The sequence below is a fragment of the Astatotilapia calliptera genome, chromosome 19 (genome assembly GCF_964374335.1).
Source record: "Astatotilapia calliptera chromosome 19, fAstCal68.1, whole genome shotgun sequence".
In the NCBI taxonomy this organism is placed as follows: domain Eukaryota; kingdom Metazoa; phylum Chordata; class Actinopteri; order Cichliformes; family Cichlidae; genus Astatotilapia; species Astatotilapia calliptera.
This window is the reverse complement of record NC_137440.1, coordinates 9995615-10246535: the sequence shown is the minus strand read 5'-3', so window position 1 is coordinate 10246535 and position 250921 is coordinate 9995615. Positions and strand designations below refer to the sequence as shown.

Sequence of the window (250921 nt, the reverse complement as noted above, 5' to 3'; positions counted from 1 at the left end):
TTTTTGAAAGGCAGAGATACAGAAATGTGTGCATGTAACCAAGAGTCACGGTCAGTGACTGAATGAGTCTCACTGGGCTGGATGTGAGCGTGAAGCTGTTTATAATAATTATAAATTATAATTATTATAATTCTCTGATCTGCTGCTCACCACAAACAAGCACACACAGATATTTTGGACTTAACTATATTTTCACAAGTTTTACAGCTTTTTCTACTGATAAAGAAAACAAAGAAAACAAAACAAAACCCTCCCTTATGGCCATTCGTACTCCATCCATCCATTCACTTCCGCTTATCCTTTTCGCAGGGGGCGCTGGAGCCCATACCAGCTGTCATAGGGCGAGAGGCGGGGTACACCCCGGACAGGTCGCCAGTCTGTCACAGGGCCAACACACAGGGACAGACAACCATTCGCACTCACATTCATTCGCACATTCACACCTAGTGACAATTTGGATTATCCAATTAGCCTATCCCCACAAGCTGCATGTCTTTGGATGGTGGGAGGAAGCCGGAGTACCCGGAGGGAACCCACGCAAACACGGGGAGAACATGCAAACTCCACACAGAAAGACCCCGGCCTGATGTTGGAATTGAACTCAGGACCTTCTTGCTGTGCGGCAACAGTGCTAACCACCATGCCACCCATTCATACTATGCACAGTAATTAAGCAATAAACAATTCAATTTTTTGCAGACTTCAAACAAGAAACATAAAAAGGATAGTGTGGGCAGTGAGCAGAGCTTTCTGTAGTTTTGTTTCTTACAGTTTCAGTCCAGAGAGTCGTGCTGACAGATTTCATTTTTCTTCATCTTGTAGAAAAACAGTTCAGTCTGTGACTTCTTCACACTGACAGAACGTTTCACTGGTCCGGCCCACTTACAGTTTTTTCTGATTGCTTAAGCACATTTTTTGTAACTATTGGCTAATTTTGCAAAACTCTACACACAAATAAGAGAACCTGTCACCCAATCATCAAAACATTGTAGTTCCCTTGCAAAAGCAAACACAGCTAGATTAACTCTTCACACCTTCGTAAAAATGGTGTTTCCGTATCAAACAGTACACACAAGCCATCATCTACTAAGCACACAATGCGCCAACTGCACACTGATGGTATGAATACAAAACACATCTGGCTTTTGCTTTCTCTGTGCACAATAGGCTATGTCAGTTTGAGCTCATACTTCTGTCATAGATCCATAAGCATAGAGGGATCCAAACTTCAAGTACTGGTGTTTATTCACACACATCAAAACAAACACAAGTGTTCATTTCCAAGTATAGGATTATTTGCAATCGCCATAATGACTATATGGGTTTCTTGGTCTGCAGTGAACATGCTGCCTCTGCCCCAGCATCTGGTCATCTAGCAATTCTGTAAAGTAACAATTTCAGTATTTTTACATCAATGGTATTGGTGTGTTTCTCATTGGCATATGGCAGTGCTACAAATCTTTGTGCAAAGTGACTGTACTAACCGATTCTCATTTCAAGATGTCCTTATGGTACTTGCTACAGTGTAGCGGCTCGAGTTAGGCTGGACCCGTTGGCCAGCTCCCCTCAGGGTCACTCCACGGTTGATTACATGGTCCACTATTGTAGCTCTGATGTCATCAGCAATTCTATTTCTTACTCTTCTTACCCTTCCTCTCCCCCCTCCTCATCCTTCTCTCCCCCCTCCTCGTCCTCCTCTTGCTCCTCCTTGTCCTTGTCGTCCTCTTCATCCTACTTCTTCACCTCCACGTCCTCTTCCTCGGCCTCCTCTACTTCTCACTCTTACTGCTCCTTCCATTGTACTCCACATAGACAGCTTACCTGTGGCCTGTTTATAGTGCTTAGGCTGATTGCAAAGTGGACTAATTATCTAATACAGTTTTCGCATGTGAAAGTGTGCCAGACAGTTGGCAAAATAGTGTTAATGATAGCCATACATGTGTATAATTTTGCTAGGAGTGTGTTGGAAATTTGGTAATTGAGTGTTGTGCAGTGAATTGTGCCAACAGTTTTGCAAAGTGTGTGTTACAAAATTGCAAACTGAGTGCAAAGCAGTTTTTGTGCTTTTAGTTTTGCAAACTCAGTGAGTGGTTTTGCTATAAGTATGAATAGTTTTAGAAATTGTGCTACAATAATCACAGTTAGGGTTTAAGCATTCAGAAAAAACTGTAAGGTCAAAGCGGACCGTATGTGGCCTGTGATGTAAAATTAGTTTGACACCCCTAATTTAGACAAAATATAATGTAGTCATGGTCCTGGGTCTTTTGACCCAGCGTTTTAAGTTTGAGTTTATTTTGTTCATTAGGTTATCTAAGTTCATTTGGTTATTAGACTCCTTGTGTTTTCTTCCCCTGTATTTAAGCTTCCCCTCACCCTTATGTTATCAAGTTTGTATTATTATGCCTAAGTGTTTCTAGTTATTATTTTCCCCTCGTGTTTCCAACCATGTTAAATCTCCCCTGCTCTTCATGCGTTTCATGTCTGTGTCTTACGTTGTCAAGTTCGGGTTGTCATGTCTATGTCTCATTATGTTTCCTGTTTTATTGTGAAGAGGTCTGGTGTTCTGTGTTCATCATGTTCAGTTTTACTCTCCCACTGTGACGTCATTATGTTCATGTGTGCCAGCTGTTTCCTCATGTGTCTCCACTTCCCCTAATCACCTCCTGTGTATTTAAGTCCTCTGTTTTCAGTGTGTGATTGTCAGGTCGTCTGTTGTCCACGCCATGTTTCCAAGTTTCTTGTCTAGGTTTTTCTTATTGTTTGTTTAGATTTCCCAGTTTAGGTTTGTGTTAATTTTGTTTCAGTTTGCCTTGCCCTTTGTTTGTACCTTTTTTCCAGCCATATTAAACGGCTCGCTTTTTGTTAACATTCAAGTTTTGTTCCCTGTTCCTTGGAGTCTGCATTTTGGGTCCTTTTTCAATTCATACAGTCTGCCCTCGCCAGACTGTGACAAATGTAGAACTACAGAATTGATGTGATGCTGTTTTCTAATTCTTTGTTAACTTCAGCACTTTGGGCTGAATCAGCTGGTGGAGTTTCTATGTTATCATTTGTAGCTTTCAGCATAATAACCTTTTTTGATGCAGACTGTATGGGGTAATGTAACATGTAGAAGTGTGTAGCACAGAGACTAGATTGTGAGGAGTGGTCACTGCCCTCCAGTGATCACAGTGAGGAACTGCAACACAAATGATATACCGGTATGTATGATTTATAATTTTTATCTACATCATTGTTGATAACATTTTATTGGTTCACATATTTTTTATGAGTTTGTCTTAAAACATTCAGATGCTCCATGTCATTCATGGTGAATAATAAATATTCAGCAGAACGTGCAGGAGAGGACTTGATGCACAGACTGGATCGATCATGCAGCTGATGAGGCTGTCATCAGGACATCAGCAGCACCTTGCTGACTAAGAAGTATATTGATAGATGCATATGAACTAAATTAAAAAGTCAGATTGAGAAAAAACCCCCACTGCTCAAAATAACAAAGTCACATTATGTTGGCCTGAAGTCTGAAGTGAGTGGAGCAAAATATCTTGGTCAAAAATGACTCCAAGGTTCCTCACAGCGTCACTGGAGGCCAAGGTAATGCCATCCAGAGTAAGAATCTGCTTAGATACCATATTTCTAAGATTTTCAGGGCCGAGTACAATAACCTCAGTTTTATCTGAATTAAGAAGCAGGAAGTTAGCGGCCATCCAGGTCTTTATGTCTTTAAGACATTCCTGCAGTTTAACTAATTGGTGTGTGTTATCTGGCTTCATGGGTAGATAGAGCTGGGTGTCATCTGCATAGCAGTGTAAATGTATGCTATGTTTTCTAATGATACTGCCTAGGGGAAGCATGTATAATGTAAACAGAATTGGTCCTAGCACTGAACCCTGTGGAACTCCATAATTAACCTCAGTGTGTTAAGAGGACTCTCCATTTACATGCACAAACTGGAGTCTATTAGACAGATATGATACAAACCACTGCAGTGCAGTACCTGTAATACCTACAGCATGTTCTAATCGCTCTAATAGGATATTATGGTCGACAGTATCGAACGCTGCACTGAGGTCTAGCAGGACAAGCACAGAGATGAGTCCACTGTCAGAGGCCATAAGAAGATCATTTGTAACCTTCACTAAAGCTGTTTCTGTGCTGTGATGAGCTCTGAAACCTGACTGAAACTCTTCAAATAAACCATTCCTCTGCAGATGATCTGTTAGCTGTTTGACAACTACTCTTTCAAGGATTTTTGATATGAAAGGAAGGTTGGAGATTGGCCTATAATTAGCTAAGACAGCTGGGTCTAGAGATGGCTTTTTGAGTAAAGGTTTAACTACAGCCAGCTTGAAGGCCTGTGGTACATAGCTGATTATTAGACATAGGTTGATCATATTTAAGATTAAAGCATTAATTAATGGCAGGACTTCATTGAGCAGTTTTGTAGGAATGGGGTCTAAAAGACACGTTGATGGTTTGGAGGAAGTAATTATTGAAGTTAACTCAGAAAGATGAAAGAGTAAAATATCAGCAGTTATCAAATTTGGCTTTTTTATTTCAGTAATGGTTACATTTTATTTGTAAAGAAGTTCATGAAATCATTACTAGTCAAAGCAGGGGTGGGGAACTCCAGGTACCAAGGCCCGGTGTGCTGCAGGTTTTAGATAACACGCCCTGGGTCAGCACACCTGAATCAAATGATTAGTTCATTACCAGGCCTCTGGAGAACTTTAAGACATGTTGAGGAGGTAATTTAGCCATTTAAATCAGCTGTGTTGGATCAAGGACACATCTAAAACCTTCGGGACCTGAGGTCTGGAGTTCCCCCACCTCTGTTTTAAAGGGACGGTTGGCTCAACAGAGCTCTGACTGTTTGTCAGCCTGGTTACAGAGCTGAACCTGTACCTGAACCTGGGGTTGTCCTTTCATTTTCATTTATTTATTTATTTATTTCACACTTGGTACAACAATTCAAACAAACCAACCACACTTTCTATCAAAAAGCACTACAACCATATGGTAAAAGGAGCAGGAAGAAGAAAATATTCTTATTAAACCCTGCCCGCTATCTACAATCCAACTTATATTACAAGTGGGCACCAAAAATCAGGGAACAAACTAACATTAACATTTATCTCCGGTCCTAACCCAAACCAAACAACAAATTTACAATCAGAATATACCACTCCACATAGTAACAAGGAGAAAAATAAAATTAAAACAAAAAATTATAAAGGATCCTTTTTCAATGAACTCCAATTTCATTCATATTGAGTTATCGTTTTAAGCATGTAACACTTTTTAAAACAAAGTAAACTTATACAATTCTTTAAACTATAATGAAGAGAGTTCCACAGTCGTATACCCCTAACCGTTGGACTCATTAATCTTTGTGTTGTCCTAGCTAGCTGATGCTTAAAATAAAATTTCCTTCTGCTATCTTCTCCCCCTGAACACATTAAAAATACTCTTTGTAATTTAAAGGGCAAAATATTATTTTTAGCCTTAAACATAATAAATAGTGTCCGTAGTTTCACTAAATCTCCTAATTTTATTTTATTTTATTTTATTTTATTTTATTTTTAATTTTTTTTTGCCTGTCCCATTTGGTTCTTTAGCCATCAGAATTGTTGTCTGAAGACCAACAAGGATACCCAATGGATTTACTTTGCCAAATGGATCTTCGTGGCATTGCCGTATTGGTCCATTTGGTCGATCTTTGTTTTTATTATTTATTATATTTTATTTTCAGATGTTACAGACGGGACAGACATCAGTGAGGGATAGGAAAGGGAGAAAGAAAGAGGAAGGAAAGGAAAAACAGAAGGGGAGAGGGACAGTGAGAAAGGGGGGGAGAGAAAAAATAAAAATCTCCTGGATCACCTGTTGAGAGAAGAATAGAAGACAAAAAAAACAAAGCAACATACTAAACACAACACCATCGCATTAATCTAGCTAAGTGTAAACAGCAGTAAATACTAAATATTCAATGTTGTTGTGCAGCACGCAGGACAGATGTGCTTCGAAGTAGTAGCCAAGAAAGGTGTAATTTAAGTCTACGAGCAGTGAATACCCATGTGTGCATACCTGTGTGGATCAGCGTGCTTGTATTCCAAAGGTTTCTCCATGTAATGATCTGCTAGGGAGTGTGTGTGGGGGGGGGGGGCACAGCCCCATCCTCCAGGGTATGAAGCAGGTATGGAGGAGATCAAAACTCCAGACATCCAGAGGCCCCCAGAACACAAGAGACCAAGGAAGACCAACAGAGGGGCAGCCGCGCCACTGTCCCAGCAAGAGCTGAGGAGAGTCCCAGATGAGGGCTCACTCAGCAGCCGCGGAGCAGAAGCCAGGGGGAGTTGCAGTGACGCGCCCGTGAGCTCCGCCGGCCCCCAGCTGTGCCTGAGTGACCGAGCCCCAGGCCGAGAGGCCGGGGGCACCCCACCTCCGAAGTGGTCCGAGCGAGCCCCAGGCTCCAGGCCCCGATAAGCGGCCGCCAAGGAGTGAGCCGGTGTGTACCTGGACGCCCACCCCCAGACACAAAGAACCACCAACGCACCGACACCTGAGGGAGTCCGCCACCGGCAGGGGAAGTGGTGGTAGGTGGAGATAGGCCTCCAAACCTTGGAGGGCCTGAGGTGTCCCCAGAGAGGTGGCGTCTGATACCCAACCTGACATATAGACACAGACATACAGGCACACACATACACAAACATCCATTCCCCCCCTCATGCTCTCATGTGCACTCACTCCACACTCAACCAACGTGGAGACAGACATAAAGAGACGCTGTACACACGATCACACTCCCCAAGCGTACTCTACAAACCGGGTCTAGGTACCCTTGCCCCTGGAGGGGGGAACTGCACCCAGACCCAGGTGGTGTTACCCTTTTCCCTGCGGTGGGGAGAGGCAGACCACCCCGACTCCGTAGCAGCAGGGAGGCCCCACACTCCAGACCGCAGTCGGACGGCCAACAACTCCTAGCCCTCCCGCTCCAGCAGGCCGCAGGGAATGGGGGTGGGAGAAGACTCCAAACCTCCCTCCACCCGCTCATTGTAGTGTTGATGCATGTCTGTTCTAAGGTGCAATTAAAACCCAGGAGAGCATGGAGCTACCTGCCAAGGAGCAGCAGGTAAGCGCATAATCTCCTAATTTTAATAATTTCGATTTTATAAATAATTTATTTGTATGTTCTCTATATTTAACATTATGAATCATTCGTATCACTTTCTTCTGTAATAAGTTTATAGATTTTATAGTTTTCTCATATGTATTCCCCCAAACTTCCACACAGTAACTAAAATATGAGAAAAACAATGAAAAATATAAAATGCGCATTGTTTTATAGTCTAATAAATCTCTAACATTTCCCAAAATATAAATGTTTTTAACCATCTTCTTTCTAATATACTCAATATGTGATTTCCACGTAAAATTTTCATCTACTATTACACCCACAAAGCGAAATTCAGTAACTCTATCAATCAATTCTCCATCAATGGACATAATAACTTTATCCTCCTTTACACGATTGCCAAATATCATGAATTTCGTTTTTGTCAAATTCAAGGATAATTTATTTACATCAAACCATATTTTTAATCTTAACATCTCAAAGTCATAATTTCAACCAAATCTTTCAAATTCTCTCCAGAGCAATAAAAATTTGTGTCATCTGCAAATAAAATAGAATTTAACCTTTTTGATACGTCACAGATATCATTAATATATAAATTAAAAAGTTTAGGTCCCAAAACAGAACCTTGAAGAACGCAACATACAATCTTCAATCTTTCAGAGGTGTTACTGAGAAAATGTACATATTGCGACCTATTTTGTAAATAACTCCTTAACCATTTCAATGCCACTCATCTCACACCATAATTATACAATTTAGAAATCAAAATATGATGTTGTAACGTATCAAAAGCTTTTTTTAAATCAACAAATACCCCAACTGTATATTTATTAGAGTTCTTAGGGTTGTAGTGAGATGTTCTGGCTTTGCGGAGGGCTTTCTTATAAAGCAACAAACTATTTCTCCAGGCTAAATGATGATCCTCTAAATTTGTGACACGGCATTTCCTCTCCAGCTTACGAGTCATCTGCTTTAACTCAGTAACCAGTAGGTGGCAGACAGTCACTCTGACAAATAAGTGACTGGCCAAGTAATCCCTTACAAAAGTAACACAGGACAGTTATGGTAACAAAAGCCGTCAGTAACACAGAACTGCTGTTTTGCTGTGTTTCAGAGCAATAAGCCTCAGTGTGCACCTGGATGAACCTCGTCCTCCTTCAGTGTGTAACAGTGACAGTAAAACTAAGGCACAGCAGTGAATGTTTGGAGTGGGGGCTCGATGAACAGAGGGAGAGGTTGGTTAATGGAGGTATGGAGAAGCTGCAATTGGGGACAGTGAAACAGATTGATTCCTCTTCTAGTCTTAAATACTGCCTGCAGATTGGCCTGGATCTCCCACAGGTGAGTATAACAGGTGTAGTGACGAGGGCTCCGCCCAGAGGCGGGAACACAGGGTCACCATGGAACAATCCAGATGACTCAGCCGGCCCATGACCACTTCTCATTTGAGACTTTTGTTAAAAGCAGATCCTTAAACTTAGTTACAGCACTTTCAGAAAGACACCTACTGTGATCAGAGTCCTCATGTGTAATCCATTATTCTAAATGTAAAGGCTACTGTAACTGATTTTCAACATCTGGATGTTAAAATCATCTACAATTAATATTTTTATCAGAACTGAGCACTAAATGAGATAAAAGTATGACAATCAGAAACTCTAAGGCCCAGATGGACGATCGATAACAACAAATAAAACTGTTTTTTTTAGTTTTCTGGCTTTCAAGTGAATTAAAACTACGTCTACATTTTTGGGTGATTGATGAGTGTAAGAATGCTGCCACTCCTCAGCCTCTGCTTCGGGGAATCTGACAGTCAGGTGACTCATTAAACTCGCATACTCATCCTGCTGTAACCAGGTGTGTGTGTGTGTGTGTGTGTGTGTGTGTGTGTAACCTCCGCCCAAACTCAGGTACAACCAGTCGAACTTAAAACACAACAAAACGAACATTCTTTGGTTTTGACTCATCGCCCATCACAGCAGCAAACACAGTGATCTTATTGGCTGAGCTCTGCTGTAGGCGGTGCTCGTGGATTTTAAGTATTAGACTCTAATTGTCCAAACAGTGTCTGTGGTTCACTTCATTAACCATGATGTTTGCTGCTCTTGCAGGTGCAGCTCTGTTATCAACACACAGCCTTCCTCTCTGTTTCCAACAACACCTGGGCCCTGTTTCAGGAAGCCGGTTTAGAAAACAGAGTGAAAAACGATACTCAGGGTTGAGTAACCCCGAACTGTCCAACTCAGAATATTCGGTTTCAGAAAGGCTGATAACAATTAGTTCAATCAACGCGGAGTTGCTTTAACCCCAAGTTAAACGCGCGCACGAGGATACATAAAGCCCTGATTAGTGGAGCACAGATTAAGCGAGTCACCATGGAGACGGAGGGAAAGAAGGCGCGGTCAATGTATTTTACATCGCTTGAGGCCGAAATTCTGATGGCAGCATATGCCGATAACATGCAAATTTTGCAGAAAAAAAGTAACACAGCCTCAGCTGCAAAAGAAAGGGAGCATGCATGGCAAAACATAGCCGACAGAGTCAATGCGTGAGTGTTAATTTAAACATTGATCTAGGGATTTCCACCCATTTAACACGTTATTTTATTATATTTTATTTTATTTTTTATGTTATACATTTTATTTTGTGATGTGATGTGAGCGCAGGTGCAACCCAACAGGCCCCAAACGTGCCTGGCAGCAAGTAAAAATGAAATATAAAAATATAGTCCAAACAGGTAAGGTGTAATTGTATTATGAGCCATAGTGCTTGGTCTGTTTGTCCGATGTAAATCAATTGCAGTTAGAGGCTACATTAATTTCCCCTCTGTAAGCACTTATTGAAATTATCTGAGCACATTACAAGTACATATTTGCTTACTCTGTATGCTCAAATGTGACCCGTTATAGCCAACAGAAAAAAAGCAGAGGCCTGAAAAACAGGTGGGGGTCCTCCACCACCACCACTCACAGAGGCTGAGCAGTTAGCTTCCACATTTGTGATAATGTTGGCAGCATCACATATGATCTTCACAGTGCAGAGAACACAAATTAGCATCCATTACTATAATGAAATAATTTGTTAGTTTGAAATGCTACAGGGAACTATGTACCTGTACATTAATGCTGTGGAAAGACTTCCTGTTCACATAGTCTCCTTCATTTACTGAAGGAGCAATGATTGGAATGTGAGTACCATCTATACAGCCAATCACGCCTGGGAACCGTGAACATAAATGTAAAATTTAAGTAGTAGTTCAAGTATCACCATATAATGAATTAAGTGTTCTTCATCCTGATACCTGCAATTTTGTGGCATCCCTCTTTGATAAATCTTGTGGGTCTGTGACCGGGGAAAACCACAAACGAGTACAGGAGACGTTTCAGTGCAACTGTAACATTCCTGACTGCCCGACAGACGGTAGCCTTGGAAACGTGCTCAGCGTCACCAATATTATACAGAAAGCTCCCGTTTGCAAAAAACCGAAGTGCAATACAAATAATATGCAATGAACTGAGAGAATGTCCGCGATGTGTCACATGAGCAATATTAGGCCTGAGGATGTTATTCAAAGAAATTATAGATTGTGCTGAAAAACGGTAACGTTCACACAGAAAATCATCAGGAAATGATAAAATGTCCAAACGCGCTCTAATCACTCTCTCCCGGCGGAGAGCTCTGCGGAGAATTTGGGCTTCAACATCTACTGGCTATTCAAGGAAGGGGCACGCCATGTCTGACACTTCCTACAGTCAGGTTTCCGACAAAGAGGCGGAGAAAGTTAGGGTTAGTTGAAGCTAACCTGCTAGGGGGCAGGTTAGCTTCACGGAGTGTGTCGTCATAGTAACTCACTCAGAATTAATCTAAACTCGCTTTGTGAAACTGAAAACCCAGAGTTTTCGTTAACTCAGGGTATACTTACTCAGAGTTTGCACTAAACCGGCTTCCTGAAACAGGGCCCTGCAGTTAAAAAAAGAGTAAAAACAAACTGGTTGGTTCAGTTTGCAGCATTTTCATTGGTCGCTCTCTGTGGATCTGCCCTCACCTGTTCTGCACCTCTATAACAACCAGGTGAGAACAAACTGAAGCACCGATCGCTGTTGTTGCTGATCCAGCTGTGTGTGTGTCAACAGTACGAAGAATCCAGTGAGTACCTGCTGTTACCTTAAACTTAGTTAAGTGACAGGTTTGCTGTCCTATCAGAACAAGAATGAGAATAAGCACAAATTATTTTTTCAAGTCAAGGAAAAGGAAAAGTTTCAGGTTTATAGAAAGATATTATTTGTAAATTAATGTTAATGTTGGATGTAAAAATACTCAACAAACCCCAGGAAGAGACTTTGGTGGCCTCAGTGTTTTCTCATATAAACACGTCTTTTACCGACATTTAACGTTTTACCTTTAATCACTTACTGCCCACATGTGCTGTGTCCGTGTGCCGTCAGTAACATTACTGATTATCAATAGTATATGTCTGCATTCCAAAATAAAAGTCTTTATGTTTTTCTTTCTGTCAGGATGAGCATGGAGGATCCAGATGATTCATGCCCAGAACAAATTCCTGGAGTTAAAGAAGCCCTGAAGAACAACGACACGGCCGGAGCAGCAAAAAGGATTAAAGAATATTTAGAAAAGCAAACCAATGTCTCGTTAAATATCGCCATCACAGGAGAAAGTGGTGCAGGTAAATCCACCTTTATTAATGCCTTCAGGGGGATAAAGAACAGAGACGAGGGAGCTGCTCCTACTGGTGTCACAGAAACGACGTCGGAGGTCACACCGTACCCCCATCCAGATAATCCCAACGTCACTTTATGGGATCTTCCTGGAATCGGAACCAAAGACTTCCCAGCAAGGAAATACCTGAAGCTTGTTGGGTTTGACAAGTATGACTTCTTCCTCATCATCTCAGACACTCGCTTCAGAGAAAATGACGTGAAACTCGCTCAGAAGATTCAGAAGATGAAGAAAAATTTCTACTTTGTTCGCTCAAAGATTGACAACGATATCCGAGCCGAGGAAAGTGTTTCCGACTCCAGCAAAGAGAAAACTCTCACAAAAATCAGAGACGACTGCGTTCAACGTGAGTGAGGTCGAGTTTTCAAAATCATTTAAATCTCGTTTTTAATCGTTTTTTATTTGTATGAATCTGATGGTGTTGACATGTTTCCTCTGTGACGCAGGACTCAAAGACTTGGGCATCGAGTCTCCACGAGTCTTCCTAATGTCGAGTTTTCAGCTCCACAAGTACGACTTCTCTCTCTTACAAGAGACCTTAGAGACAGAGCTTCCCAAAGATAAGAGAGACACTCTGCTGTATGTCATGCCCAACGTCAACCCCGACGTCATCAGCAAGAAGAAAAAGGCTTTAAAGGTACACTTATACCTCTTGGCCACTCTGTCTGCAGCTGCTGCAGCTGTTCCCGTTCCTGGGCTTTCTGTTGCTGTTGATGTTGCTGTGCTCATTGGTGCTGTCACACATTTTGTACATGCGTTTGGTCTCGATGTCCAATCTCTGAAGAGACTCGCTATCAGAACAGCTGTGTCATACACTGAGCTGCGTGATGTCATCATTTCACCAGTGGCTGCGAAGGAAATTACTAAAGAGCTCTTCCTGAAGGTGTTCGCCCAACTTGGAGGAGCAGCTGGATTAATTGGAGCAGAGGAAGTATCCAGATTCATTCCGATAGTGGGAATCCCGGTAGCCATGAGCCTCTCCTTCGTCACAACCTACAGAGTTCTGAACTTTATCCTCAACCAGCTCGCTGAAGACGCTCAGAAGGTGTTAAATAAGGCTCTGGTCTGAGCGTGAAAGGAAAAGGCAATGAAACTCAGTGAAACTGGGTTTTACACATGAAACTCAGTAAACCAGTCTCCTTGCACAGCTGGTCAGCTTCACACACTCAAACTTTTCTCATCATCACATACATACAGAAACAAACATCATCATATTATTCAGATATGAACTGTGTAAAGTGTAGAAGTCTGAGTCATTGTCATGTTTTTTCCTTTGTGTAAGTGCTTCCTCAGGACATCAGGAGATACGATGACCCAGCTTCAACTAGTTGCGGCAGATGGCTGAACTTCCTGGGTCTCCTTCCTGTTAAAGGCAGTTTTTCCTTCCCTCTGTCACCAGGTCTTTCGTCATAGAGTGATGTCTGATTGTTGGGGTTTTCTCTGATTTTTAGGGACTTCACTGAACTTAATTTATCTGAGCTGTTTCTACCTTTACTCAAACATGTCTTGTTGTTTGAATAAATTGTGATGAAACTGGTTGTTTTGCTGTATTATATTTTCACATCATAGCTTCCAGAGTTAAACAGACTGTTTGATGTAATGTGAGAATCAGGGGTTGTTTTGATGTTTTTACTTGCTGTTGACTGTGGATTGTGATGAGTGTTCACTGCCCTCTGGTGGCCAAAGTGAGAAACTACAACACAAATAATAACGATATGAATTATATTACTTATCACCATCACACCTGTTTATTATTAATAAAATGTTATTGATAAATAAACATCAGTGTTAGTGTGTAGGTCAGCCACTATATCATTTATAACTTACCTCAGCACTTCAGTCATCTGATACTCTTCTACACCACCCAGAGGCTGTCTCCTCCTTCTTCAGCTTCCACCTGACTCCACCTTACAGTCTCCTGTCTGTTTCAGAGTGCACCTTCTGCATAAGACGTCGTCCACCTGTGTGCATGTACAGGGTGCAGGGTGGACGCAATATTAGATACCTTGACTCTGTGGTGTAGATTTACGTTATGCACAAAACAGAATGAGGATTAATGGTGGAGAATACTAACGCATCTAGGAAATAACAGAACAGACTGCAGCCATCAGATGTATCCTGAGTCCTTCGATGACAGCCTCATCACCTGTAACAAAGACAGGAAGGATGAACTTGAACTGGCTGTGACGTCAGTGAAATGCATCGCATAGACACGAGGTGGCGCCATTTCACTACCAAATACTGTCAGTTTGTTTTGGAGCCACAAACAGCAGCAGGAGAGGAAACAGGAGACGCACTGCAGTGAACATTCACACAGAGAAATCTAAATCTAAACACGGAGCACACGCTGATCAGTGATCAATCGTTTACTGGGTTGTGATCAGTTACAGGGATGGAAAATAATCACAGGTGATGTTGTGAATATCTGACTGACATTAATATCACAGGTCTGTCAGTAAACTCGGCCTCATCTGTTTGATTCGTATTATTATCTCCAGTTTTTTCCACCTGCTCTTCATCCCTGTGAAGCTGAATCTTTGGATTTAAAACTCAGATGTGAAATTTGGCAGAACTGCAGTTTTATCTATAATCTATAAGTTGGCCAGATGGTGACTGAGTGATGATGATGCCCCACATTGATCGTCTTCATCTTCCTCAGTTCCCTGAAGCTCTGCTCGTTGTTTACCCGTTGCCACAGTGAATCTGTCCTGTCACCTACATGCGTTTCTGTGAAACTGGAAACTCTGAGTTAAAAGTTAGAGTTTGGTGAACTTGGTGCTTTGTGGAGCAATCTCTGATTGTTGTCTCAGATATTATCCCGTAAATACAGAGAAATAAAGTTCAGCTTTGCTCTCAAACTCCCAGAAAACCTGCAGCTGATGTCTGACATCATCAGTTTCTGTTCAAAGTTAGAAAACAACAGAGATGGAGGCAAACTTCCTGCAAAAACCTCAAATGTTTTGAAGTTTATTTACTTATTAACTGTTATTTTGAATGGAATTTATTTTATTAAATAAAGTATAACATGTTATATTATGTAAAACTGTATTAAAAATACAGAAAGAAAGAAACTTGGATTCTTCTGGATGTTTGATTTGGTATCCAGTATTTATTTGTACATTTACCTGTTTTCCACTGATAATGCTGTTAATAAATAACTAATAAAAATCCCAGAAATGCTTTTTAGATTTCCTCTGTGTGGGATCATTGTTCTGTTGATTGTTTGGTCCCAGTTTGGTCCCAGTTGTAGCTGTGGAACAGACGACCTCACAGATGAGTAAATACTACTTTGATGTACACAGGATTTATGACTCACATCAGGCCTGGTGCTGCAAACATCTGCACGCTGGTCTCGTCTGTCCAAAGAAGATCGTTCTTGCTGTGTTTGATAAAGGATGAATTTCATGATTCCCTGATATGTAAAGACCTCAGAATAGAGGAAAGGTGTACTTTATTTTTACTATTACTGTAACAAACCACTGTCACTGGTGTTACTGTAACAGTGCGGTGTATGGAGCACACGGATGACACACAATGCAAATATTGTGGGTTCTCCTTCCAAATCTAGGCCGGGTTTATTTAACTAATGTATCTCATAACTCTAAAGTTGTTGTTTGTTTGTTTTAAGGCAACAGATTAGCATTTTTAAATAAAGCCAGCAAATCAAATGTTACAGTTTCCCACAAAAAAGAGAAATCCTTCGTGTCAGACGTGACCTTTGTGGGGGCGGGTAAATCGCGTAGGGAGAACGTCCCCACGCGGCTGGTGACGGCTTTGCTGATCAAACCATCAGATAAGGAAGCTCCGTGTGAGTGCGAAGATCAGAGGAGCTTTTCACAGTCATCGAGCCCGAGAGAACGTGGCTTTGACTGCGCCTGCTTTGAGGTTTTGTTCTTTGTGGTGCCATCACCGTCTTCTTACCCACACAGAGCGAGGAGCTGTTAAAGAGCCGCCGCTCTGTCAGGAGTCAGAAAAATATCGGCTCAGGGAGAACGCTCTGCAAGGTATGCATGCTCTACACTTTACTGTCTCACTGCATTGTGATTTTAGTGTGTCTGTTTTCACTGTGCTGCATCTAAAGAAACGTTTGTTTAGATGCAACACAGAATTAATTTTAAAGTTTTAAAGAAATGATCAGACTTTAAAGGATAAAATGCCTTTCACAGATATTATTTCATATTTGGAGAACTGCCAGTTCTGCAAAAACATGAAACCCTGTTTGTTCCCAGTTTGCATTTTTAGAAAGGTGTTGTCTTTTCTTTACTGCCTTTCTCATTAATAACAGCCTCACTGAGGGTAGTGAGAACTGAAAGAGGTAAAGTGAGAGCAATATCAGCCTGTCACATTTGTTCCTCACGGCAGGTTTTTAAAGAAGTTCAAGTTCTTGTTTGTGTCTTTATTGCGGCGCTGCAGGGTCCATTTACTCAGAACTTAAATGTGTTTCCTCAAAGCTGTGAAAACAGCATCCATGTCCTGCCTCCTCATTCCAGAAACAGAACGATACATATCAGGTAATCACGTAATTAAGATGATCGTGGGGTCAAATACAGATTAATCTGACTGCTACCTGCTCCACATGCTAATACGAGCCTCGAAGGTTTACCCAGAATGCACTGTGATTTATCAGAAACAGATCAAACATCAGGACACTGAGGTTGGTTTCTGCTCCTCTGTGTCACAGATATCAAACCGCTGCAGTTTATTTATACCGATGCTCACAGCCTGTCAGCGAAAACCATCTGTAGCTCTGGACTCTTGTGGCTCCAACACTTTGGTTTTTAAACAGAGCTTCAATGTGTTTCTCAGCTTTGAACATTTCATGTGAACATCTGATGGATTTGTGACATTGTTAAAAAATGCTGGAATTTTTTTTCAATGCTTAAATCTGAACCCACTGGCTGTGGATTTCAGGGCCTGGAACTCAGAAAACATCCACAGTATGAAAGTAAAGTGTAGCAATGTTTCATTAAAACAATAATAATAATGCTTCATTAAAAAAACGAGTTAATGTACCTAAAAAAAAAGATTCTGAGGCGTTTGGGTGGGAGGAGCCATGACCTTGTTTTTTTGTGTCATCTATCATAATTATAAGAAGCACGAATGCTGTGTGAGGAAAAAGCAAACGAGGACAAGTGACTGGAACATTAAGTTGTCCTGATGCTTCCTCCTCTCGTACGGATCCATCGCGCTCTGATTTCATGTGAAATAACTGACGCCTTCTCGCTCGCCCAAACTCTTTCCATCCCTCGTTTCTATCTGCTTTGATGGTTTTTCCACAACTGCTGTGACTCAAATCTCTAAACCCCAAACTCAACTTTCAAACCTCACCAATGCACCAAAACTGTCTTATTGGCAAACCACACATTAGGAGACAGACACAGTCAGTCAGACTAATGACGGCGCTGCAGAGGCTTCATTGTTAACGCAGCTACAGAAACGTGTTACAGCAATTCTACAAACACGTGAAGTAAAAGCAGAGCTGGACCTCAGATTACAGACGAGTCACACCTGCAGCTAATTTACAGCCACTAATTAACCCTACATGCAAGTCTGTGGCCTGCAGGAGGAAACCAGAGCACCGGCACACTCAGCCCACACTTAAATATTATTATTATCATGTCCATGTAAAGCTTCATGTGTTAAACATAGCATTTTAATTTGGTGGGAAGTGTGAAAAGGTGTGAAATATGTGAGCCGGCGTCCCAGTGACTGCTGGGCCCTGACCTCAGGACGCACAGGAGTCTCCTCAGATCAATGAATTAAAATTTAACAAAGAAACAACACATAATATTAATTATTAATGCTGCTTAAAAGTTTTTACTTTGAAGGTCAGCTCTCTCCGTTTCCTGCTGTTTTCATTATAAACAGCTGAACAAGCAGAATTATTATCATGTTGGATTTTTTTAGTTAAATTTAAACAGATTTTTTTGATTTAGTTGCTTTATAAGTTTTAGTTTTCATTTCATGTAATTTCTGGGATTAATAATAATTATTATTATTATTATTATTATTATTATTATTATTGTTGTTGTTGTTGTTGTTGTTATGTGGGCTTATTTTTGTTACAGGCATGTTTAACTCAAACACTACTGTTGGTGGAGAGGAACTAAAAATGAAACTTTTCCTGTTTAATTATCTGTATTTTAGCAGCTTTGTAATCACACGTTGTTCAAAGACACAATGAACGAGCTCATGTGGGAAACAGCTTCAAAGCCTGCAGACGGATCCTTGCACAGACCCACGTTCATGAATGCATCAAAAGTGAGACATTTAAATCTCACACTTTGCATGTCCTCTGCTTTTTATATGGGTTAGGACTGTCTGTACGCGCTGCCCTCCATCTTCCTCCCTTCATCCTCCTCTGCCTCTCACACTCTCCCACCCTCGCTGCTTTATATCAGCTCAGATCAGAAAAACTGTGAACAGTTCTGAGTCGTCGTGTTTAAGAAGTGACGTTTGAAGTCTTAGATGATTTAATTCTGCGAAAGGATTTCAAAGAAGGTCAAATGAGGTACTTTAATCTCATCAAGGTGACACACTGTCTGTAGGTCACGGCCCACGTGTGGCCTGGTTTGATCTCAAGTAAAAATGCTTTATTAAAAAAAAAAAAAACTTCAAAATTTATTTTTTTTACTAAAAATAGTTTAAAGATTTCTCCTGGAAAAAGCACAAAATTTAACAGCGAGGTGATAAAATCTAGATTCAGTGAATCTGAAACTGTTACATTTTATCCACACGTTTAGTTCATCACGTTAGTTCCTCTGATTCTCAACAATAACAATAATAAATCTGATCTTGTTTTTTATGTTAGTAATGATTCAAACGAGCTCTGAAACAGTTTTACAGCCACAGATGTGACGACCTCACAGCCACAAACTGAAATGAAGCATAAAAACTCTAAAATTGACCCAACAATTTCATTGTTCTCTGACAATGACAATAAATAAATAAATACTAAATACTAAACAGTTAAACTCAGCAGTAAAAGCCAGTCTGTGAAGATTCTGACTGTTTGGATTTGACATCATTATATTTGGTTTGTCTGCATCTAGACCGATTTTAACTTCTCATCCGACAGCATAGTTTTATTGACAAATAAATAAATTAACGAGTGAATGAAATGTTATCCGGACTGGAGGTTAGAGCTCGCCGGCTTCTTCAGAAATCAGAATCTGATTCAGAGAATCTTCGTTTGTGTTTGAACAATGCAAAAAAGTGCAGTTCTGCAGACACAAAGCCTCTGCACTCCCTTTTTTGTGATTTTCTCACTTCAGTTTGGCTCTTAGTGTTTGTTTTTTGACCTCATTACATCTGAGATGCCCTCTGATAACAATCGGATCATTTTCTAAGCGAAGCACAAAGCACGGCGTACCTGTGCAGGCGTCGCCTCGGGCTGAAAGTGGGTCATTCATAACCAGAGGAACAGCTGACACAGAACGATGGTTTATTTTCTGAAACCACCAGAAAAGGTGTGAGGAGTCTCAACCCCCGGTGTGTGCAGGGTGCACGCTGTGCTGGATTGATTTGTATTGTTGGTGCTGAACTCTTCATATCTTCTTTCATCAGACAGCGCAGTGGTCTGTCAGAGGTCAAACCTGCTTTCTAATGATGGCACAGGGCTTTCCTTTGGTGTCATCACACAGATGATTAATTTTGGCTTTTTTTTTGGCACCACAGATTTAGCACCACAGATTTCTACATCTGGAAGTAAAACTGCAGCTTTAGATCAGGACAGAAATCACAGTAATTCAGCTGTTTGTGAGAATCACATCACAAACTACCCAACACAACTGATGTTACAAAGTTTTCCTTCAAATCAAAGGATCTGATTCAAATTAAAATTGGTTCAATGTTAAAAATTATTATTACAATATTATTCGTCACACGATCATACATTTAGAAATCAGGCGGTGTGTAAACTTTTACAACTTCAGTGTCCTGAAACTTTTGCATCTGCGTCTCAGACTCGTTCTGCTGAGTTTGCTGTTAAATGGATGAGACAGACTCATCTGGAGAAGAGATCGTTATGTGGCACAGAGCAGACAGGAACACAAAAACCACCAAAGACACTGTGCTGAAGTTTAAGGTCAGAGCTGCTGTGGCGGCTTTACGTGGATACGTGGCAGAAACAGGAAGCTATTAGAGGCACAGACCAAAACACCCACATGTGACTGCGAGACCTTCACTGACTGGTGGAAGCAGACGCCGCGGCTTCAGCTCATGTAGCACGTCAGACACTTCACGCTGGAGGGATCCTTGATGTCAACATGACTGACCCAAAGACACGAGAAAGGTCGGCTCCAGGACGGCGAACCCAGGCAGCGCAGCAGCTGGACAGCTTTCAGGAAACATTCACAATTTATGTGTTTTAATTCTTTATAAACAAGCGTTTTTTACAATGTACAACGTCTGGTTTCTGTGAGCGGTGGAGCATTAAATAACACGTCAGATCTACTGGGAACAATGGAGGCCGGAGATCCTCTCTGAAGTCTCTTTTCTCATTGCTCAACCTGAACAACATCACATGATCAAAGCTTCACTGACAGCGTGTTTCAGGTCCTTCTGCAAATGTCTCCAGTCAGTGCTTCACTCATCATGTTTCTTTTCTTCTCCAGGTCGCAAACATGACGGAGAGTCCTGCAAACGCGACATTCGGTGACTATGACAACGGTACTGAGACATATATCGATGACGACGGCTTCTGCATCATGGATCCTGACGCCAGTGAGGTCATCACCCAGACTTTGATCCACTCCATCATCTGCGGATTCGGCCTGATTGGCAACGTCCTGGTGATGGTGACTTACAGCTTCTACAAGAGAACCAAGACCATGACGGACGTCTACCTCTTCAACATGGCCGTGGCCGACCTGATCTTCGTGGCTACACTTCCGTTCGTCATATACAACGAGCAGCACGATTGGTCGATGGGCAGGGTGGCCTGTAAGGTGCTCCGGTCGTCCTACAGCATTAACCTCTACAGCGGCATGCTGCTGCTCGCCTGTATCAGCTGCGATCGGTACATCGCGATTGTTCGGGCGACGCGCTCCTTTGGGACGCGCTCCCGTGCCCTCGTCTACAGCCGCCTGATCTGCTTGGCGGTTTGGGTGTTTGCAGTGGCGTTAACTCTCCCCACGCTCATCTACACTGAACCCTCTGAAGATAACTCCCCGGGGTCTGACCGCGTCACCGTGATGTGTCAGATGTCTTTCAACCAGACTGAAACTGCGGCGCTCGTGAAGCTGCTGGTACCCAGCCTCCAGATGGCTGTTGGCTTCCTGCTGCCACTGTGCATGATGGCGTTCTGCTACTCCTGCATCATCTACACGCTGCTGAGGGCACAGAGCAACCAGCGGCACAAGGCCGTCCGGGTGGTGTTGGCGGTCGTTGCTGTCTTCATCGTCTGCCATCTTCCGTACAACGTGACCCTGCTGATCCACATGCTGTCTCTGTTCAAGCAGAGGAGCTGCGACGCCGAGAACCTTAAACTCAAATTTCTCAACATCTGCAGGACCGTCGCTTACCTGCACTGCTGTCTCAATCCCTTCCTCTACGCCTTCGTCGGGGTCAAGTTCAGGAACCACTTCCGCCAGATCATGCTGGACCTCTGGTGCTTCAGCAAAAGGTACATCTACACCGCTCGCTCGTCACGTGGCACGTCCGAGATCTGCGTGTCAGGGCTGAAGTTGTCGGAAGGCTCCAACAACATGTCGTCATTCAGCGCTTAACACTTCAGCTATAAAGGGAAAGCAGTCTGGCGCTCATCGCTCTCAAGCTTTGCTATGAAACTGTGCTTTAATCATAGAGACTGTGAGATGTTCTCATCTACTGCATCCAGTTTATATGACACAAAACTGGACATCAAGTCCAACAGCTGTCCTCAGAAACACAGGTGACCACAGCAGCTTATTATCCATCAAACTAAAAACACAGCAGCAGAATCTCACGCTTTGACTTCACGTATTGTTCTTGTGATTTAGAAGTAACTGTGTCGTGCAGGTTGCAACTGTACTCTTTGCTAATGAAGTTTGATGCTATAAACCGCATCTCTAACTGAACTAAACATAATGTACTTTTTTTAACGGGCAGGTTTGGATGTTTGGGACATCGAGGTCGGTTTTCTGTGACATGAACATGTAAACACATAATCCTGCAATCTGAGAATGAAGCGCCCTGTTGGAATAATTTGGTATTACAGTCGAGGCGTTTATTCCTGTTCTCGTGTCACCAGCAGGAGCTTCTTTTTTGTGTATGATGATTAAATCTGCTGTTTTTAAAGATAAGAAGCTAAACTTCTTCATTTTCTGGATCTTCCCATAACTGTCACTTGAACCTCATCTTCTTTTCTTGAAGCATGCTGTACACCTGCCCTGCTGTTTTTAATATTTGGCATTTTGTAGACCTGTGTTTTGTTTTGTTTTTGCATTATCTGAATAAAACTGTATGAAAATATCAGGGTTTTAATCAATATTAATTATTAATTTAACTGGATGTGCCAAAAGTTTGCAGACTAAAATGTATTTTTAAGATATTGTGTGCGTGGTTTCTCTGTGGATAGATATCATCGTACAGTTCTGAGTATCATGTCTGAGAAGAAGTGGGTAACCCGAGCAGAGCAGTGGGCCGAGCACGGGGCTCTGGGGAACACCACAGCTAAACTGGGCTTTGGAGAAACAGGAAGATGGGAAACTAGATGTAGATCAGATTAACAGTGAAAAGAGAAGTGTGGCAGCAGATTGTGACACCGTGTGCGGTTTCCAACAATGACTTTCTCAGATGTGCTGATAAGCACAGGCTACAGACACGAGCACAGATAGTGTGCTCAATAATCCAGCTGTTTCATGCTCCTGCAGCCTGCTGTGGAGGACAGGGACCTCTGCGCAGGTCAGACTTTTGAAAGCACACATAAAACATTTTATTGAGCACTGATGTGTGAGTTCATGTTGTACCTCACATGTCATTGTTTGTGCCACGTAAAGGCCTCAGGACAGGAAATGACACATGAAACTGTCATTAATGGAGAAATTATGATCACTGGAGCAGGAAACTGTGTCTCTAATACACTAAATTAGTTTCAGTCAAAATCTGTGCTGGCGTTTGTAGTTCCTCTGCAAAGTTTCCATAGAGATAAAAAACACTGAGGACAAAGCTGCCGTACTGACCAGAAAAATGTGTAAAACCTTTAAAAAGTATCACAAAGTGTTAGACTGTGTGTTTGAACAGCTGCACCTCAGACATAAAGCACTTTATCAAACGCTGGCTGACCTAAAACTGAAACTCCAAACTGTGTCAGTCACTGCTCCAGAAACCTCTATAACAACAAGATCAGTCCACGCTTGAACAATGGCAGCGCTCTGCTGGAAGCTGCTGCATCAGCATGAACTGTGAACACATTACTACAGTACAGGCAAATGTGCACTAGTAACACTGTTGAATTATTACTGTTAAAGTTTTACCCATAGCTTCTCAATCCTTACACGGTCACATAACTACATCCAGGCTTTGTTTGTTCGATCCAGACAAAGGTGACTGCGTCTGTGTGACCTGTTATGTAAATACAGTCGTGTGGGAGCCACAAAAACCCTGAATCTCAAATAAAAGCTCATAAAAATATTTCTACGACCATCAAACAGGTAAAATAACAAACAATTAAAAGAGCATCATTTCACCAACTGTATGGAAACAAAAAACAACCGAAGCTCAGATTTACTGGAGCGAACGTCACAAATCAGACGACGCTTTCATTACGCTCCGAACCGCAGACGTTTCACGTTCGATAAAATACAACATGAAGCGATTCCACAAAACTGCTACGACCCTTCTGTGAGGCCTCCACCTTGGACACCAACACAGAGCCGTTCACATCAAATCGCCATTTCCAGCCCAGTTAGAGAGTCGTAAATTGTTGTAAATTTTACAGCACGTTTTTCTCACCTTGCAACTTTTGACTTGTGGGACTGATGTAAATGTAGTGACGTTACTGTGATTCTACTGTCAGCCATGCAAATCAGCCAATAGAAGCCGAAGTTCAGCCTATTTAATCAACTCTGGGGCACAACGTCAACCATCCCATCATACTGAGAGTGTTGGTAATTCTTCAAAAAATATTCAAACAACAAACATTTTTTAGGCCTGTAAATAAAGTTCAATCATTTCTGCTGTTCAACAGAAATTTCTACTCACAGATGTGTTACAATGTGCCAAACGCCGGCCTGTGTCCTCATTAAACCCACTGTGTAATTTCTGTGTTTGCACAGATGATGCTCATATGTGGTTTCCTGGAGTTTATTGTCCACTGTGCATATTTTCAAAGAGTTTATAACCAATATAATACAAACAAATTAGGTGATAAAAAATATTCTTACTTCTTTTTGCTCCAGCCTCGGTAACTTTGACACAGTAACTTCTGCTGTAATATTTACACCTCTAAAGAAATCTCACAAGCGTTCGCTTTACTTTGATACCAAGATGTTTACACAGAGTCTGTAATTGCAGAGAAATACATGACTGGAGCACATGTAGAATTGACGGCTCCTTTTTCTTTTTCCACTGCTTTGCTTCTAACAAGCAGACACATGCACTGTAGAAAAACGCAGCTGCAGCCACTGCGGGCTGTCCGCTTACATGCATACATACATACGACCACCAGGGGGCAGGATAGGATCATTACTGCATGCCTAGCTTTGTTGGTAGTTTCATGGATGTGAGGAGCGTCTACGCAGGGAACGGCAGCGGTCTCTGCGGTCAGGACTCACAGCATCAGCTGATTTATGAGCATCCACCTCTCGTCACAGAAATGGCAGCTTGTAAAACGTTAGCGTGTTGACTGAGAGAGCCCATCAGCCCCGGGCTCATTCCAGATGACTCGTTTTATGTTTTTCAGTTATTATGGATGAGCTGAGATAGATAGATACCTCAGGGCCTCAGAGAGGTCTCTCCTGTGCGGCCTTTTCATGAGGAACGTCAAAACATCTGGTACCTGATAACGAAAGCACTGGTTTCTCTCTTACAGCTGAGTGATTCTCTCAGGAGTCGTCACTGACGCATCGTGGGGGCTCATTTGGTTATCTGTGAGCTTTAACTGGAGCTGCACTCAGAAACGGCCCTAACCAATCTGGCGCCCTAGGCAAGATTTTAGGTGGCGCCCCCCTACATCAGCAGTGTAGTGTAATGTTGTAACAAATAATATTTCTATTAAATAAGCTTTACTTTGCATTTTAATTAACGTGGGATTATTTTTTGTATTTAGAAATAATAGTACCAACTTTTTTTTTTTTCTTTCAACATTTGTGGCACTGGCGTGGCGCCCCCTGATGGACGGCGCCCTTAGCATTTGCCTATACGGCCTATGCCACGGGCCGGCCCTGGCTGCACTGGTCCTAGTTAGCAAATCTACACCTGGTTAAATGAGACAAATCACAGCTAATAACACTTTGAGTTCCTTTGCTGGTTGATTAGAAGTTAAATTTGGAGACGTGCAACATTTCTTACACGGAGTACAAAAGTGAAGCCAGTGCCATAGTACCTTAAACCTGTATTTTTCTCTCATGTCCAGCAGGGGGCGACTGTGCTGTAAACAAAAATGCAATTTTTGAAGTCTTTCAATGGTGTTTTTCACTCATTTCCAGATGTTGTTCACTTGTATCTGAACGTTTTCAGAGGAGTGTTTTTGAGCTATGAATCATTCCAGTGTTGTGTTGTCACAGCTTAGCTTAGAGCTGCATCTTTGGCCTCTTTGTCATCAGCAGCCTGTCACACAAACACATGTATTCACCGTTCTTTAGTTGCATTTTTTTTAAAAATCCCAAAGATAACACAGTGAAACAGCATATTTTTTGCACCAACAGGGTGATTCCTGAAGAACTGAAAACTTGTGGAGAAAAGGCCTGAGAACAATTATCTACAGCTGACGAATCTGAAAGTACGTTCTTTAGAAAAGAGCAAAAGATCCAGCAGAAACCTGACGGAGGCCCTGAGAGATGATCTGGACCTTCAGCCGATCATCTTCTGTTCATTGAAGCCTGGGTTAGTGAACCCTAACCCCTGACCCTAGCTTCATCAGAAACTCTCTCAGTGAAGGACGGCTGTCAGCAAGTCAATCTTAATGAAGGGAAACAGGAGCAAAGGCTGATGTATGAAAATGACACAAGAACTGAACTGAAGATCCGAGGAACAGGTCTGACGGAGAGATGGATCCACACCCTGATCCTTATGCTTGAGGTCTGCTGTGTGTACACCACAGCGGATGCTGTCATGGTGTCAAATCTTTAAGAAAGTAAAAACAAAAAAAGTGTCTTATCATCTGCGTATGAATATTTTTTCACTTTTAGATCTCTGAGAGCGATTTCAACAGATTAGTAAAAGACCCCAAACTCTTTGAGCCTCCACCGTGGTGTCACACAAAGGTGTGTGAAGACGAGACAAAGACAAATATCCACCAACAAAGTACCAATGGAAACAGAATATCACACACAAACAGGGCACGACTTCAGCGAAACAAACTGAAGTTTTGACAAAGAGCTGAAGAAACGGGGCGAAATATGGAGAACATGCAGAGAACTGACTGAAGACTAGACACAGGTGAGGGCCAAGAGCAGCACGGCTGGGCACAGAAACACAAAGTATGAAGAAAAACCTCAAACAAGACGTGAAAAGCCAAGTGAACAAACAGCCGCGAGCACTGAAACAGCCAAGAAATCCAAACAGAAACTCAATCGCATCAATCAGGAGTGCAGAACTCAAACCCTGAGACCAGGACCAGGAGACATGTCCAAGTCTTTGTATGCTAACACGCTGTCATGTAGGCAACCGAGGGGCAACACCCTGAGCTGCAGACACCCCCCCCCCTCACTGAGCACCTGACATCAGCCCGTCAGCGCCGACAGGCCTCAGAGATACGGTCGCAGATGAACTCCATCGATGAAAACCAACATGCATTCGTTTTGATTCCTCGTGCATCCAAGTGTCTCTCAGTGGTTTTGCTGATTTAGAGTTTTATTTTCTCCCAGGCTCTGTGAAGAAAGCTGCAGACAGGTCATTTATCTTTCTTTTTTAAGAGATGCAGACAGATGGTTCTTTTTGGCGTCACAGTCTGTGTTTGTGTGCCTGTGAACATACATTCCTCCAGTGTGTGCTTGGCCCATTTTATGCCTGAAGGAGGGCCGATTAGGGGGTCCTGGAGGCGAGGAGAGGATTATCACGCTGGGTCAGACTGTACCCCGCTGGCGTCCACCGAGGAATGCGGGCAAATCAACCAGCGGGCCGATCAGTCAGTCACGCACCGAGTCATCCCATCTGCCAGTCAGTCATCTGCCAGCAAGGCACTCGGCCAGTCCTCACATGCTTGGCTCTCTATCAGCAACCGTTACTCTGCCCAGCACTCACACGCCTGAAATAATCGTATCTAACCTGGAGAACACTGACGATCAAACCTCCTCTTATCTGTGTCTGCGTTTCAGCCACAGGAGACACTCTGCTTAGGCAATCACACTTTACAGACCTGGGAAAGCAGTTTGGTATTTTCATAAGGGGGGAAAGACTCCCCCTGGTGGGAGGGGGGTCATATGTAGCACTCTATTTGGCGTCGAGTTACAGCTGTAAATCTAATTTGTGTAACTTAAACGCTGGAAGCTGAAAAGAGCAAAGCTGAGAATGAAATCAGAGACTGAGGAGGAAAGAGGAACAAACAACCCAGCCTTCACTTTCACACAGACTAATGCAGCAACGCCACACAGGCTTCAACCCTTTCAGCATCTGTTTTCAACATGCAGGGCAGTGTGGTGGAGTTCATCCGGAGCCACTCGTGTCTGCAGGAGATGTGATGAAAGTGGGTCCGAGTTCAGGGACTGAGAGCAGCACCAGCCAGCGGGGCAGCAGGTAGTGCTGCCGTGTGCTTTAGCATGAGCAACAGAGACAAATCTGTCAGTCTCAGCTCATCATGGCCCAATGAGCAGTTTACTGCCTGTAAGGAAATCTTTTTACACCAAGTGATGAAATGTTCCTGAACCTAAAGTGAGCAAAAGTTTAAAAAAAAAAATCATATTTTGTTCTCAAGTCCTCAGACAGCTCTCTGCTCTCCTTTCTGTCCTCCGTGCAGCACACTCACGCTACTACTGGCTTCAGGTGTGATTGCTTCATTGCCAGCACCTGTTTCCTGCCACAGGTGATTTCAAACAAGCGTCATACGCTTGACATAAGACAATTCACCAACAATATTGAAAAGATGCCAATAATTTTGTCCAGCCCGAGTTCTGTGTGAAACGCTTCAAATGTGACTTTTGTTCTTTTGGGGTTTTTTGATCAAATGCAAATAAACGAAATAAAGTGTAAACCAAAACATTTGTAACTGTAACAATATTCTGGGAGAAATGGTGCTTTTTCTGGAAAGATTTCAGGGGTGCTGATTATTTCGGCTGTGACTGTACATAAATAACATTGTTTGCCATCCCATCCCCTCCAGTGCACAGGAATCATTATGTCATGTATGCACGATGCTTCCAGTGTTAAGACGACACTTTTATTTGAGGATACGATGCCTGAACACATCTGCAGTAGCTTGTTAGGATTACCTTTTCTGCTGCTGATGGCGCCTCTGTGCAAGATGCATATTTGTGGTGGTCCCATCTGTTACCAGTTATAAATAAAACTGAGGTCTTTGTGCGTGTAAAGCAGCCATACTTATCAACGTGAGCATCCTCTCAGATTCACGAGTCTAAATATGGAAGGCTGCCGTTTGACATAAGGAGGTGCTTGCTTCACTTTTTTAAAGTGCTCGAGGCGAGCGTTCAGGACAAAAACACGAATTTCACAAACATATCGAAGATCATCGAGCAGCTGGAAGGAATAAATGAGTCAAACATGCCTCGTGTTTTCTGAGTATCACTGCCACTGAATGAATTAAGTCCAGTCCAAAGCACACTGGACACAAAGAACAGGAAGTAATCATGCTGAATGAAAAGATGCTTTGTTAGCAGTTAGCTGCTGATGCTAACATCACAGTAGATGTGATACAAACAGAAACGTTGAGGACATCAGGCTGAAGCTCCACAGAGACCTCCTGAGAGGCAGTTACTGCAAATGAGGCCAATAAGCTCTCTGCCAGGTTTGATGAGCACAACTTTTCCACTGAGCATGCAAACATTTCCTCGTCACTGTCTCCCATTACGATAGCTCTGGATTGCCATCGTTAACGCTGGCAGATAAGCACGCAAGCATTTAGAGTGAAGCTTGCTTGTGAACTTTACATGCAGTCTTAGTAAAATCTGCCCAACCCTGCATTCAGCACTGCAGCACAGGTGACTAATAATCTGTGCACTGAAGTCAGAACATCTGAACATTTACAGGAAGGATGAGAACTTTTCTGTGGGGCTCACAGCAGATTTGCTCCCTGACTGATGGGTTCTTGGTTTTAAACCTGGAACCTGGAACCTGTAAAAAGCCTGTACACAGAGTCTGACTCATGTGAGTGGCTACGGGACGGGCTCCCACAGGAACCAATACACAGCAGATGCAGCCTTTAGATTCCAACATCTGCTCGTGATTATAATCTGTTCACTAAGGCAGTGAGGCAGACCTGGCTCTGAACCAGCACCTAAAGATATGTCCAGTTTGTTGTGACCACAGAGACGAGTCAGGCGGGCAGATAGGACCGGAGCACACGCCCACTCATGGCGTCTGCAGCTAGAATTCTCAGGACAAGAATCACAGCGCGAGTCTGAACCCAACCACCAGTTTCATCCAGGTTCACTCCGTGTGCAGGGAGACTACGCTGCACATCAGCGCGTCCTCGCAGTGTGAACTGTTTCCTGCAGTCCTGCTGTGTATTCTTGTACTCTTCTCTCTGTGACGGATGCTCGACCGCCTCCCGCGAGTCAAACCGTTGATCCTCCAGTTTGAGTTTCGTTTTCAGGAAGTGGGACAGGTCACAGGCCGAGAGATGTGATGAGTGATTCATGTGGGGAGTGATTGTGTTGGTTGCTTGCTTTCCTTTGTTTTTTTTACTGGTGCATTATGGGTAGCCTCAGTCTCTAACTGAGCATGCTCCAGTGACAGGCCAGCACCTCATGGTCAGGTTTCAGGTTTTTGACTTTTATAGACGTATTTTCACAGTTTTGTGATTACACTTCATACACATGGTATCGTGATGATTTACATGTATTTTTGTAAACCTGAAATAAACGTTTGATCTACTTCAAGGCAGCAGAAGCAAACTCCAACAAAGCTGTCGTATAACTAATGACATTATGACATCAATAGACTAAAAGTAATAAACCAGAATAAAGTGAACATACAGGCAGGAAATGGGCGGGTCGCTCATGTCAACAAGGGGAGAGACGAGAGCTGAGAGTGTGGAGCTTTTGAAAAGCTGTTGAAAAGATAAACACTCAGCTGCAGTCCATCAGCACAGACCTGCTTACAGTTTGCTTGTCTGGACTCTGGCAGGACGCTCACAGGAAGCTGCAAGTCCACGAGCTCTCAAAAAGATCCCCCCCGTGCCTCCAGCAGGACTAAGATTACGTCTGCATGAAATAAAGCGCCTGTAATTCTTAATAACTCGGTGAAGCACATTAAACTGCATCTCTTGTGATTTCAGCAGTTGCTTTATGCAAACACCTGCCCTGTAAACTCTCTGCCTCATGTGTCAGAGCCAAAAACGCTAGCGGGAATCCATCTCATGACACTTCCTACCCACCGGGGGTCACAAGCCATCACCGCAGTCCTTTGAGTGCTGGGATGCAAAACCCATTTTCCCTCAGCAGGACACCACTTCTCTGGCTTTCATCCGCCCCGCTCTGGAAATGAGAATGACGTTCCATTAGCGAGGGGAAAGAATCCCCCACCTTGGCGAGCGAGAGGTGCATCGCTGAGGGCCAATTGCCTAAATGAAATTCCAGTATGTGATGAGTGGGAAGCAGGCGGCTCGCCGGGTAGCCAGGACTGTGCAGCTGCAGACTCGTGTCCTTTTCAAACCCTGAAGTTTAGCTCCAGTGCTCTGCCTCAAACTCTGACACACACTGCATGGAGATCCAGATCTCAGGGTTGCTTTAGATTTTGTAGGTCTGCATTGCTTTGCTGAGTGTGTGTGTGAGACGTGCTGGTCTAATCTAGCCCGTCCACAACACTTACATAATCAGATTTTCCACCTCTCTCTGAATCGCTCAGTCTGGACCTTTGGCTTTCATGTTAAACTCTGCAGCAGACAAGGAAACAACCAGACACAGTCCATGTGTGTATTCCTGTTTGGATCTCCAAGTGAGCCAGGTCCCTTGTTGTCAGGGCGATAATGTGTTTTCCTGCCAAAGATTGAGGCTCTTTTATCTGTGCAGCACTGGAAACCTCATTTCCCGGTCCGGTTTTCCTTCCAGAGGCTCTGTCCACTCCGGTCCGGCTGCCAGAGCCGAGTCTGTGGGGAGAAGCGTGGAAGACCAGGCGTAGAGTTCAACGAGACAACTCCCAGAGCAGAGTTCATTTACTTCAACCCACATGTGGCCAGCAGTCTGAAGCTGCTAATATTACTCACCTTGCAAACATCCCTCACAGCTGCTTTCTGCTTGTCTGCACATAGTTTAGATGCTGTTGTTGCTCTTGGCAAAAGCTGGCAGTTAGTGTGCTAACATGCTAATGTTTAAAGGCACAGCATACTCAGTCTTGTCGCCTTCATGTTTGCAGGTGTGTTACTGATTTGCTCTCATCCACAGAGCTGCCAGAGCGACCAGCGATCACTGAAGGTCAGTGACACGGTGAACGGTAGCAACAGGTGGAGCAACTGTTAGCAACACAGAGTAGGCGGTGTCCCTGCTGAGGTGAGCGACTGCAGCAAAGGATGGGTCTGATTAACCTGACACAGTGGAGCACAGGTTAGAAGGTTATTTACTGAACCGGAGCCTGAAGGTAGCAAAGAGCAGAACAGCTCCTGTGAGGTTTTAGGATGTTTGCAGATTACTGCAGTTTCCATGTTTGCATGAAACATGCAGGCCTGCGTGACTGAGGCCTTTTAACCTGCAGACGAGTTTTCAGAGACGATCAGATGTTCGGGCCGAGACGTCCTCTTCCATCTGCTGCATGAATTGGCCGTTGACTCTGGAGCCTGGGTAGGAGATGATGTTCACATTTGGAGAGTCACACCAATAAACTGAACTCAGCTCAGCTCCACTTTCAGCCCTTTATGAGCTTATTGGTGCGACCCTCCACAACAGTCCCAGTTTTTCATGTGGCTGTTGGGGCAAAGAATTGCTGGGTCCGCTCTGGAGCGTCTGCTGTAGCAGCAGATATCTCAGCCAAGACTTCCTGTTTTGTCTGCTGGTCAGTTTCCAAAAGCAGATTGATTTCAAAGAGTGAAATGCACTTCAGCAGTTAGAAGAGGACAAATGAAAAACTGATGGTCATCGATGATTCTGAGATTAGACCAGGTGGGTACTACACTAAAGGGTTAACTACTGTTAGCCCCAAATCTACTGACAGGTTTCATTTTATATGCAGATGACAGTTTAACCTCAGCAGGAAGTTTATGTGAGGACAGATCTGCAGAGTTCCTGTTGCACGTGAGAGTCGTGGTCAAGATGAATTTCAAAAAGTTCCTAAAAGGCTAAATATTCACAGGTATGGATGGAGGTGGACTCACCGTACTGATAGTCGATGTCTGCGGACACATCGTCTTGTCCTGAGATAGGTTTCAGCCCCCCCCAAGGATAAGTGGGATGGATGGGTCTAAAACTGTAATGGGACCCATCCAGTCATGACTGACAGACCAACTAACAAACCAAACAGGAAGTGCAGGAACTTGAGAGTAATCAGAGTCAAATGCAAACTTGTAGGCTCTGTAGTTTGGACCTGATCAAGTATCTGCTTTAAACCAGAACACTAAATCAGACGAGTCATGTTCAGTGAAACAAAAGTCATTTTGTGATGAGCAAATAAAAAAGTCCTCTCATTAATGATGAGCTGACAAAGAACAGGCACCAACATGTGACTGTAATTCAAATGTGGCTTTTTTATTTATTATTACTGTTGAGAGGCATACATTACAGTGCAAACCATTCTTTGGCAAAGGTACAATACAACTGTCATGACAGGCACTAGGTTGTCCACAATGACCACTGGTTAGGACAGTGTAGGTAACACACGTTCAGTACTGTAGGGCAGTGCGCTCCACTGACACTGGGAACCTTTTCAAGGGGAAATAAAAAGAGGGACTCACAAATACACACATCTATCAACACACACAGACGGGTAACGCAAAGAGCTCACAGAGCTTCGGGGCGCAAGCCAAAGCTAGTAGCTGTGACCGAGACACGGGGACATGGTGATGCAGGAGAAGGAGACACCACTGTAAACACAGTTCGTCCAGTATGAGGTGATACTGTTTACCAGTGTGACTGTTGGTGCTCTGACATCTTTACTGTCACCGATCAGCCCCTCAGCTCGCAGGATGTTACCACTGAAGAAGAAAACACAGGAAAGGAAAACTGCACACGCTCCGACACAATCGGAGGAAAACAGGAAGACGAGATCGGGAATTGTGTCGCACGGAGCGAGTCAGTGCACGGAGAGTACGAGGAGTACAGTACGTGTGAAAGGCGGTAAATCGGTCTGACAAACAGCCCCCCCGACCCTGAGCGCCCCTCCCCCAACATCACTTCCTCTCTCATATGGCTTCAATTATGAAGGAATGAGGGTCAGAGGCCCGCGCCACACATGCTCGGCTACATGGCGTCATCCTCCATATCTCAGAGCATTCCTAACCTATATAAACACCCAACGGGGGGGGGGGAGCGAGGAGGGGGGCTGCTGGACAAAGGAATGCAAGCGTGTCCTTGGACCGAGAGAGCTGCAGAGCAGAGCTGCTCGCAGTCCTCCAACGGTGTCGTCGGCGCCAGCGGAGCCGCAGGCTGTGACCCCGCCCCCCCAGCACCTCTCACTTTATTCTTTTAAACTGGATCTAAACAACTTTTAGCCAAACTGTCCATAAATGCACAAACTGGCAGCAATATTCTGCTACTTATTAGAGCACTAAGTCTATTATGGACAGCAGCCATTTCTGTTATATTTCAGCTGTTCATTGTTTGTCACGCTGACCCTCAGTGTTACCTTTAAATGTGCAGCTTTATAACTGTAATCAAGAGAAAGGAAAGTTTCTCTGTTTTTCATATCAGGGCAAAATAAAGTCTGTAAAATGAGGAAAATACGACCTGGAATAAGCGACACATTAATTCATTATTCATGCAGACGGCGTGTATGCGAGTCCAGCCTGTGATTCATGGAGGAGCACTGGAAGTTTCCTGTGTGACCGCCTCAGTCGGTCTCTCCACTGTGAGGTTTCAGCATCTTTGGAGTTCATGGTCCAGCTGTTAGGTTGGTGGACAAACATCTGCCCTCTGTTCAGCTTCCAAACGACCCACGCTTGTTCTGTTTTCTTCTGCTTGTCGTGACCTTTAACCTTTCACATGCTAGCTGAGTTTGAGCCGGAACTCTTGGGTCTGACCTCACGGTGAATTTTCTAGGACGTCCACTGCTGTGAAGATCCAGACCTGCAAACTGACACAGCTCCTGCTTTTATAGAGGTGCTGGTGATAATGATGATGATTAATTAATCAATGCATCTGATTGGCAGCTCCACGCTGACGCTGACTCCTGCAGAAGCATTAAGAGTGGACTCGGTTTATCACGTTGTTTCTGCATTTTGCATTAGCGTCTGCAGAATAGATGATAACAGGTTGTGTTAACCTCATTCAGACACCTGATGAGAATCGAATTGTTTATATTTGATATTAGCGCACACGACTGTGGCTGAGTGTTTCTGGCAGGTAAGCAACGTTTCAGCTACTTAATAAACAGACGCTGGTTTGTTTGGCTTTAAGCCTTTGTGCTAAAACTTGTTCAGATCCAGTCAAATATTCGTTTCATTGAAATTACTGAGCTCATCTTCCCACGACTGCAGAAGCACCGGTCCGAACATGAGCATGGCAAAGTGAGAATACTGAACCAGGACAACATTCAAACATAAACTCATAAAATCATACTTTTGGCTTTAAAACACTGAGGAAAATACTGGAATAAAGTCCGCGGCACGTGAACACAGTGGTACAAACAGGGTTTCTTTCAAAGGCGCCGGAGCGAGAGCCGGCCGAGCGTCCGGCACACACAGCGAGGGAGTCGTCAGTGGACCGACGAGCAGAGATCAGTAGACATTTCTTTTGCATTACAAACATTTTTGTAGGGCTTCACATTTTCTTCATATGCAACAATTTATACAAAAAGGGAAAAGAAGAGAATAACATGATAAAAAGCACCGCGGGTTAAAGATGCAGTAACTCTACTCATAAGTACAACAGTCGTCTCAACTGTGATGTAGCATTAAGGACATACTGAGTGTATATAGGCTGCTTTGCATATACAACAAAATACTTTGAAGGTTTAGTGATTAAACTGTGATAAAATCGGGGGATAGCACCAGTTTTCGGCATCTCTAACCTGAGAATATTGTGTGAGACAAGAAAATGGCGACCGCCTTTCCATCTACTTCCCTGTCCTGTGATTTATCGTCGAGCGGGAGGAGCAGGACGGCAAACGGCGGCTGGTCGCGGCTCTTCGGGAGCCTCGGCGCAGGGAGGAAGGAGAGGCCGGCCCGTCTCACGCCCGTTCGTCCATCCGGCGGGTCAGAAATAAATCCACGTAGTGACAGCGGCTCGTCGCCGGAGGATTTCGAAGCGAGCCTCGCGCCGCTGGGTGCAACAAACAGGAAACAAAATAAAATCCCTCCCTGGGTCAAGAAAACGAAAAACTGAGACGAGGCTGTTGGGTCTGTCGAGGTTGTTGGCGGCGGTGGAGCCGCGCAATTTCACGAGTCTCATGTCCTCTCCGTGCGTCTGATTGCGAGCGTGTGACGTTCAGACGCCAGAGGGCGTGTTTGCGGGGGTCCTGAGGGTCGTTACGGGCGGCGGGCGGGCGCCGTCAGCTGCTCGAGGCACACCGGGCAGCAGCTGCCTTTTAGCTTGACGGGCCGTTTGCACTCGGTCGCTGGGCAGGACTCCACGAAGCAGGTCACCTGGGCGTCCTGTCGGGGCGGGAAAACACAACAAGGGCGACAAGTCATGACGTCGTTACGTGTGAGATCTGAGGCGAAACTGACAGAAAAGACGCCAAAAACACCAAAACGGGAAAGAAAACTTAAACTGTTCAATAAGAACTGACATCATTTAGCTCACGTGATCAACAGCCAATCACATGGCTGCAAACCAGGGCAGGTCGACATGATCGCGTTCAAACCCAGGTTTGATTTTGGGTTCTGTTTGTTTGCTTGTGACAATAACACCATGTGACCCTCAGCCGGTCACTCCGCCTCCTGCCACCAGGACCACCTGACCTGGGACTGACCTGCCCGTCATGCTCGCTGTGTCGTCGTGCGTGACGACCACAGACTGCTCTGTTTGCTCGCAGACTGTCTTCCTCGTCTGCTTCTGCCTGCCAAGCTCAATTACTGCAAACATCCCTCTGAATGCAGAGAGGTGTGGAAGAGGAGAGCGAAAGATGGCAACACAGCGGCGTGGAGGCCAGGCCTGCAGGAGGTGGGAAGGTCTGACACCGGAGCGCCATCGCCAGCAGCAACACAGTCAGACACGAAAACTGAACATGATGCCAAGATCTGCTCGAAGAGACGAGACGCTTCCAGACTCACAGAAACATTTAAACGGCGTCTGACAGAGGACGTGTTCACGTGTTAACCCACAGCCCTGCCCGCTACACTCACTCTGCATTCACATGTGGCGCACGGGTCCTTTTTCCACCGCTCGCCGTCCGCTCGCTCGCGGCCTTCGCTGTCAGTGCAGTCAGTGGTGCTCAAACGGGCTTCAAGTCTTTTAATCTGCAGAAACATGAGAACAACACATTTTAAAAGTCAGAACACACACCTCACCTCCCCAAACACACTGACACCTGCAGCTGACCAGAGGGCGGAGCCAGCACACCGACCTCGGCACGCCGACCCCTTCTTGAGGAATTAACTGTGCTCTGAGCAGTGAGACATGGCAACGTTTTTAAGATGGTTAGAAGTTTCAGACACTTTGATCACAAACATCACAATCTGGATTTAAAGGATAAAGAACAGCTGCAAACATCTGTCTGTGGATGCAGACACACCTGCTTTCGTAAGCTGGTGATGGTCTTCTGCATGTCGGAGACAAAATCCTGGAAGTCGTTGATGGAGGGCTCAGTGCTCTTCCTGGAAGTCGCAGAGACATTTCCCAGACTGCCCGGGGTCTCCTCCACTGAGCTGCACACACACACACAAACCAAATGACTGAAGATGTTCACAGTTAACAGTTTACAGGACAAAGATGCACAAATGAGTGTTTTACTTATTCTACACCTCAAATATCTGTTATCGAGGTATTGTCAGGACAGCATTCCTCGCCACATCGCAGGTCACCTGACTCACACATCTGTAAGTGTATGTCGCAGGTTTCTGAGGCCTACAAGTGTTTTTATTTTTGCTGTAAAACAAGAATTTTCTGGCCTAAAAACTGATGCCAGACTTTCCCACGCTCCAGGACCGCTGACACCGAGGGAACGCTGTAAGATTACACAGGAGGCAGCAGTGAGTCAGCCATGTTCAAACTTTACAGCACATATAAACATGTTTACAGCCTGATACACAAACTGGTTGGTCTCCATGGATACTTCCTGAAGGTTTGCATGATTAGGGGCGTGCCCTGCTAGCTGTCTGCTGGACTCGGGTAACCAGAGTCCCTGAACTGGACCTCTGGACAACGTCTGTGCTGTTGGAGCAGTTTAAGTTTACAGGTGTTGTTACCTGTTCTCCTGGGAGCTGCTGGCAGGTTTGTACTCTTTGTAGCTGTGCTCAGCTGACCGGCGTCCCCTGAAGTGGTACGACAGGGCGTTGAACTGGCCCTTAGTTCTGCAGTCTGGTGGGTTAAACACAACACACTGAAAATCAATAGAAGAAGAAAACAGAGTCGCTGAGGCCAACAGAAGGACCGTTTATGACCTGACTGCAGTGCTTTTAGGCTGAAGTGCTGGAATCAACCACAGGAGCACACGGTACCCTCATCTCTTAGCGCGAGTTGTTTAAATCTTCTCTGACGTGCTTCGTCTTGCACTGTATCGGCTCCTTTAGACTCTCTGCTATGCAGATGACTCACCCATTTATCGAGCTGTGAGGGAGACGACCGCGACCCCCCTAACGATCCCGCTTTTGTCATCCTGGAGGATGAAAAAACTGACAAATCCTTCTCCACTGTCACAGTGACGCAGCTTCCAGGTTTACGAGCCTGGAAGCTGTGGTCTTTATGTAAACGCTCAAATCTCAGCTGCGGTTGATTCACAGACTGCGTGTAGAAGACGAGAACAACAACACTTCCTCTCTTGTGCCGACACATAAAAGCGAACACACACGTGTCACTGTTAGCAAACGCAGCTATATTCTCTGTTTATTGTTTCTGCTCTCCTCATACAGTGAATATGTGCAGTATGTAAGAGGCTGCAGTCAGAGAGCAGACTCATCACCAGCGTCTGCTTCCTCTTTAAAGAAGAAAACATGTTTCCATCCTGTGATTAAACTCCTGACTAAACCTTTACATCAAACACTGAGATCACTCCAACCGCAATAAAAGCCTCTTTTTAATAATGGAGGTTTGTTTTCATGCACCAGTATAAAATAATAAAACTGGGATCAGATTTGTGCAACAAATTCACACTACGGGCCAAAAATAAACTTTAAAAGGTTGAAGCAGAGACAGCGACCTCTGTGACCACAGAGCCACTTTGTCTCAGCGAAGATCAGAAAAACAACCAAAACCAAACAACGTCCTGAAAGCTCCTCTCGCCCTCACGGGTCTGCAGGCTGTTCTATTTGTTGTTCTGCGCTTGCTCAGGGCTGCAGCTGTTCAACACATCTGGGATACACTCGAATGCTAATATTCAACCAGTGATTTATTCAGTGGAGTTTAATTTATTCAAGCTTAAAATAAATGTTTGTGTTTTGAAAACAACAAACGTCTGCTAAGGTATCCTGGTCGTCGTGATCTGAGCTGTCGAGTAAACTGAAGAATAAAGCGAGCGTTTGCTGACTCTTACCTTCGCAGCAGTCCTGCCACATGCGCAGGTCGATCTGAGGGACGTCGTCACAGCTGATGTAGCCGTGAGGCAGCTCGGCCACCCTGAACACGTCGCGCTGTACGCGCGTGATGTTGTCGCCGTTATCGCACAGCACCCGGGCGAGGGACGCCTGCTTCAGCTGGGTCAGCTGGGCAGGCGTGAACACGCCGGGGTTCTCGTACCAGAACCTGAACACGGCAGGAAGGAGAGAAATAGGATTCATTTGTTGCGGTCACGTGACGCTCGGCGACAGTTCGGTACTGAAAGGTTGACCTACCTGTCGCCGTCACGCACGCGTTTGAACTGAGTGGTGAGGAGACACATGAGGGTGGGGCCCAGCCTGCTGCCGGGGACCAGATCTTCAGCCATGAGGGCGGGGAACAGGTCGATGTTCAGAGGCGTGCCGTACAGCCTGCAACACGAGGAAATAGAAACACGCTGAGCTCATACCATAACTCTGGCGAGTCACACTGAGCCTGTCTGAGGCCACGCCCACCTCTGCAGCTTCTCTCTGACCGACGGATTCTTAATCTCGTTCTTCAGGTCATCAAAGGTCCGAGCAGACGTCAGGTTACAGAAGGTCCTGTAGTCGTTATACGGCGGGATGCCGTGGTCCCTCCCTCGCTGTATATTCATGGCGGCCAGGTCCAGAGCCACGGCGTGGGCCATGGAGAACAACCGCTCCGTCAGCTCGGTGTTCAGAAGCTGCGTGGTGACACGCATTTTACCGGCGACGCCGAAGAGCCCGCGAAGCAGCGGGTCGATGCCGCCCTCGTTCACGATGCGGAATGGCGAGAAGAAGGCCCGGTGCAGCGAGATGTGGCCCTGCGGGATCGGCTGGAAGTCCTCATCTAACCTGTACAGGATCGGGTTGATGAGGGTGTGGCCAAAGCGGAACGCGGCGGTGGCAAACGCGTTGAAGACGCCGGCGTTCACGTTGGGGTCGTAGCCCCCGTACGGCCCCATCATCTTCATGCCAACCTCACCTAAGATCTGAGAGAAGAGGAGGGTTAGTCTGCCTGCTGTGACATCATCAGAGAAGCGTTTCATTGGCTGCAACTTTTACATTAAACAGCTGAATGAAGTGAGCCCCTCCCTCTCTCTGTGTCCCGGGCTGTCACACTCATGCTAACCCTGAGCTCACCTGATGATCAGCTGAGCAGCGCGGGCGCCATCAGCTCGGATGCGGTTACCTTGGGCAGCCAGTGGCTGTAGGTGATGTGCTGCATCTGGGCGCCGACGATCTTCCGGGCCTCGTGGTAGATGGTGTCCCCGTCCCAGTGGGGGTTCAGCCTCAGCAGCTCTGTAGCGATGCGGTTGTGCTCCCTGAACCACGCGGTGTGCATGGCGGTCAAACCCAGCTGCTCGTTGGCTCGGTGGTCTCCGGCGAGGAAGCACGGAATGGGACTCTCGTTCTCGTCCCTCATGCACTCGGTTGGCGGCCCGCTGGCGAACGGCAGGAGCGGCTTGCCCGTCCGCTGTATGATGCCCTGCCGCAGGAGACCCCTCTGGCTCGCCAAGTCGCGGACTTCCTCCGATTCGTGCCGCGAGCTGCCGTAGACGTTGGAGGCGTCGATGTAGGAGGTCAGCTGGTTGATTTGCTCTCTCGGGTAAACGCTGTTCATCAGCAGAGACGTCATCCCGCTGCCGCACACCGGGCTGGACCGGACGAAGAACATGCAGCGGGCGCCGCTCCGCAGCTGCCGCTGGTCGTTGGGCGGGAACTGGATGGGGAAGCAGGGCGGGTCGTTGGTGCACACCTGAGCGCACAGCTGGCCGTCGGAGAACCGGGACTGGCTCAGAGCCACCACCGTGGAGTCCAGGTCGTGGTCCAGGAACTGACCCCACTGCATCAGCATGTGTGTGTAGCGGTCGTCGGGGGTGATGGTCTCCGATCCGATCATGGTGGTGGACACCAGCCTCGGCAGCGGCAGCTTGTAGCCGTTATGGACGCGGTCGGTGGCGCCTCGCGGAAGGTTGAAACCGTTATCGTAGACGGACTTCAGCAGCCGCTCGAAGGCGGTGAGCGAGGCGCCCCACATCGGGTGCTGCAGGTTGTTGCAGGTGCCGTCGTGGCTGCGGTACTTCTGGTGGAAACAAATGTCCGAGCAGTTGTTGATGCGGCGGTGGGCCGTGCAGCCGGACAGGTTGGCGATCATGTCCAGGAAGCGGGGGGACACCAGGTCGTTGTAGCGAAACGCTGCGGAAAGGAAACACACGCTTAGACGTCCATCACAGAGTAATCATAGCAGCCCGGCTATTACACTCGGCCCCGCCCCCTCTGTTAACGCCAACACCTCCCAAACCAAAGCCTAAGATGTCACGGTGGATATGGCCATCTTTTATATACAGTCTATCACTTCCAGCTTCAGCCCACAGCGCCTCCTGGAGACGCCGCGGGTTAGAGACCTGCTCACATTCATCAGGTAATCCACAGGATCAGGCCCTGGAGCCCCTCCCACAGAGGCCACAGGGCGCCCTCCATCAGCTTTGAAATGAGAGCACAGCACATTCAGGTGTGTTAGCAGTGCAGCGTTGCACTTATGCATGACAGCAAGTGTCAAGCGTGTGTGAGGTGAGACTTCCTGTGTGAACGTTCCCACACATCACTGCTGCGTGTTTGTTTACTGGGGAGTTAAAAGGAGAACGTGGGAGCTGGCGTTTCCCTCCACGAACGTTTGTTCAAACTCGCCGTCTGTTGTGTTCATCGCTGTTCCTGCGTTTCCCCGTGAACCTGAAACTGTCACTATTGGTCTCACTACATTTACACCACATGAGGCGTCAACTACACTCAGCCTTTGTTATCATTTCAAGGATGAAAATATCCCAAAGAGCAAAAACAGGAAGTGAAAAAATGGTGAAAAAATTAACTAAAATAAAAATCTTGCAAAGAGAAAACTGCAGATTTATGAGGGAAACACTGACACATTTCAATATGACAAAAAAATGAACAAAACTTTTTAGAAGAACTTGCAGATTCAGGAGAATTAAAGCCAGAAATTTAATTTCAAAACTAAGAAAAACTCGATTTCCCGTCACACTGATGGTGAAATGTAGATCAGCTGACCTTCGTGCTGTTAAAATTAAACCCCCAGAACAACGACTGCTTCATGAGCCAGAAACTAAAACAACCCCCCCCCCCCACATGCTTTTGCACATAAACATCAAAATCCCCCCGTGCTCCCCCCACGCGCAGGTATAATTGACCCAGTGTGAACACAAACCACGTAGGTGAGGCGCTGCGGCCAACCGAGGACTAATAAAAGTGTTTACGGCTCCTCGTCAGCGGGCCGTGGTCACGTGTCCGTCCCTCGGCTGTCGCTGAGGAGAAAATGGCGCACGGATGGAGGCGTGCACAGCAACGAGAGATTCATAGACAGAATTAAATTATTGGCACCACAAGACTCCACTCAGGAAAGCTGAACAGCAGCTTCATTCTGCAAAGTCTGAAACTGCATATGTGCCCAAAATATCAGCACAGCAGAGATGACCGATCAGTTTAAACCGATCAGCGAGCGCGCTCAGTGTTCACGAGGGTGTGGTTTTGCATTTTCAGCAGCGTGTCGAGTCTGAATCTGCTCACCGGTGCCGTTGGTGTCCACCATGAGACCCTGGTTGACGTGGTTCTGGATGAGCAGCAGCGTCTGCTCGAAGATCTCTCCGGCCCGCGCCTGCTCCACGGTGTAGGGGTCCCGCGGATACCGGAAGAGAGCCAGCAACTCCCCGGGGGTGCGAGGCTGACTGCAGGGCGAGGGAGGAGAGGGAACAATAAATATGACAGATCACAGAGACAGTAAGTGTGGAAGTAAGAGACAAAGACAGGTTAAACAAAAGCAGGAGGAAAGATTGCTCCGGTCTTTGGGGATTTTCCGTTAGAGCTCGAGGACTAGAACATCAGGCGGGAATTTCTCCAGTGCAGGTCGGAGAGTTTAAACACGCAGCAGCGTCTGAGTCACTGCGCAGCTGAGTCGCCGCCATCATTTCACTCTTTGTCGTTCCTGCTTCCTCCCAAACATCAGCTCGGTGGTTTTCAGCACAGCTATTCTAAACTTGCACTGAGCCTCGGGCTGTTGAAACTCAGCGAGGTGCTGCAGCCACGATCACACCGCCGCCGTCAACGCCAGCGCTGTTGGCGAGCAGGACTTCCTAACCTGGTCACATGACCCCAGGACACCTCACCGGTACACATGTTCTCATCCTGACCCATCATACGTCTCACCATTACACTCAATCCCATGATGCACTGCAGCAATAACGACAAGATGAAGATCAGGCTCAGGGAAGAGGGACACACGTGGTGGCGTAGGAAAATGGAGACACTTCAGAGCCTTCCAGGTTTTTATCCTCGAGGCCGTCGTGAGGGTCAGAGTCTCATATCGCGTGTTTGTCATATCCTACCCGTCAAAGAGACGCCTCCTCGTCGACTCGATGGCGCTGTCCACAGTACGGATGGCCTGCTCTATGGACGTGCTGACGAAGGTGTCGCCCTCCCTGCTGATGGCGGGCACTGTAGAGACACACAGGTGGAACATCAGCAAGCACGAGCAGAGCTCGGCCAGGGTTTACATCTCAAACAGAACCAGAGTTTTCAATAAAGAGGTTGGTGTCATCCCTAACACAAGCCCCGCCCACCTCCCCCACAGTGATGCACAAAGTTGCACAAAGGCCTGTTATGAGATAAAAACAATGAATCGTGCAGAGCTGCTCCAGTAGAGCCACAAAATAAAAGTACGGAGGTATATCCGAGTAAGGCCGTGAGGCAGACTGCGGTCTAAACCCAACAGGAAGTCGTGTCCATCTTTCATACATTTAAGTAACGGCCGTAAGCAGCTCCAGTTCACCGGTGTTCTTTAGTTCACTGAAATCCTGTGAGCTCTTCCCTCCTGAGTGATTTCTGGCGCTCCTTCGTCTTCGTGTGCCACTGAAAACATCCAGCAGCTGATGCAGTTTAAGGTTCGGTTGCAGAGCGCTGACCTCCAAAAGTCTCAGCAGGAAACAGCAACACACTCCGAGACCCAACAGCGCGGCTACATCGGCTGAGCAGCAGATCACACACACCGAGCAGCGCCACAGACCTTTGGTCCCGGCGGCGCTCTGATATCACTGCTTACCTGTCACAGTTAGCACCATGCTAGCCACCTGGTAGCCGATGGGGTTGCGTGCGACACACTCGTAGCGTCCAGCATCAGCCGTGCCCACGTCCTTCACTTCCAGGTAACCATCGGGGCTGATGTGGAACTTTCCACTTTCTGTCACCTGAACGCCATCCTGAGAGACAGACAGAGGTCAGAGGTCACGGTGCTGAGAGCTGGTGCCTGAACTAAGCCCTCGGTGCATGCTTGTGTAAGGACACAGACGTCTGAGTTTTACAAAGGCTCTCAGCGTCTGGTTTGAGCGTTAGGACCCTCTCGGTCTGATTGACCTGACCTCCTGACCTCTGCACCTGCACTGAGGTCGCCTCTTTACCCGCTCACCTTGTTCCAGGTGAGGACCGGCTGCGGCTGGCCCTGAGCGCTGCAGGGAATCTGCACGTCCTGCCCGGACTCCACCGTCAGGTCCCTCGGGGCATTCGTGAAAACAGGCGTCACTGAATGAGTAACACACACACACACACAAGTTAATGAGCGGGCAGCAAAGGGTCCACATGTGAAGTGCATTTTGTAATCAATCACAGCCGACATCAAACATTTTACTGTCGCAGTGTTTGTGCTTCACCAGAGCTGCTGCTTCCCTCTGCTCACACACAGGAGCATCAATCAGCTTAATGTGAAGCTCAGAGCAAGACAGAACACACACACACACACACACACACACACACACACACACACACACACACACACACACAGACAGTCATATTACATAAATACAAACAGATTTCTGATTGAACCCTTGCGTCACTGTCAGAGTCTTGACCCCGCCCCCTGCGGTTCCTGTGCAGAGCGAGCAGCACGAACACAAAGACTCATCGACATCTAAACACCTGAAAGTCTTTGTGCCTGAGAATGAAGAACTCTCTCTGTGCGTGTTCACCCGACCCACACTCGCCGGCGTGCTGCTAACGGCTGAATTTGAGGTTGTCTAATTTTTACAGGTCACCTCTGCAGGCATTCCCCCGGTGGTCGTTGACAGTACTGCAGGTCTTTTCCAATATTCATGTTTTATATTTATAATATATATTTTTGCAAACAGATATTCTTAATTCTTAATTCTAATAAAACATGAATGTGTTTTAAAACGTGTTTAAAAACTGTACACGGCTTGATCCTACGGGATAAACTTGGGACTTTCCCGTTGCTTTCATGATTCGCGCTCGTGTCACTTCACGCTCTCTACGTCGGCTTCTCCATGAAACAGCTGTGGGCTCACACAGTGCTCCAGTGTGCAACCATTACGCAACTAGTACTTTGCAGCGTGTTAACAGGCATTACAACATGGAAAAACATGGCGTCACCTCAGGATTACAGGCTGCCGTGTTTTCCTGTGCCACGCCAGGCCTGTCATTGCAGAACACGCACACACACAAACACACACACACGAACATACACACACACACACACACCTTCCAATGAGCTGTGACTTAAACGCTGCACACCACTCCCACCCTCCCCTCCACCTACACAAACAAACAGCCTGTGATTGGCAGCCATATTTCATCTATGCACCACCTGCTCTTAGAGCCTAAAGCTCCGCCCCCCTCCTCACCTCTCTGCTGGATGCTGAGCTGCACGGCGGTGCGCGTGGTGCCCACGGGGCTGACTGCCTGGCACTCGTACTGGCCCTCATCATGGGCTGCCACCCGAGTGATGCGCAGCGTGCCGGAGGGCAGGGTCACGTGACGGCGGTCCGAGGGTAACGGGCTGCCCCCTCGAGTCCAGGCGATCACCGGCTGAGGATAGCCGGTCGCCTCGCAGGGGAAATCCACCGTGTGGCCTTCCAGGGCTAGCTGGTCCTGCGGCGTGACGGTGAACTGAGGGATCGCTACAGGCAGAGCAGGAAATGATGTTTTAATTGGTCAACAAAGGCACACAGCACCCACACCTTTCATCGATCTTCTGATTTACCTTGTACGATGATGTGCGCCGTAGCGTGTATGGTATCAACATTATTGGAGGCGAAGCACGTGTACTGTCCTCCATCAGCCTGCTCCACGTTCTGGATGTAGAGCCCTCCGGAGGGGGTGATGGTGATGCGGGCGTCGTTGGGCAGGGGCGTCCGGTCACCCTTCGTCCAGGACACCCGAGGCTGCGGCTGGCCCGTGGCGCTGCACTCCAGGGTCACGCTCTCCCCCACCAGGACCTCCGTGTTCTGGGGCTGGATCACAAAACTGGGCCGTGCTGGAGGAGCAGACATGGGAACGGTGGTGACCTCACTTTTTCTAAAATAAAGATCTGAAGATGTGAAGCGGCAGCTCGTGCTGGGATCGATGATGCCACTCTGAAACCATCCCAGTTTGTCACGGCACGCAGCTGTGCCCTGTCCTTATTTGGCAGTGATTACAGTGGAGTCAGAGCAGTGTGTACACAGCCGGGGACCTGAGGTTTACAGCCACACAGAGACAGGAAATGCACAACATCTGCTCCCAGAGGCTGGCCGTGACCTTCAGCTCAGATTTTAGCTCATTCATGTGGTTTCAGCCTTTTCCCAAAGCTTTGCAACTTTAATACCAGTTCAGCTAGCTGTAGTTTCAGTTGTCATGGAAACATGACAGATAATCTGATGCAGGTTAAATAAGTCAGCCATGAACTCCAGACTTGCTGTTGCTGCCACATCCATACAGGAAACCTGGTTATTCTACACACGGCTTCTTCCTTTTGCTTCTTTTCACAATAAAAGCCCCTCACATATACAGAAGTGCACTGAAGTTTTTCACACTGGTTCTGGGATAAAAGTGAAACGATATCTTTGATTCTTCTGGTAACCAGATGTGAAACTCACTGATGTTTCATAAAGCGTTTAGAAACCAGCCTCAACATCAATCATGACCATAAAATGCATGAAAGAATAAACAGAAATGAAAAAAGGCAAACAGGACTGCATCCCATAATGCATTGCATCCACAGCTTTAGCTGCATAGAGTGCATAAAAAACATGGCACCTACATTTCACTGACATCAGTGTGAAGATGATACGCAAACAGGTAACCACAGTAACTTTAATTAGTCTGGAGCGTTGACAGGAAGTAACTAGTAATAAGTAATGAAACTTAATGAAATCAGACTGTATGTGTGGCTGAGAGTTTGTAGCTGTGAATGTTTCTGTAACACCTGACCTGCTGACCTCGGAACTCTTGGTGCAAACACCGTCTTTAAACGTCTCAGTGGGATGTCGTGTATTTTATGGCTGTCACAGTGAACGGGCTCGGGAGCGCACACTTACACGGAGCTCCGAAGTATCGCAGCGTGACCTCGGACGTTTTGACCTCTCCGGCCACATTTTTGGCCATGCACTGGTACACTCCCTGATCCGTCTCCCTGGTGTTCTGGATCATCAGCGTCCCGTCCTCCAGCAGGTTCAGACGGCTGTCGTCGCGCATGTTTAGCGCATTGCTACGAGGAAGACGCACCGATAAAAACCAGAGCTCGTAAATGCGTGCGATGCGTTTCGATGTTAACCCACCCACCCGTTAGCCTTACTTGTTCCTGAGCCAGATAATCTGTGGTTTAGGGTTGCCTTCGGCTCTACAGGTGAAGTAGACGGTGTTTCCCGACGTCACGTCCACATCGTGAGGCTCCGACGTGATCCTGGGAACCTCTGCAGGAGAAGATCAGACAGAAAACCGATGTAATGTATAAGCAAGCACACAGCATCACACATCTCTTCATATGTATTTCTTAGCCTACTGAATCGAGCTTCTGCTGAGTCTGTCTCGTCTTTTTGAACCTGCTCAATAATATCAGGGCTAAAATCCAGATCCAGAGGGAGGTCGGACAGGGACGATGCAAACTTCATGAGGCTTTTTGTTCAAAGATCATCGTCATTCTGACCCACAGAGCGGAGAATGACTCGTTCAGCAGCTGCACATGGAGACCAGTGGAGGAGTCCCCCAGGGTTCAATATTAGGGCCTCATTTTTTCCTGTTTTTTGGTTGGTAGGAGACTTTGTGCTGAGTTTGAAGCACAAACAGACACAAAGCTCCCAAACACAAGCGGGATGATATATGAACGTCCAGATCTGAAAAGTGAAGCCAGGTTCCTTAAAGCTGCACTTTATTTACAGACCACCAGGGGGCGACCCTCATGGTTACAGATATGCTGGTTTTGGGGATTCATTTCGTCAATTTTGGTCATTATTTAAGTCATAAAGGAGACTATTTTGGAAACCCTCCTCCACACACTTCACACCGCCCTCCTGTTTATCTCCACCAACAGGAGGCGAGTGTCCCCACCAGAAACAGCTCGTGTGAGGAGATGGCACTTCACCTCCAGCCACTGCTTTGTTTTGACAGCTCCTCCACCCACCGTGCAGGGGGGGGAGGAGGGCGTGGAAAGGCTTCCACCGCGTTTTCAGGCAGACATTCCAGACAGGGCCACGCCAAGCAGGCCCGGGCACGTTTGGGGGCCATCGAATTAGCTGCTGAGGTATAAATGTGGCGGAGACACAAGCAGCTGCCAGCCGGCTCAGCGTGCAGCCATGGCCGCAGGAAACGCAGAACTGAGACGGCGGGATTTACAGCTGCTCATAAAACCGGGTGAACATCAGGACACAGACGAGCAAGGAAAAGCAGTTCAACCTGAGCTGAAGCAGCCTCTCTGTGACAGAGCTCAACAGATTTTCTTCTTCTCTTTTGTTTTACGGCACTCAGCTGCACAGAAATGAAACTTTACAGAGTTCACTTGTTAACTGATGAAACAACTTTAAATAAAATATGAATTTTTGTGTCGACTGATGAGAAAAACAAGCAAAATACTAACATGACGGTTTCACACCAGACTAAACACTTCTCAAACTAAAGTGTCTCACAATGAGGACAAAGGCCTCCTGTGGGCCTCCATCCTCACACACACACACACACACACACACACACACACACACACACACACACACACACACACACACACACACACACACACACACAGCTATCAGCCAGCCCATCTCAGCAGCTGCTGGTGGTCTGACGCAGGGCCCACAGACACGTTGAGCTCCCTTCGCCCTCAGACTGTTTGTGGTGTGTGAAGGATGGAAGTGGGGGCTGCAGACACAAAGAGAGGATACACCTGTGTGTGTCTCAGCTTACCTGCAGGGAGGGGGGCTGGGGGGGCTGTCTGAGAGTTTGCAGAGTTTGGCTATAAAAATAAGTGGATGTGTGTAACGCATGACTTTCGACGTGCTTCCTGTTAGGCTCCAAAGTCTTGAAGCTTTCTGCTTCCTTTGTCCAGCAGAGATGAGAGGAGACGTTCAGGAAACCAGGAATGCAAGCTGCACATCCAGCTGCTGTTAAACAGCTGTAACTTCTCCACTTTATAGCCAGTGATGGGGGGAGACTGTTTCTATAACTCATTCTGTAACTGTTCTCAGTACCGCAGTTGAGCTCCTCAGCGGTGAGCGTCGCCACCGATCTGCCCTGCAGGCGGCTCGGGTAGTCGCAGGTGGCAGCAGCCTGAGCGTTGCCCGACTCGGCGTACTGCTTCAGCAGGTCGGCCAGCCAAAGCAGCTCGCAGTCACAGTTCAAGGAGTTGGAATCCAGTCGCCTGCACACACAGAAACACAGAGACAAGTGGGCATGTGTGGATAGATGGAGCCCGCAGTCTGGATAAGCAGTAAACCCTCCCTCACACTGGACACGCCCCCTTCCTGACGTGAGCACAGGTTTTTCAGGGACGAGGCTCTCGAATATTTATTTGAATCTAAAACTTCACAAATGACCGAGGCTCATTTATAAGTAATAAAGGAAACCTGGTTATTGTTGTGGAGCCTCCTCCACCTGCTCATAGCTCTGTATGTTTATTTGCTCTACATCAGCATCATGATTACTGAGACCCAAACTCCTCCGCTCATGTCTGAGCCAGCTGCAGTACCTCTAGCATCCAGCAGGGGCTCCAGCAGTGAGTCACTCTGCTTAAATTTTAATAAGGCTTAAAGTTTGCAAACTGGGGGCGTGGCCTCTTTGACTGACAGGTGGTTGGTGACACAGGTGGCAGCAGCTCGCTGTCTGCTAACAGGACCTCTGAGCAGTGTCTGTGCTGTTGGAGCATTTTAACGATGTCATGTGACCAATAACATCGCTGCTGTACTAACAGCAGCTCCAGTTTCACTGTTTGGACACAGATACATGTCTGCTTGCATCATCTGGTCACCTCTGGCTCCACAAAAGCAACATGGCGGCAGCGCTGTAAACGGCGTGCGGCACAACGTGACGTCTGGAATCAAAGAGCTGCAGGCTGTTTGGTAACTAAAGCAAACAGGAAGTCTCTGTTTGGTAATCAGAGTCCTCTGAGACACACAAACATGCTGTGATGACATCGTTATTACCCAGGAAAATATGCAGAGCGGTAGGCGGGGCTGTGCGACCATGTAAGCATGTCTGTTCCTAATGACATCATGTAGATCCTGTGGCTCAGGAGGATTCACAGAAACGTGTTTATTATGAACACTTACTCGTGAGCCGGAGAGACACGACAGAAAATAAAGAAAAGCACAAACTCTAAAGACTTCGTATTCTCTTAAATGGAGTCATTTATATGAGCGACGTCTCAGATGGACTCAGATCTGCTGCAGCTCAACGGGAGGAAAAGCTGTGGGAGGGCCGAGCGCTGCAGGCGAGCGTGAGAACAGCGCGCTGCGGTTTCATGGCATCTAACCGATAAACACGCCTGTCTGATAGTGAGCACAGAGTCTCGCATGTGTTTGTGAGCTTGTCTTTTCCACTTACAGTCGCTTCATGGCCTGAAGATGAGAGAAAGTTCCCGGCACCAGCTGGGTGATCCTGTTGTTGTGCAGAAACCTGAGAGAGGCAGAAAAACATCACAGTCGTCAAGCAGGAATCTGTCGTTTCAGTGAGGAAACACTCTGAGGGCTCACACAGTCCCAAAATCGATCTGCTAGACTAATAACAGGACATATTTGCCTTTAATAGCATCTTTTGGGATGGGAGAAGAAATATGATCGTTTTCCCAGATGATGACTCACGCTGGCTAAAACGCAGGCATGAAAACATTTTCCTGTGTACACGAGTCTCGGGCCAAACACATTTTTAATACTACAAAATGACATTAATTTTCCATCCCGCCCTCAGGAACGCCATCCTGCTCTCCATCTCTCTCTCGATGCTTTGACCGCAGAGAAATTTCCCAACCATGACCGGAGTGTGCGCCTGGGAATTCCACCCTCAGGTGTTTTCCCCGTGCAGCAGGTGTCCTTCCTCTCCTTTACTCAGGAGACTGGGAGGAGTGGAAACCCTGCTGGCTCATAAACAGTGAAAGAGATCAGGACACCTGCTGCCGATCGCTTGTCACGCCTGAAAGTCGGCACACGTCTGTGCGCGCCGCGTTTATACTGTAAGAAGGTGCTTACAGTGTGCACAGCACAAGCAGTGCACTGCTGCAGGATAGTTAAACTGGGATGTATCCCATAATACTGATGGTCAAAACTGGTCAGGCAAAAATAATCACACTTGATTTGTCTCAAAACTGCTGAAGAAATAGTGAAAGCCAAAGTCGAGGTCCTGAAACCGTGTGTGTGTGGAGGGGGAGGGGCTTAGCACACAGCCCTGCACACCCTGCAGCACACACATGCAGGGAGCGACGGTGCTACCAACCCTGCACGACTTCCTGCAGCCGTTCCTCAGAAACCGTCCTGCAGCCTCTGACATCAGTGAAATGTCTGAGCGCTCTTCCAGTCCACATTCCTTCAGCTGAAGGATGTTCGAGCGCTTCCTGGCATGTACCGTCTGCTTCAAATTCAGATCTGGGCTCCGCGAGCCTCTCCGTTCTTTGTTTCCAAGCCATTCCTTCCATTCCCCGCCAACTACATCATGCTAGTTATTGCTTTCTGGTTTCTATCAACTGTCACAGTAAATCCAGTCGCACCGGTGGCTCTATTATTCCACGGATCTTAAAATTACCGTTCGGAAAAGCTTTTGGTGAACGCTCAGGCAGGATGAACTTACAGTCGCTCCAGCTTTGGTAGATGAGTGAAGGACTCTGGTTCCAAGGACTCGATGTTGTTGAAGTGCAGGTACCTGCAGAAGAGAGCAGAATGTAGATAAAGCAGAGTAAAACTGGATTATGTGATCTTAGTGTCCTGATGAGCTTCACCGGCTCTTATCTTAAAGCTACAGGGCCAGATTTACTTCGCGCAGGCTGCAACCATGAAGATGCTACAGAGGGAGAGCAAAGGTTTGGGTTGTAATATGAAGAAGGTCTGATGAGGTCACACAAACACAGGGCAGCGTTAACTCGTCTCTGCCTCTTTGGAAACCGCCGCCTGTTAGGATCATGGAGGCAGCTCTGAGAGAATCAATGATTTTATCATCAGGGCAAACTGATGGAAACTGGTGGGGTCTCTGAGGCTGGGCAGCAGGCAGCCATCCCGCAGGATGTGCAGAAGAAGAACACTGAGCATTACTGTCAGACCCACGTGTGTTAATGACGTTAGAGCGCTACGTGCATGAGCGTGCACGCTGTCATTGTTCTCTCTGTGCTGCATGAGGCCGCAGGGATTTATTAAAGTCAGAGGAAGGAATCTGACTCACAGCCAACTGTGGCCAACAAACAGACTGAAAAATCACAGATTACAGCCAGCGCAGCACGCCGTGACGCTGCGATGGTGCAGCCTGATGGAAACCTTCACGAGGCACCTTTGTGTGGTTTAAATGCTCTAAATCAAGTGGAACAATTAATTAACTGTACCCAGACCTTTGTGTAACAAACGCCACCGACACTCGTTTGTAAATCACAAAAGTACTTTTTAAAGCTGAAGCAGTCTTTAGTAAATCTGGCTCTTTGTCTACAGCAGGGGCCTCGAGGGCCGGGGTCCTGCAGGTTTTAGTTCTCAGCCTGGGTCAGCACACCAGAGTCACATGATCAGTTCATTACCAGCCTCTAGAGACGAGGTTAACTGAGCTGTGTTGGATCGAGGACACGTCTGAAACCTGCAGGACACCCTCGAGGCCTGCAGTTGGACACCCCCCTTGTGTTTGTCTGTGTGACTCTCTATCATTGATTCTGAGTGAAAAGCAGGGACGCTGATTGTTTACTGGAGAGCAAACAGAATGAAGCTCATATACAAGATCGGGGTAAACAAATCCAACAGCTGTGAGGTTCAGCCGGGTGAGGGTCAGAGCAGCAGAGCAGACGTCATGTACACCACACCTTTGAGTTTAGAACAGAAACACCTCCAGACGAGCGCACCGATCGTATCGTCACGCTTTCAGAACCATCCCAGTGTGGCTGCTACGGGAACCAAACAAACGCAGACGAGCTGGAAATATTTAACTCGGTGAAACGTTTCCTCGAACATGTCGTGAAAGCCTGTCAGCTCTGCCGAAGCCTCCAACACTCAGAGAGGGAGGAGCTTACTGTCGCTGTCTGAGGCGCGACTCGTTTCACTTTTATACAAAGAACAAAACGCAGAACCAGGAGAAACTCAGACACAGGTCAGTGCTGAAAGCAGGTTATCACTGCTCATTCAAGCTTTCCTTGTACTGAAGGAAGGAAGCAGCGGGCGTCCGAGGCACCTGATGTCCCAGTGTTGGTTTGTGGATCATCACAATTCATGTTTGTCGAGGTTTCAAGTGCACAGTCACTAGGGCTGCCACAAACGATTATTTTGATAGTCGACTAGTCACCGATTATTTTTGCGATTAGTCGACTAATCAGATCATCATCCATACAGCTTATTGCACCAGCAGCATCTGCTCTTATATAACCATCATTAGCTTACAGCTTTAAGTGTTTAAGGTCTGTGCTAACTAAAAATAAAGACAAGATGATAGTTTAGTAAATTTTAATGAAATGTGCAGATTGTTTCGGTGAAGTTTAATAAACTCCTTGCTATCTAAAATATAACAGGACACCGGAGTAAATTCTCGAGAATCTCACACTTCTGATAATCAGCTGTCTGCTTGACGTTTATTCAGCTGTGTAAAAACTATAACTTTAATCTCAGCCAAACCGATTTATTCAGGAACAATAACATTTTGAAGTTATCTAAGTGACTTATATATCATGTTTAACCTGAGTAGTGAAAGACGGCGGTGGGTTTGAAGCCGGGAGTCCGGTGTTCTCACGGCTCTAGTGAGCCTTGCCCCGGCTCGCTATCGAGCTAGTGGGTAACAGACGTCTCCGAAAATGTCGGAGCGCTTTTGAAAATATGTGGTGTCCTGATAAACTGAGCAGATATTTGAGGTTTACACAGCTACATTCTCGCCTGAAAATATGTTAAACGTTTATTTTGTGACCCAGAAAGAATAATAAGAGTAACATTAAAACTAACTAGCTGCCGCCATTGTTGGAAACTGGGCTGGGCCGCGCTATGAATTCTGGGACAGAGCTTCTTCTTCTTCTTCTTCAGGGTTTAACGGCAGCTGGCATCCTTGTACATGCAGTGCTGCCATCTTCTGTTTCAGTCCGTTATTACACTCTTAAATCCTACTACTCATTCCTGCGTCTTTTGGGATCTTACAAAGCTTCAAACGAGCGTCGACTATTAAATTAGTCGTCGACGATTCTGATAGTCGACGTAATCGTGACTAGTCGACTAATCGTGGCAGCCCTAACAGTCACACTGCTGTGATGTCATAGTTGTGCAACTGCTTACGTCCACTCAGAAAAACATTTTAAAAAATTGGGCGCTCAAGGTCCGAGTCGGGGTCAGGGTTGGAAGTTCGGTGGGTGGGGGGTGATGATGCAAAACTATGACATCACTACAGCGTGATATCCAACATTACGATGACGATCCAGGCACCCTCGCGTACACGGGGACATCAGTAACTCTCCGTCTGAGCACGCTCAGTTACAGCGATGACATAAAACGGTGGAGTTACCGATGATGTTCTGGGCGTTTTAAAATTTCATTTTTCTAGATTTGACTGAAAAACTGTCACCGATACGTGACTCCCATCACGTCTGCCGACGGGCTGATGTCATCGGTGATCAGCTGATAACTCATGAATCCGCGGCTCTCTGGGCTGTGACGCGTTCAGCCCTGAGGTTTCTTCGCTCCGGTGTCGTCACAGGTCCGATTCCCTGACAAACCGCAGGCACGCTGATAAACTCGAACGGCGCGCGCTGTTGGGCTACTCTTCAGCCTTTGGCATGCGTCGCCCGATGATGCAGGACCATTAAAACTCAAAACCCACATATACGTAAACTCAAAACAGATGTTGGAGTGCACTTGGTGAATTGGCCGTTTGTTCTCTGTTGCAGCGAAGAACAGTGAGTCACAGGCTCCTCACAGATTACTGAGCCTGAGTTTCTCAGCAGACGCAGCAGAAAGAGCAGCAGAAGCCTAACAGCAGACCATCGGCACATTTACGACCTCGTGTACAGCCACACATACGTCTGTCGGACATGCAGGTTTACGGAGCTCGACGTGTTTCTGACAGGCAGGATTTGCATCACACAGATTAAACACACACGATGCAGATTTCACACAAAGAAACAGCAAATTTACAGCGAATCAGAGCAGGAGCTGTTTCTGCAGCGGGACAGAAGCGAGTCAGGCTGTGGCGTGCAGACACGCTGCTCCACAGCAGCCGTGCTGGACGTCCCAGCAGCGCAGGTGAATTCATGCTGCAAGCTTCACAGGAGGGAGGGGCGCAACGTCGCCGCCATCCTGACCGCACGGCATGAAGCCAGTGTTTCCCCCACTCATGTCCAGGTTTCACAGTACATGTGGTTGTTAATGCTCAGATCAGCTGATCTGAAGAACGCACACTGAGTCGGGATCTGAGTTTGTGATCCGGCTTCAGTAAACCTAACGACGTTCACCCTTGAGGGCCAACGGCGGAACTGTGACGAGTGCACGTGAAACAGGCGGAGTCCATCCTTCGGTTTGTGTTAGAGGGGGGGGGGGGGGGGGGGGGGGGGGGCAGCTGTGGAGGAAACACTGGTGACTCATGCAGAAAGGGTCACGGGAGGCAAGCGCAGCTGCGAGGGGGCTGCAGTCACGGCATGCACGGTGGCAGCAGAAAGGTGGATGAAGGGTGGGCGTAGCACACTGTGGGGGAAACATGACACCTGCAAAGTCTGCAGTCATGCCACAAGAACATGCTCGCAGATAACACGTCACATGACGGAGACTTTGCCAGGCTTTATGGAGTGTTTGTTTTTCAGGAAGGGGGGAGGGGGTGGAGGCATTTACAGCTGGAGAAGAGAAGGAGGAGGAGTGGTGCTGCGAGCAGAAGGAAAAGGTGGAAGAGGAAGTAGGTCACTTACAGTTGCTCAAGAGAGACAAGCCCCTTAAATGCTTGTCTGTCAATTGATTGGATTTCATTCTTGTACAAATAGCTGGAAGGAGAGATAATCAGCATCATTAGTAACACACACACACACACACACACACACACACAGAAAGGATAAACGTTTGCTGTCTGTAGAAGTATTCAGACGTGTCTCGGGGGCGGAGCCCGTCCTGCTTCACATGGACAGGTGTGGTCAGCAGGTGAGTGTTTGGGGCAGCAAACGGTTCAAGCTTCAGGTGAGACGATCTCTGCGAGCACCGCCCGGCAACGCGAGCTTTCTTAAACTCTCTGAGATGTTTTACGACACGGTTGATCCTGATCCTAAACATCTACTACTGCAGAGGTGGGGGGTGTGGCCTGTGTGCGTGTAACGGGAACAAAGTGACAGATGAGCGTTGATGACAGCATTACAACTTTTCACCTGAAAACTTAAAAACATGAACTTTTTACAGGCAGGGGAAGTGGAGCTGTGCTGGTTCTCACAGCTCTCAGGTCTCCTGTTCCTGTGCTGCACGACCTTTGACATGTGCATGTTTTTTCTCCGTGGCACATGTGAAAGAAATGTGACAAAAAATAAGAGCTAATGACTGCCTGACCTTTCACCTCCCTCCTCAGTCCACTCGTGACGAGCTGTTCTTTGCACGTCTGCCTGACTCACGGTGTCGGTCGGGCTTCACGCCACCGCTCGGCAGTGACGTCTCCCCGAGCTGCGTTCATTGGACTTTGTTGTTGTAGTGATCGTTTTCATGGAAATGAAGCAGAACCACAGCCCGGCTGCTCCCTTTAGCTCGACAGCTGAGTTTATCACAGTAATAAAATCAGGAAGAATTTTTTCTCCCGCAGGAAAACCTTCAATCTTCACTGGAATTTACGGGAGGATTCATGGGAACGCCATCTCAGCCCATAATCTCGGTGAGGACTTCGTCAGAACTCAGATCTGCTTTCTGTCCCAATCAGAGCTGCTCACGCCCACACAGGGGGGAGGGGCCAGAGGAGGACAGAAGGGAGGATACAGAGGGGAGGACACAGTGTGGAGGACACAGAGAGGAGGACACAGAGAGGAGGACACAGTGTGGAGGACACAGAGGGGAGGACACAGAGAGGAAGACACAGTGTGGAGGACACAGAAGAAAGGACACAGAGGGGAGGACACAGAGAGGAAGACACAGTGTGGAGGACACAGAGGGGAGGACACAGAGGGGAGGACACAGAGAGGAAGACACAGTGTGGAGGACACAGAGGGGAGGACACAGAGGGGAGGACACAGAGAGGAAGACACAGTGTGGAGGACACAGAGGGGAGGACACAGAGAGGAAGACACAGTGTGGAGGACAGAGGGGAGGACCAGTAGCCTGTCAGACTCACAGTCCTGGTTATGCTAACAGCTAATGAGCACGTGTTACATCGCTGTGTAACGACCGCTGGCAGTGCGGCGGCGGTGGGAGCGTGCGCGGTTGCCTCATGAGTTTAATAGCACAACATGATTGTGGGGAAGAATGAGGGCCCACCCTGCTGCCCCCCCTCTGTTCTCTGCACTCAGCTTTGCTCTGCTGCACGAAGCAGTAAAACGCCTCCTAAACACTAAAGTGGACAACACACTACCTCCCCCTCCAAGCACCTCGCTACCTACTGACACAGCCAACTATCGAGGTGCGCACCAACCTCTACAGTCATCATCATCATCAGCATGAGCTCCTCTATGAAAGCACAGGTTTTGGCAGTTTGCAGGTCTTGCTGTGTTAACTCACAATCCTCTCAGGAGTGGACGTCCCATAAAAATTCACCCTGAGGTCAGACCTCAGACTCTCTCTAAAACAACATGGCAGCGTAGGGTTGCACGACCTGAAGAAGAGCGGCCCAAAGCCCGCCCACAGTGATGACACAGACCGATCACTGCAGGTTACTGCTGCTGAAGGAGGAGCTACAAGCTGCTGAGTCGGGACCGGACTCCACAGGTTCTCCAAAGGTTCTCCACATATGCATAATAAAGAAAACAAAATGAAGCACTAAAGAGAGAGCTTACAGGACGGAGCTGAAGAAGGACTAAATAAAGAGGAGTGCTGGGGGGAGGTGCTGTACGGTTGTAAGGAAGTGAAGAGGTGAGAAGAGTGTGTGTGTGTGTGTGTGTGTGTGTGTGTGTGTGGGGGGGGGGGGGGGCATCTTCAAAGGGTCAGTTCTTCACCTCCACTGTGCTTTAAAGTGAGCTCTGTAATCAAAGCAGCTGAGGATTTCATTACAACATGAAAGTGTGTGTCTGTGTATGTGAGCGTTTGTGAGTGTGTGAGCGTGTGTCTGTGTGTGTGTGTGTGTGAGCGTGTGTGTGTGTGTGTGTGTGTGTGTGTGTGTGTGTGTGTGTGGAGGGGGGCATGTATTTCAGGAATGTGTATGTTTGCTCTCTGGCTTACTGAGTAGAAACGGCTGTGGGGTGGGGTGGGTGTGGGGGATCAGGGACGTTTGGTTTCTACATGTTTCAGGTCACTTGGGCTCCATCATCTCCATGACTAAAGAGCGGTCAGCGGGGCTGATCTGGGATCAGAGCAGGGGAACTAAAGATGGCGTTAAGTTTCCGATGTTTGGCGCTGACAGTCGAGTTGAGCTCTCGGCTGCGAGCTCAGCTGAGGCCGCGGGATGATCGCGCGCGTGACTCACAAAGCCAAGCCCGAGGCTTCACACGCCTGCAGGTCACCGCGTCCAGACACATAAGTACAGAGGATCAGACAAAAGGAGGCCTTTCATTCGCACAATTTCCGCAACGCAGCCTCAGCCGTCCACGGCTTCTGAAGCGCCCGGCGAGGCTTGTTCCAGCACGAGCGCCTTTCTGCTGACTGAGCGAAAAGCTTCTGAGAACAGTCTGACACAGCAAACACAGGAAGTGACGGCTGAACTCACAGATATTTGAGGTTTTCCAGGTCTTCGAACGCCCCCCTGGGGATCCTCCGGATGTGATTGTTGTTGAGAAGGCTGAGGGGAAACAAACAAACTGCTTCAGTGTCAGTGCCTGTACTGTGTTAGCTTAGCAAAGAGCCGCAGCAGGTCAGAGGTGCAAAGCGAGCTCAGGTGAGACGTTCAATTCCTCGAGCCGACCTGCACGCGTGCGAAAGCAGCAGAACGAGGCATGACTGTCAGCATGAACCTTTCAGCTCCGTCGTCACGCTGAGCTCGTGCGTCTGGCTGGAGAACACTTACAGGGTGTTGAGGTTCTTTAGTCGCCTGAAGGAACCCGGCTGTAAATCCTTGATTTTGTTGAACCTCAGGTCTCTGAAAATAGAAGAAAGCATGTTCATAATCAGGAACACGAGCCGAGCATAACATTTATTTATCCATTCAGACCAGTTTGTTCTGGGAGATTTCTATTAAAAAGACAAGACTGGACCATAAAACATCTAAACAGCACATTTTGCACATTTCTGTTGCGCCGTCTTCGTTTAGTTTTTTTGCCATTTTTGCAGGTTATGTAGTCCCGTGTTGACAGTCTGTCATATGTAGCACCACGGTCTCACTGTACACCTGCACATGGCTGAATGACAATAAAGCCACTTGACTTGAGTTCAGACAGACAGGAAACCTGCTGATGTCCACGAGTTCAAGACTCGGCTGTCAGTGCCAGCAGAGGCTTTTTAACCAAGTATGACGTGGACATTTTTACTTATTTAAGTTGTCAGATTACTTTTGAGCCCCTGAGATGAAGGAACTGTTAAACATGTGATCCTCACATTTGTAAACAAATGAATTAAAGCTGAATCTGAGCTGTTTCATTCAAATTCACTGAGACAGAACCAAGTCTGTCCAAGTGTTTATGGACCTGAGTGTAAACGTCTGTTAATTCATGTGCATAGCACGAAACTGATCCAGAAATTACATAATATCACTCATTTCATTTATTTGTGTGTCATTTATTTTTCTTTTTATGCATCTGTGTAAAATAAGTTAATAAATACAGAAACAAATAAAATGGAAATAATTATTTCCTGCTTTATTAATTATTATTATTATTAATTATTTTGTCTGCTTGGACTTTATTCATTCATTTATTTCACTGAATAATTGAATAAATAATAATGCACTGGCATGAATAAAGATCAATAATAATAACGACCTTTATCTTTGTTTTAAATGCTGCTTTTAATAATGAGTTTTGCCAAATGACGATCAGAGAAAATGCAGGAGGAAAATCAATCGATCAATAAAAAGCTAAATGAATAAGCAGCACTTCTATGAAGGCTCAAAATCAGCAAACCTATGAATGCAAAGCTGTGCTTCATTAATAAAACATGCAGGAGAGCAGGATGTAAGTACTGGATAAAAGCTGAACAGGGACCATAAAGTCCAGCGCAGAGCCGCCACGCTCTCATCCTGAGGCATGTCTGGGCGTCTTACTCATGTGGCAGGAATGCTCTTATCGAGCTTTAATCACGAGGACCGATTTAAAACACATCAGCCCCAAAGATAACAAGCAGAAGGCTTCGTAATGAGCTCAGGCACTAATCAGCCTTAATAAGAGCGAGCGTGCCGTCGGTGCGACGAGCTGAAAACACGCCGCTCCTCCAGCTTGGTGAAATCTGAACGTTGTGTCTTTGGCTCTGAGACATCTGAGCCGTGATGTTCTTTCAGCGCCACAGAGACACGAGCGTCAGGACGGATCCACGAGGCCGAATCGTCACGGAGCTGAGAGTCGAGACAGGAAAATATCAACGCTCCTCCTCCTCTAGAAGAACTCCTCCCCCGGCAGAGCTCCCAGCATTCTTCGTATCCGCCGACCTGGCAGAGGAAGTCATCTGGGTCATTCAGACCCAAACTGACAGACATCCGGCTGCTGAGAGCCCGACAGCCCCCCCAACTCTAAAGACTCATCCTATGAAATCCAAAAACTTGAAAATCCAAAAGCTTACACCTGAAATCTGATCAGTTCCACTGAAGAAATCTACACAGGGTGCATTCTGGGTAAACTGAAGGCTCCTGTCAGCATTCCTGTTCACAAATTCCTTCGTGCCAATATTTAAAGGACCCGCTCCAGAGAGCTGGGACCGGGCCGGGTGCAGGACCTCCCGTCTTTAACTGAACTACACCTGACTGTTTGCAGCATCCTCCATCTCTGCTGTTTAATGAGGGCTGAGCGCTGCTTTACATCCTACCAGGGCAGACATGAGGAAATATACCACGTCTAATAATCCCAGAAATTATTCTTTTATAGTTAATGTGTGAATATTAGACCATCACCTCTAGTCTAATCAAACACCTGCTGCTGTTGTGCTGTGATGCATGTGAGAGTAAATGTAACGGAGACTTGAGGACAGGCATAGTCTCAAACCAAAGGTTTGCTCTGCAGCTCAAAGACAGAGCCGTGAGGGTCCACGAGGAAAGAGCAGGTACGGTACCCACAGAGCGCTCTGTCCAGACACGCCGAGGCCGTCGCGCCTACACCGCCCCCAGCTGTGAGGACGAGGAGGAGGGGGGGCTACGTGCTGGATCAGGCAGCTCTCCTTATAATGAACTTCTGTTAGGAGGTCTGAAAAGCCCATATCGTACATGCGACCCCGCCCTCAGAGCTGCCGATGGCTGTGAGGTCGTTAACTGGACCGGATTTAACGCGTCCTGCTCGGTGGCTGTGTTATTCTGGCTCAGTGCGAGTGTGTGCCGCTTTCATGGCTGGCATGACTGCGGCTCTTTGTGGAGAAGGCTAAATAAGGTCAGCAGAGCTTTGTCTGCGGGTGTGTTTAAAGCATCAGCTGTCGAGGCTCAGCTGACCAGAATGTCCTGGAAGGACGGGAGGCGGTGAAATCAGCCCCGAGGCCCCGACAAGCGCTCCAATGCAGCGGGAGGAGACAGACTGAAAGCTGGCTGTCCTACAGCTGGATCGTGTGTTTGTGTCAGAGCTCGTTCTGTCTGCAGATCTGTTAATGAAACCCTCGTGAGCGCCAAAGCCCGACGGTGCCCATCCATCATAACCACAACCACGTCTAATCCCCGCTCGGAGAGAGGAGGCAGCTTTGCAACGTGCACGTCGACGCTGCTTCTGCAAGCACGAAAGCAAAAACCTCAATTGTCTCAACACAATCAAACAGGATGTAATAACTCGCCCGAGGAGCACGGCGGTCTCTGGAGCCGCTCGATAGTTTAGAAAGAGGAGAAACCGGAGAAAAGCAGGGGAGGCGAGTGAGTCAGTCCATAAAGGGGGAAATTACAGTGCGGAGCACGCTCAGTAAACAGTGTTTGTAGACATGCACGTCCACGCAGCGCTGCAGGCCGGCCCAAAATCCACACGCAGCATTTTAATGCTATTTGTGGCAGAGCTGATTTAATGAGTCAGATAACAGCCATTACGGTCCCACGCCTCGAGGAACCGGCAGACAGCAAGGCTAACTCCCACACAACAGCAAGTCTGAGAACGGCGTCCCAGGTCACAGATAAAGGGAAATGAACAACAATGGGAGCAAAGGCAGGGAGGCGTGGAAAAAGATCGGCATTTCCCACACAGAGGCTCACTCAGACACTCAGGTACACAAACACAAGTGCAGGGAGGCAAATCCTGATCTCATCCACTGCTGAACTTCTAAGTTTGCTCCCATCAAACGACCTGAAACACTCAAACAGATCCATGTATGCTACACTGCACACAGCCTGTCCCCTCACATCACACCAACTCTGAGGGAACGACTAACGAGCAAAACAGCAGGAACGAGGCAGAAACACCGACTCGGCCAATCACTGCAGCTGATATGTTCATCCAGCCACCCGTCCTCTGACAAGTCTCTGAAAGTCGCTCCTCTGACCCTGACCATCGTCGGCTCTGCTCGGTTCATTCTGAGCGCGCTCAGTAATCAGAGGAGATGCTGGGATGACCTCCAGCAGGTCTGTGGTGACCCTGGATGGGTTGGTATGGAAACCGAGCCAGTTTCATGGACTAATCAGAATTTTTCTTTGAGATTTGTGAATCATTTCCACGATAATGCGACTCACAGTTCTCTGCCACAGTAACAGGAAGTCATTGTGTTTGCTGTGATCCGTTTGACATGTAAACAGTCAAAGACACGCAGGAAGTGAAGCACGGTGTTCCTGCGAAGAAAGGAAATCAGTTCACAGCTTCACAAAGACCACGAACACATGAGACCAGGGCCTGCAGCAGGTGGAGGTCTGGCACTGCAGCCAGGTGAAGCCGCTGAGCCACACAGGTGAGTAAATGTGAGCCTCCGACGTTCTCGCCCGTCTGGCTGCACATCAGCTGCAGGAGCAGAAGCCGAGCGGTGTGAACGGGGCCGACGTGGCCGGCGTCCAGATCACAAACACGAGGCAAAGCCAATTATCATGCAGGACTTGGTGGGCACACAAACCCAGACAAAAGCAACCGGTCCTGTGTGAAAGTGCGGCGTCTGCCCCGCAGCTGCTGCACGCACCTGTAATCTGACCCCAGATCAGGTCACTCAAGGAACCTGCAGCTCGTCTGGCACCGACTCGCAGACCTGCTGGCTTTTTATTTTCTGTTCGCCTCTTTAAAGCTCTGACGCTGAGCTGGGAGGATTTCAGGTTTCTATGAATGTGGCGTGAGCCGGACGGCGAGCGGAGCTGGCTGCCTCCCAGCTCCTCCAGCATCTGAGGGCCACGTGTGCGCCTCACCATGCTCGACGGGCTCTTCGGCTTTGCATGCCGAGCTGCCAGCGGCTGCCGGGCCTGTACGAATCACAGAGTTAAACGAGTACATAACGGCCTCCTCGCAGAGCAGGAGCTCCAAACATGGCCGTGACATTTATCTGGAAAACATCCCGCGTAAGGCTGGATGTTGAGTTCAGCCTCTATGCATGCGTTACCTGTAGCAGGAGGCCACGCCCCCATGATTTTAAATACCTGAAAGAATCACTGCGGCCTTCAGACTCCAGTCACAAAAACAAGAATGTGACCTGTCACAACATGTGAGCTGCCATGTTTGGCATGTTGGTTTGTGTAGTTACAAAAAGATGTAATGTGATTACAGTTACAGCTCCCTGCAGAGAACTAAAGCTGGGAGTAAAACACATCCTTCAGCCTGACGAGGCGTCTGTGCACACGTGCACTGACCGACACGCTCCCCACACAATCCACAATCAGCCTGCGTGTTCCAAAACAGCCAATCACAGACGTGCACCATACGGACCCACTGATGAATCGCGTGGCTGCAGGTGGGGGCCCAGCGGAGAGCCCGGCTGTGCAAATGTTTGTTCAAATTAACCAAAAATCCAGTAAAAACAAACTCCAATAATAACAGGAAGTTCAAAACTGCTTTCTAAGTTTAAGGGCGGAGTCCTGCAGCGCGGTGAGAGGCGAGGTTAAACCCTCAGCGACTGCAGGTTTGTGCCCCGACACGAGACCCAAGGAGTTGGTTTGTATCTCGGCCGGTCGGCCTGAGCGAGCAAAGCTGTGGGGATTTCTGGCTCTGCATTCCACTGTGCTGCCGACACCGAGCCCCACAAACCCTGACTACAGCACATTCCAGCGGCCGCGCTGCTGCCCGTCACGCAGGCAGATATCGGGCCGTTTGGGGAGAGGACACTACCAGTGTCTCAGCCCCGTGACACGAATGCACGCCGAGCTGACTCACAGCGCACATCCCTGTGTGAGCCACTAATACCGAAAACAACCAGTTTATACCCCATGTTGGCAAAACAGGACCATTCGTCCCACTGCTGCAAATCCCTGAGAAGATGTGCAGAGACCGTGAGTCTCAAACAGGCGTCCACAGAGGACACAGCTGACAAATACACACAAACCTCCATGTGTGGAGGCCCGAGAGCCAAACAGGAACGCTGCGGGCACAAAACCAGGACGGTCTTTGTGTCGTGACCCAGATTCAACAAGACATTTCACACAGAGATCATCTTTCCTCTTCATAAAGGAAATCAGCACTTTGTATTTATCTCAGTTATCTTTGTCTAATATTAACATTTAAATGTGACAAGTATGCAAAAAACAGCGCTGCACGCTCTGACGTGGCTGTGACATCATCGAATCAGGCGGGCCTAAACAAACAAAGTCAGCTCTGCCTGATATTTACATGACATCATCAACTTCAGCTTCTGTGACTCTAACATCATCATCCTCCAGCTGAGCCCACACCTTCACACCAAGCAGACCAATCGGTGCTGGGAGGAGCTCGTGGAGAGCGACATCATCTCTAACAGTCACTCACATAAACACGTGAACAGCACGTGTGCTGTTTCGACTTTAATCACAAATATCTGAACAGAGCTGTAATACCAAGGTAGTAAAGGTTTAGCAGGACAGACACGGGCTGACGTGAAGCATCATCTCCCACCTCTGTGATATTATCACTTTAAATTCCTCCCACGGCACGCCGCCAGCTGGACTCGGGGGCCGTTCCTGTGGAGCCACAGACGGAGGTCAGAAAGAATCTGCAGCAGCTGCGAGCTCGTCCTGAAACCACCTCACAGCTCACGGTAGAAACTGTGAAAGAGTTTCAGATGAAGGGCTCGTCGCCTCACACGACGAGTGACGTTGACCGGTGACGATGACCGGTGCTGAGCATTGAAGATGCATTTACACCTCGACCAGCAGGCGCGACTTCCTGCTGAGATCAGCGCTTGAACAGGCCTTTCATCTGTGGCCACACACATCCTCCTCCATCCTCCTCTGGGGTATGTGGGCAGCGCCGCCGCCGAGGGCTGACGGGCAGGGAACGGCTAATTCTGGCACGCCTGGCTGAGTTGCCCCCTTTGTCCTGGATGAAGCTATTTATAGTGCGGCGTATGACGTGCCCGCTTAAAGACAAAGGGGCCACATGTTTGGGACGGACAGATGTGGAGCTGTGTGTTCTCCCGCTGAGCCGAGCCGCTACGACATGCTGACCAGCGCATGCCGGAGAATTTCCGTCCTTTCATGGCAGAGGAAGAAAAACATGAACAACAAAAAGTTCCAAAGACAATCAGAGAAGGAAGGGGAGGTCACTGAGACGCACTACGCCACGGCGAGGACGCTGTGGGCGTGAGGGCCTCGGTTTGGGAGAGGTCAGCTGACCCAGGCTGGGAGTCGGTGCTGACGAGGCCCGCCACAGGGTCAGAGCTCACTGTGGAGAAACGAGCCAACACGAGGAAGGGCAGCAGCGCTGCCGCTCACAATCGTCTTCATCTTTCTTTTACTCATCCTCGCCGCTCTAACGTGTCTCTGAAACGCCACGAGGCGCCGCACGCAGACGCAGCATCGTGACAGCATCAGTGGTTCTCCTCCAAACACGCCAAAGCGAGCAGATCCAGATGTGTGAGGCGAGGCTTCCGTTTTAAAAGCAGAGGGAGAGTTTGCGCCCCCTCGCTCGCTGAAACTCTCTCAAGTCTTTGTCTCTCCGCCCTCTCCATCCTTCTTCTGTGGTTTCTTCTCCTCGGACGCTCCATCAGATGTTGTGCTCCTTGCTGAGGCTGTAAGACAGTCGTGCTTGATGCAGAGATTCTGAGACCACCTGTTTCCTGATGCCCGGTCACAATGGCCGTCAGAGCGTGGAAAAACGTCCGTGCTCCCGATGTGCAGTCTGCTTCCAGCGTGGCTCTTCTTCTCCACACTCGGGCTGAGGGACGGCTGTCCTCAACCGAACAGCGAGGAGCTGCTCGGTATGGCAAAACGTCTGATTCAGGTGCATGCAGAGACCATGATTATAAACAAATAAATAAACAATCAATAAACAATAAACAAGGAAGAACTGAACTCTCACAGAACAGCTGGGCAGGGAACAGCTGGGCAGGGAACAGCTGGGGAGGGAACGCCCCCCCAGAGGACTTTTTAGCCCAATACTCTGACCCAAACCTTCCTACCCGGCCTGAAGGTCGGGCTCAGCGTCAGATACGAGCTCAGGCCTCAACAAAGCCCAGAATGAAAGCACAGCAGAATAATCACATCTATAACTCACATATTTACATTTTCAATAAAAAACTGAAGCAAAGATCTTTGACGTCACAGCTAGAAAACGACCACACCCACCCGGACATCAGCTGACCCCCACCCTCACTGTGTTTATCTTTCTCATATTTATTTTATATTTACAGTGAACAAAGCGTCAGAGCTGTTCTACTCAGAAAAACTATAAATCACATAACTGCAGTTTTTGGAAACGTCGCTGGGACAAATATGAAGAACACAAACGGTGCGAGACCCCTGATTGGCTCCGGTGTACAAATGCAAACACACAAGAAGCAAAAAGCAACACCAGGATCTGCTGATGTGTCCCTAAAACACCAGCTGGGACAGTTTAGGGGGACACAAGCCCCAGAATCTAACTTCAGCTTCATACCAGCTTGGTTGGACCTCTTTCAAAGACCTGCAGGCTTCCTGTGACCTCACAGATCGACTTTTAAGGTGGATCCATCGGATTCCTCCTGAGCTCAGCCTGCGGTGTCCTGAAAGATTTCCTCTTCTCCAGCTCGGAGACCCTAAAAGCGCCTCTCCTGCACTCTCTGATCCCCAGAACCTGCAGCAGCACGGCTCGGTGTGCACACGTCCCCCTCCACCCTCACTAACACTAACTCGGACCGTGTCTCGGGCCTCCCCCTCCGCAGGCTTGCGGATCGAGCCGCTCTCCGCCGGGAGAAAGTACTCACAGGATGGTGGTCTGCGGAGAGACCGCCGGCACCGTCTCCAGGTTCAGATGCATACATCTCACCGTGGTCCGGAAACACAGGCAGCGGCTCGGACAGCACAGGCCGAACCGCCGAACCGCGCAGAGCAGCAGCAGAGAGGAGAGCAGCGCAGCCCGCAGCGCCATTTCTAACCGAGCAGAGCCGAGCGACCAGCTGCCCCCTCACACACACAGACACACACTCAGAGAGGAGGAGGAGAGGCAGCACACACACACACGCAGGCTGGAAGCTCGCAGCCCGGCTGTCCTTCTCTGAGCGGAGCTCCTGAAACAATGAAGGAAACTTTCTGAAGTTTCACCGACCAATGATTCTGAGCAGGACAAAGCTGCAGTTTCTCTGCCCACCGGCAGGGGCAGCAGGGAGTCCGCCCCGTGCACTCGCATGTTAGAACTTCACAGCAGAAACAAACATGTTTACAGCCGGATACACACACAGTCCTCCCGCTTTCTTCTAAAGGAGATCATATGCAGCAGTACCATCGCTCAGCGAGCTCACGGCTCCAACATCCCTGCAACTTCTGTTGTAGCAACTTTTATATTGTAGCAACTTTTATGTTCCAGCAACTTTTATATTGTAGTAACTTTTTAAACCAACACTGTGTGCACGAAAAGACTTCAGCATGTGGAGACAGTCATTCATAATCATAACTGTATTTGTACAACATGCACACACAGAGCTGCAGAGGAAACACGAACAACAAGGCAGCAGGTCAGGTGTTGTCTACACTTCTCTGCTGCTGATCTTCTGGACAAAAGTCTCCACTCAGGTCTCATCAGTCCAAAGGATGTTGTTCTGGTGCAGCTTTGCAAACCCAGGCTGTGCTGCCATGTTCTTATTAAAGGAAAAGGCGTTCTCCTGCAGGGTCAGTTTTTCTCATTGTGCTGTCATGAACTTTGACCTTTAACCTGCTGACTGAGGCCTGTAGAGTCAGACGGGCTCTCAGGGTTTTTCTTCCTGGTTTGGGACGTCCACTCCCGAGGCTGAAATGATGATGATGGTAAAGGAACATTTTATTTTATGATATTAATTATAGTTATGATTGAAAATAAGGCGTTGAATCTGTCCACAGTTAGTGGACACCCGCTCTGTCAACCACAAACGACACATTCATGTCATTTCCATTATTTCTATTCATCTTTGTGTTATCGGCACAGTGAAGCAGCCACAGGTTAAACGTTTGGCTTTGTTGACATCTGCTGGAAAATTCACGAATTACAGCACATACCAGCAAGTAATGACGTCACTATCTTCAGTTATTATTACGGGTGTTTTAAATGTGTTTTTATTGAGCTAATATTAATTATTTTCTGATTTCCACTCATAAATCCGCTCTTCCAAATTATGCATGTTCATATTAAACGTGACTAAAGTTCCTAATAATGAGCTCAGTGTCTGTGCAGTGATCTCTGTGCTCCTACAGCCGAACAGCTTTATTACTTTTCTTTCTAATCAGTGTTTTTTCTGTTCCGTTTTTATTAGTTTCAGTTTTACTGTCCTTCATTCTTCGTTTCTTATTTAGTGGCAACTCAAACAAAATTCCACAGTAAGAAGACGACGTGGAGGGTCCTTCAGGACCTTAAAGCCTGCGACTGAGGGCGTACTTCCCCTGTAATTAAAACGTCAACTTATTTCATCTGAAATGACAGTATAATTATATTTACCAACAAATACTTTAACAAGTGTGCACTAGAAAAAGGAGGTATAGTTCAGGTTTGTACAGGAAACAAAGAAATACTGTGATTTAAGTGTATAAGTAATTTTATGTAGTACTATCTTTTCTGTGGTTTCCAGCCAAAGAGACACAAATTATAGTGTAAGTAATTTTACTGCTTTGCGTCTCCTTACCTGTAAAATACCCAGAAGTTAGACAAGGTTCAGATGCTTCATAATAAGCCCCGTGATGAAAAAAGTACAGCATACATATGATATGTTGTTGTTTTTTTGGTTAAATTACCAGGAAATTACAGAGTACCTAAAACCTGTTACAGAAGAATTTGTGTCTCTTTTCCTGTAAAACACCTGAAGTTAAGGGTAACTTAGAATTGCTCATGCACCTCGTAAATGTACCTACAGTATCATTTTTTCCTTGACTCGTCCCATCATGCCTTCTGTCTGCCCACTTTTTAACTAAACCCAGAGTTTGGCTAAAACATGACCAATCATTATTTCCACAGTTTGGTTACAAGCACAGTGTCGCCACCAGCTCCAACCTGGCCAAGGAGCTGGAGAAGAACTCCCAGACCAGCTTCACTTACAGCAGCAACAAACCGCAGGGCCGTCGCTCCCAGAGTTCAGAGACTCGGAGACACGAGCCATGAAGGATGTGGCGGCACGACTTCACAGCAACATCAGACCTTTATTTCTAGAAAATCGATAGCTTGTGTTTGAATTTCCTCTTTTTTGTTTCAAAAGTTTCCTTTGCTTTTTATTTCCTGGAAGTGAAACGCCTCGGTTTAGTTCCAGTCCAGTTTCAGTCTCTAGAATAACCTCGCAGCAGGAGCATGGTTTCTCCGGGCTCCGTGAACTTCCCATCAAACATTAAAACAAACGTGTCTGTGAGTCCAGAAACACTGATCAGGTTTCAACTGCAAAGATGAAACACTGAAGACAGCTGAGTTCCACATCAGACTTCTGATCCTTTCTGCTAACATGTTTATCTCCAGTAAAGAAGCCCCACCAGCCTGACAATCACACTTTATGTTTCTGAGGGGCAGCCAGTCTTATCCAGTCCGAACTGTCAGGTGGAGCTATTAGCCTGCAGCTAATGTGAAACAATGAAACTCAATTTACTGTGACAGTTTGAAACAGCCCTCACTGTCAGCTGCAGGCTGACAGGAGCACAGGAGCCAAATTATCCATCCACCCATCTCCACTTATCCAGGGTCAAGTCTTTGGGAAGCAAATGAAGCGCAGAAGCCCAGACCTCCCTCTCCCAACCAAACTTATCGGGGGGAACAGTCAGGTGTCTGTCCTGGGTCGACCCCGGGTCCTCCTCCTGGTGGGTCACACCAGAACACCTGACCCAACTCAGCTGGCTCCTCAGCAGGTAAGTAGTAATAAAAGGCAAAATTACTGCATGAATGATTCACCTGGATACGTGATGGTCAAAAAACAACAACAAAAAAAAGAGATAGTTTCCTAAAAGTATGTCTAACAGTAATAACTGTCATGTGATCATGCTACCTCAAACTATCAAATCAAGGTCCTAAAGTAGCCCGTAGTATGGATATCATCCATCCATCACTTCTTCTGCCCCAGCTCAGAGTCATGGGGGCCTGTCTTAGCTATCATAGGGCAACAGGTGAGGTACACCCCAGACAGGTGGGTGTGGCCAGCAGCTGAAATTTAGCAATAAATCAATGCAATATTTACACATTACAGTGTAGTAAAAAGGGGACTGTTCAAAAACAAACATACATATTACTAAACAAATGTTAAAATTCAAAGATAAACGTTATGATTATTTACGCTAAATAATAATATTAATCCATTTTATTTATAGCACCTTTAAGACCCTCAAGGTCACCTTACAATAGCACAGAACAGTAGAAACAGTACAATATAAAAATACATAAATAAAATTTAGACATAAGATAAATAAGAAAAAAAAACAAGCATGAAAGTTAGGGTAGGTAAAAAATGGAGATTCATGAGGTAGAGCATAAAGTATAAAATAATAGAGTAAACACTATATTTAGCTGGTTGGACTGCCCCCTCAGAGGAGGGGTCGCCTTATCTTAATGACCTTGTAGTACCATATCACCCTATTGGAGCACTTCGCTCTCACACTGCAGGCCTACTTGTTGTTCCTAGAGTATTTAAAAGTAGAATGGGAGGGAGAGCCTTCAGTTTTCAGGCCCCTCTTCTGTGGAACCAGCTTCCAGTTTGTACTGGAAATACGTTTGAACTAGCTGCGATGCTACAGGCTCAGGCTGCTGGGGACTTCCCATGATGCACCTGTCTCACATCTTTTCACTGTGGTTACACACCAAAGCAGACGTCTGCTTCTGTCGGAAGTCACTTCCTGTTAAAAGGGAGTTCTTCTTTCCCACTGTTGCCAAGTGCTGCTCAGATTGTTGGGGTCATCTCACAAGATAAAGCATTCTCAGACGATAGCTGATATGAGCCGGTGTTATATCAATAAAACACAGCTGAAATAAACCTGAACAACGAAGCCGACAGTGAGTCGGTCCACACAGACTCCCATGTTAAAACTTAAACACATTGCTTTGGTACCTACAGATAATTTCCACTTCATAACACCTGTATGTGGGGGAGACTGTTATAACCTACCTGTTTGCATTATTAGGGGTGTGGCTTCTGACTGACAGGTGGACAGAGAAACAAGCAGCTCTCTGTTAGGTTTCACCTGAGCTAACTGGAGTCCCTGAACTGGACCTCTTGAACGTGTTTGTGTTGTTGGAGCCTTTCAGCGCATTTTTAATGACATCATCTGACCAATAACACGGCTGCTGTGAGGTCACTGTACTAACAGACCATTCATGAGGTCTCAGTTTCAGCTTTGGTGACATTCTTGGATTTTAATTGGATGTTACTGACCATGGAATGTCACCTCTCTGGTGGGGAAGGAGCCTGAGTTAGTGCGTGAGGTTGAGAGGTTCCGGCTAGATACAGTCGGGCTCACCTCTACGCATGGCTTGGGCTCTGGAACCAGTCTCCTGGAGAGGGGCTGGACTCTGTCTCAGTCTGGAGTTGCCCCTGGTGAGAGGCGGCGGGCTGGGGTGGGTATTCTAATATCCCCTCGGCTTGCTGCCGGTACGTTGGGGTTCTTCCCGGTGAATGAGAGGGTTTGTTCCCTGCGCCTTAGGGTCGGGGAACGGGTCCTGACTGTCATCTGCGCTTATGCGCCGAGTGGCAGTTCAGAGTACCCAGCCAAGTTGCGGAGGGCTTTCACTTAGGTGGCCTCAGAATCTCTTCTCTGCTTTTCGCGGATGATGTGGTTCTGTTGGCTTCATTGGGTGAGGGCCTCCAGCTCACACTGGAACGGTTTGCAGCCGAGTGTGAAGCAGCGGGAATGAAGATCAGCACCTCCAAACGGACGCTGCACCGGTCCGTCGTGGAGAAGAGGGAGCTGAGCGTAAAAGCGAAGCTCTCAATTTACCGGTTGATCTACATCCCTACCCTCACCTATGGCCACGAGCTGTGGGTAGCGAAAGAACGAGCGGCAGAAATGAGCTTCCTCCGAAGGGTGGCTGGCCTCTCCCTTACGGATAGGGTGAGAAGTTCAGCCATCCGGGAAGGGCTCAGAGTAGAGCTGCTGCTGCTCCACATCGAAAGGAGCCAGCTGAGGTGGTTCGGGCATCTGACAAGGATGCCTCCTAGGTGAGGTGTTCCAGGCCCCGGGGCAGACCCAGGACACGCTGGAGAGATTATATCTCTCGGCTGGTCTGGGAACGCCTTGGTATTCCCCTGGATAAACTGGAGGAGGTGGCTGGGGAGTAGGACGGTCTGGGCTTCTCTGCTTGGGCTGCTGCCTCCGCGACCCGGCCCCAGATAAAGCGGATGAAGATGGATGGATGGATGTTACTGAGCACTGATTAGCAGGTATGTGTGTCTGTGTGAAGCTAGCGTGTCCAGATATGGTCTAGAAACAAAAACAACAACCTGTGGTGAAAACACACAGGAGATGATTCAACTTTATTCATAAAGTTTACGACATCATTTCCTGACGCCCGTCGCGAGCTGTAACCCATCGAAGTGCTGCAGCGTCACACGAAGAACACAAAGAAATAGTTTCCAGGTCTCTGGCAACACATTTGTCTTTATTCTGAGTTTAAGATGTGTCAACATCCAGCATGACAAAAATTGTACAAAGTTCACAATTTATAAATGAAATATCACAGCAACTTGTGATCTCACACATTTATAGCAAAATTAAAATGTCAACAAATCCATGCTGTGTAGTACAAAAATAAATCAAACTTCAGTTCCACAGAGAGCACAATAGTTTATACAAAATCCTGTCTTTGTTGATGGTCACTGAACTCAACCTCCAACTAAATCAGCTGGCTCCGACTAAATAATAAACTCTGATGAATTCACAATAGTTTCTATGAAAGGTTCTAAATATGCGACGACCTCTTTGCGTTCCCTATAGATAGTCACAGATACTCTTTTTCAGGCTTGTTATTTATGTCCCAACGTCAGATGAGCAGCCGGTTTGTGCTTTAAAGTCCCTCCTCCATGTTCACTGGTAATGAGAATTAATTCAAAAACTGGTACTAGCTATTACTCTACTGAAGCGTTACTATATTGGCAAAAAGCTGCAGACACGATGCTGTGGAAAAAGGCGTACGCAGTCATGGATGATGGGAAGCAGAGTCCCGACAGAGGACGGTAAAGTACAATAGATGAGATTCGGTCAGGTGAACGACGACGAGCACCGTTGGCATTCGCTCTCGAGAAGGCAAATCCTGAACGTGAGCGCTAACGACTAGGACGACTAGGAGAAGGGAGGGGCGCGCACAGCGGCGTGGCCCCATTATTTTTTATTCAAACCTCGAACTGATTGACTATTTAACCATTTGTACAGTGATTAGATATAAAGTGCTGCGGGGGATAACTTCATCTTCCTAAAACAGAGCAAAAATGGCTGAATGTTTTTACACTCGATAGTAGCCTACAGCTAACTGCTATGGTTTGAACCAAGTCCCTGTTCTTCCTCTCTCAGTGGTACGAAATCCGATCGTGTGCCAGAGAGGTCACCTGGGAAATTGCACGCCGCCGTACGTAAGGATAATATCTTCAAGGACAAGTGCAAATAGTCTACTGGCACATAAGTGGGGACAGTGACCCTGTAAGTCCCGCTGTCATACTCTATAAATACTCTTTACAAAACCCTCGGAAACCCTCGCTTCAGGCTCTCGGGTACTGCTTTTAGCTTCTGTAAGAACATCAAAACATGGAAACGAAGGTGTCCCTGTGCAAAGTCGTACAGAAAAAAAGTGGAACTCATATACTTCTGCTCCTAAAACTCCACGTCCAGGTTCCCTCCTCCTTTTTTAAAAAGACTTTTTGTATTAAAAGATTTGTATAAAAATCAATATTTTACATTACAGGCTATATTAAAAAGATTCCTGTTACCCCACTATGCTTATAAACAAGAGATTGCATATACCCAACCAACGTTTTTCCTTTGCAGATTGCATCGCCTCCCTGCTAGAAACCATAGTTCTGATATTGCAGAGACGTTTCCCCACACGAGTCTCCAAATTGAGCAGATTTGATAGCAGAGAGCTCTCTGTAGGTCTTTTCTACTAATTAACGATGAGCATGTGAACATGACGCGTTCCCCTAGGACTCAATTGGCTCTCCTAGGTAACGGGATTTCCACCATCGGGTTTCCGTGTAATGATGTTTCCAATAGAACTGTTCATACATACATTCATACAAACATCAGGTCAGTTTCCTCTCCGGGTTCGTTTACAGCACCGATTTTAAAAATGCCCCCACCTGCAGCTGCACGTCTTTTCTTTAAAACAAAGCACAAACTTTTCTCGAGCATTGGCAGAAAATAAAGCGATCCGCAAAGCCAGTTCTTGTTCTGGAACAATCTACACGCAAGAAGAAGAAGAAGAAGACGAAGAAGAAGGAGGAGGAAAAAAACATTGAAAAGTCCAGAATCGTCCACAGGAGAAAAATCCTCCTCCATCGCTGCGTTTCGCTTCCACCGTCCACCTTTTTTTCCATCTCGAATGCTTCGTGGCCACGCGTTAAAAAGAGCTCACGTTCCGTTAGCGTTAGCTTACTGTTCAGAAATATACACTAAAAATGTGCATACATGAGCAGCTAGAAACATACATGACACTATGTGAGCTCATATGAAAACGTACAAAATGTGAATGTCCTCAAAAACCGATTCTCTCCCTCACAGCGAGACCCAGAAAGAAAAGAGAGAACGAAAAGCTCTTCCTACACTTAGAGCCTCGCAATTTTTTCAGAGAACAGAATTTAGAATATATAACACTTTAGTGCGCCGGACCGAGGAGATCAAACCATCGCTGCCTGTTTGTACGTGGATTCTGATTCGCCGCCCACACCTGCGGCGGGAACAAAAAGTCTCCCTTTGCTGATTGGTTGATTACACCTGGATCCCTTGGACGGCTTGCTTGATGTTTTCCAACAGTGCTTTGTTCTCGGGGCTCTGGTACTGCTCCTGGTTTGTGTACATGTCCGTCAGAGTGGTGACGTAGGCGTCAAAGTTCTGCTCGCTGATTGGCTCCTGCAGGAAAACAAAAAGCACCACATGGACACCGTCAGAGGCAAAAAATCATCAATCACTACAAACTCCATGTTAGAGTAAAACGCTGTTAACTCAAGGGCCGGAGTCCTGCAGGTTTTAATCTCACCCTGGGTCAGCACACCATCACCAGGCCTCTGGAGAACTTCAGGACATGCTGAGGAGGTCCTTTATCCATTTAAACCAGGACACATCTAAAACCTACAGAACCTGGAGCTCCCCACCCCTGTGCTAAAGCATCACTGGTACATGAGCACAAACAGAAGGAACACGGACACGTGAAGTACGGAAGCAAAGAAATGCCAAAACCACTCAACGCATCACAGACAGCTGCACACGCTCACTGCTGGACCTCCTCGTACATACGGACCAGGATGTGGATCCAGCTCTCCGTCAGACCTGTTCCTCTGCTCTTCGGTCCAGTTCTTATGTCATGTTCATACCTTAGCCTTTCCCTTCATTCAGACTGGCTTCCTGACAGTCGTTTCTCACTGAGATCATGTCTGATCAATCCAGATCATCTCTCAGGCCCTCTGTCAGGTTTCTGCTTGTTCCTCTCGTTCTTAAAGACGGATCATCAGCTAACTGCTCTTTAGGAATCACCTTGTTGGTACAAAAATACTGTTTTAGAGTCGGCTAAAGAAACAGGAACAAGTGTTTGTGTGACAGGCTGCTGGTAACAAAGTTAGGTCAGTGTTAGTTAATGATGATGATTGGGCAGAAGGACTGAACTCAAAGAAAACGCTTCAGAAAGCAGAACTGTTGCTCATGAGCACTTCAAAAATGACAAGAGTCCTGCTCTCATAAACAATAAGTGGTGGCCCAAGACTTTTGCACAGTGCTGTAACTTCCTGTTCTTTGTAAAGCATGACAGCATGAAGACGTCAACCTTGTCATCGTTGCGTTGGAGGACACATCACTGGATGAAGCTCTCAGTCAGTTTAGCGTCTGCACTCATGCTTTAATGACATCATCTCCTCGCGTCAGCATCACGAGGATCAGGTGACGCTGAGGTCGAGAGGTGGCAGAGGTCCCAAATCCTCCTGCGGGCTGTTGATGATGGTGGAGTCCAACACTGGTTCCTCCAAAGTCTGTGTCCAGTGAGAATTCAGAGAAACTCGGGACCGGTCTCTGCAGGAACTTTTCCTGTAAGTCCGTCACATGAGAATGAAAGCTCTGTGGTTTAATAAATGAACAGCTCAAAGATTAGCGGGAGACTTTGTGAGTCCTTTCAGATGTTTCTTTCATGATGGAAAAAGCTGTTCGGGAGACTCGTCCATTGTTGTAGCTCACATGGCTGAGAGACAGACTGTTTCAGACTTCCTAAACTCTGAGACGCGGTGCTCTGACAGGTTTGGAGTAAAATCTGTGCCGGCAGACACAACCTGTGACTCATCATTGAGTTTCTTCCCCAGAACAGTTCGGCCGCATCGGCGCATCTCAGTCGGACACCGGAAGCTAGAGTTCATATATCTGACAAATCAACCAGTTCAAACTCGGCAGCCAAATGTTTCTGAAACCAACATTAAGGATTTAGTGCTGATAAAGAGTCACATTAAGGTGTTTAATCACTTTTCTTTGCTTCCATAACAACAGAAGTGCGTCAGACACGAAGCAGAGTGCAGCAGAGTGCAGCAGAGTGCATGAATCGCTGCTCACTTACTTGCTGGTGCATCTGTAAGCAGCTGTTAGTCCTCAGAGGCGGCTCTTTGTGCGTCAGTGGTTTCTGGAAGGAAAAGAGGGACAATCTCCTTTAAAATCCCTTTGAGAAACCAGTCTCACAATCAAACACTAGATGGCAGTATTTAACTGAGAAACAACACGAGCTGGTCTTCATTGGTGATTCTGCTGCAGTGCTGTGGACATTTTTCACCAGAGGAAATGTTTAAATGTAAAAGTTGATTTTATAAAATGCTCCAGTTTCACTCGTTCCTCTGTCAGCGAAACGTGTTCGTTAAATAAAAGGATATGAGAGCAGTGTGATTACCATGAAACACTTTTTTAATCACTGAGAGCAAACAGATGAACATGTATATAAACGTACACTTTAATTCCTCCTAAACAATTAAACTAACAATAAAAGACAAAAACCTCAATATTTCAGTTCATGGAGACGCTGAGAGAAACTACCACTCCCCTTCGCTGTTTGGAGAGACAAGCAGCGTCCCACACTTCAGGCTAAGCAGCATGCACATTGGGCTGAGCTTAAATACACAGATAATGCTACGGTCAGCTTTAATCTGCAACTTGCTGGCTTGCCGTTCCTGGTGGCCCTTACCATATGAGGGAGCTGGACATTAGCTAAACTGTTAATCAGTGACTGGCTGAGGTTGGCCAGCTCATGCAGGAGAGATTCATTTTGCTGTTCAATCACCTTGTTTTCCTCTTCTATGGACTTCAAGTTGGACTCCATTGTTGTGATCTGCAGAGAGGGACGGTGCAGAGTTAGTGCACAGCGTCACGGGCAGCTACGCACCACTGCAGGATCGGCTCATACGAGGTGTGACCAGAAAGTTCTGCAAATCCACCTCGACAGCCTCCAGGGCTGAAAAACAAGCCGCAATTCCCCCAATGTCCACAGGAGGCGTAGTACCATTTACGCATTCATGCTACTTTCTGCACGTTTGAGGCTCAAGCTGCAGCGAAGGATCTACAGGTAGGAGGCCCAGGGGTGCACAAGGAGACGACCTTGAAGGGAAGGCTAAACGTTAATCAGGCGTGTAATGTTGGTGTTAAGCCGGGATTTGGTGAGGACACCTAAACAGTCCAGCCTGAGGGAGCCTTTTGCTTCTCTTTAATTTGGCCTCCAGTTCAGTGGTTTGCTGACTGATATCTGCACACGCAGGGGGAGGAGCTACGTGAGACGTATGTCCACTTTGACATGTGTTCCCCTCACTTCAAGATGATCGCCACCCCTTATTCTAGCATACCCACCTCTAAGTATTTGCAGGTAAATCTTATTAGATTGTCACTTCAAATTACACCTTTAGTTGGAGGCAGCATTACAGGAGGAGGTGCTCAAGGAGCTGATCCACTTCCCCAGAACCTTTTTAGCTCCGCCTCGTGACCTCATAATCTCCATAACAACGTTTGGCTTTTGAGCTCTGAGGGGCGGAGCTGCAGAACTTTACAATCACACCCGGTACAGACAGGAAGCGACTCACCTGTGTTCTGAGTTTGATCATGTCTGCTTCCACTTGTGAATTCGATTCACTTAAGTCTTTGATTTCTTCATCCAGCTGTTTGATCTCCTCGTCGTGCTCCAGCCCTGCACACAAGGAGGGACTCTCAATCACACGAGCACCTTCTGTGTGGAATAATTAAAAAGTGTGCCGGACGCTCGGCGTGCGACCGCCTCCACCTACACCGCGTCAGCTCGTTTAAGCTAATTAAGACTCAACAACCTCACAGACACATTACAGCAAACCCAGCCCTGTTCCTCGGCTCCCCTCATTATTCACACCCACTCTCACACACACACACTCCTGATTGGTCCATTATGTGGAATTGGAAGTCTCTTCAGTAAATCGCTCCATGGCCGTGTTCCTGATTGGCTGTATTGTGTGTGTGAGTGGTAGCTGCCGTTACCGTTGCTGGCACGCTGCTGCTTTATTGTTAGCATTTCCACTCCGGAGAGCCTGGCTTTCCTCATGGCGGAGGTGGCACGCGGACAACCTGACAGACTGGAGGCAGCGACAAGAACAGGAAGCATTGTTTCAGTATATGATGGGCGCCACAGACACACACAGAGCGAGCCAACGCTCTCCACAGATGGAAAACACAACCCCCCCCCTCCCCCGACCCAGTGTGTTCTTCCTAAAGAAGAGACGCTCGTGCTGGTGTGGCAAACTTCAACCAAGCAGCAGCCTGCAGTTCCTGCAGCGTCCAGCAGAGGCTCCAGAAATAAACATGTTTACAGCCCACAGTGCTGTCATCTGAAGCCCGGCACATATTTAATATACTGTCAATCAATCAATCGATCAATCAATCAATCTTTATTGGCAGAATTTACGTCCATAGTTAAAAAAAACAACACAACATATAAACCTTAAAAAATGATAAAATATTTTTAAAGACATAAAACCATAATATACATAAAATACACAATTACATAAAAGAAATCAATAAATACACAAACTGGTGCTTCCTCAGACTGTCGATCTGTGAGCTGCTAACCTGTTAGCAGAGCCGTGCAAACGTCCAAACACCCACAGCTACAAACATCTGACTGACACGACCCCCTGTAGGTGTCCTACCAAGGATGCTCATTGCATCATTATATGCAACGTGCAGTTTCTGCACTGTCTGTAAGATGTCCACAAGGGAGCAGCATGTAGCGGTGTGCAATACGCTTTAAACAAAGCTACTGGAACTGGAACCGAACAGAAGCTGAGTTTGGACATAGAGCTTCCAGCGCTGTCTGTATATGTCATATAAGTGTAATTGGTTTCCATGCAAAAGCTAAAGGAAGTGCTAAAAACGTCCTGCAGTCAGACATGTAACCCCGTGAGTGACGCTCAGGCTATAAGCTCTCCATCTACGCTTGTCTCCTGACACATGTTTGCTTATTCACTGCGAGCTCTTTCTGCACACATGGAAGCTCGACCGCTGAGTTTTTGACTCATTCAGCAGTCGAGCTGTTTTTCCTACGGTGGAGATGAAACTGTGTTCGTCTGTGGCAGAAGTTCCCACAGGTTGCTCGGCCGTCCCCCTTCTGTCCGGTTCATCCTGAATCAGCTCAATGGGCTTTGTGTTTGCAGACTGTGCAGCTCTTCCATCGTCTGAAGCCTCCATCTGGTCCTGTTCTCCTAATGTTTTGTCTGTAGGACGCAGCCCTGCCTGACCCGCCTGTCTGCCTGCTTACTGTGTTTCCATCCACACTGCAGACCTGCAGACAGCACCGGCCTAATAACACATCACAGTGCTGCCTGTGTTTATCCATTTATGTAGGGACTTTCATGCACGTTCTTCTCCTTAAAGCTCCGCCCACACACCCCTGACTCACCTCCGATGCGTCAGGAAGCTTCCGCTGACGTGACCCGAGCCGTCGCAGCCCGGCGTCGGGCAGGACATGCCCTCCGTCTTCCCGGACTTCCACGTGAACTGAATGCCATTCAGGTATCCGTCCTTTTGCCTCTTGGCTGCGATGGGGCATCCGGACGCGCTTCTGTGGGACGCGTACTTCCCTGTCACATGACCCTGACCGTCACATCCCGGGACCGGACACCTGAGGGGGGGAAAAAAGCACATTTTCATCATACAGGAGATAACGTCCTCTCTGTGACCTGTGAGCCGGAGCTCGTGCTTCCTCAGCGGTGAATTGCTGAACAGCTGATGTTATTTTTCTGTTTTGCGTCTTTGCTTTCGCTCTGATTTAAACAAAGATACGATCATCTTATTTTAAAGCTGTCCCAGTGGCGGCTCTTATCGCGGGGGGGGGGAACAGTGTCAGTGCATCAACACCCGCGCTAATCAGATGCATCGAGGCAGTAAATTATTCCAAATGTCACAGCACGCACAACGGATTACGGCTAAAGCCGTGGACGTATCAGTTCTGTCTGCTTTTAGTTCAGCCTCATGGAAAACAGATAGAGGGAGGTTCACCGGCTTTCTGCACTGACAGGAATTTATTTCATTCATCTTTGTCTGTTCTGCCCAAAGCTTCCCCTGAAGTGATGGGACAGTCCTCTCACACATGCAGGACAGTCTGAACTTGTCAGACTGAGCTGCTTTACTAGTTTCTTTCTGAGGAGAAATATCTGATTAGATCTACAGCACCCCCCCCAATCTGGGGCATATCTCGTTTCCCCGCCCCTTCATTCATTCCTCACATAAACTCTCCATCATGCCGTCTCAGTGAGCCTCACCGATAAGTGTGCATAAATCAGGAAGACGCTCTTGTTTGCAGCAGCTTGTCTTCCTCTTTCGGCACGCCCTGTAACCACGGAGCATCCTAACACGGTCAGCGTGAGCCGACTGTCCTCGCAATCCGGCAGAATGAGGAGCGTCGGAGTATTGTTTGTGCTCTGCACCACCAGAGAAATCAATGCAGCTGCAGAGCTGAGGCCAGAGAAGCACATCGCGGGATTCGGCTAAAGTCAATCAATCTCTCTGCCTCCGTCTCTTTGTCTTTCCTACCTGTGTGTGTCTGCAGGAGACTGCAGAACCTCCCCCAGCCTCCTGTGAACTCACACAACCCGCGCTCTCCGACTTTCTCCTTCACACTCCGGCACAAACTTTGCCCTCCGAGGACATTCGTCCTGTCAGAGCTCATACTGACTCCTGCTTACAGGAGGCGAGCAGCGGCACAGCTGTGCACGGCTCCTTTGCATCATTTAAAAGTCATTCATCACATCACGTGTCACGCGGGAAATATGTGGCGAGCAGAGCTGGTCCAGGAGGAGGAGTTATCACGGCGTTTCAGGGAGACAGAAGACAGATGATGAGTGTCTGTACTGCACCTGATAGGCTCCTGGTCCTCCTTGTTCTCTTTGCTGTGGATGATCTTTATCCCACTTTTCCTGGCACGCGGACACCCTGAAAGACTGTAGATAAATGACAGCGTTACAGAGAGGAGAGCGATCTGCAGGATTAATACGTGCACGGCGCGGCGGTGCTTTACCTTCTGTGTGAGGCGTAGTTGCCAGTGATATGTCCCGAACCGTCGCACCCTGGTGTCGGGCACCTGGGGCACAAAACACAAAAAGGGCTCAGGGCCTACGGCATCTCAGCTGCAACGCGCCACATTCATCTAAAGGAAAGAGCTGCGAGGTCTGCTTAAGACGGATGATCTGATTCATTCATTCATTTATGAAATTCCAGTGTTGCAAGGACAATATGTACAATGTTTACCGTTTATTAAAGAACAGTATCCTGAAATGCAACGAACTCTAACTGCTGGATTGGTGGACAGAGGCGGTTTCTCGCAAGTCAAGCCGATTTTGTTTTTTAAGGCATTTTTTCCAAAGTTGCAAAAGTATGACGTCACAACAATGTGATTGGTCACTTGCGATGTTGAACCTGGAACAACATTTATTATGATGATGTGGGAACAACAGCGACACGAGGTTATCAGATCGTGCGCTTCAGTGTCAGAAACCGCAGTTCCTCTAACGTCCACCGGAGGCTCTAAGAGCCAGCCAATCCCCATCCTTTCATAACGGCCGTGCTCAGCTTTTTAAATCACATCATCTGACCGATAACACAGCTGCCGAGAGGTTACCGTAGTAACTGAGCCGCCAACAAGTCCGAGCTGCAGTTTAGGTGAAATTCTGGGATGTTACTCAGCACTGATCAGCTCACCGTCCGGTGATATATCATATATAATATCATCCCTTGAGGGTTAGAGCAGATCCGCGTGCAGATGTGAGGACGTTACTGATCTTAATCCGGAGGCTTCTTTAACAATATTTACGTCTTTTTTTGCCATAAAATCTCTAAAATATGCGCCGAGCTCCTGCTGCTGTCGTTACGGCCTTACATTTAAATCACATGCACGTCTTTCCCACTCGGACCTCTTCAGTGCCCTCATCTCTTTCACTCAGGCCCTGCCTGCAAACCTCTCTGTCAGCAGCGCGTACATTTGTGTGAGCTCGACATACAAATCAAACGTGTGAGTGAATCATGTCACGCCTTACTTGAGCTCTTGCGCGTTGTTGGCCAGCATGCTTCGAATGCTTTTGTCAGCTAAAGGACAACCTGAGAGACTGGAAAATACAGCAGTGGAGCGTTAGTCACACAAGGATCAGGGAGGGAAAACTCCAACACTCCCACTACTGAAACACAACACAAGCAGCCTGCACTCACACTCCGCTCCAAAGCATGCACAGAAAACACACGATATCAACCAGGAAATGTAATAAAGCCATGATGCACGTGCAGGGAGCTGAGCTTTAACGTTAACCCTCTGAGTATTTGCGCCCGTGGCCAAAGGTTGGGTGCGGCGCTCGGCTCAAACGGGGCTGAAGGGCGTTTCCGGAAACTTTGCCGTGAGTTTCGATGTGGGGAATCCAAAAGCGTGAGCCTTCGCTCGCTCCGTGCACACACGTCCCACACTCAGCATTTCTGCTTCCACCTGCCGTCTCTGAATGCTTAGTCTGCATCACGCTGTGGGAAAGGCCTGGAGAACCGAATAACACCAGCTTAGACGGCTTTACGCACGGCCCATCGAGGGATGGCTTCATCCCGGGGTTTAGCTTAGGAAAATGTAGCCGATCTTTAATTAATTTCTAGTCTCTTCTTATTCCGTATTTCAGCCCCGCTTCAGCGTGACCGGTCAAATAGTCAAAGGGCTAACAGATCAGAGAGAGAGAGGGAGAGAGAGAGCCTACAGGTGTCTGACAGCATAGTCGAGGTAAGCTGAAAACAATAAAGAGAAATAGACTTAGAATCCACCAGGAGAAAAGGAAGTCACACCTTCGATGTGAGGCGAAATTGCTCGTCAAGTGACCACTTCCATCACACCCCGGTGTGGGACATCTGCCACCGGAAAAATAGACAGATTTATAAGCCCAAAGGGAAGGAGAAGGAAAAGTGAAAATTAGAGAAAAAGCGGGGGAGGGGGGTCGTTTCTGGTGTGTTCGGTTTTCATTGTTTCCAGTTTAGCTTCACTGTCTCTGCTTCACACTCCTGACATCTCCACACTGACGGCTGCCGCGTCCATAAAGCGTCTACCACAGCGCAGGATTTACCAGGTCTGAGATCAGCGTGGACACACGGACAACGCTGGGAAATAAAAGTCATAGAGCAAAGCCACTGCCAGCAGCGCCGCACGGGGGGAGGAGGAAGGGAGGTGGTAGGCCGAGAGGAGGATGGAGGAAGAAACAAGGTGGAGGGGAAGCAGAGCACGAGTGGGGAGAGGCAGGTGGGGTCAGGTGGGAGGAGGAAGAGGGGGAGGGCGCTTACGTTATCAGGTCCTTCTTCGTCTCCTTGCACTGGAGGAATTTGGGCTTGGGGCTCGGCATGTTGACGTCTGTGGTGTAGGAGCGGTCGTCCAGGAGGTCGTGGAAGGGGTCGAGGTCGTCCGGCTGTGGGACGGGGGCGTGGAGCAGGAAGACACGGGGGAAAAAAGATTTTTAGTGGTTTTACACTTTTCAATAAATCCAATCTTTCCATTAAAGGAACAGTTCACCTCAAATCACATCGACATCTTTTCCAGCTGCATATTTTCAAATATGATGGAACAAACTTCTGTACGGAAATTTAAACAGATACAGAAATAAATAAACGGCTCCGATAATAAATATGCGAGACATTTTTAGATAAACTTCATTTATCCAGCAGCCAAAACATTAAATACGTCTGCGTAGAAATAAATGAAACATGACAAAACAAATAATTTAAAGCCACATAAAAGAAATTAAATATAAGAAATAAAGTAAATAAACAAGTACAATAATTATGGAATAATTTAAATAGAGTTAATGATGTTTCATTGTTATTTGTGTCTGTGCTGTTTTTATATATTTAGTTATGGATTTATTTGCTGTTACATTTCTTTATGCATGTGCTTTTAAATAAACAGGAACATTAAAACAAAGGTAATGATTTTCACATTTGATAAAATATTCACTGACATTATGAATATATTTATTGCATTTCTTTCATTTTGGCCGTTCCTGTCCTCCGTAGCCTCGAGGCACAAACTGCCAAAAATTGTTTTTATAATTTTTTGTGTGCTTGGAAAATAAACTGGAAACAATTAAAGAAGCAAATAAAAACACAGATATCAATAAATTATATATTTATAAATTATTTAATTCCTGTATTTATTTTGGATAATTTTTTATGTAAAAGTCTTTTTATTCCTTTGTTTTGGCAGTTTCGATCCTCCGTACTTGCTCTGAGCTTCACAGACTCTCGCACAAACTTGTGATCACAGCCTTCGTGAGCAGTTTCAAATATATGAATTCATTTTGAAGCACTCGTTCTCGCGAGCGTCTCTCTTCTCATAAACTCGTGATCGTCTCTCAGCGGGCGTGAAATCTTAAAATGTAGGAGACGTCTGATAAAACACAATAAACCAAAGTGAGTGTAGGACGAGCTCGATGTGGTCACGTGTGGGTCGAACGATCATCGCTGTCAGTCTGACAGGAAGTAAGCCCTGAGAGGAAGCACTGCCTCCCTCATGCATTTGCACACATTCATGGTGAGAACACTCAGGGAGTCGGCCCCCTCATGATGCAGCTTTCGGCCACTAGATGGCACTGCGGTGAAGCGCCAGCACGCTGCAGCCTGCGTTCTGTGGGCCTTTGTCTGCAGTGCCGTGGATGCAAATCCTCTTTTCCTTCCCTCAGTGCTTGCAGAGTATGTACAGTAATGCCCATAAAGAGACAGGTCCAGATACAGCCCAAATTATCCAGCACTCAAGCTGTCTCAGGGTGCGCGACGCTGGGTCGGGCCAGCCAGTTTCGCCAATTAAAGGGAGCGCAGGCTGCGAGGCGGCCACGCGGGGGAACGACGCAGGCATACTCGGAGATGCAGAAAGTAGGCTAGCATCTACACACTCCCAAAGAGACACACACACTCTTATGAATATTCACACACAGCAAAAGAGGCACATGTACTGTACATGCATGCGCCCGTCGCAGCAGTGGTGCATTGATTTCCTGCAGTTCTTTGATGAGATGAGCTATTCCGATTCCCTCCCAAGGTGCTACTTTGCATAATTCATTTTTGGAGAGGAGCAAAATGTAAAAACAGAAAGCCAGCATGCAGCGAGCACGACGCAAACAGAGACGGTAACTCCGCGCACGGCGGCGCTGACATCAATTAACATGCAGATTCATTAGGTTTCCCTCAAAAATCCCCCTCATATGACTTTCTAATGATTCCAAATATAACAGCGAGTCAGACGGCGAGGTAAGAAACCTCGAAGACGATCAGACGGCAGTGCAAATGTTTGACTTGGAGACAGAGTGTTGAATCAATGGCTTGGAGGGAGATAATTTGGGCTGAGCCTCGCTGAGCAGACAGCGTAAGTGACGCATGCCAACTGTATGGTCTATCAGCTTCCAGAGACACACTCCTGCTTTGTAATTATCACCGGCAGCATCACGGCCGCCTGTGGTCCGCCGCTCCCCTCCCTCACCCTCCTGCGCGTCACTCATCCGTCACGAACATTCAAAGATGGAGACAGACGTGATCTCGGCGACCTTTAGGCCGTGACCCCTTTACCTCTTTCTCGTCCTCATCTATGTGTTTGATCTTGGTGTAGTCTACGGGCAGGTCCCAGCAGTCTGCCGCGTCCCCCATGCCGTAGCAGCGGGAGCCCAGCAGGGCGGCCTGCCTCTGGGGGGACATGGGCTCAAGGGGCGTTAGCACCGAGTCGCCTACGCCGCCGCTGCAAAGACGCTTGCTCACGCTCAGGTCCAACGTACCGTTCTCATCGACATCTAGACCGGGACTCTGGAGGGTGCGCGGGTCGGGGTCGGCATGCGCGTGTGTTTAAAGTCGGGAGGATGAAGAGGCGGGGATGGAGAGAAAGGGATAAAAGAGAGAGAGAGAGAGCGTCTGATTAACAGCAGTCAAACATTTTCAGGCTCTACGGTCAGAGATGGCAAAACACTGAGGAGGAAAAAAAGTTTGCAGCTGCAGTTCAAACATCTGAAACAGCGCTCCAATTCTGTTTGGTGTTTTTGCCCAAGTCTGCGTAGGAAGAAACATTAGCAGAGCACAGTAACAGATCCAGGAGAGGGTCAAAAACCCGAAGAGGTTGTCAGCGCATCCCTCTGCGAACCCTCCTCTTCCTTTCTGTCTCCGTCTCTCTTTCCTTCCATCCCACCGCTCTGCAGTGTGTGTTTGTGTGTCGGTGTGTGAGTCTAATGTGAGCGGACATCGCGGGGGGGGCAGAGGCTGAGGGTTAGGGAGGGCTGATGAGCAGCGGCGGTTGAAACAACGCCCAAAAATAGAGACAGAACTGGACTGTAACGAAGTGGGCCGAGACTCGGGACCTGAAGACTTCAACAACCGAGGCTTCAGCAACAAGGAGCCAACAAACGTCCCGGCTGCAGGCTCGTTTATCCAAGGAGGAAAACATCACATGAGGAACAACATAAAGTAAATCATGCACGAGTCCCGTCTCCTAAAAATCCCCAAACAGCTGAAATACAAGCCTGGCTTCTCCCTGCAGGACGCGTCTGAGCAGCTCATGTTTGTCTCTGTGGGTCGTGTGGAAAATATGATTTCTTAGTTTCTGCAGATTTATCAGCTTACAAAGATAACCTGAGGAAATGATGCAGAGACAAAGTGATCCACACCTGTGTGCAAAAGTAACTGCCCCCTGAACTTCACCATTGTAATGACTGCAGTCAGTGTTTGTGATGACGTCACTGTGGAGGACCCACTCTGTGCACCACAGTCTGAATCCAGACGCTGTGTTTGAGGTCACGCCGTGTGTTCTGGATCCTCGTTGAATTCAGGACATGAACTGATCTCCAGCCTGCTTCACTTCGTCTCACAGCGATCAGGCTGGTGTGGAGCTCAACTCAGTAAAGACGTGTTTACAGTTTATTCATCATTTATAAAGTTTGGTGCTTTAAATCATCCCCGTATTTACTCGGGTTGTCTTTGTCTGATATCAAAGCTAATTCTGAAACAAATATGCAAAACACTAAGAAATCGTGAAAGAGGACTTTTCCACAGCACTGTGTCTGTTCCACAAACAGGAAAAACAAGTGTAACAAGAATGGTAAATGGTAAATGGCCTGTATTTATATAGCGCTTTTCTAGTCCCTAAGGACCCCAAAGCGCTTTACATATCCAGTCATCCACCCATTCACACACTGGTGATGGCAAGCTACATTGTAGCCACAGCCACCCTGGGGCGCACTGACAGAGGCGAGGCTGCCGGACACTGGCGCCACCAGGCCCTCTGACCACCACCAGTAGGCAACGGGTGAAGTGTCTTGCCCAAGGACACAACGACCGAGACTGTCCAAGCTGGGGCTCGAACCGGCAACCTTCCGATTACAAGGCGAACTCCCAACTCTTGAGCCACGATCGCCCCTTGAGCCACGATCGGAATAATCCAACAAGGGATTATTACACAGTCCCCACAGGGAACCTGAAGCTCGTTCTCTGGGATTAAAGTCCTCTGGATTATACACACACCACATCCCAGCTTCCCCGACTGACTCAGTCTGTTTCATGAATTATATTTTGTGTTTTGTTGGGAGTAAAACCTGTCAGATAAAACATGTAGGCTCTGTGCAGGTTTCACCCAGCCCTACAGCTGCAGTCTCCTCCGCCCTCCACAGGGGGCTCCACACAAACTCGCTCGTGTCCGAGGCTTCGTAACTGAACGTCGTCACCCATCGGGCTGCTTCTCCCGTCTTTGCTGTGATCCCAGGATACGGAGCAGCCCGGGACAAAGGCTTTTTAAACTAGAACCGGATCTTGTGCAAACCTCGCTGAGCAGAGCTCCAGTGTCCTGGATGAAAGTCTTGTGGATTGTAAGTACGAGTGATAGTTTACTGGTTTTACTGGTTGCGCCTTTGTGCTGCTGTGGTTACAAACAGAGCACAGTGATAAACAAAGTGTGCGAGGCACGGCCGTGGCGCCACGTGGCTCGCCGTGTGTGCCGCTGACTTGTTGCCCTCGTGAGCGTGCTCAGCACATCGCCCTCTCCTTGTCAGCTGTTGTACTGTGTGTCACTGCCCAATTAACGTGACCCACCCCTTCATATCGAGTTAACGAGGATGAGATGTAGAGAGAGCCGCCTTCCTGATCCGCCCAACCCCCTGTGGTGACCCCTGGCCTCTGTTGCCATGGCAATGCTGGGTGTAAAGGGGCCAGGTCGCTGACTAGTTCTGGCCACATTATTTCCGCCCTCTAATTCCAGTTCTTAAAATAAAACCAGCTTCGCTGCTCGCTCTGCTCTCTGGTTCCTGCGACTGCTCTTTCCCGTCGCCGTGACTCCTGCTCTCGGTGCCGCTCTCAGACCTCTGCGAATGTCAAACGACGATTATTACGTACAATAATAACGTGACACGTTTCCAGCTGATTTCAACGTTCCTGTGATTGGCTGCCCCTCATCAACAGATCTGAATAGCAGATCTCTATGACATCACAGAGAGCCAAAGGAAGTCTGCAGCCCAAGCCTCTGGCCCACAGAGCTGTCATGTCGACCACAGGACGAGCACGAACATGACAGGATAGAAGCAGAAGTGTTATAGATGCAATCTCAGTCAGTAACACGAGTGTGGTCCACATCCTTCTACATGCATACGTGCACAATCGTGCTTTTCCACCTGAGGAAGACTTCTGCCTGAGCCAAAGGGCTGGCACAGAGACGAAGGTGCGAGGTGCTACCAGGAGAGAGTGATTGGCAGATGCAGATCTCCAAGTTCAAGATTGCTGTTCAACCAGGAAACAGAGGACCGCCCACTCTGGGTTGGGGAGGAGTTGCTGCCCCAAATAAAGGAATTCAACTTCTCTGGTTCTTATTAATAAGTTGGGAGAGAGGAGCGCTGTACTGGTCTGTTGTGGTGAAGATTTCTTGGTACACTTATGTTCCTACAGCCATGTGATAGATGGAGGACAGAAGCAGCAGGGTCACTCAGGAGGAACTCGGAGTAGAAAACAGTCGGCCGAGGGGGTTCATTTGACCAGGAAACCTCCGGGTGGCTTCGTTCTGAGATGTGTCGGATGTTGTACTGGCAAAGCAGACCCAGGACACGGGCATGCCTCCGAGGAGCTGGAGGAGGTGGCCGCTCGCAGGGAGGTCCAGGTATCTCTGTTTACAGCACTGCCCTGTGACCTGCATAAATGGTTAGCAGTGACCTTTTGTAAAACCTCAGCTTGTGTAATAATGAGCTGTAAAAGGGGCCGAAAGCTCCGCCTCTGACTCGGCTGAACACAGTGTGGAGGTGCCTCGGTCAGACTGGACCTCAGTGCTGTACGACGTGGCACAGACCGATCCTTCAACCAGCAGGCAGAGGAGGAGGAGGAGGAGGAGGAGGAGGGACTGACTGAGAAACAGGAGGTGTGTTTGTGCAAAGCTTCATAAAGAAACCGTCCACACCCCGAGTCCTGTGCGATACACCTCCTCTCCTCTGTGACATTTACAAATCTGCCACCTTTCCTTTATTCTCACTTCTGTCCTTCGCCGCTGTGCTCTCTGCTGTCAACATTAGCATTAAGCCAGCATTAGCCCGCCGCTGTGCGCTCCGTCTCCGGCCTCCATTTTCCGGCTCAGCGTCCGGGCGCAGATAATACAGGAACACCGTCACCTTATCTCCTCAGAAATGACACACTGGACTCACGCCGTGTCAAACGGGGCCTCGTCCTGCTCCTATCTGATCCCCAGACGGAAAATAAAAAACTGCCCGCTGAGCTGTGAGTGTGAGACACAGGCTGGATCTGTGTGTGTGTGTGCGCGCTCCTTGTCAGCGTTGGTATGACTGACGCACAGAGATAATTTTGCGGTGGATCAGTGCTGCGCCTGTGTAACCCCGCGGGTGCACGTCGGTCTCGAGCCGTCGCAGAAGTTCGCATCACTCCGGGAGCATGTTAGGAGCAGCGCTTAGGGGTCTTTTATTTTGAAAATTGAACTGATTCTCTAAGCTGTTCCTGTGTCTGACTTCCTGCCTTCATCTTCTACTTCCATGCGCGGCAGTGTGAGACTGAGTAAGACTGCTGACCTCACTTTACAACAGGTGCATTTAAAGGACATCGTGGTGGCGCCCTACCTGCGAGCACAGGTCCTGCGGCTTCCCCGCCATGTCGTGGGGCATCTCCCGGCAGCGCGTGGACAGGTTGAGGATGGCGGTGGCGGCCATGTGGGCGGCCTCCATGTCGTGGCTGTAGTCGAAGCTGCTCTTGCTGCAGGTGCTGCTGGCGCTGCTGCCCCCGCCGCCGCCTCCCGCGCCCCCTCTTCCGCCACCGCCGCCACAGCTCAGGCTGCTGCCACTGCTGCTGGGGGCGTAGGTGCTGGTGGTGCTGCTGGCCGAGCTGGAGTTCTTGCAGTAACGTTTGGCTGCGGATGCATACGAGAAATTCAACACGAGAAGAAGAAGCAGAAGTTTTTCCAGAAATACGAGCAAAAGCGTCAGATTGACACGTCAGGCCTGAAACAGCGAGTCGAAGCCCAAAACCTTTTAGTTCAGCACATCACTGACTAACGCCGGGTTAGACGTGCTCCATGCAGATGCTGCAGATGTGTCACAAACTCACAGGGTTCACTGTTTCTTATCTTACAGTTTCTTTCTCAGCAGAGCAAAGAAGTTACTGAGAAGTTTGTGCATGTCAGAGTTAGTCGCTCTGAAGGTTTCAGCAGCGTTCACATTTCACAAATTCTCAAAAATATAAAGTGAAACTTTGCTGAATGCTTAAAATTACTGATTTTTATTTCACTAATCTTCACTTTGGCAAATTTTCCCATGTGCTGCATTCTTGCTAATTAGCAGCAGGGGGCAGGATGTGATTGGAGCCTCCAGGTCAGCTGACCTCTGAGCTCGGTGAACTGTTGCCTGATGAGTTTGTGTCTCGGTCGCTGCTCTGAGGTTTGAATAAAACATGAAGGTCATTCTGCTGCTAGAGTCTGAGCAGGAAGCAGGAGAAGGCGGGGCTACACTGAGTCTCAAGGTTGTTACTAGGGCTGGGCATTGTCACTGATTTCTAGAATCGATTCGATCCACGATTCAATTCGATTCGATTCAATTCGATTTGAATCTGGGAAATTTTACCTCAGACAGTCAGAAATATTATAATTCAGATCAGTACATTTACATATTTTTGTATCTATAAAAAGGAAGCTGACACTCGCGTGACTTTATCACAGGTGTGAGCATCACAGCAGATGCCTTTGTGTCAAAGTAGCTGAAGATAAAACACAGAAACACATGAAGGTGATTTTCCTGGCCTGGACTTTATAAAAATATTCTGCAGTAGATCAAAAACGAAAGAAAACCATTAATCAACATATGAATGTTACCTCTGACGTTACAGCGGTTTTATTACAGACACAGCGTTTTGCATTTTGCATAATTTTAAAAAGTTTAAATTTGTTCAGACGCCTGTTGAACAGCAGAAATCAGGTTTTCTTTTTGGAAGTAAGTAAAAGGAAAAAAACAGCATTTTTTTGTAAACAACGGTAGACTTGTGCGTAACAAACAACACTGAAAAAAAGGGACTGGCCATCTCTTGGATTTATGTAAGCATCTTGCATGTATTTAACACAATTGCCTCATGTTTTAAAGATAAATGTAACTATATAGTGTAAAAACGACATGATATGCAGAAAGGGTGTATTAAATTGTTCATATCATGTTCAGGTGAAGTAAGTCAATAAGATAGCAACGTTAAATCTCGTGAAACCACGCATGATTTCATCTCGCGGGCTTTGGATCGTGGTTTAAAAAATGCATCCATCTCAGTCAAGTCGAGCAGCCAACTCTACGTTTTTTGGTATGTCTTGATTTTTTGAATTAATATTTACCATATTTCAGCCAAATGTAGTTAAACGTCTAAAGTGCCGCCATGTAACATGCTAAAAAAGAGCCGTTAGCTTATTTGCTGTTTTATCTGTTGTCAAAGAATTGGCGCTTTTTCATTTGAATTTGTCTTTGGCACAAGAGCCGTAATATCACATTAAACCTAATTGCGAGGCACTCATAACATAATTTGGTTTTCTGTGTGAATAGATTTGTCAACTGACTCTTCAGTTACATTGTGTATTTACTGCACCGTGGTGTTAGTGAGATTTTGGACATTGAACAGCTTTAGCTAATATCATCAGCGGTATTATGCTAGCTTACATCCCTACCCCTCCTGCCCTCACCTGCTGTCCTTTTGTTTTTGTTTTTGTTTTTGTTGATGCACATTGAGAGACCACATCTATTCTGCATTTCACCAGGAGTCAGCTGATGGATTGTGGGTTCAAGGTGTTATGGTAAGAAAGTATATTCTATTTTCGCTTAAGGTTTCTGTAACTTAATTATAATAGGTTTTTTATAATTATTAGGTGCATGCATACTCAAATAGACCACCCTATTAATACAACTGAGAAATCCAAAATCTGCCATAGGTTTAACTTATACCTGTATGTATTGTCAGAAAGGTGATTACTGGACTCACATTAATGCACACTTGAACTAAAATGAGGTTGTAACTTGTGGGTTCTTGGGTTGCAAATCAGAAATAAACATCTTTGGATTTTTTTAATCCCATAAGATCTGGAAGCACAGTTTTTATTCAACAAAACATTACTGATTATTAACCAAGCACAGTGCCTGCTGTTATTTCAAAATAATTTTATGTCATTTCAGATGAAATGCAGCATTCCAGTGCATCCCAACCATGCCTTTACAGTCAAGGTTTCTGACGGAGCTGAGTTTCTCTCTGACAGTCTGCTGAAAGTGTTTGCAAAGTGATCGGGGGAACAGGGCACAAAGCTAAAGGATGTAGCTGCCATAATGACAGTAAGAACTTTAAAATTCTTTAACTACAAAGTGTATATGTATTGCATTAGGTCAGTAAAAGATTTTTATGCTGCATCCATTGAAACAGTCAACTATTACCTGTGAGTACTGATTCCACCGAAAGGATGCCATAATTTTCGTCATGCATTTACTGGCCCACTGAGAAAAATTGATCTTTTTAAAAAAATAAATGTTCTGGAAACTATATATCCATAAAGTTGATGTCAAACAGGAACTTTTGATATTGCTTTGTAGATGCTGGTGTTGCATGTTGACTGGTTTAAGTTTTTGTCTGGGATCATTTTCTTCTGTGCTACTGAAAAGTTCACAAATCTCTGTTTTCTTTCTTATAATACTTTAGGATGACATTAATGCTCGAAGGGAGTCCCTCATCAAAGTGCTCCGCATCTGTGTGAAAGACAATTGCAACATCTTGGTGCAGGAGTTCATGGTGAGTGTTTTATGAGTAGATTGTGGCTTTGCAACATTTAAAAATGCATTTAGTTATCCACTTGATCCTCATTGGACTGGTTAGGACCAGTAGTCCTCTTTAATAATTTGAAGTTCACATGAGGCCTGGTAGTGAACTCGGCCGCCGGCCCTTGAGGCCCCACCCCTGTATTAGGGGTCACATCAGTGTGAAAAAACTTTAAATTTGTCATTCTAGTGAACAAAGGAAAATCCCACCAATATTTACATTAGCTTTTGTTTGAAAAAAAAAAAAAGACCAACAGCTAACCAAATTGTGGGGCTGAAAGTCTAAATTCTAACATCTTCTGAGTGACAAAACCTGGATTTCTGATGGGCCGGTGTCTTTCTAACAAAAACGAATGTAAAATTATGTTTTTCACCCTCTCTTAGAAACTCTGTTAGACCATGAATGGCAGCATGGCAGGCCACTCTTTGGCTATAGCTATTTACTATGTTGCTTGCATTGGTTTAAATTACTCTAACATTAGAACTGGTAGATTCAAAAGAGATGAGTTTAAAAGGGAATCTTAAAAAAATGTTTTGTGTTTAACCAGGACTTGACTGAGGCCACTGCACAGATTGAGAAAACCACAATGAACATCTGTCTCCAGAGGATGCACCAGGCAATGACTTTTCTGATGTTGGCATCATCATCGAGGGTATAGTAGTTCTTCAAGATCTGGATAACGTGACCTTTGCAGTAGCCATGCTGTTTGGACCTTTTTTATTCCTTCAATATGAGTTACCCATCACAACTCTGCTACACTTTTGAGGTGATTCAAAGGGTGGTAATGGAGTTGGATGCAACTCAGCTCTCAAGAAAAGTTCACAACTAAGACAAAACTGCTCCTGCAATGAAAGCTCACTGTTATGCATGCAAGCTGATCAGCTCTAGGTGAGAAGACATTTAAATCTCACACTTGTTTTGCTGCATTTTTGAAGCTCAATTCCAGGAACAGATCGCAGGGTTCATTTTTATATACACTGCAACTGCCATGAGGACGAGCCGTTTTTTTGTTGTTGTTGTTGTTGTTTGTTTTTCCTTTTACTCTGTACAAGTTCTCTGTTTGGCAGCATTTTTAAATTTCTCTTTGTATTTTTTCTTTCTTTTACTAGTGAAGAGATGTAGCGTGAACAGTTATACAGTCTAAATATCCCATATGGGTCGTGTGAAATGGTATTTTCAGTTTCATTCAGTTGAAGTAAGGAACGTTGAATATTTCTAAGCTTGCTGTTTTGAACCAAGATGTCACAGTATGATCAGTGCCGTAATTTTTGACAGTCACTGTATCAATGTTATTTTTGCATCTCTTGAATAAAGGTTTTGACCTGCAAGTGCTAATTTCTTTAGTTATTGGGGTAAAATGGGTAATGTTAATAGGAAGGTGTTTGCCAATTCAGTAACCTAATTTAATGTTAATGGAAACTAACATTACCTCAAATTGTTTAGTTATAATTGTTGTTTAACTGAATCTTGACGTCAGAGGCCTTAAATAGAATGTTTTGATTCGTTCTTTCCCAACATTTTTCAAAAGAAAGAGTCTAATTTCTTTGCTGTGATTGATTCCAGAGAACACGGAAGAACTGACATTATTTAACTGTTGGTTTATATAGATTCAGTAGTGGAGTAATGTCAGTTTAATTCTTTACCTACTGTCAATGCAGTGAAATTAGACATTTTGTTTTGAAAGGTTACTGGTGGATGCCAGCAACCATCTTGGAAGAGGACAATATAATCTGTTATAAGGCCTCCATTTGAAAATTGTGTATTTGATACTAGAATATAATAGCAAAATGTAATTTGAAGATAACATGTAGTATTTAAGTGACCAAGTAGTATTGGGTAAAAGTTATTGAATGGTGTTGGGATAAAGTGAGAAAATTGTGAAGGATTAAAATATTTCAAGAGCTCAAATTACTTCATCAAAACATGTTTAAGTCACATTTTATCAACACAAATTGCACAGGTTTATTGAACATGAATAAATTGTGTTAATTTAACTCAATTGTTTAAGTTGCTGCCAAAGCAAAACATCTGTGTGCAACAAATGTCCACCATTGAATTAAGTAAATCCAACAACATATTTTTTTCAGTGAAGCGAATAATGAAGAAAACAGATTTTTAGACGGGAAACTGTTGTTGAAGTACAGAGAGAGCGAGAGAGAGAGAGAGAGAGAGAGAGCTGTGCATGAAGTGTGATTTTATCGTGGTGGAAGCAAAACAGCAAAAGTCAGAGTGAATTCATGACGATGTTTATGTGAAGCGTAGTTTGGATCTTCTTTTGCTATTGGTTCGGTCAATATTGTTTGGAGAGAGATAAACTAACAGCTTTAGAATCAGCGCAAAAAGGGGTAAACACAAAGCTCAACCCGCCGAAACATCAGAATCAGCGAGCTGTCGGCTTTCAGCTTTCAGCACATCTCACTGATTCTGATCCGCGGGTCCTTTGTGTTTACGTCTTTGTGCAGAATCCGTGTTCCTGCTCTCATTTACTGTCTTAGCTGAAATTTTGTGAGGTTTTCACCTGAGATTCTGGCGTTTCGGACAAAATAAATTTATATAAAAAATCGATTCAGGATTTTAATGAATCGATATCACATTATCCAGGCCAGCATCGATTTTAATCGGTAAATCGATTATAAAAACCCAGCCCTACAAAGGTTTAAATTTTAACAGTGAAGTTAACCACCCCTAGTTGCTACACTGTAACAGTGAAGAGTGTATTATTGAAAAACGTGCAGTTTTTACTGGTTTTCAGTGTTTTTACTAACAAACTGAACCAAACAAACAGAAAATGAATTTCTGTCTATTTTGAATCTTTTTCTCTTTGAAAACTCATTTCAGTGACTTTTAAAATTCGTCTTTACTTATTATGTTTAACATGGTCCCGATGTCTCTCCCTAAGGAACATCGGCGTGTTAGAAAACGCGTCACACAAACGTCTCGAGTTTGTCGTACCGTCGTAGCCTTTGGGCGACGTGTCCCTCTGTCCATGCACTTTGGGAGCGATGGCCCGTTTCCCGTACACGTGGTGGTTGTTGCCGCCGTCGAAGGCGCTGTAGTCAAAGCTGGTCTTGGAGTACTTCTCCAGCTCCTTGGCCAGGTTGGAGCGGGGCGTGCTGGTGGAAACATTGTTCTTGTAACCATACTGTGGATAGTCCAGTTGTTTGACAAAGCACATTGGCCTGGAAAATAAATGACGAGGGGGTGGAAGTTGGACCGAGGCATTCAACATTGCCCACGGGGGGAGGAGAGGAAACTTGGGGTTCGGCTAAAAATGGGCAGACTGAGGGGAAGATGGGAATACCGGAGGTTTAGAGGGTGGAGGGTGGGGCTGGATGATGGAGACGTGTCCCTTTATGTGCCACAGCATGGATGTTTCTGCTCTTCTCTCAAAAACATAATCCCGCTACAAGTATTTTTCAAGCGTAGACAATAAAAACAGCTAAATTAAATTTAAGCTTTTATTTCACTTGCATACTTCTGATACGCTTTCATCATCTGATATGTGTTTATGGCCTCAATCGGAGACCGAGAAGAAATGAAATGCAAGATCTTAAACTGCTGATGTTCAGTTAGATATAAATATAAAACGCACAATTACTTGTGACTTTTTCATCACAGCATTTTCATGACTATCACAGAGGCGCTCGTTCAAAAAGCTCTGCCTTCGCTCTGATAAATGAGGCCAATTTTGTTAAATGTTATAAAGCGTCCATGACGAGCAGAGCGATGAACATGCGGTCTCTTGGATGTGTTCTCAGGGGACGGGAGAACACGAGCATGAAACAAAAAAGGGGAAGACGTCAAGTCTCAATTACAGGATGCACGTGAAGAAAGAACATAACGTTCCAACATGACAAGAGCATTTTATTCTGCTTAAACCAGAACAAAGCCACGTCCCGCCTGCTGCTGCACTGCATTCACAACACACTGTGCTGAATTCTGGGGGTGTGGAGTGAATACTACCTTAGGACTCGGTCGGACGCCTGGTTGGACTTGGGTCCGTCGCAGCTCTGGTGCTTCTCCTTGGCTTTGGCCAGCTTCTCGGCGGCAGCGATGGGACACCCTGACAGACTGCAAAGAGAGAGCGGGTGGTGGAGGACGCGTTTTGATAGGTGAAAGTGTTACAACGAACGCACACGCCGCGAAGCGTCGGGCTCGTTAGAGCGCCTGTCAGAGCGTCAGCCGGGCTGAAAACAGCTCGAGCACATCTGCCTGTCAGACAGTCGATTGCGGCGTCTACCGTAGTTCACAAAGTGTTAAAAAGTGAGGAAAATTAATGAATTTGCATTTTAAGTAACAACACAGTCAGTAACAGCTTGTGTGTTTCTGGTTGAACAGCTTAAAATCATTCTCAGAATAGATATTCCCATATGGACAAACGTGCTCGTTTCCTTCAAACACCTGCTGACAGGAAACGCAGCGCAACTTCCTCCTGACAAATAACTGACCAAATGTGACAAAAGTTCATGTTGTTATCCTTAACCCCGATTATTCTCCATCCAGGCTGTCAGCTGCAGCGCTGGAAAAATGATCTGTGACAATGGCCCGGAGCCAGCGTGGAGCACCTGCCATCAGGGTGCATCAGATGGGGAAGTGTGAAGGAGCACACGATGGAGGCTTCTATCAGCTCTTTCTCCTCCACGTCTGCAGCGTGCGCCTGTTTTGCGCTGCCGCCGTGTCACCGAGCGCGGCGGGGAGGCGTTCTGGTCCTCCCAGGTCTGCACCTCTCCCGTCACCCCGACTGAGTGGCAGAGAGGTGCTAATGGCTGTTGCTACGCCCGACTCCCTGAGCATCTGCTGTGGGTGACACTCCTCTTTCACTGTCACCTCGCCCCGTCTGACAGGCACGAGCGCCCTGCTATTTTGGTTTCTCCCTCCAAACCTGCACCTGACAAATGCCATTTTTTCCCGCCACGAGCTGATAAATGATTTATGCTGCCGAGCCGCTGCATTCGGAGCAGGCTCGACTAAAATATGGCAGCTGGACTACTTTAATTACGTCCTGCGATCCAGGCAGGGCTATCTGTGGAAGACCAAACTGCTATAATCAAAAATAACTAAGTAACGACTCAAAGAGCCTCTGAGGTTTTCATTGTGCAACTTGAATATTTTTGAGGCCCTTCAGTCAGCGCCCTGTCGTGGCCCCATCACAATCAGCATTATTATAATTAATGATACCACAGCAACATTTTATAGTCTAAAGTCTGAAGGGTTTTTTCTCTAACAGCATTGGTATGATGGGATGTCTGTGATGCAGACGAGCAGAAACCAACGTTTCACTGCAGGAAATTTCAAAAAGTGCATTCTGGGTAAAATTTAAAGGTTCATAGCTCTTATAATGCACCTATTAACTGTGATAAAGTGGTGAAACTGTTGTCATGTTGTCATGTAACTGCTTAAATTCACCGTCCAGTCAGAACTTCACAGATGTGAAACAGGAATTGATGCTTGGAGACTGACTCAGGTGAGTGCAGCATGTCTGCAACCCGTCTGTGTTTGTAAGTAAAACCTTCGCCAGTCTCTTTGAGTCGGGCTGCTGTTGTTTGGAGGCAGGCTGCCTCCCAGCAGAGGCTGAGGGTGTTGCATGGTAAGGCCTGTGTGTCTCATTGGTCAAAAAGATTGAACACAAACACCAGGCAACGACCAATTTTAACTGATTGCAATTAAGTTGCTGTGCAATTTTCACTGTAGTGCGACTACAAGTAGCCAGCAAAAAAACCACATCAGACTAAGTTTTACGTATTTAAAGACATATCAGCTCTTTTGATTAACTCATTTATTTTTAAATATGGCAGTGTTGGTCCTCCATATGTTTTTCACATAAACATAATGTGAGAGGACAGCAAAAATAACGAGTTTAAGGATAATTCAATCAAGTGAAAAGGACACGAAGGGTGAAAACAGAATCCATCGAACATGCATGAACCGAAATAAGTCTCACAGCAAAATAACCGAAATAAGTCCCAAAGTAAAATCCCCGAAAGAAGTCCCACAGTAAAATAACCAAAATAAGTCCCACAGTAAAATAACCGAAATAAGTCCCACAGTAAAATAACCGAAATAAGTCCCAAAGTAAAATAACCAAAATAAGTCCCACAGTAAAATAGCCGAAATAAGTCCAACAGTAAAATAACCAAAATAAGTCCCACAGTAAAATAACCGAAATAAGTCCCAAAGTAAAATAACCGAAATAAGTCCCACAGTAAAATCCCCGAAAGAAGTCCCACAGTAAAATAACCAAAATAAGTCCCACAGTAAAATAACCGAAATAAGTCCCACAGTAAAATAACCGAAATAAGTCCCAAAGTAAAATAACCAAAATAAGTCCCACAGTAAAATAGCCGAAATAAGTCCAACAGTAAAATAACCAAAATAAGTCCCACAGTAAAATAACCGAAATAAGTCCCAAAGTAAAATAACCGAAATAAGTCCAACAGTAAAATAACCAAAATAAGTCCCACAGCAAAATAACTGAAATAAGTTCCAAAGTAAAATAACTGAAATAAGTCCAACAGTAAAATAACCAAAATAAGTCCCACAGTAAAGTAACCGAAATAAGTCCCACAGCAAAATAACCAAAATAAGTCCCACAGCAAAATAACCGAAATAAGTCCCACAGCAAAATAACCGAAATAAGTCCCACAGCAAAATAACTGAAATAAGTTCCAAAGTAAAATAACTGAAATAAGTCCCACAGTAAAAAAAACAAAAACAAAAACAAAATACGTCCCATAGTAAAAAACATGAAGCAAGTCCAACAGTAACATAACCGAAATAAGGAGGGGTGCAGGCGCTGGGTCTGGGCTGAGCTCTTACCTTCGGTGGGAGTTTCTGTTGCTATTGACATGGCCGCGTCCCGTGCAGCCAGGCGTAGGACACTTAAGAACATTCTCATACATTGCCACAACTTCGCACAGACAGGAGATAGGAGTGAAAGACAGGGAAGGTTAGGAGCCCCTTACAATCAGCCATGAGCTCTATTAGAGTGTGAGGAGCTTGGCATTATAAACATCATTAAGAAATGAGCCTGAGTGAACCCAAATGACCTCTTCTTCATTTTAATGAACACTAGTTTGAAAGGGCAGGCGAGGTTTCCCACCATATTGCTTCCACTTATCCAGCTCTTTCAAATTAGTATTCATGGAACGGGGCAGTCATGAATAAAAAGATGTCATTTGAGTTTAGCAGGACAAAGCCAGCAAGAAATGGAGGGAAATTTCTGGACATGCAAAGAGCAGAGCGACCAACAGCCAGCAATCATGCACAACAACACATGCCGCCTTAAAATCAATGAAGAAGCAGACAGAGGGGCGCAGCGCCGTGATGGAGTGCGCTCTGTTATCACGTGCTCGTCGTTAGAGTAAGAGTGCAGTCTTCAATACCGTTTACCATTAAAACAGTCCATAACTGCCTCGCATCCCCTCGGCAACCGGCCATTTAGATTAATGATCTATGGATGTCCAAGAGGAGCGCCAGAGCACCGCGGGCGGGGGCGCGAGGAAGGGGTCGGCATGACACCGCTGACGTGCGGGGCCAAACCCCATCGGCACCAGCTTCATCATTATCACCCCCTTAAACTTTAACCCCTCATCATCCTCCTTCCCTTACATACTAATTGGTGTTGGGTGCAGGTAATTGGACAAAGCCTGCCGCCTCAGCTCGCCAAAAGCCAATACATTATGCATTTCCCAGGTTTTTCCTGCCCTCTGCGAGGACGCACGCACAATGCCGAGGAATTAAAGGCAGAATCGGTGAGCGCAGATATTAACCGCAGCAGGATGTGGCTGCGCTAGCGTCGCGTGCACCAAAGGTAAATCACTTTAAAGACCAAAACACGACTCCCTGATGAAATATTTTAATATTCCACAAGAACGGAGCTACAATGGGCAAGCAGCAACGGGAATTAATGAATTTGAGATCTAATTTAATCGTCATTTTTCACAAGGAAAGGAAGAGTGTGGCTACACTGTGTGATTTCCCAATTAAATGAAGCCACTGCATTAATAATACATCGTCCATTCAGTACAGCAAATGTGTTAACAGGGGGGAGAGGCTCGCCCGCCGCTGAATCCGCCCTGCAGGCAGTCACATGTGTGGCATGTATTTGTCTTTACAGGAGTCTCTGTGCACGGCCGCTTACACGTCAGCCATGACACGACCGATAACACTGAAAGCTCCTGATAACGTCTCTGCACAGCAACGGTCCTGATGGAATGACATCTGTTTGCTCAGGTGCACGGGCACACAGGTAGCGCGCCCTAATGCCCTAAAGCTTGTTTCACACCCGTACTGGGTATATTTGTAACCAGCACACCAAAATCAGGCTTCTCCAACATGCTGGACAGCAGGTGCTGCGCAAAAAGACACTTAGCTCGAGCCCGAGCTGTTTGTTGCATCCTGTTTCATTTCAGGATTGATGGCAAATTAAATACAATCTCATGGTTTTGTCTCGAAGCAGGTGAAAGCACTCATGAGCGCCACCTGCTGCACTCCTGGCTGATGCGCGGCCAGTTTCGGTACAAAAACAGGAAGTGGGACGGCTCCCCGAACGTCTGAATCATCCGTGGTATCGTCTTCTCCAAAAGTTAGCCGGACGTGAGAAAGAAGGAGGAGGAGGAACACGGATATCATATCCCCACATCTCCAGTGACAATCAATTCAAGACCTTTCCAAATTCCATTTTGGGGCTCTTGATCCCACTCAAGGTCAGCTGCCCTGAGCGACTTCACATTTCTGGGAGATGATTACATCTCAGGTTGGAGACCTTGTGCGGGCGGCACTCCACGGAACAAGAGACATCTGTGACACTGTGCTGGTCTTTACAAGCCTGCCCTTAATGGTAACTAATTTCTCCTCTTTTATTTTGATTGCAGTCCAGGTCACAGCGGATCATAACTTGATTTTCATGCTGCGTTTAATGAAACGTGTAAAGGGGCTTTTATTGAGAAGTTTGCACAAGGTGAATGAGACTAAATAGCCGGGGTGAGTTCTCTAAAGGGAAACGTCACTATTCATTCAAGGCTAATGTTTATTGCCACTTCACTTGATCTGTGGCTCGGAGATATGACACTGCCTTTCTATCCAGTGAAACTTAATTGAGCAAGGAATACAAATAAATGAAGAGGGTTTGTGGCGTGGACGGCTGCAGCGCGCACCAAGGTCTGTGAGCTTTTCAGACTTTAGAGAAAACTGAAGAACTCAAAAAATAATTAAAAAGGTACACAAATAAAGGAAAGACCTTTTCTTTCAGCCACATATACACTGATGAAGCATGCAACCCACATCTCGATCGCTGTCAGTCAATGCAGCTGACTCCAGTCGCTGCATTGCAGCGATTAGTGCATTATCACAGCCTCATTTCCACCTCATCACCACGGCACATTAGGCAGGCAATCGGCAAGCAAACCCACGGCCCCGTGCAAAAGGTCACAAAAGAAGTGCTGCCGTGACCCGTGTAATCCCCGAGGCATCAGACACTCACAGCACCGCACGCACGAGCATGCCTGAGCAACAACATTGCTGCTGAGCGCTTACTTTCAGGTGGCACCCGGTCTTTGTGCGGGCAGCCCGAAAGGCTCCGGTGGTGCGGGTACAGGCCCGTCACGTGACCCGTGCCGTCGCAGCCCGGCGTCGGACACCGGCTCTCCTTCTTGTCCACACGTGAAGCGTCTGTGAGGGGAAAGATGTAGAGGTTATTAGCACCCAAGCGGCAGCTGACTGTACGTTACAACTCCTCTCTGGACTCCTGCAGGGCTGCTTTGCATGATTCACGCTTCAAAATAATCCCCCTGTGGTTCATCCTCTGTTTGAAACAAGCTATTTAGCTCCTTCCTCTTTAACACGGCTTTCTTCTGATTGGCTGCCCCTATAAAGGGCAGATGGGTGGGGCTTCTATTACATCTTTGTGACCTCATATTGAGCCAAGAATAGAAAAAAACTGTGATTGACTGACTGTTTACATCAGTCGGCAGCTTGAGTTTACTGCACAGGTTCTGAGCTTATTATTAGAAACTTTGGTTATATTTAATATGAACACCTGCCGCTGGAACACGTCATATATGACAGAGTATAACAGCGATGGTATTTAGATTCTACATGTGTCGGCCTTCCCCGTCTCCTGCCATTGATGAAACCTCTACTGAGGACATCCCTGTTGACTGCTTCCATGGAAACAGTGACATTAAATTAACAGCAAAGAAACGAATGACACTATTCTGAGATGAAGAGCAGCTTCTGCCTCGTGTTGCGATTTAGTAACGTTAACGGTACTTTTACGATTGCACGTGTTTTTTCTGATGTCATGAAATGAGGTCAGAACAACTTCATGCTAACACATCTGTTTTTTGGTTTCACATCGTGTATTCTTCACTAACTTTGGGATAAATGGCACCTTATCACCTTTATTCACCTTTACCCATCGGCCAGCTGTCTGACCCTGATGGTTGAATGAGGTGATTATGAAGTTAAACAATACAGCTTAAAGTTTAAATCTTAAAATCCAAAGTAAAGGACTATTTATATGGAGTCGCACGACATCACGTTCACCGCGTTTCAGACGTTCTTTGTAAGCTAACCACAGACAGTTCAGTCCTTCAAATATTTCAGGGTAAGTATCTGTGAGTATGGACTCTCAGGTTAACGCAGACGGATGGAGGCTGAAATTTTGGATGTGTGATCTCTGACCGACCATAGAAACTGTTTTACAGGTCAGCAACAGAGATTTTGTTTGCATGTTCTCATATACGAGGCTCATATCAGCTGAATACCTTCACACATATTATACGTTGTGGTCAGATGAAGTATGACAGCATGCACCAAATCCAAACGAACTTTTTCTGAAAGGAAAAGTTTCTGTTCATCAAACATTTGTGATGTTGTTCTCCCTCTCCCCTTTTGGGAGAGACCATTTGGCCTTTGGTGCAGGGATGCAGGGACGGCCATGGACCAGGACCACTAACATTTATTTATCACAAGCTCTCTGTGAATATTCACCACAATTATGTAAACATGAATGAATGTACATTTGAAGCTCAATTTTATATGTATGAATATTCATTTATAATGATAAAGTGAAACTGACAGACACTTTCTGAATTTCCAGGCTGTGTTTGTATGAAGAAGCAGAGATTCTGATTGAGTTTGTTTACTGTTTGTTTAAAACTGAAGGAATTGTGAAATATTAGAACTTTTACATGTTTGACCTTCAACAGAAAGAACTTAGGCTCCTTTAAAGCTGCATCATGCTTTTTTTCATTAAAACCAGCTCACAGCTGCACGTGACAGTTTGCTGGGTGCACGCACGTGTCCTCAAACACACACAGCGGAGAAGATTGTGTTTCCCTTTCCAAAACCTGGATCTCTTCTTTCCTTCAAACTCAGGTTACCACCAAAAAGCAGCAATGCCAAGTTGTGCCAACTGGCATTGTTTCTGGAAATTCAACCATCCAGCTTTAAAATCCTCTGACCCCCGTGTGCAAAGTCAAGCTGAAGTGCAGTAAATATGCGATATTCGAAAGTGAAAACAGGTTTGTGCATTTTCATGCCAGAGTTTTGGAGCCGTGTCAGATTGCAGAATGAATTTGGAGTCGTTGGATTGACAGAAACCTTTATCAGGAGCATGTTTTAGAAGAGTAGGCAGTGGAGGGGTAATTATCTCACAGCACAGAAAGAGAGACCACTGATTAAAGTTTCAAAGGCCCGTGTAACTCAGAAGCTCCGACTAAAACACGGAGCGATGAACCAAAATAAAGCCCTGAGTTGCAGAGTAAGAGAAGGTTGGGGTTCTGTATATGAGTGGGGGAGGACTGCTACACTGTTGTGGTGAGGAGAGAGCAGAGCGTGAAGGTGAGCTTCCGATTCATTGGCCAGTCTACATTCCTATCCTCACCCATCACCAGCAGATGTGGGTAATGACCGGAAGAATAAAATAAAGGATACAATCTATAGAAATGAGCTTTGACTGAAAAGTGTCAGGCCTCAGCCTCAAATGGAGACCAGGACTCGGAGTTATGGCTGTAAAAGAATATTTTATACACGGTTATATAATTTGGGGGGCAGCTGTGGCTCAAGAGGTAGAAAAGGCCTTCCAGTAATCGGAAGGTTGACTGATTCATCTCGATCCTGACACCAAAGTGTCCAGATACAGAACCCCAAATTGCTTCCGATGCATCCATGTGGCTTGCAGCGTAAAAGCACTTTGAGTGCTCACTGAGAGCAGAAAAACTCTATATAAATACCAGTCCAATTACCATTCACCATAAAGAATAGACATCTGATTGTGAAAATTGTGGGAAAATAGCAGTGCTACCAGCAGCTGTCTGTCTCCCGAGAGGCCTCGAATGCATGTTGGGTTGACACCAGAAAAGAAGTTAGACCCGGAGCTGCTGGGGGTTAACGGAGCAAACTGTGTGGCAAAGTCGGAACGACTGTCTGGTGCAGCTGCGAGATTCAGAAATAATGCTGCTGGTGCAGAGAGTGCAGTGAACGGGCTCCTGTAAGTGGATGGAGATCAGCTGAACCACTGAAGGTAAATACTCCTGAGTCTGAACATTTACCTGGCTGACTAACTCTTCCAGGCTGCAACAGTAGGTAATAACACACATTAGCAAGCTCAGTGGTTGAAGTTTAAGTCTAAAAACATCTTTAGAAACCTGAATTCCCTGAACTTTTGCTCTTCTCAAGATTGATTTTATGCCTGTAATAACTGGAGGCCCATTGTGCCTCATGAGGTGAGGTTTCCAACCAGTAGGAGATCCTGAGATAGGAGCTAGACCCCAGGAACTAGATCTGGATGGATGGATGGATGGATGGATGGATGGATGGATGGATGGATGGATGAAGGGGGGAGGGATGGATGGATGGATGGAGGGAGGGAGGGAGGGAGGGAGGGATGGCTGAAAAGGATGGGTGCCTGGTTGGATGGATGAGAGGAAGGGATGGATGGATGGATGGATGGATGGATGGAGGGAGGGAGGGAGGGATGGCTGAAAAGGATGGGTACCTGGTTGAATGGATGAAAGGAGGGATGGTTCGATGGATGGATGGATGGATGGATGGATGGATGGATGGCTGAAAAGGATGGGTGCCTGGTTGGATGGATGAAAGGAAGGGATGGTTGGATGGATGGATGGATGGATGGATGGATGGATGGATGGAGGGATGGCTGAAAAGGATGGGTACCTGGTTGAATGGATGAAAGGAGGGATGGTTCGATGGATGGATGGATGGATGGATGGATGGAGGGATGGCTGAAAAGGATGGGTCCCTGGTTGGATGGATGAAAGGAAGGGATGGATGGATGGATGGATGGATGGATGGATGGAGGGATGGCTGAAAAGGATGGGTGCCTGGTTGGATGGATGAAAGGAAGGGATGGTTGGATGGATGGATGGATGGATGGATGGATGTGTGGATGTGGTAAAGTGGAAAGAGTTCATAAAAGGCAAAATGAAGAGGGGACATGAAGGCACACCTACTCATTCATTTACTAATGAGTCACCAAACCAAATCTCGTCTCTCATTCATCAGAACAAAGCTCCTCGTTATCCTCGGTGGCCGTCGTCCATCTATGTCACATTACAGAGGCCCATGAATACGGCACATACTGCTCCGTCATGTCTGGCTCTCGTGTCTGGCACCAGGGTAATATCACGTTGATAACACCGAGGCTTCTTTTTAATGGCCTCTTATTACATTGGCTGTTAATGTTTGTATGTTGGAAAAAATTCCCTACTTCCATACGCCTGACCGCACGTGCACACAGACATGATGCTCGTGCCTGCCTCCACTCCTCTTGCAGGGAGTGGAGGCAGCCAAGTGGAAGGCATATTAGAAAGCAGTGGATATTGATTGTGGCTGGGGACGGTCTGCGCTTTGCATAGCAAATGGCCCCCATTACCATACCATCTCTGGATAATTAATGTGCAGTCAGTAGGCCCGTCGTTCGTTATCGGTCATTCTGATACTGTTCAATTTTCATCTCAACCTCATGCTTCTCTCTTCCCCGTCCCGCCCTCTTCCTCGCCATGCTCTACTTTATAAATCACGCACAAGAACCCTGGTCAACGAGTGTCTGCTACCATCTCGCCTGAGGGAAGATGCTATCGTGACGCAGCCGTCTTGCGTCCTCTCATTATTCCAACATTAGCCAGACACAGAGGCCACAGAAGGCCCTTGAAATTAGCATTTGTGTGGCATTTAAGTCGCAATATAAACCTGCTGTGAGATGTGTGGCATTTAAGGTGTGATACCATCCTGCTGTGAATTAGCATGCTCTTATTTGTTGCTCTCATCTGATATCTTCCTTATGGGAGGGAGCAATTTAACCTTGTTAGGCCTGTATATTGTTGTTGTAAAGGATATGATAAGAAGAATAATTAAGAGTTAAACAAAGGAATTTGCAATCAGACCGCTGCGTGAATGCCAATGTAATTTTTCTGTGACTTTACTTTGTGCGCAGTACACAGCATAACAATTAGAACCGAGGGTGTTCTGTAGTGTTTGTACTGCAGGATTAGCTTGATATTTGTCGGTATCAATCTGAATGGTAGCTCATAGCTACTCTCAACAAATTTAAAGAGTTCCCTGCAGAATGAATCCTTTCTGCAGACAGAAGGCCTCTATTTTGTGGTTTCTCCTCCCAAGTGTTTGCACAGGTTTAAAAATAGGCAGCTTTACCCCAAGCTGCATCACAGGGATGAGATTTTCAGTCCTAACAGGCCGTGCAGATTGCCATTACTTATGCCTGACAAGCCTACCCTCTGATGTTTCCATGCTGGCCTATTTTAACAACATAAGCTGCTGCTGCCGTTCCCGCTGCTACCGAGATGCGAATTTCCAAATTGGCTGAAAAAGCTTGTCCTGGGGTTACAGCGAGGTTCCCAGAATGCATGTGGGCTGCCTGGCCTCCAGCACAGGATAGATAAAATACAGAGTTGTCAGGAAAACATTTTACCTGAGCTTGTTAAGGTCTTAACATCCGCCACGTCGCCGGGGACCGGTCCAGGGTTAGGGTTCAGGTTGGGTTTTATTATAGCCACATGCTAAAATTTCTGAAGCTAAAGATGTTCCATTAAGGTGTTGCACAAAGCCCAATGCCAATCCAAACTTTGGTTGGGTTCCCGATGACCTGGTGGAACATGGTGCGATTCTCCCATTTCCATGATACTTTTTGTTTACCAAGCTGGTCGAGCTGATTAACTGTCCTAATTCTCTAAAATGAGCTACACTGTGAAAATGTGGAGGAACTTACCGATCGAACAGTTCATACTGAAAACTGTTCAAACGCTCGGATTTCTTTTACAAAATCAGAAACCACACTGAACCAGCTTAAATGCTGCTGTTGTCGTATGGTGTGCATCCGTGTTTGAGAGAATGGCTCACCTTTATGGTAGAAAGGCTTCTTCATACCATCGGGAAGACGGGCTTTACGCTCAACGCCGTAGCCGTGCCGCGGGCCGTGATCTTCATGGCCATACCTCACCCCGTCTCTTCTTGCAGCCTCGGCAGCCATTTTATCCCTCATTGCCTTGGCGCGTTCGGACTCTAGTGCAATAGCCTTCTCCAGCAGGGACAGATTCCCCTTTGTCATGTCAAACACTTCTTCTGATCGGTCTGAGGTCACAGAGGCCGTGTCCTCATCGAAGTCCCGGTGGTGAGTGTGGTACCGGTCATCGTGTGCACAACTGGAGAAGGCCTTGGAGCGTGGGCTCAGCTGCTCCTCGAGCTTCATGAGATTGTCCATGTCGGAATAGTTCCTATCGAGCATTCGCCTGTCGTCCTGGCTGTTGTGGAAGTCCCCATAGCCGTGATGCTGGGGCTGTTGATTGGGATCCTCACATGAGAAGTGATTTTGCTGGGACGGTGCGTTTCGGTCAATGGACTTTGTTTCGCTGAGTTTCCGAGCGAGGTCGAAGCACTGGTTCCGTAGACACTCCAGACTGCTCAAACACACCTCCTCATCGCTGTTTTCTATTTGTCCATTACTGGTGGTCTTAATTTGTCCATTACCACCGTTGTGCGCATTTACCCCATTGTTCGTGCAGTCAATCGCATCCCCGTTGTTGGCCGTGCCGTCCTCGAACTCCTGTCCGTCCAAGTTGTCGGACAGCACGGCGCCGTGACCCTGTGCCAGCAGTTTGAGGGAGTCCACCGTTTCCCGAACCACGTCGCTGTCGACGTCCAAACTCAGATCGCCCCTCTGAGGTTCATCCCCTTCTTCTTCTTCCTCCTCTTCCTCCTCCTCTTCTTCTTCCTCCTCCTCTTCCTCTTCATCCTCCTCCTCCTCTTCCTCCTCTTCCTCCTCCTCTTCATCCTCAGCACTGTTAGAGGAGTTGCTGTTCATCTCAGACTCCGTCATGGCACGGTTTGCAGCGTCTTCTGCGATCTTGCCCAGGTTCAGGAGCGACTTGGCCACAAGTTCGTCGTAGTTTTCGTACTCATCGTTGTTGTTGTCGTCTTTCTCCGCCGTCGGGCCCGATTTGGAAGTGCTGCTGCCTCCGCCTCCACCGCCATTGCCCTCGGCCCCCTCACCGCTGCTCATCTGATCGTCCTCTGTTGGAAAGAAAGAACAAGCGTCTTGTAATTTCATTTCCGTCATTCTATTTTACTGCTAAATCAGATTTCTGGGCTTGGTCCATCTAAATTGGATAAGGAACTCTTTGCTTCCCCTAATAATTTACTTTGAGAGCCTTAACAGCAGCTTGTGTTCTGAATTGTGAATCAGCACAGGAAGTTAAATGCAGTGGTTTGGGAAAATTCCAGAGAAAGATGCTCTGCTAAATGAGACTCTATCAAACAAGTTCTAGGTTACCCCTTTCCCTACCTCTTAATTTACAGGTCCTCTGGTTATCCTTTAACACCCACCACATCACCAGTGAGCTGCTTAGGGTTAAGGTTGGGTTTTCATCTATGCCTTTATCTGTTTTTTTCATCTGTTAGCCCAAATGGAAACGTTATTAGAAGAAGACACCTTGTTTCAAAGGTGGCGTTGACTACTTTTTCAAACTGTGCTTACTAAGCATTAACTCAGCTGTCCAACTCTCACTCCAAATGATTCCCTGGTGAAAGTTAGCCCTTCACAGGTGGGAAGACTTTTTTTTAAATATGTATCTGTTATAATGATTATTTTCTTTGTTATTTGGCTCAAAAATGACATATACCAACCTACCAACCTTTTCCCATACAGGGTTACGGTTGGCGGCCTGGGGGTTTCCATCAGTGACGACTTAGACCTCAGAGTATTAACAGGGTGATGATATCGCTTGATAATTCTATAAATTGTCAGTCTGTAGTGTGAAAACCGAAAGCGAAACTAAAATCATTGCATTACTGTGAACATTTCTCACAGGACAGTCTAAAATCTAAGAGATAAAATGTTCCCTGTGCACCACCATAAACCCCAAACAGCAGCTATTCATCACGCGCCTGTAAAGTTCCTTTTTTCATTCAATCAACAACATCTTTAGAATTCCTTTCAGTGCCTAATTGATTCTGACAGACTGCGAAAGGTTACTGAACCTCTTCTGTCAGTAATTTCAAGCACTCACTCCTGGAGCACTTCCAATCTCTCCTTTCACATTTCCGCCCCGAGCCGCCAAGAGCACATCGCTCACATTGGCGTCACATTTGCCACTTACATTCCTGCAGAGAAAATGAACCCACAGGCTCACACAGACACATATCTAATGAGAGATTTCATCACTTTTGGTGCAAAGGAGCAAGGCAAAAAAATAATATTAATAATAATAACAATAATTATAGAAAACAATATAACATAATGGAAAAAGCATGTAATTAGTGATGCAGACTGTTTCATTAGTGATGAAATACTACTGCTGGGTTCAAAGACTTAATTGTAATCAAAACAATGATATGAATTTAGTTTTTTTTTCCAAGGAGCTACAAAGGATGAGATCTACATTTTCATACATTGGGGGGTCAAAAGGAAAACATTATGCATCAACTGTGCAACTTGAAGAACCTACTAACAGTTTTTATGAAGACTACGTGAAATCAGCTGTAAACAACTTCTACAATGGTTGCATGACGTTGATATCTTCATCACTGAGATCCTGCGTTTGGCGTGATGATGCTGGATGTTTTTAGCTGATGGATTTATGTCCAAACGTCTTTGCTCACCTCGTTTCAGACCAACAGCCTAAAACCCGGTGACTGCAATCACAGCCACAAAATGGTGACTGGTTCATTCTGGATTTTAGACGTCAAGTAAAGGTGAGAGGTAACCATGACTTTCTACACATACACTGCTTTCCCTGCGCAAACACACTTACGAGCTAACGAGAGCAGCACAGTATCACTGCTTCGGAGCAAGAAGAGGGAGCAGTCACGAATGACCGGCCTTTGACAGTGCAAGGCTTCTTATTCTGCACCAGAGGTTTCATTTTTGATTGCATGGAAACAGTCTGAAGAGCAATCAAGGTGCACAAAAGGGTGAAAGAGATTAAACGGGAAACAGAGTAGTGGTGTTGGGTGACGCTCCAGAACAGCGCCCGTATTTGCCCAGCGACGGAAAGAGGTTTCTGCTTTCCTTCTGCAGACGTAAATGCAGGAAGTCCTTCCACGCCAATAAAAATCATGATGATTATAAAGAAGGGTTTGGCAACAACAGCACACGGCAGCATGCAAAGCACTTATCAAAAATACATGGTAATCAGGCAGTAGCCACAGAGCGCGAGGGAGAGGCTGCTGACAGGCTGACGAGGCGGTGGCAACAGTCCGCAGTCTCATTGTTAAGGATAAGACCTTGGCTGTGGGCTCTAATGAACACCAGTCTGCAGAGATGTTTTCACATGGCTGCCGAGATGCCACATCAACACGTTGGGTGGGTAGAGCTGCGCGCCAAGCAGGGTTAACACACTCCTCTCTCTGAGCTTCACTCTTAATTGGACTTGAAGGCACTGTCAGGTCCAATCGTGATGCGGGGGTGCAAAGCTGAATCTGCTGGAGAGAAACCTGCCAGATCTGGTGTTGGGCATGCCAGGCGGGGGGGAGACGAGATAACATATGGGGCAGGAGTTTCTCAAATCCCAGTCCCAAACCAGGGGCGCTGTTTTTGTATTTTATCCAAATGAAAGGCAACATTCAGCTGAACCTGGAGCTCAGAAGCTTTTCAAACGAGAAAATAATCGTTTTCCAAAATAATCTGGCTGCCGTTTGAGTAATTTAACATGATTTAGTTCCTTTTAGCCTCTGTCCTAACGATGAAGGTCAAACAATTTCAATGGGGAATAACTGAAAAAAGGCGACTCCATCAATTTAGATCATTTATCCATAATTAGAAGAAGCAATTAATATTATTTTTTTTTTTTAAAAAGGAGCTCTCTGAAAAAAAAAAATCAATAAACCAACAGATAATTTGGTCTCAGAGCAGCTGCAGTAAAGGCTCTGAAAATAATATGCAAGGAAAATGTGCAAATGAATGAATGACATTAACAAAGCATATTAGAGAAATAATTAATCACTGTAGGAACAACAGGCTGTGTGGATCAGCCTGTCGGTGCACATCTCTTATTCCAATGCAGAGGTCTGCATTGGACCTTCACCTGTACCGGGCCAACACTACGACATCACAGCTAGGGCTGGGCGATATGGCCTAAAATCCATATCGCGGTATAATTTGAAGCACGTGCGGTAACGATATATATCGCGATATATTCTTTTCTTCTGTATAACGTATTTTCCACACTATAAGGGACACTTAAAATCCTTTAATTTTCTCAAAAATCGAGAGTGTGCCTTATGTATGAATTCTGGTTGTGCTTACTGACCTCGAACCGATTTTGGCTGCAGAAATCTGTTAAAAAATGTTTTAGTACAACTTTGGTAAGCCGCACTGCTTGATGGATTGTCAGAGCATTACGGCTGCCGTAGTGAGGAGCTTCACGGAGTAATCTGGGTGCAAAACTCCGTCTGCTTCAGGTCCCAAAGTCAAACGAACACTGAGAGTTAAAAACGGTCTAAATTCTTTAATCTTTAATAAAATCATCAGCGTTGCTGCTTTACCGGGTGTAACAATTAAGTTTAACATCCAGGCATCGATGAAAACAGGATTTATTAAATTTAACAAAGTTAGAAGTTAACAGGAAGTTTGCAGGAAGTTAGCTCGCTCGTTTACACCTAAACATTTCATAGCATGTTCTGACTGAGATTTTTGAAACTAATAAAACGTACAGCTCTGCTACCACTACCAACATAAATGAAGACAGAAAACTAAACAGCAGTGGCGTTTGCAGGGTTACTGAAGTTGGACTACCTGGTATATAATGTTGTGCTACGTGATTGCTAGCGACACAGCTATGTTAGCATAACATTAGCACAGTGAAGCTGAAGGATGAACGCCAACTTTTTTTCCACTCGATAAAAGTTAACGTGAGGGATTCTGGTGGTCAGGGACAAATGCAGTCGCATAGCAGGATGCTATACACGGGCCAAACTTCAGTCAGGAGAACAACTGAGATTATTCATCCACAATACGAGGTTAGTTATTAATATACTGCAACAACATGGGAATAGAGCAGCTGCGAGAGAATTCAACATTAATGAATCAATGTTACGGAAGTGGAGGAAGCGCAGTTTTTGGCGATGCTTTTGACCAAAACAGGCGCAGCTTGATGGCATCATTAACATGCCCTATCGCGGTAGAGCGGTATAGTCAAAATCTCTATCGTTGGCCAAATTTATATAGTTTCTATCGTATATCGTTTATATCGCCCACCCCTAAAAACCGCAAACAGAACAAGTGCTGCACTAAAAGCAATAGAAACAGCAAATGGAGCCATTTTTATGAGTAGAAAATATAAACTGTTACCCAACTAATATACTCTTATTTCTGTGTTTGGCAGTGAATTTGGTTAGCTGAGCACAGCAACCGCTGCTAGTCTGGCTTTCACAGCACTTCTTGAGATGTTCACCATGATTCAGGAACAATTTATCCTCCACAAACTCAACACAGTTGTGCACTGGTTGGATTTTAAACAGCTTTTTCAGCTTTTGAGTTGAAATGCAAAGACAGCATCTTCACCTGCATTCTTTCTGACGGCCAGCAGAGGGCGGCTTGTCCGACTGTACAGGGAGTGCAGAATTATTAGGCAACTTAACAAAAAACAAATATATACCCATTTCAATTATTTATTTTTACCAGTGAAACCAATATAACATCTCCACATTCACAAATATACATTTCTGACATTCAAAAACAAAACAAAAATAAATCAGCGACCAATATAGCCACCTTTCTTTGCAAGGACACTCAAAAGCCTGCCATCCATGGATTCTGTCGGTGTTTTGATCTGTTCACCATCAACATTGTGTGCAGCAGCAACCACAGCCTCCCAGACACTGTTCAGAGAGGTGTACTGTTTTCCCTCCTTGTAAATCTCACATTTGATGATGGACCACAGGTTCTCAATGGGGTTCAGATCAGGTGAACAAGGAGGCCATGTCATTAGTTTTTCTTCTTTTATACCCTTTCTTGCCAGCCACGCTGTGGAGTACTTGGACGCGTGTGATGGAGCATTGTCCTGCATGAAAATCACGTTTTTCTTGAAGGATGCAGACTTCTTCCTGTACCACTGCTTGAAGAAGGTGTCTTCCAGAAACTGGCAGTAGGACTGGGAGTTGAGCTTGACTCCATCCTCAACCCGAAAAGGCCCCACAAGCTCATCTTTGATGATACCAGCCCAAACCAGTACTCCACCTCCACCTTGCTGGCGTCTGAGTCGGACTGGAGCTCTCTGCCCTTTACCAATCCAGCCACGGGCCCATCCATCTGGCCCATCAAGACTCACTCTCATTTCATCAGTCCATAAAACCTTAGAAAAACCAGTCTTGAGATATTTCTTGGCCCAGTCTTGACGTTTCAGCTTGTGTGTCTTGTTCAGTGGTGGTCGTCTTTCAGCCTTTCTTACCTTGGCCATGCCTCTGAGTATTGCACACGTTGTGCTTTTGGGCACTCCAGTGATGTTGCAGCTCTGAAATATGGCCAAACTGGTGGCAAGTGGCATCTTGGCAGCTGTACGCTTGACTTTTATCAGTTCATGGGCAGTTATTTTGCGCCTTGGTTTTTCCACACGCTTCTTGCGACCCTGTTGACTATTTTGAATGAAACGCTTGATTGTTCGATGATCACGCTTCAGAAGCTTTGCAATTTTGAGACTGCTGCATCCCTCTGCAAGATATCTCACTATTTTTGACTTTTCTGAGCCTGTCAAGTCCTTCTTTTGACCCATTTTGTCAAAGGAAAGGACGTTGCCTAATAATTATGCACACCTGATATAGGGTGTTGATGTTATTAGACCACACCCCTTCTCATTACAGAGATGCACATCACCTAATATGCTTAATTGGTAGTAGGCTTTCGAGCCTATACAGCTTGGAGTAAGACAACATGCATGAAGAGGATGATGTGGACAAAATACTCATTTGCCTAATAATTCTGCACTCGCTGTATAGAAGTCTACATGAAAGCGAGCCTGCTGCCGGCCTCACATCTCAGCTCAATAAACACTGCTCTGATACGTTTCTGGTCTCAGTCGCTGGTTTAAAGTCTTACTGAGTAAAACACGATGCTTATTTTGTAGTTTATGTCTTAACTGAGTGGAAAAAAGGAACAATAAAGGTGGGTATGCTGCAGGTCACTTTAATGCCTATGCTCCCTATAGCTCATTAGGCATAGTTCAAAATAACCAACATGGCAATGATGGGAACACAGTGCCTGCATTCGTTTATAATCTTCCTGCCATGATCAGCCTTTGTGCTGAGTGAAATTTTAACCTTCCAATTAATGCAGAGACACTAAAACATTATTTATTCAAACACATGCTTTGTTACCTGTCTCACCTGTTGATGGCTATTTTTGCTACAGGTTTGTAGCATTAGCACCAGAATTTCCTGCAAATTCCATGGGAAGAAATGGTGACTAACATCCGTGAGCTGCATCTGGCAGTCACTGGTGAAGTTACTAGCTGCCCTTTCATTCGCCACTGACTTTTGGTTACATGCGTAACCTCGGTTCCAGCTTTGAGCCGAGCAAACGTGTTCCAGCTGTTTGGGCCTGGCGCTGGTCTTTTTGAGGCAGAAATACATGGAACCAGTTCTAGATCAGGCACCGTGTCCACTGGACCTGGGTGCGCTTCTGTGGTCCCCAACCCCCTGGGCCACAGACCGGCCCCTGAGTCGTTTGGTACCAACTCACGGGTGTGAAATTTATGGTTTTCAGGGTTTTTATCGTTAATTCAGTTTCCTGTGTTGTAGTTGTTCGTCTTATTTTGAAATAAATATTTACGCGTTACCATAGCGACCTGACAGGGGAAGAGAGGAGGGGCAGAGAGGAGGATGTTACTGTCAGTGTTGTTGGTGCATTTCAGAAGGACGCTGCTAATAAAGCTACACAATTACACAGTGAATTCATGTTTACTATTATATTTACCAAATACCACAGTTTTTGTCTCGGTCATATTGTTTTATTTTGTTGTGTTTATCCGCAACACCTTAAAGGCCGGTCGTGAAAATATTGCGTGACATTAAACCATCTGTGGGGCAAAAAAGGCTGGGGGGCCGCTGCTGCAGGGTGTGTTTCCACTGTGACAACGTTTCTATAACCAGACGAACTAGCCTACATTTTGACAGGCTTGATAACTGTTTGGATACTTTATGTCATGGAGGACAGAGTCTGTGGGCTGCATCTGTGAATCACTGATGAGTTTCTTCCAGTCACCCCTCCCATATCCACTAACAGCAGTACTGGCACCAGTGTTTTAGGGGTGGAAATGCACAGAACCAGACCAAAATGTCATTCTCCATGGAGTCAGAGGACTCACCTCCTCTGAGGCAGTGTGTGTGAAAATGAGAACTGGCACAACCTCCCACCTCAAACACAACGATGGGAGTTGTTGTGCAGCAGTAAGCTGCTGCCTGTGGGGCCGGCTGGACCTGCACAGCCGCTGCTTCAGTGGAAAGTGGCATTAAAACGTGCCTTTAAACCCTTCACTGAAGGTACTCTTACCCATTATGCCTAACACGTTATATCAATAATTAATCATCAATAACAATAACAGGTGGAAATGACGGTGCTCTCACCTTGCCCTTGATTCTGCTCTCCTTCCTCCTCCTCTCCGTCTTCATAATCCACCTCTTCTACTCCTTCCTCCTCCTCCTCTTCTGCCTCCACCACCCTTCCTTCATCACCCTCCTCTTCTTCTTCCTGCTCCACCTCTACCTCCTCCTCCTCTGCTTCCTCTTCCCCCTCTCCATCCCCTGTCTCCACCTCCCCGTCCTCGTGCTCCATTTGCTCTACATTGTAGTCCATGTAGGCTTCTACCTCCTCCTCTTCCTCCTCCTCCACTTCCCCCTCCTCCTCCTCATCCTCTACAGCTCCTTCCTCCTCCTCTTCCTCCCGGTCATCCATCTCCTCGGTTCCGTCCGTCTCGTAGCACTCCTCCATTGTGGAGTTGTCCATGTCATCAAGGTAGGTGCTCCTCTTTGGGGATGTTTCCAAGGTTTGTCTGTCTATGCTCTTCCTCTTCTTGGCCAGAGGGCAGCCGTACACACTGCAGAGGAGAGATAAGAGGGCAGCCGTTAGCCGTTAGCACCACCTGCCCATAAACGTTCACTCTGGTTTGTGCCGGGGCCTGTGCTGCGACGCTGTGGTTATATAGTACATCGCTCAGGAGCAAAGAAATATTCAGAAGATCAAACTTTGCCCAAACGGCCTTAATTAGACACGCACTCATTAACTGATAAACAACAAAACGCAAAGATGTCGACTCTCTATCTGTGCAGGGAAACAAAAAGCAGAAGATCTGGTTTAGTTTCCACATTCATTGATATTCAGGTACCATCAGTTTGCTCTTCCGGCAGGAGAAAATCACTGTGCATGCCCTGCAAACACTTTGTTCCAAACTGATATGTCCTTGTTCCCAAGTGAAGCAAAACACATCTGCCTGTCTGGAATTGACTGTAAGGGGAAACAGACAACCTGTAGCCTGATTAATTGAATCTTGCCGAGGCACCTCGGGTTTTAATGTATTCTCCGGCTCCCCCCGGCAGCAGGGGGACAGATCCTAATCTGATAATCTGATAATCTGTGTATTTGCCCCGGCTATTGATCACAGGGGCTTAATCCATTTGATTCATCAAACCTCGGAGAGTCCCGACTCCTACCGGGCCCCCCGAGCCGCCCGTGTGTGCGACCGTTTGTGTGTGTCGTGGCTGCGCACGCACATTTGGCACGTTAGAACAAAAGCACCACACAGTCAGAATTATGATGAGTTCTGCTGAGTGTTTTGGCCATCAAATAAACCCCCTGTCCAGGCCCGAGTGCGAGAGAGCTAAACACGCTTTGGGCATGTTCACTCGGCTGTGAAATATCCCTGGCTCCCATTTTTACAACCTCTGGATGTTTCCCCGGGTTCTGCGCTACTTAGAGTGGGACCTGATGTGAACGAATGGCACAGGCGGCACGCGAGGGGAGAAAATGGCAACTGTTAGTCACTGTGAGCTACTTTTGTGCTGGGAAAAACTCATCGCAGTGGTCAGACGGTCTCAGGTACCCCTTTTTGTTTCCTCTCTTCCTCTGCTTCATCCAATATCCTCTCCCTTGTGCTCTCTCTTTCTTTCTTTCGCCCATCAGTCAGTCAGCTGGCAGGCTCAATCTCGCCCAGCCCTGAAATTCCTTAATGGTCTGACCCCCTGCACCCCCCGCAACCAGGGGGCTCATTTCATTAATCTAAGCCCACATGGAAACTCATTCCCTGCCTGACAACCTCTCCCCCAGGGCAGCGAGAAGGTCTGCAGGACAGTGAGGGAGGGGGCGGTGGCGTGCTGCAGCACAGTGATCAATAGTGCTTGTGACCAAACATCTCAAAAGCACATTAAAATGCCACTCATCCCAGCCCCTCTGTTCCAGCGCCCTCTCCAAATAAATCAAGGGCCGGTCCCAGCAGGTTAGCGGCTGCCAAGGCAGGCGGGCTGGCAGGAGGGGGGGATAGGTGAGTGGGAGGAGTGGGGGGAGTGGGGGAACGGTGTGAAAAGCAGATAAACACCTCACCCCTCCTCCCTCCCTCTGTCTTCTAGTCCTGCAGTTCCACCTTTATTTTAGCAGTGAAGCAGTCCTGCAGGCGACCAGTGCAGCACCGTGTGCAGGATACCGTCGGCCTGCGTGTTCTCTATGTCATGTATGTTGTCCTGCAGCTGAGAGAGCATAAAAACTGTTTGCCCAAGTGTCAGTGTAGACACAACAAAGCAGCCTTTGACATGCTGAAACTACAAGTGCCCACCTTATCCACTCAAAGCAGCGCCCCTGACAGCAGCGCCACCCCTCCCCAAAACACAGCAGATGGGCTGAGGCCTCAGTCACATACGCCTCTGATTGGTGAATGGTTGGTGAGTGGTTGGTGAATGGTTGGTGAGTGGTTGGTGAGTGGTTGGTGAGTGGTTGGTGAGTGGTTGGTGAATGGTTGGTGAGTGGTTGGTGAATGGTTGCTTGAGGTCGCTGGCTGTTGCCAAGTGAACTGGGTTGCAAAGAGTGTGCAGCACCAAAACCCTCGATGTTATTGCTTTGGTTGCTCACACACTGCCGCTGCTGACATGCACATTTTGCATGGAAGATGCAGACTGATCTGCAAACACTTGACTCGTGCTCTCTGAGTTGAAGTGAAGCTCGAAAAAGTGCAACGCAAACCAGAAACTGAGATGTTCTCCTTCAAAGTAAAAGTCTAGCGTCACCGCTGACACTAAACATTTTCAATAGGTGCATCTTTTACTTTGAAGGTAAATGGTCACTGTTTCCAGTTTGCATCAATGTTTTCACAGCGTTTTTTAGAAAACTACAGGCGACGACAGCAGAGGATTTGCAGCCTATTTCACCTCCAGCAACCAGGCAGGGAATATATATTTTTCCCTAGCGACTGGTGGTTACCATGGGATTACTGACTGGTCTCTAGGCTTGCATTATCGGAGTCTCACCATCTATTTCACAGGTACCACCAGGAACCAGTTGCAGCCAGTTGGTTCATTTTCCCCTAGCAAGTGGCGGCTATCAGTCAGTGCTCAGGCCTGAGTGACCGAGGCTTTAGCTAGCTCTCTGTATTCATCTGAAGCCTCTGAAGCTACCAGTGTTGGTTTTTGTGGAGTCTGCTGCGGTCGTTTGGTGACGTCCTGATTAGTCGGCTCTATTGCTAAGCTTACGTTAGCCAGCGTCGCTCAGTGTTGGGAAGCACTGCAGCGAGGCTCTCGGGGAACGAGCGTGAGCCTTTTATCTCCTGGATTTTCAGACAAACAAAAGTTGGGCAATGTCTCGTATTTTAGACTGCGTTATCCTGTGTTCACAAATTGGCAATAAAAAAGCGTTTAATACCTGAAAATGCTGCACGGAGCACGTTTGACTTGGTGTTTGCTGTCAAGCATTCAGCGCCGGCTCAGTGGCTGACAGGTATTAATGTGACTACACCTGAATCAAAACAATGCTGTTGAATTGCTATAATTGCTCTGCAACATCAGCTAATGGATAGCAAATAATAACTGCTGGCTTGTGTATTTTTCATTGTAGTTTTAAAAGGAGTCGAGTGCGCTTCATTATTTCGGGTCAGGCTTGTACAAACAGGGATGCCTTTTAGCAGAGCGTGAACAAGCTTTAAAACCTGACGCTGCTGAAAGTTCCGCCTACGGTCCAACAGACATTTGGATGCCATTAAAGAGCTCCGGCTCGCTGAGAGCAGCCACACAGATTCTTATGTAAATGACTTTTAATCACGCTGCCGTTGAGGAGCGCTGCATACAGAGCGCCCGGCTCTCAGGTGTCCTCTCGTCCCTGAGCCGTCAGCTCGTTGTGACACGGTGAAAGGTTTGTTTGCCCTACGATGACTAAGCCACAGGAAGCCTCCGCAGCTCGGCCATCCCACGTTCCCTGGCTCCATCGCTGTGTGACCTTGGCTGCGACGTTCGTCATCACAGGCACTGCATCCCACTCGCTTCACTTGGCAATTAAAATTCCAGAAATAATTAAAAAGAAATTCTGCAGTCACTGTGCAGACAAAGGAAGGCGATGAGAAAATACTGCACCATCCTGAGTTTGCTTTTGCTTTTGTCCCCCCGGCAGCATCACAAAGTCCTCCAAGAAGAGTGAGCCGTACGAGAGGTAGTAATCAAAGAAGAAAAGAGCCTCAGATCACAAAAAGACCACTTCATATTTCATGGAGTGGGCATCCTTGGCATTAGAAGATGGAACAAATTCTATTACAGTGTGAACAAGTGGCCTTTTAATGCAGAAAAGAAACCTTTTGGATACGGAGAGGGCCCCATTCCCTGCGATTTAATGTGAGGCGGGGTGGAGGGTGGCGGCAGGAGAGGGAGAGCTCCTGTTTGGCTAATTTTGGGTGACAGTTGAGCGACTGCTGGAATGCGACAGCGTTCCACGGTGCCTTTATTAGCAGTCATATTAGCGGCTGTTCGCAGCAGGGGCAAAAGCTTTAGCCAGTCATTAGCATCACACACTATTTGTCTCCGTGACGCACGGATGAGGCAGCTGCTGCTGCTTTTTCCCTCTCTCCCTCGTCATCTCCTCTTGTCACCAAACATTCCCACCTCAAATCTCTCTGTCTGTTTTCACCCCGGCTCCTTTCTCGGCTCATATTTTAGAATTACATTACAGGTCAGCATCCTTCATCCTCATTTAGAGTCACAGAAGGTTCTAAAAAGGTTACCGAACTTCAGTGTCGTGACCTACAGGGACGAACACTTTTGATGTCTGTCATCCCACTGTTCTTTAAAGAACACAGCACTGTGATTGGGAATTTTCTGGAACATTAGGCAACATCCATTCTGCCAGCAAACATTCCCAAAACATCCCGGGAGTCTAAATTGTGAAGTTGCTCGATGCAGACACTCTGTGGAAAGGGAACGTCTCCTAAATATTTCTAGAACGTCCAAAAGTCCACTGAGTGTCTGCCTCCACATCGTGAGCAGAACTAAAGGTTCTCCAAACATCCTGGGGAACCTGAAAGGGAACTTTAAGACTGGTTCCCTGAAAATCCCGAGAACAACTTGACTGTCCCCTCGTTGTTCATGAAATAAGCACAAACTCAGACCCCATCAGGTCTTTTAAATGCTCCCAAATATCTCCTGTGTAATCCTGCACAAAAAAAACAAACACATGCAGCGTCATCTAAAAGTGGGGACTTTTTTGTTTTCATGTGCACATAGCTGACCTTTGACACTGCAGCGTTGTACTGAGACAATATTAAATGTTCTTGACTTCTCAAAGGGATTTTCTTATTTTACCAACAGGCGTCCATCCTGAAGGTGTCCTCTGTGTTACGCTGTCATGTGACCCATGAATAAACAGAACTGGACATCCTCTTAAATGCACATTAAACGAGCAGCTTAGATCCATATGTGAACATCCTGATTAAGTCCTCGAAACCTCTCAGCGTCACCCATCGGGAACCATACAGGAACATTATCGAAACAAATGTCACATAAGAACGATTTCATGAGACCGACTTGGAGCCATATGCGAATGTTTGAGATGTTCTCACGTGTCCAACGTGGAAACATATGCTGATGTCCTCTGTGTAATGTCACCAATAAAGAAATTTAATATGGAAGTTTTTGAACACCCTTTCCTGACCGCTCTCATGGGAATGATGGATCCATGTGGGAACACCGCCTGAACATCCCAAATTCACCATCCATGTTACGTTGAGACTAACAAACAAAACAACTGGAAAGTTTAAATAAGAACAGCTGAGCCTCATATGTGCACATGCTCAGTACGTTATTGTTCTCATGGAACCACTTGGAATATTCTCTAAACATCCCAAATGTCATCCATGTAGTTTAAAACAGGAAAAACAGAATTCCCTTTTAAACTCTACAGGGAACGTCTGCATAGGACCGACCTGGACCAGTGGGGAACCATGAGGGAACGTTCTTTGTAGGTCCCACATGTCTTGTGTGTAGTGCTGCACTGAGCATTTCCAATAGCTAGAAGAAGATTCTTATGAAGTCCTGAACAAAATGTTCCCAAAGGGCCAATGAGGAACCACGTGGGAACCTGAAACACACTAAATGTAATGTAAAGGAACTAACATGTAGATGTTCTCTTAACGTCACGCAGAGCCCTTTAAAGAGCAGCATAGAATGTTCTTGATGTTCAGTATCGTTTGAGAACCGTTAAAGAAACACTCAGCTCCGTGGATTTCCTCCCATATTTCCACCTCCTTTCCCATTTTCTCATTCTTCGCAGCCTCTCTGTCTGCCTCCACAGAGCACAGCAGAGATGGAGGGAATGCACCACCTCTAACTGTGCTCCCTATCCAGCAGGAGGATCTATAGACATGTGTGGCAGAGCCCTGTCTCCATGGTGATACCCTCCAGAAATCCATGAGGGATTCACCATCCTCACCGCCAGCCAGCGAGGAGAAAGGAAAAATGAGAGGGAGGCAGAGCAAATGGGGGAGCAAAATGGGAGGCTATAGGAGGGAGGCAGAGGGAGAATGTATGTTTCTGTGCATGTTTGCATGCATGTCCTCCAGTCTTCTGTGTGTGTGCAGAAATATGGAGAATCTATGGCAGCAGAGTTGAAATGAGAAGAAGAGTTGTGTGTGTGTGTGAGAGTGTGAAAGAGGAGAGAGGATCATTTCAGAGCTGTCAGGCTTCTCCCGCGAGCAGCCGAGAACAAAAGGCAGCGTCTCGGTGCAGGAGGCTCAGCGCATGGCAGACGCTGCAATTTGGGGCGTTTTCTGGCTCCAGCTTGGATATCAGCTGCTATCACCCATTCACACCCCAACACACACACACAGATTCAGCAGAATAACTGTCAGACTGTCCTAAAGCTCGTGAAAAATTACTTCGGAGCAGCGGTCTTGGAATAATCCTCACTGTCAGGGAAACTTACATGATGTTTGTAGGTGTTGCGGTTCCATGTCCACTTGGATTTACGCACACGCGTTAATAATGAAAGCATCATTTAACTGTAATCTTTTCGTGTTTCGTTTCTCCAGGAAGCATTAACATGCCACAGTCCCCGTTTCTTCAGCCGGTAATTTAAATGATTTCAGACAGCGGGCGCGGCGGTGGAGAGGCTGAGAGGCAGCGGGCCCCCAAAGACTCTCTGCTCATGTCTGCTCGCTGCTGCAGCTCTAACGTGCAGCCTGCAGCTACTAAACCCAACTTTTAGTCAAATACTCCACTTGCTCTGCCTCGACTCTTGCCGTTAACTCTTGCTCTTGATTTTATCCGAGCCTTGGCTGGTGTCCTTACTCCCCGCTGCCTGTCGAGTCTCCTCCTTTATCCCGAGCCTGGCGAGAGCCCGGGAGCTCAGCTCGGCTGAGACGCACAACAGTGGCGAGAAATCAGCCTCACGTGTGCTGAGCAACATCTCCCTGCAGTCGCCCTCATTCCTAAAATGCTCAGTGTCATTGCCGTGGTCTCATACGCTAACATCTCCTGGTACATGTGTGTGCACGGTGCTCAGTCATCCAGGTCACGGAGGCAGCTGGACTTCTTTTCTTTTTCCTGGACACTGCTAATACAGTTTGGGTCGATAGCTATGCAGCGTTGATCTGACTGCATTACATGTAGATTCAACTTTGGTCAGGTTTGTGACATAAATCTGTGTCCTTGACCCAAAGTCAAGCATGCTTTCAGTGGCTGTTTGGCTCTGGGTGGGTGTTTGCTACTTGTCCACAGTCCTGTTTGTGGTCTTCATGGACAGATGCTTTCTGCATCATGGTGTGTCCATCTGCATGCGGTCGAGTGTGAAGCAGCTGGTCCAAACATTTGCACCTCCAAGTTTAAGGCCATGATTCTCTACTGGGAGATGGTGCACTGAGTCCTTTCGTCTTATCAGCCTGAGCACCACGCTTGAGCGAGGAGCATCTCCGTGTCTTTATTATGGAGCTTTTATGGGGCTGTGATGGGACAAGACGGGCCAGGGTTTTTCTCGTTGTACCACATGAAATGCCGAAAGAGTCGAAGGAGGAAATTTATAGCTTCAGAGCTGCAATGGTTGTTCTTTGTCCTGTTGGGTTACGTTAAACTAATGCCTACCACACACTGGAAGACATCTAAAGACAGCCAAGAGTCAGTTTTTAATCAGAGAGTAGAGGATTTTGCAGAGATATAGGATCTTACGGGGTCACTTTTTGCAGCTAAAGTCCCTTTAAGATGATTTCCCTTCATGCTTCTGGTGGAAATTCAGAAGCAGAAGCAGCTTTTGTGTCTGCTGTGGTTCGTTCTGGAAAAACGAAAAGAAAAAGAAGATGCTGCAGAAGCTCTGTGGGGAAACAGAAGAGCTCCTGTTGGTTGTCGATGATGTTCGTGTGGGTGATTTTGACCATTTGTATAAATCTGAACAGATGAAAATTAATATCTAACATCAGCTCTGTGACCAGCCTACAACAAAGCATGGAGGTGACTGCAGCGCGCCGTGACTTTAGCACAACTGTCGGGTTTTCCTCGCTGTGAACATTTAAATTGCTTAAAAAGTCTTTTGGACTGAAGCTGAAATAACTACAATGACATGTGATTTTCACTTACTGTGTACCTCATTGTGAGTAAATAACTAAATACTCTGAGCACAAATGCAGTATTTATCATATATCATGAAGTATTTGTGTTTCGAGGCCCCTGAATTAACTCCGAGGTCGGAGATTTGGTCGATTATTGATCTGTGTTTATCGTACAAGCTACTCTGCATAATGTTCCAGCAGAGCTGGAGGCAGGGAGCTCATCGGGCAGCAGAATCAGGGGGTGTAATGTGGCTATCTGTCATGCTGCAGCTAAAATCACTCCTGGATTAGCCAGGTAAGGAGTCTCTCCACAAGCGTAATGACTTCAATCAATCACCCTCAACTCAGAGGAGCGCACAGGGAAGCCGGTGAGTTAGCTGCTGGCCTATCTGCCATTTTGGAAAGGAGCTCCTTCTCGTGGTTAGCCCATTTATTCGGATGAGCAGATTTGTTCCTTATACTGGATATACTGCTAAAACCTGCAGCACGAAGCTGTCTTTTTAAATCAAAGTGCACATCTTCATGTCCCATTTCTCCAGATTTCCATCTCCAGCAGGAACCAGCAGACTTTCTGCTGAGAGCCACGGAGCAGCTGGAGAACAGAGAACGTATGGATGCACCGACGCACGGCTGCTTTCGCTCTTTTCGTGAGATTTGTCGACAATAACAAGAAACACCAGCCTCATCTTTTACCGAATACTGGCGTTCAGAATAAAGCGTCTGCCCTTTGTGTGTTTCATTGTGATTCCCACTCTGTGCCATGTTTACTAAGCCCTGTCTCTCCAGCAGTGGAGGAGGAGGAGGGCTTTTTGACATTGATGTAATTTAGTTGGCAGCTGCTCTAAGGGAAGGGCTGGCCAGAGGAGGCAGGCGGGGGGGAAGGGAGGGCTGGTGGTGGGTTCAGGGGTTAGGGGTCAGGATGTGCCCGGGCCTGAAGCTGGCCCTGAGCAGCTGCCTGCCCCCCGCCTCCCCTCTTCATGCCCATCATGTCCCCCTGGCACGCTCCGCGCTCATCGCACATGATCTGTTATTCCCTTTGATGTCTTTCCTCAGGGATGCGGTTATTAAAAAAGAAGAAAAAAGAGGATGAAAAAAGCATAAACACCACCTGTTTATCTGACGCCGGGTGATGTCAGAAAGGTAGTCTGCAGGCTTGTCATAATATGCACAGGAGGCAAATAAGGGGGAATAAACAAATGTCATCAAAAAGGAAGTCGCATGTGTGTGCCACTGTACATTTAGCAGCCCTGGCTTTGAAATGCTTTCAAAGGCTTTTTTAAAATGCATTAAAGGTTCATACAAGGAAACAACAGACAGCAGAAAAATGCACAGTTATTCTCTCACACAGGAATTTAGGCCTACCAATACCCCAGGGGGTACGTCTGCAGTATCCTAGGCTGATAAATTCAACTTATCTCACAAAACGAGAAATTACAGTTTAACAACTGAGTAAACATGAAGAGCTGAAAGCTGCCTAAAAGTAAAGGATACACAGTGGAAACAGCCAAAATGCACTCATGTAAAAAGTGACAGAAATGGTGAACTCGCTAAAAGTAGTGCTGCTAATATCAGTCATAACTGTTGACCAACACTAGATGACTGAAACAACCAGCTAACATTATGATTTAAGCCCCTCCCATCTTCCTCCAATTTTCAACAACATAAAAATGACCAGAATTAAAACAACTTAATAATCCTGTCTCATCATTTTCAGCTGCATCCTCACATTTCTGCACAATTAAAGAATCATATCAGACTGATATGGAGCAAATAAAACACGATGAAAACACCTCCCTGCATAAAAAACTGCATTATTGGCAAACTGCACATAACGCATTCAAAGTAAAAGCAATTATTAATAGTAGTAGTAATAATATGATTATAATAATAGTAATTATTCTACAAATGTCCCACACCAGTGTTACATGGATCAATATTACCGCTGCAGATGTTTAAGGCTGATCGAATTTTAAAAAGTGTATAAAGTATTTAATTTCCAATGATGCACCAAATTCCACAAAGTCATATGCTTGTTGTGGCTAAGATAAAAACAGCTGTTAATGAGGTTTTCCTTCAAATATATTAATAGCAATAAAGCCACAGCAGAGTTAAAAGGCTTTGAGCTCTGTGACATGGCTAACTGTTCATATCTACGGGGGATTAAGACAATAATGGTCACACTTTGTACAGTCAACTGTTTCAGTGACTTGATGTCAAGCGGAGTTCATCCTGCTTCCAGAGACTGGAACACTGCCTGCTAGAAGAATAGCTAACAGCTAATAATAGTGGAATAGTTAGCTAAAACATATTGACTGAACCTTTGAAAATGGTGATTTAACAAAGTGAATAGCTGTTAAATGGAGCAGTAAAGGGTTGTGACTGTTCACATGTGGTAAACTAAATACATACTAACTGGTGAAGTAAGCGTAAAGCTGAATCAAATCTAGTTTAAAATGAATTAAAACGGGCACATTTTCACATGAAGGAGTTCACTGAGTGAAAAAGGACTCACTGCTCTGACGTGCAGTAGGCACAGGAACAGGAAATAGTAACCTTATAATGCGCTGTTTACACCATAGTTCCTCTGGTTGCACGTGACAGCGACCGATGTCTGACCGGCTCCGTCATCATACTGTGGGAATGATAACAATTGCGTCGGAGCCAAACCGAATGAACCCCGAGGCTCCACATGAAGTCTAAAGTGTAGAAGCTAATGACAGAGCTGACAGATCCGACCGACTCTGTTCTTTCACCCTCAGCCCACACTGTCTTTTTGGTGATATAAAGCTTTCCCATTAAATATGGAAATTTCTGTTTCGGTGACAGATACATCACAGAGGGGGGCTGATGGCAGAGACGGTGTTTTTTTGGAAGGGGAAGTGGCAGATTTTGATTAATGCGACCTTATCTGGTTCTGCACATGGAGGCAGAGGGGTTCCTGAGCTTGGCGGGGGTGGATGGCTGCCTCGTTCTCTCTTCACAGTCACTCTGCTTCTGTCTTCTCTCCATTTTGCGGTGAGCTCGCTCGTCTTCTATCTTTGCTTTAATGTCTTGTAGTTGCACTGTCCTTTAGCTTCACGCGGCCTTCAGATAATTCTGTCTGATTCCTTTCGTCCCCTCTTCACCTCTTCACTCTCTTCATCTCTGTACCGATCCCACTTAGCATTTCCCTGTTTCTGTTAAAGCTGCTCATCTCTCTGCTGCTCCATTGTATCTTCAATTTCCATATCTGTTTCTCTTCCTGCCAGGCAGAGAGCGAGGTGCAGTGTTGCTGCTTCCCCTGTCGCTCCATCACCACCTGGCCCACTTCCAATGCTTTTAGTGAGCGCTATCTGTCAAGCTATGAATAATACAGGCCCAAGGCTGGCGTTAGCTTGCTAGCTAGCTATGTGGAATCCAAATGAGGTCTACAGCAGGAAGAGAGCACTTGACTTTTAGCTCGCTACCACGCTCCCCCTACCAAGACAGGCAATTACTCAGCCCACAGCCCCAGCTGCAGTCGTGGCAATCATAAACGCAACCCCTCACATCCCCCGTCTGCACGCACACACTTTGCATGTATAAGTAGGCGCGCGCTCCATCTCCATCCTGCACAGACATTGTCTATGCAGAGACAGAAAGTCCATATATGACAGGAAATCCATAGCTTTTCAGGCGGTGAAAAGAAAAACTGAAATTGTGAAAATCTCCAAATATATTTTGGCAGTGTTTTCACACAGGATGATGATGATGATGATGATGATGAAATCAGGGCGCTGGCTTTAAGTGGAAAACTCGTGGCCGCCTACAAATGGTAACGCCGCAGGAGCAGATGTTTGATGAGGCAAATTTAAAGTGCCAAGTGACACCAAAGGAACTCATTTAGGAGCCACGGAGATCTATTAATCAGCTGCGGCGTTACTTCATCATGCCTTATCTGCAGATTAACAGGAGACACATCGTCTACCTTTATCGCACCTGTTCCAGAGTTATGGCAGAAGGCTGAGAGGGCTATCAGGTATGTGACACGTGTACGCTCGTATAATTAGCTCAGCACCATGGCATCCTAAGGTGACAGCGTTAACCCATCCATCATTGCTTCTAATCACTCATTGGTGGAGTGTGGGCTGTAATTACAGAGCGCTAGGCAACGGCAGGCTTCACAGGTAAAAATAGTCATGCAGGATGAGAGACTTGTGCATGAGTTTGGCATGTGGTGTGTGGGAAAATGTGTGTGTATACATGCCTGTGACTACGGAGGTAATGAGATCTAGTTAGTGATGCTCCAGAGTGTCTTATTAACAAATAATAACAGCACTCCTTTGTTTTTACCTCTCCTCCCATCTATTATTCACACCTCACAGATTCACTCATGATTCATTTATACAAGCATCTTGTGCAACCTAGAAACTAAATGTCACCCAAAAACATCCCCGTCAGATGTTGCTGTGGGTACGCGTTTCCGTGTGCTCGTCGCTCGCTCGTGGCGTGCAGGTTTGACTGCGTGAAATTGGTCCTGCGTCACATAGAAGCAGCATTTCCAGTGAACAATTTGGACTCGTGCAATCTGCCTCCACTTGTGCATGCACACATAAGTGCAAATGATAGAGTGCTATTGAAACAGATGAGTCGGATCTTGCCAGATCAGTAACGAGGGCTGTAGTGAGGCCATTCTGCCATTCAACCCCCCTGTTGTGAAATCAGCATGACGCCCTGTGTACTTTAGCTGGATTCTCTTTCCGCTCAAATTGCCAGGTTGGAGAGCGGCACTCAGCTGGGAATGCTGCTCTACATGTGAAGTAGGTTGTGCGTGTGCGTGTGTGATCGCATTAAGAGCGCCGATGTAGATGTGGATGCGAATGTGTGTCAGTGAGCTGCCCCTCGCCTCTGTCCCCTCTCTTTCTTCAGGTGAAGAGCCTGTTCTGAAGGCTCTGCTCCAGTCGAGGGTCCTTAAAGCCAGGATGGAAGCACTTTACCCAGATAGAGGTAAACCTACAGTACACCATCTGACTCCTAGTGGACCATCAGACCATCAGGAGGAATAAGTGGTTTGGCACAAAGCAGCAACCTCTGGGGGTGAAAAGTGAAGCTGCAGTTCCTCTAATGGCCACTTGAAGCTGTCTTTCAAATATAATCAGTCCCTGTAGACTCCCATGTTAAAATGTCCAACCTTACAGCAGAAATAAACAGGTCTACATACAAACACTGGTTTGTTCCTTTTGGAGTATTTTTAAAGCATCTGACCAATATAATATCTGACTAACATGGCTGCTGTGCAGCTAATTATACTGAGAGATGGTCCAACAAGTCCGAGCTCCAGTTTCGCTGAGTGAATTTTTGTCTGGATGTTACTGCGGACTGATTAGATTAGTATCTGTGAATGGAGCAGAAAGTAGGACTCCACCCTCTGATCCAAATATGGTCACTTATGGCTCAAAACCCAGAACTTGTCACTAACCATGTAACCTGTCCAAAGACTGCTCTGCAACTGCCTGCCAAACAGTGGTCACCAGTTTCTATTCTCCACCCATTTGGCAAAAACCTCTTTCCTTTGGCAGCTACGGTTGCCGTGGTCACCACCAGTTTGCATGGAATTTGTACACAAAAATTAACGATCTCAAGTGAAACTCTGAAAAGCTTTTATTTTGAAGGCGAACTGTCTCATTTTCAGTTTGCGTGACTTTTTGGTGTTTCGCTGCCACTCAGCAAGTGTTTGCAGACAAGTCTGCATCTTCCAAGCAAACTACGACCACAGTACTCTGCTAGCGAGCGCAGAAATCAACCACTCACAACTCAAGTTTCCTGGTTGAACTGCGTCCAACGTAGATGACAGCGTGACACGATACGTGACAAACCATGAGAAAGTCCAATTAGCTGAATCTAAATATTATGGTTAAGGTGGGTATTTGTAACTTAGAATTTCCTGTTAGAGAATTTTACATTGTAGATTCAGCAGCTTGTAGGCTATTTTCAGACGGCCTACATAACAAAATGTGTCAAACAGTGAGACAAGATGAGGCTGAGTAGTTTCCAGATGTTACTCAGGGACAGTTTTGGTGTGACGGGGTTGAACAGCTGCAGCTTGCTGTCTGATTGGCCTGTACTGCTACTGACTATTACTACAGAGAAGTCATTGATTTAGTGCAGGACAAAGTCAGTACTGTTCTGCTTTAGTGTAACACATCAGGTTAGCATTTCATTTTGCTTTGCTTATTTTCATCACGGTCGTAGTTCATAATGAAATAATCAGGTCGGACAGTTTGGGAGGTTGGATGAAACAGCTGACCTCGAGCCTGTATTAGAGCGCCTGCAAATGGACAGTGAAAGTCATTAACCCCGCCCTTCAAATATTGGACGTTCAATGTTTGGCTGTGGTTTTCACCTGGAAATCAAATTCCTGGTGGGAAAACAGGCTTCATTCAATTCGTCCTTCACTTAGAAATCAGCCCACAAACTGCTGGAGGCAACGAAGGAACGTCTCACTTTTGAAGTGCTCGTGATAACCGATGTGTTTTTAATCACAAAGGAAGAGGATATTTGTGGAAGCAGATCATTCTTTGGGTCTTTTCTCTACGTTACGAGTAAATGAGGTTCTTCAGAGGGACGCTGCAGATTTATTCTCTGCTTTGCAGCGATCCGTCACTCTTTCTGTGCACTTCCTGCTGTTGTTGAGCTCCTCCACTGTAGATACCCGAAGACTCATTGTGCCACTCTGCCGGCCGCTCGCTGCTCTCATATCAGTCTGAGTGCTTTGAGAGCATGACATAGTGGAGAGAGCAGAGACGGCTGTGTGCAAGGGAGAGGGAGTAAATAGCATCCCAACTGCAGAGATGGCATTTAAGTGTCTCTCCCTTTGCACTCCAATAGTACTGCAGACCCATTACCTCAGCGCGAGCCTTTGTGTGTCTACCAGCATCCGTGTGTGTGCGTGCGTGTGCCTCAAATGTATTTCCGAGCCATTCCTCCAATCATCTCCGTGCTCCCACGCGACTCACCCGCTACCTTTCCGTTCTGATCTTTTTCTCATTCATCATGCTTCCCCTCCTGTCCTCCTGCCAGAGGTCTCTGCTAAGGTGTAATTTAGCTCCTGCTGCTCTCTAATTTCTACCTTAGTCAGGGTGGGCGTGGCTGGCCCCCCTGACACCATGGATACAATCTGTCAATCATTCCCCACAGCCAGGAAATTGCGTTCAAAGCGAGAGTAATTATTAAGTCTGCCCTGTGTGGGTTGAATTGAACACCCTCTCCGTTTGGCACACAGAGAAATATGTCCTCAGAGGCAAGGCCAGGTGGATTAGCGAGGCTTTTATTGCTGCTTAGAACAAGGTGAGCGCTCTCTCATCTCACCTTTTGTTTCGCCTAATCTCTTTGCCTTTCCCTTCCTACCGTCCTCATTCTTCGCTCATCAATATCAAAACGGCCTGTTCTACGAGAACGTTTAAAAGAACGAGGGCTGGAAAACAACACTTCTTGATGTTTATGCCCAATTTACTGCAGGTATCTCTGTGAAAACAATGGCAGAAGCCAGAGGTGAAAGCATGAAAGAAAGTCTCCCTAAAGTGAGTGCGTTCAGTGAATCCTGTTTGTTCAAGTCCTTGAAAAGCTGAAATCAAATCCGGTGAGCAGGATGTTGTAACAGTCTGTCTCTGCTGCTGCTTACCTTTCTGTTTCCACACAAAAATGTTGATTTATTTCCAAGCCTCGCGTTCAGGAACCACATGCCTTTGTTTGCCAGCGTACGGCTGAATAAACGCTACGATTATGTGGATTCTAGTGCTCAAACCACAGAGTTTAAATAGCATCAAGGACAGCAATTCCCAAGATGCCTTGCGCCAACATTTGCTGATAACTTCCCCTTGTCATTTTTAATTACTGCCAGCATCTTCTTCAGTCACCTGTATCAGTGTTGACTAACCATAGAAACCTTGTTAGAACAGACCCATTAACCTCTGCTCGTGAGCAGATAAGTCTGAGTTAACAAGGTGTCCTGCTGCTGCTGCTGAATGACTCCACTTCTGACCTCCAACCTTTATGTACAGGACATATTCTTCATTAACGGCGTCCTGCTGAAGGCTGGCACTGCACTCAGAGTGAAGCTTTACACGAGCTTCAGCCTCAGAGGTGGGCTACCATTACAACCTATTTCTGCCACAGAGTGTAATTAAAAGCCGGGTTAGGGTTTGGGTATGTGACGCTTCAGAGTCTGAAAACTGAAGCCAATGTCCAGCAGGGATGACTCATCAGATTGTATAAAACGAACCTGCTGCTCATGGATCTGTGAGCTCAGTAAACATTAAAGACTCCTGATGCATTTATGGTTTATTTCTAGTCTTATTGAATATGACATGATGTTCATTTAGGAAATTATGATCCCATTACAGTCAAAAAGGACCGGAAGGTCTTCAAAAAGCTAAGATGGCAACAGCCAGAACACTCAAAACAGGATTTTACGAAGCAACATTGTGGTGGCTTCATCTATATTTCATACGCAGTGTATGACTGCTATACCTGCAAAGGGGAACTCCCACTGTCTGGACTTTCTGCTCCATAGAGGGCACTCTCGACCCAGAATAAATGATGCTTTATGGAGCGGTTGAGTTGAAATTGATCAGAGATGATACTCAAAGCACAGTCTCCGGGTTGAAAGTCATGGTGCCTGATAGCAACAAGCCCAATAAGCCTGTATTTCTATACAAACACGTGATAAATACAAATAGATGAACTGATGGGACTTGGTTTTTTATTTCAATACGACAAATATTTTGAGCTCATAGGAAACCAGTTTGGCCTCCTTCACAGTCTACAAGTTAGGTGATTCGTTGTTTGTTTGAAATCTGTTTAGCTCCCTGATGAAGTGATTTTTTAAATAAATGTGACAGTGCCATGGGAATACAATTATTAAACTGTACTTCAGAACTTTCGGGATTTTTAATACACCGTGTCTATTCATGTCAGTCAGTATAACTGGGAGTACAGGCTTCCACAAATGCAATGACAACCAGAACAGGTTTGCTTATGCTGGTCTGAAATAAGAAATAAACCAGGACCAACATTAACACACCACAACATACACCTACAGACTTAACCCGAGCAGATGGTGGGACTGGGAACTCGATTCCACAAGAACCAAAAGGTAACCAACAAGTGAAATGCTTCCAAGGCAATGTGCGCCCAGGTTCTCAAACATGCCTAAGTAGAAATACTGATTATGAATCACTCAAAGGAGCTCTCAAACAGCAAATCAATCTAAAACACAGATCAAAACCTACAAGACACTCCAAAGAATATTATTCACAAAACTAAAAACCAAAGCCACTTCAAGTGTGCACGCAGAAAAACAAATACAATTTCATTTCAACAAACCAGACAGGGTTCAAAGATCCCGGACAAGCCCCCAATCATCCCAGATTAAGTGCCGTACAGGGACCTTCAAAGATTTAAAAAAATTAAAAACACTCAAGGACCTCAGAAATTATTCATTGTATCAAGGTAAGATTTTGCATATATTGTGTTAAAAATGCTAAAAATTAAAATGAGCTGATTCTGAGCAGGTCAGGTGGGAATATCAACCAGAACCGCCTCCAAGTCAACTCAGTGGCTTGATTGTTACTTCTAAGCTTGGCTTAGCATTAACACTCAGTGTTTTCTTTAGGAAATAGTTAGCTCAGAGTGCTAATAATAATAATAGAGTCTTACTTTAGACATATATTTTACATTTGTCTTTAATTTTGTGTTTGATAATAATGAAAAGAAAACATATCATCTTCCACTTACTTAAAATTCAGACATCACCGTGACTGAGATAGACAAACTTGTCTTGACGGCAAAGATTGATAATATTTGCTCAATTTTGTAACCACATCATTACACGGTGCTAAAATTTCCTATGCAAAACTCAAACGTTGCTAATCCAACAGCACAGATGTGTATTTGTCTGCATGCATGCAAACGCACTCTCTATACGTCGTTGTGAACCTAAGCCCTGTGTGTGCATGTCTGCAGAGTCTTATGGTATTTGCAGGGCCTCTGAGGGTATTCAAACATTCAAAGGCTGAGAGAGGTGGAGGATACGGATGGTGCGCCAGCATCTAAAAGGCGGGGGGAGAAAAAGGATGGAGCGAAGGGGCTAATTAACATATTAATGACCCCACCTTCCTACAGCTTCTGTCGGATAGTCCAAACACTTTGATAAGTATGCAAATGAGAGCCGCACCATCTGAAGAGGGAATTAGCTCTGCCAGAGAGAAAAGGGAGGGGGCAAGGGAGGGAGGAAGGAAGGCAGGGAAGGAGGCAGGAAAGGATAGAGTGTTAGGAAGGGGAAGAGGAGGAAGGAGAGTCGGGCATGCTGATGAAGTGATATCTCCATGTTTATTTTAGCTGTCTTTAATTATCTTCTGTGCACAGCGTGCCTTGGTGTGTTATAAAACCACGAGCGGTGAAAGAAAAGACTTCCATTCTTGCTGCTCTTGGATCGATGCAGCGGCGCCCGTCAGCCCCGCGGCGATGTGCAGAATGGCTGCAGGGGCTCGAGCCCGTGGGCGGCTCGGAGCGACGACCCCGAGCAAAAAAGGGTGGGTCAGTGTAACGCAGTTTATGGTGGAGCTATAAGGACGAGGGAGACGTGTGGGTGAGACAAAGAGAGGAGAGTGGATCTGTGCCGTGTCAATCGCTTCCTGTTTGGCCTCGTTTCAGCTCTAACGCTGACGATCTCGGCCAGGCGGTGACCACCTCATCTCTTTTGTGAGGGAGCAGGAGTCTGACAGGGGAAAAATGAGGAGCTTTAGCCGTTATCCTCCTTACTTAACTGTTCTCAACACTTCAGAGATAAAGCACAGAGGGACTGACAGCAGAAATCTCTGTGTTCAAAGTGAAATCGAGCAAATCTGGATTTGATTTCCTTGATGTATTTATATTTTTTGCACTGAGTTTCTCAGGATTTTGCAGCTTCAGTTCCATTTTTGGATGAAGAACTGAACACAACATAAAAATATCTGCACGAATCTTGGCCTTTGTTTGAAATCAGGGGAATTCTTAACACCATAATTAGCAGAAGCCTGTGCTGTCCTAGTTATGTAAGATGGCTCTTTTTGTCTTTTTGAAATTGGATTACCGCAGGAGGAACCATTTATTTCAAAAATGGGGGGGCTGGGGGTAATTTTTATATCTCACAGTCTCCGGCAGAAAGCTGTCCTCCGCCGTCGAGCCCATGCGCAGTTCTTATACACCCCAATAAACATGATTAGCATGGCAGACTGTAAATATGCAAATGACAGAGGAGATGTGGAGCGAATGTTTATGCTGTGAGCTTTCCCGTCTGCACAAACTCGCCTCCCCGTCTATCTCACGGTGAGCTTTATGGAGACGGGGTCCTCTCTTAAAGCCACCTTTGCTTTTTTCTTTCATAAAAGAAATTCATCCATGTAATTGGAGCTTTAAACGTGAAAGGATGCCTTTTCCTTCAGTGTCTTTGCTGCTTTAGCTGCGCACAGATGAAGGCAGCTGCAATGGCCGCATGCTGAAAGCACCCTCTCTAAACAGCTTCTTCCCACATGAATCTGAATTATGCTCTATATGCGTGCCTTTCTGCTGCACTCTGACTTCAATTAGCCATCCTGCACATCTATGATTACTGTGCCAGTTGATGGTGACTGAAAAGCCACTGAAAAGTCAGAGACCCCACTGGTGTACTGCGGCTGAGACCTGAGATCCCACTGCCTCAAATGATTTACATTCTGTATAATCTATGAAAGCGACTTAAATAAAGTTAATCTGAGTGGATGAAATGTGCCCTACAGCACAGCTGCTGCTGTATTTATCATGCCAGTTATTCACCAAAGTGGATCTTTTCTTCTCTTTTAACCTTAACATCTTTATTGTCACTCCATTACAGCAGCTTTGCATGATTCACAGTCCAAAATAATCCTTTTGTACGTCACACCGGTGCAGCTCCTCAGATCGTCCTCTGTATGAAACAAGCTGTTTTAGCAACTTTCTTCTGATTGGCTGCCCCTCCTAAACAAAGGTGGGTGGGGCTTCTTTGCACAAGCTGACCATATTAAGAATATCCCCTGTCTATGACATCACCTCGATCTAAAAGTAGAAAAAACCGTGACAATCTGTTCAGGGATTACTGCACATCCGCTGATTATTAGAAACATGGGCCATGTGAATGTCACTCAGGTCCATTTACCATATGCAAGCCTGATATTGATAACATTACCTAGACACTTAATGCACTCGATCTTGGTCCAATAAAAGCATTTACCCAAACACATTTATTTATGGATCAGCCGTATTAAACCTGGAGCGGTTCTTAAAATATATTGAATTCATAGATTTTTATGGTTTTAAATCAAGTTTGTTTCTGTTTTTTATAACAATTCTCTAACAATGATATAATAACAAAGGACAGCAGATCGGGATATAAACTAATGTGTAGATAAATATTAAAGTATGAATATTTTAAAAAGAAAGAATGGAAAATTATGTAAAATCAGCCTTTAAAGTATTATCAGTAAAATCAGGTCAAAAAGGTTTGTGTTGGTTTTGGGGATTTTTTCACATAAATCAACAGTTTTCATCTTAGAAATTATTAGTTTTTCATATTAATTTCTTTACGCAGCACTATATTTGTCTCTCACTGCATTTGTAATTGTGATCATATAGTGTCCATGCTGAATAGGATTTTAAACACACATACGCAGAGCCGAACGGCCCGTGTCAAGCGTGTTCGCCCTGAAGACTATCAGCTCTCCGGGGAGAGAGGCCATCGAGCAGCATTATCGACATTATAGACGCCTCAGCCTGGAGATAGGCTTCCCATCGATCCCCTGATTAATTACTATCTGCAGGCAGCAGCACAGTGAGGGATGGAGGAGGAGGAGGTGAGAATGATAGAAAAGGGGGAGAAAGACTGAAAGAGAGGGGGAGAGAGCAGGGAGAGTACACCTTGGACTATCTATGAATATCAGCTAAAGGCTACGCAGTAATCTTCCAGGTGGAATATTATTTATTGATATATAGGTAGGCAGGAACCCTTATCTTACCCCCCGAACACACAGCCAAGGACAAAATGAAACTCACACATTACTGTGGTGGAAACAACTCACAAAGACGAGTAGAGGACACTGAAGCATCCACACTTTCAACCAGGTGACACAACATGGCTAATAGAGAAAAACAAGCATGCCACATGTATATTCGAGCCTCTGTGCGCACTGTCAGCACCTCCTTGTCTTAGCCTCCACCGTCTAACCAGAAGAGTCCGTATTGGTTAAGAGATAGCCTGGATTGCACAGTGTATCCACAGCTTTGTTAGGAGCTGTTCAGGTATTTCACAGAGTGACACGGCCCGAATGGAGGCGCATAAGCTTATTGACTTATGTTACAGCGGGTCGACAGTCTCAGGGGGACGAGGAGTGAAGCCGCAGCCTTTAACTGGAGTTCATTAATGGTAACTGCTTGTCCTGACCAGTCGCCCTCCTCAGGGGAAGGAAAATAAACAACCAAAACCTGCACTTCCTCTGATGTCCACTCGAAAACTGAGTCAGGCCATTACTGGGTTGTGGCCTCTCTGACTAACAGCTAGGCTTCACCTGAACTGGACCTCTGAACCATGTATGGAGCATTTTAATGACATTATCCACCAACAGTGTGGCTGCTGTGGTGTTACTTAGCGCTGGGTATTGATTCGATTCCAACTCACAAGGTCCCTATTCGATTTGATCGTAACGTTACTAACAGACCGCCCAGGAAGTCTGAGCTCGTTTTGAGGGAAATTCAAGGATTTTATTTGGCAATGCAGAAGTGCCTTAAATGTGCCTTACTTTTAATGGCCACAAGGGGGCAATACACGTGGTTGCCCACACCTTTAAATTGCCCTTTAACCTCCTAGGACCTGGTGTCCACATATGTGGACATCACATTTTGGGTTATTTAGACCAAAATACTCAATTTTGCTCTACAAGCACCTGATATTCACTTATGAGGACATTATGCTGCTCCTGTTCTATCAGAATTTTAAACGAATATCCTCATATGTGGCTCTGATTTTTCTTAAAAACAAAAATAAGGTAAAAAAAAAAAATCTGGTAATTCTTTGTTTTTACATTCATCGGACCCCAATCAGCCCAAATATCAAAGAGAAATTAAAAATGCTGCTGTGGAAGAGTTCAGGTCTTAGGAGGTTAAAGTTAACGTCACTTACAACCTTATGGAAGTCAAATAATTTGCTGTAATGAGCACATAAACCTCATTTAAACCAGGAAGTCCTGTTTTTCAAGGAAGATCTGGCCATGAAGGCACAACCTTAAATCATATAAAACATGAATAACATAATACTTTATAAAAAGCTCTCAACTCTCCCTGACAGACAAAAGCCTCCAGCTTTAGAGAGCTTATTGGTGACCAGAAAGGTTCAAAGGTTATGCAAAGGTTCAAAATAAGAAAAAGTTCAGAGAAAGTTCCGGGTCCCCAACAAGGAGCCGACTGTGATTAGCATAAATCACAGGAACAGGTTTGTGCTGCTGTCTCGTCAGGCTGAATGAGAAGCTTGACTCTGTACAGCCAGCTGAGTAAAGTATGGTGTCATCTGCATAAAGGTGCACTTTAGCTGTAAACATATTCTGTGCTACATATGTTATTAATGATAGTGCAAATTAACCTGAACCATGGTGGACTCCTCTGAAACTCTTCAGGAAACCTGACATCTGAAGCTTCCAGCAGCATCACCAAGTCTGCCTAACAGCAGCTCGACACAACCAAACCAGACTCGGATCGACAAATACAACAACACAATTATTCTTCTGGTCCATTAATATTGTGATTTGTTCCCAACATAGCTGTTGGTACCATGACCCAGTCGAACGTCAGACTTTCGTCAGTTTCACCTAAGATATTAATATCAGCCAAACATATAAGCTAAGAGTTTATTTCAGATTAACAGGGTGATAATTGTTTAAACCTGGAGGGTCACAGCCTTTCATAAGATGCCTGATGTTAGTCTGGAGACTGTCAGGTGAGTAATATACATCGTGTAAATATAAAGCAAACAAGATGTTTTTTACAATTCTATCCAACATTTTCTTTTTCTAGCAGCACTTTCCAGCACGAAGCTTTAGCAGCTTAAATGTGGCTCCAGTCACGTTACCTTACTTAAAGCAGGTAAATTAAGCTAATTAGTATCTTGAAGTAGTTCCTGACACAGTGGATGGTTTTAGAAATGACGGCACTTCCTAAAACTGTTCTGAGAGGAAACTTTTCCAGTGACAAAGAGAATAAAGTTCTACCTTCCACCCACTCCACTCACCCAGCGAGAACTTTTAGGGCTGTAGGCGTAGAAAGAGAGAAGGAAATGTGCTGAATGCTTAATACATTGATAATCGACCATCATCGAAATAACATTGAGAACATTAGACAAAAACAGACAAGAAATCCTCTTATTTAATATTTCATGTGTGGAGTTGGAAAAAGAAAGTGGTGCATGTTTTTGTTCTGCTGTTATCAGAGGATGTCCAAAGGGAGGGACGCGAGTGTGGAACTCACACAGGAAGAATCTCGAGTATGGGATCATCATGGAAAACAGGCAGGTTTGTGTGTGTGTGTGTGTGTGTTCATTCCCACTGACCTGAAAAGCTCTGTTAATGCTGGATCCACAGGCACTGGAAGAGAAACACAGAGAGATTATGAAACATGTGAAATCCGCCTGAACGGCCACGACTGTGACTCTGCATCAGTTTCCTGCGACATCATCAGGGAAACACTCGAAGCTGGAGAGAACGTCACTGAATGCAGGCGTATATTCATCATCTGTACTTGTGTCTGAGGACATGTGTGTGATCTGTCTGCAGCTTATTACTCTCGTCTGAATGTTTGGATCAACAATATGGAAACGATGCAGTGTCACAAAGTTGTCACTTTCATATATGTATGAAGACCAGGACGACTACATGAATGTGAGTCAGTGAACTTCACACTGAAATTTAACACCTGTTCTAAAACTGATAAATATTATATCATATTTGATAAATTAAAAAAACTGAAACTAATAATAACAAAGCTTTTAAGATAAACATTAAAAACTACTGTCAGACGACAGTTTAACGTTAATAAACTGTCTCTAAATCTAAATATTACAACATTTGGAAACTGAAAAGAAATTCATTCAAATCTATGATTTAAAATTAAAAGAATTATTGCAGGAAAAATCTCAACATGGTGACAAATATGATTATAAAAATTCAATATACTTTATAATATAAGAGTCGAAATTTCATTTGTAATTTCTCTGTGGCAGTATTTTATTTTGATATAATATTTTTATATGATATGATATATATACACATTTGGGTTTTGTGCTAGTAAAAAGTAAAACGCTGTCATGTTTGCACACGATACACGTTTATTTTGCTGTATTCAAAGGCAGCTGGAGCAGAAACGTTTGGTGTGACGATAAGAAATAATCTTTAAACTTTCATGAAAACAAAATTGGTTCGATTATTTATATTTAACATCTGTGATTTAAAAAAGTGCAAAGTGTTCAAGTGTCACGAGTGATCATAAATTAACAAATAAATATGTTGAAAGGAAAAAAGTAACGTTGTGAGATCCGAGCCATCACAATGAGAATAATTTAGATATAATGTGTCTTTGGTTTGTTGGAATATTTCACTTTAATTTCATGGGACAAAAAGCATGTAGATGATGGAAGCTCTGAAAGTAACAACAACAACAATAACAATAATAATAATAATAATAATAATAATAATAATAAAATGGATTATTCCTAAAAATGCAAGTCTAAAAACCTGAACTCGAAGTCACCAAGATCCCATAATTTCCTTGTACATGAACAGTGGCAATAAAGTGCTATTCTATTCTATTCTATTCTATTCTATTCTGACGTTTGGGATCCTGTCACATTTCACTGTGTGTTATACTTGTATAACTATGCATGTGACAAATAAAAAACCTTGAACCTTAAACCTTGACCTGTCCTTTGGTGCACAGACGTGACCCTTGACCCAAACAGCAGACTCGTTGCTGTGTGTGTATGACCTGCAGGACTGTTAGATGTCCGTTTGAGATGATTTGTATGTCACTGATTGCCAAAACTAAACTTTTTTAAATGCTGCTTGTCTAACAGCTTTAACTGCTACGTACAGCCTGAGTGGGCGTTACACAGCTGGGACTAGTTTCACAGATGAGAGCTGTAGAAGGATACGGGCTTAAACATCACTGGGATTAGCAAACAAAGGTCAAAGGTCAGTCCCATGTTATACTGCAGATGCTCTCTGTTTAAATGATTCTGTCTAAATGAAGGGAACGATGATCTCAGTGACACATCTTTGGTTTCGCCTGAACTTCAATCACACGGCTGACGAGCTGCTTGATCCTCGTGATGGAGGAGCAGCGGTCACCACTTTCATCCTCGCCTGGTCAAAGATGTCGGGCACTCAGAGTTGGAGGGGATAAAATATGAATGTAGCATCTTAGATGTTTCAGACAGAGTGGACTGAGCCTCGGTTCAGTTTTACTGAGATGTTCCAAAGGAGAGTCGCTGACAGCTGCCGTTTCTTTGGTTTAAATAAAGTTCAATAACCTGTTTTCACTTCGCAGGGTTTCATAGGAGTGGATATCGCTGCGGTAGATATTTCATTGTGAACAAAGCTCTTAAAATGTGGATTTCTGTTTCTGTCAGATATAAAACGAGCGATAGAGGAGCAGAGAGCCGCGAGAAAAGCCAACTCGAGTGTGACAGTCTGGGATTTGTGCAGTAGCGTGTGTGCGCTGTGTGTGTTTGTGTTGGGGGAGTGAAGGTCACCCTGAATGGTGTATGTGTGCATGTGTGTGTGTGTGCAGATACCTTTGGAGCGTGTGCGATGGCGCTTATCATCTGCATCCACCTCCATCTGCAGAGAGGCACAAACAAGCTGTTAAACACACAACAGACACGTCGCAAAATTAGCTTTCATTTGGATCCATGTTCGCTCAGGTGCTCGGGACTTTTCTGCAGCTTGTCAAACATTTCAATTCACACCCGACATTGGAAAGAACATTTCACGAGACGACTGACGGCAGCGTTTGTGTAAATGATTAAAATCCTTCAGTAAGATTTGAGTTGTCGCCCTGCACTGGTAACAGAGACCTAAAAACCTCATGAAAGCAAACAGCCAAACCCACGGGTGTAACGCCAATGCTGTGCTTCGCTTTTCCTCAGAAACTCTTTGGGAACCGTATTAATTTCCAAAGTCTGACCACAACAGATGTGGTCACACAGACTTTTTTTTTTTGTATCGAAAAAATATCGAACCGTGACACCAAAGTGTCGAACCGAACCGAACCGTGAATTTTGTGTATCGTTGCACCCCTAATAAACATGTGACTGTTCAATCAGTCATGTTACAGATTTATTGACCTCATCAAACACAGATGGCTCTTCATTTACTGGGATAAATATTCCACCTTACTTTCACATGGAGCCCTGCTGTGGGGCTGAAGAACAGTATTTCCTGGTCACACAGCTGTCCTGAAGGAGGAAGCACTTTGTGTATCAGGGCAGTTTAACATGAGGACTCCCATCATTGCTGGAGCCCCTGGTGGGCGTTAGAGGAACTGTAGGTTTTATTTCTTTATTTTGGCCGGCCTCTCCCTCAAAGATGGGTGAGGAGTACATCCATCCAGGAGGGGCTGAGAAAGCTGACGAATTAGCGCTTCTGTCAGGACAGAATATTTTACTTGGATCACTGAAACCAATATCAAAACACTGAGCTGCACAATAAAAGCACTTCCTGTCCGCACCATTAGAAGCTCCTCCTGCTGATTTGAAGTGATTGTTGGGAATCATCTAACTATTAACATGAGCCATGCGAGCACACAGCCAGCACACGAAGGAACAAAGACTTTTACGTCTCCATGAAAGGCGCAGATACTGCAGCATCCGTCCTGGAAGAGCTGACATGAGGTATAAAAAGGTGACTTTTCATCCAGTCTGAGGTGGATTACACATGTTGGAGCGATAGCATCGCCGCTGCTCGTTGTTCCAGAGAAGCTTTGATAAAACAGGAGAGCACTGGGCATTTTAGTCTCATTTTAATCTCCCGCTCTCACACACACCAACAACACACGCTCAGCCGGTCCCTCCTTACTGCACTAATAAGATTTACGAGGTATCCTCGCTTTTCATCATTTTATTTTTCTCCCGTCGAAACATTTATGGGCGTTCGTAAAGAAACACACCATTAGAGCTGAGGGGCTCTACAGTAAAGTAAGTGTGGTGTTAATAAATCACGTTTAATAAAAAGAGACATCCAAACAGGGCCTCCGTCACAGCCCAAACCTGCCAGGCAGGCATGAATATTTAGGGACATCTGGAAATAAAGCAGGGACGCTCCGAGGTGTTGGGATTTATGACGGCTCGTTGAGAGGATAAACCTGCCTCAGAGGGATGTGCAGGTCTGACATACATGAGCCCCAGCGGTATCATGGGTGGGACAAACATTGCTGCGTGGCCACAAGAATTTGATTTAGTTTGAAACTTTGGACTTTGGATTATTCTTCACGGTTTTCGCTTCACTTCATCAGCGGAGATGAAGCAGGATGTTAGTCCGACATACGTCAGCACGTGCGGTTCAGTCGGGAGGCCCTGCAACATAAAGCACCTTTAAAAATGTCTCCAAATCTCTCAGCTGCCTCCAACATCCTGTGAACTGATTTGTAAGCGACGGCTGGCCTTTCCATGCGTGCAGAGGAGATATGAGCTGTGGACTACAGTGTGAGCCCGGCTTGTTTAAATGCACACACATGCATACTAACAGAGCCTATCTGACGCTGTCAGACTTTCTCTGAGGGTTTGAAGCGAGGCCCGAGTCGCTGCCGAACACGAGCGGATCCGGGAAGCCTCGTCGTTTACTTCCCTCGAGCTTCCTCGGGAGACTTGGACCTGGGAAGCGCGCACGCCTCTGCAGCTCGCCATATGTTGGCGAGTCATGCGTATTCCGTCTGGCATTTTCTCTCTCTTAGCACCCCATGGGAAAATGTCACGGCTGTAATGAAGGTTAGCCTGCTTATTGAGGATTAGTTGGAGGCCCACTCCTTCTCTGTCTGTGTCTCAATTAGAGCTGGGATCAATGGCATTAAAGGCCCAGATGAATGACCACTGAGTCACGCTGATCCCTGCTCCAAAAGTTCACACTGCTTAGTTAAGAAAACACCTCGAACAATGAGAAAACTCTGCATGTGTGATTATTTCTGCACAGCAAGCAGATTTAACCCGACTAACTGATTGTGTGTCAAAATGAAAGCTGTCCACTGAACTTTCGGTAAATGTTTAAGTTAATGAATTTTCCTTTTTTTTTTTCATAAACTCGTCGTTCATCGTTTTCAAAGTAAGAACTGTGATTCAAAGCAGGACACGAGGGGATGGCAGCTGGAGACAGTAACCAACAAACGTTTGATCCTGTTGTCGTTGAAGCAGTTTGGTGCTTTAACACATCCATGAAACAGGAATAAGACTCTCAGTCATCAGTGTGTGACTGGATGAAGAGGAAACAAATCTGTTGCCGTCTACATCCACAGAAACTCACATCAACTGTTTCCAATCAGACTCCAGAAGCTCACAGGCCTGAAACGCGCAGCAACTTTGCTTCTATATAAGAACAAAACCAGAATATAGTTGCTGACGACCTGTCTGTGATTATTAATGAGGCCGTGAAAAACCTCCATCAGTCAGACTGAGACTGTTTGCAGACAGGTTGCATCCCAGCAGGTGACCTTGGCCAAGGTTGCTCAGATACTTGCAATCAGTCCCTGGCATCGCCGGGGAACCGCATGTCCTGTTTGGAAGAAGGTTAGTGCTCCCCCCGGCCCCCCACAGTTTGTACGCTTCATCCATTACAAAATAATAAAACAATATGTTAAATCTAAAATATGAGTAACCTGCAGAGTTACCCAGTCATGGTATGCACTGTGTTTGGTGACGTTTGCATCAAAACATCAAAACTAAAATGATATTTTTCAAAAACAAAGTTATTACAGGCCATTAAAGTTTAACAGCAAAGATCAGAGTTTTTTATTTTTCTACACTGACAACAATAAACGGCTTCATCAGCTTTCACAGGCTCAACAGTAATCCTTCCTGCTAAAATTACAGGAATTATTATAAAAGTTTCAGCAGAATTTAGTCTGAAGTTGGACAACAGCCACAAATGTTTGTTGGCCAGTTAAAAAAACAGAAACACAAAATCTCAGCTTGAACATTAATGTTGCAGTCAGCCAATCACGTTTCAGACTGGTGTAGGACTCAGTGGCGCCTAGATGAACCCTCTGATGAGCGTCGCGTGTTCGTGCAAACATGACAAACACGTGTTCAGCAGTGCTGCGAGGCACAGCTCAGACTATCACTGTTTTTTATTCTCCGGGATCTTTATGACGTCACAGAGCTGGCCCTTACATGGTCATCCCAGGCACAGAAGCCAAGGGGGAGGAGCTAAAGCAGTTTCAGACAGAGGATGAGGTGAGGCGGTTAAAGAAGGATTATTACGAGGAGAGAATCATGCAAAGCTGCTCACTGATGAAACCACAGAGCTGGAAGCAGCAGAATGAGTCCAGTTCAGAGAGGCTGAGAGTTTTGATGCACAACCTTAATGTTAATGAAGCTAACGGAGTAATTCACTCTTCATTTCACGCATGACGTCCTCGTGGGTTTGTTTGGTAGAATCCAAACCGAGCACAATCCTTTTAGCGCGTCCTTATTCGGAAGTTCTTCACGTGTTTTCTGATTTGCATCCATGAATATTAGCCTGGGCTGCACAAACACACGAAGCCAGGTCATGAACGGGAGCGAGACTCTTAATTCAGCTCACATATAGGAAACAGCAGCAGCACTGATCAGAGTCGAGATCAATGCCAAAATAAAATGCATCAAAAAATGTAAAAAAGGTTTCAGGGAGGAGAAACGGGGTTAGCATTGGAATATGCACAGAGACACAGAACAAGCATTTTGTATGTGTGTGTTTACGATTTAGGTGGTGATGGGGGAGGGGGGGGGGAGGGGGTGGGGCTCAGACATCTGTCACAACAGTTCACATCGTCATTGCTTCCCTTTGTTTTACCCTTGAAGTTTTGGGAGAATGCGTTTCAGGCATATGGCGCCCAACCCCACCCTCACACACATACACACATTGATATTCTGTGCAGCGTAGCAGCAGGGGGGAGCCACCAAAACCGTGCTGGCATTATCGAATTTCACTGCAAATAGGTATTTACGCCGTGCATCATCCAGTGGCAGTAAACACGTGTGCCAAACCGACGCTAAGTGCATCTGAATTAGTGTGAAGGGCCGCCGAGATAGCATCTGAGTGGGCGTTCGGCGTGTGTGTGTGTGTGTGCGTGTGTGAGGCTGAAATCTGGGGAGTGATTCCTAACTAGGAATGAAAATGGTTTTGGTGGGTGACAGCAGCTGTGCAGGGCGCTGAAATGCTGCGATCGCAATAGAATAAAACAATTTATGAACTGGTCCGCCGATGACAGCGCGCTGTAACGGTATGGATGTGAAACTAACCTGATTTCTTTAACGCCTAAGCGGGTCTCGTGTTTTATCCTTCATAAAACTCTGATTTTATTCAGCCTCGCCATCCGGGACGCTTGGAAAACATTCCATCTTTGAGCCTCGCGTTTGATCGTTACTAAACATAAAAGCAGCTGTAAACATCTGGGCTTCTATAGTCACCTGACCCTACACCACAGTTCAGACTTAGCCATAAAGGATGGACACGCCACCAGGACATGTTTGTGCGATCTTTCCGCTGCTTTGGTGGAGCCAGAGGTGACCACATCTATGCAACAGGGTGCAGCTATAAGCTAACACTAGCACTAAAATGTACCTGTGCAGTTCTTTCTACTGTCCTGCAGGGGGCGACTCCTCTGGCTGACTGTATGGAAAATAAGCTTCCTGCTCACTTTCCTGATGACTTCATGGTCTCAGGTGCTTTCCCAGGAAGCAGGACAGGATTCAGAGCAGGGGATCGATAAGCTGATAAATTAAAATAAAAAAATCTGGTTCCTAAATGTTTGGCTGAAGCTTTTATTGGACGGATCGCTGAATCTGCTTTTTATATCCAGGCAGCGATCGAAGCTGAAGCTCCAGAACCTGCAGTTTGGTTTTGCCAACACATTTTTGTGTGAGCAAATAAATAAATCAGAAATCAGTACAAAGAGTCATAAAAGCTCATTGTTGCCATGATTTCAGGAGGAAAACCAACATGAATGGCAATGATCCTGCAGACGCGCTGTACCTGAAGCGTTGTGGGCGTGACACAGCTCGTTGGCCCCGACCTCTGCTTCCAGCGTGACCTTCTGACGTTCGGCGAGGGAGGAGCGGCTCACCACGTCTCCTCCAAACTCATTTTCTGCACAGAGGGAGGAAGGAGAACACGCATCATTAAAATCATTCCCAGAACAATCACATTCACACACAGAGCCGTGACAGGATCTGAAATTTCCTCTCCTCCTTTGACTCCGGGCTCATGAATAGTCATATAGCGTCAGCTATGCGGCGCACGCCAAAGCCAACGCTGATTTCCGCCATAACGACGGCCGCTTGTCGTGTGCGATAGGCTTGGCAACATGGGGTAATTAGCTAGATCTATCATCTGCTGCAGGAAGTGGGGACAAATATAGCTAATGATCCGTGCCTGCCTCCATGATTTCTCTCCTCGGCTCTCCATCCTCTGCTGAGCGCGAGGAAGAGGAGGCAGAGAGGGGGGTCCCCGCTCTGTCGATGGAAAAAAAATGACCCGAGATGGAGAAAGGGAAGAAGACGGAAGAGACGGAGGTGTGAGAGAACATGTCAACCCTCCCTCTGCCTGTCAATGCTCCTCCATCCGCTGCAGCTAATTGAGAAAACGTATGGAACGAGAACAGATGAGGTGTCGATGGTGTATAGAGTGAAGGCCCCCATAGGGAGCGCAGCAGACGGCCGTAACACACACACACACACACACACACACAGACGCACACACACACACACACACGCTGAAAGCAGAGTGAATCCAAACAATAGCTGCTCCCTGAGGACTAACACCCGTACACTGAGTGTGTCTGCGTTATGTAAAAGGAGTGCTGGTGCTTAAGCGGACTTTACTTTGAACCAGCAGGGGGTCTCTTTCTACCCCCCATCCACACACACACACACACACACACACACACACGCACACACACACACACACACACACACACACACACCTCTGCTTTCCATTTTCTTTGCAGCGTTTCTTCTTTGTAGTTTGAATGGTGCGTGCGGAGGCAGCGTGGGTGGGGGCTGTAAGGGGATCGCACAAACAACTTTGAAAGTGGCTATTAACAGGAAACCCTAATGTGAAACAATGGGACACTCAAACTATATTTTCACTTCACGAGCGCGGCCCCGCTGCCTTTGTTTCATGAAAAAAAAAAACGCGTCAGAGGCTGCCGGTTCGTATTTGATTACAGCCTCCGGGGCATTTCATTCAGAAAACGTGGGAATAAAACAAAGTCGGAGCGAATTCGGACGTGGGTGGCTGCGAGAAATGTAAAACCTGCAGATAAAACAGCAGCTCGAGAGGTAAAAGAATCAATCGTGCCGTTTGCTTCCTGTTTCTGAGCACCTTTTTAGGCGAACGCTCGTCTGTCTGTCGGACGACTGTGCAAAAATGTTTTCATCTAAGAAAAGTAGCATCCAGTGAAAATGTAGAAAAAGTTCAAATGTTTAACTGTAAATTAAAGGGTGTTCTCAGTGATGGACTGAAGACGCCAAAAATGGAGGTGACTTGAGCCCAGAGAAGGTCTGAGATGATCCAACCACAGCACGAGGTCGTTAATCTGCTGCTGCACAGTTTGGAGTAAATCTACAGCGTCAGGTTTGAAAAAGCGGCACAGAAACATCAGTAATAATCAGGTCTCACCCAAAGTTTCCATTTCTGTTTAAACATTCTGATATTATCTTCACATCATCATTCAAAAGTTTCATGTTTTATTATTTTTTACCTGTTTAGCATCTTTCTGTTAAACGGGTTTGGAAAAATTCATCTGTGTTCATCTTTACTTGCAATAATATCAATAACTACAGCAGGTTAGCTCCTGTATTTGAGTTCAGCAGCAGTCACAGGACAGAGTAAACTAGAGGTGGGAATCACCATACATCCCACGATACGATATTATCACAATACTTAACGCGCGATACGATATTATTGCAATTTTTTAAAATATTTTGCGATATTCAGATTCTGTACATAAAGGTAAACTTCATCAATATTCATTTTATCTAATATCAAAGTCTCGCACTCAGTCTTTCTCTCATTTCAGTCAGTTTTATTGGTGACAAACTGAACAGTTTGTATTACAGTCTAGTCCAACTTAACTGAATGCAACCATCTGGTACAATTATAGCTTTCTAAACTATGCAATTTATGAAAACTACGCAGCCCATTCAGCAACTGAAGAATTTGAAAGTAAATTAAAACAAAATATAATTTTACATTAAATAAAAAAGTTAATTAACTTAATTAAAATAAAACATGTCTTAAATTAAAATAAGTAAACTGTCATGTTTATCGCTGCCAAAAAACAGTTAAACACATTTGGACAGTGAAGGAATGTCAGGGTTCTTGCTCAGAAAAAGGATCAACATGCTCTGAAGTCAGAGCACAAAAACCTTTTTGTAACAAAATATCAATTTCTGCTGTCCCTGTATCGATACATTATTAGCAAACAAAATATCACGATACTACACAGTATCGATTTTTTCCCCCACCCCTAGAGTAAACCTCTGGAGTCAAACATCTGGAGAGGGCAGCAAATAACCAACATCCACACAGCCAGCACCGTGCAAAACATTTATCAAGGTCTAAACCATGAAGAAAAAACTGTAGTTTTCTTGTAATTCACTCCACAGGAAGTCATGAGACTGGTTCAGTCGCTCTGTTGGCTAGCAAGTTTGGTCAAGAAGTTGGACCTTGGCTCAACTTCCTGGAATGTTTACCAATGAGCTTTGGTGACATACGTCCATAAATAGATACTGGGAAAGATTCTCAGAGTCCTCAAGCAAACATCACAAACTAACCCAGATCCAGATCCTGCAGGATCCAGCTCAGACACAGACACCTGCTAATCACTTCTCAGTAACATCCACATAAAATCCCAGAACTTATCTTAATCTCACAGCAGCCAAGTTATTTTCAGATGATGTCATTAAAAATGGTCCCAAATGCTCCAACAGCACAAACAGTTAGCAGGCAGCTAGCTGCTACAGCCGCCTGTGTCACCATCCACCTGTCAGTCAAAGAGGCCACGCCCCCAATAATGCAAGCTTTACATTTTAATAAAATGTAAACAGGCACCAAAAGCAGTTTCTGTATCAGGCTGTAAACATGTTTAGTTTAACATGGGAGTCTGTGGGCACGGACTGGCTGGTGGAGCCTCCAGTGGACGTCAGAGGAACTGCAGGTAGTTTCATCGAGCTTAACGTGAGTAATCAGCACAAGTTTTATGTAGCGTCTCCTAACTAAGGACAAATTCATCAAGTTTTGCGAATGATTTCAAGTAAATTTCTCCTCCTTTTACCCCATTAAATACCCAAAAACACACACACACACACACACACTTCTGGGTCTTTATAATCAGAGTGCAAGTGATGGGTCTGTCCTCTGATCAAGGTCTTCATGTGGAGGCTGATGACAAATCACAGCTCTGTGACTCCTCATCAGCACGAAGCGTGTGCGTGTGAGAAAAGAAGACCGAAAAAGGTGTGTATCTGCAGCAGAAAGCGATGCAGCGTGGCTGTTGGTGGTGTCGATGTTGTTCCGGTCATGCAGTCGGTTTGCTAATCTGCACGTTTCAGCACAAGGACAGCGACAGGCAGCAAAGCGGAGGAGGAATCGGCCTTCAGCTCGAATGGGAACACACACACACACACACACACACACACACACACACACACACACACACACACACACTCTTACACAGTCGCACACTGGGATGTGCACACAGCTATTCTTGTTCCCCTCCTTTGTTACAAAGGAAGAATATATGACCAAGGACTGTTAGACTGTGTGTGTGTGTGTGTGTGTGTGTGTGTGTGTGTGTGTGTGTGTGTGTGTGTGTGTATTCCTAAGAGAAAAAGAAGAGACCATGCCTGCCCTTTTCTGGGCTTCTCTATCTATCAAAGCCACAGTACACACTGTAAATAGGCTGGAAGACTGGCTGCACACGCACACACACACACACACACTCTCTCACTCACTCACTGTAATGATACCCTGTTGTATGGTGATGTACACTGCAGTATGGGAAATGGGCTGTGACACAAACTACACACATCACACCCAAAGAAATCACACCAGTCACACAGAAACACACACACATATAAGCACATATTACAGCAGAGACACATGCTTTATTCATGTGATGTGTAAGCAAGCACGCGCACGCACACACACACACGCACACGCACACACGCACACGCACACGCACACACACACACACACACACACACACACACACACAGCCTCTGAGAGCGACTGGGGCTGCCTGACCTACATTCTCGATATGTATACAGGCTGAGAGGAGATGAAATCTCTCTCTGTTTCTTCCTCTATGTTCTGTATCCTCTATTCTCCTCACTGCCTCGGACACACACACACACACACACGCACAGAGGAGATGAAGAAGGACTCAGGCTGCAGATGCATCCTCAGCCATGTGTGTCCTGATTCTTCATCTTTGCTGCTTTAGATAACAGAAGCTCTGCTCCTCAGAGTCACAGGTAAGACCGTCTCCTGTTGGTCACACGTCCCGCGGTGGGTGATGGAGGATCTGACGCTGCTTTTTATCACCATGATATGAAGAAATGTTCCAAAATTATGAGTCAAAAACAGAGATAATCTTTATTAAACACAATAAGTTATTTACATCTCTGCAGTTTCTTTGAAGAAATGATGCTACTGAGCTGCACGCGTCTTTGAGTCTGAGTTTATATTTTCAATAACTTTACAATATTTTTGTCTTTTGCCTTCTTGTTCTTGTTTTTTATTTTATATTCTTCTTGTCTTGTCAATGAGGGAAAATAAAGGATATTTCTACTCTACTCTACTCTAACTTATTCCCTCATATGTGTCCATTTCAGTAGGCTTTATGCCATGAAGGATGAGGACAGTTACCTGCCTTCATTTTAGATGTAAGCTCACCGCTGTATGTTTAGCTAATCGACTCCATCAGTCTAACTGTTTCTGTCTCTGCATTTATTCTTTTACCGAGCTGTCGTAGCTGCTGTGACCGGGCGTCCAGCTCGGTCACAGAGAGACGATTTATCTCTTTGTATAGTTTCTAATAATGAACTCAGTAATCGCTGTGAGCCCAAAGCTCAGGCAGCAGCCTGCTCTAAACACTCAGTTTATCACCGTGTTTTCTATTCTTGGAGCTCTGTGATGTCACTGAGACTTACAAACCCCACCCACCTGCTGTTCAGAGCCACTGTAGGACAGCCAATCCAAAAGAAGCTGGCTTAAAGGTGGAGGAGCTACACGGGCTTGTTTCATACAGAATGAAGGGAGCGGCTATGAAATAAAGAAGGCTTATTATGAACTGTGACTCATGCAAAGCCTTTCTAAAAGAGTGTCACCATACAAATGTGAAGCTAGAAAACAGATCACCCCTTAGTCATTACTGCAGAAGGCAAACCGCAGCGTGTCTCTAACCTGCAGGTTAAACGCACATGTAACACACAAATGAAAACAATGTAGAATTTTATGTCTCACAAGTGAAAATAAGAGCCTTTAAAACATTTTATGACCTGCCTTTTTAAAAAAATCTAATTCAATACTTTATGAGGATCCACAGGAATAAAATATTTACATCCCCCCAAAAGCAGCGCAGACACGAGCTTCTTCAGAGAAAGGTGAGACAGGGGACGACGGCGTGCAGGCAGAGGGCGAGATAACTCGGTGATGAGAAGTGGAATTAACGTATGCCTGCGTACAAATATGTGTTTATTGGAGATGGGATCGGTCTGATAATGAAGCCAGCTGGCGCCTTTTCTCTTCTTCACGCCGCTCGCTGGAAATCAATGGACCGCAAACACACGGGGATAAAACCAGCAGCACGCATCTCCTCTCTGAAAGGCACCCGAACCTTCTAACGCCACATCGGCGCCGTTTGCTCATGCGGCTGTGCAGAGAGCAGATCCACCTCCGGAGCGTCTGCAGGAGCTCCCCCTCCCTCCCCTCATGCCCCGACAGCACAGAGGTTAGTAATTCAAAAGGTTCTCGGTGTAAAAAAAGACCTGATCCACTATATCCCCAAACTAAACCACCCAAACCCTCTAAATCCAGCGAGGCATTACACTGACCACACTGTCAAAACATTGATACAGCACAAACCAACAAATCCTGCGACCCTGCATCCAGCCTGCTTTAATATTACAGCGTTTCCCCAACAAATCCTGCTGCAGGTGAAGAGCAAGGACGACACGTTACACGTCTCAAACTTTTTCATCACACCTTCTCATATCCAGTCACCCCACGGAAAATCAACCAATCAGCTGATTGTTGCTATGCGATATTTAACCTTCAAAATGTGAATATTTTCAGAGACCCTCCGAGTACACAGAGGTGGGAAAAGCTGGTCAAAGTCCATGAAAACAGGCGAGCAATCAAACAGAGCAGACCCATGTTTCTCCAAACGAGCTCTGAAAACTGTCGTTTACTGAGCAGCACCACTTCACTATTTCATCCAGCAATGGGGGTGTGGCCTGGCCTGACAGCCAATGAAATCTGCCCTCTTATTGATTGTATGACTTTATGAGTCTTTATCGTCACTAAAGCACAAAGATTCAGTTCAAGTTACAAACTCATAGAAAATAAAAAAGATGACATTTTCATGTGTTGCATCACATTTTTGGTTTTTGGGGGAATTTTGAGCCGTTGTCACTGAGAACCACAGAAATCCACTCAAGTCTGTGGAAACACATTTAAGCTTAAAAGCTCTAAAGCCAAACTCACATTTCTGATTATTCAATGGAGAAAACTTAAAGAAGTGCCTTCTGGGTAAACTCTCGGGGTTCGGATCACCACGTGGGCTCGGAGCAGAAGTGCATTCTGGGTAAACTCTCGGGGTTCGGATCACCACGTGGGCTCGGAGCAGTGGTACCGGGATCATCTTTAAACATGTTTTTCATCCCTGAGAGTTTTTCGTTGCACGGGACAATAACGGCCTCGCGAACTGTGAGGGCCCGAAGCTGAAACTGTTCATTTTATATTCACGTGAAAGTAAAATTCTGCTTCATCGGATACACCGAAAAAATTAAAACAGCATCACGCAGCACATTCGTTTACATATGAATGCCTTTTTAAAGCTGACTCGCAGCAAAAACAATGATTGTGGAAATAGCCGACACCTCCAGGATCCTTCCAGAGGCTGTTGGACTATTACAGAAATGTCCTTGTTAAAGCAGAGTGCAGGAGCGAGCTCCTCCCCCCGCCGCCCCTCTCCTCTCTAATCTTATTGAGGCTGCGGGCCTCTCACACCGGGCGCACAGGCAGAGAAAACAGACACACCTGCATCAAATCAGCACATCTCTGATTGGAGCTGTTGGCTGATCTCCTGCTACAACAGCTAGAAAATGAATCTGCCTGTTGGTCTGAATCTCTCCCACAAAATATCTTTGGACTCAGCGGTGCAGTCGGAGACTCCGAGGTTCAAGGGTGAGAGGGGCTGTCAGGCAGTGAAGTGGACCGGCTCTTTATGACTTCCCTGCACCTATCAAAGAGGAAGAGCACACCAAGGTAAAAGCAGTTTTCTGACCCACTTTTCTCTTCAAGGACGCCAGAGATGGAACTGACCGCGCGCCTGACCTGCCGAGGCTTCGCAAACACAGGCGGCGAGCCGCGCTGTGTCCACGCCGGCAGTCTGGGAGGAAAATAAAGCAACGCGGCAACGCGGCAACACGCACGCCGTGCTCGTTATTAGCTGCACCCCTCCTAAAAAGACACAAATGCACACACGCAGCTAAAAGTGCACTCCTCCATCCTCCTTCTTTGGGGAGGCGCCTCCCCTGTAAGCTCGCAGAGTGGGGGAAATAACATCGGGCGAACAGCCGCCGCAATTACCCACAGTGGGGTAATCACCAGCACAATGCAATATGGGCTGGCTGCCTGGGAGAGAGAGCGAAATACTCAGGTGAGGAAAGAAGCCAGACAGCAATCAGCCCAGCAGGACGAGTGAGAGAGGGAGAGAGAGAGGAGAGCAAAGGGCCATTCCTTTAATTTCCAAGGGAGAGCCAGGGCCTTAATTACTTGATGAGTCTCCTCTCTTTCTCTTCTTCTCTGTGGCTGTTAGAAAAAAGCAGAGAGGGAGCGCGTATAGCGGCCTATTATGGGACTGGGAAGACTCCAATCACCTCTCAGCACAGACAGCGAGCGGCGAGAACAACATAGCAGTGATGGAGGGGAGAGAGGGAGAGGTGATTTACGCCTTTAGAAGTGTTAACACCATCTCTCATCCCCGGCAGCTATAGAACACCAAGGTCGAGGAGGGAGACTTGAAACAGCCGCAGGAAAACAGGAGGCTGAGCGGCGCCTCCGCCTATAGAAAACAGCAGCGTTCACACCGGCGGAGAGGCGGAGACTCTCCCCGCGTCCCCAGGGCTCGACGACGTCTGTTACACCTGCGAAAGCAAAATAATCACAAAGCATTAACGACCCATAACGTCTGCAGACACACGGCTGCCCTCTGATCCAAACCACAGATCAGTCGGCCGTGTGGGGAGCGCTCGGTGCAGGTCGCTAGGTGAAACTGGTGCAATCACGTATTGCATGAAAACCTCATTCGCCAACTAACTGCTGAGAGATTGGGGACAAGTTGATGACTGCAGCTGGTTGTTTTTTCCTGGGTCAAACTAAATCAAAAAGGCCTTAAAGGAAAAATGAAACCGCCCGCACATCACAGGCGGCACGAAGAACAATGGAGCGCTCCCACCCAACGACGAGACGTTGACACGTCCGTGAGCCGCTGTGCATCAGCAGCAACTGCTTGCTAACCCCTCACAAACATTCACTGGTCTTCAAACAGCAAATCCAAATCTGCATTTGACCCCACAGAGCGGCTGGTGGTCCCTGATAGGTCCCAAGGCCCGTGTGATTGGAGCTTAATCAGCAGATTACATTTAGATGTCTGCCTGACTAAAAGCCCAGGCTGCTGTCTCATCCAGCCAGAAACCCAGCTGACATCATTCCTCAAAACACTTCATGATAAACTCCAGATCCATAAATGTTTTTCAGGATGGCTCCATTATCTGGTTCCTCGGTGACACGTTTCACAGTCAGGACGAGCTTTACTCAGACGTGACTCTGAGTACCTTCAGCGTTTCTTTGGCTTTTCCATGCTGCCTTCCTTCTTCTTAATCAGCCAACATGCATGCTGTTATTGGGCTCCATATCAAATTGGATGAAATGCAATCAAAGCCCACTCCCACTTAAGAAGAAGGAACAGGCTCTGGCTGTCTGCAGGCTCCCATCTGATGTGTTCACTGTTAGGTCCCGTGTACAGTTTCTCAGTCTTTCTAAGCAGTTTGCAGCCATCGGCCCGGGACACCAGCAGGTCCAAACGTCCAGGTGTGATGTCTCTTCTTAAGGCTCAGTGACTTACAGTGGTTTGTCTCAGACTTAAGAACTACACGTTATCACTAATGTTTCAGCCCATTAATTTATGCAGCAGGTGTCCTTGGGCAGTGACTGCAATCTTCATTTATTACATGTGCAGGGTAAAGAAAGGGCTTGACAATAACGGAGCAGCTTTCAGTGCTAAACCTCCAGTTAATGAAAACAAGATGAACACAAAGATCTACATCAGATGATTTACAGTCATAACCGTCAGTCAGTGTCCTAAACAGGCAGTTATATCGCCATGCATCAAGCCACTGGTGCTAAAAGTAGCACATTATTATTCTTTGACTCTGTGGGATTAAAATGTGTTACTTATACATCAAAGCTGTAGTTTAGCATCTATTTAAAGCTCAGTTTTCTGTGATGCTGCCGTACACTTCTACACTGATGACTCTCAAACATACCTGCCTTTATCGGCTACATTATTACAGTATCTGCCTGCAGGAGGTCAAATACTGGATGACAAAGAGTCACATGGCCAGAGGAGACCTCGGCGTCACGCTGGCGTGTTGGTGGCATCGGACACAAATGCATTATTTGGTTACATTTTATGACCAATTATCATTGATTTCCTGCAAACATAACATCTGCTTTTACTTGTAGCGATACGTTTTCCATGAACGCTCAGCAACACCTGCAGTATAAAGTGTAACGAAGCGTCCCGATCAGTTCATGAAGCGGTGCTGCACATTTGGAGCGCGGCAGCTTTGAGGTTTGTGTCTTCTGTACACTTGAACATTAAATGTGATCCATTTTTATTTAGTAATGTCACATTGTCTACAACAATGGTCCAGATTGATCAATAGGAACATCTTCCTAGCTGCACTTTGTGCTCAGAAATCTGAGACGCGGTGTCCACCTGTCATTGGAGGCTGAATGCTTGTTTACTGGGACAGTTTATATGATCTTCCCTCAGCACACGGTCACAAAGACCACTGTGAAGACCCCGTTTGCACGATTGTGCAGTGAAATGATTTCTCTGAAGGTTAGCGATCATTTATCTGGTCAGAGGGGAATTTAACCTGAAGCTATGCGAACCCGATGCCGGGCCGACGCTCTCCGGCACGGCTAATGAAGCAGCTCCTTTTGTGTGGCATTTCCAACCTTCGCTGCTTCTCCTCAGTCGTATCGGATCTCCGGAACTGATTGATAAGGACGCGGTGCGAGAGCAGGATGAGCGCGCTCGCCTCAGCGTTGCAGGTATACAAACACGTGGACTAAATCAACGTGTTTGTGCGCGTTTGATTGCACCCTGGTCTCAATGCACTGATGAGCTCTATTGTTCTCTTCTGTTTTTTCCCATCTTCTACCCTCTCTCCATCCTTCCTCTGCCCTCCCACCCCCTGCCTGACTGCCAGCGTCTACCCAGAATACCAATGATGCAGTCTGCAGATAGATAGGGCTGTCTGTCACATGACCCTATATGTCCTGAGGCTTTACCCCAGGATGACAGCAGGCGTAGCGCGTGCACGCACACACTCCCACACAAAGGTACTCCCAGTAAGGCGTGCTGTATCTCAGCACAGGCACCGAAGCATGGCAGCACACACAAAATATTCAGAGCTATACACTCGCTCGGGCAAGCTAATGGGCACACACACACCGAATCACCGCAGGGGAGAGAGGCAGAGAGAGAGCGAGCGGACACCCCGTCACCGTTCACACATGCCGTCTCTCTATCTGCCTCTCTCGCCATCACACACACAGCGCTGCAGGCGAGACAGAAAAACACTGAATATCCCCCCAATTCCATCCATCTCCACCAACACACACACACACACACACACACACACACACATCCTCCTGTGGGAAGGCACCCCACCCCTGTTTCTCACACAAACACATTCGTCACTGACAAGGCTCTACACAGTCACTGGGTATCCTGTGGCACCAAAAATAGCAGCCCCTAATAGGACGGGATAGAAACGGTCCCCTCGCTCTCTGCTCAAATCAGCTCCGCATTTCCAGTGTGGGATTCGAAGGCATCGGGCTACACGAAGCAGAATTTGTTTTGATTTGAATGAATCACACGGTAATTTAAAAACGGCTCCCCCAAAGCCAGAGAGCATCCTCTGAGGGGGACGGCGGCGGGCTGCGCCCTCCACCCCAAGTCTGCCGGATTCACTGCACGTATAAGACAGCAAGGCCGCTTCATCGCCGTTATTAGTCACTAACACCTGCGAGTGACTCACATGTTTCCTGTTTTTATACACGAGCTGGATGCATTTCCTGTTAGCAGAACCTCTGCCTCCAATTATGTCAAATTTCACTGTTAGATTACATGAAATTACTGCACCTGCTCTTTTTACTGCGTGTTTACTGTAAGACACAAGAAATGCTGTCACGGATTTTTCCATATAAAACTGAGTGCATTCATTTATTTGTTGATTTAACCTCCTAAGACCTGAACTCTTCCACAGCAGCATTTTTAATTTCTCTTTGATATTTGGTCACATTGGGGCCCGATGATACTAATTACTGGCAGACGTGGAGAAAAGCTGCTGTAACATATACTGTAGTTTATACACATATAAGAACTGCACGCTAACATACAGAAACGGAAAAACCTCACAGGATTGTGAATAATTAAGTAGAAATCGCTCATTCAGCAGAGCTGTGACGGTTACTTTAAAATGTTTGCGGGACTGAGACAAATCTGCAGGTTCAGCCTCCTCGACCAGGAATTCTGCAGCAATTAATCGTCTTCAGAGTTTACAGAAAAACATGCATTAAATACACGTTTGATCGAGTAGCATTCCTGCAACAGCTGCACGCATTAAACAGAAGGATCGCGACAAAGCTGATCTCATGCCGTCGTTCCAGAACATCAAGAAGAAGAATGGAAGGTGTGACTGGTTAATAAACAGCACAGACGGTCAGCTGTTGGTTTGCATGGCGCTATAAAGACTATATGTGTTTGTAGATCACAGCAGTATGAACAGGAGTAACAAAGCAAATGTAGCTGCTGCAACTTTACAGTCATTTAACAGCAGAACGTCTCACGATGTGCCTCATTGTGGTCACGTTACACTTTCAACACAACGACAGTGCACAGATATTCTTATTAAAAACACAGTAACTGCAGCCTGTTTTTACCCTGTGTCACTATGAGAAACGCTGAAAATAATTCAAACCAAAATTAATCGGAAAAGAAAAAAAATAAATGTAACAACAAATACAATAAATTAATATAATTTAAATACAAGTCACACAGGAAGCAATTACATCACAAATACTGATTTATGTCAGTTTGGACTGATGTCTGTTTTAAATATTTAGATGTTTTTATTCTTCCTTTATTTTGACTGCGACAGCTCTGATCCTCCGTATTAATGTGGGGATATTTACTCAGACATGATAGACGTGCACTGCTCACGTGCACGTGCAAACGGCGAGGAGAAACCCTGAAGCACGCTGTCAAGCTGTACTGTTTACTTTTAATCTCATTAATAATGAGAGACCAACATAATGACATCATTAATAATCTGTGATTTTGGACGTTACACAATCCCATCAAAGAATAAAACGACTTCATCAAAGAGCAGCAACGAGACAAAATCCCCAACTCCAGAGGAAAGCGGCCTCCGAGTCTCCGACCTATAAAAGCTCAGCTGTGCGTGGAGCTGATGCCGGCGGGCTCGGTGTGAACGCAGCAGCCGTAAAGCTGCGACCGATCCCCGACGAGTGTCGCCGGCAAACACACCGAATCTCAGAAAAGAAACGTGCGATTAACGCGCCGCTTGCGAATGAATCTGATTGGAGATCGTCCCAGAGTCGCGCCGGCGACGTGGAGCTCGTTTCAGTAATTATCATCTTGGCGCTCGGCGTGCCAGCACACACTGAAACACAAACTGAGACTACAGCGAGCTGCAAACACGAGCGGCGCATGAATGGCTGCACGTATACGTCGCTGTGTTGGGGCTCGTCTTTTCTTTCCCTCGTATGTCTCCTAACACCTGTTGTGAAATATGTATATGTGCGTTTCTGGATCCTTGTCAGAAAACTTGTTATGTTGATATCACACTGCGTGCCGCAGCGACATCAAGGTGACAGCTCGAGAAAAGGTGGGATGTTTTTATGCAAATGGCGCCTGAACGGAGCTGCAACCAGAAAAAGACTCGGCGAGCTGCGCAGGTATGCAGCGAGCGTTGGAGGTTCTGAGGTGGATTTCTGCATATGTGTGTGAGTGGGGGGAGGAGGAGGGCTGCACATGTGTGAGTGGGCTCAGGTGGATTGTGAACTCCACAGATGGACATTTGGAGCAGCTTTGCGCCCTGCAGCAAACACACACACACATTCACACTCCCACGCACGGCTGTAACATTAACCTCGTGTAACTGTAGCCGAGAGAAAGCCATAAAAACCCTCCTCAGCACCTCGAATCACGTATCGACACGCTGATCCAATAATTCAGCTGTCCAAACACCAGGAAAGTCGAATCGGCCTCCAGATTCTAACGTTTCGTCTGCGTCCTGAAGATGCCTCCGCAGAGAGGTTTCCTTCAGCAATTTTAACTCTGCAAACGTGATGATCGGGAAATATTATACAGTCGAAATTAAACCTGCTGCACTGCCATCACCACAGAAATAGAAACGTGCTTCATTCGGCTCTATTTGACTTGTTTATTGTTGCTGATCACGAAGCTCGTGAAACAGAAGAATATGATATATAAACGTAACTATGACACACGGAGGGAGCTAAGTTTAGACTTTATAATATGGTAGTTTTCCTTTTGCAGTGATGCTCTGAGATCTCGGAAGCAGGGAAAGCAGCAGCACAGAGGTGATCCTGAAACTATCAGAGGATGGGACGGAGGGCAGGGCAGGAGGTGGGCTGCACCACCACCTGGCGACTTCACCACCTCAAACACCAGTTTATCCTGATTTCACGTGGTAGGTCATGAGTGGTGATGAGAGCTGGGCCTGCAGCTGTGCGGGTTACAGCCAATGATCAGGGACCAGTAGGTCCTTTTGTTGTTTCTGCAGTGTGAGTTCCTCTTCACTCATATCAGGATATCTGCAGAGTTGTACTGTAACATCCTGAGGCGGCTGAGGGAGCTTCTTTTTACCCAGCGACTCCCTAATTAACCCGACACGCATGTCTTTGGATAGTGGGAGGAGCCTGTGCAGGAGAACATGCAAAAGTCAACATGAAAGACCTCGTGTGACGAGGAGGTTTAACCCGGAGCAGCCAAACTATCAGCGTCTGAGAGCAGCGTCCTGCCAGGTGTTTGACCTCTACGTGTCGCATAGAAGCGTTTACATTATTTATGCTTCGACAATCCTGGAAACCTCCTCGCTGTCACTGTCGGTCTGTCAATCAGGCCAGTGAGCGTCACACCTGGGCTGGCCTGAAAGCAGCTCCTCTCTGCAGCATCGTTGTGCTGCCTTCTGATCTGGGGGTTGAATCTGTGTTCAGAAATAGCGTCCTAACGACGCAGTCACATGGCGTGATCTAAATGTGTCGAGGGGGTGAAAATAGCAGCTCGGTGCGACATGACTAAAACATTAAAGACCCGACCGAAGGAGAGGCCGCGTTCCTGTGTCCCTGCGCCTCATTCACGGCTTTCTGTTTTCGACCTTTACACGGCGCCGTTTGTCGCTCCGGCTCCTCGTTTCGTGCCTTCTTTCACCTCTTTGTGCCACTGTGTGCTAAAAGTCTCTCCCCTCACAGGCTCGTCTTCCATCCCGGCTGGAGGTTGAAGGGATGAAGGGCTGGCGGAGGCGGGGGGTTGGTGTAGACGGAGGCTGTGTGGAGCTGCTCGCTCCCCGAGGAGCCTCTTCTGCCAGCCCAGTGCCACAGATCAGCAGTCAGCCAGCCAGCCGTGCACTGACCTCATCCCTCTCCCTCTCTCTCCTCTATTTCTGTCTCCTTCTATCTCGCTCTGCCTCTCTGCCAGAGGCACTCGCTGTCCCCGTGTCTCCTTCCTACGCCAACTGCCTGTCCTGCTACCAACGGTGCATGTCTGTCTGGCAACCTCTCCGCCCGCCTTTCTGTCTGTCTCTCTTCCAGCCGGTCTTTCTATTATTCCTCCAGTCCTCCTGTCTGCCTGCCTGTCCATCTGCCTGTCTGCCTGCCAGCCTCCTTCTCCAGCCAATACCTCCACAGCGGAAAGCGTCCAGGCTGTCAGCCGCTCTGCCAATCTGCCCGACTATCTGCCCGTCTACTCGTCATCTGTTTGTGTCTCTGTTTGTTTGCCCGCTCGTCTATCTGCCTGTTTACCTGTCTGCCTCTCCATCTGTCTGCTGTCTGTCTCGCTGCACGGCTGTCTGCGTCCAGGTAAAGAGGGAAACGAAACCCTGCCTCCGCTCTGTAGCGGCCTGTGAAATAATTCTGCAAAAATCTGATCTAAAGCATAAAAAAGAGAAACAGAGGATACAACAAATGACAGGAAAACATCAGACTCTAAAGCATCTGCAGTCTGAAGGTGAAGCAGAGCATCTGTCGGGCTGATGATCGGGCTCAGTGTGGTTCTGATAATCCTCGAGCACTCCACCAGGCCCAGAAACCATCCACCCACCACCAGGTGAGAGCTTCATCAGAGATGTCACTCTGGAGGAAATATGAAGGACCAGATTTAATCAAATTCCCTTTGGAAGTCTCAGCTCTCCATCTTTCTGGCTGGATGCTGTGAATTCTGTTTATTGCTGGTTAAAACATGAACACATGAAATATTCTCATTGTTATAAACATGTTTTCATCCACACAGGCCGCCGTGACTTTGGCTCTGCACCCCACCCAGGCAGGTTGAACTGTGTGCTGTTTCAGCGTTATGCTGCTCCCAGTGCTGCCGGCTACGAACGATGATGGAAACCAGTTTAACCAGAGTGAAAATCACCCTCTCCACCTCTGTGGCAAACCAGAGGTCACGACCCCGATAAGCAGTAGAAGAAGATGGTGGTGGATGATGACATTTTATTATGAAAGGATAGTTTGATCCTCTAACTTCCTGTCACCGCTACAGGTTACAGTGAATGTTTTTCTGCTGCTGTTGGATTGAAATGACTGAACTGTTGTTTCCTGGGATCAGTGTGTCTGTGTTTCAGATTTCTTTTTCATCTGGCTGATAAAGTCAACTTTTATTGTGCTCTATGTTTAGCAGGAAGTTTACCACAGAAATAAACAATACCACTGTTTAATAAAAAAATGCAAAAAGTTTGTTTTTATTTTACTTTTATTATAGAACCTAAATAAAAATGTTTGATGAAACTATTAAATGATTGGAGAGCTCCAGCTGACACTGATGAACTCGGACTGGGTTGCAAAGCGGCTTGCAGGATTGATTATCCATCATTAGCTGTTTCATTCCAGCTCACATTTATAATCTGTATTATATTATATAAGACAATTATTTTTAAGTGGTGTCTTTATCTCAGAGACGAGTGTAAATAACCATTTGGGCTGTTCATCAGAGTGCCCTCTAGATGAAGCTCAGCCGGTTGGGGCGCAGTGGGATTAAATATTAAGAGAGCGGGCTCTTTGTGCTCGGCTCAGTCTTTTCCTGCTTTAATCTCATATTCACAGACGAGCACCTTCCTGCTCCTGTTGTCGACTGTAAATCTCAGTGACTGATGCACCACAGTTTGTGAGGGTTTCTTTCTTGGCAGACGACGACTTTTCATTCACTGTCTTTCCAAACGAGACGCCCGGAGCGCTCCTCTGTCTTCAGACGCTTGCTCATCAGGCCAACTTCCTGCTAATAGTCCTCCACGCTCTCATTCACAGCTCCGTGTTTTAAAAAAAACAGAAAAGGCTGTCCTGTCTTTTCTCGCTATCCTTTCTGCGTCTCGCTCTCCCATGTCCTCTTCTATTCTTGTCTCAACGGGAGAGCGAGAGAGCATTTGACTGGCTCCTCTCGACCAAAGGCTGCGCCGCGCGCTCGCTCGGCAGTCAAGGACGAGTCTAATAGAGGTAGAACAAAAGAAGAGGGGCGAGGGAGGCGAGCAGAGAAACAAGCCTGCTGTGGCGCAGAGCTCTTTGAAATCAGTGGAAAATAATAAAGGTGTGCAATTCCCCGTCTGTGGCACCGACGTTTGGCCCGCACCTCTGTCCACAGGTGGGGAGGGCAGGGGAAGGAAACACAAGTTTGCCCGTGCTTTACATCTCGCACGGCTCCACGGGAGGCTTCAAATGAGCACTGCATCTCCTCCTGCACAACCACAGCCACGTGCATTATGTTCATTCACTGCAGGGTCAACAAGATGCTTCACACATCCCATCCACCTCCAATTTTTCCTGCATGTAATCTTCTCTCTGTGTCATTTCACGAGAGATCGCTTCTACACTGCGTTCAGGCTGATTCTGCCTTACCGCGTTCTCTTTGTCTCCACCCGTGCGCTACAAATAAAGTAAAAACAATAGAGTACAAGCGTTTCCTGTCTTGCTGTTCTCTCGCCGTTTGTGTTTACGCTCACTCCCACATGAAGCACATTTAAATGCCTCTGCAGCGAGATGGCTAATCCCTGTTGTGGATTGGCCCAGTTAGCGGTTCCCGGCTTTTGGAGGGGAACGTGGGGATGAGGCGGGAGGGTGCAGTGGGTAAACCCGGCCCATGTTTCTGCAGCACTGATAGATGTTATCTGTGTCAGCCTTTGTTTCTTCCTCCCTCTCCTCCTCCTGTTTCTCCCTCCACAGCCTGTCTCCTGCTCCTCTTATTATTATTATTTTTGCCGCGCTCCTCTCCTCCCTCCTCCTTCGATCCGGTGCCCAGATGCAGAGACGGCAGCTGTGTTGTGTTTTAAAGTGTGCCCGGTTGAAACCGCTGCGCCTGGCATCTGCTGTTGGCAGAAAATAATAATAACCAACCCCCACTATAGGCATCCGTCTCTCTCTCTCTGCTCTCGCTGCCTTTTAATCCTCTGAAACGAGATGAAACACAGCGGCCGTGCTTTTGGGGATGAAAGGGTTAACCTGCTGCAGAGCTCCTCTTCCAGCAAGCTTACTAATAACCACCAATTACTGAGCTGTACACGAGAAAAGAAAAAACAAAAAGGGCCCTCTATGTTAGTCAGGGCTTGTTAGCCTCTGGGCATGTGGCTAGCTAGCTAGCTAACTAGTCTCTCTCCTGGAGTAGCCTAAATGAGCTCCCTGCAGATTTCTAATTCCAATGTTTGTTAGACATGATGCATAGGAGCCTCCTGATCAAGCTAACAAGCTAAACGTGCCGGGTGGCAGTCTGGCAGCGCTTCTCATAGCTGTCAACAAAGAGACTGACAACGTCGTCAGCTAGCTAGGGATCTCATTTAAGCCGGCTAATCAGACACAGCCGTGCTTCGCGCTAAGGTGGCGTCCTCCTGAGAGCAAAGCTTCGGAGACGAGGGGAGCGCGTCATCCAGCTCTGACACCCAAACACAGGGGCCGATGGAGAAGCGGGCGGGTGGGCTGCGTTAGCCGGCTGGGGCTGTAATTAGGTGCCCAGAGCTCAACGCCCACACGCCTCAAATGAGACGCCATCTCTCCATCCCCTCCCTCCCTCAGCCTCTGCAAACAGGCTCCCGGGCGCCTGGAAGCTGCTGCACACGCACACACACACACACACACACACACACACACACACACACACACACACACACACACACACCTATATATATTTTCCATGTGCAGCATATACATGTATCATCAAGCTACCAACAGGAGACGAGCTCGCCCACACAGATTTATGCAAAAACACATAAAGACATGAAAGCAGACAACGAGGGAACATATAAATACAAATACTCTTTTGTACACTTTTTATAGAGATCATGAAGAGTTAGAGCTCAACAAGTCCCTCAAAACTACACCTGCTTACACCTAAAGCAGCCTGTCCTCGTCCCCGGGGCATCAATTAGAGCCAAAGCCACTGATGTGGTTCGTTTACACACGAGGCGTCCTCTGGCTCCGAGCGGCCGAGGACATGTTGAGGTTTACTGCAGTGAAGACCTCACCTCAGACTCGTTTCCACCTAAACCTGACCGATGTGGCAAAAGCAGTATGCAGTGGATGGCTGAAGAACTGCAGGTTTCAGTGTTATCGTAATGTTTCAGCTCTGGAGGCTCTTATTGGTTTGAGCTTCTACCGTTTTAACACAACGATTCAGACTCAGAGTTCGTACGTATTCTGCAAACAGAAGACGATTTTCCCGTGAACGCTTTTACCGTTTATGTGATTCTGTCTAACGGTGGGACCATGTGAAGAGTGCCACATTTGAAAGTCAACTGCAGCGACATGTAGTACAGTGATATACTGACTCACACACATCGCAAAGGTAAAACATGCAGTTCAGCTGTATGTGAATCAGTAATCAGGCTCAGGTGAGCCTCTAAATGTGCTTTGCTGTTGTATCTTTAAGAAGTGCACCAAATATATTCCAATTCGGCCGAGGACAAAAATAGAAGCCAAATCAGTCCGAGGCACGGTATGGGAAAAACGCGAGCTAGCAATCTCCACTGCAGTCTGTCTCCTCATCTCCCCTGGTCCGTGAGAGCAGAACACACTGGTGCACTGGCTTTTGACCACGGCAATTTTAATCAGTCTTTTTCACACTTCATTGGGAATTCATCGCCGCCTTCCCCCTTCAAACATTGTTTGGGAGAGTTATCAGCGGCAGGCAGCATATCCGGTAATTATACATGCAAGGTATCGCTGGGAGCGGGCTGAATATTTCAGCCAAATGCATGTGCTGCTGAGAGGCACTGGAGGGTACAGCTGCTTCACAAAGCTGGGTCTGCAGCGAGCGGCCGCCATTGAAGAACGCCGTCTGAGCGTCACATCCAGAGAGCGGTCCTCAGCTCGGCTGAAAGTTTACCGCAACACAGTTTGCATCACAACGAGGCGGCGCGTCACGCGTGTTGTTCTTTAACGTAAATGATGAATTAAAGCAGATTGCGGCGCCACAGAGCCGAGGAGCAGATGGAGAGTGTGAGAGCTTCGGCACGTTGCAGTCGCGGCACTATGAGAGACTAGATGGCGAAAAATTTTCGATGGTGATTGTTTACTGTGTGAGTAAGAGGCCAGCTGTTAATAAGCCCTAAACACACAGCCAGAGAAACACACACACACACACACACACACACACACACACACACACACAGAAACCACCAGTCAGACACTAGAGGGTCCTCTGGGGAACATAGCAGCAGAGGCACAACAGTGACTCATCCAAACGGTCACGGCACACACACACACACACACACATCCTCGTGGCGGCCGGGCTGTCAGATAGCATCAGCAGCCAGCCTATGGAGCGCTGCTGACAGGTGTGGCCCGCCAGTCACGCACGCACACACGAGCCAGCCTCGTCCTCCAACCCCTCGCCTGACAGGGAACCTCATGCGATAATGTACCCCATTCTGTGACAAAGGGAGCGTGTGCGCCCTGTCGCGTGTGTGTTCGTGGCTTTATCTGCGTGCATACAGTAGGCTGAAGCACGCCAAGGCCAATCGGTGCAACGCTAACGCGCCGCCATGCTACTGCAGCTGAATTGAGAGCGGAGAGGCATGGAGACGGCTCGGATCGATCGAGTAACACAGAGCCTAGCTAATTCTCTGTATCGTGTGTGGGCTGCACAGCGCATATAGAGCCGTGTGCTTTTCACAGTGGGGATGGGCTTTCTGACAATGATCTCGCTACATGTGTGTACCAACGGTGTGAAGCACGTCCGTGCAGGAGGGAACAGATCAGCCCGAGTGCGTTTGCAGCTTAATGTGTCACGGCTACAAAAATGTAGCATTATTAGGGTAAAGGCTGCAGGTTTGGAGCTCGAGCCAGAACCACGACCTGTTTCCTGAGCAGTTTGGAGCCTCGAACACCGAGGAACTAAAAACTGATTGAAAATAGAATTAAGTAGAAACATCCAAAAATAATAACAATAATAACAATAACAATGATCCCTCAGGAGACTACAACCTCCCTCTCCCAGGTACGTCCCAGTCATGCTACTGGCACCACCTCCACCTCCCAAAACAGACTCTGTGGCTTTTGTCAAAGGCTGTGCATTAAAGGTGTCATTTTAGCCTTACTGCTGCTGCTATCCTCAGCGCGTGCAGCCACAAGTGACTGTATGAGAGCGTCACGCAGATGCACATACCTGCTAACTAGTGCTCAGTAACATCCACATCAAGTCAGCAGCGATATTATTGGTCAGTAATTACATTACTTAAAATGCTCTGAAACAGCACAAACACGTCCAGAGGTCCAGCTAGCAGCCACAGCCGCCTGTGTCGTCATCCGCCTGTCGGTCACAGAGGCCACGCCCCTAACAATGCAAACTCAAACAGCTGTTATGAAGGTCAAAAAATAGTTTTTGCATCAGGCTTCAAACACGTTTATTTTAACTGGAGCCCCTGCTGGACGTCAGAGGAATTGCAGCTTCATTTTTGCGCTCTGAAGGTTGATGCTAACTTTTTCTTCTGTTTGCAAAGTAAAAAAAAAAATGCTCCACAGCCTCGCTTCAGTTACACTTTTACAGGTAACATGAGTGTTAAAGATGTGGAGGTGAGATGGTGCATTATGCAGAAAGTCTGCCGCAGGTACGAAGCAGCCTCGCACAGCCTTCAGCACATAACACAGACACCTGCGTGCAGTACTACCTGTATCACTGCTCATTGCTCACTCCTAATTAGAGGCCATATGTTTGCAGCGTGAAACAATCTTATTCTTACTCGATGAGTACGCGAACGCACTCAGAAGCACGCGCGCCGCATTCAAAAACACGGCAACAGATGGACCGCAAAACACACGCAAACAATAGCCACCCACACCCGGGCACATTAATGCACGTCAGTCACACACACACACACACACACACACACACACACACACACACGCAGACGTATACAGCCCACTCTGTTGCCTCTGAGCGGTCTAGGCAGATCAAATAATCATGCTTTCCATCTGTTTCCATTTCTCTACATTAGCTTTGTGAAGGCGCCCTACAGACCCTGTTAAGAAGCGCCGCAGCCATGGGTAAAATAATGATTCCTCTCTCAGCCCCCCCGCTCCTCATTATCTCCATCCAAAGCCGATTCAATGACAGCGAGGAGATACGGCCCTGCTGCATGTTATACTGCTCCGTAATGCCACCGTGCTGTGATATTACGCCGGGTTTGCGGCGCAGAGAGCTTTTAATAGCGTCTGAATGGTTATTTTGATGAGACATAGCGCGGGTCACAGAATCAGCTGTGCCTGAAATATGTCCTCCCGACGCTTGTAGCACGGCGCTCCATATCCTGGACTAAACCTGCACCGCGTCTCTAAATAATGTGATGGGCCGAATCGGGCCTACAGTCAGGACATAAAGCACAAACACTGGGATGAATAAGTGAAAATGATAATATCACCATCATCCTCATGCACTGAAGTGGGAAGCTGAGATGCAGCCTGTGAGAGAGTGTGCCATCTCGCCACTGAGCCCGGAAAGGAGGGAGGGAGGGTGAGGGGATGTTTGGTCTCTGTTATGCAAGATGGAAATGAGTTTGCCACGCTTTGCTGTAGCCAAGCTATTTTGGAATGGCTCACATCGGAAAACGCTGGGCCGAGCAGGAAAATTAGGTCACTTACACGAGCGGGGCAGCGGCTTCTCGTGCGGCGGTGGCAAGGGGTTAAGACTAAAGGAGTGATGCACCTAGCGGTATTTATCCAGGGCGGGGGGACGCAGGAGCTTGACAGAGGCAAAGCGAACGGGAGCGTTTTAGCCGAGACCCGGCAACGACCCGAACGCGCCGCGGCTTCACATTCCTCCTGCGTTTGTAGCAGATCACACTACACACCGTGACTCCTGTCTGCATGCAGAGGCCGGCGCCTGCACACACGCTCTGATTTATTATGCATGGGACTGTGGGGCGCACTCGGTGAGGGAGAATGAGAAACGATGGCATTCCCCTTGTTAGCAGTAAATATGTGATCCATCCCCCTCGTTAACCACTGAACTGAGATGAAGAAATGAAGGCAAACCCCCCCCCCCCCACACCCCTTCACAGTTATATTTGAACTAATCATCCGGCAGGACGGAGAAAATCCTGTTACAGAGACCGATAACAATGAGCAGAGATGCAGTGCAGCCAGAGGAGCGGAGAGACGGGAGAGGGAGAGATAAAGGGAATGACAGAAGGAGCAGAGGAAGGACATGAGGAGGAACTCTGTGTGTGTCTGTGTGTGTGTGTCTGTGTGTGTCAGGAGGAAGGCCCAGCGGTGCCTCGTCAGCGGTTTCAGGGGGTTGTGTCTGGGGAGGCCTGCAGGTGGCAGGTGGATATGCCCTAGTTTAGTTTGAGCAGCACCTCGTCTGCTAACACACTGATTCACTCACAGCCTGTATATAAAAGATGGCAGACACTACCGCAAACCCCTTTGACCACCTGATTTTGGCGTGTGGTGTCTGTGGAGCCAGAAGCGAGCGGGGTCATAACGCCGTGCCCACAGATGCCACAGACTCCAACTGACGACATCGTTCACCACTACAAGTCTCGTATAGTATTTCGTAAAATTCATAAAATTACTTTTACGAAATATTATATCGTAGTGAGCGTGTGTCTCACGAACACTTTGTTTTATGGGGACATTCAGAGTTCGACTCCCGGCTTGTAGTTTGAAAGACAGACACAGGTACCTGCTAATTAGTGCTCAATAACATCCAATTAAAATCCTCAAATCTCACTCAGCAAACTGGAGCTCCGCCTTCTTGGGTGGTTTGTTAGTACAGTAACCTCACAGCAGCCGTGGTATCGGTCAGATGATGTCATTAAAAATGCTCCAGAGGTCCAGCTCAGGTGAAGCTAGCAAACAGCTAGCAGCTACAACCGCCTGTGTCTGCACCTGTCAAAGAGGCCACACCCCTAATAACGTAGACTTTAAGCCTTAATTCAGTGTAAACAGCTGTTATGAAAGGGGAAATGATATATAGCGATCATTTTCTGTATCAGGCTGTTAACGTGTTTATTGCAACACGGGGACTGACGCTCTGCTGGACATTAGAGGAACTGCAGGTTTCAGTTGAGGCTTATTCTGATCTTTTCTCTTATTCTCCTGAAACAGTGAAATTAAATATAACATATGTGAGTTTAGTTACAGCAGTAGAGGCAGACTAACTGTTCTTACCCCGATGTCTCGGTCCTGAGATTGCTCTGCGTTTCTGTGTGATTCATATATTGATAACCGAGCCTCTGTGACAACATGTCACAAAAACCAGCAACAAAAACACAATTTCAGGACTCCAAACGAGGCGATTGATTCAGCTCAAAGGCGCGCGACACAAACCCAGATTAGCCCGACGAGTTCGGAGCTCTGTTTGTTTGCCTGACACAATCCCGTCTGCGTCGGAGTTTGATTTTCGGAGCGAGGCGTGAGTGCTAAGTGGTCACAACTGAAGCCAAATCATTGTTTCCCCAAACAAAAGCTGCATGTTCATGAAACACAGCTATTGATCTGCGCCGTGTTGCCCGGACTCAACCACACCGTCAATATTTATGCACCCGTGTCTGTTTATGTTCCAACTGTTGCATATTTGCATGTGTGTGTGTGCACGCGTGCCCCTCCCCCGCCGCCGGTCTGCACATTCAGTCCTCATGCGAGCGCTTGTGCGCGTCAGACGGGCCGTCAGTCCTAAAGAGGGCCGCGGCGCTGTCACGCCATGACACCTCTCATTTGCTGCTGCTCCTGTGAAGCGGAGCTGAAGGCAGAGGTCAGGCCACCCTCGCAGAGACGCGCCACTCAGAGCACATCATGTCCGCCCGCCACGCTGCAGCACCAGGGCATCAGCACGCACGAATCAATCACAAATACATTTGCATATACACACACACACACACTAAACATTTATCTGTGCAACAAAATAGCATCATGCTTCCTTCATGCTTCCTTCTCTCCTTCCTCTTTCATGCATCCATCCTCCCTTCCTCCTTCCTGCATATTTAATTCCTTCCTTCCCTTAATGCATACTTCTTCCTTCCTTTCCTTCTTCCTCTCTGTATACTTCACATCATTAGTTCCTTCCCTCCTTCTTTCTGTTCTTCCTTCATCTTGTATGTCTTCTGCTGTCCATCCTTCTATTCTTCCTAACATTATGCATACATGCTTCCTTTCTCCTGAATCCTTAATAATACCTTCCTTCCTTGCAGACTTTTGTTCTTCCTTCCTACAAGCTTCTCTTCTTTCTTTGATTGTTTATTTCTTTGCTCAGTGATTATTTCCTTTCTTCCAGGATCTCCTTTACTTCCTGTAAATTTCCTTTCTTCTTCCACACTTCCTGTCTTGCTTCCCTCCCTCCACAATTCCTTCCTACCTGAAAGCCTTTTATATTTCCTTCTTTCCTCTCTGTATCTATCCTTCCTATGCTGTATCCTTCCGTTTCCCTGTCTGTTTACTTCTTTACATCTTCTTTTGCATGCTTCCTTCCCAGTTTCTCTATACTTCCTTCCTTTCTGTAAACATCCATCATTCCTGAATGTATCCTTTCTTCCTTCTTTCCCCTGATGCTTCCCTCTTCACTTCCTTCCTTCCTTAATCAGTCACAGATGTATTTCCTTTCCTCCGCCTGCCTCCACAGATCACTTATCCTCAGTTAAGACAACATCGTGCCTCAAATGTAGAAAACAAAGTGAGGATGATGAAGACGGGCTGTCTGTGACCTGCGCTGGATGCTGATTGGTTATTGGTCTGTAGTTGCACACGTGCTGATTTACATTAACACTTAAAAAAGGAGGAAGCAGGAGCACAGCGGCGTGTGAACCCGAATTATTCCTGCAAAGCTACTCAGAGCAATCAGCTCCTCTCCCGACACCTCCTCCTCCTCGCTCCTGCAGGCCGTCCATTCGTCTCGACCGGTGTCACATGCCGTCATCAATTACCCATTAGACAGTGTAATATTCACCCAATATTGCCCGCGTGTGACTGGGAGATTTTAGAGTGATCAAAACCGACAAATCTGATTTACAGCGCTGGCATAAATAAGGAGCGCGTGCCCGCCCTGATTGCCCTGCTGAATAATGGATGCCTGTTTGGTAATCATTTTCCAATATCTCGCCACGTTCCCATGTACTGCCCTGACACTTCCTTTTTTAGCTTCTCCTCCTTCCTTTCTTCCTTTTTTCAATTCCTGCCTCCTTTTACTTCTGTATGTCCTTTCTCTGTACATCCTTCCTTCCTTATTTTCTGCCTTCCTCATTTCCTTCTTTTTTCCAGATTTTTCTCTATGTATCCTTAATTCATTCCTTCCTGTATCCATTCATTTTTTGTTTGTATACTTTAAACCTTTAATGTCCTTCAATATCCATATTTTCTTTCTTCCCTAGTTATGTATTTCCTTCCTTTGTTATTGTATCATACATCCTTCCTTCCCTTCGTTCTTTATTTATGTATGCTTTCTTCTTTCCTTTCCTTAAGCTTATCTCTCCTTCTTTGTATATGTTCTTCCTTCATAATTCCTATTTCCTTGTTTCCTTCCTATATGTCTCGTTTCCTGCCTTCATGTGCACTTCCTTCCTTCCATTCTGGTTTGTGTGCTTTTGGTCTCCTTCCTTCCTTGGTTCCTTCCACCCTCCCCTGACATGCGGCCTCCCTCGCAGCAGTGACGTAACCGCTCTGACCCGAAGACTCTGGCGTCTTGCTTGACTTTTCGGTAATGACGCAGCAGCCTCATTAGCGAGGAGGCGGGTGTTGCTGTGATTGAAACATTTCCTTTAATGATTCATCGTTTCATTGTTTAGAGAGAAACTAAATGTCAACAGGTGCCAGTGTGGCCGCTGATTCGACTGGAAAAGATCTGCAAACTAAGCCGGAGCTGAAATAAATGCGTTTCCACGGCGAGGCGGGTAAAACAGGCAGATAGACACACAAACCGAGTGGCATCAACTTTGAACTGCAGCCGCGCACACAGAAATTCAATTACTCCCCCCGCCCTCCATCCCGTCCTATCGCTGACGCTAAACGTGGTGCTAAAGCTAATTGTAATTGCATGACAAAGACTCCAGCAGTCTGGAGGTCAGCGCTTTGATGATATCATAGCAGCGCTCTAAACAGCTGCTCCTCACCTCTTTGTAATATTCTTCAAGGCACCGTCGTGGCTCTAATGGGAAAAGGCCAAAGCAGGTTATGAAAATCCTTATTTACAGCTCGCTGCCGGGCTGTGTGAAGTAGGTCACAGCGGCTCCTGAAATGGAACCAGCTCGGCTCACGCCGTTTAATACTTTCCTTTTGAATGCTCGCTGCCGTGCAACGGCACAAACACGGTGTTTGCGCTGGGTAAGAGCGTCCCGACCCCCCGTTAGCGTGTCTGCAGCCTGTGGGAAAGTCCGGTTCTGACCCACCGGAGCAACGAAAACACTGGAAGTGATTCCAGCTGCTCATCGTGCTCGCATCGAGCACTGGAAGGCTCACGTTATTATAACTAATACGTGAGAAATGCACGTTTAACACAAGCAGCGCGTCCTCTGATGTGTGAACACGGAAACAAGCAGCTGTAGCCGTGACGCCGCCGCCGCGGCCTGCTGATCAGGCAGGTTAACGCGGAGCTCCCGCAGCCTCATCAGGCACGCCGTCGCACGCTCGCACATCTCTTACAGCGCGTCAGCCGGTCGGGATAGGTGTGGGGCCAGCGTCGTCCCCCGAGGTGATGGATGCCTGTGGCAGGCTGTTATGCCACAAGGTGAAAATGTCCATTAATCAGCCGCACTTCCTTCACTGCCTCGGCTTTCCCATTACCAGCGCACTCCAAGCAGCCTGATTGGTTTTTAATTGGCCTGCCCGCCAGGAGATAGATCGCGTTTTCCCCGAGGAAAGGCACGAAGGTGTGTGTGTCTCTCTGGAGGGATACCCACACTGAAACTCCCTGTACTCTGTTTTCTGTGGACATTTTTCACACGGGGGGACGGACGACCACATCCAGGTGGTAACCGCCACGTGTAATACAATTTTCTATCCACTAACAAGCGGTTTAACCTTTTGCTGTCGGACTTCAGTCCTGACACGACAGCTAACAGTTACACGAGTGCTTCTACCTGATATTCTAATTACACATCCAAAACCTCCCATTTCCTCATTTCCTCCTTTACCAAAACATGCCTTCTTCCCGTTTTCTGCACGCCTCCTTACTTCCTGTCCAGTATCCTTCCCTACCTCCCATTTTCTTTGTTTATGTGTCCTTTCTTCCTAACTTCCTGTATACTTTCCTACCTTACTTCTTATAAGCTTTCTTCCATCTTGTATGCTTTTCCTTCCCATGTTCTTCCTGTATGCCGTACCTCCTTCCTGCTCTACAGCATTCTTCCTTCTTTCCTTCCTCTTTCTCCTCCCTTTATATCATTGTTCCCTGCATGCTTCCTTTCTTCGCTTCCCTGATATATCCTTTTTTCCTCACTTTCTGTGTTACTTCCTTCTTTTTCAGTCTTCTGTAACCTTCCTGTGTACTTCCTCTTTCCCTCGGTGTTCTTCCTGTTTAGTTCTCTGTATGTCTCCTTGTTTCATTCATTCTTTCCTGTATAACTGTAGATTCTTTGGATATGCACACAGTTCGATTTGCATGTAAACAATGGGGCAGAGGAGGGAATGAAAGGATCCCAGGTGTTGGAGCAGCGACTTTGTGATCATAATAACCTTCGATATGAATTGTTGTTGGCCCGTGTCACCTCGTCCCGTCACCATCACATTGAATACAGCAGCCTGGAAATGCTGCTGATATTTTACAGTATCTGCTACAACTCGTGCTCTGACTGATGAGCGGCATAATTAATCAGCCGCCGCAGGAGTGCGTGTGCGAAGGACGCGCGAGCGGCCACATCCTACACCGAGTAGATGTCGGCATCGACGACGTGTCGGCTCGAATCGATCGATCTCCCCTCTGCCCGAGTCCGTCACGGAGACTGATTGGAAGACCGCATTGATTCCCACAAAGACACGCACAGCGAGCTCGGAATGACCCGAATGAGACCAAAAATCCACATCGTGATTAAATGTTTGAGCCGAGATCGGCCGCTGCCGAACCTGCGACTCATCCCGAGGAACGAGAGCCCCGGCGGTGCAGACCAGGGTCACCTGATTTGTCCACACGCTCTTTCATCAGTAAACTCATACACATGCACGGTCGACATCATCGTTTCCACTCCCAGATTTTTCCCAGAGTGTGGACGCAGACGTTCCATAATTTCATCGTTTGCACATAAAAATTTCAATTATGAAGAAACAAACACATCACATGAACTCTGGAGAATGTGAGGTAAGAACAAAGGACGCTGAGGACGCCGATACGCAGCTACTACAGCACCGCAAACACCTGTAACAACAATACTGATGATGATGATGATGATGATGAAGATGAGAGCACTCCCGATCAGCTTCAGGATGAAGTAAATCATAAATTCGACATTTGAATAAGAAATAAATCAGCTGTTTCGTTTTTCACGGTAAGCTGAATTTAAAAAACTGATTTTTTAACTGTTAACTTTACAAACAGGAGTGTGTGTGGGAGTCCACAGGTCCACAGTGAGTGGAACACTGACCGCTGTGCCGTCACAGTGATTATTTTCTTCTACAGGAATCATTTATTTATTAATCCTTTATTTATCCAGGTAAAAAATCTCATTGAGATTAAAAATCTCATTTCCAAGAGAGACCTGGCATCATTCTGTCATCTTTAGCATGTGTTGCATAATCAGGTTCATGTTAAAGGAACAGATGTGCTGCAGACGTGCGACGTGAAACTGCGTCTCCCAGAAATGATACTTTAGTTTTCCAAACTTCGCCTCGGGGAGCAAATATTTTTTCATTTTTAACTTCGGACGCCGTTTCCCGCTCTCGCTCACAGCAGCCCGTGCTGCAGTCGCCTTGTACGGAGCGCTTCACATTCCCACAGCCGTCAGCTGACCCTCGCCGCTGATCCATCTCTGCCTTTAAATACACTTTACGTCGTTTTATAATTTGAAACAATAAAAGCATCAAACACAGAAACGCTGCCTCATTGTGAGTCGTTCATCAAACTTTCACTTTGTTTATTCTGCGATTTCGTTTGAGCATAGAAACAGTGCGAGATGATAACAGAGAGATTATCTGCGTCGTTAACGTGTCACTGTTTCATTTTTTCTTGCTTCCTGTATGAGAAAAACTTTATTTATCTCAGTAGGACATGCCTGCAGAAACATGCGCGTCACAGATGAACCGACAAATTTAAAAAAACAGCTGACGTGAAACTTCAACCACAGAGTGTGTTTCGTTTGAATCCATCGATCGCGCCCGCCAATAATCGGGTTTTAACCCTCCCTTTAACGAGCGGCTCTGATTGAGGGTTTACTGTCCACAGGGGGCGCTCTGACATCAGTGAGCAGGAGTGAATACGAATGGTTTTTCACTACAATAGAAACCTGCAAGACATCTGCAAATAGAATCTTTTCTACTGTCTCGAGCTCTCCTGTCAACAATGTCCAAACAGTGAGCTCGAGAGCGCCCCCTGTGGAACAGAAAGTGAGCAGAGCTCTGATTGTACTAGAGGTTTTGTGGCTTTAATTCCCGCCTCACTCCCCTCGAAAGAGGCGCCGCCTCCTAGTGGTGAGTGGTGGTATAACATGCTGAAAGCAACGGGTTTTTAAAAATTGTTAATATTTTCCAAACGCCTAAGGAGGGCGAGTCGAGCACGTCCTCACTCGTGTCATTAAATGCACGTCAGCGTGCGACCACACGGGCAGTCCAGCCTCAGCGCACAGTCATGCTCTGTGTTACCGCACGCCGCAGTTCTGCTAAGCCTGATTCGTGTGGGATCCAGCCATTCAACATGGAAGCTAATATTAGCACGCAGCTGCCCCCACACCCCCACCCTGGCGGCTGCATGAAGGGGATCCCCGGGAGGCTTTTTCCTGCTCGTTCATTAGGCTGCCGAGCAGTAAAGACCCCCACCCGTGTCTTCGTCGATGCCATGACTCGTTACACTGAGTCCACGTTCAGCATCAACACCTGACTTTCTCTCTGACGAGCCTCCCCGGGTTCTTTCACTTTCACACCACACAGAGGAGGAGATGGGAGAGGGGGAGGAGGAGGGGGTTCCCACAGCGTTGGTCTCAGTCAGACCAGGTAGCATGCTTTCCCTCTATAATTTAATCACATTCAGCTGTCTCGCTGTCCTCGGCTCGCTCTGCAAAGCACATCAGCCACGCGCTCTCTCTCTAACAAGCACGCCGTCTCCTTCCTGCCGCCGTTTCAGGAACATCCCGGAGAACACGGCTTCACCTCAGCTCGCCGAGCGGCTCGGCTCAGAGATGCACTTCTTACTGTAACTGTAAGAGCGTCAGTGAGAGCAGTTTCACAGGTTTGAGATGACTTCACACTAAAGTCAGGACTGAGAGACTGCTCTGGGCTTTTATTGATTTGTTATGTTTTTATTCCATTTTGTGCAGAAAACAAAGAAAGAAATCTTCACTGAACTCATTTAGAGTCTCTCAGGTTTGCATCACTTTATCTCTGAATCACAGATTTACTCAACTAAATCTCAGATTTGAGGAACACAAAGGTTAAACCTGCTGAACTACTGACACCGGCCGATAAATGAATTCATCCCAGCCTGCACACACTTTCACTTTGAAAACACCGATGTGTCAGACGACGCAGGGTCAGTCTGGACTCCTCTCCAGATGTGTCCAAGCGACGCCTCCATCCTGCGCTCACAAACACTCACTGTGGAAGCAGCAAAGCTTTGCTTGTCATGACAGAATGAAACGTGTTACAGTGCATCTGTGTGAGTGCATGCAGACACACACGCACAACATCTGCATCAGGAGGAAGAGCAGACCGAAGGGACAGCATGTGCTTGAAGTTTGAGCTGAACTTCAGATTGCCTCGCTCAGCCTCGTCCATGAAGACATCAGAGTGACAGCACATGTGCGTGCAAATCAAAGCGCTCGAGAACACAAACATGGAGGAAATCTTGCAATAATCCAGCATTCAGCAGCATAACGATGAGACACGTTTCCAGCAAACACAGCGCGAATGTGCAGAGCAGCACTCAGCACCAAACTTCCACAACAAACTTGTGAACCATGCAAGTTTCTTCACGATACCTGACGCAACAACAGCCCGCCCGACTGCAGCAACATTACAGAAACAAAGCCCGATGATACGACACCGGAGCGACCGCGAGGCTCCGATTCAGCCGAAACGCTCACTGAGCCGGGCAGCTGATCAACATCACACCGTCACGTCTACGGGCACGGCAGAAACACGAGAAGCCGTTAACGGGCAGGAGTTACCTTCCAGCTGCAGTCTTCTCAGTAAACTTTTCCTCCTGCTCTCCCGGTTTCAGCCTCTCCTTTATTTTTCTCACTGCAAAGTTGCGCTCTCCTCCTGCATGCAAATCATTTTTACGACTTGAGAGATGTGACCGGCAATGAGGGAAGGAGGTGGAGAGAGCGCGGAGAGCGAGAAAGGATGACAGAGGGGTGGAGGAGTGGAGATAATGGTTGGAAGGCAGACGACCAATGGGGCCCAGAGCCTGATGGAAAAAAGGAATCAGGACACACCAATGAGGAGAGAGAGAGAGAGAGAGAAGCAGGTATGGCAAGAGCGCGGTCGGGAGGAAACGGCGTAACCCAGACCGAGAGAGACACTGAGGGAGAGAGAGAGCGAGCAGAGCAATAAGAGAGAGAGAGGGAGGGCGGGAGAGGGAGATGAGGTGGAGAGAGGCGAGGATCCCAGGCGAGATGGAGAGAAACGCTCAAAAAAACCATGGAAGGAAGAGGCTGACTTACCCGGGCGCTGCTAGTGGTATCCTTCACACACCGCCTTGCAGACTCACACACACACACACACACACACAGAAGCGGCGATAGAGGCGCACGCTGCTCCGCCGTCGCCGAGACCAACCAACAGAAAAACAACAAAGGAGAGAGAGGACTTCCAGAGCGGCTGGTGTACCCTGAAGGAGTGTGTGTGTGTGTGCGTGTGCATGCGTGTGTGTGCGTGTGAGGAAGCTCGGAGGAGATGCAGGGACCACTGAAGGAAGCTGAAAGCTCGTCTCTCTGCATGTATGTCCTCCAACACTCTCTCTGCCCCCCCCCACATACATTTATTCAGGGCTGCAGACGGTCTGCTCCCAGAGCGAGTGCTTCCCACGGGCCCTGCACGGGCACACATGAAGGGAGGGGGAGGGGGAGGAGGAGGAGGAGGGGAGGGGGAGCACAGATACACGTTTGTGCCCTAAAATCGCTGGAATGAGCTCCACTCGTGGTTCAGTGCTCGTCTGACTGGAGACACAAACAGGAAGCAAACTTAAAGGAAGTCTCTGCCTCATCGCTGGCTTGCCGTTAATTAATCCTCCTCTTCCGCCGCCTCCTCCACCCATCACAGGCTCCGAGGCTGGCTGAGCAGCAGAATTAAGAGAGGAGAAGAAGATGAATGAGCGTGGAAGCGGGCGAGCTGCAGCCGTGTGGAGTGCACAATAACCGGGGTGACATTCATGTGTGGGAATAACAACACACTGATTTCCATATTTACACAGATATGCAAACACACACAATGTTAATTTGATCCCTGAGACATCGTCATAATTAGAGTATAAATTAGCTTCGTTTCTTACTGGACAAGAGGTGCTAATTCATTCGCTCGGCCCGCTGGGGCGGCTGAATCGGGCCTCTCGCTGCACACGAGCAATAACGTTTCCAAATACATTCGTGTTTGCACATAAATATTCAGAGCATATATGAAGCTCCAACAGTAAACACATCAGAAGCATCCAGCAGCATTTTACTCAACCAACAAGCTCTCTGCCTGCAGCAGCGCAGCAGGGCACCATAAGTACTCAGGGGGGCTGGGACCGCCGCTGCCCCCGGGGTGCTCCATATTACCTATGCTAATGCCAATCAGGCACAATTACTCCAGCAATCAGGCAGACCGACGCGCTGACCCAGCAGCCCTGCATCGCTGCGCTGTGATGTTTGAATCCTGCCGTGAATCTGCTGCTCACGGAGCCTCGGCACCGAGGATCGCTTCACTCAAACAAGAAATCCGCTGAACCGGAGAGAAGACGGCGAGTCTCACCCAGAACGTCCCTCCATAAACGAACAAACATGCGAAACAAATCCCAACAGGGACGCCATAAGAGAAGGAAAGCAGGAGACGGAAACAGGAAGCAGTGACGGGATACGTTTCCCTTTTAGGCTTTGACTGGATTGTAATTTGTTGGTAATTATTCCATAACGAGGGATAACTCAGCCACGGGGTCAGTGACAGGTTAGCAGTGAATCTTCACGGGATCTTTGAATCTTAAACATCTGCAAACCAGATGTTGGTTCAGATTCAGTGTCAGGTAATAAAGATGGAGAGCCAGCCTGACTGTGATGACATCATGAATCAGACAGGTACAGGAAGGAAGACGGGTATCCTGTTTTCCTTCTCTCACCCCAACCAATCACAGCAGATGGCCCCGCCCCTCCCTGAGTCTGGTTCTGTAGGAGGTTTCTTCCTGTTAAAAGGGAGTTTTTCCTTCCCACTGTCACCAAAGTGCTTGCTCATAGGGGGTCACATGACTGTTGGGTGTTTCTCTGTGTGTATTATTGTAGGGTCGACCTTACAGTATAAAGCACCTTGAGGCGACTGTTGTTATGATTTGGCGCTGTATAAATAAAACTGAATAAAGAACATTTTCAAAATCTTCAAATCAGTTTAAATTACATGTAAATATATTCTACATACATTTTTAGTGACTGTTTCATATAAAATATTTGTAATCCATGTTAAACTCATTTCAGTGCCAGTTTGTTAGTCTTATAATTCAGGTCCTGCTCTCAGGAAACATCAGCACAAACAGCTGAAACTGTTCTTACAAAAAGTTCAACTTTATTTTATTTTTTGACTCTTTTTGCATGAAAATGACTGAAACTCATAATTAACGACGTGAACACTTCAGAATGTGTCGAAGACACTTGAAGGCCATCCACGCCAGACCGACTGAGACACCAAACAACGCACACACTGAACACAAACGACTGACTTCTGTTCAACTTCATCACATTAGAGACGATCGTACAAACGGCTGCCCCGAAGGCCCCGCATTAAAAACTCCTTGTGTATCCTGATGTTAACCTAAACCTGCTTTTTTTGGCCTACATGTTGCTAACTGTTTCATATGCACTGATGAAACAGACTGTATGATGTCATAAATATGGATTGAAGACAGACGCACTAAACCAGCAATCCTTCCCACAAACACCAGGGGGCGATGTCTGTGGACGCGTGTGAGGAGGACAGTCCCGATGACTGTATGAGCTCGGCCTCTTGTTTCAGCTCATGCTGAATAAAACATGGAGTTTGGCCACGCCAAGGCTCAGATAGGACGCACTCATTGGTTCCTGACCTGTGATTGACAAGTCATTAACCAATAGGTGAGCGCTTTCTGTTTGAGTGCCTCTGACGGCCCAAACCAACCACAGCTCACATTTATTATTGGGGGTCTAATAATGAAGTGGCGTGCTTCACTGGAAGGACAGAGACGCTGCTGAAGCAAAGCAGACACAGGACAGATGTTTGTGATAGGAAAGGCTTAGTGGGATGTCCACAGTCCACTGCTAACATTTGCTCGTGCAAAGAAGCTGCAGGTACACAAACTGTAAAATCCACCAAATCAGAGCGTGTTTGTTTTCAGCTGTTTAATGAGCCGCTCTCGTCGCTCTCAAAGCTCATTCCCTCGTCACTGATTTAATTCAGACCGTAATGCCTCAGAGCAAAGGTTTATGGGAAAAATGTGCACCCTGAGTAATTCATGTTTGTGTCTTTACTTTCATAAATCTCTTTGTCACTGGACATCAGCATAACTGATGCTCACTGACTGTCACTTTAATGAGCTCTCGCGGGAACACTCTGGCTCCCAGGTTGACTTTTCTGCACCTCATCATATCTAATATTGTCACAAATGAGAGTTATTATGACAAGGTTGTGTTTAAAGACATGCGACAGCACAGTTTCAGCTCCCAGCTCGTCACACGTCCACACGCCAGACGAGCGTCATTCATCAGTGTGGAGAGCGATTTGGACTCAAACCACAACCGCTGGTGAAACCTCACCAAGTGTCTTTCAGAGCAGTAAAGCAGCCACATGCTAGTTTGTAGCAGGACCCTTAGACTGAGCCTTTCAGTGCACAAACCTAACCAAGTAAATCTAAGAACATCAACCTCACCACTTCTGCATCCCTGCATAACACTTACCGAGTGCTCCTCAGTCCTTCAGTCCAACCACATCGCCTTCATTCATGGACTGTCAGGAAGCATCGCACAATGATGCTCAATGACATCCAATCAAAATCCCAGAATTTCACTGTGCACCAAAACTGGAGGTCAGCCTTCTAGTACGATAACCTCCCGGCCAGAGCAGCAGACAGCTAACAGCTACAGCTGCCTGTGCCACCACGCACCTGCCAATCAAACAGACCACACCCCTACAAATGCATTTAAACAGGTGAGTCCTGACTCACTGCTGGAGCTTCAGCTATGCGGCTGATTTTCTGTCAGCTGATGATGAATTTAATACGAGGCTCAGCAGAAATGCCTTGAAAAGCAGAAGTGAAGGTTAATAATCACACTCATCATGTTGAAAATCATTTTTCAAGTTCAAGGTTTTCTTCTCAGACGTGGAAGAAAATGAAGAAGAGTCTACTTAACATAAATACCGTCTTAAATTCATCTCCTCACCTGAAATGAAAAGCGCTTGAACTATTTAGAGGCCATTTTTTAAAATCACTTATTCACCGACTGCAGCGCATATACATCTGTAAATTTTAAAGAAAAAAACTTCCCGAGTGAAAGAAAACGAAGGGAACCCCGGCACCGCAGCAGGGATGGAGGGAGGCTGCTGAGGTTAGAGGTGCAGCTGCTGCAGAGTGGAAGCAAGTGAGCGCCAGGCAGCCAAAGGAGGGGGAGGAAGACAATCTGTGTGTTTGGGGACTTGAGATGATAGCGTGGGAGAAGGTGAAGGCTTGTTGTTCGCTGGGACCGAGGGAGAGGAGCGGGTGGGGTTGGGGGGGAGGTGAAGAGGAGGAGGAAGAAGAAAAGAATGAGCCGAGAGAGAGAAATGTATAAGGGAGGAGAGGTTGTATTGGTGGTGTACTGGGAGTAAGAAAGAGGAGGAATAACAAGCTTCAGCCTACTTATGTACAGTACAGAGAGTGTGTGTGTGTGTGTGTGTGTGTGTGTGTGTGTGTGTGTGTGTGTGTGTGTGTGTGTGTGTGTGTGTGTGATACTCGGGTCTTTGGAACAGGATGACAAATGTGCCAGACATGAAAGACCAGAGCACACACAAACCCACAGGGAGCCTCTTTACCTGCGCGCGCACGCACACACACACACACACACACACACACACACACACACACACACACACACACACACACACACACACACACACACAGCAGTAGCTTCAGGGGATAAACACACACACACACACACACACACACACACACACAGTGTGTATTGCTGTGTTTGTAAGACTAGATTCGGCTCCTCATTGTTAAACCAGCACAGGGTTTTAAAATCACACCTCCCCTCGTTACTCCCCACAGTCATAGACAAAAATCTGCTAATCAATATTTCCTCAAACCGAAATCAGATTCATACCTGTGAGGTGACGCGTGCTGCTCACCAGAGGTGTGGACTCGAGTCACATGACTTGGACTCGAGTCAGACTCGAGTCATTAATTTTATGACTTTAGACTTGACTTGAAAAAATGTTCTAAGACTTGTGACTTGACTTGGACTTTTACACCAATGACTTGGGACTTGAATTGGACTTGAACCGGTTTACTTGAAAAGACTTGATATTTTACCCCAAATATAAAATTTAACATGCATATTATATAGAGATTGAAAATGTGACGTCATTCACGGGTAGAACCGCAAAGGATTCTGGGAACTCGTGGCAAGCGGTACTAGCGCACGCAGGCTTTCAATTGAAATCAGTCACACAGCAATAAAAAGAAACACAAAAATGTCAAGAAGCTGTTGTATTATTAACTGCAATAGCCGGTCGCATGACAGCCACGGGAAGCCGACGGGTAAAGAGATCGTTTTTATCGGATTACGTCGTTGAAGAGAAATTGTTCGAGCCATGTTTCCGAAGTAACAAAGACGCAACGGATGGCCTGGATTGCAGCCATTCAAAGATCAAATATAACGTCCCAGAACACTCCAGCTCACAGGTTAGTCTGCTCCAAGCGAAGGTCAGTCTGCTGTTGTAGTTAATGCGTCATTTTTCTTAACATAATTGGTGATATAGGTTACAAGCAAGTCTGGCGCTGAACAGAAATTGTGGCGCTATGCTCCTTTGTTTATTGTGCATAAATAGTGAATTGTCCTGACACAATATTGCGTTTCGCTTCTGTTATTATGGTACATTGACAAAAACATATACTTTTATTCACAGGATAAAACAGGTTTTTTGTATCACTAATTGCCCAGTACGATTACAGCATACAGTATTATTGTCACTGCTACATTTCTGTGATGCTACCAGAAATTATTTCCACTGCTAATTAATTACCGTTGAGCTCAAAGGTCCTATTAATAAACGGTTAAGGAATGTGTATTTATGACGACGATTTGTGAGACTGGTAAACTTATGATACGTACGATGGTCTTTACTTTCTACACGGTGCATTTCAAGGTCCTGCACCCATCCGTCGGTAAACTGTACCTGGGCTTGTTGCAGTGACCTGAAGTTACTAAACTTCATGAGTGTGTGCACTCACTCCAAGAACCGTATGATTATAAATAATGCATATAAATATGCTAAGATGAGATGGCTGACTTCATCTAACTAGCAAATGTTTTCCAGGCTACGTTGGTGATACAGTTTTTTTTAATATGTATGATATTTTTGTCATGCGATTTTAAAGCCGGTCCTACAACCGCATCCAAGAATAACATGCAGCTTATCTCAGAACTGTCGGTGAAAATTATTCTTGGAGCTAAGTTTAATTGAGCTGCATTTTAAAGAGGTGCAATTTCACAATTTGTGTATATTTTCTAAGTTCACTATTTTGTCATGTGTTGAGAAAAACACAGATTTTAAAATTACATGGTCTAATATTTACATTTAGCATAACTGCAACATTATTTTTTCGTTTTTTTTTTTAAAGACTCGAAAGGACTTGAAATTCAAAGTTTCAGACTTGTGACTTGACTCGGACTTTTACACCAGTGACTTGAGACTCGACTCTGACTTGCCTGACATTACTTGAGACTTGACTTGAGACTTGAGGATAAAGACTTGAGACTTACTTGAGACTTGCAAAACAATGACTTGGTCCCACCTCTGCTGCTCACCGAGACAAATCCATGGAGATGTGTCACCTGATTCAGCAGGAAGTCCCCTCAGCTTAGGGGGGATTTTTTCATATTTACGATAAAAAGTTGTCAGTAAAATCGACACAAACACTGCACATTTACACTTTTACAATTAAATATAAAAATATGATATCCTGTAAGAATGTCTGTTGCACCTTATATTTCAGCTCAGTAAATATGCGATGGGTAATAATTTGGATACACAGTATTGTATTGCACATTTTTCATCACTAAATGTGTTACATCTTACTTTTGTGTTACTTAATTGCTAGCTGGACAAAGTCCTTCGTTACATTACTCGTTACATTACTTTCTCGGTAAAATGTCCTGAAACTTATTGTCTCTTAATCACCATTGAATGATATAAGCTGAGCCTACAGACCAGTGTTGCCAACTTAGCGACTTTATCGCTATATTTAGCGAGTTTTCAGACCCCCTTAGCGACTTTTTTTCTAAAAAGCGACTAGCGACAAATCTGGCGACTTTTTCTGGTATTATTGGAGACTTATTTACTGTATGACGACTTTTTGACGTGAAAACATGTATGGCTCTTACTCTCAACAGGCAGCGGTGCTGCCTTGGGCACCTCACCGGTGCCAAAGCACTCCTAGGCGGAGGATAGTCCTCCCCCAGCTGCTATCAGGGCATGAGACGTTCACACCAAACGGCAAATGAATCGCGCATGACTGTAACGCAGTCAGTTCTTTTGCTGTTATGCTGTTTCGTGGATCACAAGGTTTAAAACTACTTATAAACAAACACTCTCACACACAAAGTAACTCCACCAGAGTGCCAATTTCGGGTCACTTTTGCCGGTCCAGGCCCGGATAAAGGAGCAGGATTGGAATTGTGACATTAAAAAAACAATAATTGCTAAAAGAAATTTAATTTGTAGTTCTAAATAAATTCTAACTGCATTTAGGACGTTTTTTACTCACTTTATGTGTCTTCCATGATAGGTTACAATTACATTAGCATGACCAATTATGCAAATTAGACGATGACGTCATTTGGCGACTTCTAGCGACTTTTAGGACAGCCAATCCGATTATTAAGTGATGACGTGAGGAATCCTACTTCCGGGCCTAAAGTAGTCTGCGTTTAATATGGCTTTTGTGTTGTTAACATGTTTAATGCTTTGAATTTTCTTCTATTTAATCTGAAAAAGCTCCTAAAAAAAGTCAGTGATTACCGTTGACCATTTATTTAAGCTCAGTTTTTAAAACCTTAGGATGTAGCTACAGCCCAGCCCATGCAGCAGTATATGAATGACTAACCTCGTATTGTGGATGGATTATCTCAGTTGTTCTCCTGGCTGAAGTTTGGTCCTTTTACAGCATCCTGCCATGCGATTACATTTGTTCCTGACCACCGAGAACACTCACATTAACTTTTATCGAGTGGAAAAAAAGTTAGCTTGTTTATATTATGCTAACATTGCTGTGTCGCTAGCGGTCACGTAGCACATCATTAAATACCAGCTAGCCAAACTTCAGTAACCCTACAAACGTCACTGCTGTTTAGTTTTCTGTCTTCATTTATGTTGGAAGTGATAGCAGAGCTGTACGTTTGAATTTGTTTCGAAACATGCTATATTGTATTTAGATAGAAGCTAGCGAGCTAACTTCTAAGTCTGTTAAATGTCATAAATTCCGTTTTCATGGATGCCTGGATGTTAAACTCAATTGTTACACCTGGTAGAGAAGAACGCTGATCATTTTATTAAAGATGAAGGACTTTAGACAGTGTTTCAACTCTCAGTAATGCCATAGTGATCGTTTGATATATGGACCTGCAGCGGAGTTTAGGCCCAGACACGGCTAGTGACGTCAGACTGAACAATCAGATAGCGATTTTCCTTACTGAGGAGTTGGCAACACTGCTACAGACCCACACACCGCACACATCCCCACCCTAACGAGGACACAGGTGATCCTTCTCTTAGCATTTAGGTGTGAACACAAAGAAAAGATGAAACCAGCACAAAGATGCCTCAAAGGCAGAATCATGGTGATTCTGCTGTAGCAGTCTGTTACCTGTTGACGTGCATGCTCTGGCTGCTGGGCTGGAGTCTGCGTATGCTCAGCTTTGACGTCACTCTGGGCTCTTAGCTAGTTAGCTACTTAGCGTTAGCATGCTGTGCATACAATGAGCCCACATTATCTTAGCAGCTGGGCTGCAGAGAACCAACGCTAGCAAGGACATAAGGTATACAGCCTCACTCCAAAAATGAGTCCCCGAGAAACACGAAGCAATAAGTCTGAATAATAATAAATAATGTTAATAATAAAATGTTCACTGAAATATATGAAATCAAAGGTTTATTTATAGAAAAAATTAATCATCAAGTATAACCAGACTGGATTAAATGTAATGTTTTATTACATTTACAGACCAACGCAGAAACATTTCACGGAGAATTCATTTTTTTCAGTGCATAAAATATCACATAATTATCGAAGAAACAACCAAGTAACAATATCAGCCAGGGTTTTTAGCAGATGAAGTGATATTGATAAATGCTACAAACTATAGAATCAAAACATCAGTAACATGACAATTATATGTCTTTTTACATTACACCATTGTTCCCATGTTTGACCAAACTGTAAGATAAAGCGATGCTCACAGTGGGTATATTTTAATGAAAAAAAAAAACAGATGATAATATTCAGTCTTTCCTCTACACTCATCTAGGCAGGACACTCAGGTACAGTATATTTACAGCTAAACTATATTTGGTTATTCATTTTAGCTTTTCTCAGTTTTATTTTTTATTTGTTCAACACAGTCATCCTGTACTGGACAATCCCTGACTCTTATTTTGAAAGTTTACCCACTGAGAATCCCTTCAGTGTTTTCACACAGGCACGTGGACCAGGGCCACTCTGACTCTTACTGCTCCACGAGCCTCCCTGTTGAGACAGCTTTGCATAGAGCTGTGGTGTCTGGGGAAAAGCTCCTGACTGAGTCCTGCGAGACAAACTGGTCCAAGGAGAGGGGGCCGGACTGAGAGCAATCGGACAAGTCAGAGCTGGGAAACCTCAACAAAAAGCTGGAAGTTTCTGTCGCTCCTGTAGCCGGACCTGGGTGTGGATCTCCTGGGAGCAGAGCCTGAGACAGATCCAGAACTCGCTGGAGAGAATACATCTAATCTGATCCAGGATGGCCTCAAGACTCCCCCGGAAGAGCTGGACGAGGTGTCTGAGGAGGAGGAGGTCTGGAATACCTTCCGAGTGTACTGAAACCACAACCTCAGATAGGAAAAAAAGGATGGACGCGTGGATTGCAGATCCGGTATGTTAGAACGGCAGCGATGCTGTTCCTCGTGTTCCTCTTATTCGTGCAGTGCAAACAGGCCTTTACTCTGAAATCTGAAACCCAAAATACCAACAGATCCCACAAACACACACCCACACCTACGAAAACACACACTCACACGAGCAGTTTGCAAACAAAGTGACTACACGCAGCCATGACGACGGGTACGTACACAAACATGCTCAGAGGCACGTGCTGATGGAAATTCAAAAGCATCGGCGTGAGAACAAAAGCGTGGCAAGAGGGCATACATAAACATTACATGTGCATGCATTATGCAGACACATGCACACATCCCAGCACAAACACACAGCCCATTTACCTCACTCGCAGAGGTAAGAGCACGCATCATTTCACCCCCTCACTCCCTCTCTCCAGTCCCCAAATCTGTGGCATATGACCTTCTGTGGGACAGATAAAGAATGTGCTTATCAGTCATGCAAATGAGGCTGAATTCATTTTCCACAACAGATGGCCCCATAGATAATGATGATGGAGGAGAGAAAATTAAATGTCTCTCGCTCGGTGACCATGGCAACCGTGCCTCTGCGGCGTAATATCAATAATAAGTGTGCCGCATAATAAGGTTGTCAGTCCTGTGAATCAAAACCTCCCATGATGGGATAGGCTACAGGGGGTACGGTGGGGGGGGGTGAAGTGTCTTAGAAAGTTTGGCTGACTCCATAGGGCGCAGCGGGGGGCCGGGCTGAACCGCCGCCATGCTCACGTTAAAAGGAACCCCGACTATATCAGCTTGTTGGCTTTTGCTCGTATGTTAAAAATGCAAGATGCACACATCCTTAATCTCGCTGTGTGCAGTGCACTCTGGGTACATAAACTGGTTTCATACCAGTGCTACTGTTTCTAGCAGGCCTGAAACATGGCGTGCTTCCCGTGGACACGAGGAGGAGTAAGGAGCGAGACCTCCCGCAGCCTCTCCATAAGAGCCGCGGCTCTTTTGTGAGCCCTCTCCCTGATGATGGAGATGGAGCAGCATTTGTAAAGCTTTAAACACTTTAGCTCACATCCATGACCAGTTGAGAACCAGTTTGTTTAGTGTTGGGAGATGATGATGGGTTGAATTCAGACGCAGCCTTTTACAGCCGCTGCTCAACCCTGGCTCACTGCGGTCCTTCCCATAGTTTCTGTTTCCTTTGATGGTTGGTTGTCATAGTTTCATTCTGGCTGGACTCAGATTAAAGGTTCATTTATAAAGTGAACAGGCGGCTGTTTAACCATCAAGCAGCTAAGATGTTGCAGAGAGCGTGCAAACGTTAGCGCTGCTGGCATCATGATGTTTGAGTCACGTCCTGCTTGTGTCTTTGCCACACTGTCGGTGTTTCCTGTTGTTCCCGGACGTTTATGCTTTATTTGTGTGTTGACGTATTTTTGGATCATTCTCCTTACAGACACGATTGTTCCTGCAACTCCAGGCCTCGAGTGCCGGTGTCCTGGAGGTTTTAGATGTGTCCATGATCCATCACAGCTGATCTAAAGGGCTAAATGACTCCTCAGCATTTCTTGTAGTTCTCCAGAGGCCTGGTAATGAACTAATCATTTGATTCAGGTGTGTTAACCCAGGGTGCGATCTAAAACCTGCAGGACACCGGTACTCGAGGCCTGCAGTTGCCTACCCCTGTCGTAGTCTAAGGAGCTTGGAAAGAAAAGCGTCTGGACTTCTTTAAACTGCTTGGTGTCGTAAGCTTTGAACAAGGGTGGTGGCTTATGACACCAACTTTAGAGGAGTTTGCTGTCGTGTTTTTGCTCTGGAGCTGCTGTAACTCAGATCCTCTGCTGTGTTATATTTGAGCTTTATTGAACTTAAACATGACGAGTCTGAGCCACTTATAATTACTAATGATAATTCACAGGCCTGGCTGTAACTTGTGACTTTATTTTGGTGGTTTAAACCACATTGCCGTCACCGTGTGTCTGATTCTTTCATTTCTGAGCTCTCTAACATTCCAGCAGCACGTGTGCAGCATCTCTGTGGTTCACACATGTAATAAGCCGTTATTATTCACTCATTTTTGGTGACGTGAGCGTCGCTTTCTTACTGAAAGCTCATGAGTTCTCGAGTCTGTGCAGCCAGCAGGTCCTCAGATTAGCGTAGCTTAGCATAATGACTTGGAACAAAGGGAAACTGCTAGCCAGGCTGTGCTTCAAATCCAAACAAAGCACCTGTTTCAGCAGGCGTTACCTTTGCTTTTAGAGCTCCTCGAGTGCTCGTAAACTTTCGCCTGACTGCACAGACGTGCCATCTTCCTGCATCACAAAGTCTATGAACACTGCCTGTGATTGGCAGAGGTGGCCGTCGGTGTGTTGTCTGTTGCGATTCGAGCGTAAACCAGCAGCTCTGCTTGTGACATACACTCAACAAAAATATAAACGCAACACCTTTGTTACTGCTCCCATTCCCCATGGGATGGACGTAGAGACCTAAAATTCATTCCAGATACACAATATAACCATCCCTCCCAAACAGTGGTCACAAATCAGTCCAAATGTGTGGTAGTGGGCACATCTGCTATATTGAGATAATCCATCCCACCTCACAGGTGTGCCACATCAGGATGCTGATCTGACATCATGAGTAGTGCACAGGTGTACCTCAGACTGCCCACAACAAAAGGCCACCCTGGAATGTGCAGTTTTTTGCGCTATTGGGGGTCTGGGGACCCAGAACCGGTCAGTATCTGGTGTGACCACCATTTGCCTCATGCAGTGCAACACATCGTCGCATGGAGTCTATCAGATTGTCAATTGTGGCCTGTGGAATGTTGGTCCACTCCACTTCAATGGCTGTGCGAGGTTGTTGGATATTCGTGGGAACTGGTACACGCTGTCGTATACGCCGGTCAAGCACATCCCGAACATGCTCAATGGGTGACATGTCCGGTGAGTATGCTGGCCATGCAAGAACTGGGACATTCTCAGCTGCCATCTGCCCTGAACAATGTGAACCATGATTCATCCGTGAAGCGCACACCTCTCCAACGTGCCAGACGCCATCGAATGTGAGCATTTGCCCACACAAGTCTGTTACGGCGACGAGCTGGAGTCAGGTCAAGACCCCGATGAGGACGACGGGCATGCAGTTGAGCGTCCATGAGACTGTTTCTGACAGTTTGTGCAGAAATTGTTTGGTTGTGCAAACCAATTGTTCCAGCAGCTGTCTGGGTGGCTGGTCTCAGACGATCTTGGAGGTGAACCTGCTGGATGTGGAGGTCCTGGGCTGGTGTGGTTACACGAGGTCTGCGGTTGTGAGGCCGGTTGGATGTGCTGCCATATTCTCTGAAACGCCTGTGGAGACGGCTTATGGTTGAGAAATGAACATTCAATGCACGGGCGACAGATCTGGTTGACATTCCTGCTGTCAGCATGCCAGTTGCACGCTCCGTCATTGCTTGTGGCATCTGTGGCATTTTGCTGTGAGACAAAACTGCACATTCCAGGGTGGCCTTTTGTTGTGGGCAGTCTGAGGTACACCTGTGCACTACTCATGATGTCAGATCAGCATCCTGATGTGGCACACCTGTGAGGTGGGATGGATTATCTCAATATAGCAGATGTGCCCACTACCACACATTTGGACTGATTTGTGACCACTGTTTGGGAGGGATGGTTATATTGTGTATCTGGAATGAATTTTAGGTCTCTACATCCATCCCATGGGGAATGGGAGCAGTAACAAAGGTGTTGCGTTTATATTTTTGTTGAGTGTATATCAGCTGAAATTAGAACGACAGAGATTGGGCCTTGGACTTTTATAGTAAATGTCTGAAATATGAATTGATCCCAGCTCTCATTACTAAACTTAATAGCTACACACTCGTGTGAAAATTGAAAAATCTGAGCGATAAGGCTCTCAGATCAGCGTTTATCCTTTAGAGCAGATCAGATCCTCTTCTAGTATTCTGCATTTCTGTGCTCCGTGCTTCACTTTGCAGCTTTGTGCTCCACTTTTTAATTGAAACGCAGGTTTGACAGAGCCAGCGCTTATTTAACTTTAAACGTATGGAATTCAGACTAATGCTGCTGTTTCTGTGCCGTTGAGCAGGAGCAGAGATCTCGTGAAGAACGGCATTAAATCTGTGAAAAGCATCTCATTTTGCAGCACGTATGTTTGCAGAGAGACGTGGCGCTCGGCTCTCATTTGCATCGCAGCTCGCCTAATTACAGATCTGATTTATTTGCTCCATTATTAAAACTCGAGCCTGAGCGTTCCCGATGAAAACAGAGATTATGGCTGAGTGTGGGACTGGATCTGGGATGGAAATGTCATTCCTGAGAAGTGGGAAAGACGGGAATTGTTCAAAACTGGTGCAGGGATCTTCAGAAACGATGTGATTCTGAATTTCCATGAAGTGACCTTGGGGGCTGCTTCCTACATCATCTTTCTTTATTGACCAGTTGCTCAATCACATATGGTTGAGTACTCCTGCTCCCCCTCGCTTCAGCAAACACCTGCTCGAAGCACAAATACCACACGCCTGCTCCACTGCACACGAGTGTGCCTCACACACAGCCAATGACCCATCGCTGCAGGACTGCTCCTCCTGGATGTCTCCATTCGACGTCTAACGTCTAAGACGGCGCATCAGGGAGCAAAACCCCCACAAACGCTCAAATTCACAAGAGAAAACGTCAGATTTTAAAGAAATAAACTCTGTGTTTTGTTGTTTAACAGTCTGGTTAGAAGATGATGTTCTTATAAGTTGAGCACTTCCGACCTAACTGTGAAAAGTAACATTACTCGTATTAAACTGCTGCCTTTTTGTGGTAAATGAGTTTTACTTCACAAACATCACTTCATCTGTTGCTTCACTGTTTTTCTCTCATACATTTTTTCATGTAAAGCTCTCAGTTTTTTCCTTCTGAATTTAACATTTTTATATTTATTCAAACTTTTAAATGTTAATCTGTGAAATTTAGAAATGCTTTTTCTCCCTAGAATCTCACCCCGCCTTACCCACTCCCTCGTCTCCTTTTTAACGCTCGTTGGTGAACAGCACGCTGCTGTGGGGTCAGTTTCCTGTGCTGATGTCACTCTGCAGTCTGAACTCTGAGGAATTTTTCAGTCGAAGAAAAAAAGCCTGCAGCTCTTAGAAGGGTGAAGGAGGTGGAAATGTGACTCTGTGAAGCCTGAAGAATGTTTAGATCTGCTGACCAGTGTTGGTCAAGTTACTTGAAAAAAGTAATCAGTAACTAATTACTGATTACTTCCCCCAAAAAGTAATCCCGTTACTTTACTGATTACTTATTTAATTAATTACTTATTTACTTAATTAAGTAATTAATTACTTAGCTACTTAGTTACTTTTTAAAAACATGATTTACAACCTGAAGAGGTGATAAAGCGATAGATCTTTCAGCCCAATTCTACTTTTTCTACATAATCCATCATACACAATGTAATCAAATGGAAAAGTCTCTTTTTTTAAACTTGTTTTATTAGTTTTAATCTTTTAACTTTATGCATCAAGACAAAATTTAATTATATGCAACATTCTCTGAGTTGAATAAATTAGTTTAACATTTAAACCTATTTTCTGCACATTCCAGCACATAAAATAAAATATTTTTTGTGTTTACACTCAGTCTTTCAAATAGATGCAAGTAAAACACAGCAGAAAATAAATAAAGTCAAAGACTCAGCGGTCCTTTTGCTCTATTTTCACCTGTAAAGCAGGAGTGGGGCAGGCGGAGGTTTACCCTGGTGCATATGTGCTGCGGTCAGTTGAAGAATCCGCGAGTTTCTCTGTGAGTTTCCCATTACGTCGTTGCGCACTTGGCGCTTGCTTGGAAGTTTAGGGGTTTTTTCGCTGTAAAAAGAAGTTTTCTTCCCACGCACAACAGACGCTAATGTTTTTGTCACTTTTTATGGAATCAAACTCAAAGTAAGGTCAGTACTTCCACGCTTTAAACGCTGCACGCTCATACTCTCTCCCACAATCGATATATGATCCATTGTTGATCTGCACACAGCTGTTGTCACTAACAGCGCACTCGCTTACGTCATTGTCGTGAGATATTCTCGCAAAAAACTCACGGTTTTAGTAACGCAGTAACGCAGCGTTCCTACGGGAAAGTAACGGTAATCTAATTACCATTTTTGCAATAGTAATCCCTTACTTTACTCGTTACTTGAAAAAAGTAATCAGATTACGCGTTACTGCCCATCTCTGCTGCTGACCATCATGGAAGCCAGGTACAAGCTCATCACCATCACCATCATCATCCTGTAACGCTCATGTTTATCAAGCAGTGCATGAGCTCCTCTTTGTAATAAAACCACCAAACAACAAGTGTGATTCAGACCAGCATCATCTGTCTGATTAATCTGAACCCAGCCTCTGCTGTGCTGCCGGAGAAATTATTATTTAACCTTTATTTAACGAGGAAAACGACTCTTGAGATTAAAAATCTAATTTACAAGACTGTCCTGGCCGAGATATGCAGCGGTTCAATCAGCACTGGTCACAACGACACGAACATACACTGAGTAAGTGACAGAGCCACGACGACAAGAGCCGGAAAACATCTGGATTTTGATTCAAATCTCGGGAGACTCAGAGTAGGTGAGCGCAGCCTGCAGGTCAAAGTGACGCTAGATTCATTCGGTGACAGAAACTAAAGGTTTGATGTGTTTTTCAGAGGATTCCCAGCTGATGATGGAAGGACACATCAGAGTAAAGGACCGAAAACAAAGACTGGAAAACAGAGGCAGAAGCAGAACAATTCAGTGGAGGGTAAGAGCGATAAGATTACTGATGAATGTCAGCGGTCCAGGGTGGACGGTAACAGGACAAACATCCAACATGTTCATAAAAGGTCTGTTTGTAGTTTGGTCTCAACTTTTTACCTCCTGCTGCTCAGTGTGAGGGTTTAAGAGCCCAAACATTTGAGCCTTTAGCTTTCCTGATGCAGGCGAGAGGGTCGGAGATTCTGATTGTGCACCTGCGAGCATCATCAGTTTACTTTTGTCGTTTGCAATCACACAGGTTACACAGGGGGCCGAGAGCCGGGACAGGAGCTGCACCAGCTCAGCCTCTGCTGTAGCACCACACCTGTCCTGGAGCACAGGTAATGTGCACGTCCCCCTTCTCTGGTTAAAGTACAGCTGTTGGTCTGAGACCCAGAACAACCAGCAGATATGCAGCTGTTTCATCCATGCGTTCATTGTTCGTGAATGCAGATGCATTTAAAACGATCATCAAGGATGGATCTCCATCCCAACAGCCTGCAGTCTGACTGCAAACAGGAGCCAGACAGTCCTTCCTGCAGATTCTTTACATTCATATACAGATTTGTGTTTACACAGATTACCGAGTGAAACTGAGCTGTGTGCAGGAAGCCTTTAAACAAATGCACATTACACCATTTAGTGGCCTCACTGCTGCCCTAAACTACACCCACCGTGATTTAAAGCTTAAGCCTTGTGCTCGTGCTGAGGCCCAGCAGTGCTTTCAGACTCTTTACGACCTTATAAAGGTGATAATACAGATTTTATTGTAGAGTTTTCAAAGATGTCTAAAGGTTCTGGTCTGGTCCAGTTCCCAGTCTGAGAGTTTGGTTTTGCACGTCCTCGTTTTTTCATCTTCCAGCTGTTGTAAGAGTTTGGCTGAAGAATCCGAGAGTCCGGCTGGTGGTCCTACAACTTTTGCTGGCAGATAAACAAAGAGCGTTGGGGACATTTTGATCTGTGACTGTCGTATGAAACACTCAGTCTTCGGCTCTCTGTCGGGACTTTGGTCTCCTCTGGCTTTTGTTTGAGTTCGCAGATGTTCAGGAGAGCTCAGCAATAAGAGAAAAATGAAAGGAGAGCTGGATTTGCTGCAATAGGACGAAGCCGGTTTTGTAATATGGCCTCAGTTGTATTCTGCCTGTGGCGAGGAGCGCTTGCAGTAATCAAACACAAACTTTCCAGCTAATGATTCACTTCAGCTGCTGCCATTACACACCCACCTCCATCTTTAATACATACTCGGAGCTGGAGGCTTCTTTTTGTCTTCCTCCAAATATAAACCCAAGGATGGAGGGGAAAGACGGCATGACTCATCAGATGATTGTCTTTGCTCGGGGCTGCAGGTCTTCAGCTGGTTACACATCTCAGTGGTAGGACTTCAGACAGAAGCAGGAGTCAGAAAGCTAAGGCAGGAAACTGAAAGTGATACCAGCACGCCTGCAATGATCCGGAAATTTGAGTCCTTTCAACCTGAGTTAGTGTTGCTTTCTGTTCCTCTTCACGTCGGTGTAAACTATGGCTGCGTCCTGCTTCAGCTCTGGCAGTGTAGTAGGGTGGGAACGTCACTGCAAACACGACATTTGAAACTCTGAAACTATAAAATGCATTTAAATGTGGGAACTCATCTATGAACATTTATTTATATGTAATAAAACCTCACTACAGCTTTAAGTAATTGAGCAATCTACCAATGTAATTATTATAATTTTGAAAATGTTATACAGTAAAATCATAGTAGTTACTTTGTGTCGTATCCTAACTGATGGATAATACAGTAAAGTTTGTAACAAAGAAAGAGCCAATTTTTAATAGACCACATTATTAGCATTTAATTTCTTCATTCATCTTCTGTTGCTTAGTCAGTGCTCACCCATCCATCCATTCATTAGCCTACTCCAGCTACCACATGCTGGAGAGGTCGCCATCCTGTTGCACTCACATTCACACCTATCGGTAATTTAGGATCACGTCACTGAGTCTTTATGTCTTTAAGACATTCCTGCAGTTTAACTAATTGGTGTGTGTTATCTGGCTTCATGGACAGATAGAGCTGGGTGTCATCTGCATAGCAGTGTAAATGTATGCTATGTCTTCTAATGATGCTGCCTAAGGGAAGCATGTATAATGTAAACAGAATTGGTCCTAGCACTGAACCCTGTGGAACGCCATAATTAACCTCAGTGTGTGAAGAGGACTCTCCATTTACATGCACAAACTGGAGTCTATTAGATAGATATGATACAAACCACTGCAGTGCAGTACCTGTAATACCTACAGCATGTTCTAATCGCTCTAATAGGATATTATGGTCGACAGTATCGAATGCTGCACTAAGGTCTAGCAGGACAAGCACAGAGATGAGTCCACTGTCAGAGGCCATAAGAAGATCATTTCTAACCTTCACTAAAGCTGTTTCTGTGCTGTGATGAGCTCTGAAACCTGACTGAAACTCTTCAATAAGCCATTCCTCTGCAGATGATCTGTTAGCTGTTTGTTTTAAAAATGTTTGAAATGAGTCTATAATGAGGTCAAACAGCTGGATCAAGTATGAGGCCAGGAACACAGACCAAGCAGTAGATTATCAGCCACTGTGATTGGTTGAAACACTGTCACTGACTTCAACAGACCAATCAACTTGCTGATCAAGATGCGTCTCACAAACCCACACGTATACGTTTATAGCGTGCCTAATGAAACGGCCGGCTCTGTGGCGGATCAGAGAACCTTTCTGGACTATTAAAGCAAAACAAGTTAAAGATGATGAAATGTTCCTCTGAGGTGATCAGAGCTGCAGAGTCAGATACCTGATTCAGGTTAAATGTAGTCATATTAAATCAATAGCTGCGATGCTGATATGCAGATATCGATTTGCGCCACTTTGAGCAGCCATTGATTCCCCTGAGCGTTTAATTTCTCTTCTGTGGTGGCATTTGGCCACATTTAGATTATTTCTCCTCTTTTCATTGTCTCGGATTGATCAGAAAACGTTTTATTGCGCCAGATGTAAAAGGCATTGATCGGTCGCATGTATGCATGTATGTTTGAGCTCCATTATCTAACCCGCTTTCTATCTTGGTCGCGCCTGCCCTCCATCCCTCTCTCCTCTGGCTTCATCGTGCACTCTCGCCCCCTCTTTTCCTCTGTGTCTACCAGCCAGACGCTCTCAATATAGCTCTGCTCATAAACACAGAGACAAAGAGAGAGAGAGAAAGGCTCCTGTGGCAGTCATAAAAATGAGTGAGGGGCAGGGGAGAGGGGGAGACTGGGGTGAATGAGTGGGAGGAGAGAAGGAGGGAGGAGAGGACATACTCATGTAGAGCAGCAGGAACAGAGTGTGTGTGATGGAGAGAGCGAGGGGCAGAAGGAGATGAATCAAGCAAAGCAGAAAGATAAGTCAATGAGCGAGACAGTGGGGGTGAGGAGAGGGGGGAGGGAGGGAGGCAAGAAATGATGCAAGATAGCAGCAGAGAGAAAACGAGAGAGGAGAAAACAGGAAGGGGGAGACAGACGAGGAGATACCAGAGCTGATCGGTCAGTTTAGGCAGTCATGTAAGCAATAAATCCACAGCCTGGGGACCACACACACACACACACACACACACACACACACACACACACACACACACACACACACGCTAACATCACCTGACAGCACAATTACAAACACAGAACGCACTGCGATGCAGCGGACAGGTCATAAACCGAGCTGTGATTAATCCAAGATTCATGCGCCTCCAAGACCCCCTCATCAATATTTCCCACATCAACAATGAGACGAGGCGGCTGCGATAACGAAGCCGAGGAGGTTCATTCAGGCTTCGAGTCGGAGCAGATTTCATTAAAAAAAGCTGAAACTGTTTTTACAGAGAGACCAACACAGAGATGAAAGCTGGAGGACTTTTTCGTGCAATCGGCTGAAAGCACCAGCGGCTGCAGTACCTCTAACGTCCACTGTGCGTCGTGAGAGCAGGCACGTCGAGACATGTCGTCTCTCCAGCGTGTCCCGGGTCTGTCCCAGGGCCTCCGCCTCCTCTAAGGACGTACAGGAACACCTCACCCAACAGGTACCTGGGAGGCATCCTTTCCACCTGCCCAAACCAACTCAGCTACCTCCTTTCGATGTGGAGCAGCAGCAGCTCTGCATGCTTCACCGGAGCCTATCCCACCCTGACAGGGCCGACGCAGTATGGTCACAAACCCAAAACAACATGGCAGCAGCCACAAAGCCAAAGTCTGTGACTCAAAACTTCAGGAACAAATGCAGCTACTTCCACCTTTGACATGCAGCTTTTGTTCCCTCATTGTTGCCTCATTAACTCGCTTAATTATCTCATTACTACTAATATAACAACTTATTGATCTTGAAGCGTGCATTTTTCTCACCTACGTCACCCGACGGGGGCCACTGAGATGGTTTCTCCCAAACACTGTAAGAAACATCAGGCTCTTCAGCTGTAAAAGGCAGCAGTGACGATGAATGACACCTTCATCGTGCAGTACAGGAAAGGTTACGGCCAGTCGCATTGACCAATGAATAAAAGCCAGAGTCTGAAAAAGTTGGAATACTTTTTTATTAATGCGCATTTGTTGCAGGTACCTGTAGAGTCAGATCATCGCTTTTCTCCAGGTGTTACCATAAAGTTTAACATCCATGAAAAACAGAGTTTATGAGGCTGCGTTAGATGTAGCAGGAAGTTATCAACTTCCATTGAAAGACTCACACCACGTTCTGACTGCAGGACCAAGAATGATGAGTGAGCTGAAGCCTCAGAGCAGAAACTTGCTTTTTTAACATGTATAACCAAAAACACAAAGAGGCATGTGACAGTCTGAAATCAAGTGTCCTGAATGTCTTTATTTAGCCTTCCCTTGCATTAACCTTGAGCACACGGGCATGTAAAGCAGGAAGGTGTGAATGGCTGCGAGCCTGAGAGCGAGAGAGGGAACACAACGTTGTAATTACCGGCTACACGCTGGCTGGCAATCATAGCCTCTCTGCTCCTCGCCTGTGCTTCCTCCCTCCATCCTCCTCTCATGCAGACCTCCGACATCTCTTCCTGCCTCTCTCTCTAACTGTCGCGCTCACAGGAGGGGTCCGAGCGGGCCGGTGCAGGTGGGGTGCAGCTCCAGCACGGCGGCCTGCTGGGCAGCTATCAAGGTAGATATTCACTTTAGCCATCAGACGTCTACTTACTGCTCTGGTGCATAAAATTGCAGACACTGAGGACGGCAGAGACTGAATAATTAGTATGCACATCTGTGCAGAGCTGCCCTCTGCAGGCCTGTGCATCATGTGAAGGTCCGTTCTGCACGTTTTATGTCTGCGATGGAGAAAAGGTGCAATATAAGAGACAAGGGGTTTTTGTATCGACCCGCAAAAAGTTTGCAGTCTATGTGAACTGACTCGCTGCTGGAGCCCCTGCTGGACGGTAGAGGAACTGCAGATTTTGGTGATAGCTTCATGTTTTAGGCCCGATTGGTCCCAAATCTCCTGTACGGGTTCAGCTGCAGAGAGACAACCTCCATCACAACAAAGGTAAGCACGCCCCTCACATTATAGAGCCACTGCATCTCCTCACTGTAAAGGTAAAGGGTTAATTTCTCCTTTGGTTTGCATGATTGGTCAACATTTTATACACAGTCTGTCATGTTGTCTATCATATTACATCCTCTACCAGAGTCCTCCTGTCAGGTAGCTCCTACAGGGGCTGCGTGGCATGGTTCAGCGAGTGTGGAGACGTATGTGTGCAGCTGCTCTGTGATGCTCACTCCGTCCTGCAGACAAAGCAGCGTGTTAGTGTGAGCAAGTCAAAGAAAGCAGTGCAGGGAGTCGGTGCAATCAGAATCGCACATTGGAGCTCACTACATGCTGAATGCTTCAGGTGGTGTGTTTAGTTGTAGTTGTAGCTACGCCTCACACACAGACACACCAAACCTTCAGCTCTGCAGCTCTTTACACACTCTCAAAATATTAATTACAGCCACTGCTGCGTTTAATGTCCGCACAGCAGCTCGAGTGAAGAATGAAAATACTCACAGCTGATCTGAGTTAACGTCCACGGAAACAAAATACACCGTCTATAAGGTGTCCATCATTTATATACAGTGTATGGTCATTTGGATGTTGCCTCCGTCGTCTGTTTTCTGCCCTTTGTCCAGGTCGGACTCTCGGGGGCGGGGGGACCACCTCCTGCATGCACATGAACACCAATCAGCTCAAAGAACAGATAAAGATTTAAATACAGAAACACAAACATGCTACTTCACACGCAACGGTGCGACTGCGTGGACATGGCGAGGGACAGAGGCGGGTTGCGTCCATCCTTGCCCAGAGTGGAGGGAGCAGCGACCTGTGGCTCTTCAGCTCAGGGTCACAGCTTTTCAGATATGGGCTTCAAAGACGGCCACGCGGCGCAGGAGCTCTGACTCGACCTGAACTCTTCTTACTTTCATGAACCTGTGTGCTGAAGCTCGGGCTGCGCTCAGGTGTGAGCGTGTTTGAGGTGCATTGTGAGGCCGTGCTGCAGCAAACAGAAGTGAAGGCAGACCCGCAGCTCGGCCTCATACAGGAGCTACTCAGCTATTCATTAGCAGAGCAGCCTCCTGTTCCCCCTCACCGAGAGCGTGAGCTGAGACAGAAGGCTGGCGGGAGGAGGGTCGGACGCCGCTGCGCTTTCTGCTGCAGAGTTTGAAGGAAACGAAGGGCAAGTTTCCTCTTTGCAGCTGCGACGGAGGTTAGAGACGTCAGGTCTCTGTGTGGCGTTGGACACGATGAGCAGCGGGGATTTCTCCGAGGACAGATCAGGGGATCTGCAGCCCAGCGTGGGCGCGCACAGCAAACTGAGACTGCTAATGAGTTTATTGAACGTGGCCGTGTGTGAGCTCGCGGTGCTGGGAGCTCTGTGGAAAGTTGGGGATTAAACTGTATTTTTTATGAAGCTGGGGGTCAGTGTGACCTGTGAGGGATGAGACGGGGTCCAGGTGAAGCACCTGGGCCCCGCTGATCCATTTATCGATTGAGGTTTTAATCCATTGAGTTATTGGATCGGTCCCAACTGCAAGGTCAAAGATGCTCAAGAGCACGAGTACGTACCAAACTTAAACCCAAGCATCGATATTTCACCTGGACACAATGCGCGCAGCACGTCACGTACACATCACGTACGCATTTGTGATATCACGAAAAAAACCCAAAATGCAGAGCAGGATTTCATCCACAGGCAGCGAAGAAGCAAGGAAGGGTTTCTGTCTCTGTTTGTTTACAAGCTGACTCTTTGTTCAGCCACCCAACGGCCATCTTTTATTTACAGCTGTAACGTGTGTCACCTCTCTGCGTGTGTGTGTCTGTGTGTGTTTGTGTGTGTGTGTGTCTGGGCCACAGACACGAGAGCCGATTGGCCAACTGTCCCCAGACATCTGACGAGGCATTCTGTCTGAGCGCGCTCACACACAGCGGGTCACCTCATTTCCATCGACACGTACACACAGAAATGAGAACACGCCAGCACATGTGGTCAAACACACACACACAGACACGCACACACACACACGCGTGCGGTAGAACATAAATCAGTGTCAGAGCTGCAGTTTTTCAGCTGCTCTGTAAATGGAAGCTTGTTGTTATTTACATCTCTGGGCTTGTTTACCTCTGCCATCGATCTCGGCTCTGCTGACTCGCAGCACATTCGGCACTTCACTCAGCGCCGCGTCCTCCAGCACGCTAACGTACAAGTAAAGCTGTTTTTTCAAGGAGCCGAACGTTTTGGGAAACAGAGAGGATCCAGATGTTCATTTTACAGCTGCTAACGTCCTCCTGAAGCCCACAAACACACGTGCTACAGGACTGTTCCACTTTACCTTTGCATGTTGGAGTGTCAGGTGAAGGTAGGCCGAGGAGCAGATGTGGGCGGGGCATTGGCGGTCACCTCAGTGGAAACACCTCAGAGCATCTCAGGACCTCCTCTCTGCTCGTTGCAGATCATGTTGCCCTCTGGCTTCATCAGTCGGTGACCTCCAGCTGCGGGGCATTAGCACCTGCAGCTCTGAGGCCATGGTTGGAAAAGGGTGGAGCACCAACTTAGAGCTGCAGTTATCTGGATAAAGGATGGATGTACTGGTTGGTCTGTTGAAGAGACAGAAGCTGTCGTCTTACTGGTAAAGTTGCACTTCTGCTCTGGGTGAGGAAGGAGCAGGAAGGAGCTTCCTCTGAAGGTGGAGGACACACGGGGAGGAGATCAGAGATCCGGTCATTCAGCTTCAGCTGCCCTCAACAGCATCATTTAGCTCCTCCTCCATGTCTGACTGGAGATTTGGAGTTTTTGTGCAAACCTGAAGAATTTACCTGAACGAACACAGACGCAGCTGGATGAACTGATGTGTTTGCACCAGCACCGTAACCATCGATGCTTCACTTCTTCTGGTTATTTGTTCCGTGAATTGCTTTGAATTATGGCGTGGAGTGAAATTCTTACCCGTCACAAAGTGTCTGCTCTGCTCAGAGAGGTGAGAAGGAGGCACAGGAGCACATTTCTGCAATATTTAAAGAAGCGATCGAGCTCTCACTGTGTCCAGAAACAAGAGAAGCTCTCTTCCTTTGCAGATTGGAGAAACTTGTAAACTCTATCACAGCTTCATTACAGCTGGAAGTGCAGACGTTGTTGTTTTCTGTTCACTGTAAATCCAAATCGAAGACTTTACGGAATTTTCTCGTTTAACGACGGAATAATTAGGAATAATTTTGTGTCTGTGACGGTTTGGGGCGGGGCTTCAAACTGCTATATGTGCATGCTGGGAGATGTGGTGGGCTTGTATTAAAAAGTCAAGTGTGCGTGTGTGGGATGGCACCTCCGGCTCTGTGGTGTTGATTTTTAGGGGAAACTTTAGATTTTAGTTGCTGAGTTGTGTGTGTGTGTGGGTGGTGGACTTATTCAGCTTTTGTTTAGTTTTATGACTTTTTAGGTTTGAGGAGTGAAGCCGTGAGTAGGCAGTGGAGTCAGGGAAGGTTTCTGGTCTTGGAGCTGATTTTTGCTCGTGCGTACAGATCACACCGTCACTTCTGTCAGCTCTCTTGGCGTTCCTCAATTTGATCGTTTCAGCCCAACCAGGTACGAGCACACACTCTCTCAGCCAATCGTCATCATGCTACTACAGGACGCCACAGGAAGTCCTGCTCCAGGTCAAATCCATCTCGCTCCACAGATGGAGATCAGTTCCAGGGAAAAATGTCTTTGCACAGTGCGACTGCAGGGTCATGTGAGGTCACTGCCAAACAATGATGAATGCTCAGCGTGGAAGCAGGAGCTCAAAGGACTCAGGGAGTTAACATTAACAATAATTATCTCACTGTTCATTCTTCTTACAGCATCTTCAGACTGAAATGGAAAAGGAAAAAAACGAGAAAGTGAGAACACAACAACACACACTGCACTGTGTGGCAGGAAAACCCAATTCACCAACAACATGCAAAAGCAACAGGGACGGCTGGGGAGGACTCAGGGACAGAGAGATGACAACCATGTGGACGTGGACACCAGGGAGAGGGGAAATAAGACACAGGTGAACTCAATACAACAGCAACAGAGAGGAAAAGGAAAGAACAGAGACACAGGTGAAAGCAACATGAGGAAATCACGGGATGGTAACACACAGGTGAACCAATCAGAACGATAACAATGGTGGTAAAGGAAGAGAGGAAAACAAGACACGTGGAAATAAAGGGTTAATAATCCCAAGTTAACACCATAAGAAGGAATAGAGGAGGAAAACGAGATGATGAAAATAAGAGTAAATAAATCAACATTAGGGTTCAGGTAGAGTCAGTCAACACCACCAGGTACAAGATACAGAAACACAAAGAGTACATAACAAGTTAAGATCACAGACACATTGCACACTGAAGTGTGTTAAACGACATTTAAACACAATGAGACAAAGGCAGGAAATGGAAGGGAGGAAGTTAAAAAATGAAGTATTGACGTATAATGCTGTCGGTAACGGAACGATCCACAGGTAGACTCTTTGGCGTGTGTTGATGCGCTCAGCAACACTGAGGCCACGAGAAGTCAAAAATGAGGCATTGGGAGGATGCTCGTCAGGAAACTCTGGTCTGTGCACAGACAGCTTCGTGCTTTTCGCTTCACTGTGTTCAGTTTTCCCATGAAAAGCTGCCGAAGTTACTACGTGACAGGAGATCCTGAACAGCGCTGCGCTGTGACGAGCCGCGAGCGAGACTCGTTATTGTGAATCAAAGAAGAGATGCTAAACGGATGGGTGGCGCTCCAGCTCCGGTATCCGCCACCCTGTGAAAGAGAACGCGCTGGATTACAGCACACGGTCCGATGTTTACAAGAGATAAAAGGCCTGATGGGACATCTGCAGCTGCTCGTGTTACCGAGGACTGCTGTGTTCAGACTGACTGCAGAGCGGCAGCGTGAGACGCTCTGACTCAGCCGCTTCACGGGACCTTTAGGATATTATCACGCTCTGAGTGCGTGATGAATTCTCAGCTCCGATCAGCTGGTCTCCTCAGATCTGTTAAAACCGCCCGTCTCATGTTGAATACCATCCAGACAGGTCTGACAAACCGAAGCAGGCCAGTGGGAGCGCCTCCAACTCTGATCCTGAGTTTCAGCAGGTCGTGCCTGTGTGTGGGGACAAGTTCTCCTTTTTATCTTCATCATGATGATGGCATTAACATTGTGATGCACCGAGTAACAGCAACAGCCAGAGGAATCTGCCACTCCCAGCTCATTACGTCTGCACCTCACCTTTGCCCCACATGTAAATGTACTGAATGTTGTGAAAGGACAGAAAGTTTTCTTAAATATAAACAAGTAGTTAACTTACATTTTAAATAAACCTAAAATGTAAGTTAAAATGACGCTCAATAGCTTCAGCTTCCTTAAAAATACATCATACTAACAGTGAGAAATAAAAGCAAAGTAAATTTAGCCTGGATAGATAAATATATGTACATATACACACATCGGTATCAGAAGAAGGCTTCATGACTGGAGAGTGTAGAGCAGCACCATCCTGAGACCTCATTGGACAGAAAGTTCCCAGCAGGATGATTCACGTCTTTGTCAACCACTCCAGCCTCCAAGTCCATTTTCTCCCCTCACTTTCTGTCCACTGAAATCAATCAGACAATAAATCCTGTCCCACGTCAAACTGTCCCCCCGCTGTGCAGACACCTCCATACCTGGTCAGCACCTGCTGGCCGATCAGTTTATTGGTGGCGTCTCAGGTTCTGTTTTGAATAGATCTGCAGATTAGCTCCTGTAATGTTTCCAGTGTTTGCTGCGATATTATGCATGCAGCGAGTTTCACTGTGCGCAGCGAACTGCTCCCCCACAGGTCAGGTGGCATTCTGCATTTGTTTGAATTATTTATGTTCTGCTTTATCGTTCTAAACGGCAAAATGTACAATTTCTGGGGGAGGACCGCTGGACTCCAGATGTAAATGGTCCGCCCCCAGAAAGCATGAATCACGATGCACATCAGCAGCGTTTCAGCACCTTATTTGTCTGCGTAGGTGTGCACGTCTGATTGACAGCGGGTGCGTGGAGATTCATCTTTCAGCCCAACACAGAAATAGGTTGGACTGTATGTTGGTGTGGAAACAGACGTATGTATCCATGCACACACACACACACACACACACACACACACACACACACACACACACACACACACACCAGTATCTTGGCAACAGCAGTGGTCAGGTCATTGGCAGGGGTGCTAGACGGCTGCAGGGACTGACACACACACACACACACACACACACACACACACACACACACACACACACACACACACTTGGCTGATTGTATAGCAGGGTCAGTTTTATAATGTGTGCACATGTATGTACAGGGGAGGGTGAGCGAGGTTGCATGAGGATAAAGTCATAAAGATTCCAGACACATACATGCAGAAGAAACAAGAAGCAGTGGAGTCAAAATAGAGTCAAATACAGTAAAACAGAGTCAAAATAGAGTAAAATGAACTCAAATAGACATTATTTAAGTCTCTAAATTCAATTAGAGTAAAAAACAAACAGTAGAGTCAAAATGGAATAAAAATACAGTAAAATTGGGTCAAAATAGAGTAAAATTCAGTAAAACAGATTCAAAATAGAATAACATTCATCAAAACAGAGTCAAATAGAGTAAGATAGAGTCGAAATAGAGTCAAATATAGTAAAACAGTAAAATAGAGTCAGATACAGTAAAATAGAATACAGTAAAGTTGGGTTTAAAAAAGAGTAAAATTCATCAAAATAGAGTCAAATTCAGTAAAACAGATTCAAATAGAATACAATCAAATCGAGTCAAATAGAGGAATATCTAGTCAACTAGAGTAAAATAGAGTCAAAATATAGTTAAAATGCAGTAAAATAGAGCAAAATAAAGTCAAATAGAATTTATTTAACTCTGTAAATTCAAATAGGGTAAAATAGAGTAAAATAGAGTCAAAATAGAGTCACATAGGGTAAAATAGAGTCAAACAGAGTCCAAACAGACTCAAATAAAGTCAAATAGAATTTATTTAAGTCTCTAAAGTCAAATAGAGTAAAATGCAGTAAAATAGAGCCCAAATAGAATACAGTAAAATAGAGTCAAATAAAGTAAAATAGAGTAAAATACACTAGAGTCAAAATAAAGTTAAAATACAGTCAAATAGAGTCAAAGTGTGACATGGACACAGTGCACAGGAGTGTCCATCTTTGCCGTGATATCACGTTGCTGTGATTGTTGGAGATTAATTGAAAGTAGTTGCAAAGACCACCTGGTCAATCGGAGGTTGGACACGCAACACCGTCAACCTCTGGAAGACGCTTTCAATCACAGGAAGATTACGCCGGTCACCTGGTGGGAGGAACACGTCTCCAAACGGTCTGACTCAGACTGCAGCTGTTTGGAGACAGGTTTCCTCCCACCAGGTGATCGGTGCAGTCACCAGGTGATGGAAAGTGACCACCCAGAGGTCAAAGATGTTACATTTGAATCTCTGGGTAACCATCTGATTGCAGCTGTTTGCAATCAGTCTGAGACAGCAAAGCGAATCAACACAATCACAGATGTTTGCCGTTTGACTCGAGCTCTGTTCCCATCATCTTTAAGTTCTAACTTTGGGCTCTTAACTGCACTTTTCAGCCTAGCAGCTGGTTCTTCCAGCAAACAGGAAGCGATGTAGAAAATTTGAATGAATTCATTCAAATTCATTAACAGAAAAAATATTGGCAGTTTGTTCAAACTTGAACTTCAGCTCGTTGAACTTATTTCACAGTCTTGGTATAATCTGCTCAGCAGAAACCAGCTGACTCCGACCTCGCTCCCTCGCTCAGATGATGCTGTGAGTTCGGGATTAGGAGCCGATCCGGCGCGCACGCTTACTGTAAACATCTCAGAAGTGATCTGTCACAGCGTTTATTTCATGTCCAGCTCTCAACCACCACATCCTCTCAGGCGCTCAGTGGTTTACCGGCCCTCCAGAGTGGGCTGCAAACAGAGACTCCAGCACTTCGTTTAGAGGCTTTGAGATTAGCACAATACGGCGGTGACGCCGAGAAATGGCAAACGTGTCGAGGATTAGAGGAGATTTCAGTTTCACTGCCGCTCCTCAGGAGAGACGCACAGCAACAGAAGTCAAATATGAAGTTTTGAATGGTGGAAATTTGGACAAATAACTGACATTTTCACGTGTGTGTGTGTGTGTGTGTGTGTGTGTGTGTGTGTGTGTGTGTGTGTGTGTGTGTGTGTGTGTGTGTGTGATGTGCAGGGGAGAATTGTTGGTTGTGTGTGTTTGGTTGCGGCAGAAACACAGGTGCAAACATGCAAACCCCGTAATTTACAGTTTTCTTTCTGTCTCACTGTTTGCAGAGCACACACACTCACAGACTCACACACTCTCACAGACTCACAAACACACACACAGACTCACACACAAACAGCTCGACAAACACTCATTCCTAATTATGCGCACACACACTCATTTCTTGAAGGACAGCCAAACCACACAGAGAGGCTGCACAGTGGCAACTAGATCAGGGCTATAGTGTGTGTGTGTGTGTGTGTGTGTGTGTGTGTGTGTGTGTGTGTGTGTGTGTGTGTGTGTGTGTGTGTGTGTTTTAAAGGGTGCCAGCTACCAAACCAGGGCAAAGCTATTTATATTTGGCTGATGCTGATGGCGTCTTCTCTAGCACCCCCCTCCTCTCCTCACACACACCCCGTTATCCACGCACACACTTCACACATTAACAGTGCGAGTTCCCCCCTTTAACCACGTGTCAGGGCTTCTCAGCCACAGCAGCAGCAGCGGCAGGTTTGGGCGGCGTCCAGAACGGAAAGATGTGAGTGTCTGTCGGGGGACGAGGCGGATTCTAACTGCTCGCTAATTAAGCGAGCGGCACTGTTTGCAGGGCTGATCGCAGGTGATGTGTTACACTGAATATAGTTTGTAGCACCTCCGGGTGTCAGTGACAGAGCGCGAGCATCCCTGATGGGTGTAAAGGTCCACGTGTGGCTAGGAGAAAGGTTCAGAGGAAGCCTCCAGAAGCTTCCCAGCCCCTTCTGATGACGTCTCTCAGTCCACAGCAGAAGCTCACTTTAGAGGAAAACAGCATTCTTCCAAACTTTACTTGCCGTCTCTGGTATTTTAATAATGACTGCGACATGTTCCTCCACAGAATATATTTGGTCTCCAACGTTCTCTATTCAAACCAGAAGCTGGCAGGGTCTTTTATTTTGAAAATCTATCCAGACATTTTCCATTCCTTGTCATTCCCAAACGAGCTGAGAGACATAATCCCTGCAGCGTGTCCCAGGACTCGCTGTGCCTGAAACACGTCACCGAGAAGGCACCAGCTCTACTCCGAGCGAGGAGATATCCATACGTAGTCGCACAAAAGCCCCGCCCTCTTGTGGTTTACACTGTATGAGGGGCAGCCAATCAGAAGAAGGTTGGCTTAAAAGCAGGAGGAGGGGCTTGTTTCAGTGAGAGTTTGAAGTGAGGGGCTGCACCGAGGCTCAGTATGAGACAAAGGATTATTATGAACTGTGAATCATGCAAAGCTGTTCTAGAAGAGTCAAAGAATAAAAATGTAAACCACAGAAATAATGAAGTCACCATAAAACACCAGTTTTCCTTTCATTTGTCGCCCGTCTGTAGTTCGTGTCGTGTGATCATGATGCTGAATCTACATTATGGGATGTCAGTTGTTAACATTTGCACTAATTGGTGATGACAGTTCGTCAGGGAGGCCAATCGACCGGCCGTGTCTGCTGGAGCGCGGCGTGGCGGTGATGGATGCGTGCGAGATGGGGGATGGCCATGTTGAATTTGTTTAAAAATCCGTGGATTGACGCCGTCGCCCGTTTGAACAGCTGTTACTTTAGGGACGGAGAGCAGTGGAAGGCTCGATGTTTGCAGGCAGCAGGTCGAGCTGCCCTCACCTTCAGCTTCGCTGCCCCACTTGGATGGTGCTGGTGGGTAGAGGGTGGGGAGAGTAGATAAATGGCCTCTCCTCCCTCTGCTAGCTCTACCTCTTTCCAGAAGGTCAGCGAGTCGGAGGGAGGGGGGAGCACTCTCCTCTCCCACTTTGTCCTAAATAAGGTGTCCTGCTTAGTGCACTGCAGAGAGAGCACTACAGCGGAGACCTGAGCACCACCTCGCACAATAACACAACACACCGCTCGACAACCGAGTGCGCTTAAAGGATGATCAGTGTTATTTTCCAGCCTGGCTCTTTGTTTTTGTAGCTGGTGCAGATATGACATCAATGTTTCATCACTTACCTCACTGCACAGAGAGCATCACAACGAGCTCTGTCAGGACTCGTCCAGCTAATTAAACCGTCTGATGCCTTTTCTATCTACGAATCTCTACTGATAGGCAGGAGACTGTACATAAAAGATGGAAATTGAGCCAGCACCCGGGAGAATCGAGTGTTGTGTCGATTATTCCATCGATTAATCAAGTAATCAGATTACTAAAAAATATTTTTAATAATTTTTACATTTAAAAAATGTTAAATTTAAAAAATATTTTTAATATTTTTTATTAATGAGCAAAAAAATAATCCAAAGTATGTCAAATAAAAGAGGCCACGCCCCTATAAGTACAAACACAAAGCCTTAATACAATTGAACCAGATGAGGCGTACAGCTTACTGACTCACTGCTGGCACCTCTGTTGGACATAAGAGGAACTGCAGGCTTGGATGTTAGGAAGTAAAAGTAAAGAACAATGAAACAAAAATACTGGGAAATATAGAATTTGAATCCTTTCTTGCTTTTGCTCTGAGGCGCGGGGGTAAAAATATCGACAAGTCGATGAATATCATCTACAGATATATTCGGTAAATGCAAAGGACATCCATAGAAATGTAAGTGGCCACTTGATTCGTCCATTTGGTTGACTTCTTTTGGAAAACCCGACTGTAAACAAGGAGCGAATATCACACCGTAAACAAAGCCCTACAGGAGTTTCCCCACCGGAAGTAGCACATGCTAAGGTGCCCATAGTCTATAATGAATATACACTTTTCCAAGGGTTAACATCCTGCAAATGTTTCAAAATAAAAGTCCTGTTTTAAGGAGTGAAGGGAACATCTCAAATGGCATTCTGTAGAGCTTTTAATTTGAAACATACACAGGAAATGTTGAGGTTATATTAACAACACACCTTAGCATTACTTTAAATGTTCTTATCAAACAGAAGGAATGAAAAATGTACCTTCAGTAGGAGATAAAGGTCAAAGGTCACTGATCATGGGGGTGTCATTATGGCGCACCTGGGACGGTAAGTTTCTAACGTCAGCAGGGTGATGCTGTGTTTTTCCTATCCGAAGAGGAACGAGCGCACACACACACACACACACACACAGTCCTCAGCTTGAGTCGTGAGGCGGCGCGTGCAGCTGGCTCGCCTTCCTCCTGACAGAAGCAGAGGAAGGCTAATTTCAGCCTGTCTCCAGTCTGCAGTGCAGCCACTGAGCCACAACACCAGCACGCCGCAGACACCACCTCACAGCAGCACGCCACCCCTCTCTCTGTGCGAGCCGGTCAACTCCAGCTCCACAACCATCATTAAAGCGTTCTGGCTGATCACACGCTTTAATTGGACCGTACCAGCCGCACGGGCAAAATGGCGCCTTGTTAGCTCAGCTGCAGAGCGCAGCGATCGCACAAACAAACAGACAAACAAATGAGGATATAAACAAACCCAGCGGAAGCTCACTTGGAACGCCGAGCATGTTAGGAAGCGCGCACGAGGCTGACCTGCAAATACACGAGCTGACGAGTAGACGTGTAGTAAAACAGCGTCGGAGGATCAGGGGCTTTCCTCAACGCTGCTTTTATTTTGACGGGTTTCTCCTGGCACTGTGGAGCAATGCTCCCCGAGCAGTTTGTTTAAGAGAAGCCCCCGATATACACGACATGCTCGGCATTCAGAGGAAAATTAGCATCCAATAAGTAGCAGGCATTCATTAGCAGCACTGATGGCCCTGAGGGATTTCTAATGTGGGCAATAAAGCTGCGCTTTACCCACCGAAGGGATGTTTTCTTATTCCTAACGTTTCAGACATACAGCTTCCTCTAAGTATTCCACAGTTGTCCTCCTCCTCCTCCTCCTCCTCGCGGCATTTAATTTGGAGGTGGAAGTGTGTGCATTGTAATATTTTCCCATTTAGCGCTGAGGGACTGGGAGAATTCGGCGGGTCGTTTCGCTTTCACGCTTCGCTAAAGAAAAAGCGAGGACCATCTGACAATAGTTGCTACGAGTCACCTTGGCGCTGCTTTTATCCCGATGTGGTGGCAGATAATTCAAGGTTGTTAATGCCACACAGGCGCCGCTAAATCAGGAGCTGGAGGGGCAGCGCGGCTCCTCTAATCACTGACGGCAGCGTGTTGCTGTTGTTGCTTCGCTGATTAAAACCATTACAGTGCTCGCAGTTTCTCCCTCGCATTACCGCACACGCCCATCTGCCCATGGGGCAAAGGTCATCGCAGAGGTATTAATGTGAAATCCTGACGGCCAACTTCCACAATTCTGCCCTTCATGAGACGCTTTTACACACGAAGGCATAGAAACAAGATCGGATCGTTTAACCCTACTGTAATCACTACTGTATGCTACAGTCACAGCGGGGAAAGCTGTGGTTGGAGGCCGCAGCACGGACAAAATTACTGCAACTGGGGGCAATAACCTGGCAATCTTGTTGCCTTTGAAATGGTTGCTCCAGGGACAGGGAGCAGCTCTGCAACCGCTCACAGTCCGCTGCTGTCTGTGAAACAGCTGTGACTGATGCCATCAGAGGTCTGACTCAGGTCAAACTGGCTCCTCCCACTAGGTGACCTGTGGCTGGTTGTGATTGAGACTGAGGCTGTTGCACGTGCAACCTCTGGAGTGCCGGTCGGTCACCTCAGCAACTCACAGTCCGCCTCACGCAGCATTCATTCATCGCAACCAGCGGCCGAGTGAGAACATCTGAGACAGAAACATCTTAGCAATGATTGCTTGTTTGTTACAATCAGACAGAAAAAAAAGAAACATTTTAAAAGTTCATTTTTATTTATGTGCAGTCCCTCCTGAATGTAAAATTCAACCTGTGTATGCAAAAGATTTATAATAATAAAATTATAAAGCTGCAGTCATTGGCTAACGACCTGTCACTCGCAAGCTGTTAGCCAATGAGCACAGATCCTCCTCTCGGAGAGGCCCGTCCTCGCTGCAGACGTTCACATCGACCACGTCATTTCACAGGATTCTTTTTTTTCAGCTCGATTTTTCTGTTTGTTCACATGCGGATAAACAGATCTGACCAATCAGACGGTTGCATTTGGCAACAAGCGCAGTGATCCTGAACGACCTGCGTCCCTCAGACTCACGGCTGTCTGCTGCTCCCTGATATGATTCCTCCGCCTCAGATGTGGAGCTCCGACCGTCCCGCTGACATCATGAAGTACGAGCGAACGCGTCGACTCTGGAATCAACCAGGAAACTTTCCTGTCTCCGTCTTTCTTCTCACAGCTCATCGTCTCTTCACGTCCACTCTGTTTTTTAACAGTGTGTTCTTACGTTAAACCACAAACTCACATCTAAACTTTGCATTGTGCTGTTCGCTGTGTGACGGCTCCGTTTGTTCAACTCCAAATGAGGAGACCAGCACGGTGCTTGCAGAGGTCAGGGCCGTGGTGTCATGAGGTAAAGGAAAGAAAATGATTTGGATCCAGAAGCTTCGGTTTGTAAAAGTGTTTGTCTGAAAACATGACTGTACGAGGACTGACAATGAAATGGTTAAAAAGCACAATATTTGGGCCCACCTCGTGTACTTAGTGCAAGAACATTCACAGCATGAAGGTAACATTTTGCTGTGCATCTTTTTTATGAGACTAAGATGTTTTGCGGTTCCTCACAGATGATTTTTGGAGCGACATTTCTGAGAAAACGTCTCTTTTCACAGCGAAGGTTGCCGAGCCCTGCCGCGGGGCTTTGATACAGGTAATCGCTCCTCCTGTTTGCAGTCGTGGCAGAGCTGCCGCTGTAATCCACAGCCTCTGCTCTCTGCAAACACACATTCACAGGTTTTCCCTTCCCATCCCTCGCCAGTTTTCCAGGAAAACACAAAGCGACGTCTGCTCTGCAGAAGCCTCGTTATCTTCACATAAACCCTGAAATGTGTTTCTGCACAGATTTTGTCAACATCTCATACGGAGGAACCCACGCTGTGAAATTTGGTCAAATTACACGTAGCGACGTCCTCTGAGATGAAGCTGACTGTTAGTCTGTGACATGTGAAAAGCTGCCAGCCAATCATGTGACGGCAGAGCGATTTAAAAAGTTTAAAAGATTCAAATTCATCAGATCACGTCGCGGCTGCTCACCCACAGCATGAGCGCTGCATTATGAAATGCCCTCACATACACGTGCCATCTGAAGCTACAGTGTGTGTGTGTGTGTGTGTGTGTGTGTGTGTGTGTGTGTGTGTGTGTGTGTGTGTGTGTGTGGCGTTCGACCCCTGGCTCTCAGCAGATGCCAGCGTCTGTTGTGGAGCCCTCTAATGGACGCCCAGCTGGAGTCAGGCACATACAAGGGCAGCCAAGGTCACAGCCACGGCCTCTCAGGACCCCTCATTTGGCAGAGCCATGCAGCCTGTGTGTGTGTGTGTGTGTGTGTGTGTGTGTGTGTGTGTGTGTGTGTGTGTGTGTCCGCTTGGGTATGGCGGGTGTTCTTGTGTGTGTTTGATTCGATTTTCTCGTGTTTGAGACGACGTAACAAAAGGGGCCGTCTCAGGTCGAGAGCCGCTCGCTCATCCTCTCACCTCTGAGCACGTGTGAGTTTATCGTCGCTCAAAGAGGAAACATCCCGAACGTTCTGCAGATCGTCTTTAATCCGTGTCCACACACTCGGTTTGCCGCGAGAAGTCAGTGCTGAGAGCTTGAGGGGAAGCTGATATATGCCGACCTGGTGGGTGTAGTGGGAGCCGTGGTTTTGATCAGCCGTGCGGGCTGCAGGAGTTGAAGGGCGGAGCATCAAACATAATGCCACAGACGGGCCCAGCTCCTCAGCGAGGGTTGAGCGTGGCGCTCAGAGCAGACCTGCTGATTTCTGTAGGTCAAACTTTCAGTTGCAGGATTTTGGGTTTCAACTAAAGACTAAAAGGAAACTCGTTCTTCACGTTTAGTTTAACGTCCGACTTCAGATTGGTGGATGCTGCCACTGCTCCTCCAGCCCAGAACATCACAGTGACCATGCAGCACGGTCCTCACAACAGCACAACCTGCTGCACGGACATCGCCTGCAGCCTGGTTCAGAAACGTGTCCTCGTTATTCTACAGAAAAGTTTACATTCACTGAATCTGCATTTCCAGGATTTACCGTCACATTTAGTCAGAGTACCGACAGCCGCGGGAGCCGTCTGTCATTATTAAAGGTCAGACAGTAATAACTGCACCAGCTGACTGGATGGCAGTGGCTGCTGCACCAAAAACCTCTCAGTGATTACTAGGGGTGCAACGATATTCGTATCGATATTGAACCGTTCGATACAGTGCTTTCGGTTCGGTACGCATATGTATCGAACAATACAAAATTTGTAATTTATTTTATCAACTTTCCTTCTGACGATGCTGTCTGTGTCGACCGCTCAGTGAATCTGCGTTCGACTACTCCGCCTAGGCTGCACTGTCGAGCGCAGATCCGCTGAGCGCTCAACACAGACAGCATCATCAGAAGGAAGAGCACAGGGCAAGCTAGCGAGACAGAAGTTAAGCTCTCCATTTGCAACATGGCAAATTGAACCTCCCCCACCCTCATTCAGATCTGGCGTTTGGAATTATTTTGGTTTTCATGTGACGTATGACCCTGAAGGTAAGCGAGTCATGGACTAAAGTAAAACAGTATGTTGGATGTGCCACGCAATGCTTAATTACATGGGTGGGAACTAGTGTGTTAGCGCAGTTAGCTCGTTAACGTGTTGGCCGTCTAGCCCCATGCACTGGGCGATCAGGGGTAGCTCGTTAACGGAGATTTGCCGTGTTGTGGTGTTAAGGTCATTTCAACGAGATTAGCCTGAAAGCACTAGTGGGAACACGACGAATATGACTGCACATTTACATCATCCTAGTGCAAAGACAAGTGGAAGCAGACAAAAACAACAAGCATGCATGCTACAAACTTTACCCGAGTCATTTAGACAGCCGTTAGCGCATGATTCTCCTTATGGGGACCTGACATGTTTAATATGCTGCTGAGAATATAGCCCAGAAGAAGCGGATAGTATAGCTTTTTATTTTGGAAAGAGACATTTCTCTGTAATAAACTCTCTTTTCCAAAGATGAGTGATTCCTCAATCAGATACAGGGCTCGCAATATCGCTAGCCCGACGTCCCGGGGCTAGCGATTTTTCCAGTCGGGCTACCAAAATCTATCTCTGCCCTGCCCGTCGGGCTATTGTAGGAAGGAAAAATATATGTCAATGCTTTTGCATTCTTTCAGAAATGTAGCTGGGTAATTATGTCATTGGCATCGGTGAGCCACTGTCAATATGTGACATATTGCAATCGCGTTTGAATTTGCGCTTGTTTTTTGCTTTCACTTTGCAATCGCGTGAACTGTGTATAGAGAGCGACAGCACTGATCTGTGAGTGATGATAATTTGCACACCAATTCCTCTGACATCGTCTTATCAATCGTTAGCTTACTACGCAAACATGACGAGTGAAATCTCCCGCAGCAAGCTTAAACATGTAAGAGGATGCAGAGAATCGCTGAGCTTATGTGAGTGTGTGTGTAAAAGCAGCAGGATATATATTTTAGTTCTGCTGAGCCAAATAAGACAGGTCAGGGTGAAGAAGTGACAGCCAAAGAAAAGCTTACCACAAAACATAAAAGTTATGACAAATCAGACTATAAGGCAAAAAGAAAGTGCAGCTTTATGGTTTCATGGACAAAATAATTTCTGTGGCTGCAATATGACGAGCTATATAACCGGGGCTGCACATAAGTGGTCCGCATTCGCTGTCAAAATAAAAAACACGCAAAGGGTTAGGGTTAAATTTAAAAACTTTAACTTTTGAGTTAAAATATATATTTATAATTTTAATAAATGACAAATTAAAAAGACATGAACATTTTTTTTGTATCGAAAAAATATCGAACCGTGACACCAAAGTATCGAACCGAACCGAACCGTGAATTTTGTGTATCGTTGCACCCCTACACAGCAAATCCAGCATGTCCAAATTAACACTGTCAGATTTGATTTCAACACTATTAAAGTGTCTATATGGGTCCACACCAGAGAGTGTTAATTTAACTCTTTTTGGAGAGTTGGTACGTTAACTCTGATTTAGTGTTAAACACCAAATCTGTCTGGAGTTGATAATTTAACACTTGGTGTTAAGAGTTTATATATTAACTCTCAAAGAGTATTTTAGTTTAACTACGTAAGAGTTATCTTCTAATTCATTCTAAAAAGCGGGAATTTTACTGTTCTGAACTTCTAGAAATTTCTTTTGGAAATAAACATTTACTAAAAAGATGCAATGGTTTTTGAAAAACATTTATTCTGAACTGTGCACCACAATTTCAAAACATTATCTGAAAGATGTAACAGTGTACATGTTCTCACTTTTATTAGAATTTTGTTTATCAAAAGGTCTGACATGGTAAATGCAAATAACAGCATTCTCATCACTTATTTCTTCAATACAATATGCATGTCCTTCATTCATCACTTTGTGGAACTTCAACACACTTCTGCTCTCCCCCATATTCCATCTTCACAAGCATATCCTGTGTGGAGATCGAATAAAAATTAGTTGACACTAATTAACGGCACAAATAATCCAGTAAACAATTGCAGCACAGTAAAAAAAAAAAGGAATCCTCTTTGAGCCATTACTTGTGTAAAGTATTTTCCCAAAAGACAAAGACACAGGCAACAGGTAATACTGAACTAAATGTAAAACCTCAACCTTTTTCATTTTTACCTAAACCGTGTGCACAAAACTCTGGAGGGATCTATGCTAACGTAGAATCCAGTCAGGACGCCTGCTACTGCTGTTTGCTCGTTTTTTTAGTTTTTTTTTTATGGGCGATCGTTTTCAGGCTTCAAGTAGCACCATTATACCAACATTTCACATTCTAGACATTGTTTTAGGTGTATTTGACCAAAGATTTGACTGAAAATTCACATGCAAGCTTTTTTTCAAGGCTGTGGTATTTGCCCGCAAACAATACCTTTCAGCTAGCTAAAACAGAATATTATGCTATCAGCGAGCAACATGGCTAATGCCTTTCACACAGCTTTGTCTCAACTCCAAAGAGCCACAGAAGTAAAAGCTAATAACAATTGAAACAATCTTTGAAAAAATGACTTACCAAGCATGGCAAACAACTCAAATATGTAGAGCAAAATGTTCTGAAACGGCTTCACTTCAGCTTCGATTGGAGCCGTGCTGGGGGCGGAGTCTGTGAATTTACTCTGTTGGTGTCATAGCCCCTCTAGGAGTTCAGAGTTAAGACGTCAAGAGTTAATGTTTCCATTGTAACACCTCCAGATTTGACAGAGAAACACTCATTTTTAACACTCGATTTTAACTACTATCATTTTACACCTCAGAGTTACATTAAAAGAATGTGACTCTGCTTAGAGTAAAATTAACTCTACTTTTGCAAGGAGACTATTAACACCAAAAAATTTAACACTTTTGAATTTGCTGTGTAGTGATTACGTTGGTTACTAGTTGCTTTTAGTTTTCCCTGTTGTCTGCAAACACTGCTAGCTACTATCCTAGCTGGGGTAAAACTCGAGAAAGAGCGACAAAAATCAGAAATGTAGAAGGTTCGCCTTCAAAGTAAAAGTTGTGAAACAAGTAAAGCCTGAAATAATCAAACGCAATGATTCCCAAAGTGTACGCTGGGGTCCCCTTGTGGGCGATGAAGGTACTGCAGGGGTGCTGCTGTAATAACAGAAAATGTAGTTTGTGTACATGTACAGCTACAGACTTATTTAAATAAAAAGTTAATGTAAAACTGGTAACAGGAGATGTTCAGTTTGTGATATTCAACAGTCTGTGCTGTTCATGGTTTTTGCGTAAATTTGACAAAGAAATGCGTCACTCTCTTTGATTAGAGTGAAAATTTGGGAGGGATTTTCTGTTTTGAGTTTGAGTTTCTTTCATGAAAGAAATCAAGAAACGTTTTTACAAATACAGAAATTTGACAAGTACTTTCTGTAAACTCAAAGTGCTGCACAGATGTTTCTGTCATTATTGTTCTCATTTCCTCAACAGAAGATGATTTGTCTTTGAACGGACTATTAGCATAAATAAAATCAGTCTGCTGGATATCACCAGATTAGAAGAGACTCCATTTTTGAGCTAGCGTTAGCTTATCACTAAAAACCAAATGTCATACAGACTCGACCACAAACTACAAATATGTACAGGGCTCTCAAAATTTCAAAATCCCTGGTAGCCCTTCGGGCAGGGACTCTTCAGTTTTTGCTAGCCCAAAATAAATGTAAGTAGCCCGAATAAAAAAAGAGAGCAATTTTTTGATTGATGTTTTGTTTCCTTTACAATATTATACATTAAAGTTTAATATTGTAAAGGAAACAAAACATTAATCAAAAAATTGTTGAAAAACAAATTACAACATTGTATAAAAATTACAATCATCAACTCAAATACTTGGTTCTAATTGAACAGAAATTTCTATGAATTTGTAAGAACTGTGTAGGACTTGAATCAGTCTGTGTCAGATCCTGAATTTGAAATTTCCACCGAAGTCACGGGTAAGAGACAAGTGGAACCAAGATCTAGGCCATTTGCTTTTTGAAGTTTGCAAAGACTGCTAAATTGTGCCAGTGGTAGTTCACTCTTTGCAACATAGTACGCTGTTCTAAACAGATTTTTCAGGTTTATTTTTAGTATGTTATTTGCAATTGGTGTTTGTTCTGGGAAAGATATTGCAGACTGAGCAATAATGCATTTCTTGCATTTCTCATGGGTTCTAATGGGGGCCTTTCTTAAAATGACTGGTCCCAGTAACAAAGGCGCTTGTCGACTCAGAAATCGAGAGAAAACCAACAACACACCCGGCAGAACATTATGTTATTTACACGGGTGCACATAAGTGGTCCGCATGTGCGCATTCGCTGTCAAAATAAAAGACGCGCACCAGATAAGAAGTTGCAACGCGTGTTTGCGTCCATATAAAAAGCACTGTTTTTGTGCGCTAGAGTGGGATTTTCACGGCACATTCTGCACCACATCTCTGTGCGTTCATCATTTGTTTGAAGCCAGCTCACCTCCTGCAACCACTTTTCCGAGAATACGCGCTTCTTTTGTGGTTCGGACTCCTTCTGACATTTGTTTGGAGGTGGAGGAAGACCAAAGTAATTGCTTAAAGGAGCTTCTTCGACATCTTTAAGAGTTCTAAACAAATGTCTGTCCTCCTCCAGAAAATCTTATGTATGCAAACACGCGTTTCAACTTCTTATCTTGTGCGCGTTTTTTTTTTTATTTTGACAGCGAATGCGCACCTGCGGACCACTTATGTGCAGCCCCGGTTATATAGCTCGTCATATTGCAGCCACAGAAATTCTTTTGTCCATGAAACCATAAAGCTGCACTTTCTTTTTGCCTTATAGTCTGATTTGTCATAACTTCTCCGTTTTGTGGTAAGCTTTTCTTTGGCTGTCACTTCTTCACCCTGACCTGTCTTATTTGGCTCAGCAGAACTAAAATATGTATCTTGCTGCTTTTACACACGCACTCACATAACGGTCAGCGATTCTCTGCGCGATCAACCTCTCATATGTTTAAGCTTGCTGCGGGAGATTTCACTTGCCATGTTTGCGTAGTAAGCTAACGATTAATAAGACGATGTCAGAGGAATTGGTGCGCAAATTATCATCACTCACCAATCAGTACTGTCGCTCTCTATACACAGTTCGTGCGATTGCAAAGTGAAAGCAAAAAACAAGCGCAAATTCAAACGCGACTTCAATATGTCACATATTGACAGTGGCTCACCGATGCCAATGACATAATTACCCAGCTACATTTCCGAAAGAATGCAAAAGCATTGACATATATTTTTCCTTCCTACAATAGCCCGACGGGCAGGGCAGAGATAGATTTTGGTAGCCCGACTGGAAAAATCGCTAGCCCCGGGACGTCGGGCTAGCGATTTTGCAAGCCCTGATGTACCAGAAAGGAAATTTAGTAACATCCACGCTCCGGGGCGCCAGATGAAATTATAAGCTGTAGCTAACAATTCGTCCACATTAGCAGGTGAAGTAACATTAGCTAACATTAGCCAGGAGCCAAAACTCTGGTGAGCATCAGCAGAACATCCTTTGAGTCAGGGTCAGATCTCCAACTCCAAACTGTCTGTTCAGTCTGTTGCCCGTTTGCAGAACATCCTGCCAGCGTAACAACCAGCACAGCTCGCCAGCTATCAGCTGACCGGGTGGTCGGGGCTCCCGATGCTCCTGCAGCTGTTCTCAAACTTTCTCTGACCTCTGAGTGAAGGTTAAAGGCAGAGTGAATCTTTACTCCCTGATAAATAAACGTGTTATAGCTGTTTTAAGAACTGGAATTAAAGTTTAAATTTGGGAGGAAGATGCAGAAACATGTGAACCAGCATGTTGACGGATCTCCAGAAATGAACAAATGATGTGTTTTAATATTTATTCAGCTGTATTCTAAACACCAGCTGTTTGTTAAAAGAAGACTCGTAGAATAAAAAGAAAATAACTTGAACATCTGACCTGTTTGTCTTTTGTTCAGTGAGCTCTGTACGTTATAAAGTTTATTGATTCAGTAAAGCCGCACACCGCTCCGTATCACAGCCTTTCATTAATGATCAGAACATTGAGCAGATCAGTCCTGTGTTTACAGCAAGCTTTCAAACTTATTTCTCCTTAATGATCCTTTTCTAGCCGAACATCTTGTTAAAGGGCCTATAAATATTTTTTTAGATGTTTTAATGAACGCAGGTGATTAACCATCTTATTTACCATCGTCAGTGTGAATCCACACTGACATTAATCACAGTAAAAATAAAAGGAAATGATGTCACCAGCTAACCCGATCCAAGACAGTGACTTACGTAGGGCTGGACCGCTAATCTGGCATAGCGGACATTTTCCCGGTGGGCTGACACACAAGCACTGACAGCAGCTCATTAATTACTGACACCGGATTGTCCAATCAGATCTCTCAATGTCACCGGCCCCTCCCCTACCTTTGCTATGCTCTCACGCAGCTCGTAGTTTTAGTGTGGAATAGTGATGGTAAATTTGATTCTTTTTACTGAATCGAGTTTTAATGAGTCACTCACCAAAGTGAATCGGGTTTTTTGAGTCATTTGATCCACTGAGTCAGTTGACCAGAGAGTGCAAAAAATTTACATTTTCACTCAAACTTAATTTGTTTCTCTTTTCATGTAAATCCCACTGCTAAGATGAATGATTCTAAAAAAACCCAACTATTTTATAGAGCAAAAAAGAGCAAAAACATTTCTAAAATTAAGCAATTTCCTATCAAAATTGCTTAATAAACATTTATTTTGTTTATTTTTATTTTATTAGTATTTTCCTTAAATGTGTTAAATATATATTTTCTCATCTAAATGTCCACTGACCTGTGAGCCGGGGGCGGTAATGCGCCTTAACATTGATTGCCAACCAAGAAGAAGAAGCTGTGAGCCAGGAGGGAGGGGGTTAGTGAGTCCTGAGTGATTTGCTTACGCTTACGATTCAACACAGGAAGGGAGGGGGTTGTCAATACCCGATCCGTACCCTGCATGCGCAAATCTTACGTCACTTCCTCTCTTTGCCAACATTGCGACATTCAATATATTTGAATGATACGGTTAGCGCCCAGTTAGCTCCTAGCATTTCTCAACAGCTCTGCCTCCTTTTCGACTACCGGGACATTTAAACAATGGATAATCCGTATCCGCAACAAATTTTTGCTTTTCTCCTCAAGAGAGAGCGTTCCCCGATTGAACAACAGCGCCGTAAAATAAGAAGAATGGTGCCTAATGACAGAGTTAATAATACAGACTTTATAATATGTCACAATTTACTGGCAATTGACAGTGACAGCGGACATTATCATCACTATTCCAACAATCCTCTCCACACAGACAAGCATAAACACACTCGACTATCACTAAATCACATTTAACACACGTTTGTAATGACGCTAATTCAGTTTACAGTAGGGTTCATTCGCTCAGTCAGCAGGTGGCGGTATCCTCGTACACTGGGGAGTACACTGCCATTAAAATTCAGGCCAGATGAATGGCAGCGTTGAGCATGAGCCGCTGCTAACAGCTAAAGTTTAGCCTTTAATTATTCTAATCATTAATTATTTAATTATTGCTGCTACGAACCCAACAAACAACCGTAAAAACCTGATTAAAACCTGTTTCAATATCTATAATCAAACAAAATCCAATAAATACGTCACTGGGCTGGCTGGACCACAAAGGCCAGTCTCAGTGCAGCATTGGACAGTCTGCTGCAGAGACCCGCCGTCCCTCCCAGCTGCAGGTGTTGTCCTTTAGAAAACGTTATCGTGAGCACGGGATCATTTGCATGCAGAGTTTACGAGCTGTTTACAGACCAATGGACGGGAATGAGAGGTCGCGTCAGCCACAGCTGCCTCTGTGATGCAGCGCAACAGCATCAGCGCACTGACATGTAAACAGGCTGCTGCACTATATGAGTGTGTTAGCTGAAGTCCATCCATGCAGAAACGTGACCAAATACGCATGAATACGTGTGTGTGTGTGTGTGTGTGTGTACGGTGATCTGTGGCAGAGATAAGTGAGGTTTAGCTCACAGACCAGGACACACGTCTCTAACACGACCTCCTCATGAACGCAGCACCGTGACCACAGAAGCCCCGCCCACCTGTCTAATGTTCAAATTCGGTTTATGAAGAGCAGCCAATCAGAGGAAGGTTGCTGTGAAGGGTGTGATTAAATCACCAATGTCACATATCAAAATCCCATTTCCTCCAGTTCCTTTCACAATAAGAGTCCTTGACATATAAAGTTATAAAGTTACTGTTGTATATGAAAAGTTTAACAGACACAGCTGCAACATATCAAAGACGTGCTTTTGCATTTCTGTCTTCGTGCAAGTTTGCAGCAGTGCATCTGCACCTTTTCCACTCCGGCCCCCGATGTGTTGCTGCTAAAGGTGAGCCGACGGTCTGTGGTTAAAACTCTGAGTGGTTTAAATCACTTCCCCCTCAGATCCTGTGTACATCTTTCATGAAGCTGGTGGGCAGTTTGCTCCTAACTGCAGCAAAAACGTTCAAATGTTTTGCAGTCCTGATTCACCCTCGGCCTCCCTTCACGTCGCTACACGACGTTTTCAGGAGTTTAAAGAGGCGTGCAGGAAATCAAAGCTTTTATCAGGAACAGATTTGGTGCTGAAACACTGGATTTGATTATGAGGTCCATGGTTGACCAGTGTGTTTCATGAAAGTGTCTGCACGAGAGTTAAACCATGTTTTATGCTGAATTATTGCTGTACAGCAGGATGAAAGAGAGATCCTCAAATAACAGTGCAGAATATAAATGTAGTGAAAAGAAGCCATGATGCAGATCACAGCAGCACTTTGCAGTCAGAGCGCCGTCCTGCAGCAGCTACGTCACTGTTTTTGGTGTGATTTATCAATTTGTGTTTCATATCTGGGACTCTGACTGTAAGCAACCTTTCACTGATTTATCACAAACAGATTGCAGCTAACTCCTGACTCGCCTCCATTCAGTTGCAGACAGCAGACTGCGAGTGCTCCCCGTCTCCAGTCCAGTCCACGGTTTTCCGAGTGTGACTGAGGAGATCCTCAAGGTTGCACAAAGACATCTGGCTACAAAAGGCCCCTCCCCTTTTTCTGTGACCTCAGCCAACTCTCTCCTGATGAGTTTATGATCTCGGCCGCAGCTTTCAGGTCGTGCTGAATAAGATAAGAAGCTGTTTGTAAATTTTGGTCAGTTCTGGAGTGAGAAAGGAGGCGTGGCCGTTATGTGACCATGAACACGCTCATGCTGAGGGTTCATCACTGATTACCAGGTGATGCTACGATGTGTGTCCATGTTTGGTGCTGCTTCCAGTGACAGCAGCAGCCTGTCGGTGACCGTGGATGCTGAATCTTCTCAGAAACTCGATGGTTAAATGATCTGGAGAAAGCTCTGCTCAGCTCGAGCTCCTCGCCGCAGCTTCGTGACCTGCGCTCGTTTAGCAGACGTACCGTGCGAGCAAACAAGCACGCAGCGATGTCGATGTCTTGTTACCGGCAATGGTGACATCATTCCTCACCTCCAGCAACTTCCAGGTCTAATTCTGTACATGTGATCCCAGTAGACCCGAGCTACCGCCGGGCTGCGTTTCTGTCACCGTCAGCACTCTCTTTCATGCAGCCCGTGGGCTTTGACACGCTCCCGTGTTCGTTTTTTTGGCTTTCCGCTGGAGCACAAACGCACCCGGAGCACATTTCATCGCCAGTGAGCTCTGATCAAACAACAGTTGGCACGCAGGTGAAAGGAACGCGAGTATGTGTGTGTGTGTGTGTGAGAAAAGTCAACATCATCTTTCATGTCTGTTTGACGCCGCTCTGCGCCCGCCGTCCCTCTGATCTGCCGACTCTTCCTGTATATCTAGCACGGCTGCCGGCCGTGTGAGTAAATGCCAGGCTCGCCGCCCCCCGCCCTTTAACAAACACCCCGCTGGGACTGCAACCACACACGTCAGCGATTCCTCAACTTCACTTCTGCGTCCCAGACCACAGGAAACAGTCTTAATTCTAATTATTCAAGATCAAATTTACAGAAATGAGGTTGTCCGTCAGCAGGCTGGCGCTCCTCACTTCCTGTCACATTTCTGCAGTTCCTGTGCCCCCAGCGTCTGCGCAGAAATCCATGCTCTAAACACGCGTTTCTTTTTTTATGTCAAGCATAGTGGAAGCCCCACCCACCCGTTTACAAGGAGCAGCCAATCAGAAAAGAATTGGTTTAATAGTGTTAAGTTTTGTATTGTTCATTGTCATTTATGCTTAGAAATATTTAACCATATATGCTTAGAGGTGTATAATCATTTGAAGATTGAAAGAATGTCTCATCCTAGGAGGTCTGTAACAACTCTGTGTAGCATGAAGAGGGGAGTGCGTTCACTCCTCTACAGAGTGTTCTGGCATAGATCCGTATCTTCTCTTGTTGATATATGGCATAGCACACACACACACACACACACACACACACACACACACACACACACACACACACACACACACACACACACACACACAGTATTCTTTGTTCACATGTATACCTATGTAAGATGTTATATGTTAATGACCCTATATTCATGTAACCACAATAAAAGGAGTGCTATGGGGAACCTGGCTGAGAGTCTGACGGAGGTCAAGTGGTGGAACGACACTTGGCTCCAGGCAGGACTCCCTCATGCATGAGTAACATGAAGAACTTTGCCTACTTCGGGTCTTGCTTGCTGTGTAATTATATTGCCTTCAACGTTCCAACGAATAGGTTCAAGCTACAAACCTATCAAATAGGGCGGAGCTAAGAGGGCTTGTTTCAGACAGGATGAACTGCCAAGGACAAAAGGATTATTATGAACTGTGAATCATGCAAAGCTGATCTAGTACAGGAATAAAAACAAGTCTCCTTCTAGCTTCACAGATCAACGATTGGACGCTTTGTTAGTACAGTGACCTCACAGTAGCCATGTCATTGGTCAGCTAGCTGCTGTGGCCACCTGTGACATCATCCACCTGTCAGTCAAAGAGGCCACGCTCCCAGTAATGCAAACTTTAAACTTTTATATAACAACAGTTTTCATGAAGGGGGAAATTCTCCAGAGAAACCAGAACATGTTTCTGCGCCCATGTTTGTCCTGAAAAAGTTATTGATGAATAACTTGACATTCATGTTCCCCAAGTTGCAAACTCACCTGTGCACACTGCATGCGTCTCTCACTGCACAACGAAGTGTGCAGCTACTATGAGTCAGACCACATAGATGCTCCGTACTGAAGCTGCTTCACTGCTTTTCCAGAGACACAGTCGAGAGCGACGCTTTAACCCTTTAACACTAAGAGTTTCATATCTGACACGAGGTTTGTGAGACCTCTGCGTCATCGGTGGGATTTTATTAATCTGAAGAATTTGAATAAATTTCCAAAATTATTCAAATGCCAGAAGTTTAGATGTGAATGAAGCCAAAAACTAAAGAGCAGCAATGTTTGGAGTGCTGGTGACGTCCTCGCTGATACTGTGCTGATGAAACACGATCACAGGAGGATGGGGAACTGAGGTTAAACTGCTCTTATTAAAGGTTTTTGGGGAGACAAATGTCTGAACACAGAGAATCTGAGTTGATGCGTCCGCAGCACCAGTTCAGTCACTGCTGCCGTGAGAAATCCTGATCCTCAGCTTCACGCCCGCTCGTAGATGAGCTGTGCGCTCAGCTTTCCCAGCTCGCCGTCGTCCCGTGTTTACCTCCTCCATCCCTCTCTGTGACTCACAGTTTCAGTGTCCTCGTGTCCTTCAGACAGCATCGCTGTAACCTGCTCCCCTCCCCTGGGCCCGGCCTGCTCAGGCAAAGACAGTAACAGAGCACCATGAAATGAGAGCGTTTCCACTGTGGAGCACAGCGAGACACTCGGCTCAGCAACAGCAGCACCGCCAACAAACACCAACCCACTGAACTTGGTGCTGAATCTGTTATTAAAGAAAGGTTTGATCACGTTTGTATTGAGTGGGTTCTGTTCAGGTTTCGCATGGCGGGAGGTCACAAACACACAAAAAGCCTGCACTCATTATATTAGGGCAGCTTTTCAGCCTGGAAGCTGCAAAAAGCTCAAAAAGATTCACATGAAATGTGTCTCGTACTTATTAGAGGAAGAGCAAAGGCTCATGGGAGTGCGGCGGCTCGGGTTCGGTCGGGGAAGCTGTTTAACACGCCGGGATAACTTTCACTTATCTGGATCTTCTTAACCTCCTCAGCAAGCAGTCGAGCTACAGTGCTGAGCTGTGTTTCACAGATTAACCAGGTCACCTCACCTGTTTCTGGGGATCATCGCCATGGTAACTGATGAGCAGGTTGGGTTTGAGTAAGATCGGTACTCTCAGTCTGTGCCGTACCTCACAGATGTATTAAGAAATCCCCGATCAGGCGCGTTATCTGTGCGTACAACGCCATCAGCTGTGCGCCGTGCGAGGGTTACTGCTACCCCTCCCCACTGTCCTCACCTAAACCTGGGTGTAACACAGCAGACTGGCGCCCCTCAGCATCCTGCTGTAGCGCCGGTATCTCTTTGCAGCCCGTTCTTCCACAGCCAGCACGCCAACATGCAGACACCAGCGTGCAGCTTCTCCGTGAGATAAGATCTTAGAAATGAGCTGGATGCTGTTATGAACGTCGTTCTGGAGCTTTTCTGTTGATCTCGACGAGGCGACCTGCTCAGACAGCGATTTCTGACAGCGGCTCTCATCAGGCTGATTGATGCTGCTGAGGATGTGCTGGCACACCGATGCACTCTGCAGCATGTTCCTGCAGAACATGTGTGCGCATCCGTAAGCAGCTTGTCCTTCCTCATAAATCATTTGCAAAGATGATTTTGGAGAAGAGCTGCAGAGGTGATGGGACTTCTTTTCTCCGTCACCTGCAGTGTTACTACCACCTGTAGCTCACCTGCAGAGCGCCCTCCCCCCACGCTACAGCAGCATACATGCATGAGATAAACCAAAGCGGGACCCGCCCAGACACCAGCTCCACCGTCAGAGCCTTTAAAGTCGTTTTTAGTCACCACTTTTATCCAGTTTGTTCCCTGAGCACTAAGAAGTCGGAGGAAACTACTGAGGCACAAAAGGCCAAATGTGCCAATATATGTACGCACACCTCTCCACATGCTGAGGAGAAGCAAAGGAGACCGCCAACAAATAAATGAAAAGAATATTTTGCTTCTCCACATTGTTTTGTGTCACATGACTGACTTACCTTTGAGATCACTTTGCATCAGCAGTCATTCAAAGGAAATTCCTCTGCAGTACTTTGGTCTGATGCAGAACACATTCTCAGCTCTGTGGAAGTCACCATGTCACCAAACATACAGCTGAGGTAAAGGTCGGCTGTAAACTCAAAGGCTGCTCACACAGGGTCAACATGTCTGCCTATATTTGGTCCTCAGTGTTAGCTACAATTAGCTCAGGTGAAGCTTAGCACACAGCTAGCAGCTACAGCCACCTGTGTCATTCACCTGTCAGTCAAAGAGGCCACGCCCCTAATAATGCAGATTGTAAGTCCAACTAGCGATCAGCTGCTTGTGCCTTTCTAATTTCTTTTTTACAGAAATATCGCTGACATCTGCCGAGCTTCTACTTTGTGACCTGCATGTAAAAAACCTCAGTAAAGCGGCGCTAACCTGCTTCTATTTGCTCCCCGAGGCTGCAGGAAGAACTCACTTATCCGAGCAGATTGACTGTATACTCGCCTTGAGCTGCAATTAAAAAAGAGCATTTGGCCCCCTGATATTTTAAGAAGGATTGGGTTATGAGGAAGACTGACATTTTTTAAGCCAGCTAAGGGTTTTTTGTTTTTTTTAAAGGTGTTTTCTCAGCATACAAAGAGAGCAAACAGCATCAGGCACGATTTTCTGGTTTAAACGTGGACTTTTTAATAAAAAAATGACAATTTCTGGTTGTGATTTTGAGGTTAAACGGTAAGCAGGCAGGAAAGGACCAGATTTAAAATGAAAAAGTGACAGCTGGTGGTAAAAAAAAAAAGAGCTAACACAGTGAGGTGATGTGATCATATTTCTTGGTTGAGATATCAGGATGTAATGCTCTCGGTAAGCAGGCTCGCAGTGCTTTTTTTAAGGATACAGGACAGAAGAGAGCCATAAATAATGAGAAAAAGCAGGATGGAAATATGCCGCGGACACCAGACGGTGATGAAGAACATAGAGGAGGAGGGGAAGACAGGCATGGAAAAAGAAAAGGATGAGCGAGATGAAAGGAGGAAGAGGGAGCGAGGGAGAGGAAGCCGCTAATTCGGTGGCCAGGCAGGCAGGCGTGGAGGAAGGGATTTGGAATGAGCTCTGGTCCAGATCCCTGCCTGTTAGACTGACACAGCAACAACCCTGCCACGGGCCTAATCCTCCAAATCAGCCCTCCACCACGGGAGCAGAGACGAGCAAGGATTGGAGGGGAGGACTGCGAAGGGGAGAGGAAGTAAGGAACGAGGGGAGGATGAAACATGGGAAGAAGTGGAGGGAAAAGATAAAGGATGGAGGGACGAGAGCGGGGAGAAGTGAAAGGAGGAACGGGAAAACAACAGAGGGCCAATTTGGCTGAGAAGGATGGAGCGGGGAGAGACAGGCGAGAGGAGGAGAGGCGGGCGAGAGACACCAGGGGAGAATGGAGGAGAAGGGAAGAGAGAGAGGCTGTTTGAGCTGGCGTTTCAGCTCCATCCAACAGCAGGTCTGCCCGGCACTAATGAGTGTGGCTGCTGCATGTGTGTGTTGTGAGGGTGGGGAGGAGGAGTTGGTGGAGAAGCCTGGCACTGCCAACCACCTCCACCACTTCAATCCTTGTTTCTGCCCCCCCCCCCCCCCCCCCCCCTCGCTCATTAGTATGATTGAATGCCCCCCTCCCTCTCTCGTCTGCTATCTGCCAGGGTCAGTGTGCATGCACAGCTTCTCCAAACCCACCACCCATCTCTTGCTATCTCTCTCCCCACAAAGCAGGCACTGCCTCTGGGCGCTTCTTGCAGCTCGGCTGGCCTCGCTCCCAACATCCGAGGAGTTAGAGGTTGTGGCCTTGAGTCACTCCCGCCTCTTTCACCTCCTCCGGGGGAGAAAAGCAGCTTCTCACTTGAGATGGTTTCCTCATCAGCCTCCTCCAGTTCCCTGAAACCACGTCCATCATTGATTGGTTAAAGGTGTCAAAGGGCAACGAGGCCGCCTCGGTGAGCACGGAGACGGGGGCCAGGTCAAACTGACTTTAGATCCCGGGCCACAGATTTGATCTCACTGCTTAAAACACTTTTTTCTTCTGAACACACTCACATCCATAACACAATGACACATCTGAGATGAGCAGCTATGGGTTTATTTTTGGTGCTTTCAGAGGTGTCTGGCTTCCATGAACTCTAAAAAACAAGATCTGGATCTCGTTTCTTCTCTCGGGTTAGAAGTCAGCACCTTCCTCTCCCTTGCCGCAGGGTTTCTTCTCCCCTCTCTGGAGGCTCCGTCTCTGGTTGGTGAGGTCGTTGCAGCAGAAACAAAAGTCCTAAAGGTTCTGCAGATGAACCTGTTGAAGGATTGTGAGCAGTTGCAGCTGACTCCCTCCGGCTCTATGACGGGGTCTCACCTGTGCAGCTTTCCTGAGGATGAATGATGTGGATGCTGTAGCGGTTTGTTTCGGTAAAAAGGAAGCTGAGCCTGAAGGTCAAAGCTCCCATCCTCACTCGTGACCTTGAGCTGTGCGCAGAGGCTGAAACAGGCTGGGCTTTCCCTTAGAGACAGGGAGGAGCTGTTACTTCTCCACATGGCTGAGGTAGTTCAGCATGTGACCAGGATGAATCCTGGACGAGGTGTTTCAGGCTCGTGGAACAGGGAAAGTCCGAGCACTGCCCCTGCAGCCCACCCACAAAAGGATGGACGGATTAAATGTTCCTGTTCTGACGCTTTAAGTTTGAAGTTGGAGATTTCTGATGTGTCACATTTCACTTTTTCTGTCACAAACATGGGGGTAGATTTGGTTTGAGCATGGAGGAGGGTCTGAAAGATGCTACCAGGACGCTTTGGGAGTCAGACACTTCTTTCCTGTTTTTATGAGCTGATTTATGGTATCAATGAAATGAAGCACACTGACAACAAGGACAGGTGACTCGCCGGCTCTCTTAGCTGTCTGTGTGTTAATAAAGATTTTGTGATGTGATATTTTCCTTATTTAAACTTCAGTCCTACTGCAGTAAACGGTCTGAGAGTAAAGCTATCCTTCTCTGCAGTTCTCACTATGAGCAGAGCCATCCAGCAGGCCGGATCGGACCCTTCGGTGGCCAGCTTTTAGTCCACACGCCACATGTTTGACAGCCGTACTGTGGAGACAGGATGATGGAAATGAGGCTCAGGTGTGGGGAGCATTTCTGTTGATGGAAAGAGAAAAGCAGGAGTGCAGTGTTGTGGGATGGTGCTCAGTATGGCGTTACACAGTCACACGGAGAGACGCGCTACCCCCCCACCGAGGGCCCTCTTTAAAAATTCATTCAGTCAATAATGACCCTTCGCCCTCCCAGCCTCTCTGAGGAGCTCGCATGGCTGCCTCCTCCCACACCGCCACCCTCTTCCTCAGCCTCACACACACACACACACTCCTCTGTGTCTCACATTAACCGAGCCGCAGCAGCGCCATTAGCTCTGCTATCACGTACGGCTAACTGCTAGCTGCGCGCTGCAGTCACATCTCTCATGATTAACTGCTTCTTCTGCGTCTGACAGATGTTGGAGTCGATTTTCCCTCAAACGACACGAGCAAAGAGACACCTTCTGATTCGCCACTGGCTCAACAAATTAGCAATCTATGTGGCGGCGAAGCTAGGCGAGATAAGCGTCACGCCACGGTGAGGATGGGACTTTGATCCAGTCGGCCATGTTGCCGGCTCTCCTCTGAGATAATTCCCATTTATCTGATTAGTCTCTGCTGCATCTTGGAGCAGGAGAAGACAGTAAATTATATGTTTCGGGGACGTTGGAGTGGCACCGGGACCTGGATGAGAAGCAACAAATTGGATGTAGTGAAAGTCTGGGCGGAGAGCCAAGCTGTTCCTCGCAGCGGTGTCACCGAGACTGAGCGCGAGCCATGTTTGAACTTCATTTGGCGGTTATGCAGAGTAGGACTTCTTCTCTTGTTTCCTCATTCACAGCCGATGAATAAAACGGACGTTTAATTGCCCGAGCGAAGCTAATACACTCTGCAGAAACAGGAAGTCCACTTCTATTTAAACTTCAAGGCCACAACCTTAAAAACAGCAGTCAATAAGAATAAAAACAGCCTACCATCACCTCAGCGAACATCCCAGAGCTGCCCACTGCGTCCTGCAGGGGGCGCTGTGGAGACGATTGTGATTTTACATCTGTCATTAAATGGATTCCTGTCAGCAACATTAAAGTAACTAATAAATTAAGAATAAATTGTGTTATGAGTAGAGATGGACCGATCCGATATTACGTATCGGTATCGGTCCGATACTGACCTAAATTACTGGATCGGATATCGGAGAAAAATAAAAAATGTAATCCGATCCATTAAATATCACGAAAGCACCTCACAAAACTTGCAACACGCCGTAACTCACCTCAGAACGTTAGCACGTCGGAGCAGTATGCATCACGTGATAGAGCGGCTGTGGCATGCGGGACCTGTCGGTGGTCTGGATAGCATGTGGAGCTTCGCTAGCAACCTGGCATTTCATCTCCGACAAAGTTATCCCCGAGAGAAGTAAAGCAAGTGTGTAAGTCCATCTCTGAATGTTTGTAAAGCATTCCTGCGTTAAGCTTAACAAGCGACTGCCTCTCGCTCTCCGGCTGCTACTTCAATCGTGAAACTGCTTAAATGATCAGCTGATCGGCTTTTCTGTCGCGAGTCCGTCTGTCTTGTTTGTTTTTGGTCCACTTTGCGCCAGAAAGAGGAAACCAGCGGCTGAACAACAGCAGCACGTTTAAGCTTGATAAGCTGTTGTTAGAATTTATTTAATATTACTTTCTACTCGAGGATCTTTTTCTACGTAGCTGATGGCTGGTAACTGTGCAGGGGCGGATCTAGCAAAGTTTAGCCAGGGGGGCCGATAGGGCATTAACTGGGAAAAGGGGGCACAAAGACATACTTTTCTTTCTTATTCTCATTTAAAATGTCTAGCTTTTAATAAATAATTATCTGACACCCAAAGTTTTAATTTGATGTAAAATGAATAGAAGTCAATTACTGTATATAGTGACTATTAAGTCTAATATATATACCCTAGTAAGCTATAGTACTTTTTCCTTTGGGAAGGTACCATCTGTGCAGTCTGCAATTTTGTTGAAGAAAGATGTTGAATCTATTTAATATTTCTTGAAAAATAATTGATTTCTGTGCATTTTTTTTCACACTGCATCAAATTAAGGTTGATTACGTCGATTAAGCATCATGAGGTGGAGCGTGAGGGGTGGTTCCCTATTTTTTATTTATTTATTTTTGTTGTTGCTGGGAGTTGGAACCCTATTAGTTAGGTTGCTTAATATTTACGCTAAGTACTCTTTAAAATACCAGAATAGGGAGGATGGTGTAGGTCTAAGTTTATTAGATTGATCAGTATTGCTGAACTATGAAATATTTTTTTTGTATACAGGTATAACAGAATAGCTTTAGTGTAGTTGTTGTTTTAAACTTGAGTATGAACTTGCAGACTTGCAAAATGCAGCAAGATATTTTAAAAAACAGTTTTGTTGATTAAAAAACACTATATCGGATTCATATCGGTATCGGCAGATATCCAAATTTATGATATCGGTATCGGTATCGGACATAAAAAAGTGGTATCGTGCCATCTCTAGTTATGAGCAGTGTTGGGTAAGTTACTTTAAATTAGTAACTTAGTTACATTACTAGTTACTTCCATCAAAAGTAACTCAGTTACTTCAAGTTACTCGTTACTTTCAAAGTAACTAGTTACTAGGGAAAGTAGCTTTGGTTTTACTCAGAATTATCTTGTTAATGTGTTGCTTCTGTAACTGGATACCCAGCCAGATTGCCAGTCTTCTAGCTTGCTTACTTGCCACAGTGCACTGTGCCACCTGCCAACAGAAAGGAAAAGATAATGTTCATATTTCCACGAGAGAAATCCCACGCCTGTACCGTCGCTGACCACCGCCAAGATTCTAGCCTACGTCACAGTGTCATGTGCGCTTTTTACATCCAACACAAAAACTGCAGTCGTGGTGCTTTTGATTGTACTCAGAACTCGGAAATTCTGCCTTCTGAATAGGAAGATGTAGGCAACACCAGACTGCAGATGAGCTGCATACAGGGCTGGACTGGGACAAAAAATAGTCCCGGGCGTTTTGACTAGAGACCGGCCGCCATTATAGGAAAAATCATAAAGCCTTTGAATGAACATAAACACTGTTGTGACAGTGATGTACACTGTTCTGATGGTATATATGCATCAATCTATAAATCGTTTGTTGTAAGACTCAGATAATTATTTATTAAGAGTGAGACATTTTAAATGAGAATAAGAAAGTATTTCTTTGTGCCCCCTCTCCCTGTTAATGCCCTACATGCCCCCTGGCAACACTTTGCTAGACCCGCCCCTGCACAGTTACCAGCTGTCAGCTACATAAAAAAGGATCCTGGTGTTATTTGTCTCTCAGAAACAGTTCATAACTTCCCTTCAACTCATTCATGTCACCTAAAAGGTAAACCTGTTTCTCCATCACCTGTTCAGCTCTGATGATCCAGTAAGGACATCTCCTGGTTTCATCTTCATGTTTCCCTCTCATCACATAACCAAACCGATATCATGACCAGCAGGTTTACAGCTGTGGCTCCAGCAAACATCAGCTGATACTAGAAATTAATATTAAATAAATTCTAACAACAGCTGATCAAGCTTAAACATGCTGCTGTTGTTTAGCGCGACATCCGCTGGTTTCCTCTTTCTGGCGCAAAGTGAGCGATAAACACACAAGAGAGAAAAGCCGATCAGCTGATCATTGATCAGTTTCATGATTGAAGTAGAAACAGGAGAGGGAGGGGAGAGAATGAGAGAAGAAGAGGCAGCTGTGCAGCAAAGACACAGAATAACTCCAGCTTTGTATCTTTTTCATTGTAGCTGAAGTCCGGGACAAACTGTGTTTCTTTTCACCTCAACAGGAAACGTGTAATATTTTCTCTGAATACCAGACGATTCCGTTTTTTACAGGATGGTTGGCAACTCTACTAACGAACCTTATGAATAAAATAAAGTTCACTATCAGTAACATCATAGCACCCACCCAGCTGTATAGAAACTCCGTCATTTATTATTATTATTAACCTTTATTTAACCAGGAAGATCCCATTGAGATTAAAAACCTCTTTTTCAAGGGAGACCTGGCCAAGATAGGCAGCAGCAGATGTCTCACAGTTACAGAAATTACTGAAACACAGGCAGCAACAACACACATGCAACAATAAGTGAAAGAATACAAATAAAATAAAATTCAATAAAATTCTAATAAAATAAATAAATAAATAAAAAGGTCAGTTAAAATGACAATCTAATTGAAACAGTTGCATGTTATGGACTTGGCCTCAAGGATCCGTAGTTTAGATTTAAAAGCACTTAATGAAATGAATTCAGTCATTTTCCTTCTGCAGTTTGTTCCAAGTCGAGGGTGCTAAATGGACAAAAGCTCTTTTACCAAGTTCAGTTCGGGCAAATGGAACAGAAAGCAACAAGTAGCCATGCGGACGAAGAGAATACCGACCAGCATGTTTCATTACAAGCAGGGAACATAAATAAGAAGGCAGCAACCCAAGTATCGCCTTATATATAAAACTGTATAGATGAGAGTTCCTCCGACTTACCAAAGCAGGCCGTCCTACCTGAGAGTATAACTCACAGTGGTGAGTCTGAAATTTACAGTTAGTGATGAACCTCAGAGAAGCATGATACACAGAATCAACCATTTGAAGACATTGAGCAGAAGCATTCATATATAGAATATCACCATAATCCAGCACAGGCAAGAATGTTGCAGCAACAAGCTGCTTCTTTGTATCAACACACAACTTATTTTGAAAATAAAATCTCAGTTTTAACTTCAGGTTTTTCACAAGATTCTCTACATGTGGTTTGAAGGTAAGCGAGTCATCAATTAAGATTCCCAGATATTTATAGGTGTGAACCAACTCTATTTCATTACCTTCAAGAGTGGTTACTGATGGGATTGTTTGGGCTCGTCTGTTAGGATGCCTGGTTCGTTGACCCAGGGTTTTTGAGTTTATTATTTATTATTTCTAGTCTTTGGTTTCTTTGAATTCTGTCTTATGGTTTATGTCTCTGTCTTCTCTAGTTGCTCTGTCTCCCCTGTCAGCTGTATCCCCTTGTCTAGTTCCCGTCTCTGTGTATCCTTAGTTGCTATATCCCCGTGTCCAGTCAGTGTCTGTGTTTGCCCTGGTCCCACGTCTCTGTTCCCTCTGTTGTAGTGCGTGCATGTGAGTCTGTGTCTTTTGTTCAGTCTGTGTTATGGGTTTCCTGTTTTACTTTGAAAGTCCATGTCTGATGTTAATGTGTCTGGTTTTGCTTCCCCTTGTCTCGTTAGGCCTGATTTGCCCCAGCTGTGTTTCCCTCCTGTTACCCATTCCCTGATTGCTCCCTCTGTGTATTTGAGCCCTGTGTTTCTTTGTGGCTGTGTTGCGATCCACCGTTTACCTAGCTGTGTGTTCTGTCAGTCCTCCGGTGTAAGTTTATTTTGATTTTTTCCAGTTATGTTATATTTGAGTTTAACATTAAAGCTGTTTTGAGTTCACATCTGCAGACACACACCGGAGTCTGCACCTTGGGTCCTATTCCTGTCTGCACACAGCCTACACATAACATCGTCTCCTTGATTTAGAAAACAACATGAGTTTTGTTTTGTCTGCATTGAGAACAAGTTTAAGCTGAAGTAATGAGTGCTGGACAGCAAAAAAGGCTTTCTGCAAGGAGTCAATGGCTTGGACAAGAGTTGAACCACAGCTGTAAATAACTGTATCATCAGCATAGAAGTACAAGTTTGCATCTGGCACATGTAGACTAAGATTGTTTACGTACAGTGGGGCAAAAAAGTATTTAGTCAGCCACCGATTGTGCAAGTTCCCCCACCTAAAATGATGACAGAGGTCAGTAATTTGCACCAGAGGTACACTTCAACTGTGAGAGACAGAATGTGAAAAAAAAAAATCCATGAATCCACATGGTAGGATTTGTAAAGAATTTATTCGTAAATCAGGGTGGAAAATAAGTATTTGGTCAATAACAAAAATACAACTCAATACTTTGTAACATAACCTTTGTTGGCAATAACAGAGGTCAAACGTTTACTATAGGTCTTTACCAGGTTTGCACACACAGTAGCTGGTATTTTGGCCCATTCCTCCATGCAGATCTTCTCGAGAGCAGTGATGTTTTGGGGCTGTCGCCGAGCAACACGGACTTTCAACTCACGCCACAGATTTTCTATGGGGTTGAGGTCTGGAGACTGGCTAGGCCACTCCAGGACTTTCAAATGCTTCTTACGGAGCCACTCCTTTGTTGCCCGGGCGGTGTGTTTTGGATCATTGTCATGTTGGAAGACCCAGCCTCGTTTCATCTTCAAAGTTCTCACTGATGGAAGGAGGTTTTGGCTCAAAATCTCACGATACATGGCCCCATTCATTCTGTCCTTAACACGGATCAGTCGTCCTGTCCCCTTGGCAGAAAAACAGCCCCATAGCATGATGTTTCCACCCCCATGCTTCACAGTAGGTATGGTGTTCTTGGGATGCAACTCAGTATTCTTCTTCCTCCAAACATGACGAGTTGAGTTTATACCAAAAAGTTCTACTTTGGTTTCATCTGACCACATGACATTCTCCCAATCCTCTGCTGTATCATCCATGTGCTCTCTGGCAAACTTCAGACGGGCCTGGACATGCACTGGCTTCAGCAGCGGAACACGTCTGGCACTGCGGGATTTGATTCCCTGCCGTTGTAGTGTGTTACTGATGGTGACCTTTGTTACTTTGGTCCCAGCTCTCTGCAGATCATTCACCAGGTCCCCCCGTGTGGTTCTGGGATCTTTGCTCACCGTTCTCATGATCATTTTGACCCCACGGGATGAGATCTTGCGTGGAGCCCCAGATCGAGGGAGATTATCAGTGGTCTTGTATGTCTTCCATTTTCTGATGATTGCTCCCACAGTTGATTTTTTCACACCAAGCTGCTTGCCTATTGTAGATTCACTCTTCCCAGTCTGGTGCAGGTCTACAATACTTTTCCTGGTATCCTTCGAAAGCTCTTTGGTCTTGGCCATGGCGGAGTTTGGAGTCTGACTGTTTGAGGCTGTGGACAGGTGTCTTTTATACAGATGATGAGTTCAAACAGGTGCCATTCATACAGGTAACGAGTGGGGGACAGAAAAGCTTCTTACAGAAGACGTTACAGGTCTGTGAGAGCCAGAGATTTTCCTTGTTTGAGGTGACCAAATATTTATTTTCCACCCTGATTTACGAATAAATTCTTTACAAATCCTACCATGTGAATTCATGGATTTTTTTTTTTCACATTCTGTCTCTCACAGTTGAAGTGTACCTCTGGTGCAAATTACTGACCTCTGTCATCATTTTAAGTGGGGGAACTTGCACAATCGGTGGCTGACTAAATACTTTTTTGCCCCACTGTAAATGATAAATAGAAGGGGACCTAATACCGAACCCTGTGGCACTCCGTTGTGCACTGTAACAAAGTCAGAACATAGACCGTCAGATTTAATGCACTGAGTCCTGTTACTGAGGTAGTTTGAGAACCATGCCACTGCTCTCTCAGAGAGTCCTGACTGGAAGAGTCTACGTTTTAAAATGCAATGATCAACAGCGTCAAATGCTTTTGACAAATCAATAAAAAGGGATGCACAGTGTTGTTTTTTTATCAAGTGCAATAGTAATATCATTTACCACTAATTGCAGCTGTGATAGTACTGTGATTCTTCCTAAAGCCTTATTGATATTCAGATAAAATGGCATTGGTGTGTAAAAACTCCTTTAACTGCTCACACACAAGAGCTTCAAGAACTTTAGCCAGCACAGATTAGATATTGGTCTGTAATTAGTTAACACTGCTGGGTCGCCCCCTTTTAATAGTGGAATAACAAAAGCTGATTTCCATACTGAGGGAATTTTATTCGTATCCAGTGTGAGGTTGAAAAGTGTTGTGAGAGGCTCTGCCACAAAATCAGCTGCCAGTTTCAAGAAGTAAGGATGTAGTAAGTCTGGCCCTGGAGATATTCTAGGATCTAACAGTTTAAGAGCTTTACAGACCTCCTGCACAGAGAAAGGAACAAAGTTAAATGGCTGACCAGTGTACACCGGAAGGTTTGTGCCAGATTTTACAGAGACTGGGTTCAGAGAGTCAAACAAAGAGCCAGAAGATATAAAGTGCTTGTTAAAGCAATTCATAATCTCCTTCCTATCAGAAACAGGAACAGAATCCTTAAAAACATAGGTGGGTAGAGCGTGGGAGCCTTTACTCACTAGCTAGAATGCAGTACAAGTTATTGTAAATGACTGTAAAAAGTCAGCACAGCTAAAATAAACTCCACCTAAACTTGGTTTATATCTGACCCAGATAGACTGCAGGTCATAACTTCTTACCTGAAGTTCAGTCCACCTGACACTCGGACCGGCGGCCGCCTCGGGTCTCTGCTCCTGCCTCCCCTTTCTCTCATCCACCTGCTGGCCTCCACCACTTGTGGAAGCTCCGCCATAGCCACCACCAAACAACTGAGTTATTTTTACACATTTGCCAGCATCTGGCTAATCCACCACCTCTCAGTGTTTATACCGTTACGGGAAAAAAGAAGAAAAAGAAAACACTGGCCCATCAAAACGAAAAATCACCATCGGCCCACTGAGTCCAGCTATGGCTGCATGTGTGTTTAGTAGTAATTGTTTTTTGTAGAGAGCTAGCAAAACAACCGTTTTCGAGGGCGTCGTCATATTGGAATCCCAACTTCTCTGACGAGGCTAACCAGAACGCCGTTTACTCGAGTGTGACATCATTCCCAGGTCCGTGTTCTGATTTCCGAGGTCAGTAACGAATAACGAGCCTAAATCTAAATCCCAGTAACGAGTTCCTAGTTTTGGTATAATAACTACTTACCATGCTCGTTACCACAATAATAATGTAGTTACTGTAACGCGTTACTTAATAACGTGTTAGTCCCAACACTGGTCATGAGTACTTTAAATTCTCTACTCTAAATTCTTTCAGCGCTTTTTAAAACATTTATTTATCATGAGCCAGGTTTAAACTCTTGTGTAACCACTTTCCCTGTAAAACCATCTGTATGAGGACACGGAGCCTCCAAATCACACCAGAATTTATTTTCTACACTCAATTTATATCTAAACTCATCTTCTGCCTTGCTGTGATATGTGGTGACTCGTCTGGGATCTTTGGGACAGTTTGTGGACACGTCATCAGAGGCTGGCTGATGGTAGCATTATGTCCAGGGGCCCGTTCTTCGTACGTCGCTTACTACATCCAAGATCAAATGACACATCCAAGACCAAATCATCGCGCTAACCGTGAGCTCGCTAATCCGGTTCTCCGAACACACCTGCTGTTGACGATTAGTATAGCTGGATGAAGTAATGTGAGATCACTGGGTGTCGTAAAAGGGGCTACGCATCCATAGTAGAAACATTGATCGGCAACCCTCTGATTGGTCGGCGAAAATGTCGAAGGAGCGCGCTCGGTATTTTTCGGCAGCAGAGCAAGAACCCTTGAGTGAGGGATTTCAGGAGTTTAATCAGAACGCAAGGGAACACTGCAAAGGCTGCAAAGCAAGGAGAGAGGGCTGGCAGAAAGTTGCTGACAAATCAAACTCGTAAGTAATTTAATAATAACAATAATAATGGAGTGGATTTACATAGCGCTTTTCAAGGCACCCAAAGCGCTTTACAGTGCCACTATTCATTCACTCTCACATTCACACACTGGTGGAGGCAGCTACGGTTGTAGCCACAGCTGCCCTGGGGCAGACTGACAGAAGCCAGGCTGCCATATCGCGCCATCGGCCCCTCTGGCCAACACCAGTAGGCGGTAGGGTAAATTTATTATATTACACTATATTATCCAATATTATATTACATTATATTATATTACATTATATCCTCTTTCACATTAGAGCCACAACAGGACCCACTAGAACATGGGAACAAGTAAAAGTGAAATATAAGAATATTCTACAGAATGGTAATATTTATCACTTATATTGCTTTTAGTCTCTTGGAAAGAGACCCTGAAATAATCTGTTTGTTTGTTTATAACAGCAACCAAGAAAAGGGCAGAGCAAAAAAAGACAGGTGGTGGTCCTGCACAAGTTGGTTAAGTAAATAATACCCTCACGGGAATATCGATATCTCTCTATGAGCACACTGTCGCGCTGAGCTAAAGGATCCTGTCTGTCCCGCAATATGCGCTGAATTCTGAAAACTCTCCTTATCAATCTTGCACCTTCCGCAATGGGTGGCTCGCGTATACGGACAGGACATGGCTGCGACAGACTTCCCAAATCCACCTTCGCTTTTATAGCCGTGGTCTCCCATCTTGATTACACGAAGTAATTTACAATTACTACTCTAAAATATGAATTACATCTGTAATAATCACATACATGTAATAGAATGTTAATAGTACATTTCCCTTTTTTAGGGAATGACCTGTATGTATCTGTGTGAAATCAATAAAAGGATCAAGTCCTGCATTATCTTTAGTTACATTGATAATATTTATTTATGGTGAAACAGTGGTGGAATATCGCTGTTGCTTTCGTATAAATGAAGCGGACATACCTGCGTGGCCGCGATCTAATCCTGTTTACATAAAGTAAACCTGCTCCCAAGCAGGTTTACGCTTACGGCTCTGTTGCTATGACAGCAAGTCCCGGATGAGCTTCGGGGAACCGAACGATCCAAGATCACGCAAAATCGTCAACAATCAAATCCAGCTAACTTACTTAGCGAGGTACGAAGAACGGGCCCCTGGCCTTGGGTTTTCCAGCCAGTGTTTGAGTTGTGATCTCTTATTCTTAGTTTAGAATATTCTTTCTTTTGTATTCTTATTTTTGGTTTTTGTAAGTTTGAAGTTTGTTTTCTGTGTCTTCTTTGTTTCCCAGTCGTGTCTGTTTTTCTGTCTGTATGTCTCATTCTCAGTGTTAGTTTCCTGTTTTATTTTGATAGTCTCCTGTCTGCGTCACATTCAGTTTTGTTTTCCCTGTCATCAGTGACGTAGTTCACCTGTGTCTTGTTATTTTCCAGCTGTGTTCCATCTCCATAATTACCTCCTGTTTCCATCTGTTCTGTTTGGCGATGCTGCCAGCTCACGAGTTCAGCGTTTAAAGCTGACTCAAACCTGGTGCAGCAGTGTAGGCGAGGCTGGCTAGGCTCAATGCTGGTTTCTCCAACCTTATAAACAGTATGTTTACACAATGACCCAAAGAGTTTACTTCCATGACTGTTACTATGCAAAATGTGGTGACCATTGATCAGAGCTGAGGAGCGGCTGCAGGGAGCCAGACGTCTGTGATGGCTGGAGTTAGATTCCCACCCTGAGTCCTTTCTTCTGTTATACATAACAGAGCTCTCAGGGTCAAAATTACATGTTAAGATCATGTAGTTAGGGTTAAAACACAAATCGAGGGTCACAGGCAGTGTTGGGAAGGTTACTTTAAAAATGTAACCTACTACAGATTACAGATTACATGCCCCAAAATGTATTTTGTAACGTATTTGGTTACGTTACTTAATGAGAGTAACGTATTCTGAATACTTTGGATTACTTAATATATTATCATGGTTTTTACAACTACATGAATGTGATTTATTACTGTTACTGAAGGTCCGCGGCTCCGAACCGTAGTAAAGGGACCTCTGGCTAATACGTCGGGTTCGTGTCGGGCTCGTAGCTGAAAATTAGCTTTACTTTGTTGTCTGGGTCAACTTTGCTAGAGAGAGACAGAGAGAGGCGTTGAAAGGCTGCTGCAACGGAGCTTATTGTTTCAGAGGAAAACACGAACACGGTGTACAGTCGAGTCTTAGTAGCTTACTTATAGCTGGGCTCGTCAGGCACTCTTCTTGGCTGCAGTGGTTATTATTATATTTACATGCTTCCAGCTCCCGTTTCTGCTCAGTGACAGCTCGTACTTTTCCTTTTTCTCCCTCCTCGCTCACAGACACATAACGGGTATGGCAGTCCATTCTCCCTGCAACACGGACTACACTGCCCATGAGGCTACATTCTTTAGAGCTATGCTTGTAGCATTCTGCCTGTTAGCTTAGCACAGGGGTGCTCAATACGTCGATCGCGATCGACCAGTCGATCGCAAAGGTAGTATTGGTAGATCGCATGGCATTAAAAAAATAGATGCCAGCCTATCATCCATCCCGTCACTTGATTGATACAGGGAAGCCAGTCAGATGACATCGGATTTTTTCTGACGCTTAGGTCGCTGCGCATGTGCAAACAGCGGCGCGAAGTGTAGTAAAACTGACAAGCTAGTCAGCGAGTTAACTCCAATTTTTAGCTCTCGGTTTTTTCTAAACCTAAGAAAGGGTTAAAAATGAGTGAGGGAGCTGGACCAAGTAAGAAGACAAAAACGTATCACTTTCATACGGAATGGGAGGAAGACTTTGTTTTCACGATGTCATTTTCGAAGTGCGTTTGCCTCATCTGCCAGGCTGCCATCGCAATGCCAAAGAAGGGAAATGTGGAGCGGCATTTTCGAACTGTTCACGGAAAATACGACACTACATTCCCGCCGAAAAGCGAGCTAAGAAAGAAAAAGGTGAAGGAACTAAAATCCCAGTTGTCCGGACAGCAGTCATTTTTCACACAA

At 46.0% G+C, this 250921-nt stretch overlaps 4 protein-coding genes and 5 long non-coding RNA genes across 22 annotated transcripts; 5 read left to right on the top strand and 4 right to left on the bottom strand.

Annotated features, from left to right (window-relative positions):
• Nucleotides 1–11147: 11147 nt before the first annotated feature.
• Nucleotides 11148–13416, top strand: LOC113012163 (interferon-inducible GTPase 5-like). Its single transcript, XM_026152191.2, has 3 exons — nucleotides 11148–11287; nucleotides 11659–12224; nucleotides 12325–13416. Exons 2-3 carry the CDS (start codon nucleotides 11660–11662, stop codon nucleotides 12945–12947), a joined length of 1188 nt encoding a protein of 395 aa, XP_026007976.1. The 5' UTR covers nucleotides 11148–11287; nucleotide 11659; the 3' UTR covers nucleotides 12948–13416.
• A 2298-nt stretch (nucleotides 13417–15714) lies between these two features.
• On the top strand, nucleotides 15715–22330 carry ccr6b (chemokine (C-C motif) receptor 6b). Its single transcript, XM_026152464.2, has 2 exons — nucleotides 15715–15882; nucleotides 20494–22330. Exon 2 carries the CDS (start codon nucleotides 20503–20505, stop codon nucleotides 21604–21606), a length of 1104 nt encoding a protein of 367 aa, XP_026008249.1. The 5' UTR covers nucleotides 15715–15882; nucleotides 20494–20502; the 3' UTR covers nucleotides 21607–22330.
• A 10517-nt stretch (nucleotides 22331–32847) lies between these two features.
• pxdn (peroxidasin) lies at nucleotides 32848–69376 on the bottom strand. 4 transcript variants are annotated; one of them, XM_026151541.2, is made up of 23 exons: nucleotides 67961–69376; nucleotides 59577–59648; nucleotides 59280–59351; nucleotides 56365–56436; nucleotides 52095–52166; nucleotides 50859–50930; nucleotides 49508–49677; nucleotides 47623–47740; nucleotides 47366–47535; nucleotides 46051–46323; nucleotides 45692–45967; nucleotides 44464–44576; nucleotides 44101–44257; nucleotides 43388–43496; nucleotides 42573–42730; nucleotides 40183–41189; nucleotides 39486–39982; nucleotides 39267–39401; nucleotides 38969–39177; nucleotides 37686–37797; nucleotides 37013–37145; nucleotides 36624–36737; nucleotides 32848–35930 (listed from the first exon to the last, which is right to left on the bottom strand). In XM_026151541.2, the coding sequence occupies exons 1-23, from the start codon at nucleotides 68122–68124 to the stop codon at nucleotides 35805–35807; spliced, it is 4401 nt and encodes a 1466-aa protein (XP_026007326.1). In that variant the 5' UTR covers nucleotides 68125–69376; the 3' UTR covers nucleotides 32848–35804. The 4 variants fall into 4 exon arrangements, 3 of the variants coding, with proteins under 3 accessions (XP_026007326.1, XP_026007327.1, XP_080149687.1); XM_026151542.2 differs by lacking the exon at nucleotides 56365–56436; XR_003270613.2 differs by lacking the exons at nucleotides 32848–35930; nucleotides 36624–36737 and adding an exon at nucleotides 37242–37444 and having other exon boundaries at nucleotides 37077–37145.
• Nucleotides 69377–73761: 4385 nt separating this feature from the next.
• myt1lb (myelin transcription factor 1-like, b) lies at nucleotides 73762–184351 on the bottom strand. Of its 11 annotated transcripts, none has more exons than XM_026153013.2 (23): nucleotides 184050–184351; nucleotides 150955–151068; nucleotides 145527–145572; nucleotides 143289–143322; nucleotides 119253–119722; nucleotides 110538–111707; nucleotides 104691–104825; nucleotides 101973–102063; nucleotides 99120–99227; nucleotides 98109–98335; nucleotides 91949–92235; nucleotides 87435–87665; nucleotides 85164–85285; nucleotides 84675–84737; nucleotides 83897–83965; nucleotides 82882–82944; nucleotides 82721–82804; nucleotides 81265–81486; nucleotides 79848–79942; nucleotides 79424–79527; nucleotides 78538–78681; nucleotides 77923–77985; nucleotides 73762–76241 (listed from the first exon to the last, which is right to left on the bottom strand). In XM_026153013.2, the coding sequence occupies exons 3-23, from the start codon at nucleotides 145570–145572 to the stop codon at nucleotides 76101–76103; spliced, it is 3969 nt and encodes a 1322-aa protein (XP_026008798.2). In that variant the 5' UTR covers nucleotides 150955–151068; nucleotides 184050–184351; the 3' UTR covers nucleotides 73762–76100. The 11 variants fall into 11 exon arrangements, with proteins under 11 accessions (XP_026008798.2, XP_026008797.2, XP_026008800.2 ...); XM_026153012.2 differs by lacking the exon at nucleotides 184050–184351 and adding an exon at nucleotides 183552–183907; XM_026153015.2 differs by lacking the exon at nucleotides 184050–184351 and adding an exon at nucleotides 183552–183907 and having other exon boundaries at nucleotides 78634–78681.
• Nucleotides 93673–96484, top strand: LOC145422334 (uncharacterized). The gene is made up of 4 exons (XR_013903620.1): nucleotides 93673–94149; nucleotides 94526–94678; nucleotides 95040–95129; nucleotides 95704–96484. It is a non-coding gene; the product is annotated as an uncharacterized LOC145422334 (long non-coding RNA).
• On the top strand, nucleotides 120498–124777 carry LOC145422337 (uncharacterized). The gene is made up of 2 exons (XR_013903623.1): nucleotides 120498–120720; nucleotides 124458–124777. It is a non-coding gene; the product is annotated as an uncharacterized LOC145422337 (long non-coding RNA).
• LOC145422540 (uncharacterized) lies at nucleotides 166123–167508 on the top strand. The gene is made up of 2 exons (XR_013903850.1): nucleotides 166123–166879; nucleotides 167063–167508. It is a non-coding gene; the product is annotated as an uncharacterized LOC145422540 (long non-coding RNA).
• Nucleotides 184352–205256: 20905 nt separating the features above from the next.
• Nucleotides 205257–235495, bottom strand: LOC145422548 (uncharacterized). Its single transcript, XR_013903858.1, has 4 exons — nucleotides 235258–235495; nucleotides 206738–206890; nucleotides 206376–206475; nucleotides 205257–206278 (listed from the first exon to the last, which is right to left on the bottom strand). It is a non-coding gene; the product is annotated as an uncharacterized LOC145422548 (long non-coding RNA).
• Nucleotides 223753–224714, bottom strand: LOC145422536 (uncharacterized). The gene is made up of 2 exons (XR_013903846.1): nucleotides 224590–224714; nucleotides 223753–224001 (listed from the first exon to the last, which is right to left on the bottom strand). It is a non-coding gene; the product is annotated as an uncharacterized LOC145422536 (long non-coding RNA).
• Nucleotides 235496–250921: the final 15426 nt, after the last annotated feature.

Bases quoted from the DNA above. Each gene is read 5' to 3' on its own strand.
- LOC113012163 (XM_026152191.2), top strand. From the start codon at position 11,660: ATGAGCATGGAGGATCCAGATGATTCATGCCCAGAACAAATTCCTGGA. The intron at 12,225-12,324 runs GTGAGTGAGGTC...TCTGTGACGCAG, and splicing joins CAGAGACGACTGCGTTCAAC to GACTCAAAGACTTGGGCATC.
- ccr6b (XM_026152464.2), top strand. From the start codon at position 20,503: ATGACGGAGAGTCCTGCAAACGCGACATTCGGTGACTATGACAACGGT.
- pxdn (XM_026151541.2), bottom strand. From the start codon at position 68,124: ATGGCGCTGCGGGCTGCGCTGCTCTCCTCTCTGCTGCTGCTCTGCGCG. The intron at 49,678-50,858 runs GTAAGTGGAAAA...CTGTGTGTGCAG, and splicing joins CTTCAGGCCATGAAGCGACT to GCGACTGGATTCCAACTCCT. The intron at 45,968-46,050 runs GTAAATCAGAAG...CTCTGCCTGTAG, and splicing joins GGCGCACATCATCGTACAAG to CGATCCCTCAGTTCACCGTC.
- myt1lb (XM_026153013.2), bottom strand. From the start codon at position 145,572: ATGGAGGTGGATGCAGATGATAAGCGCCATCGCACACGCTCCAAAG. The intron at 82,945-83,896 runs GTAAGGCGTGAC...TTTGTGCCCCAG, and splicing joins AACAACGCGCAAGAGCTCAA to GTGCCCGACACCAGGGTGCG. The intron at 78,682-79,423 runs GTGAGTCGCTTC...CCCTCTCTGCAG, and splicing joins TGATCAAACTCAGAACACAG to ATCACAACAATGGAGTCCAA.